General features: G+C 43.7%; 5 protein-coding genes and 1 non-coding gene across 6 annotated transcripts in view; 5 read left to right on the plus strand and 1 right to left on the minus strand.

Moving 5' to 3' along the window:
- The first annotated feature begins 31985 nt into the window (after window positions 1–31985).
- On the plus strand, window positions 31986–35714 carry LOC121599334 (trithorax group protein osa-like). Its single transcript, XM_041927069.1, has 3 exons — window positions 31986–32765; window positions 32844–32918; window positions 33075–35714. The coding sequence occupies exons 2-3, from the start codon at window positions 32861–32863 to the stop codon at window positions 35516–35518; spliced, it is 2502 nt and encodes an 833-aa protein (XP_041783003.1). The 5' UTR covers window positions 31986–32765; window positions 32844–32860; the 3' UTR covers window positions 35519–35714.
- Window positions 35715–78909: 43195 nt separating this feature from the next.
- Trnam-cau lies at window positions 78910–78981 on the plus strand. The gene has a single exon. It is a non-coding gene; the product is annotated as a tRNA-Met (tRNA).
- Window positions 78982–104376: 25395 nt separating this feature from the next.
- Window positions 104377–232735, plus strand: LOC121598775 (MOXD1 homolog 2-like). Its single transcript, XM_041926054.1, has 9 exons — window positions 104377–104751; window positions 106536–107023; window positions 160975–161640; window positions 205761–205916; window positions 214239–214517; window positions 221511–221696; window positions 224062–224729; window positions 224810–224978; window positions 228090–232735. The coding sequence occupies exons 3-9, from the start codon at window positions 161341–161343 to the stop codon at window positions 228468–228470; spliced, it is 2139 nt and encodes a 712-aa protein (XP_041781988.1). The 5' UTR covers window positions 104377–104751; window positions 106536–107023; window positions 160975–161340; the 3' UTR covers window positions 228471–232735.
- Window positions 111384–112565, plus strand: LOC121598777. The gene is made up of 2 exons (XM_041926056.1): window positions 111384–111573; window positions 111773–112565. The coding sequence occupies exons 1-2, from the start codon at window positions 111472–111474 to the stop codon at window positions 112517–112519; spliced, it is 849 nt and encodes a 282-aa protein (XP_041781990.1). The 5' UTR covers window positions 111384–111471; the 3' UTR covers window positions 112520–112565.
- On the minus strand, window positions 112569–113795 carry LOC121598776 (trypsin-like). The gene has a single exon (XM_041926055.1). It carries the CDS (start codon window positions 113680–113682, stop codon window positions 112645–112647), a length of 1038 nt encoding a protein of 345 aa, XP_041781989.1. The 5' UTR covers window positions 113683–113795; the 3' UTR covers window positions 112569–112644.
- Window positions 232736–274471: 41736 nt separating the features above from the next.
- The window catches only part of LOC121599064 (pickpocket protein 28-like), a 54488-nt gene continuing 41736 nt past the window's right edge, over window positions 274472–287223 (plus strand). Inside the window, exon 1 of the mRNA XM_041926559.1 lies at window positions 274472–274571. The gene's annotated coding sequence lies outside the window, so the exon portion shown is untranslated. The remainder of the gene's footprint in view (window positions 274572–287223) is intronic.

Consider the following 287223-nt stretch of genomic DNA (forward strand, 5'->3'; position numbering starts at 1 on the left):
CCAGAGCCCGGACGCTTTTACCGCTTTTGCAAACCGGCACCGGCCAGCCGCCCAAGTAACGCTTGCGTTTCTAAAAGCACTATCTGTGCCCAGCCATTCCATTCCGGGGATAGCGACCAAGGTGTGCCGAATGTGCGGTCACGGGGGGGAATTCCCCGCGCGAAGGGTCACACGACGTTCACCAGGCACACGGTGCTTCGGTACGCTCCGGAAGGCACACAGACACACACACACATCCACTCCGTCCATTTTGTCAAACCGTTTGATGTGCGCTAAATGTATGCTCCGGCACACAGCCTCATTAAAATAACAAAGAAGAAAAACATAAACAATGATGCGCGCACACACACACACCCACCTGGTGCAACTGGACCTTACAGACGTCGCGCGCCCACTCCCTATTACGACGGCCGTTCGCGGAATGATCCTTACATCTCATTATCTCCGGTACATGTGGCCACCGGTCGACGGACCGGCTTGCGAACGTCAGCGAAAATCGCTTCCTTGCGTGGACCGCGAACGGCAGGCCCGGGTCGGGTCATAATCAAATCATCATTCGCGCGCGCGTCCGGGGATGGATTGTGCTGCCTGTTGTGTGTGTGTGTGTGTGTGTGTGTGTGTGTGGGTGTGTCTGTTTTTTTCCTTCCGTCCTTTCTTTTGCCGCGGATGAACCGTGCGGAAATTGTGCTCGCTGTGTCGTTTCATCGGATTCAATCAACAGTGCGGTCACGCTGACCGGCTGGTGTGCGCTGCTGGCTGGGCCGGAACAGCGATACTCTACGGGCACACTCGTTAGCACCGGTGGACGATGGCAATGGACGGGAGGGAGCGTAGGGAGGATGCTGCAAACAAGAGAAGATGCTATGCAAAATGTTTACAGCAAATAGGAGGGACGGAACTGAGGCTGCTCAAAGCGCAGCGTACGCTTACCCTGGCTGGCTGCGGTTCTGATGATGATGCTGGTGGATTTTCGGTTTGCTGTGTAGTTTATTTTCGTTTCTTCTCTGCGCGGTGTGGCGTATCCGTATCCGCCCCTCGGGGAAGGTGCTGGCGGGTGTTGGTATGGAATGGAGATTTTACGGCTGGCTCAGCCAGTGTGGGGCAAGGATGGCCTGGTCAGCTAACCGGGATTGCCGTTGCTCCACGGGTGTGGTTTATATGGTTATCGTTTGCAAACGAGCTGGCCGCTATCTTTCTTGGTGCAGTTTGTGTGTTTGCGTGGTGGAAAAGTATGAGGCAAGCGAATGCGTGCCCTCTGTGGGAAAGTGGATAATTTGTAATGATTGCGTAGAAAAATATAACATGCATGTGTTGTTTTTTTATCATTTCAGTAAAAAATATTGTTTGTGAAAATGAATAAAAAATGAAATAAACATTTCAAGACCATACAGATATCAACGAAATTATCAAAAATCAAATACAGCTTCCTGGTTTAAGTTGAACGACAAAAGATAATTAAAAATATTAGATAATTGTAAAACACAAAATGTTATCTAAACGTTGCAACATCTTCAAAGCGTTGGAACCCTAAAACATATGTTTAAAGATATCTTCGCAGCAAAATGTAATACATGTTTACAAAGTAACAAAGAGTGAGAAATGAATATAAAGCATTATACAAAAACACAAAAGAAAAGACAAATTTAACATAAAATATAAACTTTCTTTAAAGATAAAGAAAGCGCACATAAAATGCTAAAAAATTAAAACAAACAGGAAATAACAAAACCGTGAAATATAAGAATAATATAACACACATTATTTCATACAAACATACATTGATCGAATAAGAAGAAGAAGAAGAAACGAAGAAGAAGAAGAAGAAGAAGCAGAATCATAAGAAGAAGAAGAAGAAAGGAAAAAGAAGAAGAAAAAGAAAATAGAAGAAAAAAAAGAAAATAGAAGAAGAAGAAGAAGGAGAATAAAAAGAGGAAGAAGAATAAAAAGAAGAAGAAGAAGAAGAAGAAGAAGAAGAAGAAGAAGAATAAGAAAAAGAAGAAGAAGAAGAAAAAGAAGAAGAAGAAGAAAAGAAGAAGAAGAAGAAAAGAAGAAGAAGAAGAAGAAGAAGAAGAAGAAGAAGAAGAAGAAGAAGAAGAAGAAGAAGAAGAAGAAGAAGAAGAAGAAGAAGAAGAAGAAGAAGAAGAAGAGGAAGAGGAATATATAGAAGATATAATATTTAAAAATAATATTTGTTTGTGATAGGTGGCAATAAAATGAAGAAAATATTTGCTTCAAACTAACAAAAAACAGTGAATTCCAGAATGTGAACTCAAAATGTATTCAACGATAGCCTCTAGGGGGATAGAAATGCTCTCATTTTTGCGTACAATACCAACAATGCACCGACCTTTTCGTTTCCTTTCTTCTCAGTAGCAGCTCCCCAGTTATCCTCCCCCTCTCCCCATCCCACCACCACCTTCTTTTGCATTGTTTTGCTTTGCATGTGCAATTTATGCATGCCCTTCTCGGCTTAACAATGGCAGGGCTTATGATTTTACTCTCAAATACTGCGCCCAATCCACGCCAACTTCGAGCCGCCCCACCCCCGGGGGGTGACCAGGTAGATGAACACAGAGGCTTATCCCGAAAAAAAATAGAAGTTCTACTACCCCTCGTCCCTCCCAACAATGCGAAAAAGCTCGTTGGCTACTAATGGGTTGACTGGAAGGGACGGTGTTGAGGCTACACAGCATGCCTTATTATTATTTTATTTATAAATATGCTTATCGGCTTGCGGACGACGCGAGTCGCGCCACCGTGTACCACAGTGAGGGGACGCTGGCGTGCGATGGCCTTGGTGGGTGGGCAACATAAAAGCAACCAGCGGGGATGACATTTGCTCCATTCATATCACATGCCCGTTGGTTGCTTATGCTTCCGTTTGCTCCCTTTTCGCACATTTTCGCTCGTGAGAAAAGAACCGCCCAAGACAGTGTTCTTTGCGCGGGGCAGCTGCGGACGAACAAAACGCAAGCGAGCAGCGAGTAACGAGCATGCATCCTTACGACCCATGCAATGGGGGTAGGAGACAGACGCGCGCGTGAAAACCAGTGGCCAGCCGAAGCAGCCAAGGCGAGCGGGAATAAAAATGATATTATTAACGAGTTATGCAAATATTATGATTATAATTTAGCTTCTGGTTTGATTGTTTCGCTCTCGGGTTTTGTGCATCTGTTTTTATTGTGCGGCCGCTGCTGGAGCTTGTTTTCCATCCCGCCTTTTGCTCTTGTTTCTGTTGCTTGTTGTTGTTGATGTTCCACACTTTCCGCCTGCAGTCGCGTTCGGTGCGGTAAGGTTTACCAGTGGAAGAGAAGGTCCGCCGCGAACGCCATGCAAACGACTGCAGACTCGGCAAAACTCAAGGTTCGGTAGTGTGTCGCAGCAGCTCCCGGGTTGGAAGCGATGCCACACTAGCATCAGAGGACGAATGCAAATGCAAGTCAAACAAACAGACGCACAGACACACACACACAGAGTCCCGGGTGGTACCAACTGGAGATGATAGCTTTTGAAGGGAAACCGATGCAAAACGCACCGGGAGGGAAATGTCGTTTGCACAGCTGGTGCTGATGCTACGCTGGGGCGGTTTTCTTTGCGTTTGAATTTTTACGCTTTCCACTACCCCTATTTCCCGGTGTGTGCATGTGTGTGTGTGTGTGTGTGTGTGTGCGTGTAAAAAGGGTTGCTTTTCCATAATTAAGGCACCCAAGGTTCTGTGGGCTCCAGATAATTGTTGCACCGGTGTGCAAACACGCTCGAGCGGGGCAAAATTTGTTCGGTTGTTGTTAAGATTGCTGTTCGCGATTGGCAGACTGCTGGATCTTACCTTGGTTGCGTTGGGTTTAGGCGACCAAAAAGAAACTGGTAGAGTGTTGTGCATTAGTAGGGCGATAAAATTGTAATAGACCTTCATTATCGTAGCGCATCTCATGTTGGTATAATGGCAAATGTAAAGATCACTTTAGCAAAACGGGTTGAATCGAAAGTCTAGCCGAAAAAGCGATTGAATCAATATAGTAATGAAAAACCACAAAAATATTGTATAAATAGGAAACAGCTTTTGCCTAATTTTTGTGGACAAAACATGTTTAATTTTTTATATTTTATTAAAACATCCCTTTGTGCCATCTTGTCAGCGATGAGTTTAAAGTTTTGAGCTACCGCTTGAAATAAAGTAGAAACAACAGCCAGCTGACGGACAGCTTCCGTTCCTGTGTTACAAAAGCTTGTTCGTGTCTATTTCACCCAACACCACCCACTCACCACCGCTGATCATTAAGCGCGTCATTATTATTTCAGCGGCTGCGATTCCGAATGGAAATCTAATAACAACAACGCGCTCTCTCGGTCTCCGTACCCATCCAGTGACAATTTGCATGCACAGCTGAGAGACGGCGGACACGCGGCGCACGACGGGCGGTAAAAAGTTTCCACTCACGGTAAGAATTTTTCGAGCGGCTTTTCGTTTTATCATAAAATAATTAAAATATATGACGGAAGTATCAGCCGCGTTGCCGCGTCGGAGGTTTTCTTAGCCATTTTTACCACCCGGTCGATGTTACACTGCTAGAACTTCTGAAACGGAAACGAGACCTTGGGCAAAATATTTCCCACCCCCCGAAGCCATCTGATTCAATTAACACTTGTCGCGGGGAGAGAGAGAGAGAGAGTTGTGTCTCCGGCCTCGACACGGAAGCGACAACTGCGACGACGACGACGATTTCGCATGGTGCTGAATGACTGACTGAGGCTGGCTGTGCGTTTGCAGTTTGGCCCACAACTGAATACATTTTTCATCTAAGATTTTTGCCATCTTTCTCCGGAAGTGCTGCCCTGCTGCCTTCTTCTTTGGCATTGCTTGCGCTACCGGAAGGGAAGTTCAGTAATTTAATTAAATTCTTTCCACTGTCGAAATGTGACATGGCTTACCTGCGTCGGGGAGGGATGGAAGAAACTTTCTTGCACGGTTCCGTAGTTTGCATTTGCGATGAATTAAGGAATATTTCGTTCATTCCAAAATCCATTCGTTAGTTTCAGAAACTACGCTTGATGTTTAATTATTTGTATTCTATTTATCATTGAATAATTATGAGTTTCTCATATTTAAGTAATAATATAATAAACATGTGAATTCTTCAATTATGTGTCAATATGTGTCCAGATGAAATATGTAAAACAACATAAAAACACCTAAAACACCTACAATACTTTTAAAGACCCCAAAGTGTATTTAATCAATTCAGGCTATTAAAGAACTTTTGCTATACTTTTTTAGATCAAAACATCTAAAACATTTAAAAACAAATTTACCCAAAGCCATCTCGAACATGCTCAAAATTGCCTCATTTAATTTGATTTAATTAAAATTATCTAATTAAAGTAGGCAATGCAAGGAGATATAAGTAACTGAAGGAAGTATTTTGACTTCTTGATGATTTTGATTTTGTTTTCAATTATGATTGGATTTATAATACATTTATTGAAACTTCATTTTTTGAGACCATCATGTTCGTCAAAAACATTACAAATTAATGAGCATGTGCAAGATTGAACAACATGAAATTGCCTAGATTATATTTGAAATTTTACGAGAGGTTCGAAAAAATCCTTTTATTACAGATTTTAAGTTTGATAAAATCATTTAATCGTGCAACTTATGCGAATAGTAACATTTAACAGAAAAAGTCAAATGGGGACCATAAATTTACTATATGAAATTATTATTTTCACATTTAACAACTTGCATTGCTCTGATTAAACCATGCGTTAGACAGCTCGTTTCTAAAAGAACCATTTTTGTAGCTATAATTGCATACTTTGAGGCTGATAATAATAAACATGCTTCACAGTACCATCCACGCCTAAAGTTATGCTGACTGTAATACAACAACGTACATTCGGTATGCATGCCATCGCCTTTCAAAGCACATAGAACGCTCGTCGAAGTTTTTTCAATGCTGCCTTTTCAAACTGAGTGTACCATTAAGTGCAGTGAAACTGTTCAGCAGACAATTTGCATCCGAAAAGCAAACCATCTTAACCAATTCTGTATCACGCACACACACACAGTTCCATCAATAACCGCACCAAAAACTATCCATCCAGAGGCGCCTGCCAGCTGCGTGCGTGATTTGCGTCAAATAACTGCCACAAATCGCGCGATAGAAAAATCACCCAAATGCAGAAATAAATTGAATTTGATACACTGAAGCAACTCCGCAGCGAAATTAGATCGAGCGAGCACGTGAAACCAATTTGGTGACAAATGTGGCACGGGGCGGCAACCAGCAGCACGCAACAGCACCCGGACGGGGCGTGCATTTTGGTGCAACATTATTCGCTTCTCCCCTGTCCTGTTCTTTCGTCGAATGAATCGTGCTGTGCTGTGGCTGTACGTGCGGAACTGAAAAGCTTTTCAGCAGAAAACAACCTGAGCTGATGAACCGCGCACTTGCCTGGTGGGACAGCACGGTAGTCCCACAGTCTTAAGACAGCTCCCAGTAATGGCGAGCGGTGGCAAGCGATGCGAAACCGGGCTGTGAATGATTGCGATCCTTTTACATCTGCACCACGAACGCAATCTTTCTGGTGCCCTGGGTATCCTACTCGCATCTCCCAACCAAGAGAGAGAAAGAGACAGAGAGCTGAAACTTTTCACCGAGCTTCACCGTCGTGAGATGCTTCATCTGGTAAATGGTGTTGCCAGAACACGACACGAAATAAATCTGAAATATGTTCCAGGTGCACGAACATGCGCCTCCGCCAGCAGTGCTTCTGCTCGCCGGCGCTTCCCATTCTACCAGACGAGAATGGGTATAAGCTTAGGTTCGCGCCTTGGAGTTGAATTATTTAACGTTTCAATCATTTTCCCACCCCGTGATGGGCGGTAGATGCAGCACCAGAAAGAAAGCGCTCCCATCGCTCATCGTCGCAACTGAGCAGGCAGCGCCGAGAAGAAGGCACCGATCGCGTGTTCATTGAAGCTTCCGGGCTGCACCGAATCATTTATGAGCGTCATCATGGAAATGGGCTGAGCGGACGAAAAACTAATGCACTTCGGCTATGGGAGATAGGGTGGCCGGGTTGGTGGTTTGCGACTCGCAACAGTTGGCTCCCCCCCCCGCAGGACGATGGATTCACTGTTTGCTGTCCTTTTTTCCGGACCAACCGGATTACACATTTTGCCGCGCTAGTTTATCAAAAACCGGGCGTCGAATCGCTTTTTTCCCCCGTTCGTTTCGGGGGGTTTCACACAATTTTATGGCAATGTTGCGCTGTGTTTTCCGATTTCCATGTTGCCCCATTTTGTTTTCCCACTTTGATTGTAAGCGATCGGCCACTGTAATTGTTTCCCTATCGAGGCAGCATAAAACGCTCGTTTATCAACCGATGCTTTTAGTACCAAATCGACAATAATCGTTTATTTGCACCGACCGAGGGAGGGCAGGGGGAAAACACCGGGCAAATAAAAACAACAATCTACTGCTGTGTTCCCATTCAGGATTCCTCACCATCAAACGAAATGAATGAGTGGCGATCGAAAAAAAAAAAGGAAACTTGATTCTCAAATATTGTACCCGCGGTCCGCCGTGCAAAGTTTCACAGTTTGCTCGGGGTTTTTATTACAAGCGCCATTTTTTTTTTTGGTTCCCCTCCAGTGGTGGTTTTGTTGATTTTTTGATACATCGATCAACACACACGCACACCGTTTTATTTACCTTGGTTCAATACGATTGTGTGAGGGTGTATATATTTTTTCTTTTGCCAAAGCCTTCCGTTTGCTTATATTCTGGCGCCCAAAACCAAACTCTGGAAAGGAATACAACTGAACTGAGCTGGTGGACGGGCGAGGGATGATGTTTATCCGTTGGTTTGGTAATTTATTTAATTTCAGTCAACAGGCTGGTATTGCACAAACAGACACACACACACCCATACACTTGGGTTGGAAAATATTGCACCGTGGATATTGGAGCCCGCTACGCCCTAGCGTCGAGGATACGAGCTTTATTTGATGGGTGAATGCCTAAAAAAAAAGCGAAATATCTATCGCCATGACAACGACTGGGGTCCCACACTTGTTGGAGTTCGGTCAGCCTGATCGATAGTTTGTAACGATGGTCGGGTTGGGGAGATAACAGCTATAAAAAGTACGATGCAAAATGGTACACTTTTTAAGTTTAGCTTTTTTCTAGGGTATCTGTTATTAAAATGGAAAATGATTGCACTTCTGGCAGTGTAGCTCAACTGTTTCTGAGGCCAAACAAATATTTTTGTTAAGTTTTTTTTTCATTTCCTTATCATGAAGACATTACAGCACTCTAGTGCAAATTAGGATGAGAAAACTATTATAAGAGAATAATTTTATTTGAGTTACAATGGACCTTCCCATAACAAAAAACTCTTTTGATTTTTTTTGCATAACGAGCTGAAAGGCTGAAAGCTCCTCAAATACCACTTGCAATGGAGAAAATCTCACACAACGAGCAACATTTTTTTTGGCTTGGCTCGGGATTGAACAACGGAAGAACTTTGGAAATTAATAATAGGATGATTTACATCCTGATTTCCGAATCAATTATTTAACGTACTACAAACATTATATGGAAACGAGCATAACTCTTGACTTGACTCTTGTATCTACGGTATTTTATAGCTCAAAGTTTTTTTTTATTATGTTTTTTACCCATTTACGTGTTGATTCTCCAATAGCAAGACTGTCCCAGGCCTTACTTCCTACTTCATTAGCCTGAAAGTATGCAATTTTCGTATCAAAATGATCTTCTTAGCAAATTTTCAACTGAATAAAGAATTTGAAATGATGAATTTAACGATTTTCTCTTTTTTTAGTAATTAATTTATTATTCAGTAAATAAGATACAAAAAAAACCCAAAAATTGATTTCCCTGCTTGTGTACCTCTGACCAGCTCCAAAATTGGGCTGACGATGTGATGATGCGGACAGTTTGCGCATCGATAAATTCAAACTACAGCTTGTGCGCATCTACACAGGCACACACACATCCAAAATTTGAATCAATTTTTGCAGTCCCTGCTCAATATACACACCGAATGCGTTACACTGCAAACACAATCGCTTTTTCCCGCGCAAAAACACACGCACGCAGCCTGCCCACCGAAGCTCCACCGCTACTGGCAGGGGGCAGTGTGCGAACGTCAATCCTTTCATGTTGTGCAATGTGTTTAACAAACTTGGCTTTTTTTTTGTTCGTTTCCCTCCAGACCCTGGCGGGCAAAAATGGAATTTTTTTACGCGCAAGCACCATACGAAGCGCGCGCGCGCCCGGTAGCCAAAGTAATTTTAATACATTTGCTACAACCACTTTGGGAAAACTGTACTACTAGAGAAGCAATAAGCGGAAAGCTTTGCATTCAAGTGGATGCTGCGTGCGTTGAGAAGCGGCTGGTGATAGAGCAGGGAGGAGCGCAGCGCAAAAAAAAAAAGCGCTGCACGAGCACCTCGTGATTAGCAAAGTTTTCTTCAAGCGTTTTCTGAAACCTCCGCGGGAGTTAGGGAAGAAGGTGGACGGGGAAGGATGGGAGTCAAAAGTGCAAGGTGCAAGGTGCAGAAACGTTTACCTCCATTACGGTGGAACTATTTCATGAACTATGTTCATTAATTATTCTTACGCTCATAACCATCCACGAAAAGCGTATCCCCGAGGAGGGCTGCACCAGCGTCGTCCCTGGCAATTGGGGCTTGGGTGTAGAATTTATTCCGTGTTATTTTGCAGTGAAGGGCTACATTTTTTAGATGGTGTCTGAGAGTGTTTTTTTTTCAACCCCTTGGCCAGAGTTTCCCCAGCCAAAGCGATGCGATTTTTAAGCGAACACAAGCGTTGTTTTATGCTACTTGAAGATGCATAAAATATTTTTTCCAAGCATATTTCCATCGCAAAGCTGGAATCGGGATCGGGATCAAGGGGAAGTGAAATTAAGGAAAAGCTAAGATTATGAATTTCAAAAATGCAATCTCTTAGAAGCTCTAGACGGGAATATAAGTTAGCGGGGAGGAGGTTGAGATTTTCTCAGCTGCTTGCTAATATCGAGCTGCTGCACTTGGTGGAAGTTTGTCCTCAAGCTGATGAACAGTGAAGGAGTGTGCAAGGGAAAGAGGTGGTGGGTGTTTTCCAACGGAAGGAATATCTTCCAGATGGAATAACTGTCTAAATAACAGTCAATCATGGAAGGTGCAAGTACGGTAGGAATGTTGCTCAAGTTTCATTAAATTACGGTATGAATCTTCCGGGATATAATATTTAATTCACAGAAGAAAAGGTTGCTTTTTTACAAAAAGTAACCCACTTCCAATGCCAATAGAGTATGCAAATAACTACTGCAAGTTGGTGAGAGAGCAATTATATTGGTGAGAAATTTAATTAAAATAAATATGTTTCAAAAATTTATTTGCAATTCCATGAAAACTACATTCACACAACAAGTAAAAGAACCTTTGTGCTATTTTTTTTTCTTCAGACTAATCTAGCACAAAAAAATCCTGTAAGACTACCGGTGTGGCTGCTATTCTACATGTTTCCTCAAAATCCAATAAAAATGAAATGCTCGTGTATAGCATTTCAAATTTTATTCAGCCAAAATTACTGAGAAAAATAAAGGGAAATAAAACCAAAATAATAAGCAAAATAACAAACAAAATCAATCAAACGAAATATTACACACGGATTGAATTAATACAGGATTGATTTAAATTACGGACTCTTGCTGCAGTTTTGTCATTTAATATTTTCTTACTAATACAATTTTCATCGGACAAACCTCTGTTTGACTCACTTTACTAAAGGAACCTTTTACATTTGCGAAAAAAATAAAGATTTCCAATAATTTTACTCGAAACATTTTCAAAAATCATTAAATTTCAATGATATTTGACCTTTGTTACTGACCGCTAGAAAGTATTGATTTACAGTAGCAGCAGGGTCCTGTAGAGGTCAGACCCATTTTAACTGATGCTAGTACCTCATACTATAAAAAAAATTGTATGACCAGGGACTCGATATGAGGAAATCTATTAAAAAACCTGGTGAATGTCCTAAATTTGAAGCTGTCTGTAATTTGCATCATGATGGTAAATCAAACCTACGCACCACGCGAACATGAAAAGACAGTGAATGTGTTTAGTAGGGTCGTAATTAAGACATGTGAATAATTAAACAAATATGTAGAATGTTGTGGAATCAGTTAATGGGTCAGGGTAAATATTTTAGCGGATCCTGAACCAAGATAGGTTTGCGATTAGATAACTGAGACATACCCAGGAACAGTTTATTGGACCATAACAAGAATAGAGTTGTTACAGCTCAAGTATAGAGTAACAATCAATTCCAGTACTAGTATAAGTATCAGGCTAAGTTTCTGCAATGATATGAGTTCTGTATCAGTTCCAACCCCGGTTTGAATTCGGATTTGGAATCAAAACTGGTATAAGTACCATCATGCGTTCAGTGTCAGTTTCAGAAGTGGTAAGAGATTAGGATCATTTCCACAACAGATAATGCCTAATTTCATCTTTATGTACTCCTATTATTTATGGAACAACTGAAATTCGTTGCGTTATCCTGCATCCAGGTCATAGCGGTTCAGTATAAAAGTTTTTTTGATGTTCAAAAGGAAGTAAAATATATTCAAAGTTAAGAATAATGTTAAAGTAACATAAGTTTAATCAGCAGTTTGTAATTATAACACATAAATAGGAAAAGGATGCACAAAACATTAGAAAATATGCAATACAGTGTGGATTAAAATGGAAAAAAAGAAATAAATCAACAAATCACTGAAATACAAATACAAACGAACAAAAACACAAACGAAAGTTGGGTTATGTCCTACTACAAACAATAATAAAAGCTTTAATTAATATTGCTTGTCTTAGTAATCTTAGTAACAACCGACCACGGTTCACCAGGTTCACTTCACTTGAACTCCCCATTAAATGTAGATTACACAAAACGATTCCCTAATCAACTGGCAGAGGAAAATATTGCTCCCTCAAAAGAATTACACCCTCCGGACGCATAACTCATTCATTAACAGCGTATAAAAGCGACACAAATTAACGTTCGATACCTCCAACACCGCCACCACACATCACCACCGACAAAAGCATGCAGAGCCGTGCTCGCGTTAAACTACACGATGAAAAATGAAGTGTCGTGTAAGTTTAATTTGTTTTGGAAACGGCGCACACACGCCACCACTTACTGATTGGCGCGCCAAGGCACAGGACCGGCGGCCGCTGCTCCACGTACCGGCCCAGCACCGGTACCATACACGTCCATTGTGCTCGAACTTTGATTGAATTAATCTGATACAATTTACCAAACTGTCGACCCGCATAAGGACGGGGGCCCGTACCAAACCGCCGGCATACTCTCCACGACTCTCGACTTGATTTTCTTCGCTTGCGCGAAAACAAACAACACCAGTCCGGGAAAGATCGGGAAAGAAAGCCTGCGTCCGGCCGGGACGCAGGGCCATAAATTAGAGGGAAAAATGAATTCCTCATTGTTGTTTCCGATCGACCGCAGCGAGCATTTTCCTCCGCGCCGTTTGCCGTTGATGTTTTGCGCGGATGAGGAGGAAGAGGAAAAACTTTCACACAAACTGTGGTTGATGCTGTGTGTGTACTTCGGGAGTTCCAGAGCGATGGAGAAGGAGAGACTGTGGGTGTGTGTAATGCGGGGTGAAGCTGACACGTCCGTAACACTACGGCACAATAATTTATAGTTCGTAATTACAACGTGACATCACACCAGCAGCCAGTAGCAGCAGCAGCAGCAGCAGCAGCAGCAGTAGAGTTAGTCAGCAAACACCCGGTAGCGTTTGGAAGGTTTTTTGCTGCGGTTTTGTTGCGGGGTAAGAATTTTGACTTGGAACTGCTGCTGTGGCGAAGGTTTCCCAGAGATGCTGCCACACACGCCAAGCTGACGTCGGGGCAAAAGTTGTGTCACCGACACCGGAGGCATTTCTGGAACAAGGCAAAAAGCATTCCTTTCTGCTTCCGGCCCTCTGCCCTGGGTCATAAACGAGGACCTGCCACAAAATTAACAGTGTGACAGGCCAGTCCCACACACCGATCTGATGGTCAGATGCTTTAACAGTGAAGAGGGAAAGGAAATTCTGGAGATGTATGGCGTGCTATTTAAAAACACGTAATCAACTACACTCCGCGCCGTTGATCGTTGCTCGTTGTGAATATTTAATTTAAATTTATCGACTTCCGGAGCTGACGTTCTTCCGGATGAACGGGCGAGCCAGGGCCGTTTTGCCAAGTGTCGTTTAATTATGTGACGATTCTCGCATTTGGCCAGTGTGTCTTGGCGCTATACCAGTAACACTAGCGCAGCATCGATTACGATCCAATAAACCAACAACCATCGGTATTGGACAAGTGGCGCTCTACAACCGTTTTTAGGTTAACTCTCTCCCGATGCTTCTCACCGAACCAAACACGAAAACAGATGTTTTCTGTACCCAGCAGCGTATCAGCGGGGAATCGCGCACACCGCAACGCAAATAATAAATCAATTAATTATTAATAAATAAGACCAGTCGCTGCTTAATTGGTTTTCAATTGAAACAAATTGATGTTTACCGGGTACCGCTTAGACGTCATAGGGCCGAGGCGGCCAGCAGCACCCGCCTTTTGGGATGGTGAATTGGAAGGAACGTCGATCGGTTGCCGTTGGGCCGCTCGAACGGAGCGAAGAATAAATCAAACCCAGTGTATTACACACTGGCTGGGAGGAATGTTCCCTTCGTTCTCTCCGTTTGCAAGTTATGAACCCGAAGACGATAAACTTTGGTACGTCACCGGCAGAGACAGTTTCATGTGCGTGTGTGTATGTGTGTTTTTATTTTTTATTGTTAGCCAATAAACCTTTAGCCGATCTTGTGCAATGCCGATCCAGCTGCAAGGGGAACGTGCTAGGACTAATAAAAAAGCGATTTGTTAGTTTTTGTAATGACGAGCTGTTAAATGGGAGCCAAATTTTGGGTATCTTAAAATGTTGGCAGCTTCTTAAATTAAGAAGTATTTTTGGAAGTTAGGAAAAATACGTTTTATGTGTACTCTATTGTAAAAGAGATTTTGAAGTGATATTTCTGAATTGTCCCTAAACAAGGGTGTCAGAATTTCTAATCCAACTTATCGTATTAGCTATTATTAAAGATTGTTTTCCAAGTCAGGTTTCATCGGTTTCAGCACGAGATGTTTGTCAACACCTGTCACATTTTTGTGGCAGCTGTCCTGTGGTAAAACATTTCGTGAGCGTTACTCATCGCTTCTGCTCACCATGGAAATTAAGTCAAAAAGCAGTGCGGATTTAAAGAACATTTCTTCTCGCTTGGTGTTACAACTTATGGACCTGCTTGGCTCTGTATGACTCATTGGTTAACCCATACATTTAATTTTATAAGTATATAATCAGTAATGTTTAAACATCATAACGTTATAGAAAATAAGATAATATTGTTTTGCATACTTTGAGGCGCCTGAGGACTCGTACTTAAAGGACGCAGAAGTCCTTGGGAAGCTTCATTATACAAATATTCTCCTAGGAACTTTAAAACCCTGGCTTGATAGGCCCTGTGTGGATTATTCAACAAACGATCAACCAAGTCAGGTCAATATTACTAGTTCAGCATTTTTCGGTCACTTGCAAAGTACCTTAAGACTTTTACATTAACAGAGGTCATATTTCAATCCATGGAAACGTAAAAAAGCCACCCTATCAATGCTTGGGATTTAATCGTCGAGCTTTTGTATATTTTCTTTGGAAGCTAGTACACAAAACAGTTTTGAGGTAAAACAACAAGGTCTTTAGTTAATATCATCAGTCCATAAACATGGAACATGGAATATTGTCCTAATGATCCCTTCAACTTATACATAGGTCAATATTAGTTCGTAGTACCTGAACCCATAAAGCAAAGGTCCTTGATTAAGATCAATCCATACGCTTCACACACACAAATTGAGGGCGGAATATGCACAAAAATACTAAATTTTAGTCCCGAAAGAAGAATCAAAATTGAACCTTAGGAAGTGCTGCAAGTCCATGTAAACATACCATCTAGATTTCAAAATTCATGCAACACTTTCATAGCAACCTAACGGTAGGCGAACGTCGGCATCTCTTCCCCCGATCGGGGCACGACCATTCAATAGCAGTTTTAATCGAATAGTTGGTTTGCCAACCGAGCCAAACGTTTTACGATTTATGTTTGCGACCCTATCCATATCCCCCTTTCATTCGCGCTTCCATGTTTTGTTGGGTCATAAAAAATGCTCAAAAACCGTCTAGCAGTGACTTCTTGTGACAAGTGCCGAACCGGGTAGCGAGTGCTGTTGGTAGTAATTTTCACTTCCAAACCAACAAACAAAAACAGCCCACCCATTCGACAAAATTCCCCCATTTAAGCCCAAGCACCAATTGGACTGGCCCAAAGCCGGGGAAAAAAACGGGCCAAAAAGGTTCAGGAAGCGCAAGTTATTGCACATTAAAATCTTCGCCAAATCATCACAGCTTCAGTAAAAGTAAAAAAAAAGACCGGAAAACTGAACAGAAAACAGCCCTACCACTATTACCACCACCGGGGCTGCAGGTTCATTACGCGAGTGCGAGGAGCGCTTTGTGCCCTTGTTACACTCTGGATCTTTTTTTTATTTGCGTTAACTTCAACAAAACTATACCAGCAGAAAATTCGCTCCGAAGAGGTCGCATTGCAGTGGGGTTTTATGCTTTTTCATCGACTTTTCTTTGCCAATTTTGTTATTTTGCTTTCTTTCTTCCTTTTATCACTCACCCGGGCGGTGTACTGCTGCGCACTGCACTGCTCGTGATGAGATGCTGCAGATTTGCAGGAAGAAATAATAAAATCTTTATTGCGGACACTCGTGCCACTAGATTGAGAGGTCGGCCTGACCGGGGGACTATGACTAAGGGTGTGAGGTATGAAAAGTAATAAATTTTTGTTTTATTCTCGCTGAATAAACTTATTATAATTCTCATTACGCGTTACTAGCGTTGGAGGGACGCTACTAGCGCGCAGAAATACAAGCTTTTCGTTTCGTTCTCCACGAGACAAACCTATGTCAAAGGATGATGTGGATGAGAGATTTGTCGGTAGCTGTTGTCGCGATTAACCTGAAATTTGCAAGGCTACGCTTTGTTTGTGGTTCAGTCATGAAAGGGGGAATGTAAGCCTTGAACATGTAATTTGGTAATGTTCATGAAGACACCAATATTACAAAAATAAATCTACTTCAATAAAACCGAAATCAAATCAATTATCAATAGCAATATTCTTTGTTCAAATTGTTTTAATTCATTCAAATATAATTATCTTTCCATTAAAAATAACATGCAAATAACAATAAGACAAATTACACAAACAATCAATGTGTCAGTTGCAATTTAAAGTACCACAAACAGAAGCAAACAAAAACAACAACAAGAAACTGGGCAAATTAAACCGAATCATTCACCGTTACCTGTGTGTGATTGCAGTTGAAATCAATCTTCGTTAAATTACATTCGTATTCGCTACCTGCCCGTGCACATTCGTCGAAAAATTAAACCAATAAAAACATCATCAATGACATCCGATACATACACACACCCGCAAAAAAAAAGCACAACATACCAACACATACACATGCATCCACAAACCAATACAAACCGATTGGCGCAAAAATCAAATAACAAATTGCAATTAATGATATTTTATTTCACGTTTCACTTGCGATCGTGGCCGCGCGTTAGGCTGAACGTGATTGAAACAAAACGGCGGAAAACAGCGGTAGCTTTACACACAGTAATCAATTCCGTTCGCGTTGCGCACTGTGTTCTCACTGTTTCACCAGCCTCAGCCCGGACCCTTTCCTTCGGGGTTAATTTCATTTATCCATGTTTTGTGCCGGGTTCCGGGTGCAGAACCGTTTTCGATTATGGTTCGACGACACGCCCCCCCCCCCCCCCGCCCGCTCGGGGTGGTCAGGAAAAATCAGAAAAATTACATCACGTTGATGGAAGAATCAGCATCCAGAAGAAGAGAGAGCACAAAAAAAGAAAAAAAAAGGAAAAACAAACCGAAAATGGTCTCGCCCGATTGACGGAAGCGCATCGAAAAAGAGTTCCAAATGCTTTCACTATTTCTTTTTTTCTTGTTTGACTCTGTTTGGTATCATTTGAATGAAGGCATCCGGTAGGTAGTGTAATGCGTATTAGTGGGTATTCGGGAAAATTACACCCAACCGTGTTTATTCCCGTGCGCCGGTTGTTACTGCTGGCGGATGAATGAAAACGCGGCAAAAAAACATAAACCCAACGCGCGGAAGGAAAAGCCTGTGTGTGTGACTGTGCAAGTGATATTATTTTTAACGAAACGGAAAAATCATTAAAATTCAATAACAACATTACCAAAACAGTGGTTCGATTCGAGCAAAAAGCATAAACGATGGACGGGCACACACATCCACGGGAACAAAAAGAAATAAATGGTGATTTTTCCGGTGACTTCCCGGTTTTTTTTTCTCTCCTTTCCAGTCTACCATCGGCATCATCATCATTTATTTATCGCAGAAATTGGTCGTTTTTCGCCGCCTCTTTCCAGCAATCCGCACGCGTGTGAGTGTGTGGATTGAGTTCATTCAGACCGTTTAATTGGGAAAATATTAAGGTCGTCGTGGATTGACGACTGCCGGTGCATTTGTGTGCAATTGTACGGTACGTAGTGGGAGAATTATTTCATTTTCTGTTCGACCGTTTTTGTTCTGATGGGTGACATCGCACGAGTGAATATAAAAATTTCATATTATGGAGGTTGGAATCGATTTTTTAAGTATAAATTTAAGTTAATTTCAATATGGAAAAGATTATTACAATGATAAAAAATATTCAACAAATATACGAAAGACATAAACAAACACAATCAATCGAAGGATATAACCATATTGCTGATATAACCTATAGAATTGATAAAATAGATAAACAAAGATGTCTTTAAATCAAGCCCATACTAAGCAAACAAAACACAATTACGTAAAAATTATTTTAAGACATTTCTTTGCTGTTAATATGACACACCCTTGGCCAAAACATCAATCTAAGCGTGTGTTAGATGAATGTTTGAAGCAGTCTATATCTTGTATATTTATGTTATGAATATTTTTAACAGTCATTTAGTTTAAAAGCTGAAAATGCTCAGTTGATCCTATTTTAACGAAAACTTTCACCCACCAAAGAACTTCATGCACTAGAAAACAGCGTTGCACCGGACTTCAATCAACGTGAACCATCGATGAAAAGCCGTGCATCAGGCCGTTGTTTGATGCGATTTCCCCCCAAATGTTCCACCCCATGGTGCGTTGCTTTTCGTGGGGCTTTAATGATGTTGCCGAATTGATGTTTCTCACCCATCCCGCGATGGACACATGAGTTGCATTCAGTGGAATAGCTTTTTATACTGCTTGATGGATATGTCCACTGTGTGACGGTGGAAGGTGGGGACAATGCGCTGGAAAAGAGATTATCCACGCTGCAGCTCATCATTGACGCGCCGGCGGGCTGGCAACAAAGTGAGAAGACAGACAATTTACGCAGAAATTCATTCATCGTTGTAAAATCACCGTGAACCTTTCACAAGGACACACAATGGTGGAGTGACTCGTTACTTTTTTTTTTTTGGCATACTAGTGACGAGCGGTTTAAAATGAAAATGCAATAATACACACATCGGGGCGAGTAATGATCAGGAATGGACGGTGCAAACAGGGGCACACAAAATCCGTTGGTCCGAGAATGGGGAATAAAAGACAGCCCGCCCTGTACGATATGTTAAATTGCTTACAATAATAGAGTTTAATTAAAAATATTCATAATGCATGAGCTTCGCGCACAATTTTCACAGCATTAAGCCGCGGGTGGCGTCGTGGTGGGAGCCACGCGGAAATGAATCTGGTTTTTCGGTGAAATAAAATGCAATCAGGGATAACCGAAACGAAAAATAAAATAGTAACGGACGCGCGGCCCATTGTTACCTGTGTTACCTGGAAGAGTGGAATTGAAAATGTAATTTTCACCAGACTGCTTCAAAAACGAATCCTTACTGAATTTTGTGCAACATGACACAGGTGAAGAGAGAGAAAGAGAGAGAGAGAGAGAGAGAGAGAGAGAGAGAGCAAGAGATGTAGCGGGGGGAGAGAACACAAAGGATGAGCACAAACATCCTGCAGGATGGTGCTGCGATTTTCGCTTGACTTTCTTTTGACTGCAACTGTGCTTTATTGTTATTATCATAATCATTCCCCGAAACGTTGAGGTACAGGGAAAACAAACGCACACCAACGGCTTCCACGTAGTGACGGTCGAACACGGGCGAATGTTTCCATCCGGCTTTTGCATAATGAATGCTCCAAACTCAAACCGCTTTGGCTGCTGGTTGTTGGGGTAAATTTTGGGTAGAAGGTGGGGAATAGGTTGGTGGAAATTTTGTTTTGTGCCAATGCTGAGTTGTCTGTAAAGAGGTGGCATTTATAAAACACATGTTACAGTGCAACTATCCAGAATACATCACAAAACTGAGGAATAACGTTTTCAATCGCAGGAAATTGTAAAAAAAAGTATAATTTTTACATTTTTTCGCATTTTTCATTTTCTTTTGCAAGACAAGATACAAAAAGTGTATGACCAAGAAAGTAGCAAATCCATTGAAGATTAGATTCCATTTTTTCGACTTTAAATGTTCTACATCAACGTAAATATTAAAACCGTTACAAGATGAACAACGATCTGTTAGATAGCACACCATGGAGGTCACTTTCAGTAAAATTAACCATCGTGCTTGTCAACAAACGAAAAACGCTACTAACTTAGTGAAGACAATCATTTTCAAACATATAACCCAGAACCAAACTTGCGAAATCCACAAATCCTTTTGAGTAAAAATAAAACCAACTCCGACAATGGCTAGTCACATTCGTTCGGACTGTCAGGATAGGACTATGCCCATCCTGCATCTATCGACTTCTCATTTGAAGAGTTTAGTTATGTCTCAATACCCAAGGTAAAGCTTCTAAACTCTAACGTTAAGGTTTTCCATGATCGCCTAGACGATCAAGAAGCGAAAAGTCCACTTCGGCTCATGTCAGTGAAACTTTGACCTACCGCGATATGTAGGTACAAGAATCACGCCACATGGCGAACGTATCCATAATCAAACCTACTACAAAACGTATAAATCATTGATTGTAAAGAAAGCTTTTCCAACAGACCTCAGTACTATTTACTTTTTTTTTTTTAGCAAAATGCATTCCTTTAAGAACATTGAACCAGTTATTTTGAAACCTTTAGATAAGGACTTCAAAAGATTACATTGAAATAATGATGATTATAGATTAATTATAAGGTATGGGCAAGGTCAGACAATGTAACGAAACAAACTAATTTTACAATTTTATATGTTATTTACAACAATATAAAGTTATACACAAAAGCGAATATAGAATTTGAATAAGGACTCCTTTCTTCACATGAAATGGAAAATAATTAAATGAATGCAATAATAAAAAACAACAGCCATAAAAATCTTAAAAGCAAGTCAAATTGATTGTGTCGTATGGCATAACTTCAGGCGTTAGGCACGAGAAAAGGCTTGAAATAAGTGAATGAATAAAAAACCTCCACCGATTACATCTAATGAATGAGCTATGTAAATAAACAACACACAAACGCTGTAGCAACGCTGGCAGAACGTACAAATTGAATTAAACTCAAACAATTCATTAAGAGTCCAGTCCAACTTAGCAGTACATCGTCCACTCCAGTTGTGCACAGCTCATTTCCATTCCATCATACCCGCAAATCATAATTCATTCTGCAAATATTGCTTATCGGCTGGTCGGGCATGGCTTTGAAATCGTCCGATGAGTCGCAAAATGCGCCCATCCATGTCGCGCGCTAATTGGCGTTAAGAAAAGTTGCTCCAGATTTGCCAAACGCAAACGCCATCGAACTTTTCACGCACAAACAAATCGCCGCGTTTGTTTTCAATTTATCTTTGATTTTCGTGACCAGGCTGGCTGCTGGTGCTGGTCGTTAAGTTTTGGCTGTCCAGAATCTCCCGCCAGAGTGAAGGAACTTTGTGTGGAGCGAGTGTTGATGTTCCAATCTTGCAAAAGCTGTCCGAAACTTGGCCACACGGGACACACGCACGTACGGTGGAGCAACTTTCATGTGGTTTGCTGTCGATAGCTGCAAGTCAGCTAGTTAGCCTAGTTCTGCACTTTGGTCACCGCAAACGTCAGTATGACGACCACGACGACGACGACGACGACCGGGTCGTCCGCTAATTGGTGAGCCAGTCTATTTGTTCACAATTAGAAGATTTTCTTGTGCTTAACGTTGGACGCGATTGCAGGCTCCGTTGGAAGCGGCAAATGCCCGTGAGGGAACGTTTCTTCATTAGCATCAATTAGAAATCCGTACGTCTGAAAAGTCCCTCACGAAAACAGACAGCCCAGCAACCCAGCAAACAGCAGCTCCACGCGGTAAGCAGTCCAACAATTGAACTCCACCAAGGCAACAATGTTGATTTAATGCCAAGAATTGGCCCACTGGACGAAAGCTTGCAACGAACACATCGCGGCTTTTGTCACGACCGAAGACGAAAAGGTTAGCTCATGAACCATTGAACCGGGCACATTCCTTCGCCCTCGGATCGCTGATCACGATGAAAGTGGTTCAGATAGCAAAGAACCACCAAACGACAGCGCCAAAATGCAAACCAGTATGCATACCATGGTCACGTTTCTTCTTCATTTTTTTTACATTCGTTTCAAATAAATTTTTCATATTAAAATGATTTACGGGACGGCGACGCGAGGGCCGACGCGCGTGCAAATCCGGCTCGAAGGACCAGCAGCAAACAATGCGCGAGGCCATATATTTATTTTATTTACTACTGCAAAGTGACAACATAATAAAGCGCCGGTGATTCCTCTGCAATGAGGCGCAAAGAGGCGCAAAGCGGAGCGAAAGAAGCTGTTGTTGTGCGGGCGATAAGCCTTTCGTACTGCGCTGTTCGCTTGTGCTGTTCTTAATCTTTTTACCTCGGGTTACCACCAGGCCAGGGATCGCACCCTGAGACACTGTCCTGTGCACGGGAAAGGTGAGCAGCGCATAATGAAGCAGTAGCACACTCTAAACGGTGTGTATCAATTGCGTGCCCATTCGCTATTTGTTGCCTCTGCCCAGTTGCAAAACGGTTTTGGAGGCGGGAAAGTGTGCGCGAGGTGTCGAGAAGCGGTAAGTTGACACGCACCCACCCGCTCGGTGTGGGTTTGCATTCTTTGCGGTGCTGTGCATGCTGCGAATGCATTTAATAAGCTATTTAAACTCCATCAAGTGCAGACCAGGTAGTGGAAAAGAAGCGCAGCAATGAGCGTGAAGGACGACTCCGGCACAAAACTCGCTATAAATAATCGCACGGCAAAGCAGTGTTGTCACCATTAATTATGGGGCCTGTTAGGGTCGTACACCACAAGAGAAGATGAACCACACCTGGAACGAGAGAGCGAGAGCGAGAGACAGAGAGTGGATACGTGTACTGTACTATGTGTGGGATGGCTGTGTTCCTGAAATGCGATACCTTTAAAGTACGTGGTTGGTGTGTGCAAACTTCTTGCAAGCGCATAAATCTCGGCCCATCACAGACTGCATCCTCCCGCGTTGGGAGGAGTCTTTGGGAGTTGAAAATATTTCCACCGTTGGGGATCGGCAGGAGAATGGACTTTCGGATACTAACTAATAGACGACGGATAGACTAATTTGCTTCGCTTCATTCGCACCCGCCAGCGATACGGTTTCCCATCATCACGCCACACCGTGGAGGTGGTGGTCTTCAAAATGGGGACCTTATGAGATGATGTCATAACCGTTAACACGTCGAAGAGGTTCTCCTCTCATTCTCTTACTGTCAGTGAGCTCCCGGACGAAACGGATGATTTGTTTGCATATGCGAAGAAAGCAAAACAGCAGCGCACATCTTCGCTGTTAGAAATTCAATCCATGTTCGGTGTGTGCGGGAGTGAGAAAGAAACGGAAAGAAAATGGAAAGAAAAAAAACACACACACATCTCAACTATGATGGAATAGTGAATGAATAGAGCAGTGTTAGGTGCGATCCGTTGCGAAGACCGTGGCTCCGATGACAGCATTTGCTCGGGAGAAGATTGAGACATTCTTAAGCAAACAATGGCATCGCAGCACTACTGCTACCGTTTCTCGATCGTTTGACGCTTCGCTACTGCTAAGGCCGCGTGTGTGTGTGTCTTGTCGTCCGTGTGTTTGAAAAGCACTCGTTTGGCAGTACCGTCACATCACACCATACCGTCCTTAGACTATCGGCAGGGCAAGGAATAATATCTAGAACGGTGGGAAACGGCATGGGGAATGTAGAGCGGCTCACTTACAGCAGCGCACTGATGATGGTTGGCGATGTTTGAAATGTGAGAAATTGTGAAAGCAAAACCGATGGGAGCCGATGGATTGTCTGTGTGTGTGTTTCCATGCCCGGTGTGCCACAAACGGGACAGTTCTAATGATTACCGTTTAGACGATCTGCAGCTGTATCAATAGTACTAAACCGTCATCCTGTACCGTGGCGGGTGCTACGTCGTTTCATAATCAGCAGTCGTTTGTTTTTACCAGTTTTTGGGAAAACGATAGTTGGAAGAAACGCTCGTTTCGTGGCTGTGTTTATTTTATTGGAACTTTTCTCACAGTAAACACAGTGGGAGGAATTATGCTCGAGTTTGAGCCGAGGAGGCTGAATGAGTGTGGTAAAGATAATAAAACCTGCTCAACAATCACACTGTAAGTGAACATCTCATCAATATACTACCAACATTGGTCTAAATATATGTTTATGCATTGGGAGTATTCATGATCTTACAAATGATACTTTTGCCATAAAACAATATTTTATAACAATTAATGAATAAAATAAAATAGATAATTATAGCTAGCATATTCGCCATACGGTCGAAGCCATCAACAGCTTCATGCTTGCTGAAACGACACAGCTCGCTCTTTTTCTTGTCCGACGTCCGTGCGACAAAAGTTAGTTTTTCGTCCCAATTTTTTTTGTTAGGTTTGAGTTAGGTGAAAATAAGTTAGGTTAGATGTAGATAAAGTTGAATTAATAAATTATGGTTGTATATTGATGTAAATATGATCCTTAAATTCATAGGCTTGTACATGCATGCATAGCCTAGAGAGATAAAGAGGAAATGCTAGGGGTTTTTCATTGGCTATTCATTCTTGTATGTTTTTGAAACTTGTACAATCTAAAATTTAATTTCAAATAACATTAAGAAAATGAGTTATGTGGATGGATATACATAATGATATAAGAACAATGTTTAAAAAATGACTTTAAGAACGATTATTGAAAATCAATAAAACGTGTGCATATTAGCAATGTATCAAAAAATCACCATACATGGTTGATCTTGCCAATCGGGCATTGTAAAAGCGTTACCCAAGTGACATTTGCTCGAAATTGTTTTTCCATATCTGCTCGATTAGTACTCGATACGCTTGAAATTGTGGATTTGTGTGTGATCAAGTGTGTTGAAAGCGTTAAGATTTGGTGTGTTCGTAAATTAGACTTTCCTCTATTGATGGATGATGCTGTCGAGCTCATTTTACATTCATAGTTTTGGTATTTGATAAAAAAACAAAAGCAAATTTTGTGAGAGGTTATTTTATAAAAAATCGATATTATTTAAGTATGAAATGGCTACATGACCATCTATAACGTTACGAAACATCATTTCCGATCGAATCTAGAAGAAAGCAACGAAAAAGCCGCATCACAGTTGATTTTACAGGACTTTTTCTAAATTCCCTTAAACTGGTGTAGTTTAAGGGAAGTTTAAGGCTCCAGTTTAAGGGAATTTGCTCGAATTCCCTGTTATTCGTGCTCGACAATGTCAAATGGGTATTAATCACCTTAAAACTCATTTGAGCGGTCGCAAAAGTCTTGTTTCAAAAAATTTTAGTGGCTAAAGTGTTATTCCCAAATATCTGATTCGCAAAAGTCTGTGGCAGAATTTTAAGCCACAACAATCTTGGTCGCAAAATTGTTATTCGAAATATTGAATCATTTTAACTTAAAAAGATTATATTTTCTTACAGTTCAGTTAAACTACCCGCAAAAAGCTTAGTTTTACAGCTATAAAATAATAAAATCCAGAGTAAGCCACTTTCATTATTTCCCTTGCCCGGCCAAGACTTCACAAGGCTCGAATAGGAATGACAGTGCCCAATTGAGGGTTTGCTCGAATTAGTATTTACGGTAGCTGATAACGCTTTTGCAAAGTCGGATTGGCCAGGTGAAACCTGAAAGTTGCTAAACAACAACTAGTTGAAAGCACGAAAAAAACGTCAAAAATTAAAAAAAAAACTAATTCATAATTAAACATTATAGAAAAAAATATCGATATCACAAAACGGAACAAAAGATGTATAAAAAGTTCTAGTGCAAAGATGTCCCGCAAGGCATTTCATTATAAATGTATAAATAAGAAATTCAAACATCAATCAATCGGTTCTTTCATTAAATGCAGGATACTTTGGTGACTGAAAACGTTACTTTTGCATGAAATGTAAAGTGCCCAATTGATTCTACCTTCTCCGATAAGCCAAAACTAATCATACAAAAAACCCGTACGTACAGCTCGTCATTCAAGCCGCGTTCGCCGTTTACATCGGTTCACTTGGCACATACCGTCAAGAGCAGTTAGAATGTTAAAATTAGCATAAATCTCATACAGCCGTTCAACAGCCACTAGCCCGAGAGGGGGCGCGTTCATTTGTTCGCGACAGTCTTTGCTCCACAGATGACCTATTGGGAATTCAATTCCCCGTGTCTCTCCCGTAAGGTACTCCAACGCGGGAACCAGTCACAGTCGCCCGATATGCAGATAACCTTACCTCTAGTGCGGCTCGAAAAGGAAACGGCAACCCAGAAGAAGCATAAAAACACACAGAAAATCTATTCCCATTCGGTAGCGCAACGGAATAGCAGAAAACGACACTTTTAATTATGCCATGAACTACCGCAAATCGGTTCGATTGACTGGTGAATTGGCCACGTACGCTTAGAAACACATACCCGAAGGCGGCCGGCACCAATCCCATCGAAAACCGAGCCCCTTTATTGCACCCAGCCTTCATTCCATTTCGGTGACAAAACCATCCAGGCGAGGTGGAACGAAAAGTCCTTCGAGTTGTGCAATTAGCTACCTCGGTGTAGGCTTTTTTCTTTCGCTCCATCACTCTCCATGCCCTTCACATCGTTCCCTATTCTTCGTTGCCATTTCATTAACCGTGCCACCGCGGCCCTACGATTTAAGCATAATTATTTGCATAAACTCAAAGCGCCAAGTCGACTGATAGCGACTGAATGGTGGAATCGCGCGCTTTTCTTTGCGGCCTGCAAATGCATGCTTGGGATGGAATGAAAATCAGAAAACCAACCTGGGAGTGACATTGTTTCGTCGAGCTGTTGACAAAACTGCTGCAGTGCACCGTGTTGCCGAGAGGTCGCACTCGCTATCGCGTTGGACTACATCTTGCTTTAAGGGTGAGGTTGTGATCAACCCAAAAAAGTATAGGGGAGCCTTGGAACTCCGAATAGCTGCTGGAGAGTTGTTTTGAAGGCTCGTCACAAACCGCAGTCACTATCCACAGCATTAATACCCTCTGGAGTATGTCGCTTGACTGCATCTCCCCTTGTATGCTTTGTAACCCCACGACAACAAACCCGGCGGAGAAGATTTACTGCGCCCGATACCGCGCGACAACGGCGAGTTTTCAGAAGTCACGAAGTAACTGCAACGAGAAGTACTAATTAGTCGAAGAATTCGAAAATAGGGAGCAACTGGAACTGGAACTGTGCCAAATCAACCGTAAACTTCAACCAGCTGTTCGGGGCTCGGTGCCGCATCCTCTCTTCTCTCCCAAGGGTGCTGCCGTTGGGCCGCCGTTCCACTCCTTGGCAGTGGAAGCGTTTGTTTGTTGCACCGGAGGCTACCGGAACCGGTGGAGGAGTTCCAGAAAAAAAAGCACAAAAGAATGCCGCCAACAGTAGATTCATCGAGCGTACCTAGGCCTCGGGTAGGCAAACACAACCGGGTGTCCGGGTGCAGCCCTCCCGAAAATAAAGGTGTCAAAATACACACCGAGTCTTCGTTTCGCACCTTCAAGACGCGGGTTCATCTCTCTTGGGACTTGCGCACAAAGCGGGGATCAGTTGCGTCGACACGACACTGTATTGATCGGTAGTTGCCAAAAAAACAGAAAACGGGAACCTTAAATTACATACAAACAACAACCGAACACGGTTTGCTGATGTTTGCTTTCTTTTCGAACGGATCAGTCCCCGCTGAGCCGATGTCCACGCTTGTCCTTTTTGTCGCTGTCAACCTTCTCGTCGTGCTTTGTGCTTTTCGCTCTATCTTCTTATCCTTGGTTTGTGATGGAATGTTTACCGTAATCGCTTTTACTGCACCTTCTCGCATGTCATAATCCACGGTCATAATCCTACAGACGAGTACGAGAAAAAATCTCATGAAGATGTTCACCCAGACACAAGAGCGAGAGTGTCGGACCGCATGCGGGACGCAACTCACTTTAGTGCGACGCTCATTTCCGGATGCTTTTTTCTTATTTCTTCACACACACAACACACCGTCGTCGTGAGGGTTTCATCTTTCTATGGAAACGCGTTTGCCACCCTCCACGATCATCCCCGAGGGCGCGTTTGTTGTGCGTGATGATCGGTTTTCGGGGCGGATATTACACCGGGCAAACCGTTTATGGTAATCGACAATTCGAGTATCATATTCGAGTGTCATATACGAATCGAAGATGGGCGCAGATTATTGCATTTTGATGCTGGCCGGGCTGGTCGGTTTCGGCATTTCCGTGCCCCATAAACGTGCGTATCCTGTGTTGGTGTTCTTTAATCTCCCACCGGCTCGGTGTCGGGTGAACACAGCTGGGAAACGGTATTGCGCCAACCGCCGTGTGTGGGGAAACATATCTATTTATTATTGCACCATTTAGTGCTAGCATGCCGGATAGGTTTCGAGCATTGCAGCAATGATTGCGTAGACGTGCTGCGGTACGGAATGAGCCGATTGGTAGACAAATGAGTTTCGAATTTCAAACAAACTATCAGGCAAGCAGTTTCCCCAAAAAATAGTGACAAAAACATGAAGTACAACACAAATCATGCAATAAATCAATGGGATGTTATTTGTCAAATAGAAAAACTAGATATCTAATAAGATTATACAATAAGATTACACAAATCATCATTACGAATTGACGATGTGAAATATTCGATGAAATGAGAATAAAAGACAAAATATACAAAATTGTACAACTAAAATGAGAAATAAAGAAGAATATGAGAAATGGTAATGAAAAGCAAATGAAGGAACAATGTAAAAAACATCGATTTTTTTGCATTTCATCCATATCCAATAAAGATAAGGAAAAAAAAAGAAAAAAAATAATGAAATGCAAACCAAGGCTTTTCAACATGTTTTATTCTAATGAAATAGACCACGAAACAAAATATACCACACAAGTGGATAAATAAAATGTAAACAGCCAATGAACCAAATCAGGCATAATCTCGCAAAAATAACAATTAAGCAAAATGGAATAAAGTTTAAAATAATTAAAAAAAGAAAAAAAATATAAAAACAGAAAACCCTCAACAGACATTGTAATATGACAAAATTATACGTAACGTATAAATGATGCTTTCGACTAACAATTAAGGAATTACAAAAAGCAACAACAAAAATACTATACAAAATACAATACATACAAAATAAAAAATAAAAAGGATGGCCTTAGGGGAGAAACAAAACATGCTTAACCTTTTACAAAGAAACTTTCTTCCAAAAACAAAGAAGTAACTGCCAAATCCTATGAAAATCTCGCAAAAACCTGAAAAGCCATCACCATTAGTTTCAATAACAATTAACAATGACAAAAGAAAAGCGACCCTTCCAAAGGAGAAATGAAATGAAAAGCATTACTGTACAATGAAAGGGTAATGAAGTCAACGCCTTCAATCGCGCGTAACCATGTGCCCTCCCAGCAAGCACGCGTAGGCCTCGCGTGTTTCTAAAATTATTTAACTTGTTGATAAATTATCTCACCCATCATCACTCACAGGCTAAATCCCACCATCCATTCCCGGAAAAAGCCATTCACAACGATTCCTTTTCCACCCGTCGGCGCGTACATAATTAGAAGGATTCAATCTTCAAACGAAATGATGCCAACCGCCACGATAAAGACCGGTCTGTACACCACTTGTCGGGAGCGGATTAGCTTCCGAAATGTGCGATGATGAGACCGCAGCAGCACTCATCACATCGAAGCACCCCTTTGGCAAACACTCCACAAACAATGAGACGCACAGAAGATGGTCGATGGCTTGTCATCTGTACGGAATAGCAGTGCGCGCGTCAACCGAGCTGTCGACAGTGGTTCAAGATGGACTTTTTTCTTCACTTTCGGGGGAAGGTTAAACCAAATCTTGTTTAAACTCTGTACTACAGCGGATTGCTCAGCTCGGAAGGCTCGTAATCGAAGCCGGGGAATAATGACTTCAATTGCCATGGTACGCGGGCGCTACGGGCACGGGCAGGACGTTTGTCAACGAAACGTCAACTGGCTAATCGTGACCCCAGAAATACTGGCAGCAGCACCATCCCGTACCAAGGGTGAAACAGTTGGAAACGATTTCCATCATCATGATTTGTCGAGGAAAGATGCTGCTTCGTGACACTCAACCCACCGCCTCTTGAAGAGGATGTGTGTCTTACTACCAAGGTTCTCCTCTCTCCCACGAGTTTGAAGTAGGATTAAACTGACAGCTGAGCGGAGCAACCACAAACGAGCTCCGAAATGAGGGAGAGGAAGCATTTCCAATACTAAAACAAAACAAAAAACTACCCTCTAGCCTCGCTGCTACTGGAAGTGGGATTAACTCCATGTGACCCCGGGTGCACTGTTGTTTGGCTGTATTAAATGGGAACCACACGGGTTTTTTGTTTATTCAGGCAGCGGAGTCTCCACAATACCCGATCGATCAGGCTTTCGGCACCACAAATCATCCAGAATGTAACAATGTGTTTTCTGGGTATAAAAACTCTCACCAACGAAGACGGAATCCGGATCGAACATTCCGATTGTCAAGCGTAAATAAAAATAAATATTACTGTACACACGCGGTGCGAAGAATTACCCCCACACACACACACACACACACAGTCATGCTCGCTAACGATAACCTTGTGAGGACGCTTTAATCGCATCCAAACGGGGGACCTGGACGTGCGTCGAACGTTGTTTTGGTTGGCTATTCCTGACCTCATTTCTTGTACTTGCACTATCACCCTTGCAGTAGACCTTGGGTGATAATCGCACTCCTCAAATTGACGGCTGGGCCCCAAAAATAAAGCACCATTCAACTTGCACTTAACAATCACGTCTTTATTACAGAGCTATAAACCTAGACACAGAGCAACATTGAGAGGAACTGCACGGTTATCCACCGAACGACTGCGAAAATGTTTGCGCCATCGAGGACGCTTTCGTGTTGCCGCTAACCTGAAAGCTTGATGACGATCCGAACGACTTGGTGATGACCGTCCCGTCCGCTAGTACGATCTTCTCCGATCCGGTATTCGCGTTGGACGTTGACCCCGTCCCATCCATCCCGATCTGTTGGCTCTGGGCCGATCCGGTCGTGCGGGTTCCCTCCTTGCCCGGCTCCTTGAACGATTCCGAGTTCGTCTGGGCCTGGCTGGCCTGGCTGCCCTGTGCCGTCTTGATCGATGAGCCCGCCCCACCGGACGTTTGCTCCCGCAACATCGCTCCTTCTTGCACTACGTTCGTGTTGGTGTTGGCATTGGCCAGCGCCTGCTTCTCCTTGTCGAACGCGGCCGACTGACCTTGGGCTGCATTTTGGCTCTGGTACTTGTCGCCGGACTGGAACGATTGCTGCTGCGTGTTGGTTGCGCTCAGCTGTCCACTGCTCAGGTCGGACGCAATGTTGGCCGACTGGCTGCTGCCGAACGTTTGCTGCTGCACACTGCCATCCTTGCCGACGACCGTCTGCGTGCCCGTGTTGGAGGCGGCCGACTGTTCAAACACCGGCATCGAGTGCTCCTCGTGGTCGTCCGGCGGGAAGTAGATGGCATCGCTGGAAGTGGGCCGTGCGGACACTAGCGTCACGGCGGCAAGGATTGTCGCGGCCACTACACATTTCACTAGCTTGTGGTCCATCTCTGGGATTACAGTTCTCAGCTTCAGGCTCGAGTTACGATCGTGTACTGAGCCACACGCAAAGCTGCAAGTACACACAGCGTTATTGTTGGCAATGGCTCTCCCCTCCACGCGAGAGAGAGAGAGAGAGAGCAAAACCTGACCCCATGGTGATAAGCGGCGAAGATCCCAATGAAAGAGTAATGGTTTTTACGAGAGCAGCGGTTCACGTTTCTACTAGCTCCAGCTAACATCCACAGCGTGCAATTGTGTGAGACCATTGGGTGAGTAAGTTTCGTGGAGTTGGAACGCGGTTGGAATTCCCCGTTCGAGTACCTTCAGTGCCATCCTGCTCTACTACGCTAACAGGCCTATGCGTAGAGGGGTCGGGTAAATACCAAGTGATCTAATTGGGATTTTACCATATCTGCTAGATCCTGTCAAACGGGTCGCTGACTTCTTCTACTTCTCTTTGCTTTTGCAGACATTCAGGTTCTTTAGCTGCTCCCAAAATCTGCTTTCTCCTTTGTGACGTTGTGGGGCTTTTCCAATCCAACATCCCGGCGATATCCAACCAAGAAATGTTGATTCCAAAATGGTTCCAATGGTGTCGCCAATCGCTTCCTTCCCACGGGTGACAAACGTTTGCGCTGCTTCGCTCGGAGACCGTTACTATAATGCGAGCTGTAGCGGCGCTGCCTTGGCATTGCAAAACCTTGCCGGACCGACGGATGCCTTGGGATTCCCCCCCATCGATACCTGGGGTTGGCCCCCATCACAATTCGTTATCGTCGTCGACGTCGTTGTTTTGGGGTCGGTAGCAACGCAAACCCACACAACTACAGTTCTGCTTGGAGAGCCACAACCTGTCACACGAAACAACCGTAACCGCGCTCGGCAGTGATCGCCGATCGCCAGGGCTGCGTCATCGAAACCTTGGCGCTACAGTTTGGTGCTCGTGTCTGTGAGGAGAGCGGGCGCACACGCGCGAAGACAACGCGAAAAGCGAAACCAGTTCTTTGCGCAGCTTTGGCGCGGCACTGCGAAGACACCGAAGACATACGCACACGTCTCGCGCCTCGCTTCCGCCTGGCGCGTGCTACACCGATGCGAAATCAATGTTCCGAGAGCTGTTTTGTTGATTTCAATGTCGAAGAACCGCCGCTGAGGACTGGCACTGGCATTATGGGGCAGGGAAAAAAACCAGTTCTCGCTCTCGTCCCATGGCTGCGGAGGGTGATGATGATTTGGACAAACCTGCGCGATGTTGATATCTAGCAGAGGTGATCAGTTCTGCGTGGTACCGTCTTCCGGACAGAGTGAATTCTCTTCAGCGGTGTCGTCGCCGTCGTCTGCGGTGTGGTGTGTAGCGCTTAGGCAAAACTGTTCCCCAAAACTAGGTGTTAATATCAGTGCTAAATGATACACTTTGCTTCACAGACATCACTTCACCTACGATGATGCTACGTACGGTTGTTTTGTGTGCGTTGTTACTACTCTCGACCGAATATCCAGGTACGTGTGCGAATTTTCGGTGATTGCGTGTGCACTACGTGCACCTGAAATGTTCTAGAAGCGCAACAAAGTTCATGGCTTAAAAAAGGCGACACTCTTCTGCTGCGCGTTTGTGTAATAATTTGCGTGCGTCTGTTTTCTCCACTCTGCTTGTAGGTGCTAACGGTCAACGTCGCTACGGACAGCAAGATAACGGCGGACTGGATGAAGATCAGGCGCGCGGCTACGGATACAGACAGGGGCAGCAGGGAGCGCTAGCGGGCGTTGGAGCCGGTTTTGGATACAACCCATACTACGGCACGCAGCAGCAGCAGTATGGGTTAGGCGCACAGCCTAACCTGTTTGAGGTGGTGACGAAGAATACGGCCGCCGTATTTGATAGCGTTAACAAACAGATCGGGCAAACGTTGAATGCCGTGTCGCGTCCGTTCGGTGCCGGATTTGGATTCTTGCCCGGAATGTTCATGCCTGGCAGTGGAGGAGCAGTGGGTACCGGTGCGTATGCCGGCAATTTTGGACAGTTTGGATTGCCAGGTGCATCCGGTTCGTTTGGGTTTGTGCCACCAGGTCAACAGGGTGGATTTCCTCCCGGTCAGCCTGGTGGATTTCCTCCAGGACATCATGATCATGGTCATGGTCATGGTCATGGTCATGGTCATGGTTATGGTCATGGTCATGATCATCATCATCACGGTCCTCCACCGAACGGTTTCCAGGATAATAAGAAGCCGCACGGTGGCGATTGGTCTCAAGGTGGTCGCCCGCAGCACGGAGATTGGCCACATCAAGGTGGATATCAACCGACGGCACCGGGTGCTCCCACCAAGCCAGCCCCAGTAAAGCCAGTCCCTCCGACCCAACCACCGGCAGGACTTCCAGTAATTCCACCGGCACCGCAGCCAACTCCACCACCACCAGCAGCAGTTGATCCTAATCCGCCACGTGTGAATCCTGTCCCACCATCTGACAACAAGGTTCCACCAGTAGCTCCTCCACCACCACCTCCAGTGGCACCTCCGCCACCTCCACCACCGTCCAGTGGCAACAATCTTCCTCCAGTGGCACCTCCACCACCTCCACCACCACTATCTCCACCATCGGACAATAACTGGTCATCGAACAATGTTCCTCCGGTAGCACCACCACCTCCTCCACCACCACCAGCAGGCAATCCTCCACCGGTGCCACCGCCACCACCGGTCCCGAAAGAGAGCGTCCCACCGGAGGGCGAGGAGGACGAAAAGAACCCCGTGTATGACATTGACATACGCGGCGAGTTCGAAGAGCCGAAGCCACGCGCCAAGCGACAGTTTTTCCCGAATCTGTTCAACCAAATCGGTGGCCTGGTAAATACGGCCGTCAACTCGGCCGGCACCATTGCGCAGGGTGCGCTGAATGCGGGCCAGCAACAGGGCGCCGGTTTCCCGAACTTCTTCGCCCCGGGACGACCTCCACGGCCGCAGCAACCGACACAGCAGTCACCACAGTTCCCTCAGCAAGCTCCAAACAATCCACCCCAGCCACCACCGCCGTCACCGCCCCAAAATCCGCCAACACCACAAGATACGAAAACACCTGAGCTGAATCTACAAAACCTTGGACAGGACGGCATGTACTGGACGTACGAAACGCTCGGTGTAACGCCACCGCCAGCCGGCCGTGTGCGCCGTAACTCCGATGCTATCTTCTTCCCGGAGGATGAGGATGAGGATCGTTTCGCCAACTACAAGCCGCGGCCAACAGCGCCCCCGCAAGTGCGTCCACCAGCAGCCAGCGGCTCGAATGCCGGCTCCCACAGTCAAGCGCAGAACGTGGCGAACGGGTTCGAGCAGAGCAGCGGATCCAACAGCCAGTCGCAAACCGTCCAAAACCAGCACGGAATCTTCAACCAGAATGCGGCCGGCAGCACGTCGGGCAATGTGGCGGTCGACGGGTCGTCCGGGCAGCTGAGCGCGGCCAACACGCAGCAGCAAAGCTTCCAGACGGCGCACGGTTCCGGCAGCCAGAATCAGGCCAACAGCCAGTCGGCAAACTTTGACAAGAATGGCAACCTGCAGCTGTCCAACTCGAACGCGAACACGATGTCGATCCGGGAGAAGGATAAGTACAAGGAGCAGGCCAATGCGGGCTCGTCCTCGGTCGTGCAGAACCAGTTCGGCCAATCGTCCAGCAATGCGCAGACCAACTCGGAAACGTTCTTCGAGAACGGGGTGCAGGGTAACAAGAACACTGCCTCCAGCCAGAGCTTGCAGACGAACAAGGACGGTTCGGTGTCGGGCTCGCACAGTAACACCATGTCCAACACGTTCACTGGACCGGGCGGGCTGACGGGTTCTTCGTCCTCCAGCCAGTCGTCTTCGTTTAACCAAGGGCTTAACGGTGGCTTCAGCGGAGCTACCAGTGGCGCTTCGTCAGGTGCTGGCGGTGGCGGTGCATCGTCTAGCAGCTCTTCGGCAAGCTCGTCCGCGACTGGGCCGCTTTCGTTTAGCATTAGCGGATCGTTCGCTGGGCTCCCTGTTGGGCAGGGTCCGTTGGCCAACTTTCTGCCCAATCTGTTCCCCAAGCTGACGGGGCAGCAGCAAGTATATCGGAGTGTGTAACGATAACCATCCAGACCGTGTGAGCGTACGAGTTTAGTGTGTAAGAAGCGGAGGGAGGAAGAATACAAGGGCACGCGAACTTCAAGTTTGCCGCTTTATTGCAGGCCCACGTAAAAGACGTAATTATATTTACTAAAAAAAGAGAACACACAAACACACACTCAAAATAAGAATATTTGACCGTGACGGTTTCTTAGTGCCGTGTCGTTCGTTTTTTAATCATCGTTCCGAAATGTTTCGTTCTAATTATTATTCCACATTTTTTCTGAGTTGTCCAAGAGGGTTAGTGTTTTGCTTTTGATAAGAGTCGGGGTTTCGCCAGTTCATTTTTCAATGCCACATCATTCAAGCGCGTGCGTGTCAGTTGCGGGTGGAACAACGTCAGGCACGCAATGCATTTGCTGAATGATTGATTTCCGTTTCACTTTTATTTCCTCCAAGTCAAGAATTGGGGGAGAAACAGATTCAAAACAGCAGCGTGTCCCCGCTGCCGCTTGACTGCTAATCACGGCTAATCAGATGTCTAAACATCATTCCATCATAAGTCATTGTTGGATAATATTCCAAATTTCACCGAACAAAGGCTTTCGTTTGCTTTGCCTGATTTAAAAACACACGCACACGGAGCTGTTGAGGTCCTTGTTTTAAAGGGGAAAGCAACTAAAAATCAATAAAAAGAAACAAATCCCCCTTTTTATTCGTTGCTCCTCTACAATGCTAGGAACAACTAGACACTCCGCTGTAACTGGAGTAGAGAAATGTAAATGTGTTGCTGTCAACAAGGCAACGCCGTAAAAGGAGTAAAGTTGTGCTGGTAAAATTCAATAAAAAAATCATTTTGCTTCAAATCATCGACCCAAAAAACACTTTACCACCTGCACAAAGTGTGCTCGTGATATTTCCCGTTTATCAGATTTCCAATGGAACGTGTGTGTGTGTGTGTGCTCAGAAAAAAACGACGGCGGGTGTACCAAGTACCCAGAGGTGTACATATCCCCGCAGAGGCGGTTATTTGTCTTAAAGGCTGTGCAGGAGTTGGAGGTAGGCATCGCTCCTCAATCTACCAACGTGTGTCATCGTATGTCAATGAGATTTTGGAACGTTATTAAAGATGTCGTCGCGTTCGCAATGTTTCCGTGGTAGCAGCAGCAGCAGCGCGTCAAACGGGCTTGCCATGTTGTGTTGTGTAGGTGTTTAGAGACGCAACGGCTCCAATATCTTCCTACCCAAGCCACCCGCAAGTGCACAAGTGAGAGTAAATATTTTCCCAATAAACCTTCACCTGACGATTGCTGATTTTGCCTACGAGACACCCCTTTTTTTGGAGAGGTGGAACGAGCCAAGAAAGTGTGTCCCAAACGCTCGAGGCGTATCCCAGGTGTTGGCGTAGCTTGGCGACTGAACCTACGGAACTCCAACGCACACCAACGTCTCTGCAGATCTCCCCTCCGGGTGAGCTTGAAGTGGTGATTTCCTAATATTGAATCAATCCACACGCACAGCGGCACACATACACGTCAATAATGGCGCGTTGGTTGTTGAGGATTGAGCTTTGACAGGGCACACGCACGACGGAATTACCCAATCTTATCAGGCTCTCGTGAAGGCTCTTTTTACGTGATGGAATATATTTGATTTCGGAAGAAAATGGAAGGCTCAGAGATACTTCCTTCGTGAACGGCATCCAGCAATATAGCCCCCTTAGTGGTGGAGGATTGTTTGACGCTTCTAGAATTGATCGAGTGTCTTGCCTGCGGACCTGCGACTGCAGTTATGGTCGATGCCCGTCCTCTCTATCAGCTATGTTATGGTTGGAGTCTTCATTTGCTGGAAAATAATAAACGAACGAACGCTCACCCACGTTAACTGCTCAACACCTAATCAAATATCGTTCAACAACATTACGCAATTATTTTGCATTCTCGGGACGTTGGACGTCGGTAACAAACCGAGAGATCTTGCTGCTCGGTTGCTATTGTTTCTTGCCGATCCAAATTGGATTCAGTGTAACGTGCGGTGCGCAGTGTTATCATAATCAAATTGAAAGTCGTTGTAAAATTGCACTCCGTCAACATCTCTTCCCGGTGCCGGACAGCATTCTTCCCACTTTCAGTACGTATGCAGTCATGATGCAACTCAAGACTTCAGCTCCTTCCCTGTCTTTCGCTGGCTTTCCCACCCAAAGCAGTCAATCGATCATCGTTCGGTGAGAATGTGATTTATTGATTTTGAATTCCTTCACCGAACCCCTTTTGGGTGTGCTCCGGACCTCTCGGGTGTTGATGAGAAAGCATTTGCATTTCTGCCTCTACCCTCCCGTCTGGTCTTTCACCTCCGCAAAGAATCCCCCCAGGAGTGGCGAGTGGATTCGAGGTGGACAGCAAGCGTTAGTGAAGCGAAGATAAATGCATTCAATAAGGAACCTGCACTGAGGGAATATGTGTGTGTTTTGTGTTGTAGGGCGAGGAGACGTCGAAAAGTCAGGAGCCTTTACTGTCCGTTTCGAGTGCACTCTCAATCACACTCGAGTGTGTGGGGAAGCTCAATGCACCCCAAAGCTCCGCTCGACTGCCGTACTGTGCAAAAGGTCTGAAGGCGAAGGCGAAGGATCTCGATTGGATGCAATGATCTGAAGGAATCGAGATCTCCTCGGCAAGTTGAGGTTATTGCTTCTTCGAAACGCCAATCAATAGCGTCAGGTAACGTTCAAAAACGTATTTGGAAACCCTGAGCACGGGGAGAGAGAGAGAGAGAGAGCGAGCCTGTGTGTGTGTGTGTGCAATGTTTGTTTTTACTGTCCTTTCTGCTTCTAAACGATTCTCGGAATGGACCGAACCGGGGGCCGATGATGTCGATGATGATATGCAGCATTAACGCTACCTTCCCCAGCGCTAGGTATTACATATTCATCTTTTCATCCCATAAAACCCTTCCAAACACACTTGAAACGCGTCCGCACACGAAGAACTGCTGTGCAAGCTCTTGGGTGCGCGTCAATATTCAAACGCCGGTCGCAATCGATAGCCCACTCTGAAGAGGATCATCATCATCATCACCATCAATGCCATTCTCGATCGAGGGTGATTGGTTTCGACAGTTAGAGAAGCCCAGAAGTTAGAGAGCGAATGAAGCGTACACCAAAAAAAAAAAAAACCCCCCGGAATGAGAAAGAGCTTACCGAAGTGTATTAAAAAGTGCACTAAATATTTATCAAACGAACCATAAACGTGATGGATGGAGTGGGTAAGTTCACCAAAAAAACGGACTACCACCAGCCTGGAATCGAAAATGCTTGTAAAGCAGCTAAGTGCAATTGAGAAATCAATCTACCGCAGAGAGAGAGAGAGAGGGTATCCCGGGATCCGTTTTTTGGGGTCCCCACCCCGGGGTCGTGGATTCGGAGGACGGCAATGCAATGCACACTCCCGGAAATGCAATGCCCGAGAGTTTCAGCGCGATTTCCTTAATGCATACACACGTGCGCCCCGGAGGACCGGCCGGAGCGGACATATTAATGGAGGTTTATTTTTCCGCGACGCTTCCTCGGAACCAATGGGAGTTTTTAGGATTTTAGGGGCACGGCTAGAGGAAGCGAAGGGAGCGAAGGGTTTGTGCGCGGTATTGCAATAAAACAATAAAATCCATATCCCAAAATGCACTTACTGAAACGCCGGCGCGCTGAAATTGGCCCTTCGGCCCCGTCCCGGAGTATCGTAAATTGGGAAATTGAGAGAAACTACTGCAGCCCGCGGGCACACAGAAAGTCAAACTGGTGTGTTCGCTCTCGGGGGGCCTTTTCTGGGTTGTTTTTGTTGCTGCTGGTGCTGGATTGAAGTGATGGGATTCATGGTTGCGGCTTTGGATCGGTTGATGCACCGTTGATTGAATTTTGAGCCATATCCCTGCTGATGCTGCTGTGCGATGCAACACACTCCATCCGGATGTCATACAGTCGATGGCTGATGCTTGGACGATTGATTGAAGTGAGGTATTTGATTGGGGACAGTTTTGAAAGTGCTTGGGATTCATGTTTCATATGTAGTGTTTTACGAAGTTATTTTAATTAATATTTGATATTTTTTTGTACTCGACAAAGTGCAAGACATTTAGGTACTTTTTGAACTGTGAAGTTTGATATTCTGATAAATTAGACAAACAGTCAAAAGGTCGATACACTGTTGCACATTAAGAGGATTTAAGAGATGTTTAATATATGAAAACATAAAATAAATTTTGTGATGTTGGTTGAATAATATTTTTTTAAGAATTTATGGAATCAAAACTTTAAATAATAACTTAAATTATTTGTCTAAGGTATTTCTCCAGTTTTTAACTTGAAGGAAATTCACATGTAAATGTAAGAAACGTGCTTTTAGATACATTGACTGGTATTCATCTCAATAGTTGAAAAGTAGTTTAAAAATGTCTCTCTTCTATCGTGTATAAATGAGTAATAAAGTACACAAACTGGTCCATAAAGCCTGTTTTATCGTGTATCCATGTATAACATAATAAATTTACAGAATCTGCTGAATTATAAAAAAAATACTGAATTGTGAAATTTTATACGTAAGATAAGATAAAAGAGAAAATTGAAGAGAACAATTGAATAGAGAAAATAACGAGAACACTTTGAACTAATTATCAAACATAAATTTCATAAATAAATTTAAAAAATCAAGTTACGTTTAGAATACGATTAAAAAATGTCTGAATGTCTGAGCAATTAAAACGTAAAGCACAACAAAGATTTTTTTTTAAGTTCGAACAATAACAAACTAACAAATACATATAAAAAAAACTTTAAAGCAATGTTAATAACATACTCTTTAAGTGAGAATAATGTTTATTAAATTGTAATGGAATCTTCAACAAACTGTTCTGCTGAAAAAAATTTAAAAAAATGTCTGCAGCAACATACGGTAGTCGTTTGTGTTTGTGTGTGTTTTTTTTTTTGCAATACATGACCCTTAACCTACATTTTCCGGCAACTATTAAAAAACTGCTCTCCACTACGCATGACTTGACGGGACGGAATACCTTAAGGTAACAACAGACACACAAAAAAATCTATTTTTTATTAATGTTTGCTAAGTAGACGCATTAACCAATCGATTCCTTTCCGGTTATTTTTTTCCGAGGGGTTTCTTTTGTTTGGTACGGTTGGTAAACCTCAAGTGCCTCGTTGCTTTATTGGCGTTGCCTCTTGTCCATATGTTTCGAAAGTAAATTCTAACTTTATTACCGGTCCAATCGAGTCGGGAAGCAAGGAAGGGACAACAGCAAAACGATGGATAGAGGAGCGAAATAGATAAAGTGGGAAACAGTTGAGTGCATTTTGAAGGCACACGGAGGGACTCCGAAGAGAATATATTTTTTTGTTTCGTTTCTATATCGTACGTTGTAAGTCTGTCCGAAATAATTTATAAGTGCCCAACGAAACTACGAATAGTTCATCCGTACGGAGCAGAAGGCAACAAAACTGGTGCAAAAAACGTAAACCATTACGGGCAAACGGTGGCGATGGTGGCTTGCGAGCAATTATTGAATTTCCACCCGGTTCCAACGCATCGTGCAAGCAATCTATCGGGTGGTGCATCATCATGGTGCATAAATGTTTATCAATTACACCGAACCGCAATAAAGAAAGCGGAACCACAACCATCACGAAATGAATGTCGCCCCCGGTGGGACCGAGAGCCGGCACCCTTACACACACGCTAATGCCATTTTCGTGTGAGTCGATTTTCCGGCCAAACCATTCCCGTGCCGGGACCTTCCTTCCGATTCGGCTCAGGTGACAGATGTGCCCGATGGTCTGTTTTATGCACTTCGCGAACGACCGGTACGCGTTCCGAGCTTGCCGTATCTCACCCCATGGGGTAGGGAAACCGAGACAAGACAATCCATCAATTATGTCATTCCGGAGAATAGAAATTTTGCGGTCAATTTCAATTGACATCCGGCAACGCGCACACACGCGGGGAGTAGTGAACGGTTCTACCGCAAACCTGGAGCGACGGCTCTTTCTGCGAACGTTCGGCCACTGCTTTGGGTGACATTTAGGAAAAAGGGAACACACCACAAGGACGCTCATGGTTTGCGTCGTAGAAAAAGGGGGAAAAAAACCACAACAATCCCACAACTCCATAGGCCCGAGAGTCCAACAGCGGTACCGACAGGGTCAATTCGACGCACCACGCAGAACCCGGGGCTAAATTAATTCTCCTCAGAGGTGGCAGTTTATTGGATGGAAAATATTTATTACACGAATAATTCACACTGTGCACGAGAGCCACCCCTGTGGGCAACGGGGGCAAAGCGAAAAGGGGGAGAGCAGCAGCCTGTCATTTATGCCACTAATCGATCGGTTGATCTCGGTGTGGTCGCGTCCGTTTTCGGACCTTCGGTTCCGGTCATAAACTGTCCACGGCATGTCTGTCCAGGGCGCTCTGGAACGAAGGGAATGCGTGCCAGAAATACTCGAATGCGGGTGCAAGTAGATCGCTTGCTGATACAGGGGACAGGGGACATACTGGTGTACCATGGGACATGTGGAAACAGATGCAGACATTGGAGATTGGAGATTGTCCAAGTAACCCAGAGCGTTCCCGCATATGCTGGTTAGTTAGAGAACCAATGATGCATGACCTTCTGGAGAGAGAGAGAGAGCAGAGATGCAACTTTCTCTGCAGTTCGTAGAATAACTTTCTCGAAGCGGAAATGGACAAATGCTTGGATGCTGGTGCCTAAATAAGAAAGCCACATCAGCATTTCGGACCTTACCTGGTTTAGAAAAAAGCTTTTCTTTTTTTTTGCAACACTTTTCATGTCAAACAGATACCACGCAGTGTCTTGTCTGTAGTTTGGGAGTTAAGACTCCATAAAACTCCCAAAGAATGACTGTCAACACACGTGGTCCTAATGGTAGAAAAATGAGCTCTAGCTTCAATGGAAACGAAAGTTCTCGCCCGAGATAAAAAGGCATGCAGGAACCGCTCAAGGGTGGTCTAGTTCTTGCTCGGTGTCTAAAATCCATCCATCCACTTTCCGTCCGTTATCGACGCACCTCACCAGCTCAGCTGGACATCTTCACAGAGCGAACAAAACACACAGAAAGAACTGCAGCAACGGAGATTATGTTGTCTCGTCGCTGTACAAACAAAAGCACAAGCCCAGCGGTCAACGAAAAGCACAGTCGGATGTCTGCCATCGCTGAAGAACTGGACACGGGTGTCCCTGCTGCGTCTTTTTCTTCCTTTTGCGTATCGTTGATCCGTGCGATCCATTCAGGCAGACAGGTCCCCGCATTGATCCGATCGCACCGGGACCGGGCCGTCCATTGCACATTGACAGTTAACACCTTCATAAATACCCATGGGCCACTTAACGCGGGACACCGGGAACAGCGTCGATTTTGGGTAAAATCTCACTTTTATGATTGCGTGTCTGGGTCGTCGTCATTCCTCAATCAATCTCAATAAACCCGTGGTGAGTCATGCGACCCTGGCGTCGATTAGGTTTGGCAGATTTTGATGATGGAATTTTGTGCAATAAAACGCATTACTACCTTGCCGGTGTGTGTGTGTGTGTTTTGTGGTGTCTCTCCGTTGGTAGAGAAGTGGTTCCAGTGCTGCAGTAAAGCAATAAAAATTGTTTTTAGCGTGTCGCCACCATAAAGCTATCTAAGCGACGGAATTGCTTCAAACTAAAGCACATCGTTCTTTTCATTTTCCAATCTTTTTAGGGGGAATTGGTTGTTTTTTGTTGTTGTTTGGGACATAGTGGGACAAAACAAAACGGATCTGAGGGCGTATTTTAACCACCATTAGAGCAGAAGAATTTGTCAGCTGAATGTCAACCACAAAGAGCGTGGTTTTGTTTCGTTTCCGGATCCCAGCCCCGAATTCTACGCCTACGCCGGCTTATCTGTCAGTTGTCGCCCGTGTCCCTAGAATGAGCGTTCTGGAGCACGGAACATCTAAAATTGAAAGTGACACGAGTCAGTGATGAAAAACCGATCCGACACCACGGACACCACGCGGGCAACCACATGTTCCACGCCGATAGTGCGTCGTAACGGCAAAAAGGGGAAGTCACCGCGATAATCATCGGGGAACCATGTGTGTAGGGATGGCGGGTGGACTCCGTTCACGCGTTGACAACAAACAAACACGCGGTACATAATCTTCCCTCCGGCCCGAGCTCACGTTCCGTTCGTCCGGTTGCCCACGGATGCATCTGCATAATAGATTGCGGGCGCACGTACTTCCCGTACGGTGTCCCACACCGTTCCTGAAGACACACCGGCATTAGATAAGAAATTTATGATGACACAGTCTTTGCAGGCTCGTCTTTGCGGTCACCTGCCACAAGGGTTTGCTGCCTTTGCTTGGATGTGCGCACACACACTCTAAGCTCTCCCTGTTTGTTTATCCAACTTCGCTCCAGCATGACATCGGCACTAATCTATTGCTTGTTGTGTGTGTCATTAAAATGGTCACCAGGAGAGTCAGCGACAAGGAGGAGAAGAAAAAACGATCCACCCCAAGTCAAACTAATCATTGTAACAAACTTAGACAAACCCGAACACGCTCGATACGAATCAGTTAACAAAATTAATTGATTTCCAACTGCGTCCAACGTTAAGAGCGCGCGCGCGCACACGCGGCTTAAGCGAAACGATTGTCGTCTCACAACATCAACAACAACAACAGTCGCTGTAGCAAAAAAAAAGGTCCTAAAGGTTCCAATAAAACGGCAGCTGATGATGATGAACAAATGAGAAAAGGTAAGCATGGCAGCATACCGGACAGAAAACAGAAAACCAGCAAGCACTTCCCCCCCCCCCCCCTGGCAGGCGCATTTAAATGTGCTCCCGGCTTTGATGTGCCCGAACGTGTGTGCGCTCGTCTGGGAACGCATTTCCTTCCCATTTTTTTTTCTGCACCATTGTTTAGTGTCACGCACGAAATTGAACGGCTTACATCCTGTTCCGTTTTGTTGTGTGATGTTTTACAGCGAAATTACCCATCCCGCCTTCCCGCCCCGTCCGACCCGGTGCTCTATTGTTTGGTGCGTCGGTGCGTAGGAAATGCAACGAACACCTGCCTGGTGCGGCGAACAGGAATGTGCCTGCGCCCGGTGAATGGGAGCCGCCGGTGTAAGGCTTTTGTTGCAGAATTAGCTACAAGGATGTGCGTGCGGTTTTCTGGGCTTTTCGGGTGTGAATTCGTTGGTCTATAATTGGAAAATTCTATGGAAAAGGTGGAGTGATGATTGGGTTATGTAGTGATTCGGCTTTACAGTGAAATGCTTAAAGCCTAGTAGGATGTAACAAAACGAGCAGCATTCAAAGTTTAATTAAAATGAATGTATATTCGAAGGGTTTCATTGGGGTTTACAATGTACCACATAAATAGAAATCAACCGTGAAGCATCATCCAATACATTATTTAAGATGCAAGTTCAAAAATAAACAGGTGCAATCGTCATTGTTTGAAGTCGTTTGAAATCTTCCAATGTTCAATGAATGGTAGCGATGATACAGCTAATCCTCAATAGTTCTCCATAATATGAATGGTGGATTCAGACAAAGTTTTTAGCTTATCACGAGTGTTTTTTTTTGTTTAGTTTTGTGGGCTGTACAAAACTAGAAACATGCTTTTATACATAATGTCCATACTAGGATCTGAACTAAGGATATCACAATCAAGACATTTTTGTTCCACATCATATATTAGTTACTAAATCATGGCAGAAACTGTATCGGATCCACGGCCAAGACCGCCAGGTTCGCGATCTGTTTCTAGATGAGACTTCCTTCCAGGTACTAATTTTGTACCAGAATGAAATAAAGTAACAGTGATAGGACCCATACGGTTTACACGACAGTTCTAGAAATGGTTTGAATACGATATTATTTGCAGAAGCGGTGATTCCAGGTTGACGATAAATTGCAGAACTGGTATGGAATCATTTTCAGAATCATTTTACAATAGATATATGATATCAGTTCATGAACTTATAAAGGCTGGGGAGCTCATTCCCAGTTCCAGGTACGGTATGGGTCCAGAGTTAGTTCCTGGACTAGCACGGATTAAATATTGGTTCCAGGATCGTGAGTTTCAGGAGCTGTTTCTAGGCGAATACGGCAATCAGGTGCAGATCTGGTATCGGTTTAGTATTAATTCCAGGGCAGGTTATAGATAAAAGTTAAGTATCAGCTACTAGAATAGTATTGATCAAGGATGAGTGTAAAGATCTTTATAAAGTCGAGATCAGTTTGACTTACAATGATGGATCAGATTCCTCTCCCTCTTGATGTTTCCTGTACATCACAGAGGCGCCCAAGTTATTACAAAAACAACTGACCGCTGATACTGATTTTGGAGTTTAGTGTGAGGATTTTGCTTTTTCGATAAATGATGATTACTTCCTGCTTTTTGTCTAAGGATCAATTGTTGCTAGATGCACATGACTTATTCGATTTTTACAACCTAAAAATATGTTGGTATGGATCCTCCCGTTGAATAGATTTCCATTATCTTTCTTTTTCAAAAACGATAGGAACACCATTTGTTACCCGTAACATAAAGTAAAGTACTGATTTTTTGATAGATTTTATTATAACTTTACCCACCGTTTCACAAAAGTGTTTTTAACAATTCATGAACCACTCTGCAGCCCATTTTCAAACCTTTTGACCATTAAAAATATTTCTACATACCTCGAAATTCACTACGAATTCATCTTCTACTCGGATTTGATTACGCAACACAACTAAACGCAGAAGTTTGTCAGTTCATAAGTGACAGCTGCTAATATTGCTCAACAATAACAGAAAGCAAACATGGTGCCTACTGCTCATCAATATTGGCATATTATTAGGTCATCTCTCGGGAGGGTTGTACTGAATCTCGACCCCTTTTACGACTTGTTTTTTGCTCACTTTCTATCTCCCAAACCAAGTGGCCAGCTGCAGCTCAATATTTAGTTCAGAAAGTCGCGCGTGAAAACATTGTCACTCAATCGTGCAAATAGTCAGAGTGTGCTTGTGTGTGACTAGTTCGTTGTCCTCTGAACTTCTCTCTCGCGATTACACGCCCCCCCCAGCCCAAACAGAACGCAAACTCAGGCCAGTTAGTCACTCGTAAACGCATCACTTCCGAAACTGCTTCCCGCCTAATCGAAACCTCTGCACACACATACACACCCTCCGCCTAAGCATCCCTGTGCCGGGGCGGCTAACCTTCCGTAATCGAACCGTAACGCGCGTTACGCATCGTCAATCCCCGTAGAAGTAGTCCGCACCGTCCGTACAAATCCGGACCACTGTTTGGAGGCAAAAGTGCTGATTCCACCGAATGCGATGGCGGCTCGTGTAAAAGGGTAAAAACTTCCACACTGCACAAGGGCACAAAAAAAAACTCATCCCATTATCGGCCGGAATCTGCCATCTGGGACTTTTCGGAGCAATTGTTCTGTGGGGGGCGGTTCTAGCACACACACACACACACACACTGGGGAAACCTTATGGAGCAACAACTACGCCCCCGAACAGCGTGGCCGATCGATCGCCGGGCCTAGCTTGCGAGCGAGCGAATGAACAACCGTAAACAGCTTAATAAGCGGCAGCTTAACCACTTAATTACGCAGCATTCCGATTGATCGTCCCGGTTCCGTGATTGGGAAAAGGTCAGCGACGCGCCGGCGGTGGTCCAGCAAAGGAAAAAAACCCCGTTCTTCCCGGCAAAGAATTTCGTTCAATCATCCAGCCTAATCGAATTCGGCCGAAACACTCATTTCCGGGTTGTCCGGGCTCGACAAGCGGACCACCTTCCGGAAGTGGCCGGTACGTTGCGCTGCTCGGCACGGATTAATTACGCCATCGGCTGTTGATAGGACAAAAGTTTCCTGTAAATCACCACTAACTGTCTTGGGGGAAATGAATGTAAACGACTTTCGGTGGGTCTGGTTCAGTCGGCAGCATCTCGGGGACGGACGGGCTTGCTCCATGCTCCATTCGTGGTACGTGCGGCTGGTAACACCACGTCCCCAACCCTCCCACCCTCTCGAGCAGATGTTAATGTGAATGGTTTTTGCCGACCAGAACTAGCGACACACAACGTTTCCCGGGGCTGGCACGTCTCTCGCGGGACCTGGAAGATGCTTAAAGTTTTTCGGTCGAAAGGACCGTCATTTTCTAAACGCACCGTGACTTGAGTGGCCCATCCTCGCACGACGAGCTCGAACAGATGTCGCACGGAAGCTCGGAACCCGACAGGTACCCGGCCAAAACCTAATGTGTGTGTGTGTGTGTGTGTGTGTGTGTGTTAAAGCAAACCCTCCCCATTTACCTACTTTTAGGTGAGGCTTCTTTTAGCCCATCATGACCGCAAAAGATGATGATGGCCCTTCAGTGGCGTGGCTCTATTTTCCGCCCTGCTTCTCTGTTTCGGTATGTGTCTGTGTGTAGGCAATACGAAACAGGACGAACGGGAAGGGAAAGGGATAGTATTAATAACACCGTGTAATTACACCTTAAACAGGGCTTGTAAATGCGCTTACCGCGCGGGAAGATGTCCTTTCCCGAAACTGGGGAATGACTCCGCTTTGATCCTCGGACGATGTGAGGATGTCAGCCGAACAGCGGGTCGGCATTATCCTTGAAATTATAACCGCAAAAAAAGGTAATAAAATCCTATGGCAAGAGCCACTTCTGGCGCGGCGAGCCATAGGAGATGCTACACAATATGGCGCGTTTCTTTAATCTTTGTAGTTTTTTATCTTCTACACACTTTCCCACAACCCTAAGGATGTTTAATTTTCCTTACCGGGTTTCTTCACATTCACGGAGACCCCGAAGGATTCAACGCTACGAGAGCAGCACGCTACACGCCGCCCGGTTGAAGTGTGAAGGTCGCACCGGATGCTCTTTGACCATTGGCGTACTTCTTGCGGCAACACACCGAGGGAAAGGGAGCAAACGTTTAATGGTAAGGTGTTTTATTGTATTAATATTTCAGTAGTCAAATGAAGATCCCCCGTTTCGACCTCGAAGGCAGCAGCAAAGCGGGCGGAAGAAGAAAGATTAAGTAAGGTTACCCCTTTTTAAAAGGAACAGGAATGCGTAGAACCCGTAGCGTAATGTATGTAATTATGGCAACCAGACACTTGGCACACACACACACACACATCCATTCAGGAAAGAGGGGAGCTAGATAGGCTGCCGGGAACGTCTTTAACAGCGGGAACGATTTAATTAGTTTGATAGTGATGAATGTCCCACGGGGAGCTGTCGTGCTCAAAAAACGTACCGAGCCGTTGGGTGTGGAGGTTGTATGTTTTGAGGTGTGATTGTGGAGGCTGTGCGGCAAGTTAATATGTGTAGTTTAGCTCGTATTTGAAGGCGAGTGCGTGGAAGAATGGGCCGCGTGTTCTTGTTGAAAGGGATGACTTTAATTAGATTGTAAGTGTTGGCGCTTTGGAGGTGGAGGTTGTAGTATGAATTTATTTTAAATTTACTTTTATGCTGATCATAAATCGTCCAACACATTCGTCACAGTTTTTGGATTTTGGAGTGAGTTCTGCTTAATTAAATTATTTTATTATTAGGTAAAGGATAACGTCGAACGTTAGGTTGTAGCATATTTACAAAGTTTTGTGACAATCTAATGCGCTACGATGGAATGTGTTAAAATACTCGAAAAATATGAAAAATCCACCAGTTAGAATTATATTTACTCGGAAATATGTGGCTCAACAATAATAAATAGAAAAACTACTTTCTACTGATTAAACCAGGGCTTCAAATTTAAGGCTCTAAAGCAATAGGATGCATATTTTCTCTTTTCGATACACTGAATACACTAGCATTTAAATTGCTTGAAATTGATAAAAATAACGCATCCAATATAATGCATTGGACCTATCAACCCAAGACGAGCATAACATGACTGGAACTTTATCAGAAACTTTTATTACATTATTTGAACCAATTGAATGTTGTAATTAACTAGTTTAGTTTAGCTAACTTTAGCTTCAGATTTTAAAAATCATGCGATTGATAATATGAATTCTTGAAAAAATAATAAATGTAGAGCCTAGTAAAGATCTTCAATTTAAAAATTGTATGGATGCTTGTGCCATGTTCTGTAGGAGTCAAGCTAATTGTCTGGGCTGAAAATATTTTCCCTTGGCTATGAATTGTCAAGTAAATTAAGAAGATTTCTAATGGTTGAGATATACAAGGTGGCAACCGATAAGTGATGCACTTTGCATATATCATAACCTTAAAATCATATTTTATTTATCTGTGCAATCGATGTCTGCAACATCATATCGTGAAATTACATTGTTTTTAGTTGTTTTCAAACTTTTTAACGTTGTATTTGATAACGGCTCGTTAACGATTTTCGTAGTCATTGCAATCCGCACGCACAACTGTATTCGGGATATCCTCCCAAATCTTCAACAAACGATTCTTGAACTTGTCCTAACCCAAATGCTAAACGTCGTCGAGCTATCCTAACATATACCCCAAAATACGCAAGTAAAATCGAAAAACCTGGAAAACTACAGCTAATTCTGATTAGCTGATGAAATAAGGCAAATTCTCCGTACGCTATTCGTGAACGACTGAAGCCTTATGTACTGGAGCTGAACTTTTTCGTTTTACGCTTCTGTCAATCAATCAATAATGACAATTGCCCTTTGTTTGATATAACTCCCCAAACTAGGCTAGGTGATGCAGTTTGATATATTTCAACTTTGTGTATAGCTTCACGCAAAACTTCATTTTCTGATTAAATAGTGCAAGAAGCATAGTGGCATCAGAAGTAACAATTCTTAGTCCACTAACCTAAAATGCCTCGATGCCAAAGCTCTAGAAATTATCGCCTGTCATCAATGAACCATTCCCGACGACCCCCGGACACAACAATGCATCTATATTAGCGCCTGATTAGTGCGCCGCTAATGATGCGATCACGATATCACTCTTATCCATTACGTTATAGCTGGAACCACGAGGGGTTGAAAGTCAAAACGCTACAAAATTGACCCAGATAGCGTTGCTGCGGCAAGGTAATCTTTATTATTTATTCTCGCCCGCACCCCCCGTTCCTGAATACTCTAACATCGCCATATCAATTACCATCTCCAATCGCGCATCACTTGTATTTGTGTGTGTGCTATTTATTTTTGCAGGATCTCTCACCCTTCACCGGGCAGCCGAGCAGATCGGCACGGTGCTCACTGCAGCCTGCACTTGCTCATCAACGATCATATCATTATGGTAATCATGATTAATTCATCCGGCGCTCTCGTGCACTCCCGGTCCGCGCCGAAAGCCGCCCTCGACCTGTAAAAGCTCATTCCTTTACATCAAAAGTGCATTTGAAAGTCATTGTGCAGTGCGGCGCGATGGTTGCATCTTTGTGGCTATGTGTGTGTGTGTGTGTTCTACCGGTAGTTTTTTTCCCGTAATTAAAATATCATTAACTTACGTCTCTTTTAGCGATGATGGCGAGAAGGTATCCCTCGATCGAACCTAGTCGTCCGGGCCAGCCCGCCCGCCCGCCGTTCGGTCATTATGGCAACACGGAAACGCAAACTGCATATCACGGACAAACGGACGGACGGACCTTCCATGTACCTTTCGTGTCCGCCCCCGCCCCACCGGTCCCAATCGGTGCATTTCGTCAGCATTTTGTCATTCGCAAGGGTAATCAGTCTGCACCTCCTACGCTCGGTTCCACTATACGCTGCCCCGTCGGTGGTGGTCTTCCCGGGTTGGGTTGATGTGTTTTCTGATGTGGTTGTGCCGGAACTTCCCAAACACCCGGGGTGTGGTGGTGAGCTGCCCGGTGGTCGTTTCAGTTGCAATGGAGTGCACTTTTGTAGTTTTTGTTCTTGCCATTCCTTCTATTTCCACTCGCACGCGTGACTCCAAAGGGAAATCATACCTGAGCCCTTCGGGTGGCCCGGTCTCGAACCGCCCGAATGGTCGAATGGAATGGTAATTAGTATTTTTTTTGTCCGTTTGCCCGCTGTTTGCGCTGGAAGCAAGTTTGAAGTTGTGTTGCAAAAAAAAACAAATGTAAGCCAGCACAGACACAAAACCACATGTATTGACTTTGACGCAATGGTCGCATGGTCGCAGCTCTTGCGCCAGGGGTCCCCGGGAGCAGAAAGGTTGTTTTTACGAGCTTATGTTGGAATGCTTGTTTTCCATTTTTTAATGTGTTTTTTTTTTTTTGCTTGCTTTTGCCAGGCCAAGACACGAACATGATGGAACTTTTTTATCAGACAGTTTCGCTGTTGCTGCCCAGTGTCTCTGTCGATCCCTTAGCAGATTTGGTTTTTGTGACTGTGTTTGTGTGTGTGTTTGCATCGGACAAGTGCATGATGAATGCACGACTGTTGGTAATACCTCTGGCTAGTCATCAGCAAAGCTTTAATGTTTTTTTCTTTCTCCCGGTTGTGAGTTTTTATGCTCTTCCGTAGCATTACTTTTGCTTTTTTTTTTGTTGTTGCTTCAAATCCATCACGCTCTGGACGAGGTTTCTCAAAACGAGAAGTAACCCCATTGGGTTTGACCCTCTTTCCATCCCTTCACCTGGAACTACGTCACATGGTAATGAATTGTGAGCTAATAAATTAGCTCATTTGTTTCATCGACTACGGCGCGAGGAGTGCACCGAGAAGAATGGAAACAACCATTTATAAAAAAAAAACGTACCAGAACACCAGAACGAACGTCTGAGCAGTCTGATTGACTGAGCTTTGAATAATTTCTGTAAATAATTGATTTCACGTGCCCTGTACGACGGTGTGTGTATGTGTGTCCTGATGAGTCCACCGTCACGGACAAACGGACGCGGTAAATCAATTCGCCCGTCTGGAATCGCGCGTTACAAATCAGGTCAGTAATAAATCAGCGAAAGTCAACTATGTACGATCGCACACGCAGCTCCCGGGCCGTTACTAACAGGCGTGGATTAGGGCAAGGACACAAATTTAGTTTGACCATCACATTTGTCGTTTAAATTAGAATTTGTTATCAGGCTCGAGACTGCAATTATCTGGCAAAGGAGTTGTCTCTGTTCAAGCTGAAGGTGATGTCCCTCTAATTGGTACAGCGCCTGCTGCCTCTAATTACAAACATTCCTAGTGGATCAGTTTTCGGGGGGGATTTGGAACCATTTCATCCAACCCCTTTCGAAAGTGTACTTTTAATAGAGTAATTTTCGGGCGCCTAAGCGTGTCTTGGAGAGAGATCTGTGGCGGGATGGCTCGGGTTACACCTCGGGTGTGCGGGTTAAAATTTAAAAACCCTCGACCTTTACCACATGGGACAGGAAATGGGCCAATTATACGGTCTCGCATTCTAACCATCACCAATCGTGGAATAGAGCAATTTTTAACCGCGCCAGCCAGAACCTCGATCGGCAGAATCGGCAAAAAGGGGATTTCGAAAGTCGAAATTGTTGTCTCATTATGATGGTTGGATGGTGGCGTTGTTTCGTGCCTATAACGTACAATAATTAACATGTCCGGCGCAATTTGATGTGCGTTTTGTGTGGATGGGCAACTGGGAGGACTCGTAGCATGAGGGTGTCAAAACTGTATGGCTAATTAATAGTAGCTTAAACGTCGTCGATGGAAGCCACAGATAAAGGTGTAGGTTGTTATTAAACAATATTGCTGGTGACGTGGATGCATCTTGACGTGAAGGACATTTTAATGAAGTGGGGAAATTAAGTGCACGCGTGCCATGGAAGCGATCACGCCGATAAGGTTATCGAGAACGAGGATCTATTTACCATCAGAGTTTGAGTTGAATATTCCAACTCACAAATATCCTCTCACTCCAACATCTCCAAAACTGTAAAATGAAAACTAGAAAGTAAATACCGCTTCAATCGTTTCTGATATCGCTTGCCAAGCCGTGAGGGCAATATTTATTACCACTTTTTATCACTCATCGAACATTGGAATAGAAATTTTGAATCCAAAATAGGCTTTTTTTACTTCGTCGCCCAGCTACGAACATCCCATTAAGCCGCCCCGAAACAATGGGAAAATCAATCGCTTACGGGCGGGGGACGCACGGGCACGGGTTTTCTATTTAGCCATGTGTCATCGAGACGAGCAAAAGTTACAACCAAATAAATATCTCATTTTTCATTAAGAACCCCACTGGGGGGGGTGCTCACAGTGCCGTATTTTGACATCGGCGCACAGTAAATCAAACCAAACCCATAAACCATAAACAACGCAGGCAACAAGTGTACCGTGTACCCTCGTTGATGAGAAACGCCACACGTTCTGGCGAACGCAGAGAAATATGGGGCTTTTGCTCTCGCTAGGCCACCAGGCATCATTAAAAATGCGTTTTCCCAAACCGAATCGATACGTTATGGGGACGGGCTTTTTGATTATTTTAAAATTCATTTTTGAAAGCGATATAAAATAAAAGAACGACAAACCGATAGCAAACGCGATCCCAAACAAAGGAGGAAACTGTTTAATTTTCTCAACCCGCACGCGAGGAATGGAGATGATGGTTCTGCTTCTATTTTTTTTTTAAATTCAAACATAAAATAATAAAGTCATAAATGTCCATCCGTTTTGTGCGCCAGTGAGGTTGCGAGCTAGCGTGCTGCAAGCATGCTGGAGGCACGGGATAGCTTTTTCGACTATCAGTTCGCGCCATTCAAGCTCCTCGGACCCCAGAGGATCGGCACTTGTCCTTCGAAGCGCTGTTTGTTTGTTTGCTGGAGCCAGAAGTTGAAGAACGCCCCATTTTTGCTGCGGTGTGGGGTTTAGCTTTTATTGCCCTGGGGCAACCCTGGCGAGAAAATGGCTGTTCGCACTCTTTGAAGCTCATTTTCGAAACATGCTCCTGCGCGTTAAGGGGGAAAAGGCAAAATGGCAGTTGGATTATGGAGCAGTTGGTGGGGTAGAAATAAAACAAATACTAAAATAAAAATAAAGTTCGCTTCGCTCCCAAAGCATTTACATATTATTCAAATTATTAACGTATGGTTTGGTGTGTCGGTTGCTGCTTAGAAGGAGCATCATTAACGCAAAGGGACACACAACCGCACACCGTGGGAGAAAAATGATGTTTTAAGTGGTCATCTTGTGATTGACCGTAAAGTCGTAAAAATGAAAGCATTGCGTTTGATGAGGTTTCCGTTTTCGTTTTCTCTCTTTTTTTTTGAGCATAGTTGCAGTTAAATGATCTTGATGATATGTGAAATGTACCGAAAATGAATTCATACATTGTCAAACTCCACACACATCCCTTGTAACCGACCGGCAGCTCGGGACACACGAAACAAACCATCCAAAACCGTGTAACCGCCATTGGTGTAGCTAAATTGAAAATTATGAACGGCAGGAAACAACGGCAGTGTAGAGCCACCCGTTGGAATGTGCTCAACATATGATAATTAGACTAATTTACGGCGATCTTATCGCCGCTTTTCATTCCGTCCCGGGACACACTATTTATGATTATTTCGCTCTCTGTTATTTGCTTGCCTGTTTTCTTGTTCTTCTTCTTTTTGTTGTTCAAACTCCAGTCGTGCTTGTTGTTCTTGTTTTTTGTGTGTTTGCTCCTTTTTGTTTCGTGTTAATTTCTCCCCCCTGTTTCGTGTTCTTGTATATTCTTGTAGGTCATTCGTTATGACGCTCGAGGTTTCATCTCGAGGCAGGCTGGCTGGCAAGCATACAATGTGTGTGTGTTGGCGCGCGCGGAAGGCGATAAATTAAATTCGAACAAGTGACCAGTGTCCGTGGCGACACCATAAAAATAGGATAAATGAACCACCTATAGGGCTGGCAGTAGACATGCACCAGGGTGGAGGAAAAGAATCAAATAAAAAAACTCGAGCTTGTCCAGGTTCGGAACATGGTTGGGTGGTTGTTTTCGTGCTGCTTATGAGATGTAAAAAGGGAGGTAAATGGAGCTGATATATTGGATGCAATTGTATCAGCTCGCTGCACTGTGGGGATAGCAAGGAACAGGTCAGTTTTAGGTTATATATTGCAAACAAATAGATCTGTAAATTTGTGATCTGTAAGAAAACTCTATTTATCAAATTATTAGTTGCATTGAAAGATCGCATCATTGCAGCATTTACAGTCTCAACAATGATGAAAGTACTGCCGAACAATAGGGACCTGTATAAATGTCATTCTTTTGTACTGAATCCATTTTTGTCAATTTTTCTCTAAGCTTAGGTACTAAAAGTATATAAAACAATAGTTCAAAATGTTGAAAGAAATTACTGAATTTTTGGAGCTTATTTTGAATACGGTTTCTGTGGTTTCTGGATCTAGGCTGTGGTACTAATCCCGAATTCAACAAGATCTTGCAACTGAACAAACTGATCTCGATTTCAGTCCAGAAGCTAGTTTTTAATTCTTCTTGATATTAGAATCGGTGACAGACCTAATCCAGATATCAACAGATGCGTCAGTGGATTTATGCTCTCTCCTTTAAAGATATTTGAGCTAAAATTGATCCTTTTTCGGTTCATAAATTCATCGGCAAACTTAGCAGGTCCTTCTGCTTGGTTGATTGTAATAAGAACTTGGAGCATTGGAATTGATAGCCAATCTACTCTGATATAAGCAATTGATAATGATTTGGTCCTGAAACTTACCCATAATATACTCAAACCTTAGGGAATGGTGGTATTCAATCATCTGCAAAATGACGCGCAGAATTACAGAATAAATTCTGATTAGTATTTTTTGTAAATAAAAATTTCCGAAAACTCTTAAAAGTATTTTGGTGTAAAATCCTCTCAAAAAATCATCATTTCAATATACAGCTCAAATAAAAATATCCTTTTGACCACCCGTACACCTATCGTGCAGCTCCCACAGTGTCATTGCATCAGCTTGTACCGACACGAATGACAAGAAATGATTACCCCGTGTACCGAACTAATTTCAAGGTGCGAACTCTAGATCGCAGAGTAACACGCAAAGAGCAACTACGACGACGACGAACAAAAAACCCTCCAATATGCAACTAAAAACGCTAACGCGCGTCACCGTCGCCACGCTAGCGTGTTTTATACCTGCAACCGCCTCACTCCCCAGCTAGGTTACTTTGTGTTGAAATTTATCCGCTCAAGTGCTTGTTTTGAATGTTTAATTTCATACGCTATATGGGCCACCTTGATGCCCGTTAAGCTCGCGCACAAAAGCACCGAAAAGAGCACCCACAAAAAATGCTCCCCAAATGAGCCATCCGTCGAAAATCGAAATCGCGCGGTTGAATTAAACGAACGCGTCACGAACGGCTCCTTCCACCACCTCCTGCAGCCAGCAGGAGCAACCAACCTAGCCAGTACAATAAAAGCTTACCACCACGCGCGACTCAAATGTCGCTCCCATTGGATCCGCGCGCGCGTGATGAAAAAGCCATCAGAATGCAATTTGAATGCATCGACGGAGCTATCATAAAAATGAGTACAAAGATGAAAAAAAAAAACACACACAAATGGATGTTTTATGCTATGGCCGAATGGGATTACGTTATTGCTCATTTCATTAGTGCATCGGCCAGAGCTACCGGACGAGCTGTACGCTGCTGCCCGCGTGGAACAGAATTGATATTTTATGTCCGATTCGGTTTGCTGTTGCGCTCCGCGTTTACGGTTTTGGTGGAGGAAGAAGGTGCAATCATGTTGCCCATTTTGCCTCCCCCCCACACCGGTACGAGGTCACCGTTCAGGTGCAATGGTAGCGCGTAATGGATGCAATAAAACTAATTCTGGAGTGTGGTATAAATTTGGCTTCATTTCTCACACTTGCCGCCGACGTGTGTAAAAGCCGAAATGAATAATGCATGCAGCCCGATGCAGCCTTTCTCTCTTTTCTCTCGATGGCCTTGTTTAACGCCTTCCGAAAATGCAGCTACTGCCACTCTATAACGATAAAAATCTAATCAGAGCCAGTAGCTTTTTTTTTGTTTCCCACCTCTCTGCTACTGCGAGCGAAAGGTGTAACAGATTTCCGATGAAATCGGGACGTAGGTGCCCACCGTTTTCACTAACCACTTACAGCAGGATGTGGATCATCCTCGAAGAAGTGGGAGGAGCGCAACCTTCCACAAGGAAGCATGAAGCATGGGCATGAAATCACCTCTCATCATGCAACGGTTTTTTGTGCAATGCTTTGGATTTGCATGAGCATTTACAATTCCTAGGTACCGAGCACGTCAAATCGTTCTTCACAGTTTGCGATTCAGTGAACCATTCAAGAAGTGGGGTGGTGTTGGATGTGGCGATTGGAGTGTCCTGACAGGTTACAACAAAGCTGCATAAGTTAGCTGCATCCCGAGAGACAGAACGAGATAGCGCTTTACTTCCAAGGAATCCAAGTAGAGAAGCTCGAAGGATTTCCTGTTTTTCTAGCGCCTCCCCGTTACCGATGTGGACCCGTAACTGGGGTAAAAAATTTATGCAATGCCGTTTGAATCCTTTTGTAACACCTTCTGAAACACACAGTGAGAAGGCCCAGACAAGGTACAAGGACTCTGGACGGATTCCACCATTGCACCCGTTGGAACGGAGAAAGTCAATAAGCGAAAACGAAGTTGTACACGTTTGTCTGGTCTGGTCCGAGGAAGACGACTCGGCCTCGGCTGCACCGAAGGAAGAAAGGTAGTCTTCCGCCGCACCTGGCAGCCGTGGAGTGCCTCTGCCAGGCATCGCTCCTAAAGGAGTGAATTGAAATTTACATTTATCTGGAAATTTTGTCCGTCTCCAATAAATTATTCAAATTTGATCTCGATGCACTTGGGAGCGAAAGCGTAACCGAGAGCATTTGCAGCAAGACATTCACGAGCACGAGACGAGCACCAGTTTGATTTGCACCGTTGTGCGAGCTTGATTACTTCAAACCCGAGCCCTTCTTTCGGCCCCAGAACTGTCCCGGGGGGGAAGGAGGAACAAAATGAGAGATAGAAAATTAAATTATTTAACTCACACTGACGCGGTACGGTGCGCGTCTGTACTGCGGCATTATTGATATGACAATTTAAACACACCGGCACGCCGGTACCGAACTGTTCGCTGCGCTGTGGGACACACTTTGGTCGTGTTTGTTGTCGGTCGCTCTGGAGGGAATTCCGGCACACGGCTGCATCTTGCTCTCCGGTTGCTCAAAACGGTTTGACGGTTTTCTCAAACAAGCCAATCTCCTTTAACGTCCACCGAGACACAGTTTTCTAGTTTGCATTGCAAGCGCTGGAGCAAGATTTATGCACTTTTCTGCCCTCCATTCCGGTTGCCGCTTCGGTTGTCTTTTCGGAGCTCACGTGGAAGGTGAATAGATTATGGATTTTTCTTCACGTGGGTGGCAAAAAAGCCATTCTAGGAGAATAAAAATAGCCTAACACGGCTCATAAACGAACCGGGCCGGTCTGGCCATGTCACGATGTGTCATTAGCGATAAATTAAAACCTCCCCCCCCGTGTTGGTTGTTGCTGCCAAAACCACTTGAGGAGATTGAAATGCACGGAGCATAAGGCGCAGATGAAACGAATGCCTTGGAGGTAACAACAACAAATATAAAACCCAACGGGGAGAGAGAGAGAGAGAGAGGACACAACACAGCTCGGGAGATTTAGTAGCTGTCTTATGAAGAAACCCCCGTCACCATGCCGGCTGACCGTTGCACAATACGGTGCAATATTTATTTTTATCGCCCGCTAATGGGACAAAGGGTTTTCTAGCCGATATGATGGAACAAGATCGAGTTGAGTGACCGATCGCAGGCTGCCGTTTGCGGGTGTTCTTTGACGTTTGTTTGGGCGAAGAGGGTTAAAGTATGTGTGGAACACAAGCAGTGTGCAGTGTGATTCATAACTCTGTCGATGCAGCGGATTTGATAGACAGACAGCGGGTGTAGAGTTGTGCAAGAGAACGTTTTTTGGGAGGAGTCTAGTCAAAACAGAAGATTAACTCTAATCGAGTGACATAATACTCCTGGTGTTTGATGTTATTTTGGCGAATCCATTAATGGTTTGGCTATAAAACACCAATGCCTAATAGCCTTTTTCCAATAATCCTGCTATTCATAGAATACATCGGTTTGTTATACAGGTTTTTCAATACGAAACTAGTCCAGTTGGAATACATTCAAACTCTGAAAGTCTTTTAGTGATATTACTTTCAAGCCTAGGTTTTGATTTGATACACTATGACATAAAACCGCGAGGAATTCAGATATTAAAACCAAGGAAAAATCCCGTTCTACTACTTACGGAGCAATTAAAAAACTCTTAATATTATTCTTGTCGGTGTTGGATTCCCTGTGAGGCTGAATATGGTTGAAAGCGTGGTAAATCTTAAAATCTTTCCAACTCATATTGTAACTAAACACCTCTTGTATCCTCTAAGATGCAGTATTTCCAAAATAATCAAAAGTCAAAGCCTAAATGTAACAGATATTAAGCTTTAAATTGGAATTTTACAGATTTTTTCTGCCATACGATATAATTATTGCAGTTATTCTGCTATCGGTAATCAATAAGTCAATGAAAGCCAAACCCCAAGTAGTACAGATAGGTCTTGACTGGCAACGGTTGTTATGTTAAAAAAAAACAATAAAATAAATAAAATAAAATATTTTTTTTTCTTTGGCTCAACAACCGATGCCGGTCAAGGCCTGCCTGTACCACTTGTGGGGTTGGCTTTCAGTGACTTATTGATTTCCCCCCATAGCAGGATAGTCAGTCCTACATCTGGCGGCACGGTCCATTTGGGGCTTGAACCCATGACGGGCATGTTGTTAAGTCGTACGAGTTGACGACTGTACCATGAGACCGGCTCAAATAAAAATAATATATATATCTCTAGCTAAATAGTTCATTAAATAATTAACCACAAGATCCTGGAAATCTATTTCAGTCATTATTTTAATTTTCATAATTTTCATTACGATAACAAATGGAAAGATTCATGAAGACAATGTAGAAATTCAATTTTGCATTCGATTTGCATTCGATTTGTTTTTTTCAACAAAATAATAATAGAAATTAAATATATTAATAGATCATCTAGACTGCTAGTAGCATATTTTTGCCATATGATGTTCATCAAAGGTTATATTAGTATGATTTTTAGCAAAAAAGTCAGGTTCCATTCTCCCAGAATTGCAAGCAAATAGTTTTGTTTTAATTTAATCAAAATAGATGTGTACAAACCATTTTGGATACTAAAAGGTATCTGATTACCTCTATGAAGATTAAAAAAAGATACACATTCAATGGTAAACACGCATTGAAATCGACCGACCCACTCACCATCAATATCGATTAATTAGAAATAACCTAATGCTTCCCCATTAAGTCCCTGCGCCATCCGTTCAATTATTGACCATCCTCATAACCTTGAATAAATGAACAACAATACCATTCCTTCTTACCACTGTCGGCAAATGTGACAAAGCGAACTCTGAAAAAAAGTGCAACAAAACCCATTCACAGTGAGCATCTAGTGTACAGGATGTATGATTTATGCTGTCCGCTTGTTATAATTCGCTTGATTTTTGTACCTTTTTTTAAGCTTTATTATCCCACCCCCAGCAACATGCTGCCCAGGAAGTGTCGAGCTTATGTGTGAGTAACAACTGAAAAATTGTGTCCTTTTTTTCTGTTGGGTTGGCTCAGTTGGGTTGGCTACAGCACACGCACAGAGTTTTGGCTTCCGCTTCCGACACACCGCCCTTACAGGCGCACGCTTTTATGCAGGATGTGTTGTGATGTGTGTGATGGTACATCGAGAGAGGGGGGGGAGGGGAGGAAACAGTAGAAAAAAGGATACAGTGTGCGAGTGTGCAGGAAGCAACAGACAACAAAACCCAAAACACCAGCAACCAAAAAAACAAAACAGCCCAAAGCCACGCCACAACCCAAGCGCATATCAACAGCTTCATTTTTGTGCCATAAATTATGCAGATTGTTTAAACAACTCTTGAAACCCTGCTGCTGCGCCCCGGATGGCAAAAACTCTCTCTATCTCCGAACGGTGGCGTGGTGGCGGTGATGTTTGGTGGAATTTATAATCAATGCTCATAATTCATGAAGCGCATGTGGCGCTCGGCTGCACTGGCGCGTCCCGGCTGCATATCAGTCATATCGCGTCAAAAGGAGGCGAACTGCACGGGCCCGATGTGACAATGGCACCGCTGGATAGTGATAGCTTCCGGCCGGTGGCGGATTGTGTAAGTCATAAAATCAACGGAGATGACCGCTTCTGCCCCATGCTAGCGATTCCGGAAGATCATTGAAACACGGTGCGTGTGATGTTGATACTGTCGATGAAGAGAACAGGAAGCAACAACACACGCACTCCGCAGTATAGTTACCGATGGCACCAACTTCAAAGTGTGTTACTATGTTGCAAGTAAGATGTCACCGGGTAAGGATGTCATCGTCATCCTACCCGACAACTGACACAGCTTCACCTATCTGACCCGAAGCTGGGCTGGGTTGGGCTTTCGGTATAATCTCCCCAAGATGCATCTTCATTAGCCCGTTTGGTTTCAGAGAAATCAAGAAAACGGGGGCCAAAGGAACACCATCCCCATATCAAAACGAACGACAGTTACTTGATGCCACAAAGCACCCTACTGCAACGTTCCGTTGATTTCTGGGGGATTGGTAGATATTGGAATAAATTGATACAAAGCCACCGTCAATGTGTGCGCACTCTGATGCTTCTAGCCTCTGCGTTTTATCCACTTGACGATGACGCCCAGCGGAGGAAGCGCCTAATTGATGAGGTACCGGTCCGGCCCGAGATATCGGTCGCTCCACGTTCTCGGACGCTGATTAATTGCATCTGGTCAGCTCCCCGTTTGGACGATGGCTTCTGTAAAGGATGCTTGCCAGCCTGTAAATCATTCAATTAATTGCAGAATCTCGGGTTTACATCCGCGGTGATTGAGGCAAACCTGAGATCGGGCGAGATTTGTACGATTTGTATGATTGTGGGCAACTTGTTGTTGTGGTTGCCGATTGCTAAATTGATTTCGAGTTCTATCGTAATTCCGTGTGCATACAAGAAGCATTTCTGGCTTTGGTGGTGGCAGGTTTGACTAAGCAAAGCATCCAATTGTTTCGGTTCAAGCCACTCAAACACACAAAATAGCACATAAATCATTCCAATTATTCACGCCTCATTTCTTCTTTTGGGTCCTTTGTTCTGTCTTTTAGAGCATCTTGCAACGGCAGAAGGGAAAAAGCGCATCTCCGAAAACTACAAAACAAAAATATATTAAATTCCTAAACAAGAACCAAATCTTGAAGCTCTGAACCCTTTTCTCCGGACGAGTAATGATTTAATGCCGGATCTAGTTACACGATCATTCTTCGATCGGAACGTCGCAACGCTGCTGCGTCTACCTGTGGCGTCTTCGGTTGCGCCGTTCTGGAATCGATTTAATGCGTCTTACGCAACCGTGACTGATGAAACTACGAACCAACAAGGGCCGGGGAGTTTTTGTTTTAATGCTCACCCCAGTAAGTGTGCGCATCGAATGCGTAGGGTTTCCGTTCCGTGCCGACCTTTCCCGGGGTCCGATTATGCGCTCGAACCATTAACGAAGCTGCGATGTATTTTATGTAGCGCTTAGCCTAGAGGCGCCCGTTCGGGGTGGCTTAACAAGGTTGTCTGGCAGCAGGGCTGGAAGCTTTGGTTTTCGGGGGCTTTGCTTAATTGATTACGGCACTAATGAATCGTAAAGGAATTATGAAGTTATTATTGATTTCGTGAAGGTTTTATGTACGTGGAGGGCATTCGTTGGAGCCTTGGTTTGGGGGTTTGACGGACGTCTTCTTGTGGGGAGTAACTTAAATCACATCACATTCCTAATTTTAAATCAACGTGATGTAAATATGGTCTAATTTAAATTAGATCATAGTGGTTGAAATACAACGATACTTGCTCAGGCCTGTGACATATGCTAAATACTTCTTCTCGACAGGTTTTTTCTTCGACCAAACTATTTCGATCGATTAACCTAAACAGATTATAGGAGGTATTCTTGGATGCTTTCTTAAGATATTTTAATGTTGCCCTAGTTTTTACAAACATTTTTCAACTTAAGTACTAATATATTAAATATCTGACTTGTTTTAGAGTTCGGCCAAGTACTCCCTGGATAAAATGCCCTTCCATCCCTGCTAGAAAGACATGTCACAATGATCTCAGAAGTATTAAGCTTCTTTACCTTCGATAATCTCTTAGATTGCTACAAAGGCGCCCGAGATTTGTTATTTATATTTTTAGACGATTTTTAAAAGCTTTATGTAAAAATAGTATTTTGCACAATTCATACATTTACTTTTTACCTATCCTTACACTCATCTATCCACAAAATATACATCCACATAGAATCAGTGCACATTTTATTCAATGTAAAGCTCTTTCCTTACTTCATCGTCAAATAACACATCCTCATGCCGCCTACTATTTACACTACATTATACTGCAGTAATTTCCTTCCGCGACAATTTTCCGCCACGCATACGAAGGAAATGAAATCATCTCCCTGCTTCCCGCCTGTTCATGACAGGACAACAATTTTCACCCGCTCTTATAATACCAAATTGCCCGCACCTCACCTATTATGCATTGCCGGCGGAGAATCATTATCACTGCAATCGCCTCAATGCCGCGCCGGTCTCAATGCACATGACTCATTCACTTTTACGCAGTAGGCTCAATCAAAAGTCACCCTGCCGACCTTCCCATGCTAAGCGTCAACCACTAAACGCCATGCAGGCTGCAGTACGCATGATTGCTCCTTGGAGACCACGGCACAAGCGGCGATTTTCCATCCGCGATGTGCAATCATCAATCGTCGTTTCCCATTTCCGGAACGGGCGCAGGGTGCAGGCCAAATCGCGCGCGCTGCTGATTGCACAACACAGACAAACACACACATGCACGCGTGCACAACCGTCACCGCCGAACAATTACCGTCGTGGTGGCCGTGGCCACTGTGTATGCCGCATTGCTAATTAGGTCAGTGATCGCACACAGAACCGCGCGCCGAATGTCCTGCGCGGCTTTATACGGCGTACGGAAGTGGCCATTACGGAGGGTGGCCTACACTCAGTCACACAGACGCACACACACACTGTTGACTTTTCAAAGGCGCCACCTAGGCATGGAGACATTGTTTGCCGGGACGTTCCATACGTACGTGTGTGCGTGTGTGTCCTTTTCGCCGGGCAAATATTTATAATGAGCGATCAATTTCCATCTTAATCATAATAATGATTGATAAACACTGAAAGTCAATTTATTCCACGCTGTGCCACGGTGCCCGATTCGTTGACCGCTGCACTTGCTGCTGCTGCTACTGCTGCTGTGATTTGCAACCTGATATGTTGTACCACATCCCATGAGTACGAAACCCAGAGTGGCAGCATATACGGGGAAAGCGGTTGAGAACGGAGCGGCCGATTTTGTTGCGACGGAGAGGAAGGAGCAGCAAGGGCCGCCGTCCGTCTTGTGCAAACCATTCTATCCCAACTCTGGCAGATTGTGTCCGCCTGCCTGTGTGTGGCTATGACGCGCATATAAAGTAAATGCAAATTGATATGTTAATTACTATGCAAATAAAACGCCACTGTCATCGTCATCGTGGCTGGCGTCTTCCATCGGGTGATGGGGGAATTCGTCTTGCAAGCGCTTAATTTGTACAAACAACGATAAACAAATGGGTGCCGGGATTGTGCATCGTGCCAAAGGGTTGCATTGACATTCAAGGAAGGGTCTTGTGATGCGGTCATTTCTGTGTTTCCATCCGAGAAGAGTCTAAAGCACATATTGGGTTATATTTTAATGTGCAAAAAGGGTAAAAGTTGAAGAATATTACCCTTTATGCAGTAAATTTCATTCAATTGCTGTAATTTTTTTTTTTGCACTTTTTCATTACTTATATTCCTTTCTATTGTTTATAAAATCCTCCCTATACAACACACAATAAGTGCACGAATTAGTCGCTATTTATTTCGCTATCTCTACTCCCTGCGTGTTGTGATTGAATGGCGTCATCCAGCTGCCCACGGATGGCAGCCGCAGTAAAATCGAAATGGTAAATGTCCTTCCAGCCACGACCCTACGGAGGCAGCAAGAAACCCACTGGACTGGCAATGCTTACCGAGTGCGTGCGAACAACATTCAATCAAGTCCACCTGATTGCACCTTCTGCTTGCAAGATGGTTGCCATTTCCAAGTGCACAGTGGTCCAAGAGGAAAGGTAGCTCAATGGCAAGATTAACTGCTTTGCAATTTTTATTTTGTAACTAATTTTCATAAACAAATTCATACCAATTATTATGTTCAGATAATAATTTTATTTTAATTTATATTAACAATACGCAAAATCCCTTGGAAAAGAGATGGGAAAACATTTCCCAACACGAATTAGAAAAGGCAGTGACGAGTAAGCAATAATTAAATTAAATTAATCTTAAACTAGTATTACATATTTTATCTCAACAACAACAAAACAAACCGTTGAGCAACATGGTCAAAGCTGTTTTTTCTAAACTTAAAAAAGAGAAACAAAAATCTCAACAAATTGTATCAATCTTACCAGGTAGAAAAAAATGTGTTAATGTATTCAAAACAAATTCAAATGTAATTTAAAAACTTAACATAAATAACTTTTAGTTCAATGAAAACTAAAACATATATAAGACTATCAACAAACCCGACAATAATGAACAAAATTTAAAAAAAAAAGATCATAATTAAGAATATTTAAGATGAAAACTAAAGAAAGAAATGAAAAATATTGATAAAAGAGTATTTCATACAATTATAAGTCTTCGTGCGTAAACAGAAAAGGAAAACTCGAACTTAGCTAACATCGTGAGATCAAAAATAATATTTACAGTAAACGGGAAACTCGGTACAAAAGATATAAATGTAAATAAACAAAAACTTCTGCATAAAATCTGCAAAATTTTAAAACTACTCTCCTAGCCACATTGCTTTTGTTCAGGATTGAGTAATAAAATAAAATACTGAATAATGAACAGGTGAAAAAGTCACGTTATTCTTATCTAAAGAATCCACTCAAGGCAGTAAAAGACATTATTTGAGTTATTAAAATGTGTTATTGATTTAATTTAAGTTCATTGAGCCCATTACAAATCCCGCTATCCCAACCTGTTCAAGCGATGGCCTCAATCCCAACGCCACCATCACTCCCATTCCCCAATGCAACTAAATTACGTTCAAATTTGCTAAACACTCATCAGCATCTTGTCGCATTATCATCCAAATGCAAGCATATGTGATGAAGCGAAAGCCCGACGACAAAATCTCCCGCTATCCCTTCCCCTGTTGCTGTCAGTCTCAGTGAAGTTGGTACGAAAATAAAAACTCCATAATTCTTGCGCAATGCACTCAGGTACGGACTGGGCGCGTGCAAGTGCAGCGAGAAAACCTCCGCGCGCAAAAGGTGGTGGGCATTGGGCAGTAATCGAACCTCGTTAGTCGTTTGCCCATTAGCTTTCATTTCGTTCGATTTTATTGGCTAATTAGAAAACGAACCTCATGTCGAACGTTGTTGGCGTCCTGCTCCCACATCATCCCCGTTTTGCCCCGTTTCTTTGCTAGCAGGCTCCAGCAAGGAAGCATACCGACGGCGACGACTGCCCAGGTTGGCGATTGCTGTTTCCCTCGTTCCACAGAGCCCTTAAATAGGTTCGATATGTAGGGGGCCGTAAAATAGGCGATCAATAAAACTCTTACCCCGGGTTTTCCATTGATTCTCTCCGTCCTCCATCGCCGTAGGCCGATTACTGCCAACCTGATGCACTTGCAACATTGCGCCTAAAAAATGGATGCGTATGAATGTCAGGTACGAACTGTTAGGGCAGGGGACGGGGCCACCATCCGGACCATTACAGCGCAGGCCGATCGTAGCGAACATTCCTGCGTTGAGGTAGGTCCCGGGCCGTTGATCGATTTTATTCGACTTTCTTCGGTCGGGCGGCCTGTCGTTCCACGTTCGCACACAGAATCGGGGACGCAAGGCTTGATGGTCTCGTAATTTATTCATGGTGAGTAATACCGCTGACAGGTTTGGTGCTTGGGACCCAGTATGGTTGGGGCGGGAAAAGAGAACTGAGAAGAGAGTAGGAAGGGCTTTGCACTTGATTGTTAACCTGACAGGTTTAGCTGCACTTTTAGCGAACCGGTCAACCTCTCCCGATCGCCAATCGGGAACGCGTTGCAGAGCACCGTGTGTGTTGACTTGCGCTGTATAACTGCAGTTTTCGTGTAAGTAACGGTCCTGCCGGTAGGAGACACACTCTTTTACCTGCGAACCAGATTCGAAGGACCAAAATGTTGTGGTTTTTCCGAGCGTTCTACGGCCTACCGGTGAACATAGAGAGTGAGTGCTTGTACCATTAGCTAATTTCCCTTCCGATATCGTGACTAATGAGCGTTTGATGCGCGAGACCAGTGCCGTAGCGAATGATTTAACGTTTCAATCCATTAGGCGCACTAATTGGGTAATTGTGGTGAGTTCATCAGTCGAAGTGCATGATTTTAGTCTTGTCGTCGGGATATTATGTTCCATATTTTGAGGAGCTATGGTTTTAGATCGGGAGTTGAACATGTACGGTTTTATGGGCCAGTCTCGTGGTACAGTCGTCAACTCGTACGACTTTATCGTACATCCACGGCATGCCAAGCCCGCTAATGGTGTACAGGCCAGCCTTGACCAAACCAGTTATTGAATCAAACAATAAAAGCAAGAAGATCTTTCAATGTTTCAATGTCCGTAGGATGTATCCAAATCCACTGCAAACTGACTGAAGCAAAACTTAGGTATAGTGTCATTACAGACATTAGGTTGACATTTTAATGGTTATCTTGTTTAACTCACATTTAAAGATGTTTCAATTATTGGCTATTGTCCCTATGCCCTCTATATATTACGGCTCTCATTGTAATTCAATTTGTTGATCGTATTCTGATCAGATCCCCCCAGATGAAAGATCTTCAAATATTGTGAATGGCGCATTTCCAATGCAATCCACACCTGCATCTGCCTAGCTATTAATGTTGATCGTTAGATCACTGCACTTTAGATGCCTTGCCGCATACGCTGATGTATTAATACTCTCGTCTAGTGATGGGTAAATTTGGCAAAAATCCGGAGACGACTCCGATCCGACTACTATAAATTCGGAATCGACTCCGGAAGGTAGGTCCGCGCTGCAATATCCGGAATCGTTCGGAATCATCCGAAAAGGCCCGGAGTCGTCCGGATACGTCCGGAATCACCCGGAGTCGGAGTCGTCCGGAGTCGTCCGGAGTCGTCCGGAGTCGTAGTCGTTCGGAGTCGCCTGGAGTCGTCCGGAGTCGTTCGGAGTCGTTCGGAGTCGTTCGGAGTCGTTCGGAGTCGTTCGACTCCAGACAACTCCGGACGACTCCGGCGACTCCGAACGACTCCAAACGACTCCGGACGACTCCAGGCGACTCCGAACGACTACGACTCCGGATGACTCCGAACGACTCCGACTCCGGGCGGATTTAGTGGTTCCATTTTGCCGGAGTTGGAATCGAACAAACAATAGTCGGAGTCGGATCGGAGTCCGACATACAGCACATCACTACTCTCGTCAACTCAGATGCCTTAACTACGTGTTCGTTATCAGTTCAAACTTTGTATTAATGACCTATACAAGGGATTGACTACATTACCATCCAACAAATCATAGATATTCAATCATGATCCGTTAGTAGCGTAGGTCCAGAAAAAGAATAATTTTTACTTAGAATAATCAACTACGCAATCCTTTGTTATTGACCAAATTTACCGAACAAAATCCTATTCAGTTACAACCAATTTCTCTCACTCTACCAATTTATGTAACCTTTACTATTCATACTAAAAAGTTTAACAAACTACACAATAACTTTCGTTTCTGATAATTTTCTGAAAACAATAGCTTTTCCTGGAGGATTTAACAACAGTTTATATTATACATTTGCGAATCAACTATTCTTTATGATTGTAGCAACTCTAAGCCTATCTCATGGCCTACCTCTAAGTCTTCCCCATAACAAGAGTCCTTGTCACTTACTGACGTATCGTGGCTCTGTTTCATATTGATTTTGACAAAATCTCCTTCAAGTTAACATCTCTAATACAGCCCTTCAAGCCGTACCATTTAGCGAAGCGAAACGCTTTCACTCTGGCTCTCCCGTCAGGTGGAAAATCACTGTACGTGTGTTAACTCATCCATTTCCATGGAAATGCACCGGATTAATACTCCAATGTGTATTAATTTCATTATCCTTGGCTACTTTCCCTTGGAGCTCCAGCCATCGTTACAACATTAATTCCAAAGACGAGGCACTCCCCACAAATCCCTTCCCTTGTCTGCCCTTGAAGTGCCCCTGTAACAATCGTATCGTAAATCAATCACACAGAACGGCGTGCGTGGATTTTTCACGGTTAATTACGCGCTCTTTTCCCGCTCAGTGGGTTTTTGCGTGTGCGCTCGTCTTGTGCGTGATTGATTCTCTTCGGTTGCGTCTTCCGATGAAGCCACCGGGAAGGCAGTGGTGTATGGTGGTGTATTGTAAATTTTCAATAAACCCATACAGGCGGAAACCACTCTCGAAATGAGTTAATCTACCCTAGCTAGGGAGGATGGAGTTGGTTTGCTTGACAAATGTCTGCCAAACGACGCAAATGTCGCAATGTGTAGGAGTTCCGATTGGAATTCCGAGGCTCCAAATGCTGCCAGCTGCCTCTTGCGTTGTCTTAAGACCTGTACCTTTTGCCTGTGCAAGTGAAAGGACTTCTACATCTCTCTCTCCTTGGCGGATGTGCAGTGTGAGCCGTACTCAATTTCCACAAATCATCGATTGCCGGCGCGCACACACACAGCAAAACCGCACCGCCGCCGTTTGACGTTTGACGCCAATTTTTCGGGACGGTGGGAGTGGAAATCAATCGCTCCGGAAACTGTCATACGGCGCTGTAACCCCCTCCGGGATCACAGCCGGAGGCGACCACACGCTTCATTTCGTGATTTTGCTGCTTTTCCTGGTGGGGGTTGGTTTTTTTTTTCGTTTTGCTCATTTTATGATCGCGCCAAGATAAAAAGAAATGCCCCCTCGGTGCGCCTCGGCAGCGGTGTTGGCCTGCCCCTGCAGTGCTGAGGAGTTGATTGACTTTGGTGCGTGTGCCTCTGAGCGGGCGCCTTTTTGTGACGTGACGCTTCCAGTGTGCTATTTTTTGTATTGCGCACATTCGGCACTGTGAGTTTTCTTGGAAAAGTGGTTTTGGGCAAATAAACCACCCCACCAGACCTCACAAAAATGCCATTTATATGTGATGCGATGCGGAGAGCGCCCTAAACGCTCGGCGCTATTTGGACGCATGAAAAACGCTCGCACACACATACACACACCAGACATAAAACATTCATCGTGAGCGAATTACGGCACAATTTTCTTGGCCCAAAAGGAAACCTCGAGTGAAGCAAAGCCCAAACAAAAAACCAGTCCAAACTACCAGAACGACTATGGAATTGCTGGGGCAGGGTTTGGGCGGGAGAAATTCATTCAGCGAAAACGCAGAAGAAATTTGGAACTCTTCTGGAACTCCTGGACGACGACGACGACTAGCCCTGATCGAACATCGAGCGGTTGAAACGAAAAGTCGAATAACCTTACAAGAAAAGCACTACACCGCTGCATGCTTAAATCAAGATAATCGAATCAAGATTAGGACGTACGTGGTACGTGACGGAAAGCACGACGACGTCTTGGGGCGTCAGCGTGTGTGCGTTTGTGTGTGTGCGCTTGATTTTGCTAATGCCGGCACTGTCCCATCCATTTGGGGGTTGGCGCGTTCCTGGATGACGGAGGCGACCCGTATAACAAAAGCAAATTGTACGCACATAAATTGGCACCGATATGTTATTGTTATTGCGTTTGAAGTTACAATGTCGTGATTGTTCGGATGGGAAGGCCCGCGGACGGTTTGTCGGCGGGGGAGTCTTCGGGAATGTGAAACTCGCCCACGGCGGCGCTGTTCCTGGCGGTGTATCTTCACTCGAGCCCGTTTGGATATCAATATTATGTCCAGGATCAAACGATGCCTTGATACTCTTGCCCTGGCAGAGGGTGTATGGATTAGGTGAGCATTACCTGTGAAGGATTAGACTTATTGAAAGGCAGTCAGTCACCATATTATAAACAATTTCCCTTAGAGGTAAGATCAGCTAGTTTGAATCTGGTAATGGGTATTCCAGTTGAAATGGAATCGATTATGTAGTTTGAGAATTACGCAAATTGAAACATAAGCAAAAGTTATACAAGACTTGATAGAAAAGCAAGATAATCCCAAAGCACGTGAAACTACCAGAAAGAGTATTCATTTGTTGAGTTTGAAAGCAATACTCACCCAAAAAACATTTGATTGTATTATAATAAAGCTAATTATCCATGGTGGTAGAATTGTTTTGGATGCCTAAAACGTTAAAATTTTGATCGATTTTTTTTCAAAATGCAAGCTAAATAGTTGCAAATCAATCGATAATCATTCCACTACAGTCATCTACAGAGCCAAATGTGAGGATTTCCAAGTAAAGCTGTAAGCATCTGTTAGTAGGGATTTGTTGTTACTTCAGGTTATTTCAGGCTCAATAAAGATCTTTGAGTAAAAATCAAAAAATATTATAGTAAAAAATTGAAAGGTTAAACAGTCGATGATCGCTGTGCGACTAAAAGATGAAATCAATCCACGTCATTGAATGATAATCGAATTAAAAATGGTATATTTTTAAGTAGTACTTAAACGATCAAATTTTAAAATGGAACTCCCTTGCAACCTTCTTGGTAGACAGCACCTTCTTACATTTTTAACCTTATCCTATGCAGAAATAGAATAAAAAATCACGCAATATTAATCCAGATTTACAACATCACAGCTCCTTTCTGTGGCTTGACTGATTCCCGCTTTGCCCCGTGCAACCAAAATACTATATATACTCTCTGGCGGAAGCTAAACCGCTTCCTTGATGTCCTTGAGTTCTTAGACGTAATTATTGGCAGGGAAATTAAACACACTGCTCGAGCCTTTCTAGCAAACCATTTCGCGCCTATACCTATTTACGGAGCCTTAAACTCCAACAAGAAACGAGACGGAATCTCTTGCCCGCTTTCCACAATGTCCTTCTTCGGTTCGAGTGTCGTTCTAGCACGGGCTCGCAGAAACATTCAATTAATTATAGTTATTGCTTTTAATTCCTTTCGCTTCGAACGCCTCACAACCAAACCTGCCTGCCCTTGGTGGCTATCACTTTGAGATGTGCAATCGGTCTAATAGGGGGAGGAAAATGGGGACAAAACTTTCTGCTTGCGGCTTGCGTCTGTGGCTCCATTCCCCTCGTTCGTTGTGCCCAATTGTCCCGACCTTTCTTTCCAGAGCAAGGAGCAAATTGGTCAACGCACACCAAGAACGGGACACGTTTTCAGACCACGCCACCGATGTCTTACACTCTTAGCTTTCGAGAGCTTAGCTTGCTTCCTTGGGCCACGTCGTGGCCGCGTGCTCACTTAAGCCCTTTCTTCCCCCCGGGGTGGTGGCTGCTAAAAGGATATCTTGTTTCATCTTGACATTGTGCCTGTTTGAACGACGACCGGGGGCTATCCGAAGACAGGGAGAAGAAGGATTGTACGGGTAAAGGATTTAGTTCGACTCCGTAGCGAAAAGGGAACAAAGGCAAGCTCGCAGCAGTATCAGGACAAACATGGCCGGATTTGCTGTTTGAAACAATACTCAGATTATTGTGTTACATAAGAAGAATTAAATCTTGGAAATGGTTCCCCGGCTGGCTGCTCCAATCTTCCAGGCAGCCTGAGCGACATTTTCTTTCCATTCCCTCCGACTGTTCGAAAGACAAAGTCCCTAGAGTCATACTGCATCTTAGCGAGCTCTGTTTGCCCCGTCCATGTGTGCCGTTCCACAATCACGTGGAAATGACTTGAAAGTCCTGTGGGAGCTTTGAGCGCGTATCGCGCTGTGCTCTGTACAGACGGAAGTGGACATTACGTTTGATGCTAATGGAGCTGTGTGTATGTGTGTGTGTGTGTACGTTGGTTCTTGGAGCAGTTCCTGGAATTGAGATACACACACCGAGAAGTCATTTACAGCCAAGGAAGCATTATTTGTTCGCTAAAATGCGAATGTTTCGAACAGAAGCAAAAAGTGCTGCAAATCGACCATCTCTGTGTTTGGATTATGAATTGTTACAACAATTGGTCCGCAAAATGGAATGGGTTTTCAATTTTCTCTTTCAATCCTGGAGGATGGTATGGTTTAAGTTCGGCGAAATGTGACCCATACGAACGGCTAATGGAGAACGTCGTTTTTGTGGAGCTTTTCGTTTGACAAGAACCTTGGTTCGTTTAGTTGGACCCTTGGTTGAGCAATTTGTTATGAATCTAAAAAAAATGTAGAGCCTAAGCAATATGTGATACTCTGATTAATTCTTACACTCAGGAGCGTTTGCCCTGCGACTCACTCTTTGCTGTAAGTTCAGTGCCATTTTTTAATTAGAATAACTTCTTCTGATGTTGTTTTATGAGCTGACTTTGCCAGTCATTGACGATCGGCAAACCGGTCTCGTGAGGTACATTCCTCAGTGGATATGGATACGGCAAACGATTCCAGTCGAGATGCCCACACATCAAGAACCGACACACCATACATCCAAGCATCAGGTGGTGCCCTCCGGTCGGGTGGAGATGAAGTCGCAACAGTAGGCTGACCGAAGGGGAAGCAGAAGAAGCATAACAGGCGATATTTAAACAATTTGAAAATGATTTTAATATGAAAGCATAATATTTGTTTTCTATTATATCTGGCAGAATGCGCACCGTACCTCCGCCTGCCCGTGTCTGCCTCGCTTGCGGGGATCGGGAATCAAAATGTGACATGCCACCTAAAAGCATGAACTCTCCGTTGCCGGGCGCCCGAAGAAGGGAACTTATCCCTGCGTTTCCTGCGCCATCACCGTGCTCCATCATCGTTCGGTAGATTGAAATGATATTCCTTCCCTACCTGGATGGAACCACGTGGTGGTGATGGCATTACGAATTCTGTTACCATTACTTCTTTTTGTTTTTCTTCGCTCGGTTCTGTTTCGAGCGCGTGTCTCGTCCTCGCGGGTCGCGTTCTCGATTTGCTGGCTTCGAGCGATGATGAAGATGATCAGGGAACGGTGGGCTGAACTCTGTTTAACGCTCTTGGTAGTTTAAGCTGGACGAGCTGTATCCATGGCATCCATCCCGACCCGCGTGTGTGTTTGTCAGCTTTTGACAGGCGGATTGGTCCTGCGCCATTTAGACTGGTGGTCTCGTTTGTTGTTGTTGTTGTTGCTGTTGTGTGGGGCTTGCTTCTTTTTGTTCATCGTAGAGCGATCTAAGCTGATCACGACGAGACGATCGCGTCCGACAAATAGCCATTTCATCCTTCATCACCGTCATCGTTGAAGGCATGATACGCTTCTTACCGCGGGACAGCGCGGGAGCTGCCCCTTCTCGCAAGCAGGAGAGCGCCTGACGGATGTTTACCTTCCCGTGTGTCTCACAGCCACTCAGTCAGCTTCCTTTTTTCTTTCTATATTTGTCTTTTTTTTTGTGTGTGAGCATGTTTATCATTTACCTCTTCCTTGGCTTGTTGCTGCATAACCGGACAGAATTGATTTTAGTTGGTTGATGTGTGGAACTTTTTTTTGCTGTTGGAATATATGAAATATGTTTACTAATGTTGCCCAATGGTTTTTTCACTTTCTGTTTTGGAGCTAAGGTGTATTGAACAACAAAAAAATATTAAAAATTAATGCTACACACTATCATTGAATTTGGTAATATCCCCTTTAATACTTTAATTAAAACTTTAATTTTTCTCAAGTCTTGTTGTGGGGAAAAAATTATGAATAATTAGATGAAGTTTAATTAAGGCTCCTTGCAATAACTTCAAAGAAAATTAAACTTCAATATACTGAAAAAATATTCAAAAGTAGAAAAAGAAGATAAGTAATAAAAGACAAAAATAACAAAAAACAACCTTTCTGTGAAAAACATAAAACATAAAACAGCTTAAAAGGCAATCGCGCACGAATAAAACACACTGCCGAACATAACAACTGTACGGGCACGTGATACACATGTTCGATAAACGGCAACAACTTTAACTGTTTCACTAATTGCGCTATTTTTCCACCTTTGCTTCGCATCTTGTCATGCAGCTCAAATTCAAGCGAGAAATGATCCACCGTTTCGATGTTTCGATAAGAAAGCTAGTAAGTGAACGTTTACCACCGAATCAAACCGTTCAAATCTTGTGCAAATCATGCTTCTACCGCACCGATCCGCTTTCGCTACGGCGTGTACGCGTAATGATGACGATGACGTTGATGATTCTGTTCCACTTATCAGCATCTGGGTCGCATCCATCGCGCGCCTATCACTTGTTTGCTGCCAGCGCCCTATCAGTCGGTTCGGGTGAAATGATCTTGAAATTTCATTCTATGTTTTGACAAGTATCATTAATTTCAATACACGTCATCGAAGTGGCTGAAGGAAAAAGTGGCCACTTTCCTCGAGGGGAGGAGAGGCGCAAGTGTTTCCATTATTGGTTTACTGTTTGTGTTCTGACGATCATGACGAAGGATGAGGACGGAACCGAGTGACCAGCTGCAAACGAAGATGTTGCCATTTGTTTGTTTAGAATTTTTTCTTCTGCTGTCTTCTTCGCTTTGTTGTTGCATTGTCTTATCGCTTTCTAAACATAACCTATTTCTGATTAAGCGTTCTCAGCGCGTTCCGTCTAGCAGACGCGAGTCGCACAATGGTGGAATCAATATTCACTTTAGACTCGAACACGAACGTTCGGGGCAAAATGATAGCAGCACCACTTGCGTTGAGTTATTTATTCACACGCTAAAGAATTCAATCTACTGATTTTGGACAATCTGTGGCGTTGATCGCACATAATTCAATCGCAATTCAATTTCATTACCCCCCTCTTGCCCGAGGGTCTTTACCCAGCTCCTGCAATGGACCGGACAATAAAAAGGTGTAGAAAAATGTCCCTAGGGACGGTTCCACTTTTCACACGGTGCTTTCCAACAATACACTTTGGCAAGCTGCTACGGTTGATGTTCTCGGGTGGAATCGATTATTGTAGCCGGTAGATAAATGGTGATGTCAAACCTGAGCCCAAATATGCTGAAATGGTGCTGTGAAAAGTCGATACAGTCGATGGAGATGATTTTTTTATAACTTAAAAGCAGAAAAATCACCTTAAATGTTTCGAAAAAGAACCTTGAAGGGTATTTTCGATGACATGAAGCAATGATTGCATTTTAGAAATAGAAATAATTGCTTTAAAAAAAAATGTACTACATTCGGAACGATACGGTGCTTCTTACCTGTTGTGAATTTCCCAAATCTATTATTTTTCAAAATATGACAAATTAATTTGTATGAAATGGAGGCATAAAACCAAATGGAGTCATAAAACCGACATAAAATAATCTAATTTCAAAATTTTGCTCTATGTAGTGCAGAACGAGAATATTTTCTAGGTTAAAGACACATACGAGTAGTCATTTAGCAGAAATACAATATCAGAAAACATGATTTTATGATTTATCTATTTTTATCTATGCTATGAGCAATTACAGAAAATAATGTCACTAAGTCTATCAGTTGTTCGACAGTAAGGCCTCAAGCAATAATGAAACTCATGATTTCAAACATTATTTTCTAAATAAAGTCGAGACTCAAGAACGTTCTTAGTAAATATTACAGTTTATTGCATTAAAATTAAATCTTATGTTTCAACTTATGCGAAATCTATTTGTTCCTTTTTATGACTGTTTCATTAAGCCTTAACATTCAAATAAATATTCTCTCAAATAATAACAGATAAAAGACTTGAAAAATAATTTAAACTAAAGCCCAAGTGCGAAAACTCGTGACCAGTTATTATCATCCTTTTCTTTATTCCAAATTCTTCAACTTGCAAAAGAATAAAAATATATTTTACAAAAGTATCCAATGTAAGTATTTCATGGTTCACGTGTTTCTACACCCCCTCTTTGGAACCAATGGTAGAAAACCCTTCATCACATCGTATGCAAAAGAGATGATGGCAACAATCTTTGACTTTGATAATCATAAATCACAATTAAAACTTTATTTAAACCCAAAAGCAAACGGCACACCGAGGATCGTACCCAATTTCCTTCTCTTTCATTTTCGTTCCGTTTTCGTTATGGACTGCTCTCAGCTCTCCTTCTAAACACGATCCAAAACACACATTTTAAACGCTGCGAGTCGTATACACACGATCGACAACATTTCACAGACACGCCAGAACACATGGAGCAGAAACCCTGAGAGGGGTAAAGTAGAAGCATAACCCCGATCGGGGAAGGTTCTTATGGGCTGGGCGCACCATAACCCGAAAACAAACAACGACAGAGGTGTTCAGTCACACACACACACACACGCACACTTACACGACAGCTCATCGAATGTGTTCCGCTTCAGTTTTCGGGATGAAATATTGTTTATCTAATTGTTTACATTCTGATAGTGCTTTATAAACCTTCGAAATAGACGTGCGTTTAGGTGGGAACAACAAACTGTTGCCGCCTCGCTTCGGTTGAATGGCCTCTGGCGGCAATGTTTTTGGGACCATTTTTCCGTATTCGACTGGCTGTCGATCGTATGTTAGTACCGGAGCGTCGCTGCCAGTAAACATCTCTTCCGGGCGGATTATCAAACGTTTCCATCGTCAGTCGGCTAAACATTGCAAGGAGATACGTACCGCCGTCGCGATCGATCGAGTAAGGGCGTCGTCTCTGCTGGCTGCTTGCCCCCGCTCGAAGTGTTTATTTGTCCCCGGAAGCAACACGGATCACGGACGGGGTCACGAGGTTAATGCGATAAGCGAAGCGGCATGTTTTGAGTAGTGTATGTAGTTCCCCGATAAGAATGGATCGAAAAGGCAACACACGCTGAAGGCTTCAGTGCAAAGCAGTTTTACTCGATTATTAGAAGCTAATTGAAAACGATGGACCTTGAGGATGGTAAAATAAAAAAAAATGTTTGAGATTTTTTATTCGACGAAAATAATCATACACGTGTCACCAAGTTATGTCTACCATGGGAGTTATGTACTCCATGTTTTGCTGTTACTCCTTTTGCGCTCTATTATGCTATTACGCATTACCCTTAACCAGCGCATCAAATTGGATGTATGCTTGATGATAGATATCAAGCAGAGTGGCGCAGTGGAAGCGTGCTGGGCCCATAACCCAGAGGTCCGTAGATCGAAACTACGCTCTGCTATGTTTGTGAGAGAGGCAAATACAATGGAATATTTTTATACAGGTGAAGCTGGATATGTAATTTACATCTGGTATATGTAATTTACATACATATACATACAGATAAAATTCACGTAATCAGTTACTGAGTAAATAAAGCAAGAATCTAGCATTTATTATTTGTTTACCAATATGTATGGAATAATGAATTATGGATATTGTTTGTATAGTGAAATTATTTAAAAATATTCAACGTATAATGCATGGTTTGTTAATTTTGTCTTAGTTTCCTTTAAGTTTACTGCAAACGTGTTACTTACTTTATTATTTTTCTTTTTTAATTTTTTTTGCAGCATTTACGGGTTTTTTATTATTTTTAATAGATTTATCACCATTTATGTACATTTATTGATTTCGAATATTCTGTTATTATGTTCTATTGTATTAATGTATTATAATATGTTATATCATGGTCACTTATTCTATATAAACCTTTCCAAACCAAGCATGAATTCGCGTTTCTACATACACTACTTTAAGCAAACAATTCATTTTGTGAAGAGAGCTTGTTACACCCTCTACGTAAGCTTTAAAATAATAATGAAAATAAAAATCAATTCTGAGCAGCATCCCTTGATTGAATAATTTTCTCAGAACGTTCCAGGTGTATTTTGTCATTTTAATTTATTTTCCCTTTGCTAACCAAACAAACGTCACAATCGCCGTCTCTACCAGCATTTCCTAACGGAAGGAATAACCGAAAAACTAAAAACACCTGGAATCCTATCGCTTCTATCATCGCTGAAGCCAGTGGGAGTGTCTCGTGTTATCCCTTTGACTGTCAATGCTCAGAGAAACGCGGGCTGAGATATAGTGGGATAATGGAATGATCGGTCAATTGCTGATTTGCCTTATGTCCTTTCAATTTCAATCCCTGTGCGTCCTTTAACTCAAGCTTTTGTCACACAAAAAAAAACGGAACAAAACGATGGGCGACTTGTTGTGTCCTTTTGGTTTGGTTCTTTTCAAAATTATCACATTATGGTTATTCACGGTTACGAGCAGACGATGCAGACGGCGACGTGATTCACCTGGACCTTGACTACCTGCTCCCGGTTGGGTTTGGAGTCAAAATATTTTGATGAATTCCATAACGGGCAAGGACACACGCTGTACGAGGACGTACCCACCACTACCCATCAATCATTTTACCTTTTTTTCCGCTGGGTCTGTCTAGGGGTGCGCACGACAAGCTACAACCACAACAGAACAACAGCGTAAAATAGGGCTCGTCTCTCTGCACGCCGTGCTCTTTCGGCCCCGGTGTGTATAAAAATGGTAATACACGAACGTTCAATTTTTAACTTTCCACCTTTTGCTTGAGTTTACTGGGTAAAGCATGGAAGTGTGGCAAAAACACACGCATACAAACACCTTTTTTTGTCTTTTTTCCTTTTCGTCCTCCCCCATTGACCCGTTTTACTCACAGACTGCCTCACGAGCCGCTCGAGCAACTCATTTTCGATCGATCGAGAAGGCGGTCCAATCTCGACGTACGCTGTGATGCCCTGCACTGATGTGCTCATCCTTTCCACTCGAAGCGGTCTAATGGGTGGTGTTGCCAATGGAAACAAGCGAGGTCAAGCAAGCGCGCGAACGCATCAATCGCCCGGTGCGGTGCGGTTTGTGCGTTGTTGCGAACAAAAGAATCATTAAGTGCTTTATTGAGATGAAAAGCCACGGCGCTCACGCTGTTGGAGGCACGGACTGTTGTTCCGCGCAACGTTTTAAACGCATTCAATTAGGGAGGCCGCAGCTTGCCGAGTGTGAAAGGACCTGTCGATGACGAAGGCACGGCCTGTGTGCGCGAGAGGACAAAGGGCAGCTTTACAAATTAGATACCGGGAAGGAGGTGTGGACCTCCTTCAGCCTTTCGCTGTCCTTCTCTCTCTCTCTCGGTCGGTGAGAAAATATCAGTAAAAGTAAAGGAAAGAAAAAAAATAAGCACCACGCAGGCGAACTGTTTTGATGAAGCCGCCCAGCCTTTGTTGATGGGGTCAGATGTCAAAAAAGTGCACATTTGTGATGCGACGGCGTCGGGAAAGGGGTCGGCACAGATTTGGTGAAGCTTCAGCGCTAGCTAGGCTGGCTTTAAGGAAGGAAGCGGAGAGCGTAGAAATGACTTACACGAGCAAATATAATAAATGATGCCGAAAGGTGACAGGTGATGCTGCTCGCATGTGAGTGGATAAGGAAGAACCGGTAACGTTACTAATTGTTTAGAATGTTGCTGCGCGGTGGAGAGTAGAGTGAACTGTTTGCACGGTCTAGTCTGCCATTGGATATGTTACGTAGTGTGATATTATTTGTTATCTTTGGTGCAAGCTTTAAATAACTAAAAACATAGGCTTGATTGAAAGTCCAGTGCTTGTGGATTGGTAATTAGGATCAACACGTTTGAACGATTTTTTTTTGTGTAATCTAACATTGGAATTTTAGATTTTTCATTGTTGATTGCCGAGAAAACTCTTGAAATTAGGAATAAAGAGTGTTAAGGATGCCATTTTGTCACAGATAATTATTGTTATAAGCATTATGAAACATCTACAGATGTTGAGAAAACTCAAACTATTTCTTTTTGGATTTCAACTAGACACGTTTGGAGCAATTGAGCTACAAAGTTAAATTTCTGTACAAAATTCAGCATACGAGCAAGAAGATCCGATTTCAAGAAAAAAAAAACATTCAATTACCGTCCTACAGTGAAATTTAGCGGTATCTCCTTCAGTTTCAAGGTACTTTACTTGAAAATTGTTCTTGGAGAGTGCTTTCGATGACTTTTGATAGATATAGCCTAACAAATCTATGAAAGATTATAATCCAAACCTCATGAAAGATCCCACAAATCATGAGGTCCATATTCTTGGGATTACTTCAGATAAATACTCCTGCCTCTACGTATTGGAACATGTAGATGTCGTTGAAGATTCTAACATTATAACGAAAAATTTATGATTACAACAGGAGTGGAAGAACTCCTAACGATTGCTTATTTGTGATTTCTTTGGCTACTGATCATAAACATAATGAAGAGTAAAGTATTTGTTAATTTCAGATTCTCTTCCTTTCAGTATTCTTCTGGGAGAACGCTTGTAGGACATCAACACAAATTATTCGCTTTTGACTGGGTTTAATGGGCGAGAATTCAATCACCATCAAGATCTGCTTTATTGGAGTTGGTGTGAGTGTCGTTTTGTTAATTTACAATCTTTCAAATTACTTACAGTACATTCAACACTTTCCATTGAGATTTCTCTAGCATCTTCAACCTTCTCTAGATATGTCTGTCTATCTGAAACTACCGATGCTGTAACTTGAAGCTTACCAAGATCTGCGAAATACCGGCGAAAGTATAAATTACCACATTTTCCACCAGCGTCACGCAAAGGATGAGGCAGATGATGGAGTATCGGAAATCGGAAAACATATGCCACTGTACACCGTATAAAGCTCCGTGTGTACGTGTGTTGGCTGCCTTCGCAAAGCTAAAGCCGTAATGGACTCCCCGCGGAGGGAACCCCAAGAGTCACCGAGAGTCCGTGGTCGATGAAGTCAAACCAATGCGCAACATATTTCATTTTCCGCTCGAACAGCCGTCTGTTTATCGCCTTTCGACTTTTCCCTATCCACCGGTGCAGGGAATCCTTTTGCAAGCATATTAGATACTATAGGTTTGTGTGTGTGTGTGTCTGTGTGCGAGAGCGTCTGTACATTAAGTTGCGGTGATCGCTCATGAACTCCCGCAAGTCCATCCCGCACTTCCTACTGCTCCCCGTCTTTGCGTCTTATGATTTGTGTGATAAATGTGTGCATATTAAAGTGTATCAAATTCAAATATGTCTCCCTTTCGTCCGCGTGTGTTGTCTAGAGAGCACGACTGGAAATGCTTAAAACGACTCTCCCCAGGCATCAGGCGCCCGGTGTGACCCACCAACAAGGAAGGTAGTGTTGAAAGATGTATGTGTGTTTGTGTGTCTTCTTCGCATCTTTGCTCTGGAATTCCGACGACATCTTGGGTTCGCACGTGTAACGTCCCCGTATCGTAATCCTTTACATCGAGCGGAACTGAGAGCGGAAGCCTATGCTATCATCACCGTGGAACGCAATGCTTCTTCTGTCACTCTTTCTTGCGACCCTTTGTTTCGAATCGCGTAGCCCGAGTGTAAGCGGTGCGTCCGCAAAAACCGGAACCACCAACACAGACAGAGTTCGTTTCCAAACGTTTCCCCCCGAAACACACACACACTCACTTCTGGCAACCCGTTGACAAAGACGTTTCTCAGCTGGCACAAAAAAAGACCCCTACCCACCCGAGCAAGTGCATGTCCGGGAGTACATTACTTCGGAGGAGTATATCCTTTCTGCTTCCCGGGACTGCGCAGTGGGCAGGCAAATTCCGACTGAAGGGCACCGCAGGGAAGTGAACCGTAAGCGGGCAGGGTTAAAATATGGGAAATTTATGATCTTGCAAAAATGATTATACGCTAGAAAACAGCAGGTAAGCTCAGTACAGGATCGTTCCGAGGGTGCTGGCTGCCACACCATGGGTGGTTTCCTTGCCAGGATCCAACGCCAGACCCGGCTCGCTTAAGACGCACGTCCGCAAGCGGGACGCACACAACTGTTGGGGAACTGTCGTCGCTTCTTCTTCCAGGGATTTGCTCGATGACGTCGCATGCATAATACCTCAGGTCCCGGGTCCGATGACATCCGGAGGAGCCTGGGAGCGAGCTAGCGAGAGCCATAAATAAGCAACTGCGAGGTTTAGCGTTGCCTAACGCAAGACCCAAACCTCTTGTAATGGCGACAACAAAAAAAAAAAAGAATAGCAAGAACAGTGTCAGCGTCTCGGTGAAAGTTGCGTCTAGCTGACAGATGCAATGCAAACCGAACGCTGCCGAACAGCTTTGTTTTCTTGCAGTTTTAGGATTTGATAAACGACAGCGCCTTACAGCAGCAAGACGTTGCAACGCAATGGTTCAATGCCATACAGGTACCGAGGAAGCCACCGCTAGAACGGTTTAATCGAGCGAGGTTTGGTTCGTTTTCGCCCCGAAAGGTGAAAAACGATGACATCTCAATGGGTTTGAGTGTGTGTGTGTGTGTCTGTGTGTGCGAGTGAATGGTCTTCTTCCCTCTTCACTTGCAAATCCTTTCAAGGCTGGCGTATGCAGTAAATAGTAAACATTTTCGGTGTGCTTAATTGAGTGCATTGTCTCATTGTGATAGGGGGAATGAAACTGTCGAGCTGCTGTCAGAAGCTTTCGTTCATTGGTGAGGCGACTGAAATGGTGTGTCTAGTTTTCATTAGCTTTAAAGCTTGGAGATACGAGGTGACAAGTTGTGACGTAAATTAACCGAATTGGTCCCAATTGTTTCGTCCATAAATAATAAGTCAAACGAGACTTTCAGAAGTTGTTTAGTTAGTAATAAAGCATTCTTTAGCTGACATTGATTGGAGATTTGTAGAATTTTTTTGTATAATTTATCCTTTAAAGTAGACATTTATGGCAACTTACTTGCAGTGTCTTCTTAAAACATGATTCGTATAGTGTTTATCACTTTGCTCCTTGGAAACGTATTTGATCAAAACGTTAAAATGTAGCACTATATTATAATCATATCTATTAGCTTATAAGTATTACAAACGAAAGCTTTTGTACATCAAAACATTTGAAATTGAAACGAATTGAAATTTAAAAGGTTTATGACGAATCATACATGAAAGATTTTATCTGATTATCTGATTATCTCTGCTCTATAACCGTTGTAATAATTGATTAAAGCTTACTTGAATTCTTTCGGTAAAACTACAATAACCATATGTATTGCCATGGATAATTCAGTATAAGGCTTAAAAAAATTATTCATTATGTAGCCTGAGGCAGTTTAACCTGTGACCTAGAGATAAACCCGGTATTCAGGTTGAGGTATTTCCCAAGTTCATTTGTACATGTTTAAATGATGTGTTTTCGTTGCGCAACTTCGAGGACCCCTAATCTAATTAAGGGCAAAACGACACAAAAGGTTAAACTCGTGGACAAACAATTCCATTTCGGTTCATCGGACAAATTGAAGTGGAAAGGACAAGATTAGGTTTACTTTACGTTATTTTTTTTTAACTCCTACAAAGTGGCATGTTTTGCAGCCCTCCTTAAACGTGCTAAACCAAACGCAAAAAAATCCTTCCTACCTTTCCCTTTTTTTTTTGCTCAATTAATCACTACAACCTTTCTCGTCGTGTAAAAAGTCAAGAAACAGTATGTTCCAAAAAGTAGATTTGACTGCTCATTACAATCATCTTCACTTGCAGCAGACAATCTGTTATCGCACACCCTTGCTTAGCGTCGTCATAATGATGATTGGATTTTTCATCCCTTCAGTGGTTTGAGCTGCTCGCTGGCGAATGTATTGCACACTGGATGATAAAAAATGGCTAACGACATGGCTGAGGCAAAGCAAAATACAAACGTGGCAGCTCTTTGACATTCACAACATTTTTTTAAAGGCAACACTGAAACCTTTATTTAAGAGCATATCTACAACAGGCTCGCTTTGCTATACATTTCAAAGCTGTCTATTAGTTTTTTGTTGCTCTCAAATTGGTAAAAAAAAACTAACAAGAACATACAGCGCTAAAGGCACGGAGCTGCGGTAAATCCTTGGCCTCGAATCTTTTAGATCATTAATTTCCCCGTTGACTGACTGTCGGAGTTGATTTTCCGGATTCGGAAATTTCGGTGACCGTACCGTGCTCCCGTTCCGGTCGGCCGGAAAGGAAGTGAAAATGTGTCGCATTCCCAGCACAAAACGTGCCAGCCAGGTGTAGGCGTCGATTCCGGCTTGGTGGAGCAGGACGCTTCGTCCTTCACTTTATACCGCCTGAAACGGAGACACGTCAAGGAGAGGACTAATTTTTTACGATTATCCTCAAGCTTGCCGGTATCTAAAGCTTACCGTGTCGTCAATTTCTTCTTGAAGATAATGCCAGCAAATAGATGACGCAAGACAAGGTGTGCCCGCTGGAAGGACTGGAACACGTTGGAAAGCTTGAATGATGATTTAAACAACAGAGCGCGACGTGCTGAATGAATGAAAGAAGAAGAAGAAGGAAAGCACAGCAAAAACCAACGAAATGAAAATAAACGTGGAAAATCTTGATGGCAGAAGATGATGAAAGGATTTTCAAGGTTTCTTTTGTTTTTTAAGTCTTTCGCTTCTTTTTGTGCCTTCAATTAGGGATTCGTTTCATGGCAAGCACGTGCCTTATTTAGCAGTGGTTTCCTTGTTTTTGTGACTTTCTTTGCGTATCATTTTGCTGATCCGTGATTAGTCCGTAAGCAAATGAGCAGTTCTAGGAGAGAAGATGAAATCGACCGAACCATTCATAGATTTTGTATTTTGTGTTTTGCATCTTGCTTTTAAATGATCTCTTTTTTCTACTATTTGATGCTGATTCTTTAATTTACTATTTGCTTTTTATCAATCTTTTAGTTTTAATTTTATGTGTTTTTGTATATATTTTTATATTCTGTTTCAATCGATAACCTTAGCTTCTTTTTTATGTTTGTTGTATTGTTGTGCTTTAACAAAATAATGACGTTTATTTTAACAGTTTGTTGTCGACATCTTTTTAATTTTGTTTTCTTCTGTCCAGCTTAGTTTTACTCACCCTTTTGGATATTTTATCCCTCTTCATTGTTTGTTTCCACCAGATCCTTTTACTGTATTTTCTTTTCATTGTATTTCTATTTACTCAATCCCACAATTTTAAACAAATATTTAATTTTCCATATCCGAAAAATATCACTTACACATCTGGCACTTCATTTATCATCTTAAAAAAAACAAACAAGCAAAGCGTTTTTATACCATTCTTTTTAATGTAAACCCACAGTGAACAAAAACAACATTTTAGCTTCTGCAATAATCCAATCGTTCACGCGGCAATTTACGGTGATCATTTCTTTGACACAACACTCAACCCCCTCGACACCCCACCCCTCCCTTGCTTGCCGTGGTGGATGATTGGGCTTAATTTTGATTGATCACCCGTTCGTATGTCACCTTTCCTAGCACGTTCCAGTAACGCTCCGTGGCAGTGCAGTAGCAAAGGGGGAAATAGAAACGGAACGGAACGGACCCATAATTACCGTTCTAAGACGAATTTTTCCCGTGTCGCCTTTTTTGTACCCACTGCCAGACGTTGCTTATCGGCGGTGGCGCGTAATTTTCGGCAAAAGGTGAAAGTGAAAATTGACGATAAGTGCGAGGAGCGAAGGAAAGGCCGCGTCGCTTTGGGTACAATTTTGTGCTGTGATTTTTCCCTGCCCTGGAAAACGAAACATCCCACAGTCTCTGATGCAAAGGGGCAGCTAGTGGAAGCTATTTTCTACTACATCGGGTGCCATTATTTATTCTTAATGGACCATTAATGGGAGGGGATTGGATGCGAACGTCAAAATATTGTTAGTTGACAGTGAAACTATAATTCCCAATTGGGAAGGTTGGGTGACAGCAGCAGCGTATGGATAATTGCCTGCGTAGTGAAGAATTCCCCTTTGGCGTTTCGGCGTTTGCTTGGGGACACAGTTGGGAACAGCTGGTCGAATGAATGAGTGGACTAGGACCGTTTTTTTTTTTGGGGAAACTGCAAACTCATGCTACTGCGGAGGGAAGTTATTATTGCTTTTTTGGGGCTTACGAGCAACAAAATCGCCTCAAAGGTGATAAGCACGGAAGGTGCCAGAAATTGAAATAATTGGTTCCAGAAAAATGGGTGACACTTGAATGAGTCCCTGAGTCAAATTAAAGCCTCCCTAACATATTGATTCGGCGAACCATGTCTGAATACAACAGCGGCAAGATAAATGGCCGTTGCCACCATCACCACCATGCAGCCATCTTACCAGTTCGACGTCACAAGAATAAAACAAAACATACACTGCTTTGATGAACGATGGCGGGCCCGTTGCCGTTGTCAGTGCGTTGCAGTCTGTCCACAGAAATGCGATGCAGAAAATTGCATTGCCTAATGATTGGCTTCCCGCTCCGGCGAGGGAGCGAAAGGGGAAAAATAAACACGATTCGACGCTTGAGCCTGCAAGTTGAGCCTTTTTTTTTATGTCCCAGTGAATGGGAACCGGAATGGAATGCCTCAATGTGCGGCTCAAATTGTAGGGCCCCGCTTTGCCAGGGCCATGTGTGGGCACAGTAAATAAAACCGGCACAGAGCTGGAAGATAAATTTAAACATAGCAAATTACATTAAATGACGCCACATACAAAGGGCGACGACGAAAGCGCACAAGATGACAAAGGGAGATGAGGTCGCGCTTTCATTCGCTGTCCTTTTCCCGACAGGGTGACAGGGTTCGGTTGGGTTGGAGCGTTTGGATGGATATAATTTTCCCGCTCCCCACATTATAATGCCGACTCCCCGTTCCGTTCCGGCATCCTAGGAGAGATTGAGGATACGATGAACCGTGCGAAGGTTGCTGGTGCTCTTCTTTATGTTGCCAGGACCCGTTGTCACACGCGTGGAAACACCACGGGAAGGGTGACGAAGTCATTTTGTTCCGTTAAAGCTTGTCTCCCAAAACAGCGATCAGCGATCGCGAGCAAACAAAATAAGCGGAGCATCAGATAATGGTGGGCTAGTGAAGGGAGGACACACTGAAGTTGCTCAGTCATGCCGTCTAACTAACGCGTTTTGAATGGTGGCGCAATGGGACCGAGCAGAGTTGTCATAAAATTATGATCATACGCGTACAATGGAAAGCGAAAATAGAAGAGAAAGTAGTAGAAAATCATCCAAACTCGGGACGGAAAGGGACACTTGAGTTAATTGTTTCGTGGTTTTAGTTTGGTGACGATCGTTAACGATCGTAGCATAATTTCTGTTACTCTTGTAATTTCAGGAAAATTTAAAATAATTGCAATTTTGTCATGTTTTTCTCGCTCGCTTCACACATCGATCACACGGTTTGATTTTTTTTTTTTGCCCAAGCCATCAGACATATGTCGAATGATTTCTTCTCCACGGGAATGCTCGACCCGAGGACGTCTCCGGGACGTCTGCAACAGCTGAGATGATTTGTTAAATTTAATTTTATGCCTGACGCGGCCTTCTTCATCAACTGAGACGCACAGGCAAGCAAGCGATGTTGGATTGGTCCATCAAGCACAGACACTCTCACGCACTCCTCCCACCCAACGATGACTAAACACAATCCTCCCATGCAATCGAGCAGCAGGTAAATCTTGCATCGAAAATCGATTATCGACAGGTATTGAATAATTGCTTTTAATTATGCGCACACGGCTGGTAGATTTTTCCTCCCAGCTCGCCGCAACATCACAGCATCCCGGTCGGCACACATTCCATCCCTCGGCGTGTGAGCGTGTGACAGGTCGGCCTGGGAAGGCGCACTGAATGCAGCGATTGCTGCGGTTGTTTTATACAGGCACGGCCATTGAATTGTCACATCCGCGGCGACTCTCTTCGCCCGTGGCTTTCAGGTGGACAAATGAGCGATTATCTGCCAGTCAAGCGGGTGTGGATTGGATATGTGTGTCGTCGGACCAATAGGCCGCAGCGGAATTTTGTCCAAACCAAAGGAGATGGGTTGAGATTGAGTAATTTCCTGTCGCCGCGTTTAATCGATCACCGATCACGGTCTATTTTACCGGCTGCAACATCCGTGTCCGTGTGTGATGGAATGTAAATGCTTAGCAAAGCTGCCCGAATGAAGCGTAAATAACGATAGCCATAAAAAAGCGGGTACGGCGGTGGTTGCTGTCGATTGGTGCAGTCGCGCTAATGAAGCCAAAAGCCGAGGCTGAGGGCAAGGCAGCCAGGTTAGTGCGTGTTAATACAACCGTAACAGAAAAAGATGCGTCACAGAGGATCTAATTGTCGGTGGAAGAAATAAAACGATAAAATGGTTATTTCACTGGGAAAGCATTTTCCCCCCCTAGCCGCTGATTGCAAGATTACAAGATCGATTTATTAGCACCAGACGATTGACGAACGATTGTCAGACGAATCACAACTTTATGAATGTGTGATACCCGTCTGCCTTTTGATTCTTATTTTAATTCCAACGCCGAAACACATGTTCTTTCAGTTTCATCGGTTTCTCTGCTTTAATTGTACCGATTTGATTTTGTATTCCAACGAGAAAAAGCAAAAAGGACAGCGCCAGATGCACCAGATTTAAGGCTTCTATTCGCCGCGGGCAACTAGCAGCCTTACCAAGAATTTTATTGTACTCCACAAATGAGCTTTATTGCGTTGGTTGTGTTGTAGGCTGCTTTTCATCAGGTTAGGGAGAAAGGTTCAAATGTTTCCTCATGCACGGAGCGTAACTAAATTATTCCTTTGACGGTTTTCCTTTTATTCGCTTTTCCTAAATTATGTGTGTGCCAGGGTATGGCAAGCTTTGGTAGACAAAATTAGAGAAAGTTATGGATGAATTTTAACAATGACTGGCTGTTAGAGATGAATAATATGATCCTGAAGTAAAACATAACGATTTCTTGTATATTTTTATTCAAAAGCGCTTTTCGTTCGACTCGAGAGACTTAGAACTATATTTATTCCAAAACCTTTCTTTCGATCGGTAGCTTAGGGTTTCTTCAGAAAGACACATTAGTAGCGCTTCTTCATATTATTTATTTTAATTATTGTATTTTTTCCAATAGGTCATTATTATTTCAGAGCTCAGAAAGCCCTTTCCATGTGCGCCAGTTTTGCTCCGAATCATACACTCGCGGGACGTTCTCTTACCGAAACCCTGCCCTTTTGCAATAAGATTCTTGAAGGTTGCGCTACCCGCGCAATATGACGGGCTAGTGCAGGGTCTATTTTGTAGTTATATTTGCTCATTCCCCCCTCAAACGGCAATTCCAATAAGCAGCAGAACATGATGGTGCTACTAGTTAAAAGAACCCTCATCATCATCATCATCTACAGCACCATGATCCTCATTCCACGAGCGTCCACGACGGTCGACGGTGTTTGGTAACGAAAAGGCAACACACCTTGTCCAATTTTCAGGTGCATTAAGTTCGGATAAAAATTCCAATCATTAGCAAAACAAATCGATTGCTTGCCTGCTGCCCGGCTTGGTGTGTATTTTCATTGCAAAGGTGCTCCCTGGCATAAGCAGCAAGTGTGAAGAAATGGATTCTCTACCTCTGCCTCTTTCTTACTCTCTTGGAAAAACGAAAACTTTCCGCCGTCCATTATGAGCTAGAACGGATCGGGGCACGTACATTTGGGATTCCTTAAGGCACACCGTACCCCAAAATCTGTTCTCCAATGAACTGTTTGCCTCTTTTTCCTTCTCTTTTTCGTTGCAGTAATATAAGTTCTTTCTACCACCTACGGTGGGCAGAGCAGGACTGCGACTGAGCGCAAAACACCCCTAAACACCGCAGGACGCCTGCCCAAGCGTCGTCCGAGCGAGCGAGCAGAGTCAAAACATGTTGAAACAAACAGCACGTTTAAAGCGGAAACACCATCGATGCGTTTATTAAGACAGCCTCACACGGACTGGGTTTGGGTATGACCACACGTCGCGTTTGGGACATCTTTCCGAGCTGATCTCGGGCCACTGCATTGCCCGGGACCGAAAAAAAGGTCCCCTTCGGAAAAGTGGCAGTTGAAGCGTCTCTCGGGGGCATATTTCGCAGCTCAGTACGCTCTTTGCTGTGTCGAGCTGCCAACATATAGCTAACCGTGGCTCGATGTATGCCTTACGCGTGTGCACACACACACACACATATATGAAAACCGTCCACCAAACCCACCCACGGTGCTGTACAGGCAGCAAGATAAATGGCTTGAGGAAAAGCTGCCACAGTTGGCAGATTCTTTTTATGACTTAATAGTGGGAGCCCCCATTTAGCTGCGTGTGCCGTCGTGTTGGTTTCCAAAATTTAGATTCCGGAGTAGATGCCTCTCCGGAGACTGCTGTGCAACAGGAGAGATTCTGGGTCAAAAGGGAGCAAACGAAAAGCAAGATATGTGTATGCGAATGTGTGTATGGTGTGTCTGTGTGTGTCGAACCATAAAAGAAACTCCGAAAGAGGCATTTCTGTACTAAACTGTTTCAAAAGGCACTTGGAAGTTTGGAAGGATCAGAAGATTTATATGACGATAATTTTGAACGGCGGCTCTTGCTGGGGCTACTACGAAGCAGCTACTAACACTTGTCCGAAGGCTGTTGGACAGGCTTCCTTTACTTGAAGCGTACGCGTCCTCGATTCCACTAAAGCGGACACTTGGGATTTGTTTTATGGATCCCCTGGCCCCGGTTGACTTGTTGCTGGGTGGCAGTATGCGTGCAAAAAAAATGATGGAAAATATTCAATGAAGAGCTTACTTGATGTTAGACATTATCTCTCGCGCCTTGATGGAATGTGTGCCTCAATTCAAAATATTTCGTAGACTTGCCAAAAAACCCTGGAATGCAATGTTAGGTTGTTGGAGCACCAAAAAAAAAAAGGACAAAGCACGAAAGCCTGCAATACGTGCTCTAGAACCAATCAAGCGTAGAAGATTAATAAAGCACTCTGCCCGCCGGGCAACCGACAACCGGTCGAAGGGACGTTCCTATATCCATTCCTAGGAGACTGGTGAAGAAGAGAAAAAAAATGTACGCAAACGATCCTTCCACACGGCCGGTCACGCATCATGAGTCCTTTGCAAACGGTGCGGATGAGAATCCGTTGTAATTTTAATTAAATTTTATTGAACCGACCACCGACCCGGGGAGATTGGTTCCCTTTTTTTGGTGTTCTCACACGAGCTCACGGGGATGATGGCTGCCAGGGGTTATAGTGGCAAAATTCATAATTTTTTAATCACCACTCAACCGAACAGAGCCTGTGATGTGATGGAACAAAAACATCTCTCGCTCCGCCGTGTTGCGGTGGAAGTTCTGACCTTTGATTTTTTTTTGTAGCAGCAAGGATTAGACTCTACCGACAACCTTCCTATGCACCCGTCGGATCAGATCATCTGAAAGGGGTTTTTCATCTATCTTTTCCCTCTCTTCATCTCTTTTCATCTATCTTCATCTCTTTTACAAAAAAACTACAGCCTCTTTTACATCCTCAGAAAGCATACGGATGTGCAATTTACCGTAGCGAGTAGGTATTCATTATCAGATTGAAGTTATTATAAATGAGCCTGGTGTAGCTTTGAGCCAAACTCGATCCCGAATGGGGCTCCTTACTCAAAAGCAATAAAAATGGTCCTTTGTAGATGAATTACTTTAGATTTCAGGGTTGCTTCTGCGTTTAACGTGTGTCACGTTCTATGGGAACGCTTATCGTGCTGCCAAAAATAAAAAAATCGGTCCCGGTGATTAGTGACGTACGTTTTACAGCCAAAACTTTTGCTTAAATGATAAGCACAAGGTGAGTTCTAATTCCGTGCAGGGTGATTTGTTGTTTCGTGTAATCGTTTGCTGTTCCAAAAAAAAGAAAGGCTATCAATGATTGATAGGCCGGTAAAAGTGGTAAAGTGTCTTTTCGCGATGGTTTCAGGCGGTTTTGGCGATGAGTTTTGCTTTTAAGTGTACTTTGTTATCACTTTTGCTGGAAGGAGGCGTTCAAGAAGCGGATGCAGGGTTTTACATTGAAAGTTAGTAGAACCATCGGGAATCAGTGTTACGAATTCGGATACTTTGGATGTTTATTTTGGTTTCTGATTCAAAGGAAGATGAATTGTGTTGTTGAATTAAGTGCATCTTTAGTCAAAAATTCTTCTAGAATTGTCCTTGATTGAAGCTTGACACACGTTGCGATACAACAAAGACATTATCTTAAATGAAATAATGTTAAACGTTTGTGTTACCAAAGAAATACAGCAAAAGCGCTCTTAAACCCATCCAACCCTTTCTATTTATTGGTCTACCAATCAAATGCTCCACTTGATCACCGAAATTCCACCGCAACACGCAACCCTCCCACAACGACCCAATGCCTGATTAATCTCGCACAACCGCTGCCTTGCGGGTGCAGATCTTCCAAAAAACAATCCTCCCACAGCTGACTTCTACAGAAGGCACACAACTCCCCCCCCGCAGGCCACTGTCGCACGAATCTCATCACAGGTTGGCTGCAGGGGCTGGCGCGTTCTATCTTGCCCGGTTATTAAAAAGTTACCTATTAACCGAAGATGGTGTTCGTGACGTGACGGAATTACGTTGAAATCTAAACCCCATCATTTACCGCGGGCCAAGAAGGCTGGCACAAGCGTGGTTTGTGTGCCGAGTGCCGAATTGAAACATTCGGGCCTGTAATGAATATCCCAAAAACCTCCTCGTACCCGTTCCAATGTGCGCTGGATTTGGATCGTGCCGACCAGATAAACTCACAGCTCCGAGTCACATGTGTGTGTGACTGATGTACGTTCTCTTCATCTACCAGTGAAAGGGACTTGAATATCTTGCGATCCCAAAAACCTGCAAATCGCCGCCAGGAATTGGTGTGCAGCGGGTGAAAATAATAATTAATTTGGATTCATTTAGATTATAATTAGTAAGGAAAACAAGGTCCCGGCGAACCTGGACCAGGACTTTTTGTGTTGTGTTGGGTCCAACAACGGGAATGTTTGACTTGTCGATCACGTTTGATCGTAGGTGAGTGTAGCTTTTGTTCCATTTCGCCTGCTTGCTGTGGTGACTTCTGCCTGGGCCGAGATGAGGAAGAGGTCAACTGGCCAAGGCTTTTTTGTTTTCTTTCTCCTTCCTTGAATGAGAGAAGCGCTCCATAATCCGTCTTGATCCGAACGGCCCGTACGGCGTCTGCAAAGGTTTGAGCCTCAAGCAACCGCAGCCCCACGCTGAAAACCGTAGGCAATTAAACGAAGATATTATGCTTAATCATACTTTTAACAATTTGTTATCTCTTTACCTTCCAGCAGGCCGGGAGGGAAGGTGAACCGAAACCACTTCATATCCCACCTGATACCGCGCAGCTCCTGCTTTCTCGTGTCCCGGTGATTCCATCGCCGTGGAACCGGGATGGCTTCTCCCGAGCAAGTGCTGGAAAATTGCTGATAGATCTGCGTCATCTTCATCGTCATCGAGGTTGGGATGAGGAGAAGAGACACGAACCTACAGGTAAGCTCCGCGCCGACTCTGTCTTTCATCTCTTGCACACACCACAACAACAACAACAAAAATTAACCGAAACCCACCGCGACCACCTGAAGGCCTCCGGCTTCGAACCAAAGGTTCGCCCGGGCCCAGAGCCCTATCCCCCTTGTTCGGCCTTTTATCTTCTGATTAATTAAAGTATGCCGATCAATTTGTTATACAAGCAATTTCGTAGCCTAATCGCTTCGGTGGTGGTGGTGATGGTGGAGATGATAGAACAAGCAAGGAAGAGAAAAAAGCCAACGGCCCCCAATCGATCGATTCGGTTTCAAACGGTTGTGTCCAAGCGAGTAGACATAGCATTCAGCTCTGGAATATTGTCTTTTGCTTGCTTTAATTCACGTTCAATGAGGTTGTGTATTTTGCCCGCTCGCTTGCCTTCGATCCATTTTTCTTTAGCAGTGTATACAAGAAAAAAAAGCTAGACATCTTTCACATGTTTCCCGCGATCGTAGAACGTCATCGGGTAGGAAACAATGATGCGACCATAAAATGTGATCGGCCGTGACGACTTCACTAGACACTCATGCGTGATGTGACAGAGCTGGCGGTGAGGAATAAAAGCTTAATGCATTTTTGATAAATTTATAGTTTCGGCTAGCATAACGGAAAACGCATAAAACGTTGGCTCTGGATGTTAGGCATTGGCTGGTATTAATTATTGATTTTTATGTCGCCCAAGATGGGTACTGTTCGAACCATTTTAATTGGGGCATGATTTATAAGCCTCATTATGTAGTTTTTTATGTATTCGGTAATCTTAAAAAAAAATATGATGTGTGTGGTAAATTTTTTTATAAGTTTCTTCTTATTCAAATTGTCTAAAAGCAAAGTGTTAAAGCGAACTTATTACTTTCTAGTTTAATCAGAAGGATCTTACATTTCAAAGTATTTTTCTTCGGTTAACGCAAATAAAAGTAATAAAGGGCATAGGAAATTGAACTAAGAAAATAAACAGAAAAAGTAAACAAATAATTTTACATAAAGAAATAATACAAAATATTACTTCTTTCTCAATAAATCCGTACAGATGTATTTTTATCTTTCAGTAATCTCTCGTGAAAGATTCATTCAATAGTTGAATCAGGCTTGGAAAGTATTTATTTCTTTAATTTATTTGTGGAATGCTTTCTTCGTTTTGTGTTTCAAATTTTTATTTTGTATATTGTATTTACTTTTATTTTTTGTATCTCTTATTTTTTGAACAATTTTAGAATAATATTAAAAATCTAATTAAGCAACTTTTTTTCAATTTTATTCTCGTTTTTTTCGTGATTGCTTGCCTTGTTTTACACTTTTTCATTAGCTCTCATATGTTGAATTAATTTTATCAGTCTGTTATGGTTACAATTCACCCATCCTATACCCCTGGATTGATCTAACATCATTTGCCCCCACCAGCATCGGATCACTTTCATGGTGAGTTAATTTTAATTCAACATCCATTCAACTCGCGAGTCATCGATCATAAGAGTTTCTCTCGCGCATGCCTTTAAGATATGATTCCATGTCAACAAAATGATCCCATACCCCTCCACAACCCATTTCCCATTCCCCAGTAAGGACCACCTTAGGGAGAAAAGTATTGTTCCCATCGTGCACCCAGGAACACCCAAGAACTGAAGTGAAGTTGAAGGTATTTTAACTTTGATTCCATAGAAAAAAAAAATGCAAAAGGGTAAGAGCGTTTCGTTCGATTACTGCCGCAGGTGCAGCACGTGAGACTGACCGTGCCGGTAGGGATTACTGCTAGCGTTTGCATTCCTTTTTCCCTGACTTGGTTGTGTTGTTTTGTTTTTTCATTTTCACTCCGTCCGCTTCCAAGAGGTTACCTTTCTACCTGACTTTACACCAAAAATTCCTCCTCCAAAAGTGAGGCAGGACACCAGTTACCGGTTCCACCATAAAAATTCGTCCGCACACGTTTTGGCCACAAATCTGCGCTGCGTGCCAATGCCATGGCTTTTGATGTCTTTTGCCGTTTCTTTTAAACCGCAGACTGCGGGAAAACATCGTCCTATGGAGCAACCGCGAAGAAAAGGTAATAAACAGCTTTTCAATTTTGCGCCACACTGGCCACACTCACTCACAGTGCTATCCTGCTGACCAGGAAATTCAGAAGCACCTTCACCAAACGTCCTTGTCGTTCTTCAACTGCTGGGGAAAGCCTTGAGCCCAGGGCATCACGTCGGACGTCTAATCCATTTCTCATGGTAAATGTCACGATTGTAAAAATCAACGTGAAGCGCGGCTTTTTCGAGAGTTTCTTTGGAGTTTTTTTACAACCGAAACACACCGCTGCTGCTTAACGGCTGCATTAAGATGACAGTGAGACAGTGACTTTGCTTGCTTTTAGGCGCTCGGCACTACCTTCTAGCCAAAGGGACAGCAGGACATATTATAATTGATTTGACGGATACGCATCATGCCGCCGCACATTTTGCTCTTTGCAAGAGTGATAGCATTTTTAGGATTAATAAAAACTGTTCTTTTTAAATAACCTTAAATGGAGCAAAAACATCAAAAGTTAGGAAGCAAAATTTAAACAGTCAAACACTCCCGCATAGTCCCTGGTGCTGGTGGGTTAATCCCAAATACACCTCAGCTCGGGGCGGCTTATACCGCGCTTAAGTGCAAAAAGGGATTAAGGATGAAAAATTATATTAAGAAATTCCATCCATCTCGGGCTTTATGCGTGTGTTTTTGCGTGAGCACTAAACAAACAAATTAGATGCGACATTCAACTCCGTCCCTTTTGGAGAAGCAGCCACTAGAAAAGTCACCTTCTTTTTTGTGTGATACTTCCTGCTCAGCAGAGCACTTCACGTGCTTCCCTGCTTTGGCCGCTAATCGACAGCTTTGGCGATGAATTCAATTAAATTCCTGGGACAGATGAGGCTAGCATCAAATCTCCTCTCGAAGATTCTGAGTGTTTTTTTTTGTTTACAGTGTGTGCATTTTTTGCAAGGACATTTGATCCTAATTTAATGCGGGAAGGATTAGAGGATTTTTGCGTCGACCGGAAATGTGCCCTTTTGTTTTCTTATCATGCACCCAGCACGGAAGCTTCAACTGAGCGAACGAATTTTATGCCCGATTCTGTGATTGACGATCAAAAGTCAGGAAAAAAGGAGAATCATTAATTATTCAATTCCGGGTTTTCGGGTTTCATTTCTCAAGATTAAGATTAGCAACGAAAGTCCAGCCCGGTGTGCACCAGGAACTCTAGAACAAACTCATTAATGGAATGTATTTGTCACTGTCATTGAATGATTGCTTTCTATTTACAGTTGCTATCCGAAACGGTTGCTGTGAGTGTGAAATTTCAAACACAACTCAACTTACAGCCGAAACAATACAGAGTGGTACCATAAATAGTGGAACAATAAAACATGAATGAAGCATCTGTACTTCTGTACGGTTCTTTGTACGCTTCATTTGCACATCCTCAAAACATCATAAAACACCGGGACGTACTCTTGCTTCGATTCTGTTTTACGGTTAGGTTTTATGCAGCAACTGAACAGCATGAACTGTGTTTGGACATCTTTATCTGGTAGAATAGAGAAATCTGGAGCCAAAATGGTTCTCTCCAAGGTCATTTACGGTAGCTTTGAGCATCTTGGACGAGTTTGAATTTCTACCCGAAGGTACGATTGCAGCTTGCAATTAAGTTGTAAAATTGAGAAGAAGCAAAAACCAGTTCAAACTTCCAATAAGAAGATAAAGTAACATTTTCAAAAAAATGTTGAAATTATCTTTTATTTAAAGTATAGTTGTCATAGACAGATACAAACTAAGCGGATGAATGATATGATATATTGATGATATATTGAATGATATATTTTACTGCATAACTCAAACAGTTTGCCTTACAGACACAAACCATCAAAAGTAAAGTTATAAAAAACGAGCAAATGCATAAAAAAATAATTTAAAAAAAAACATAAAAAAGCTCTTTTTTGAAAAACATTGCAAAATAATGAAAAAAAACATAAAAACACAAGTACAGATAAAAGTGTCTTGAATTAAGCCATGAATATGCGAAAATACCTAATAAAAATGGTTCAAAGAGAGAAAATTAAACTAGCGAACCTATAAATTGTTCAATGCAAAAAATAAAATCGAAGAAATGATGTGAAAAATCATCAATCAAACTATTCACAGTAAACTTTTTGAATAACTGTTCTACTTTACCATTAAATGTTAATTATAGTGTTAAAAATACCTCTCTCTCTCTCTCTCTCTCTCTCTCTCTCTCTCTCTCTCTCTCTCTCTCTCTCTCTCTCTCTCTCTCTCTCTCTCTCTCTTTCTTAATAAAGTCTCATAATGAAAAGTGATTTTAGGACATTATTTATATTTTTTTAAAGTACAAGCACTTGTTTGCAGTTTTACCGCTAAGACAAAGCACCTTTGTGCTATTAGTTAGAGACCCTAATTAACGGTTAAAAACGTTGAGGACAAACAATAAATGATAAAATTCAAAAGATAATAATTAATGCGTCAATGATATGACTGAGTAACTTCATAAATACTTAAGAATAGTTTCATTTGCTTCGAGTACCCCTCAAACATGTTAAAAAATTAAGCCTTTTCAGGTAAATGTCCACCTTCTCTTACAGTTAATAATAGTGTTCATCATCATCATCATTTTGTTTGTCTGAATTAGTGCGAAAATTCAGCTCTCCAAACAGCCAATTGTCGAGCGAAACCCAAAAAGAAAACGCCTCAACAAACACAGATGCCGAAATATGATAACTTATGCTACGGATCACATTCAAGCTGTTGAGCATTTGTTGCAGAAACTCGAAGGAAGGTAGCCAAGCACCTTCTCAAGTGACCTTCGAATGTCACCCGAAAAAAAAACCCTCAAAGAAGAAGGTAAAGGGGTACAGTGCAGCCGACTTAACCCATTAAAACGAACCAAGAAGCTCGAGATACACACACACACACACACACGCCCGGTTACCGATAAATTATCATTAAAGCAGCTGCCCGAGCCAATGGATCATACAATCGAGGGCGTCCTCCCTGCCAAACGAAGATGCAGCACAAAACTGTCACAACCGTTTTACGTTTCGCTCCATCCGTGGTCGGCCGTGGCGGCAAAGTAAAAAAGGAAACGTGCATTTATTTACGGCAGAAAGCGAGAAAGAGGTGAGCCGTGCACCTTGCCGTGCTGTTCGTTTCAATGTTTCAATGTGGCCAAACGCGCGGGATCAGTGTCGTTCATATTTATATAAAATATTGAAAGATTCTCTTCGATTTTACCATCCTTTACCCTTCGATTCTATTCCGACTTTCCATCTAACCGTCGTCGGCCGACGATTGGAGAGAAAATAACGAGCAAATGATCTTATGATGTATTTTATTGCTTACTTTTCTCGATTCTCGATTCTTGAGCCGGGACCACAAAAAAGCCTTTCCTTCCAGCTCGCTCTCCGGGCAAGCAAAACCCCGAGAGGCGTGTGATGAACCGTCGTCAACCCACGCTGGCTCGCGGTCCGGCCCTATGGCAGCCTCCGGAAAGTTCCTGCACACATCGGGATTATAAGTGACAACCAGCGGGCAGCACAATGCCCTCGCACGGCCCGGCGGGACACTGGCTGGCCCCGGGCTGTACATAATATTGTTGTTTATGGGTGTTGTCGGCTCACTTCACCTTCCGTCAGCTTAGCCCGTGCAGCGGGAAGTCCATCAATGCGCGGATGCTGGAAAAGCAGCAAAGAAAGTAAGACAGAAAACTATCGTCCCCGTTCGTTCGTATCCTTTACAGAGAGTTCAGGAGGTGGAGAAAAAGGATTTCTATTTTATACGAAACAGAAGAACTGTCCCAGCCTACGAGAATTAAAAAAAAAAAGTTCCCATCCATCCCTTCACAGACCCGACTCCTGACTGCCATTCGATATCGAAATTAATAACCGTCGAGAGAAAAGTGCTTACTTTTATATCCGCCTAATAGCACTCGCAAGAAAGAGAGAGAGAGAGAAAAAAGCTTCAAATGCACACAACATTGTGTACAAATTTATGACAATATTTGTTTTACTTTGCTCGTGTGAGAGAGAAAAAAAAACAAGACACAAAACACTAAAGAAGTGGTTCCGCTGATTGTCAAGCGGCAAACTTTCGGCTTTCGGTGGATCGGTGGTGATGGAAGCAAACACTTCCGTCGTTGCAGAATGCTGCAAAGCTGCTGACGGTAAGTGCTGCCGGCGGATGGTGTTAATAAAATGCACTACTTGATGATAAGATTTTAATCGGTGCCGTTGTGGGGTGAGGGGTGATAAAAATTGGACTTTTCTTTCTGGGCCAGAGAGATTGCTGCTTTGTTGGGGGACGGAAGGCGTACAATAATGTGACGTCTTAATAAATGGAATTTAGTTGCTCAGAAGTGTTGATTTTTTGTTGTTGTTCTGGATTCTTTCCCATTTCACTTGGGAGTTTAATCACTTGATTTATAAGAACGTATTTTTGGATTCTTTTCTTACTTACTTTATCAGCATTTACTTTTTTGTGTGTGTTTCTATCTTTCTTTTGTGCAGCATTGTTTGTTTGACATGGTTCTTTACATTGATGGAGATATAAAGCTTAGGTTTTACTTAGCTTTGTTCATCGTTTTGTTTTTATTCAAGAGTATACAAGTACTATTGCTTTTTAAAGTCATTTGAAACTTTTGTTTTTAGTTCAGTTTCCTGTTTTATAGTTGTTGAGAATCATCATCATTAATTGATAAGAAAAAATAGAACAAAAAAAAGATAAATATAGATTTTTTTTAAATAAGAAAATTGATTATGATGATGATGATGGTATAGAATAATTTAATTGATTTAAAAAAAGAAAAAAATAAACATTTGAACATCAATCAAAACAATCAGCATGTATCAATAAAGTATTATAAACCACATACGAATAGTTTAGCCATTTCGAATTTTTTTTTTCACAAAAATAATAAAAATAATGATAAATAATACTAATTATACTCAAAATAATATAATATAAATAAATTTTCAAAATAAGAATCTAAATAGTAATAATAGATAAAATTAATGTAGTTCTTCTTCTATTTGGTGAAACTTTTTACGCGGACATCCTCGGCCAGTAACTGCTTTCAAGATTTATTCAGTACCACGCAGCCGGACGGTCAAGTCCTTGGTACCGGGAGTAGTTCCATTCTAGGCTTGAACTCATGATTTGCTTAATTAAAGTTGTTCGAGTAGACGACTGTACCACAGGACCGCTCCTACTAATAAAAATGTAACTTTCATTAATACAATGCTTACGATTACAATATGGTCTAGCATGTTTATATTTGTTTCGTATCAAATTATTTTGTATTCGAAATGATGTTAAACTTTAATGAACTCAGCGCAAAACTGTTAAGATAAAACAAATTGGTTTTTGGTAAGCATACTTTGAAAAGGCTGGCTTTCTTGTACGTTGCTGTCCGTGGAACAATCGGTCTTTACATACATATAATTGTAGCTTTTTCCATCCCAAACACAATTTTACCATTCTTCCTATTGTGCAATAGACTCTCGGCACATTTCCGTCTTCGTTACAATTGCTGCATTAAATTATATCCCAAAAAGAACTGTTTAAACTTCACAGCCTTTCCTTTGTTTTTTGTCATTCTATTTTAAATAACCAAACAGTTGTTAAAACCAGGTAGCACCGGCAACAATACCAAGCGTAAATCCCAAACATTACAATTCCAAAGACATTCCGCCCGAAATGGATTTGCGGCCAGTTCAATTTCACAGCAATTCTCGGTTTGCTTCCGTGCAATAATTCCTTCACCGGCGGTACCACCGAAGAAGCATAAAAAAAAAGCAAGACTCCCTCGCTCCTGGTCGACAATTGCTCAAACAAAAGACATTCCATCAGCCAGCGTGCCAGCGAAGCAAAGAGCGAGAGAGAGAGAGAGTGTGTGCACCAAAGAGGAAGAAGAAGAAGGGAAAAAACTACAACGGTCCCGGCTCAACTGCAACCGCACTGCAGGTAGCGCGTCATAATTGCACATTTTATGCTCGCTTTCGGCGGACGCTGACGACGGGCAGGGCTCTGGGACGGACGGTTCGTTCATCCGTCGTTTTCCCCTGCTTTTGTGTTGCGCAGGGGAAGTTATGTTGCAGGGTAGCGTCGTTTCCCCTGCGCTCTGTCGGAAGGGTAGCCGACGAAGCCATAAAAGCACACGCCGGTAGGGGAAGATGAACGGATGAACACACACACAGTGGCGGGTTGGGTTCATTCCACTGAAGGGGAAGGCTTGGCACACACACGCTACGAGGTGCATAGGCAGCTGATTGTAGAAAATTATTTTTCGGTAATTTTTAATTATTTTTTGTGCGTGTTTTGTTTTGAGTGATTTTAAGGACAGAATTCTCATAGAGGGAATAGGTTAAGACATTCAACCAATAAGAATTATTTTGCTATTTGAAAAATGTAATCAGTAGAAATAAATATTCTCAAAAATCTAACTGGAACGTCTGTCTTAGTCATGTATTTTTTTTTATTCTAATTTGCATTTTAATTCAATTAAAAACATTTAAAATGTTTTATTACTAAAACATAATAATAGAATTACCATTGTGGCAGCTCAAAAGTAAATCATTAGACAGCACCATTACTCAGGCGAGCCGCGTTTTGCTGTCGCCCGAACAGCCTGGGCACCCTTCATTCCATCTCCAGCAAAGAGAGCGAGAGAAGCCCAAAGGGAGAGAGAGAGAGCCCAAGAGCATAAGAGCGTACAGTTAACTTCGATTACATTGCCTTCACATTGTGCCCGTCTGCGACCCATGCTTCATCATCGAACCCCCTCTCGGGTTGTATCAGCCCACCGAACTTCAGAACACAAACATTGGAAAACCACACTCTCTCGCTCTCTATCACCAGCCCAAACTAATTTCTCTCTCTCTCTCTCGCGCGCGCGCTTATTTCTCTCTAACCGTATGCGCGTCTCACCGTGCGGGAGCTGAAAACGCGTCGTCGTCGTCCTGCCAAACCGACCAAAAAAGGGACCCTTTTTGCAGCCACAAGGGCTGCCGGGCAGACCCGAAGAGGGAAAATTCTACTTGCTTCTCACCGAGACCGTACAAGAGGGGGGGGGGGGGTTGTACGAAGGGAGAGTTTTTCCCGAATCTCCTGCACGCGCCCTGCAACGACGACGACGACGACGACGACTGCCATCCACGACGACGCCGAGAACGAAACACACGCAGAAGGGTGGCGATTTTACACCGAGCGAAAATGTGGAAAATTTAGTAACGTCGTGGCATCGGTGGAAAACAGGTCGTAACAGGAGTGGGTTTTACGTTTTTCCGCCTCGCGCGCGCGTGTGCTGTGTTTTGTCGGCAAAGCAGTTTTCGGCTCCTAGTGGCGTGTTGCGTGCGTGCGTGCGCCCGTGCGTGTGTGCCGCTGCGTGTGCGTGGTGTGTGTTTTCCGTGTGCGGTAGAGTGTGGTAGCGGGAGGCAAACCCCACGCAGGATGATTTCTATCGCGTAAAACGTACAGTGCGTGTGTGTGTGGTTTCTTTTTTATGTGTTTTTCGGGTTTGAAATGGTAATTATTACAAATTTACTCGCTTGGTTTACACTGTGTGGTGTGGAACTTTTACATTGTCCATAGTGAGCAGGAAAACTAGTGAGCGCAAACGTGAGAAAGAACGCAACGACTCGCTCGGTGCAACGCCTTCTTGGATGCATCCATTACAGCATCACCCATCGAACCATCCTGCCATCCTGCCTTCCAGCGGCGACTTTAATTTCGACTTTAATCAAGCGAGCGTGTCTGTGCGTGTGTCTGTTGATGAGCGGGAATAGGGAAAAGGGAGGTTTTGTTTTCCTTCTCTCTCTCTCGCTCGCTCGCTCTTCCACGTTTGGTGCTGCCGTTGCCACCTGCCTGCTGCTTTTCTGTGGCTGCACAAGAAAGCGCTTTTTTCCCTGCTTGAGCTGCTGCTTTTGTACGGCAGCAAGAAAAGACTCCCCAAGAGACGGGCTCTTTCTTCAAGCGCGTAAACAAACGGTTACAGGAAGAAGAAAGAGAAGAAGGAAGAAGAAGAAGAAGAAGAAGAAGAAGAAGAAGAAGAAGAAGAAGAAGAAGTAGAAAAAAGCACAGCAAAAAGCTCCATCAAGGGATTTGTATTTTCTTACTTCTATCCGGGAATTTGTGCGATTTTTCCCTTGCTGCTCGGTTATGGTTTTTGTGCTGCTTTTCCTCAGAAAGCGGCATTTTAAATTACATCTTTTTCCACGGAAAGAAATGGACAGGCCATACATACAGACAGGCAAAAGGGTGAAGAAACGGGCTTGTGGTAAGGGACAAGAAAAAAAAATAACAATAATACACCAAAATGGACGCAAACAATAACGCTAACGCGAGAAGCGCTTTAAAGTAACATTTTCCGCGGAACTCCGTGCTCACCGTGAGGTAGGAAAAATTGGACAGCAAAGCAGCTAGACAACACACACACTGGGAGGGAGAAGGGAAGGAAAATTCTCATAAATTTTCACCATCCCTAGAACAAAATCTCCCTGTTCTTTCCCTGTGTCGTAGAGGGTATGCGGAGTCCTTTTTCTGGTATTGTTTTATTTTTTGCTTGTGATGGCTAACGAAAAAAAAAACAGACACAGGACGAAAAAGGAAATAAACCGATGAATCAGGAAGAGACAACCCTCCCACTACGCGATTTTGCCCACCCTACCCCCAACAGACACAGTTCGACCTATATTCGCAGCACCATTGCAGTTCAGCTAGGGAAAGGAATCGTTCTGGTGTTTTGTAGGCTTACGAACGGTGTCCCTTTATTTTTGCGCCTTTTTGGGCGGAGTTGGGGGGGATGGGGCTAGGTGGGGCTTGAAGAAAAACCGTTTTTCCGGCATAGATCGAACTTTTCCGACAATAACAAAACGGAAAGCTGGGAAATAGAACACACAAAAAAACCTATTTTTTGGGCATTTTTTGTTGTTGTTTCCCTTTAGCTACATTCCATTTTATTCACTTCTGTTTGTTTGTTTTTTTTTTTCATTTAGCAATGTTACTGTTTTACTTCCACTTTGCTCTTTTGTACCTCACTTTGATTTATCGATGATTACGACTGTGTATATTAATTTGGGACCATTTGCGGAAGCCTTTTCAGCTGTATTTGGCTGGTTTGTTTATTTTAATTTCATTTAAAAGTGAAGCTATAAGGAATAACAAGGAAATGTGATGGGAAAAACTCAATTATATGCTATCATTTTGTACTTTTTCAAGCATATTGGTTGTAAGTGCTGTGTTAAAAGTGTTGTTTAATTTACAATTTAATCCTTTTTTATGTCGTGTTTTTCACTTTTTCATTTTTCCAGGTAACCAAAAGTGAATTATTCCTCACAGTGAGTGGAAAATAAAACGTAAATAGTGCATCGAGCAGTGGTACGTGTATACCCACGTGTGAAAACAAGCGTGTGTTTGTGTGTGCTGGTGGCAAGAATGTGTAGTGATTCTTACTAGAAAGCATTAATTGAGCGCAAAGAAAGAGTGTCAAAGAAATAGAGCGCAGAAAGTGTGAATGTTGTGGTCACAAAAAGGAAGTGAGCTGCCATCCCGCAACTATCCTTTCCGACCGAATAAGAAACGACTCGGCAGGGCGGCACAGCTTGTAATACGAGACGACTGTCGTTAAAAGAAAGAGCTGTTTTGACAGTTTCTTTGACAAACGTGTGCGTTTGTGAGTGTGTGTGCGTGTGCGTGTGTGTGTTGGACCACCTCCGCGGTGTATAGCAGCAGGGCGCAGCGCAGCGAAGGAGCCCGCAGGAGCCTCAATCTGAAGGCCGCTTTGATCCGCCGTGTGAAAGTGTGAGTTTTGTGTTTCTTTCTTCCTTATCCACCGACCACATCGTAGACAAAAATCGAACTGAATCGATTCATTACCATCGGTTTTTTTTTGGGGGGGGAGTAAGGCATTATGTTTGACCACCACAAACCGATCAAACACCAGCACGGGGACCGCACAACAACAACAACCAAACTTTCTAATTACTCGAATAAATAAAACGTGGAGTAGTTTTGTTTATTTTTGCCCTCACCCGGTCCGTTCCTGTGTGGTGGTGGCCGGTAGCAAATGCAAACTTTTTTGGACCGGTAGTACGGGTGCGTGTGTGTGTGTTTGTGCCCGGGGAGAGGAGAAATCCACACCAAAGGTAGTCAATTAGTGAAGTAGTTGTTAGGCGCGTTTGCACGCCCCGGCCGCCACGGGCAATGGATGGATTTACCGGGACGGATGAGGATGGGTTTTGTTGTTGCTGGTTGCACAAATTGGACAACCACGGTGAAATGAGGAGGATTGTTTGCTTTTTCGGGCGGTTTACGGGTAAAGGAAAAATATATAAATAAAAAAAACACGCCATAACATAGACGGTGTGCCAGGTAGTTCGCGTGTTTTGTGGTTATGAGGGACATGGGAAGACTTTTTCTAACGCTTGCATTATAGTTTCGGAAGTTGTATTGTTGGGTGTTTTGGTGAGAGTTTGAGAAGTTTTTCGGTTGCTGTTTCGTAGTGCAAGGAAATTCCAGTAGATAGATCCTGCACATTCTGCAACATCGGGATAGAGAAGTTGGTTTGTTTTGGATCATGGTGATGCTTCCTGGTTGAAGAACGCTGTAGACAATCTAGTAGTGTGTGATATAGCTTCTTACCAAATGCAGCTTTTCTCTATTCCAGAAGATGCATTGTTAAGCTTAATGTATTAAGCTCTTGCAATGTAATGTAGCGACTTTTAAGCAATGAAGCTCTTGGAGACGCTTTACAGATAAAATGCTGTAGAGCTGAAAGATTCATAAATACTCCTCTCCAAATTCCAATGATTGACCTTGGAACTGGATGAATGCGTCGTCTAGAAACTGAAAAGCGCTATAGTAGAAAAAACATGTTGAATGATTTGAGAAGATTTGGTTGAAAAATTACCTTTTAAAGATGATATAAAAAACAAGCAGTGTATGCCAAATGTAAATTGATCATAAATGCTCTTCACAACATGTAAATCGTCAATGTACGCAGATACGTCCTTTGTAAGTAGGTAACAATTAACACATTTTGATGCAGGTTATTTGCAATATTTCGTGATTGATTCAAGAGACGTTAAGGGACGTTAAGGCTGATGGTTAGAACAGCTTTAATCCTCTTTCATGGATTACGAATCCCACCGCAGCCGGTAGAGTCTTAACATCTGCTGTAATAAGGGAAGGTCTGCTGTATCTTAAAACCATTGATTTGTTAAGGATATGCTTTACATCCATTTTGAAGCAAAGGTGACATCAAAGGCTTTACATTAGGCTATGATTTTTATCTCTCAGCCATTAATATCCTTAAAGTCCACTTCAGAAAAGCGATGTGATGATACGGAAGTACCGTTGGTTCGCCTAGTTACTAAATGTCATGCGTTCTTCTAGATTGATATCTTTGGAAATTCTGTTACATCATATGACTTTGGATAGCTTATATACCATGGCCATTTTTTGGCCAATATACTGTCTAGGTCAACCTCAACTCAAAATTTCAAATAAAATTTGTTCACCAACAAAATAATGAACACGTTATGCCGTATCTTTAGTGTACAATGTACATCATCAGTATCATACATCAGTACATATCATACATCAGTGACAATTTGACGTATCTCTCAACTTCGGGCAAGAGACAAGTGGATTCATCGTTTAAAATTTGTTGTTAAATTAATCAAACAGTATTACGCACGTTATCTTAATGACTCTTAAGCAAAAGGCTTGCATAACACTCCTCAAACACACAATCTCCATCAGCAACAGACAGAAGAAGAAACAATCTTGGGTCACCTGGGTTCCTACAAACGCAATGTCCTCCGAAACGGTGATAGTTTAACTGGTTAAGCAAATTTTAATTACGAGCATTGACCATAAAAGTAACACTTTTCGTGGTACTGCTCCTCAGCAACTGGAGGAGCTGCTGCAGGGAAGGGCAGGAAGGGCAGTTATTAAATTCCTCCGTGTGGACACACACACACAAGAACCAGGGAGGAAGAACCTGACAGAACAAACCGGTTGTTGCCTCGGATCGACACGGGAGATGCTGCCCGTTTCGTGGTTCGTTTCGTTTTTTGTTTTGTTTTTGAACATGCCGCCATATGAGTGGCCGGTGTCTCACGCAGGCAGGCAGGCAGGCAGGTCTTGAAAGTTGGTCGTCTTTTTCTGCTTCGTTTTGTGTGTGTGTGTGTGTGTGTCTTTGAGAGAAGTTATGCTGTTTTGGAATTTTATTTACGAGAAGGCCTTTTTTATTTCTGTTTATATAGAATCACTGCCACCACCAACACCGCCACCGACACTCTACCTTCTCTCACCCTCTCTATTTATCTTTTGCATTGGAACGCGCCCAGCGAGAACACTTTAACCGGCTGGAACCGAGTGTTATGATGGCATTTATGTTTCGTTTTCTTAGACAGGGGGCAATGTTTCTGTGTTTTACTTCCCTTTGTTTCTTTGTTGGCGTGCTCTTGTTGGTTCACCTTTTGCCACTCTGCTGTCGCTCTACGGTTCGCGCGGCAAGGGCCCGGGGTAAAAGTTTCACTTTCATAAAGCCATAAGCAATCGGGAAAGAAAATGCAGCGCACGGAGGTGTAGAACTGTGCTGTGCATATAGTGGTGGAAAAGTGGAAACTTCCTCCCGCCGTTCATCCTTTCTCTTATTTATCATTTTTAATTACTTCAAGTTTTCCCGGGCCTCTTACCCATCCTTCGGGGGAAAGTTTCCCCGAATGCAAAAACGCTTTTGCTGTTTCAAGAAAGAGAAAGCACGAAAGAGTGAGCTGCAAAGCACTTGGGTAAACGAGGAATGTTTTTACATCTTCTTGACTTGGCTTGACGGGGCAAGTTGCGTCATTTTCAGCTATTTAGCACACTCGGGCCATATCCTACTGCGACGTGGAAAGTGGCAGAGCGGAGGCTGCAGAAAAGTTGGAACTTTGCTGCTTCTTGGGCACAATAAAAATTCCATTCACGGCGTTGGTCCTTTATACCGGCAAAAAAAAAAAAAAGTTCTGTTTGAGACAGCGAGATGCAGGGGTGCGCATAAGGCACACCACTAGTGGTCCGGGTAAGTTTGTAGCGAATGGCCGCAAAAAAACGGAACTAAAAATAAACGAGAATGTAATATTAGTTAGAGTGATCGGGTAAGGAATCTTGTGTCCTTTTGCGTATTGCCCGCAATACTGTCCCGCAGCTGGTGAAGGTTAAAAGCAGGTTGAAAGAATAAAAAGAGCTTAACCTGCCTAGAAACCAAGCCAAGCGACACAGGGCGAGACACGAGAACAGTCTCATCATTCATCTTTCTTCCATCTTTTGCGTTCTTGCTCTTGCGCAAATGGGGCGCAAACTTTTCCTTTCTACCGGGGAACAGTGCAGCTGAATCCCATTTAGTACATCGTATCATCAGCTTCCTGGTATTGCATTTCTTTCTGGACGGTATCACGATGTCCGAAGGTCCGATCGATTGGTTGGATGGAAAGAGTTGTTTCAGGACGAGGTTTCAAGCTCTATTTATCCCTGAGTTCATGCGTTTTTGCATAAAGGTGTACTGGGCTGCGGATAAAAAGCTCTTCCGGAGATCCAGCAGGACATACAGACGGCGTCGAAAAGCGAATAGGATCTTTCAGATGCTTCAGAGGTTCCAGGATAGGAGCTGTGAAGGGAAAAAAAATTATAGAAAAATGTGGTTAAAAATCCATAACCTTTCACCCATGTCGTACCGCTGCGGGACGCAAAAAAGCAAAAGAATGTTGATGCAAACTCCTCTGAAAAGAAGAACAAAAAAATGGTGTTGAAATATGTATGCAACGCTCTTGCATTGATCGCATTTTTCTTTCCATTGTTCACCATCGCAAACGGAGAGATTCTACTACTTTCTGGTTGAGTCATCTCAGACGCTTTGGCCCGTTTTGTTGCTGTTGTTAGTACACCTCCAATAGGTAGTATGCGAAGTCAACGCGATAAGAAATCACCGACGCTCTGGTAAAAAACATTAAAAAAAAACCAAATGTTTATTTCTCGATGTCCAGCCGATTATTAGGCGACATACTGGCAGCCAAATCGCAACACACGATAACACGGAATTTGTGCGATAATTTGAGCTGGACGCACCCGGAAAAAGAGGCAGAAGTGGGAGCGCGGGTGCAAATCTGCTGATAGCGCCCGGCCCACACACAGCCACGAGAAGAGAACAGGAGAGCCAGATGGTCAGTAGTGACCGTTTGCTTGTGAGTGGTAAGTGTCATCATGAGCAATCGGAACCGCACGGGAACGTTAATCACCCTCGGCGCGCTGCTTACTATCGTGAGCGGCCCGGCACTCTGTGAGTCGTTTCAGTTTCCCGAATTTGTAAGTGATATCAGCGAGGGATGTTATCGGAGCGCACTAAGATGGTGATGTACATTTAATTGCCATTAAATTCATACGCTCGTTCTCGATCGGCGTACCTTTGCGACATCGATCTACGTTGATGCAGTTCATGCCTCTCTTATCAGTTTTCTATGTTTCTATCTTCCTGATTTCTTCCTGATTCTTAACTTCGCCCAAGGTTGCGGTCGAAGGTGACGCGCGAGCAGCATGCGGTGGTTGGATTATTAATAAGGTGCTTAGACCACATGTTTTGACGACCGCAGCCTGCGTGCAACGAGGCAGTCGAAGTGTGCGACAACTGCTGGTGCGATATGGCAGTGCGGAAGTAACAGGCCGTACCTCGAGTTTGGCCATCGACAGGATGCTGACCTTTGGGGAAGATGAACGGCTTGTGGTGCTCAGTACGTTCGGTCGGTTGCGAAGAAATCCACCAGTGTCCGCCCCAACCGACCAGCGGCTCAATGGTACTTCGCTGCTTTGCTGGCAGCGCACGACAGATGGTGCGCTGCGGAAAACCTTACTCAAGGTGGCACCGGATCAGAGGCACACATTAAAACATCTTCTCGATACCTTACTCTGTCGAGATTCGGAGACAGGCGAGTTCCACCTGGAGGGTGCGCTTATCATGGAACATCTCATACCAGTCGCTATGTTGACAGTGCGAACTCGCGATGAATCTTCCATCTGTGGCACTTCGGTGGACATATTGGAGCTGTCCGATCTAAGCTCGGCAAGCGGTGACGCACGGTCGATGATTGATGCGCCGTTGGTGGAGCCCGTTCCCGATAATGGTTTCCCACTGGACCAACCGAACTCACCGTTCGGATACATCGTGTACGTTATCTTCGTGGGCTACTGCATACTCTACACACTGATGTTCTTTATCTACGGTTTAATGCGCACGAACCCGAGTACGGATTTGTAGAAAAGGCGGCAGAATAAAAGCGACCGTGGGGTCTTTACACTTGTAAGCCTTTTTTTTCGTATGATTGATTTATTTAACTTCTTCGTTCGGGCGCTTCGTACACCACTGTTATACGTTTATAAAGGCTAGTTGAGGAGGAGGGCTGCTACGATCGCCACCAGCACGGTCGCCAGGGATAGTGTTATGGAGCTGGCAGTGCCACCGCCACCACCACCGCCACCGACAACGCCCGGCATTGGCGTTGGCCCAGCTACCGGCGTATCCGTACGGCCGAACTGCTGCTGAATCCAGTGGTGGTAGTACCGCACCTGCGTGTACACCGTGTACGTGTTGTTCGTGCCGCAGCCGAACCCGAACGAGATGATGCCGGTCAGCCGATCGTTACAGTACAGCCCACCGCCTCGGTTCGGGGCACAGACACCGTGCGTGGCCTGATTCAGCACCGTGCAGGCCATCGAGTCGTGCAGCATGCCCTGGTGCTGGGCGTTGCAGGTAGTGCGCGGTGAGTACTGCACATTCAACACCTGCAGCGGTACGTTCTGGGCAGCCTGCTGCCAGTTCCACCCAAGCACCTGACACACGGTGGAGTCGGGCACGATCCGAAGGTTCAGCTCGGCCGGTGCCATGTTCGGCAGAGCGACCTGCGGAAACACGATGTTGTTCGTGAGCCGCAGCACCGCGATATCATTCTCGAACGTCCACGGGTTGTACTGCGGATGGGGGAAGATCCGATTGACCGCCATAACTGGTGCGTTCTGATCCACGACCAGTACACCGGCGCGCACCGTAACCTGGTTAGCGGCGATGAGATGATTGTTCGCGTCCAGCACGCAACCGGCCGCCGTTAGGATGTGATTTTGGTTCAGGATCGAACCACCGCAGAACGCAGCCGTACCGATCTGTACCGCAACCTGGGCCGGGAAAGCGCCAGCCATCGCCGGCCCACCACCCACCAGGAACGGACTCACGGAATCAGCCTGCGCGAGGAACTTGTCTGCAGCCACGGCCTCCTCTTCCACTGCGAAGGCATTCTCGTGCACTTCGTTCGCAATACGATCCACTGTGCTGACTAGCTCACGTTCAACCAGGACAGGTTCTCCTTGGGCAAGAACCACCAGGAACGCCACCAGAAACACACACACCGCAGGCACTTTTTTACCCATTTTCTTCTTTCTGTTCTGTCTTCAGACGTCCGGTCTGTCGTTCGGTGCGATCGAAACTGTCCACCAGCTTCGGTGAAGCGTTAGATCATAACTAACTGCGCGCAAACCGTAGACACTTATTTGTTCCACTAAGTGTAGCCGGTACACTATCTAAACCTGGACGATTTGGGTGGATTAATGGAAGGATTTGCGGTACGGAAGTACGATAAACTGTGCCCGATAAACAAGTAGAGCTGCACCGAACACGCCGTATCGGTTGACGTCGATTTCGGGAGAATTTTGATAAATCTTGATAACAAGATATTCTCGCTACGGTTTGAGTATGCGTGCTTTTTTCCATATAGTTTCCCCCGAAGTACACCATAAATCATGCTCCGAAAAGCCAAACTTTGCTGCTACACCCGAGGTGCGGTAATTGTGTTGACATAATTCCAAGCAGAAAACTGGGCCATACTGTTTTTTTTCCTGTTGCCGGGACGAAAGTGTGCCGTTGACAGGATGCCAAAAAGCGCTCTGATCGCTTCCAAGTTCCGGGCAAATGGCACGAAACGGCAGCTCAATCGAGAAGGCTCGGAAGAGAGACAGTACCGATATCTTGATAATTAATTTCCTTATTGGTTTGGTAAGGTTTCTCGTAAACAGTGAAATTTGGAGACATCATTTATCCTTGGGTTCTTCCTTCTGCCAATGTGATTGGGTCAGGCCTTAGAAGGTCAACATTTTAGGCTTTGAAACGTTATGGACGTGGCACTGATAGTGCGATGGCGATGCATTGAGGGCATTGCTAATGGTGGATCAAGATATAGATTAAGATTAAAGAGAACCATTAAGATGAATCGAACAGCTTGATACTGAAATTTGCTTTACTAGTTAAATTTGCTATCTTAGAATCATCAGTTACGTTAGTTTTTAGTAAGTGAATATTTGTTGCCTAGTACGCTAGCTAAGAAATCAATTCATTACTGTAAACCTGTGTTTGGTCCTTCGAACCGGATTTTTCTGTTAATATATCTACTTTAAGCGTATTTTACACCTACTTTTTTGAATAGTCATATTTTTCTACTACCAATATTTTAACTTTAATTTATAATACCTCAAATTAAACCATATAATAGTATTAGATGAAAACAAAAACAATATATAAAACATCGAAATAAGACTTTTGGCCTTTGAACCAGATATGCCATGATGCTTTGAAGGCTCTGTTTGATTTATTATTGTAATTGATGAGCAAATATTCCTCAAATACCTAAAATGGTGTTAAAATATCAAAATAAATTTATTAGTAGACCTACAAATGTTCAACTATGTTCGTTCAACACAACGTTTTGATGTTTTGAAACGATTTTTCCGTCGACATATAGCAACAAAGACCCGTTTTCACTTGCTGAATATTTGAAAACTATGTTTAGTACGCATTTTAGTAAAAAGTTCAAATTATTTCATCTATCCCACCTAGAAAAGTAATGCGTAGAACAGAAAGTTATTCCAACTGTAACAAGTATACCCTCAACCACTCAATATGTGCCCCAGTGGACTTAAGTTAATCACTTTGTCTAAATTATTTGCAACTTTTCCGAACCCACGTAAACCCCAACACGCTCACTAGCTCAAATGTACCATTATGGTCCATATATACGTGTGGGTCGTTTTCCACAGAATCTTCTCTCCCCGGTTCTTAACCAGCGGCCGGACCGACCATCCCGAAGCCGCTAACCTTTATTTATGACACGGTGCGGTTAACCGAGACCTCATTTCGTTTCGAAAAACGGTTCCCTCTCCGAGCCCCATTTTCGCAATGGTTTTTGTGTCTAAGTTTAAGAACTTTGCCTGGGTAAAGGGGTCACTGCTCCGTCGTAGCACGCATACCCACCATCGGGGCAGAGAGGTAAAGGCCCGTGTCCCCATGCGGTGTGCAATTGAGCGCACGTACGTGCGCAAAACGTCACAGATGGAAATTGGAAACTATGGCCAGCAGAAGAGGGTTTGGCCGGTGTCTGAAGACGTAATTTTGTAATTTGAAATGACACTTTAATGGAGGTTGCCGGTGGCCGTCGGTACCGTCGGGAATAACAAGTTCAAGTGCGCCTAATAGCACACACCACACAGCCCGATGTCGGTATTATCCCATACCGGGGGCAGGAGAAATATCGAAGAAAAAAGGGTCAACTTAAAGTGCAAAAAACACAAAACATGCTCTACTCGCTTTCTCCTCACTAGCCGACAAAAACGGGAGAAATATTGGGTAAGGATAGTCGGAGGGAAAGTAAACCCGAACGCTACCTGCTAACATAGGCCAGGCCAGCTTGCGTGTCATCTCCCCAGGTGGTGGCGCTTGTATTCTATCCTCCGAATGAAGCAGGCTAGATGCCATTCCACGTACCTTCACACGAATTGGCGGGGATGGATTCCTTCCACAAGCCAGACCGTGCTCAGATGACGGTACGCCTCTAGGAATTCTGACCATCCACCCTCTTTGGCGGACTGCATGCCAGCGAGACACCGATGTTTTGGGGAATTAATACACGGAGCTCAGTATTAGTGTCCCCCGGATCCAGCCTCAGCGTGCCTTATGCCTTAGATAGGTTCGGAACCAACATCCAAGGTTGATTGGATAATAAATTTCAGGCATTTTCCAAAAAACCCTCGCCACACACCAACACACTGCCAGTCCACCTCCGGCGGCAGGTCATTAATGACTCAACACAGTCATAAATTTGAGCATTTCGGGGGAATTTTCTAGCCACCACAGAGGCCCCCCAACTTTGTAGGCTCTCGTTTGGGACTTTCGTTTTAAGCTGTTTTGTACCCTTTTTTCCTTCTGTTCAGCTACATAAGCCAACAGACAACCCCCTTTTCCTGGGGAGCAACTAACAACGACTTTACTATGATTGACAATGATGATGGTTGTGCAAACATGTAACACAGCAAGGGATGCAAAACTGATGCGAAAAAAGCGCAACGGATTCGTCGGAAGAGGGCTGGGATGGTTCCCTCTAGGGAGCATGCCTATAGAAGCGCAGATAGCAAATCCAATCCACGACCGTTGTTCCGGCTTAATTAACGAGAATGCAAAATATTGCTCATCTGATCCCATCTGATATCCACAACGTGTTTTGTTTCTTTCTTACCGTCCATGTCCATGCTGCGCTCAAGCTGTGACAGATTTAGGATGGAACGAAATGCTCCTTCTCCATTCCACCAAAAAAATAGGCGCACCCCGATCGCTTATCGGTTATGATTATGAACGGGAAGTTGGCGTCCAGCCCTGGCGTGTGATGACCCTTTTTGCCACACAAATTACTATGATATGTTTTAATTAAAAGCAAAGCCTGGAACCATCCCATCGATGGGCCGTAGCATGCTGATGATTGGTGTAAATATTGGAATTTATTTCTCTATATTCTCGGTCACAGACAGACAGGCCAGGCAATTCGTTTAGCGCTGGAGAGGAATCATTGAAACCTATAAACCTTACTAAACACGGATAACTGTCCCCTTGGGCGAGGAGGCCGTCTGCTAACCTGCTAAGAGGGATCATCCTTGCCCCTTTCCTTCTCGCTGGGACAAACAAAGGGTGGCACAAATAAATAAACTATTTTAATGCTACGCACGCAGTAGTGGTCTGTCCCCGGCGGATTTTGGTTTGGTGCATGCAACTTACGAAACCAAACAAATGATGAGATTATATATTCAAGCCCTCACGCGTCGGTAGTTATAATACAGACGGGATGTTATAAATTTGGATCATATCTCTCTGCAAACCCGTCTTGCCACGGTTGCATAAATCTCGCACAGTAGCAGCCAATGCTTGGCAGAGTACGAAAGTTTGAAACGCATCATGCCGAAAGCAAAAAGAGCGTTTAATTTGCTTTCTTCATCGCATTCCATCACTTTCGCAGGCATTTCAGCTGCGGCTCCAACCGAGAGATCGATCGATCAAACATTGATCTGGGAATTTGTGAGGACCGCCGAAACTGTGCTGGAACTGCTAACTGCACCGAATAGCAGTAGAAAAGCTGAGCTCAACTGTCATCTCTAGTTGGCCGTCACGACATGACAGGCTGTGCGATTAGATCCTGTTGAAAAACCGTCCATCCCGAAGCGAGATGATACGGACATTTATGAATAATAATGTTCGGGTCACCACCCCGGACCGACCCCGGAGAGCACCTGTGTGTTTGTGTGCTGCGCTGCGTTTTTGTTTATGTTTATGCGTACTCCTGCGCTCCCGCAATCGTTTGGGACGCACTGCGGGAGGACACGTTTTGGGACAAGAGATCGTAATCCATTTTTTGGGACTTTTTTTGGGATGATTTTGGTTAGCCATTGACCGTCCTAAACACAATGTTCGTGGATCTCAAAATATAGAAACGAAAATAAATAAAATTGTCCCAATCGAAGCACACCCGTTGTCTGGGCGCGAGGTACAGTGAAACAGAAACCCAATCGCTGGAAAACCCCCGGTGGAATACTGCACGTTTTGGTGCTAGTCGAATGGTGTCGATCTGCCAAAACTGCAGATGAAGCGTTGCATTTTTCATGCGCATATGCAGGGACCGGCCGCGGTTTCGCTTGGATGTTTTTCCACACCTGTGTTTCCCGGAGCATACCGATCGTACCGTTGCATCCGCAGCTCTATCGGTAATAACTTTAGATAGAAGAGTAAAAGAAGCGAACGTATGTGTGTGTGTGTGTCGGCGTTAGAAAAAAAAGTCGTGCTCCAAACTAATCATCCCGTTGGGAGATGGAAACTGTGGGACTCGATGCTTTTTTACCGCTCACAGCAGCACGGACAAGGTGGCAATATTTCGCTCACTCGACACCGCATCAGCAAAAACCCCCACTGCACAGCAAGTGAACTTTTCAGTTTTAATTGAAATTCATATCTCATATGTTCATTACGCGCGGAGGTTTTCCCCGTTGGCAATTTCATTTCACCTAACTGCGATGCGAACCTGCGCTTGTGAACAGGAGCATTGTGAGCTGCTGGTCGGGAGTTTGTGGTCATCGGTCAGTGGTTTCGTTTTGCTGTGAAACGACAAGAAGGGGACACGAGTGGACTGGTTGGGTAAGGTCACTTCTTCCAATATGTACAACATAATTACGATTCGTCACCTTTTTTAATGCCCTTTTTTGCGGTGATTCGTATGTCGTAGCTGGGAAAGATTCTGAGGACATGGCACGGTAGTTGACAGGTTTTTTTTTTTAATTTTTGCAACTCGTTCTAGTTTTAACGATACTGCGCTCCTTTTTCCAACAGCTAGTAATACAGTGAGGGTAATTGGTATAAGCGCAGTGAATATAAATTGCTGAAAAGGAAACAAATGACTTATACTGCGGCCCTTTCCGTTTGAAGTTTGTAGGCTGAAATTTCAGTCTATCAGCTGTTTGCATTGTATAGCAGTTTTCGAGCAGCTATCTAAGTAGGTATAATATACAGGTGGGCTTATCCCAAGGTGTATGCATTTAGAAAGCTGATTTTTATCACTTCTGCTTCTGAATTAAGATTTTAAGAGTGTTTTGAGTATTCGTCAAGCCTCGAGAAAGCTTGTTTGAATAAAAGTTTTCACCCATCCTGTCAAAAAGTGATATTCAAATTTGGTTATTAAAAATGAGCTATGAGACCACCTGGACTACATACACTTTGATTCTAGAATCCACCACGTGATCTCTTTAATGCACCTTGGGATAAATGTAAACAACACCGTGTTTTCGAGCAGGTACTCGAATCCAATTCTAGCTTTGAGGCTAGAATAATCTAGACTGAAAATTGCAAGCTAGTTTTTTGTGTGGTTTTGTATGGAGTGTTTACATGATTTCAGCCTCCAACTGTCAAACTCCATACAAAAAGTTGACTAGAATCGTGAAGGGCCCCGTTAATAGATTAATTTCCTGAAAATGAGTTTGACTTTATCCATACAAAAAACTAGCCGAAATTAGTTTTAGCTTTGGGATCCTTTATCGAATTGATGTCACGCTTTGTTTACCAGGCTTTCGATCAGTTGAAGAATCAACACAAGAGTTTCCGAGTTTTGCCAGTAAATTTAAAAGCATTACTTGCCAAGGGCTTTTTAGATTTTCGATTAGTTGGAATCAAAATAGTTGCCTTCGAAAGCTAAATATTGCAATCAGAACCACACGATAGTTGATTGAAATCATTCGATAAATGAACTACTGAATTAGTTTTCAAATACGACAGTTGATCAACACTCGTTATCTGAAGTGATTAAAGTCAGATTTCGTTTAATAATTCTCATGAAATTGACACTAATTTTGCAAAGTATTGTAAATTGTTTAACGAACCAAAGAATCTGATACTTTAAAGCTTATTAGCTTTTAAGTAAAAATTAGCTGCATTACACGATTGAGCTGTCATTGCTGGCATCTCTTGCAGTAGATAATTATGAAAAGCTTCAATTAAATAATTAAAAAATAATTAAAATATTTATTCTTCATAAAAACTAACAACTATCGACGGATTGGCATACAAAAATGTGAAAGCAATGAAACAAGTTCAATATTCAAATCGTCTATGCGCTGCTAGAAATATAACCCTCACTGTACAGGAGGCAGTATCTCCACGGGATGTGTACCACATTGTATCATTTTTTTCCAAGCCCTGCATTCTATGCGCCCGACCTAAGCACAAACACACACACAAACATATAACATGCGCGGTGGCGGTTTGCTTTTATGATTACTTTTTTGTAGCTCGCCATGTGACTCGCCATCCACACATACGGTAGCATAAATCAACTGAAATACGATTGCGTTAATGTTTCCTTGCTTTCTCGGGCCGGGCTTTCCCGATACGTCGTCGTGCATTGTCGTGCTTCCCTATTTTTCGGTGGAGCCCCACACACATAGACACACACACATGCACACACGTATGATGGCAATTATTATTTATGGGGTGCCATTTTTTACTTGCCCCGTTATGCCCGGAACGATGCTGCCAAAGGGAAGAAAGAACAAAAAATGAAATACCAAATCGAACGTCACAGGGACACCCGGGCCCCGTGTGTTGGACACCCGAATCGGTCGCGCTTAATGGTGATGAGCTTTCAGCCATTCCCATTCGTCTTCATATAAAACGCGTACTCTCTCTATACGTTTTGTATGAATGGGTGCGCGTTTTTTTTTTTTTTTATAACTCCCTTCCTTTTCCCGGTGTACAATTGCGAGGCATGAAATGAAATTGTCATGAACGCTTCCCGGCACTTTCCAGCCGCGTAAAACGGGGGAATCCAATTTTTGGCCGCGCGAAAATCAAGCGCAACAAACCGGCGGGGACGGAAGGACACGGCTGGTGGGTGATGCGTTTCCGTTGATTAAACTTGTCCATTTCACATTCCCGTAGTTTGTAGAGAGCGGTCGTTTTATGTGCCTGTGGCCTACCCATATCAATACGGTTAAAGATTAATTCCTCTGCCGTGTCACATAGGTTCGCGCGCACGGTTGCAGGTGGCTGCAGCACGTGCCTTTTTGTGTGTGTTACTCTAAAATGAAAACAAATTATTTTAGACTTTTTTTTCCTGAGGAATGGAGTTGCTCTGCTCTGCCGTTCGTCATCGTTCGTCTCGTCAGTGTCATCAATTTCGGAGCTGAGTTCGGCGCGTTGGGGGATAGAGTTATAATTCATCTACCAGCACGTGACACAACCGCTTGCTAACGCTGTCTCTCACGCGGTCCCATTGTTTGACTTAATGTGGCGGGGGTAGATGAGGGTAAAGTGGGGACCTTTCGTACCAGCAACTCTACACAAGGTTTAGAACTGAAAGTATTATTCGTATCAAAAGCGATGATTTGATCAATGACTCGCTGGAGTTTTAAATTCCCTCTCTTTTCGTTGATTAGATAGTAGATTTATCACGAAGTATTTGAGAAGGATTACAAGATGTGCTCTAAACTCATATTAAATTTTTTAAGTTGTGTTAGTGCAAACGTGGTTTCCTCTTTTTGCTAAATCAATATTAAATAAGCTTCCATGCGCATTTATGCTGCATTCTTCATACATTTTTTTAAGATTTAATAAAAACAGCTTCTACATCCAGACCACATTGCTCCTTGCTCCCCTATATATCTGTATCCCGGAGAAAGTCCGTCACCTTCCGATGCTTCGATACGATTCAATGTTTGGCACCATAAATTTTCACCATTCACCCATGCTTTCCCTTGCTTCTTCAACCAGCAGAAAAGGCCATCCCGCTGCAAACGGGGGTGAAACAAAAAACAATAGGAAAATAAATCACAAATAATCAAACAAAAGCAACGAACGAAACAAAAAACATACACACCTGAAAACAAATAAATAGTCAACGACGGTCGGGCAGGTCCTCCACATTACATCGTTTTCCAAACCCCCCTAACCCATAAAGCGTACCATTTCCATATCTTTCCTTACCGATTCCGGCGTGCGTTTTGTCGTTTGGTGCTGTATTTGGTGCCCTTTTCCCTCCACTATTCTGGGCCGTATATCAAAAGCAAAAACATGATTTAATCACCCATTTCCTTCGGGCAGGCCGAAATGGAAAATAATTCTACCATTTCTTCCTCACCAGCAAAGTGTGCTGTGTGCTCCCCTTCGGTTTGCTTTTTGACAAAATTAATCAAAGAACCAACACTACTACCCGCGGAGGGGGGGGGGGGGGCTCCGCTGCCTCTCCCCGCCGGTAGTTGTTGCTGGCTCATTAATATTAACTTCAAAGTCATTGAAATTCAATCTACATTTCTCGTGCATCGCCGGGCTCGAGTGAGCGAAGCAAACGAATCGTGCGGGAGTGCGGGTGTATCTTTTCCGTACACAAAACACGGGCTCATGTTTCATTTGTTTATGCTTGTACAGCTATAGTCTCGCTCCCGCGGCATCATCATCATCGCACCTCGGCTCAAAGGCGCAGCACACACGCACTGCAACGCCCGTCTTTGGTCTAGCCATAATTATTATTTATGTGCATGTATATACAAAACATTTAATGGCGTCTTTCAATTCCGGCAGCGCGCGATTGCACTCGAACGCGAGGCGAGACCACGCCTTTTGATTAGTGGCGGGCCTGAAGCGTTGTGGGAAATTCCAGACCATCGCAAACAGAGAGGACAATCGGCACAGAGGCCGATGAGGTGGGTGCCGAATGACGAATGACGGCGTCAAAGGTTGCGTCTGCAAATCTGAAGTGAAGCATCGAAGCGCAAAAAACACAACCCCAAAACACATTAAAATGTTAATTACTCTCAGTGTGGCCGGTCGCGCACAAATAGATAAAGCATAGACATGCCTAAACAGTGGAAAACGGCAGCAACAACAACAAAAAAGCCCCAAAAGAAGAGAGCCTGCTTCAACCTTTTGACCGCAGTTTTGCTGTTGACTTCATTTACAGCAAACGGGTAAATTAATTGTAACAAAAAACACAAGAAAAAAACCACCACCACCACAATGGGCTCACGAAAGCCAAGAGGACCCCACGGCAAACGGCGCTACAAGATGGATAGATAGCAGACGCGTAAACGTGTGTCTGACCTGCTTGATTTTGTTGTGTAGTGTTGCTTCCCTCGCACCGGATTGGGTCATCCATTTCCGGCTTCGGTGGCTTCAGTGCTTTTGTGTGTGGCCTTTGTTTTAGCACACTCGAGTGCGATGTACCTACGCCCAAAAACCCCCGTTTTTTGGACCCACCGTCAACGTTTACTGCACCGCGCACAACGCGCTGAAATGCGTTTTCGGTGTAAATGATCCGGTGGCACGAAAGAACTGGGTTCGGTTGTTGCTGCTTGTTTGCTTGGGTCTCTCCCTTCTTTCCTTTTTTTTTGGCTTTAGTCACTCGGTGAGCCTAAAAAGGTAGGAAAAAAGTGGAATAAAAAAGCCAAAAACGCGGTCTCACTGGAGGAATAAATTTGCTGTTCCACCGTTGTCGATGGAAACGAAAGTAATGCTTTACTACACCCTCTCCGGAACCAAAAAAAAAAGTAAAGCAAGGCAACCAACATGGAGGAAATTCAACATAAAATGGTTGCTGTTCTAAGTTGTCGTTGCGGGAAGTGGTTCACTCGTTTCCACTCTCTCTCTCTCTCGCTTTATCTCTCTGCCGGTCTGAAATTCAACGTTTGCGTGCTTTGTTTTGGTGCCACATAACAACAGCTGGAAAACACTTGCTCGCAGTGAGGAGGCCGGAATTAAAATGACAACAAACAACCAAAAAAAAAGATACACTCTTGTCTAATTTCAACCACATGATGCTTTACCGCCCCCATTTTGGAAGCGAAACGCTTTCGTGGGTTCGTGTTTTAATAACACAAAAAAAAAATCATCAAAAACATTCCTCACCCAACGGTTCTGGCTAATGTAAATCATAAATTGAATCGCACATCGTTGGCAACTGTGGCGCTGGATGGAGGATGGAAATGGCGTTGGCAACAATACTAATTTCTACGTTTAACATTTTTTGTTGTCTCCCCCGTCATGTTTTACGGTTTGAATAGAACAATGTGGGCATTACATCGTCCCCGTTGACGGGCTAGTGTATGGAACATCTGGTGATATTGCTTTCCGGGTAAAGTGAAGAATAAGCAATAAGTCAGTCAATCTGACCATTTAATGGCCTTTTAATGGAATAAAATATTGAAATGTTTTGTAAATAATAAATCACAAAAGTATTTTGGAAATAAGAAGGAACACATTTCAAGAATATAGTAAATGATTGCTTGGAGGCTTTTTAAGAATTAATTATTTAATTAAACATAACATAATACAAATAAATAAGTAGCTGAAGTGAGATGAGCAAATAAGTAATTCTAATAAATGAAATTTAAGTTATAGGTAAATGAAAAAAAAAGGTTTTCATAGCTGCATTATACACTTCTATGTTTTCTACATTTAAGATCTACTCTCTGAAGTACTCTTTTATAAGTGAATTTTACTACAAATACTAAAATACACTGTACTTTCAACTACAGACTACATCAGCACAAGTACCTTTGTAAAGGAATGCAAATGCCACCTAACAGCTGAACATAGAACGTGCAACTCTCCACCGTACCCAAATGTACGGAACGGCTCAACGGAAAATATTCAAATTAGCAACGCAAAAACCTAAAAAGTGCAGAAAATGAAACATTTTCCCTTGTCTAGTACACGAAGCTCCACTCTAAATCCACCGCGCCAGCACAGCAAACTCACTACACTTAAGCGCACAAGGGTGCTTTTGAAGCAGACGCCCTTACGTGTTTCAATACCGAAAAGCCCTGCCCCTGTACGGGTACAGAATCCTTCCGCAGGCTTCCCATAACCTTGAACTTCATAAATTTCACTCATCGTATAATCCGGTTCCGGCTTATTATTCTTTTATTTTTAAACCCACCGAGCAAGGCGGAAACAAACGGCTTTCGGCAGTCGCAGGTTAAAGTGTGCGGTGTTTACGTAGTTTACGTTAAAGTTCGTCCCTGCGCTGTGAAAACAAAACAGCAAAATAGGCAAGAAGAGCTTTAGTAGTTTCAAACAAAAAAAGCTCACTTTTCCATACATCCCAAAGGGAAGCAAAAGTGTAGCCACTTGTGGCACACACACAGACGACGACGATCGTTTCGCACCCACATTCACGCACGGTTTACCACTTCCGGCTGCCACTTCCCTTCCCTTAGGACGATATGCGTTCCCATGTGCTGCAGAAGAAAGGACTGGGTTGGGCTACCACCTTGCCAAAGTTATGTGCCTTTTTCCTTCGAGAACGGCGTGTACGCTTCTATGTACTTACCGGTCTAGCAAAAAAAAACCCCTCATTTTTACGACCCAGTTCCCAAGCCCAGTTGCCCAGAAAACCCGTCTCGAGCAGTGCAAAGGGGTGGATGGTTTCGCAGGTCAGCAACAGTTCACTGCACGTGGGGCAAAACTGTTCGTCCGTAAGTAAGTCAGCTCATTGCGGAAAAGCGAAGCGAACTTCTTGGGCCCTTGCACAGAACAGAAGAAGAAGAAAAAAATACATTCACGCAACTCACAACGCGTGCCTGTAGGAGTCAGGATCTCAGGATCCGAGTCCCCAGCCAGCACACTTGACGTAGGAGTAGTTGGGTAAAGTTGTCAGTGACTCGCGCTCGCTCCTTTCTAGTGCAACCGACAGTGACAGGAGACCTTACCACGGCCACAACCATCCAGGCAGCCAGGCAACTAATATTCGCCCCAAAAGGGTCTCCCAGAAGCTCCTTCCTTCCCCTTTCCACCTCCTTACCCACGTTTGACCTTATTCAATGGCCGTGGGTGGAGCGGGAGACGACAGCGCAGGAAGAATATTTTCCACCCGGCGCAATACGTGGCGCGGTGCCAGGCAAAGTATACACCATAAATATAAATTTCATGCCACTCGTTCGTCCTTTTGCATGCTCGGGAAGTGGGTGAGTGTGTGCGTGTATGTGGTAAAACATTTTCTGCTGACTCAATGCGTGTTTTTGTGTGCGTGTGTGCTGTTTCCCATCTGCGCGAGGATGTTCGTTGTGCCTTGGAGGATGTAAAAAGAAGAGTTCTTATCCGACCAGATTCACGTCACTGCAAAAGAGGCAGAAAAAAGGATGGTTGGCACACACGTTCATACACACACAGAAGGTATCCGAGGCAGAGTTGCCAACGTCACTTCACGGTGGCTCGGGAATGCTGTGCGTCCCTGGGCGTTCGAGACACGTAATTTGTAGCGTGTGTGCGTACCGCGGCGCACCACAGGAGGAACAGGAGCTTTGGCCGTCCTACGTTCACGCATGCACGGAAACCGGTGAAAGGTAGAGGAAGGCCATGAAAACCCCAGCTGCTAGAGTAACGCTGGCGAAGCTACGAGAATAACAGGCACACGCTGGAGGCACTGGAGGCGAGCTTGAAGGGCGGGTTTTTTTCATCCCATTTGCGCAAATGTTATCGCGATCCTTGAAAGCGGTAGTCGGTTGAAACGAAAATTATTAATACCATATCTCAAAAGATTAAGATTTTTATCGAGTGGATGTTCACTGGCGTTGGTTGGAGCAAGGCGTTCCGACCTTTTGCGAAACTTTCAATTGTTGATCTCGCTAAAGCTTTGAGGAAACGAGTGGGTCTCGTGAGCGGGAAAAAGGCCCCGGGGCCTGTCACGGCGTCGCACGGCAAGACAGATTTAGCAGAACCCTCCAAAAGCTTTCGCATCGCAAATAAACGAGCGGCACCAACCGCCGATTGGCGCCACGGGAGTAGAGTTTTCCGCGAGCTAGTTGCTAAAAAAGATGAGTCTGTTATTTTACGCGCACCATGGCACCAGGTTCTAGTGCCGCGAGATCGTTTCCCATCGTTCAAGTGGAAATGTTTATATCCGACGATTAGTGGCGAGCTGAGGGAAAACGCTGAACTCAGCCAACCACTTGGCAGCCGGAGAAAATGTTGCCAATTTGTTTGTTCTCCTTTCCTCGAAGCGATCAACGGTAGATGTTTGCCTCCCGGTCTGGCTAAACGGAAGAGATTGGGAGACATTATTTAATAAACTGCGTTAAAATATTACCCTTCTTTTCAAGTGTTTTTCATGCGTTGTGATAATTTTGCTTTACGATAATAGGTCCCTTTTTTGGGGGAGAATTGGCATTGTTTGTTTTGAACGCAATCGAAAAAGAGGTAGTAGAGCTGTCACCTGACGGTGCAAAAAAAGCTTCCTGCTTACCATCAAGCAACGAAGGACGAAAACGAAACAATTCTACATCATTAATTTAAAGCTTTTGAGCGATTTCAGATAAAATCAAAACTGCTGCGCACTCTCTCAAGAATTTAAATCCTTCACACTTGTGTTCGCCTACCCACTTGCGTGGATGTTAAGGCAAACATCGTGTCCCTCCACTGACACCAACGTAGCCAAAGGGTTGGGAATTTCAGCGGAGGAAGCACTGGAGGCAGCAAGGCTGCACCGGTGGAAACAAAACGAACGCCTTTGTGTCAGGAAGTGAAGGCTTTAGGTGTTGTTTTTTGTTACGTGTGCGGCAGGGACTAAACGGTTGCGGCTGCAGCTTTCCCAGCGGGCGTTTTCAAGCTTTGAAATGAACAACGTGCAAGCTCCCGCTCGTCCCAGTCAGTCCCAGTAGTCTAGGGACGGACCGCAACAAGCCGATTCTAGGCCGAGGCCTAGCCACCGTTAGCACGTGCCCGGGCGGGTGTCCGGCCGGGTAGGCTCTAAATGCCCATTAGAGTGCCAAAAAGGACCCGAAAAGTCGCAACTTCGCAACACGCACCACGTCTGCTTTGGCTGTTGAGGAGGAGAAAGGGAAGGTGTGAAGGATGAATTTTTGGAGAGCCTCGAAGCACTCGGGCTAGAAAACTTCTGTTCCGTTTCGGTTGGGGATGGAAAGGGCCCAACATAGAAGTTCGCTCTCTCCCCCCACACACACACACACACACACACACACGCCCCGTTAGGTTTTGCCGAGGCGCTGTTGATTGTTTTATTTTTGGTCAGTGCTGTGCGGGTTGCGGCGGTAGCCAGAATGGCCCGAAGGATATCTCTGCATGGTGATGGCTTGACGCGTCTGAATCATTCTACACCTCCACGCCGGGCCCGAAAAAGAGGACACGCAAACATTCCATCACTCCACCCGGTGGTGGCGGACTGGTGCGGTGGGCAGAGTTGAAATAGGATACAGAAAATATGTCATAGAAGCATTTTGGATCCTTTTTTTTTTTCGTTCCTAGAAACGTGTGAGAGCATATTAGGCAGCAGCGAGAGGAAGCAAAATATAAATGGTAAACATATCTCTTACCGTGTGGGCTGATGGAAGGCGAATGGACAGGGAACGTGGCATGTTGGGTGATAAGAGTGTTTGTGCTTTTTGGGAAAGGAATGTTTAGATTTGATATTAGCATCTCGTACCCATTATGATGAATGGGCCGTGCTTTGGGGGAAAATCGCTTGACAAGCTTTAACTTTTGCGCTTCTGGGCGGTACGGCTTGGAACTCATTCTTGCTCAACTATTGCCCAGCAGTAGTACAAACAAGGCCCGTAAAAACAGGAGGGAAAACATAATGGAGCCTGAAACCACTGTTTGGAGTTTTGGGGTGTCCATTGTGTTCGGTCATAAATCTGGACGCGTTGGCGCGCGTCGTAGTCGTATGGTTGGTTGGTTAAAAATCCCCAAGACAGCTGTCACACATTCCCAGCCAATAGATGTGTCCTCTTTTCTTCGGCTCCATTTCGCAACACGGAGAGTTCAGTAATCCAATTCGGATAGAGACAGAATTGGTAGGCTTAACGCCGGCTTCTGTGTCAAGTGGGCAATTGGTAATTGTGGAGCGCCACTTGGAGAAACCTTGCTCGATCTATTCACACAGTCGCCGCATTCTTACGTGTTCATTTCATTTATTCCGCACGGCCGATTCGGCCGAAAGTCCTTCTAATGATGCTGCCGGCTGCAAGATGGCTATATTAGAGGAAGAGAGAGAGAGAGAGAGAGGGAGTCTGCCGTCTGAGTGGGTGCTCGCGCTAAACCGCAACCACTAAAAAGCGGACCTTTGCTGCGGGAGTAATTTGATTAGGTCGTCGAAGCCGGAAGGCAGGGCCTGCAATGGTCCGCACAACAGAGAGTGTATTAATTTAGCGTCTCATTATCATATGTCCTGATGTGTATGTTTCGTTTGCTGTGTTGTAGGGCGTCTGGATAACGATTTTTTTTCTTCTCTCTCCCCACGATGGTTTGGTTTCATTTGCCTCGAATGCTGTGGAATTGTTGGGTTTGCGGTTTTTTGCCCTTCAGAACCACGCCGACACGCATTAAGGAATAGCTCCGGAATTACTGAGAAGTGGTAGATGAAGGTGTCTATGTTCCTGTTCTCTTACAGCATTTTTTTGTGTTTTGTGATGATCTGCCATTAGCCAGCAATTACCATTAATTTCCTTGACCATACCTTGACCAGAGTGGGGCCCAGGCCACCAGGGGTTTGAGCGGGTTCAAACGAATTGACCCGACGACCCTGGAGGTGCAGGCTGATAAGACGGCTTTGTTATGAGTGCCGTCGGGTTTTTCGATTGCAGCTCTAACTCTTACCCGCTGGCGTCCAATATTTCACCATCAGCTTCCTGTAGCTCCTACGCACACGGTGAGTTTGACGGATTTAGCCAAAAGCCCATTGCAAGAGAGATATAAGGCGAGCGAAAAATGACTTCCATCTCCATCTCCCGGTAATGCTTCACCGTTTGCAGCCGCTTCAAATTAATCTCCGGCTTATCGACGTACACCCGTACGCTGGCGGAGCGATTTAGTCAATTTCGTAATTACTTTCCTCGTACAGTTTCACGCACGACCGAACCCTGAGGCTTGTGACGAGCCGACTCTGCCGACTGCCCGATCTGACTACGCGACACCGACGATGTCTACCGATTGCCTTGGGGAGAGGGTATTAATTTTTCCTTCCAGCGCGCACCAACGAACTTTGATCCTCCGGCCTGCACAGCTTGCGAGCTGTTGGGAATGTGTGATGCTGCACAGAATGCTAAAACCACCGGCAAGGCCCCGGGAGCGATTAGGATGAGGTTTTGCGCGGCATTAAGCTCACCATTTAATCATCACCCGAAAAACCACACACAGTCCGACGACGCGGCCCTGAAGTCATCCCAAGGCGTCCCCTTATCGCATGTGAAGAATAATTTTTGCACAACTAATTATTATTCATCCCTTCCCGGGCGTTCGTGCCACGTCGGACACTGCAGAACTTTTCGCTTTTCGTAGCTACACTCGCTAGCTAACATCTAGTTAGCTGGAGGAGGAACTGCCGGCGGCCCTTTCGATATAAAGTGTATGGTAATTAATTTATCAGCTTACCGAAAGGCTCACCAACACTTTTTGCTGCGAGCGAGCAGGATTGAGTGGCCGGACATGACCGCACTGCCAAATTTGGACGCGCGTTGCGGCGGTGTCTGGTGCCTTCAGGGCGAATCGATTGCTTCCGCCACCTTGCTTCGGACACTGTGGCCTCGACACTTTTGCAAAGACAGATAGTTTTGGATCGATTTCAAGTGCTCTTTCGCTCTAAAACTACTGTTGTCTCCAGTTGTTTTGTTTTACTCCATTACTTCGTGACTTCATAGAGTACTCTGCCAGGAACATATCAAGAGTGATGATGGCGTGTACGGCTGTCAGCACGTTCTTATATTACTTCCGCTCCCATGTGCTTGTGTGTATGTGTATTTCTATCCTTTCGGGCGGTTATCACGCCCATGGTATGTCGCACTAGGAGCAGGTGAAGACAACAATTCCGTCCTACTCCGTTCGTCCGACGCGCTTTACGACCGTAAATGATTCAAATGTCACCCGACACATCCCCGGCCAGAGGGGGCCGCTGTGAAACGTAGCTCGAAATAGGAGCCGGCTTCTAAAGAGGACTTTCACGCACAGTGCACAGTGCTCTACTTATCGGTACAAGTGTGTGTGTGTGTGTGTGTGTGTGTGTGTGTGAGTTTGTTGTAGACGCTCCCGCGTAGGAGTTATAATTCACACGCCATCTGTCCACCCATAAATCGGTGTGGCTGGAAGAAGCGGTGGTCCTTCCCTGTGTTGTCTACTGCTGCTGCTGCTGCTGCTGTGTGAAGGTTTACCACTCCTGGGAGTTTTGGAGCAGGCAACAGCAACAGCAGCAGCAGCGGGCACGACACAGCACAACACCACGAACCACGAGCCTTGTCGAAAGTGTCACGTTTAATTGCTGTCATAAACAGTGAGCACAGTGGCAGCGGCACTACTAGCAGCACTACTAGCAAATCGCTTGAATTGCGCCGCTCCTTTGCTCTTGTTGCTCTTCCCCGTCTGGGTGGAGCATCTCTAAATGAAGACAAAAATAAATAAACATCCTTGCTGCGGGGAGAGCGCCCACTCAGGCCGTGTGTCGTAGTGTGTCGTCATTTTCACAAGTAATAAAAATAACATACCAGTAATAAGGGTGAGCTGTTTGTTGTTACTATATGGAGCATGTTTTTTTTTGTTGTTGATGCCGTTGTTTTGTTCGCTCCCACCATCTGGTAGTTCCTGCCCCAAAGCCCACGTGATGATGTTTTGACTCCTCACGAAGGATCTCACATGTGATGGTTGCGAGTGAGTGTGTGTGTGTTTTTTTTATCGCTCCTATTTCTGCTCTCCCACAGCCAAAAGCACCTTTTTTCGTATTCCACTCGCCTAGACTGTCCTGCATGTATGGTTTTAGGTAACGCCAGTTTAGGTACCAACCATTGTCCTCCCTGTCCGGTGCACACTGTTTTTGAGAGGGCGTGTGTGTGTGTGTGTGGGGGGGGGGGGGGGTACATCATGGCAAACCATGCGAACATCACCCGCCCATACACGTACATATACACAGTAAACGACGACGACCATCCACCAAGGATGATGGTCACTGTCAACTGCATTCATTGTCCGACAAAACCGGGAACCCACACGGACACACATGGAGCCCCCTTCATTGTTTGGGGGTTTTCTGCCGATGGTGCTGCGGGGGAAGTGTATAACGCACTTTGGACATTCGCACAAGGGAAGGTGTACAAGAGTGTGTGTGTGTGCGGTTGTTACTATTGGATACATCATTCATCCGGTGGATTTTGCCTTCCCGGGGAAAAGCTGAGGTTTTTGGGCTACGCGGAGATCCCGACGACCCAGGGCACGGGTTTGGATGGGTTTTGGTGGCTGTTCGTGTACATAACCCATACATCTCGCTGTTTGCCGGACGGGGGGGGGGGGGGGGGGTACAGAGGCGTCTCGGTTTTGTCCGGTCGTTAGGTTGGACAAATCGACGTCAACCGCTATCGCTGCACGTGATCGTGGTTGCACAAGGGCACATTGTGCAGGAGTTATTGTGGTGCTCGGTGCTGGTCACACGGCACCAAAACCGTTTGTACGCCGCTTGTACGACCCATATACACCCGCAGTTTGATTGCGTAGTTTATTTCATTGCAGTACTGACATCTTGGCCGGAGCCGGGAAAGCTTATGTTAAAAATTAGCTCATCTTATCGAAATGCGCTCCATTAACGTATCATGTGTGCAATCTACTCATCGTGCTGATGATGATTATGATGATGATGACGCCATTTGTCAGTGGACAGAGGACAAAAAGAAGGAGAATTGTAGCATCAATGGAGAAGGTTGAAAAATCGTGTGCCTTTATTGGGGGCGGCGTATGGAAATTCCAATTTCAAATTTCCCGCTCTCACTTGGAGCCTTAACGCGAATGGAAGATTCGCGATTTTAAGCGTAAAATTACACCACCGATTTATATGTTCGTTGCTTTGGTCTGTTCGTCCCTTAAATCCTCAAACTGTAGATAGTAAGATGGGGACCGCTTCGGAAAGGGAAAGCGCACGCCAATTTTTCCCCAAATCGGCTAGGCGAGGCGGTTGACAAACTGCGAGTGCGATTTGGGCGAAGCTCCGGGAACTGGGAACACCAAAAGAACGAAAGAGAGAAAGCCCCGGCACATCAAAATGATGTCAATCAAACGGTTTTGCCAGCGTTCTGCTGGCGAGATTTTCTGCAAGCTTTTTTTTTGCTCCCGAGTGGGCGGGCGAGCGCTTTTACAAACGATGACACGATATCGATCATTTTTCAACCGTAACTTGAGCGCTGCGCCATTTGCACCGGAGCTCCGCGCTTGTCTTAATCTTGGCTTCATTACGCTACATTTATTTCGCTGGTGCGTTCCAGGGGGAGGGAAAATAATCGAAATCGATTTATACGCCGCGGCGGGGTTTGAGTTTGGGCGCTATGTTTCGGTGAGCAATAAGCTCCACGGGGGGTTTTTTTGTCCACCGAGCGCACAACGAGCAAATTGACGATCCAGCAAATCAGCCCAAAAGCACTGTAATTAACAATGAAAAATGTCGAAACGCGAAATTTCGAGACACATTTTAATGGAGTTAGCAAGACGGGAGCTGAAGGAGCGCGATTGATTGTGTAAATTTAAAACAGCACCCGTCTCCCGCAGCACGAAGACTTCGTTTCGTTCGGCTTCGGCATCTTCTAATTGAACGTCACGGTAGAGGACATCATCTCAGCTCTGGTGGTGTGCTCTCGGGGGAGTGTTTTCCCCCCTGGTAATGCCCTTTCGGTGCTTCTTGCTCTCATAAAGTCCCTCAGCTGCCATCGAGTGTGGGGTGTGCAATAAACGTCACTCGGAATTTTCAAACTCATGCAAGCTCCCCTTGAGCTAGTAACTTTTAATGGGTACTACCGTGGCACCGTGGTTCCTGGCCCTTTTTACTCACTCACTCTGGGGGATTGGTTAAATCAATGTCACACATGAGCGTAAAAATAATGGCAGCCGTGATCCTTGCTTGCGTGCTTGTCCGGCGGAATGGGCTGGACCGGAACATGAAAGGCAAACTGATTAATTCAATCACAGGACGCAAGCAAGTTTTAATGCAATTTCAAGTTGCCTATCGCACTTTCTATGTCTTGTATATTGACATATCGTTCAGGTTAAAGTAGATTGTACATGGAGAAGGATAGAGAAACCATTTTTAGCTCCTCATAGGGAAAAGGTTTGTCAATTGCATACACCAAAGATTGACCTGGTTGCCTCAGTTGCGGAAAGGTTTGCCTTCCAGCGAGCCAAGAGTCAAATGATGAATTGACGACAACGAGCATAAAGTGTCCGCAAAAAAAGTCCTCATTAGCTTTTCGGTGGCATCTGCTCCCAGTTTAAGCCAGCAATGTCAACGGCCTGTTTTTTATGTTGTTGTTTCCATTTTGCGTCATTCCTCCACGGTGAGGACAGCGTGAAAAAAAGTATTAAATTAAATAAACGCTTGACGCGGGAAAGCGTTCTTCCCTAGCAAAACGTTGATGAGCCTCCGTCCGAGGCTGAAATGCTGCTCCGACGTTAATGCAATCAATTGTGGTGCGCATTAGAGTCCGGCCGTCCGTCTGGAGTGGCACATTGGAACGCTTCATCAGGTTCGTCGGCGATGCAAACCGATGGTGGACGACCCGTTGGTGGCCATAATTCACCTGCTAAAACCCCGAATTTAGCGAGGGAAGGGCGGGCTCATAATGTTAGTCAGCAAAAGGACTACAAATCACTAACCTCCCTCTCTCTCACACGCTTTTGCTCTATATCGCCTTTCTTGAGCTGATGATTGGTGAAGAAAAATGTTACGCAAATATAAGGGAGGTCGAAAAACCGACGAGGGAAGGAAAACGATTATTGTTTGACATTAATTTTGCCAATTTTCTCACGCCCTCGGACGGTTGTAATGATTTGTGGTTAGGTGGGTTTTTTTTTGTGTACTCGCTTTCGGACCTTATGCCCTTTCCAACCGCTCACTTTCTTCGAATTTGTTGCTGTTTTCTTCATTTTGTATGCGAGGAACGCTGAAACCAGCAACAAAATTGGAACCATGATGAAAGTAAACACACTCCCTCTTCCCGAAAAGCCCAATTCCTGGTCCACTGCTCGCGGAAAACTCTGCCCGTCGATCCACAACTCTCATCGCGGCGCGTCAAACGGGCGCAAAAATGACATTTGGCTGGTGTGGAATGGGAAACCGCACACGGTGGGGATGCTAAAAACGCATAAAATTCCTCATGAATAATAAAACGCCCGGAACGTGCACGTTGCCAATTCCATTACTACACCTCGGGGCTCGCTGTGTGACCGCAAACTTTGTGTTCTACTCTACGTGTAGGTGCTGGCAGAGTGTGTTTTGGGGGCCCGATAATGTCCTCCTGGTCGCGACCGCACCGGCAAGAAGTCGTCGGCGGTACACCCCCGACAAGTGCGCCGGGTATTTATCGCCTCCGGGGTCTTAATTTGATTTAATTCACACCGCTTATCACCGCGACGGGCGAGGCCAAAACACAACCACCTCCACACGGCACCACTTTGTGCCTCACTTATATGCGTCGTTGCGAAATTTTAAAGATGGAAAGCTCTAATGCGCCGCCGAGATGGGACCGGCGATTGGATGCGGGAAGATCCTCCGAGACGAGGCGAGCAGAGCGCGTGCACGTGTTATATTTTATTAACGCCCGGCATCGGGTGGTGATGAAGCTTCACTTAAACTGTTGAATAAAACATAAATTGTTGTATCATCCAGCACACGGACGGGCACGGGTAGGCTGGAGTAAAATTTAACTACACACCACTCACACGTCGTCCCGTGGTGGAAGATCCTTAAGGCATTTCAGTGCGTGTACCGACGGATCATTTGAATATTGATCGTCACTTGATTTGATGCTGCTGAGGAGTTTCAGCAGTTAGTAGGCACTTTAAAAGCATTGCTCGGCGTAGGGGAAAATGGCTTCAATATGTTGTTGTTTTTGTATTCGAAACCTTGCAGACAATTTTGCAACGTAAATTCAATTGACTCTGACTCACGCGCTCGCTGCTTTGACGCGCGTCTTGCCGTCTATCGCCGTGATAAGCCGTGCGGTGGAATTCATTGCCGCTTTGTCATGCCGTCGTGACATCAGCCATTGGCGGTATGAATTGTTCCAGGCTGCTCCATTGGTCATCACACAGATATCGGACGCTGAAGAGATATACCTTATCCAATAATCCGTCCACGGTGACCCACGCAGCCATTCGATAACGCTGTTACTCACATAGAGAACGTGCACTGTACTTGGGTACACTAGGCAGGCCGTATTCTTTGCAGTCGTGTATCGTCGTGTACCGCGTTGTCTCACGATAACATTGTTCCGCTTTTGCGATAATGATTGCTTTTCCAAACTCGACCAAACGCAACACCGGAATCTGGGTGTGTGCTGTTTGATATCCATCCCCAGGCCTGGAATTCAGCAAATATCCAAGTCCACCAGCATTTGGACGCTAACTAGAGAGCTGTCAGAAATTTGAAGCACTGCCACTGACTCTTTCCTTCACGCAGAAGTGCTTCTCAACGCCACCAACCACACCATAACATCATCGTAGTTAGGATCTCTCAAAATCGAATCCCCAAAACTTTACATCCCCGCCGTGTCCCGGCTGTCCCTCCCGCAAGGATCTTTACGGGTACGTTCGCCACACGTCCGGGCAGCAGGGGCCCTTCGGGCTCTAATTATTCCGGTGCAATCATGTGTACGACATTGATTGCGATTTGTGTCGAGCGTTGCGCGTCCCATAGGGCTCGGGGTGCACCGGCTAGCTGGTCTATTGATTTTCGGGTGAGTCCAATCGAGGGAAGGACTCAAGGGGATCTGCTGTAACAAAGGCCTGGCTGTAACACATCGTGCAGCGTTGAAAGGAAGATGCTTGTGTGTTTGATCACAATGTTGGGGAGTGTGTGTCCGTGTGTGTTTGTAAAACGGTGTTTGGAGGTGAATGCTGTAGAAGTTGGCGCTTCTTGCTTTGTTTGGAGCGAGCCGCCCAAGAGACGAAACCGTTACCGTTCGTGCAAAGTGGCAAATAACTGTGTCGAGGGTGTGGCAGAGAGTGGTTTGGAGCAAACCAATCCAATCAACTGCAAACTGCATTCCGGATAGTTTTGTGCGAGAGTGGTTAGTGTACCTGCACTGCTGCTCTAGGTGCTTTTCCTGACGACACCGATACACACAGACACACACCGGGTAACAATAGGGTGACCTCCACGGGTTGATACGTTAATATTTCTCCACCTTCACGCACACGGACGGTCCGAGGGAACCAGGGAGTGGTGCGTAAGTAAATTTTATCATGTAATTAATTGTTGCGTACCGGACGGGTCAAACGTCAAATCCGGTGCGTTGACAAGGGCTTACCCGTAGTGCCAGATGGCAGGCAATCAGTACCTTCATTAGAAACACCGGTGCGTACGGCACGGCTCGTCCACAGCAATGCGCTGTCTCGCACGAGGCATTTCGGCCCCCGCAAACAGGGAAACAGGGGCGCTAACAACAATTACGTGCAAATGAGACCGCCAGCAATGCGTGACTGCGTTTGCAGCGCAGATCGTAATTTTCCAATTTCCATCAGTTTATCGTAATCATTGATTTATCAAGCGTGCGCAAAGGGGTGCGCGGGCGGCGCTCGGGGATGCATGACGGCGGTTAAATTAGATGCAATTCCTTTACGGTGCAATTGTTTAAACATGGTGCATCATCGGAGCGTTGGATTGATTGAATTGTGCGATTACAGTTGCCGATTGGCGCAGAGCATTATAATGCGATAAGTAGCACCGTGCGGTGGGGCATTGCAGGAACTTTGCCTGCTCTGTGTGTGTGTACGTGTTGGCTTAAGAAGCAAACGCTTAAAATTAAACTAATGTGCAATTTCGTTTCTCTCTCTCGTTTTAGGAGTAAGCATCGGTAAACATCCCGTAGAAAGCGACTACACTATTCCAGAAGCATCTGTAAACAAAATGCCTCTTCCTACGTAAGAGAAATTGCATTCTTTAGCGCTGTAGCTCGTACCGATCGATATGCGAGTTGCAAATTGCAAAGCAGACGGACGGGTAAACTTTCAATTTACGCAATCGAAAGCTTCGGAATCCGTTTGCTAATCCTCGGACAGGCTGAGCTGTAAACGAACGTACACCATTGATTCTGATTCTGATCATTTGAATCGTAGACGTAGAGTCCAGTAGCTGAGTAGATCCAGATTGCACGGTGAGGAAGAGTTGGAAACATTCATATAAAATCAGAACCTGAAGCAGAAGTAGTCACAAAAATCAATATCAAGCTCGAGCAGCGGCGTGACCGGACGGCCCAGGAACCGGGCAAGACTCGCATCGCCCATTCCCATCGCTTTCCATTTCATTCTTCGGAGGCGGCGAATGGGTTTTTGATTGAAGTTGTTAACATTTACTACACCGGCAGATAGAGAGATAGAGAGGGAAATAGAGAACCTGGAGCGGGACATGCAAAGTCATCTGTTCTGCTAACGGTAGAGTGCAATGAAAGCAAAGGTTGAACGTTCGGTAAATTGTATTACAAAATGTGGGTTTTGTGTGAAGATGAAAGTGGAGCTTTAAGAGCTGCCTGCCACAGCAGCGGGGGGGGGGGGGGGGGGGGGGGTGAGCGAGATAGGAAGTCAAAGAGTAAGGGTGTGTTCTTTTAAAAAATGGAACAGGGCAAATGTTTAGTTTTAATCAAGTTTGGCAAAGAGCTGAAAACTCATCAACATTGGAAGGTAACCGCACTGGACCGAGTTCGTTCGAAGCTCTGCTACGTGAATGATGATGATGACGTTGGTTGCACACGGTAGGTGTTGTAGATGTATATCCTTTCCAACCTGGCACACATACACACCTTCATGACGGACGAATCTGGTACAGTGCAATTTAGTAAAAATTGTTTCTCGCAAGCACACGCGAAAACCCCGACAAGTTCGAGCAAAAAATCAAGGTGTGTATGTGTGCCAAGTGGATTCCTTCTTCTTTTTTTGTTGGTGCTACTACTGCTGATGTTCATCTACCTTTCGTATGGGTGCCGGCGCATCTCATCGTGCAACAAAGCAAAACACCATTTATATACCGTCAGCACGGCGTCTACGTGTTCAAGGTGTGTCCTAGGACGCTTCGGCATTCACTTTTTACTATACATATTTCATATTTTCGCTAAAAACGCATCACGCAAAGTGTGATGGCATATCAGGTATGTGCACTGTCAAAAGGTGGGTATAGGGAGGGCGTTGATGGGCGTCTGAAGACGAACAGTGGATACTTCTTTTTCTGCCCGACAACACTCCGACAACCAACAACGGGAGAGCCATGCATCTGCCATCTTCTCCCGTTTGCTATTGTTGCCCTGCTTGCGATAGTGTGTATCGTGTGCATGTGTGTGAGACGGCTAAAAGGGAGCCAAAAAGGGTGTGGAGTCTGTATCGCCCAGACGCTTGTTTCTTGTTGGAAGCATCCAGATGTGTTCAGTTTTTAGTAAAATTGCAATGCTTTCGCTTTGGGGATTTTGCAGCAATTTTTTCAGTTGCCGAGGGTGTATGTATTAAACGCCTTTTATTACTTTTAGCAATGAAATTTCCCCGCATTGCTTAAAGGCTCTTCTTGAAGATTTTTGTTAGGCCCCAACTTGCTCCAAAAAGGATGCATCACCTTTAAAGTACGCAGCCGTGTTCCGCAACCGTGCGAAACACGTGGACGAAACCATCCATCCATCACTGGGTACAGCTGCTGCCCAGCTAGCGTTTCGTGCACTTGGTTGGGTGTGTGTGAGTAGGCAACAGGGTGGCAAAATGGCCCCTTTTCTCGCACCAAAAAAAGCCAGTCCAGATTCCACCTAGGTTCTAGTGGTTGGTGGTTGTGTGGTATTGGTGGGCTCTTTTTCGTTTGCAAGTGTGTGTGTGTGTGTGTGTGTGCTTCTCCGTGGAAAAGTGATTCATTGGCCGTGACCGTGTATTTTCGCCACACACACAGGCGCCCAACCTGTGTGTACATGGTAACAAGTGTGAAAAGGCACACTTTTCCCGCCCAGTGCTGTGTGTGGCTTGGGTGAAATTGTCCAGTACTATTTTTTTATTTACACTCCACAGAGGGAAAAAACAAACCCTTGGTCCCTGGCCCACAGCGCTCCCACAGGGAGCCTGCAGAGGGAAATGAGCAAGTGCGGTAGGACCCGCTGAAATACGATGATGATGTGTCTTTTAATGGTTTTCACTTTTCTTCATTACCCGCCAGGCCACTCACCGCCACGAAACGCCCGGGATGTTGGGGCTGGCAAAATAGAGCGCGCGCGATTAAATTTACGCGCCCAGGAATATATATTGTTTCTGTCCCTTCGGCTGGAACCATTTCATTTGCAGCCCGGGACAAAGCACAAAGGACGCACAGATTTATAGGGCCGGCTTCCGGTTCGGGGTGTCCTGGTTTGATGGTGAAGTAAAATGCCAATTTAAAATGAATTTTTTGTGTGTTGCGTCGTAAAAAAAACGCAGTACGAAATGAGCAAATGAAGATGATGAGCTCGTTGGTGAACGATTTGCGCCGGCCAGCGGGGAAGTTAAAAGCTAGATAAGAGGTAGTTAATGGAGCGAAGAAGTGAGGGAATGGTAGGACATCATTTCCTTTGCAAATGTAGCACCATTTGTTGACTACAGATGGGAATGGATTTTTTGTTGTTGCTGCGAAAACCCAAATTAAGGAACAGTGTTTTACGCGACACAGCCGAAATAGCTTCAACGAAAATGTCTGGTACGGTGGTTCTGGTAGCTGGCGACAAAGAAATGGTGTCAAATCGTACGTGCCTAAGGAAAGGCTTTCCACTCGGTGCTTTTGCTCCATTAATTGTGGGCCTGGGCCAGGTTTTGCCTTTCCCATACGGAGGGACCTGTTCCTTCTCATTAGACATATTCCTGCTTTTTTTCTCCAAGCTCTCCCGTACAAGCAAACAAGCGCATCCCACGTGCACACAATTATAAAGCAAGACCCTTCAGACGCCCTTCGGTCGGTTCCCTTGGGCCGGCCCTGGCACGAAAAAGTCACGTCTACAAACACTTGTTACCGGCTCTATGGACGAGGATTTGCCTGCTTCCTCCCAAAAAAAGCATTCTGGCATGCAGTTTAGGCTTTTGTCGGAAAGGTTTGCTTTAATGTCTCAAAGTGTGTCTTGGGTAGGCCTTCGTGTTGGGCATGTCCGTGCATAAATACTGTTGGACTTAAGGCCTGGGAGTTTGAGGGATGCAACAGGAGAAGAAGCTTACAGTGTTAGCCAGCCTTCCTCTTCGGCTTTGTAAGAGAGTTGTAATGAGAGTTACAGCTCGACCCGGCTGCCAGCAGTGACTTGGACATCTTAATTCCGAAAATCTACCAAACTCTCCACTTGAGCACAGATTCTCCACCCGAAGCCGTTTGACCAGGGGTGAGCTCGTGAGAGCTGATCCTTTAGCCGTCCGTATTAATTAGGAAAGTGCTCTTAAACCGGGCCCGGAGCGCTCAAAAAGCACCCGAAACTTCTACACTGCTGCTGTGTGGAGTGAGGGGAAAGCGTTTTCCCTTCTGCTTGTGTCCTGTAAGTTGTAAGTGGATGGACATTAATAACGATTGCTTCCATCGGTGTCCGATTTGGCCTGGCATTTGGCAGTGTGTGTGTGTCTGTGTTGTCTTCTTCCCTGGTAACGTAATACAAACGCATTTTACCTCCCGTAGCGCCCCAACTTCCAATGGAACAATTCCATTTCCCCATGGTTGGGGCGACTCCACTTCAAAAGCGGCATCACATGCTTAATGGCATTTTCAAATACTACTCCATTCCGTGTTCGTTTCACGGTCCCCTCCGAACCGGTGTGTGAATTTTGCTTGGGTAAAATTGTTGCTGTTTGTTGGAAAATCCACTCCCCGTATGGTGGTGGTAGGAAAAGTTTCCACGTCCTCGGCCGGACGTTGGACACCCCCCCGCAGTGGTCCCCATCCGATTAGCGTAGGCTAATCGAGGTAAAATGTCACAGTATTATGGTAATTAACTTTTCGGTGGCTTCCCTCTCCTGCAACCGCCACACTCTGGCGCTCTGCACCGTTTCCGTTTTTACTGTTCCCCTCCATCAGTGAAGCACTCATTTGGGACTGGGAGTGTGAGAGAAACCGAGATAAGCGAGAAACGGAATTTCCCGCCGGTACGAGATAACGGCTGGTTCGAGTTTTGGTCCCCGTCCTGCCGGGAAATGGAGGAGTTTTTGCACCCCCCAAAATGATAGCCAAAGACCTCTCCATTAGTTAATGCACCCAGTCCAGTCCCGCTTTGTACTTTGCTTTTTGTGCTTGTTTTTCGGAGAGTAAGAGTCGCTCAGCCTGGCGTGGAGGGGAGCCCGATTGAAAAGCCCGCAGGCGAGTGAAGCGTTGTGTCATACATCTTTAATAAGATTTATCGATCTGACACATCCCTTCGTTCGCGTGTGCGTAAGTGTCTTGAGGTGTGTCACGTAGAAAAACACCGCTCCCTTTGCGAGACACCTACGGATCATTGGAAGACATCTTCCCCCGATGGGCTGAGTGTGTACCGACTTGGAGAGGACGCTCGCACACACACCAGACGCGCGACGTGTCAATATTGATTTTCGAACCGAATTGAGATGAGCCAGTTTCAGGTCGTGCCTGTCTCATTCCTCCAAAGTGTACTACTGGAACGGATACACCGTGCGTGCGTGTCCCTCTGTACACTCTGTACACTGTTGTGGGCGAAGCGGCGGAAAGAAAAGGGAACTTGACGTTCCAGTGGCTTCGGCTTCGATCCGTACGTGTCAGTCATTGATCGTGGTACAATCGCGCCTACGTACGTGAAGTGGCCATGCGTGGTGTTGCCTTTGAAACGTATCGGAAAATATTGACGCTTTACTAAACTTCTTGTTTGCCCTCCGAAGCCTTAGACACGTTTTTATTCTTCACCAAACAATCGAAATGACAACATCAGCGGAAAAAAAAATCTTAGATCACGGGGTAAATAGAGAAAGCCTTATGCAGGACCTAGTGATAGAAGGATGTTCTTCTCACACCCCACCGGAAGAGGAAGAGCAAGAGCCCGATGTACGAAAAAAGGGCCACGAGCCCTCACAATGTATGTGAAAGTACAAAATGTTGTTGAAATTTGCACCAAAAAGGCTCCCACGCGACCAACCCGCTCCGAGTGATGTGTTGGCGGCTCAGAGGCAGTGAACTTTAATCCTCGCAACGTGTCCTCACACACGACGTATGCATGCATGTGTGTGTGTTTGTTGGGGATTGTGCAAAACATTTTTGAAATGCTTTCTCTTTTTCTCGCAAACGAGAAGAAAGGAAAGCGGAACGGTACCGGAATCGTTCGCCTGTGAAGTAATCCACTTTAAGGCAGTAATCTGTGCATTTCGATCCCTTCATTGCTTTGCCGTTGGTGCTGGAAGTTGGGAGCTGTGAGGAACTGTCCAGGATGCACATTCGGGAAGAACGGGGGTTTTTTCATACATTCTTTATGAAAACATAACACACACCGTTTTCAGCATTACTGGACGGCCGTCGTAGATGTGTGTGTTGTTTCCTGTGCCGGATCATTCCGAGGCTTGCCCAAATGAACGATTCATGTTTACACCAATCACCTTTTTTGTGTTTGTTTCAAGCTGTAGCTCTCTGGCGTGTATACTTCTGGTTTCGTGGGGCATTGGTTGTAAATGGATTATTAAAAATTAAGCTGCGTTGGGTGTATTGCATTTTGTTTTCTCCATGCTTTCTCGGATGAACTTTTTTTTGTGCGCAATTTGTTACACCGAAAGTGTTGGAGATGGTATTAAAGCACTCAGGTTGCAATGAATGCCAACAAATGGTAGAATCGAATTGCAGTTAACAACGAGCGATGGGAAATTAAACTTATTCATGTTTTGCTTTCAAAACAAATTTTCAATTATAAGCCACAATCAAAAGCCTTAGATTTTACTGCTCATTGCACACGGAATTACAAACTCCCAGCCTTGGGCTTTATCTCCAATCCGCCCCCAGGAAATGATACGCTCGCTTCCGAGAAAGCAAACATACTTGCAATCCTTCAATCATTTCACTGAGCAAATACGGAAATGCTGCTCCAATGGCCAGTAAAGCCAGCAGCGCAAACATAAAACTGTTCACATGTGTTTTTTTCCATTGGCTTTCCATTCAGATAGTCAGATAGAAATCAATGGAAGAGCCAGGCAGAAGTGCTGCTGGGCGGGCGGAATCGATTCACTAACATCGCGTGTTTCCGTATCCCTGCAAACACGTAAGATTGGCTAACAAATCGTAAAATCCAGTTTTCATTTTATTACCAATCTAATCCCGCGATTCTTGGCGAACAGCTTACCAGTGCTGGCGAGGCGAGGAAAGTGTGCTCTGGTGTGTATGTGAGTGTACACAAGAAGCGAACGGTAGGAGTAGGAGTGGCTCCCCACAGATTCACACTTCATCACACATAGCCTTAATTAATCAATGCGGAAAGCTTCGGTTTTGATTGAGAAGCAAGGGTTAGACGGGGGTTGGGTGTTTGATGTGGTGCCAGCGAGACTTCCGGAAAATATGAAAAGACTGTGGCCAGATTGTCTGCACCACGGGAGTGCGGGTGAGGTCAGTTGAGAGTAGGCGAACGGGAACGGTAGCGCGGTTAATAGCGACATCTAGACAAACATGAGAGCTCTTCTCGAGCTCCGGAGCTCCGGGATGGAAGAAGCAACGTTTACCGACAATTGCCTTCCATCCTTTCCACACTCTGCTTTCTGTTCGGCCCTCTCGCCGGCCCGCCTGGTTTGCCTTCTGATTCGCCTGCACGGAAGTCCCGCTCCCGGTGCTGGTGTTCGCGTCCGATCACGGATCGGTGCATGTGATTTCATTTCCGTTTTGCTCAATTCACTTACGCCCGTTTAATCAAACATATATTTTCCGAACCGAAGCGACATCAAGCGGGGGACCGGGGAAACACGATGTACGGTTTGCCGCACGGGCGGAAGTGGTTCGGGTAGTGTGCGTTCGGACGCCTCAGGAGCCCTGAAGTCGATGGTCGTGTATGGATGGTTGGTTTTTTTTTTTTCGCTCACCCCAATACTGCCCTGGAGTGTGTGCGGTGTTTTGTGTGGAGGAAAACTCTTGCGCCGGTTTAGCACCGAGCGGAAGTGAGAAAATGTCTTCGACTATCGAGAGCCAATATGCTGAACTTGTTAGTACCTCCCTCATCCAATCGGTCAGTGGCGGTGGTGGGTGGTTGGGAGTTCTATTAACCTACTCGTTTCACCCATCGCCTTCCCGGTGCCATGTAGAGGGGAGAATCGTGTTGGTGTGTAATAAAAATAGATTAGAGGAATATTTGTTTTTACTGATTTTCCTCGCACTACTCGTTGGTGCCGAATGCGCCCACGCGAACGGCTCGGCGCAACGGAATGGATGGTTCGATTTGGTGATGCTTGTAAAATCTGCTTGTACAGTTGTTTGCACTAAAAGTGACTTGTATGTGTTGTATAAATTGAGAGAAAAATCAAGTTTTGTTCAATTATTTTGATTTAATACTAATAACTTATTTTACTTATTTAACATATTCTATTTCAAGTATACTATTAGTATAAACTGAACTTCTAAAAAGACTTGGTTTGATGTTTATCAAGGTCAGGTGTCGTTTTATAGGTAGCGTACACTCTGGCTCTTAATGAGATTGATTATTACATCAACTTGATTGTATTATACATTCGACTGGGTTTGACATTTGACTACAGCAATCAAATATACATACATACATTATTGTATTACACTAGTGTATTAAAACGGTACTTTCTGTATAGTTTTCGCATAAAAAACGATACTAAGTGGTTTAATAGTTATTGCAAATTCTAACAGAGGGAGCTGTTATATGTATATTCAATATGATAAGGTCTTTAGTACTGCAATACTAAAATGGTTGTAAGCATTTAGGAATTTTTTGGAGTAAACCTTTGGCATGATCGATTATGATTATGCTGATAATCCCAACAAAACATTGATAATAACAATTATCCTTCCTACAGGTGTTATCAAAACCATCATACGCCAAACAATAATTATGTTGGATACAATTTTGTTACTTTGATACTTTGTAGGTCAGGATGATATGTATGAAATTCTATCGAAATCTACGAAAACGGTTTGCAATACTATAAAATGTAACTTTCTATTTTTGCTCCATCTAAACGGTAGTGGTAGTGGTACAGAATGCATTCCAACGAGCCGATACTGCCACCTTCCGGGAAAACCAATAGCTTTATAGTGGGACCAGCGTTTCCACCCCCAACTCAACGTAATTCTGCCCTAGGAATGTGTGCTGCCCCTGCCGGGGGTGTCGAAAACAAATCGTCGGAAGAAGCCTCCCTAATGTAAGGCACCGCGCGATAAGCCCTGCACTACCAGAAAAAGCAATCACAATCATCATTCGAGCTAAGCACGCACACAAACACACACGCGCATATCCTGCACGTCCTTGGCCTCGGAGATTGTTTCTCGGAAGGGAGAATTCTTCTGCGCCAAAGTTTTTTCCCCAATGTAGTGCCTTTTTTGGATCCCACAAACTTACACACTCACACACTCACACATATACACGCACTGCTCAAAGGACGATTGTGTTGGCGCGGTACTTGAAGCCGGCAAACACGCGTGCCAGACATTTGATAAATTACCTCAGCCATGATAATCCGCTTTCGCCTCTTCCTGCCTGTCGGGTTTTTCTTTATTCGTTGTTGTTGTGTTTTTTTTTTTGGAAACTGATCAGTTCTAGATGGAGTAGGAAGAGAGAAAACCTGCCCCACTCTCTCCCCCATATATTTTATGTTTGGGAAAAAAGTCAAGAGTGGAATTGTTTAGCAAACAAACGCCGAATGAAAAAGGCCGACGGTGATGGTTGAAATTTGAGCATGAGGTCAGTTTTTTTCTACGCTTATCTTTGAATTTGTTTTTTATTGTTATTGTTATTATTTTTCCTTACGTAACAACAGATTTGTTTTTTTGTTTTGCTTGAGGTATTTTTATGGATAAAGTTTAATGTATTTTTCTATGTGCTTTTCGTTGTCTTTTCGCTTCCCTTATAATCTGCGGTGATAACGATACTGACCACCGGTCCTGGGCAGTCCAGTCCAGAAGCTAATATACGTCTGTTTTCGTGCGATCATCATCGCCGAGACCGTTAACACATCCATGAGCTAAATCGTGACAGGGAAAGCGTAACAAAAGGAGAAATGAGTCGAAGGAAAAGGATCAACGTGTTCACCAGACATTAGATTGAGGCCAGCGTGTCATCTGTGGTTGAAAATGGCATTCTGCCACCAACATTGCGTAGCTACTTGTTTGCTTGGCGTACTTCTTTAAATTTCGACCACTTAGCATGTTGACTTGCGCTCACTATGCACAGACAGTGAGACAACGTTCACCAGCAACCCGCAGGTTGACTTATTCTGCTGCTGCTGTGTAGAGTTTTTTTGTGTGTAGCTCTTAGCACGTTTCGCCACGCTGACGAATAGCAAACGAGATAACTTACCTTCATTATGCTTTCCACCATTGTTTGGATGATCCATCAAAATTCTTGCCCCGTTGCGCTCGCCCGTCGGACCCGACCAAGTGCACGCTTCGCGCCACGGCTCCAAGATGTGAGCGACCGGCAAAGCTTACAGTCCGGATATGAAGCATAAATTCAGGCTCCCCCGTTACCGGTCCCTCACATCAGCAGCGTCCCAGCAGCACGGGCGTATGTAGATCAGTGCTTGCTAAGTTATGCAAGGGCAGTGGGGGGCGGAATGATGCATCAAAACCTAAACAATAGTTGCATCCACAATGAGAGAAAGGAACGGGTGGGAGTTGCCAAAAGTGGTACGAAATCCGACCCAGGGAAGCAGTGGCACAAAACACAGCAGCCGGACCTTAATCCATTCGTGATGGCTGTGAAGGTGCTGCGAATGCCAGCAGGACAGGCGTACTCTGTGCATGCACACAGCACGGAAAAATCGGAACGCAACTTAAAGGATTTTGGGCTGAGCTTTGGTTTCTATGTGTGTGTATGTGAATGAAGAGTGGAAAATGGTATGCGTTTTCGTTTATTTCACTAGCATTATGGGGAGTTAAGCGTGTTAAGGTTTGTTTGGTACGATATTTCATTTATTTATAACAGGTTTTTCCATCTTCAAAGTTGTTTGTAAATTATAGTGTGTTGTTTCTTGCGTTTTATTTTATTTTATTTATTTTGTTTAATTTATCTCAAGAATGATTGCTTCTGAAAATTGATTCAATGCGCTGATTCTAATTAAATTTTTAGTCTAATTTTCTTGTTGTTGAATATCTCTTTTCATGTTCATTTATTTCTCCTAATATAATATCCTCAAAATCTGTGATGTAGCCATCTTTGTTATTTTATCATTCAATATTTAGCATTGCTCCAAAAATGACACTCGCAAACTTTTAAATAACTTTATGCAACAACTTGATTTATTTCGATTATTGCAAATAAACGTTAAAACTCTCTTGTGGTTTTCTGTTGTCCATCGATCGGCTAAGGTTTGCACCAAAAACTCAACACGTATGCCCCTAAGCTCGTACCAATCTGATAAAGATCTCACCGTCGAGTCGGTAGCAAAACGTTGCGGAATGTCAAACAAATGTCCCCGTCTGGGACATTTTTGATGCGAATATGAATTTAATATTTGAAACATTTGTTGTTGCTTTTTTCTCTCTCTCTCCTTCTGCCTCGATGGCGGCATTTTAAAACAACCGGCCGAACGAACGGCACAAACACGTCAACAACAAAAAATCGATCAAAAATTCATTCTACTGGCCGAAAAAAGGAAACAACAGCATATGTATCGATCATGTCGTATTTATTTCCGTGCGTAGATGCAACCACCTCGGTACAATGTTTCGAAAGCACGCCCGTTTTGATACGGGCAGAGGCCGCGAGACGAACGAGTTAGTTATTTTCTTACAGCCACTTCCTGCGCCCTTGTGGTGTCCCCGCCGGTACGCTTTTTGGCACGGGTGGAAAGAAATGGAAAGTATGACACTCGAGACGCGGGAAACGAAATAAATGCCGTCCCAGCGTGGCGGGAAACATAATATTTTCAATGTAAATCAAATGGGCCTCCAATAGGTTGCCTCGGTTGCTTGGCTGTCCTGGCCGGCCAGGGGCTTCCATCTCCATCGTTCCATCATTGCACGGGCTCGGGTCCACGGTCTGTTTTGACCGGTGACATGACGGCAGAAGAATGTTCTTTCATGTTGTCGTCCCGTTGTCCCCGTTTTCCACCATGTAAACCTCTTTCGCTTTGTTTCGAACCCTTACAAGATGGGAAAGAATTCTTTTTGTTTTGTGTTTTTTGTTTTGTTTTCTATTGGGAAGGTGTTTTAACGTACTTTCATCACCGTCGTATGCGTTTAAGAAGCGCTCGCCTCTCGCTTGTTTCTCGCACTTTCCGACAAAAAAAAAGGGGAGGCGAAGTATGGCGACGGTAACCGAACCCGCATATTTCAAACTAACGAGCTCACAAATCAAAATATTGATGATTTTTCCATGTTTCCTGTCCCTCGGCTCGGTTCGCCCGCGCCTTCCCTCGGCCACTGTGCTTCACCCCTTTCTGGGTGAGGGATTATGTTGTCGCGCTGTGCCAATGTGCACGGGTCAACAGCGCATGCCAGGAAATGCAAGCTAAGGAGGGGGATAGAAGGTGATTTGTGGGTAGGAAGGAATTGTCGGAGTGGACAGGAAAGGATACATTTAAGAACGAATACTTGGAAAGGTCAGTCTGAAAGAAAGGTTTGAAGAGAACATGGGAAGGAATGGAAATGTGAAGTTATTAAATGTTCATTTGTTACCGCTGTAAGAAAAAGCGTTTTTTTTGTATTCTTCAATGGACGTGGATACGTCAAACAAATCGTGAATATGATACAATGTTTCATATTTCTTTGTTGTTCATTTTTTTTTTTTTTGTACATTTTGTTCTCTCTTCACATGACTGAACCTTTTCGATTAGTTTTGTTTGACGGTATTATTTACATTTTTGTTCTAATTTGGTAGGTTTGTTAGCATTATTTTTCTTTCATTTATAATATTATGTCGATTCTAGGTTAGTGTTGACTTTTTTTATCTTATTTTGATTTTTTTTTCTATTTTTTCATATAGCTTCTTTACTTTTTATTTATTTTCATATTTGTATGGAATCTTGTTTCCTTTTCTTTACTTTTTACTTCTAGATCATATAAAATAGTTTTGAAATTTAGTTAGAGTTACAGTCTTTTTAAGTAGTGAATCAAGTCTATATCAATGTATAAAATCGTTAAACGGAGCTTTTTTTTAGTTGTGAAATTTAACCCTCATTTCTTCCACTATGCACCTACACCGGGAACGACGGTTGAACGGCTCCGTCACAGGGTCGCGCACCTTTTGGTGACAGTTTCCGCCGTCAATCAGCGCGTGGTACAAAACTCGTACAAAACGTTATCGAATTTTCGACTTCATCTCACGATCAGCTGCTTCCCGTGAACCCAACCCTGTCTATTGCCCTAAACGTTTGTCATCGTTCCGTGCTTCCCCGGCGTGTGTGTCACGTTCGCCAGCGGCAAATCGGTCGTCGGCTTAGCCGCATTTTGGGCCATGCACAATTCGGCAGGGCAGAGAACGACTCACCGAAGTCCGTTGTTTGTGTGTGTGTGTGGACATAATCGAATTCATAATTTTCTGACCCTTTTCCTGGTGATGCTTCTTATCCGCGTGGATCACGGTCACGTAGGCAGTGCTTTGGTGACGCTCTTTTTTTTTGGAGGCGGAGGAAGCAAATAGCAAATGTTGCCAATGCACATCACAAGCCACTTGACTTGACGGGAAGTGTGCAACGAAAAACAGAGAAAAAAAAAGAAAACAAAAAGAAAACGATCCCGAAAGCGACGGAAATGCACCATTGGGAATAATAATGATTATCAGGCGGGACAGGTTCCTCCGGTGCCTTTATAGGGGCGACCGTTTGAGTCGTTTGTGTTTCTTATTTGCAGAATTTGATCCAAGGCGGTGCTCAAAATTTCTATAGCATCTGTGTCTGTGTGTGTGTGTGTGTGTTCCTTTGCTGGAGGGAATTTAATGGGCAAAATACCTCATCTTCGAGACCATTAGCGGAGACTAGTTCCTTTTTTTCCTTTCTTCAAAATAGCGTCGATAAAGATGCGTTTCGAAGCATTCCGGCGGTATCCGACGGGAGGTGCAAGGTCATGTTGTTGTGTTGAAATTTAATATTAGAATATTATTAGTCAACCGAGTCTGCCGATTGCCGGATAATTGGCGATTGTTGTCTGCAGTTTCGGGTGTGTGTGTCGTGCTGCGCGTCTCCCGCTGCACGGCCGCAAGCGAAAGGAATGCGTGTGTAATCGTTTCGTAGAACAAAACGCCGGCCCGGCAAGCCGTTAGCGATTTTCGCTAAACGTTAATAACATTCCTTAAGCGCAGTATTGGCGATTGTTTAGCATAATAAATCGATAGCAATTTGCGAGAGTGCGGCGGGCCCGCTGGTACTGCGTGTGGGTTTTGTCGTTTAATGTGATGATGGTTTTTTTGGAAAATTATACTTCCCCTGGTTGTGGATTGTGTTTCATGAGTGTTGTAAAAGGAGAGGGATGTTTGGTTGATTGCAGGTTGTTTGAGTATTTTCACTAAATATCAGTTGCCGAAAGAAACACTACAAAATTTCATTAAAATTAATGACTCAGCGATATCCTCTACTATTCAATTGGAAATGTTTGCCTCAGGACATGTAATCCGGGAGTACGGTTTAATAACGAATGTTATAATAACAATATCAGCAGTGATTATTTTCCATGATTCAAGTCTCATCTCATTTCTAGTGTCTCATTCATTTATTTTTATTGAATTTCTTGCACCAACGTATTTTCTTAAACTGGTTCTAAGCCATTCTAAGGTAAACAACTTACAGAGATATTCTGGAATAGTTTTACGCTTCTTATGCAAGAAACATTAGAAATTCTACATCTCCAATAAATGATATTATGAACATCCTTAGTCCGTACCGGTATCCTGCTCGCTTTCATCAATATTTCATACAACTCACAAGCACCTAACGCTCTACCCGTTCCGAAATCGTGGCCTAAATCACAAATATCCTAGTGCAGTCGTTTCTATTATTCACACCAATTTCCATCATCATCATCATCATCATCATCACCACCGTCGTTCGACAAGAAGTCCACTGCCGACTTTACTTCCCAGTAAAACATTCTATCTACTTTAATGAACTACAATCCCAAGCCCATGGCCAGGAATCGTGCGCCCTGCCACGCTTCTTAAAGCGAAATGAGACACACTCGAACCTCTTGCTCGGCGGCACAACTCGACGGGATGATCCTTCCGTTGTCAGTTCCAATCAGCAGTGGCATTGTCCCGTTGGGAGTGATTTTCGGGCCTAGGCCCTAGCTGTCGGGCTACACAAGTTTGCTCCGGAAAATGACTGCATGGGACGGTGCAGCAGTGAGGAAATTGGGGGTAAAAAGCCACACATGTATCCTTTTTCGCACCTTTCCGTGCGAGATTCGAGAGTCCGAAGGTTCTCGCAGTCCCGTTCCAAGCGGGGCGGAGGGATGGTAAAATATCATTTTCAGACAAACGATGAAAAGCGCACACCATTATCATTACCGGGGCATCTCTCGTTTGCTGCTGCTGCTGCTGTGGTGTGCTGTGAGTGTGATTCATCTTCGGACCGAACGTCGGTAATGGACGATAGTCCAACGCGCCTACACAAACGACCCCGCCGAAGTCAATCCTTTCTCAACAGGCCGGCGCTTGGCGTGTGGGTTATGATGGGTTTCTTTGTGTCCGTTTTTAACGCCTGAACGCTTCAACACGTGTGAGTGGGTGTGTATGTGTTTGTGTGCTGTTCGTTAGTTATTTGGCCTTGGGGAGAATGGATCCAAAATGGACACGCACACACAAACGCGCACAGAAAAAAAAAAACGAAAAATGATCCCATCTTGTCCCTTATTATTCACAACGTGAGATTTCACATAATTACATGCTTTGTATAACGAGCCGGCTGTCCAAGGATTACAATATTCCGTCCTATCAGACATTCATTCATCCATCCATCGCTGGGCTAAGCAATTTCAAACCAGGAATAGTCTGGTGTCCTAATCTAGGCAGGGCGCCTTAAACACGCCAGCTCCTACAGCGCTTAATCCTTGCTCGTTCGGTCCGTCCGGTCTGGTCTGGTGGTGCGATTTTGATAATACCATTTCCCTCTGATTTCATTGTGATTATTGTAATGTTGTTTAATTTTACCTCGTAATGGTTACACGCGCCGGCTCACCCCAGTCATCCCTCCCACCAGCCTAGCTGGTTCGACTGGTTCTTTTGCGCGGACCAACCCCTAAATTTTCGTTCTTGCAAAAGGCACGACGAAGCGAGCGAGTCAAATTTTACGACCATTATGAAAATAGTCTCCTCCCTCGCGAAGAGTTGGCCGTCGGTATGAAATTGATCTCATCTCTCTGGGCTCTGGTCTTCAAAAACTGGTGGCCGGTGGGTATGGTTGACGTTGCTGCAAGAAAGTTCGCTTTCCATCCGGAACAAGGAGCAAGGGGAAGGGAGTTGGGTGGATGGAAGTGGTTGTTGAAGTTCAAAAGGATTTCGCTAGCCCCATAAAATGGGGTGATAAAGCAACTGGATCAGCGGAATGGTTGACTCTGGCCAGGACACGGTGGACTATGGAAGTGTTGGGTAAAGATTTAACCTGATTTGTTTATATGTGTTTTGTTTTTGTGTATGTTTTAATTATGTTAAGATTATTCCTAAACGTGCTTCATTTTTAATTGATTTCATCAGTTTTTTCATATTTTTTTTTATCAAAAATACAGTGCACGCATAATTTAATTTTTAAATTTTTGTATTATTTTTCTTTATTGATAGTTTGCTGCCTTATCTATGTTTTGTTACCGACTTTTATTTTTTTGTTCTTGTTACATTTAAGTTTTTCTCAGTTTTATCTTATATGAAGTTTATTTTGCATAGTATATATCATATTTATTTTTTCATTTTCCATTTTTTTAACTTCTTTAATGCACCATTTACCTATTGTTTTAGTTATTTTGTCAAATCTGTTGAAAACGTACCGTTGATTTATATGCAAAGAAGAACTTCTTATGTCAAGCTTACAAAACACTCATTTAACATTCTAATATCCCTTTTTCGTTTTAACGCATCGATCCCATAGTGAACCTCCACACAAGGGTTAGAGCGTTTTGCATTGTACTGCTTCTTGTCGTCGTGAAAAGAACCAACAGTACTTCCACTCTCACTCTGTTCTGCACATCCTTTTTTTATTTAAATCGGAGCATTTTGTCTATTCTGTTGCTGGGTACACTCGAGTATGAGGAATTTTCACAAACAAACCCACGCATTTGCAGGATGTTGGCTGTTTGTGTGGTGCAGTTTGAATTGTGGAAAGATTATGCACAGCAGATCGCGTGCTTACTGTGCTGTTGCGCAAGGCAAACCCTTCAAAGCCCTTTTTGAAAACGCACACAAACCTACACATGGCCGTAAAAGGATGCACTTTATCATCAGAAGAATTGTGTTTGCTCGTGTGTCGTGTGGTCCATTAATAATGGCTGCTCAGCAAAAAAAACAGAGCTATATCTCCCCACCCAAAGAGTTTTTGCAAACAGCATTAAAACAACGGTACGGAGTTATTTTCTAACACAATTTGCGTCTGTATCATTTATAGCACGGCAAGTGGGCGGGCAGACAGAACGCCCTAGTCAAGTTCCGGTGCGATAAGCGGGCGCCGCTTCAAAATTCGGGTGAGCTTCGGAGCGGAAGCGGAAAGTTGTAAAAATCTTTCCCTTCGACTTCGACCCACAGATAAAGGCAACGCCCAGCGCAACCCTTAAGCGCACTCGAACGCTCGAATGCTGAAAAGTTCAACTCTAGCAGGGTGGAAAAGTTTGAAAGCTGGCGCTGAAGCGGCCCTGCCTTGCGTTTTGAACCCAACATGCAATCTCGCAATCTCGAGTGGTCTGTAAAGTTTAAATTATTCTTTATTATCAGAATATCGGAAAACTCATCGCAGGGGGGGGGGGGTGGAGGCGTGGGAAAACCCGAAGGCACTAAGAACGTTCGATCACTTTTGCTGAAAGGCTGGAGCAGGAGCTGGAACGATCGATTTTCCCTTCTTGCACGCTCGCCTGCGAGCCGTTTCCTTCCCCGAAGGAAAACTTTGTCCGGGTGAGGTTTTTGAGATATTCTTCCGTTTTTCTGAACATTGGGCTGGGATGCACTTTACCTCGCATGTACCGGAATTGCTGCTGGAATCCTTTTACAGCGAGACACAAATCTTAACACATCACTCTGTGGTACTATGTGGGCCGCACGGCCATGTGTGTGTATGTGTGCAAGAAGGGATTCGCAGTACATGTGTGCTTTTGAACTTTCTGGCCACTCTCGAGCGAGGAAAAAAGCGCTTTCCCCACAGGGTAAAATTTTCCCCTCGGAGCATCGAGCGGGAGGTTTTGAGAAGTTCTCCGTTCGCTTCCTCACTTTCTAGCGCGGGCCGGGAAGTGTACGAATTTTCTTCGCACTCGCTGTTCCGATGTTAGAATATGTTTCTTGCTAGAAGCTCGCTGAGCACCTCGCTGGTCCGGGCGAAGTTTTGTGGTTTGTGGGCGAAAGGATATTGATTTTCTTTCACTACGTTTGAATTCATCGAGCTCTAGCTTCTGTAGCTGGAGCCCCCGCCAAGACAAGATACACACATAAAGAAAGGTGGAAAAGTGGACATTCGGGAACATATTTTAAGTCGTTTTGCCTTTTTTTTTCTTGGAGTGGCAAAATTTAAAGCTAAAGCAACCCGCAAGAACCTAACAAAACGCAGACTAAAACCTTTTCTTGCCTCAGTTTTTCATTCTTCCAAACTGTTGGTAAGGATTGAAGCAAAACAAGTACACTGCCCGATCCGATAACTAACCTTCGGAAAGAAATACGAAATGCTCCTGCAGGAAGACGCTCAAGCAATGATGGAACACACAAAAAGGCAAGAAAATACTCCACCCAGCACCCAACACCAAACATCTGCTTTTGCTCTCGACGCCACAGGAGAACAACCTCTGTACTTTGCAACCGAAAAATACGATTTTCTCGGGTTTTCTGCTTCTGCTGCATGCCTCTCCCAAACTTCTTCCCCTATGGGGTTTCTGGCTGCTTTCGCTTGGCTTGGCATTTTCTGCCTCTGCCCGCTCGCAAAGGACTTTCAGCGATTTTCAGGTCGACAAACAACCGTACCCTGCATCACCGAAATCGTTTTCGATGCAATTTTCAGCTTATTCTGTATTCGTTTGTCTCTCCGTCTGACTGTGTCTGCTTTTTACGACCACCACCAGCGCGCAAGAATCGAACACACCAACTGGCAAATTGCAGCAAATGTGCGGAGCAGCCCGCAGCCCGAGACTGTCGCTGTAAAATTGTCAAAAAATGGGGCGGTAATTGTTCGGAAAGATGTTTAATGCAATTATTTCATGATTACGATTCTCTCCGCTCTCGGGTGCTTTCCCGAGGTTTGCCGGGTTTTGCTGCGACAGACCTGCTGGCACCGTTCGCTTCGGGAGTGCTTCCTTTCACCGCGGGTTTGCTTGGGACAGGGCAGGGCAGGCAGGAGGGAGCTGAAAAGCAGCACCCATTGACGTAATGTCTAGGGAACCATTGCAAGGGAATCGGTATGTAAAAAAGCTCTCGGTGCCGTTGGTGGGGACGAGAACACGAGACCTGAACCTGCTGACACAAACAGTTCGCGAAATCTTGCATCAGCTCGGGTCTTTCCTGCCAGACATCCCCGTCACAGAGCGCTCCGCAGCCGATAAATGATGGAGCAAGGCCAAGAAGGAAAATCTGCATGATGTAATAAATTTCCTTCCCTCCTTCTCAGCACAGGCTTCAGCATTCAAGCTTTGCGTTCGGCGTCCTTCAACTGCGCCTCCCAACAGGCAGATGCGGTTTGTTTAAGCGCAATAGAAAGGCGGGACATGGGGAGCGGGCTGATAAAGACTGCTAGAGCCGGAAAATCATTGCCCAGCACTTTTTTGTCCCTTCATTTTTTGTGCTTCTTGAAGGGAAAATAAGGAAAAGGAGGGCAAAAACTGGTCCTTCAATCGTTGGAGCGAGTTTTATGCGCTTTCTGATTCCAAGACCTTCGTGCATTTGGCAATGGCAATGGTTGTCAGGAACCCAAAATTCGCCTTTGACAAATGAAACGTGCAGCTGTCAGCGTGTTTTGTACCGCAGCGCAGTGTTCGGTTGGAAAGGAAATGAATGAATGCACTATTTTGTCGCGTCCTGATGATGATGACGTTGATGGGAGTATCGGGGCGAACTACACGGCTGATAACGATGTTTATGGGTGGGATGCTACGCTCCTGCATTTCGTCACTTTTTGGACGGATGGGAAAATTCGATTTCGAATCGAGTACCGAAGGGCGAGAGGGCACGAACTGATGATTGCAAATTTGGCCCGATTCACTGATGGAGAAGGATCATGAAGTACGTGATGGTGCTTGCAGTAGCGCTCAAAGCTTGCACAGCCAGAGACAGAAAGGGAGAGAGAGGGACACGGGTACCGAGATGTATATCGGGTAAGTGCGCCATTACATCTCTGCGTCACATCAAACGAACGAACCGGGGCTGCGGGCCTTGCCGACACTGAAAAGGACCGGGAGAGTGGTGCTGCACCTTCACCCGCTACTGTCGATCGCAGTTCGTCAGTCAGGATGGTGCAATGAGGCGTGTGCAATACTGCCGTTCCGCAGCGAAAGCTCATTGCGTTAAGGACTTTGCAGTGGGTGGGTGCTTTTTTCTCGCTCCTCCCTGATATAATGGGATGCGACGTGCTGTGGTGATGGCAGTGCAGCTGGAATGAAGGGAAATATTTCAATATTACTTTCATTTGTTATTCATTCGGTAAAAGCGCTGGAGAAAGGAGGAACGTGCGCCTCGGCTGCTGGAATGCAATTATGATTTGCATTAAGGTCGAGGGATAATAAATGTAATGCATTGCTTCCTTTGTGAGTGTGTGTGTATGAGGGTGATTGCCCTGGCTTGGCTGACACGGGAAGATAATCCCACCATAAAAGCGGTTCGGGGAGAGGACCTTTTTGTGGGGTTGTTGGGCTTTTTTTCCCCGTAAATGGATCATTTTGGATGCGTAATGGCATTGAATTAAATGTAGTTTTTTCTAGTCTGGAATCGCCATTAAAGTAGAGACAGTCAGATGCAAAACTTTGTCTGAACACAGGTTTTGAACTTCGAAAGGAACATTCAAGACGAAGTCATCGGTTGAGGACGAAAACAGCTCAATGCATACTAATGCAAATGATGTTTCATCTATCTGTTTTCTTTAGGCCTTAAGAACAACTTTAATGGAATTTCAATACGAAATGCAAAGTTCAAGTACAATCACTAGATCTTATTCTGGTTTCTATTGTTTTAAGTGTTTCGTTGAATTTATTATATTTTTTCATTCCATTTGTGTTATATGTTTGCATAGCTCAGAAACAACATAACTCGTAATAAGTTCAACTGTCAGGAAATGTTTTAGTATTTTGTAAACTACATGTTGACATAATACCTGAAATGAAAAAGTCTCCTTACATTGTTATGATTATGTACTATTGTTCAGAATATTTGCTCCTAAGCTTGGAATAATGTTTCAAATTTTTACAAACATGCAAATAAAATACAATATGAGGTTCGCTTTGGAAATGGATAGTCCGTAATGGTCTTAAAACAGTCACCAACTGTCTAATTGCACATCGAAATCACGCACGGTGTTGGTGCTGGGAACTGAATTCGTATGCAATTTCATAGTTGTATAGTATTGGAAATCTTTTCCTCGAAAATGTAACTCCGGAACATTTGTTGACGTTGACGCAGAAGCGATTTCGTTTGCACCACGTGAAGACGTGAAGCTGTATATACAATTCTGAAGTCTCAAGCAGTCGTCAGTATCAGAAATAGGGATGAAGATCTTGAGATCGTCGTGTAATTTCTGACAGGTTGGAAACACGTTGACGACGATTTTTTGCAATTATCAGAACATTAAGTTAAGCAAAGATGTCTACAATTATCAGATTTGTCACATTCTATCTTTCTTTTGAAAAAATTTATTTAGTTCCAATAGCAGTATCAATGCTGACGCTGAGACTCTATATCTTATTGTCATTTTTGTGCATAGCAATAGCTAATGAATGTTCGTTTTATGATGAATCCCACACACAGATCAATGCTCAAATATTGGTTTGTAGTTGGAAAACTAGTACAGAATTTTCTGAAAAAAAACCTATTCGAAAAAAGATTTTTTTTACGAGGATTACTAACTTTACTACTTAAGACAACTCAAGGCTATCTCTCCTCTTTTCCGTATTATGATGCCCTTTAGAGTCTTTATTTTTATGCAATCTTAACTCAACCTTTCCTTCCATTAAACCCATCTGGCATCGATTGAACTCAGCTGCTGCTCAGTTCTTTCATCTCTTTTCCAACCAATTTCCATAAAAAAACACCACACCGGCAATATGCAAAACATCTTTCTCCTTACTTACATCACAAAATGACACACTTGTTTCGTCCCGGCTTGAAGGGGTCCCATAAAAACGGTTCAACCTTTCAATCACTTTCATCTCGCTTCCAAGAGTGCCATCCCGAAATTGGCCACCTTTTTTCCGATCCCGAGCCCCTGAATCTTGACTGTGTATGTGTGTGTATGTAAATTTGTTTCGCCTGCTGCGCGTTGACAGCAGAAGGTGCAGCAAGATAAGCAGGCAAGCTTTAGCAGCTTTCCCCGATGTCAGTGCTGTCAGCCCTGGTGCTTAGTCACTAAATGGTGGTTATTAGCCAGACGAGTTCTTTTGCCCTCCACTCGCTTTGGTGTCCTGCTTTTGTCTTCTCGGCCCTGTCCCTGACACAAAGGCAACTCAGTTCCGAGGTAATAGAGCCATAGGCCCCGGTGCGGAATCCTTGACGGGGCCGTATCGAGACGCTGAAAGCGCTTAAGATATTCAACCGCGCTTCAAAGTACATTACCATAATTATGATTTGATATTCTAATGATGATAATCGCGAGCAGCTTGTGTGTGGCGCGCGGTGGGAGCGCCATTTCTAAACGCTCAGTTTTTGGCAAATTTGACGTCGAAAGCTGTTTATCGAATAATCTTTGCTGTTGTTGCTCGAGGTGAAGCGGCGGGGAGTGATACGGCGGGACGACATTGTGCACACATTTCCACGAAAAGCTTCATGTTTCTTAACGGGGGGCTCTGTGTACGATTTATCACTATAATGCGATGATCCTGCCCTTGCAGCATGACTTGGCAGCGAAGAGCTGTTCTACAGGCTTTTTTTTGTGGAGACTTACACGGTCATCATACTTTTCTGGAATCGATATCCCGGACGCCGGTCGTTGGTTCAAGTGGGGTATTGATTTTACCCCGAGCGTGCATGCCAAACGTCAATCGTTCCGAGCAAAAGTGCTTAAAATTATCGGTCAATTTACCCTTTGAAGGAGATGGAAAAACCGAGAGAGAGATGGCAAGAGGTGAACAAAGGGATGACATTTAAAACCGTCGCCGGAAAGGGAGGGATGGCTTTCGTCTTGTTGGAAAATGAATTGAAGTGGAGGTTTTGTTCAACGTATTCGTTATGCGGAAACACAGAGTATCATTTCCTGTCGCAGACAAGCCTTCCTTCCCGTCACAATGAGTATCATTTTCTTCGTAACATTCCCTCCCTATCTACCCCCCTCTCTCTCTCTTCACTAAAGCGTCCTCCAGGCTTCAGTTACGTTAAGAGGATTCCCTCTCCTGTCTGGCATGCAAATAAAGTGAATTATTTACTAATAATCATTATATGTCCTTCTCTTTCTCATCCTTTCCCTAGGTGAAGCTAGCGTGTCCCTATAGTGTGTGTTAGTGTGTGTGTATATGTGTGTGTGTGTGTCGGGGTCCTTCCGGTTTCCCCATCACCGAAATGTGCGTCCGTGTTGATCGATGAGCGGTGAGCGTGAGTGAGTGAGAGAGGTTCGCCTTCCGCCGCCAGCACGGGTCGCTCCTTGCGCGAAAGATGAGCAAAGTGTGCGAGTGTGCTCCAAACGGTTGGCACACAAAGTGAGCGCCAATATAATCCCCGGTTTTGCGTCTGTCAGTTGCTAGGCAACGCAAAGAAGAGAAAAAAAGAGAAGAAAATCAAAATTCAAGTTTGTGTATTGTGGGTCGCTTGGGTTTTGTTGTTTTTGTCCGTTCGAATATGTTACGTGAGGTAATGGGGCGACTGTGCCGGAGAAGAATGCCGCTCCCGACGGTGCTGACGGTGGCGCTGGCTGCCCTGGTGAGCGTTAGCCCGTGCGTTACCGGCGCCCACTGGGATCATGCCATCTTTCTGGACGACGACTACCGGCTGCTGTGGAGCATCACCGGCCAGGACATCACGTTCGAGGTGCAGGCCCGCACCCACGGCTACATCGGGCTGGGGTTTTCCAAGGACGGCACCATCTACGGCGCGGACATGGTCATCGGCTGGGTCGACCAGGGCCAGGTGCACTTTCAGGTAAGGAATTTGGAGCGATAAATTGATTCGTTTTTTTTTTGTGTTCCCTCGTAAGAATTGGATCGTTTCTATACGTTACGTGATTAGCCAAACGATGCATTGAACAAAGTACAAAAACTACCAAACCCCATTTCTAGTTTCTAGCAGCATTGGGTGGGTGGGAAATTTATTGAAACATGAAACAAAAAACCAAACGCCCACTATTGTTGTGGGAGTCCCCTTTGTATAATTTTCCCATTTCCAGGCGGTGGGGAACCTTGGGAGTTCTGGTGCTTGCAAAATTAGACTCACAAACAACCATAACGGGTCGGGCACACACACACATAGTCGCCTGCCGAGCTTACCTTACCACCCCCAATACCTGTGGAACTGGGCTGAAAAACAAACGGAATTGGATCGTCGTTTTGTGTTTGTTATTTTTATATTTATTTCATGCTTGCTACACAAAAGGACACAACTCCACCCGCTCTCCCAAAGCCCAGACAGTCAAAAGGACGCGATGAAAGCGTGTTGTATTTTTATTTTTCCCGTTGTCCCCTTCACCCATGCCGTTGAACAGTGGGCTCTAATGTGTGTGTTTGTTTGGGCGTACCCGGGAACAAGCCGAGGACAGCGCGAATTCGAGACACAGTTGCCACACTCGGTGAAGCTTTGATTGCCTTTCGCAATACTTTATTTTCTGCTGCGATGCTGGGTGCCTTTTTTGGGTTGTTGCTAAAGGGGAACGTTCAGGCGGGAGGTTTTATTTTTAGGACAATTTTGTCTGTATTATTGCGCTGTGGATAAGGAAAACATGAGTTCGGAGCTGTTCCATGTTTTTACTCGTTCAAGGACGCGCCCACATTCAGTTGCTCTGTTGAGGACCCTCGATATTAAACTCCGATATTAGCAGCTACAGTGCAGAAATAGAACAGCATTGTAGAAATTGTCCACCGAAGGGATGTTCAATTTTCGCATTGATTTAATATAATTTGAAACACAAAAAGGTTTGATACTTGTTGGGAGCTGTGGGTGGTATACAAATATCCTGTAGAGAGCAAGCATGAAATGCCAATTAAACGTTGTTCTTAAACCACAAAAGTGCTTACCGTTTGAGCACCCTTAAATTAGCTTTCTGCCGTACTAGAACCTTCAAGTCATCCACCTTTGCAGCGTTGCATTTTTCCCTTCGCAACCATTCTAGCGCTCCAAAGCACTCCGTAGAGAACTATAAATTATTTACGGATCGTTGCATCGCACCGACTCGCCGACAGCCCGGAACTACGGCTCATCAATCGGCCATGGCGCTCACGGCTCCATCGCAGGCAGGGCAAAACCCCCCGGGTGATTTATCGATGAGCGCAGAGAATGCAAACGCTGAGCAAAATTTTTGGTCAAACCAGGTTGTGCATCCATTGGTGGTTGGTGTTTGAGTAGGTTCTCGCGAACCAGAACTTCGTACCAGAACGGCACAGACGGCACAATAAGGAAGTTGTTCCGAAATTAATTTTACCTTGATTTATTGTTATTGTTTATTGTGTTCTTTTCGGGTGATGGCGTTTTAATGCGTTCCTACCCAAAACAAAGAAGAAGAAAGCAAGAAAGACACTTACACAAGATTCGTTTGTGTGGAGAGTATAAAGGAAGACATCCTCAACTGGATGACTACTTTACAGCGGAGTACTATCAAACAAAGCTTTGGACTGTCGGCAAGAGATCTTAACACATTTTCACAAGTCTTGAAATATTCGGCGGTCCTTATCCGGAGGCGAATGCCCCGACTCCAACGCCGACGACTCGCAGTGAAATTGCAATTTGAAACTGTCTGGCAAGGTGATTGCGTCGGCTGGGGCGTCATAAACATGTCCGAACGTCTTGCACGCTTCGCGCCGGGAACGCTTCTTGTGAGGTACGCACATTTGTACCTCATTTCGGGGAAGCAAATCGTGTCCTTATCATCGGGCGCGCGGTACAGCAAGTACACCGCGGCCCTATCTAATCTAAACTTGTACGACAGCAATTGCTTCCGACGCGGAAAGAGGGGAAGCACTGTCGAGCAAATTCCGACGAATCGTACTTCTGTGAATCCTGCATACCTCACCGTCACGCCATTGCATGCTTGAGCCAATGAGATTTTACTATTAATAATTTACTTTTACGATTCTCTCACTCTCTCTCTCTTGCCAACTACCTTCGAAAAATGTACGTTTTTTTTGCCTCATTCTGCTGTGCCCGGTGCCTTTCTTTGTTCGAAACGGGGGATTTTCGATAGCCTGCGGGAGCCTTGCGTGGATATCGCTTCAACCGGTCCCACCCCGCCAAGCAATGGACGGGAAAGATTGAAGTAGTTCTTCGACTTCAAGAAGCAGATAAAATCATCAGCCGAGAAATGGTGCATGAACGTTACCGACGACCGAATGGGGTTGATAAGGGGGAGGGAGGGGGACAAGGAAACAAGAACTGTGTGTGTGTGAGAATCAAACCACGCAATGCCGGGAAAAGCAAAAACGCATAAAACCAAGAGCAAAGCAAAAGGATACCCAGGCCCAGCTGAAGCAAGATATCCCGAGACGAGTGCCAGTAACGATCGGCGCAGCGTCGTCTCGTTCGTCCGAGGCGAGCTGCAGCATTGTTGGTAGCGCTTTATCGCTAGCCCAGGCAAAAAAAAGGAAATCGTAGTAGCGGAATCATCGCTGGGGAACGGCACCACGGATTGAAGCAAATAATGCGAGGGGAAGAAAATTAAATGCTCGCTCTTTATCATCGGCCTCCGGCTTGCCTGGCAGGAGGACGCTCGCCCACGGAGTGACGGCTTCGGATTTGGGAAGGATGAAGCTCGTTACCAAGTTATCAGCTTCTTATCGGAGACGAGACGTCCAAAAACCGGGCAACCCGGGCCCCACTAGCCGATATGTCCGGTAAGGATTCATCGATCTCTTTTCCTTCGTTTTTGCTATGTTTGCTTGCTACCAACACCCTCCCAGGAAGGCACATTTCCAATCGATTCACGCAATCGGGGCACAGTTTCGGAAAACGTAAGAAAGGTGAGAAAGTAGCCAACTGAAAGGGAAGCGAAACGGAACAATCTAATTTCGAGCTGCGGCATTCCGTTTGGGTGGTGCGGCGGAAGGAAGCAACGGGGGCTGCAATCGGACATTCACGAAAACAAGGCGTGGAATGGTGGTCGTTCCGTTTGGGAGCACCATCGTACCACCATCGTGGATGCGGAATGGATTATTAGCAGTCGCGGACGCAAATGTACACATTTAGTAGCATAAAAAATTATAGCTGACCAATCTGCTTATTAATGCATGGGAGCGAAGGTACTCTTACCTGCTGTGTGTGTGTGTGTTTCTCTCACCCGGCTATGTTGTGATTGTGCTGACGCGAACGAATTAATTAGATTGCAGAGGAGGCGCACGAACGCCACGGTAGTTCACAAGGACTGCTTAATTTTACTCACATTGACGCTATTGGTTCGTAGAATCGATGTGTACTTGGGCAATGCTTGTTACTGCCGAGCTCTAGTGAGCTTAGTGTGATTGTTAAGATAAAATTTTACAGATGTATTAAAGGTTATGTTGAATACCATACCTTATCGTGCCAAAGGTGAAATTAGTTTCTTTCGTTGAAATGTGCAATAATATCAAGTACTCCATCGTGATAAGTTTATCATACCTCAGATAAGTTGTATCACAGAAGTCTTTCAGTTAGTACAGCTTAAAAATAGCATTCAAGATGATTGAATCAGATTAATTTGAGATAGTAGACAATAAAGACATCTTAATAGACAACTTAGAGGCGGAAACCAGTGGTGAATCGAAAAAGTTTGTCGAGCTATCAGTACTATGGAGATGTATTTAACGTTATCTTGAAAACCATACCAATATTTCTCGATTATTCTATTCATTACCGTTTTGGCATAAGTCCAGAGTTCTTCTACGAATTTTGAAATATGTTTATGATATCGTTTTACCCGGTTTTTGCGCTGTAGGAAAACGCCACAAACCTTCGATGTAAAGGTTCTGCAATATAAACATTTCATCAGCTGCCAGTGTTTATATCTGACCGTAGTTTAGGTCGTTTTTAGGTTACTAGATATCAAATGCTATCATAAGATATAGGTTTACTGGAGTGTGGTGAAAGAAAAGGGGTTTCGAGTGACGGAATTCCCATCATTACTCACGTATTAAATGAAGATTTGGAAATATGATGTTGTTGTTGATCGCTTGATGCATTATGCAGTCTAAATTACCCTGGGAATACAATCTTCTTATAAAAGATTCTTGGAATTTATTGAGAAGATCCTGAAATCAATATTTTTCATTCACCCGTATCGACTCTAAATGGTCCTTAAGTTGTTATCAATTGAAATGCAAATGTAAGACGTGCCTTCAATCGAACAGTTTGTTGATGATCTTAGTACATTAGATGCTAGAATTGAGTGACTCTTCCATGCAAAGTTTCTGTTACATATTTAATTGATGACGTCATGTTTGATTTTATCTCGTTAACTAAGTAGCTGTAGCGCATGATAGTTCCCATGTCGGGAGCATACACCCACGTGCACGTGGATCTTTTCCGGGATTTTTCCCATCTTCCCGATTGTGTTCTGATGAATTCAATCACATCCGAATCAGATAAAGGGTACGATCCGGAATTGAATTTTCTTTGGAAACAAACCATCGGTATCTATCATTCGAAAAGGATTACCTCTCCCGAACCATCCTCTTTCCATCTTCTACCTTACTCTTATCAAGGGGTTTTTTCCATTTTTCCTCAGCCAAAAAAAGGACTCCTTTCCGGAACCTGCGTTTGCTTCTAACCCACAAACTTACCCAAAGACACACACACACACATACACATTCTGTTCTTAATGATCTAGAAATAATTTAATTTACGCTAAATTTATTCCACCAACAGCGAATGCGGGCTGCAAAACTTCTGGCCCCCCAAATCGCACCAGATGGGACGGTCGTCGTCGTCGTCAGCTGGGTGGGTTTAGCCGCAAAAATGCTTCCTGTGCAGTTAGTACATGAACAATTTCGTTGCTTTAAGTTGCACTTTTACTACGCCTTCCTCACCTCACTCACGCTGTTTGTTGGTGTGTTTGAGTGCTTAGTTCGGGGAGCTGTAATTAAGAAGAATCCTTGGTGGAGGTGGAAAACGGGCAGCATTACCCGGGTAAAATCGGACCTTTTCTTCCCCTTCCCCCTGCCAACAAACAAACCGATTTCTGGCGGTTTAATGCGCTGGAAATGAGTTCTTCTCTTGTGTTCATGGGGCTTTTTTCGTTGTTTTTCGTTACACTAATGGTGAGTCCTCGCAACCATCCGATATCGATCGACCGCCTTGTTTTTGGGGTCCTCTCTGCTCGGTTCGGGAAGGTGTTTCCAACACACACACGCACACAAACACGGCCGGATACACCGGGCACCACCGATTCTGTGAGGTGAATCGAAATTAATGAGGTTTTACTTATGGCGGTTGAGATTTATTGCTATCACGTGTGTGTGTGAGTGTCTGTGTTTGGCACACACATTAGGTGGTGTAGTAAACGATTGAGCACGGGTCCACCAAACGGGAAGGTAGAGCGCGCACCGATAGGTGGTTACTAAGATTTCGAGTTACCTTTTTACGATTTCGAATTCGATTACCGTGCTGCGCCACCTGCAGGAGCGAAACCACGGGACCTTTCGTTAGCTCTGGAGTGATCCGGGGGAGTGTGCAAGAAGCGAATGTGTTTTTTTTTCTTTCGTTCTCTATCCCTCGTCCATTGCCTTCGTTTGTGTAACTCTTCTTCCCGGTTGGAATGTGCGCTTTTGCGGAAATTAAGCTGTTTTATTTCGCCTGCCGCGGAACGGTTATTTATCGATGGTGCGATAACTGCCCGGCGATCCTTCGTTCGTTGTGTTTTTTGTTTTGTGGAAATCGTTTCCGCAGAGTAGATTAAAAAACTCTATCGTCCTTTTTATTCCTCTGTGTGTGTGTGTGTGAGCGTGTTTTTCTTTGTCTCTTCTTTCTCGTGTATCCATTTATCCATTTGGATGATCTCTTAGTTTGATTGCATCTAAATGGCTTATAAATTAAAATAGGCGAGAAGGTGTGCTTGGACCTATAAATTGTGCTTAAATTATGCTACCGCCAAAAAAAAAGGGCAACGCGCGAAAAACCCTCGGGCCGATGTGTGAGGATTCACTCGTTGTCGCCTTTCTGTGGATGATATCGGATGGAAAAATAATTGGATAAGGGCAGGGTAGTGTGTGAGTGAACGAATTCCCAGCCATGGGAGGATTACAATTTCACACTAGATTTTTATTTTTTCAGTATTTTTGTTCCTTCATTTTTATCGCCAGCACGTGTTGAAGTTGGCAACAATTTTCCACATTGCTGTGAACGTTTTCCAATCAATCAAAATGATGGGATTTTTGGGCCATTTAATGTGCCGAATGGCAGGGACACTATAAGAAGAAGGAAAGCAAGACGTATCGTTACAAGAGTTTTCGATTCAAAGTTTGGCCCTTTTTGATTTGGAAACAAAAAAAGAAGTATTTTTCTCCATCCTTTTTCCTTACAATTTCATATTTCTTCATCCAAAAAGGGGGAAATAAATGTATGCGATCCACCTTTAACGATTGCATTGGGAAGTCGATTTTCTCGCTGATGTTCATCTTAGCTTAGCTACGACTCTTAGCGTCTGACAGCCCCTACGGAGAAGCATTACCTCTGTTCTCTTGCTGTGTTTTCCTTTGTTTGGGAACTAATTTATGATCGGCACATGATGGAAATAAGCCGAAGAGGGGGAAAAAACTCACTCCCATCACACACACACACACACACACACACACACATTGCACTCCCTCGCACTTTCCTATGAAATACATAAATATTTTCAATTTTCACGCCATAATTCGTCGTCGTCTTCGATGCGCGGATCAATGGTGGGGTGTGCGTGCGTGTCAGAAAAATGTGCCAGCCCTTCAGAACAGCCAAATCGAAGGGAAGTGAGAGAAAGAAAGTTGCGTCTTTTTATGTCACTGGCTGTGAAGTAAGCAAAAAAAAAAAAAAAAGAAGGAGCAGGAGAATAAAATGGAAGAAATTTCGCCTAGTGAAAAGTCATTTACATAAACAATTTCGGCACCGAATCAGCGTCCGATAAATCCGATAAGCTGTTGCGTGCCCATTTTGGTGCGGTGCGTTGCTGCATTTTGTGTTCCTCTTCCTTTCTTCTTTAGCTTTGCTGAGGAGGGGAAGCTGAAACAACTTAAGACACAGCTAGGACGTGGGTGGCTTAACAGTGCTTGGGGGAAAGTTGTTCTGAAGTCTCAAGGTTGGGAGAAGTGTACTCTGAAACTCACGTATGGTGTTCGTTGCGCCAGGAAGATATTGGCCGAATGTTTCTTAAGTGTTCTAAAGTATTAATCTATTGTTTTCCCTTCAGTACTATTAATATTTGAATGTGTCTTATGCTTTATGAATGCTTAAATTGTTATCACCTATTTTTAAATCTTTTTGTTTGTGTAATTGAATGATTCATATGTTTATTTTGAATAAATTGATTGTATAAAGTCAATATTGTTACTCAATGTGGAAATTCGTATGAATTAGGATTTGTTTGATTCATTTTTCTGAATATTTTCTAGACGAAGCGGATTGAACCAAGCCTTATTTACTTTTATCTTTTGTTGAAGTTTTATTTGTGCTTTTGTGAAGTGAAAGTATCACCAAAAATCCTTTCGAATGTTAGAATCGGCATCATTTTAATTTTGCTCTTTAAAACTTATTTTTAATTTTAATTTTTATTATTTGCCTTATTCTCTTGTTGTTATCATGTCTTTATCTTTCGATGTTTTTTTGTTTTGTTTCAGTATCGATCTTGTCTATGTTTTATCCGTTTTTTACCAAACAAAAATAGATAAATCATTTTCCTTCCATTCACTAAACGGTTTCTATTCTTTTTCCGAAATCCAAACGGGTTTCACAGCAAATATTCAGAAAACTAAAATACAAATCAAAAACAAAAAGGCCAACCTTCGGAAAGGGCAGTATGACTTCGCGGAAGAGCAAATAAAAAATGGTGTGCTTTAAGAACACCTACACCGTGAAAGTTTCCCGCAAAACTTCCAACCCCTGCGACACGGGTTGCAGGTCACTTGGAAAGCGCCATTTTGTCGAAAAAGGAAAAAGAAAACAGGCAGTAACCGTTTCCCCGGAAAACCATTCAAAACTCGGTGTTATGCTCACTAATTTCACCGGAAACGAAAACGAAAGAGGCAGCAGCAGCAGCAAAAAGTTCTAACAAACCTAATACGCCACCACGCTGGCAAGTGATCAAATCGGATCGTTATGGGCCAGAGCATGGTTGGGCCGCCGCGGGGCAACGGGTGCTGGGTGTACTGTGGGCGACCCTTTGCTGTTTTGCTGCAGAATTGTCTTATAAATTGTAACGAACCTCATCAATCAAATGACTGCCCCCGGAGGTGTGTGTGTGTGCGTCTGTTTGGCGCTAGAGCTCTTGCCCGTGGTGAAGCATTGCTTTTCCTTGAAGGAGTGAGAAAAGATTTTCCATTTCATGGATCGTTTGCGTTTGGCGTGGCGATACGATTTTGGAGCGTCGTTCATTTTACGTCCACGTTAAAAAAAAGGGAAGGTGCTGTGTTTGTGCTGCTGGGTGGTTGTGTGTCTCTATTTTCCGGCAGCAGCTTTTGTGCTACCGTCGTTGTGGGCGTCCTTGCAGCAACAGTATTTCGATGAAAAGCTACATTAAACTTTAACCGAATCGCTTAAAGGATGTTATGATGTGTCTGTTGTGTAGAGCAAAGCACGCCCAAATGCACCATTGGGTGATGCTCTAGAAGTGGCGCTTTGATTTCTACCTCGCAGCGAGGGCGGCACACGCCATTTGATTACAGGTGTAATGGCCATGGTAGTAAGGTTTGGGCCCGTGTTTCGAGGGAAATGTTTTTTCCCCTTAGCTTTATTAATTGAGTGCTTGTTCTTCTGATGAAACGGCTGCTCAATCGATGGTGTGCGCACATGCGTTCTCGAAAGGAATGTTTTCATCTCGAAGCAGCTACAGTTGTCAACGGCGCCACCAGCGCCACTAGCCGGAATTGTCTTCAAAATGATGGATGATGGAATTGTGCTTTTGATTAAGATATTTTCGCCTCCACAGAACGAGACACACTGTAACGAGCATAATGAGTGAGAGAGAGGAATCGCAATGGCGGCAAATCAGAGTGTTGTTGAAGAAGCTTGGGGCAAAAAAAAACGAATAGGACACATTGTCATGCGTTGCTTGTTGCGTAAGGATGTCTCTGCATGTGAGATAAGCACGCCACCAGGCTGATGCTGTGAAAGTCTGCTGGTGACAACACATGGCGTGGTGTAAGTCGTTTCGTAAGAACTCTGCTGTGAGGCAAAGCTTCAATGTTTGTTGTCTTACTGTTGCTAATGCAGAGCACAAGGATGTTGCTAAATAAGAGAAAAATGTTTAACTTAGTTTATAGATTCTTCGTGAAATCTTCGTTTACATCATTTTTCCACACACTTGTAATGTATTGCAGTAACGTGGTGTATGTTATCAATCATGCGCTCCCCAAATTTTGACCATTTAAGTTGTAATGTTCTATCAACATTAAATATTTAGTCAAAAAGCGATGTTTGTGTGTATGCACATCGTTTCAACGATGGCAAGGGCAATAAACTCTGCTATATAAATTCTAGTAAAGAGTAAGACGAATTAGCTTAATCATGTCCTGGCTTCATAAATCAGGCATAATTTCGTTTGTAACCCCCAGTAGCACAGTCAATTGATGGATCGAAAGAGGTAATGTACCGGTTGCTGGACCGGAACTGGCACTCGATTCATTTCTTCATTCATACAAATCCCATATCTATCTAATGTAGCATTAGTTTCTCTTAGTGTACAGCTTTGATTGAAGGGAACACCAGGGAAATCCAAGTTACGAAACGACGTACCTGAAATCAAATAAAATAGTGTTTTAAAAATCATGACTGATCATGTAATTAAAGGAAAAATCGATACAAAAATTGCCATAAATTCCATAGATTGTAAGTGTTTTATTTAAAAGATATTCATGGAAAAGCTCTCAGAATAATCTCAGAGTCTGGGTTTAGGTCTAGGTGTCTCGTTGTCATTTACTGATATTCGCTAAATTTAGAAATTCACATGAAATGTTCTTGTACTTGCCAAAAGTACAACTGTTAGTGATATCATGAGAAGAATCGTTTGTTACCTGGGTCAAGGACTGTTAGGTTGACTATAAATGAGATAAATTTAAAGTAATATTTACCAAGAAACTACCTGGCTAGCATGAATGAATATTTCGATAGAATAGGTAAAAAGCTTTAGAGTTATTAAGAATTAATTAGTTAATATTTCTAAGTAAAGTAATATTCAATGATCCCTACCATAGAAGTGCTTTGAACTGTCGTTTCTGAGTTACCTTTTCATTTGAAGCGAATAAATTAAAGCTGTGTCGAAAAGAAGCATTAATTGTACAGGAAAAAAATATACCACTTACGTCCCAAATCATTGAACGCGCCCGTTCAAACATTCGCCCACACAGCATTCGCTCTCTCTCTCTCTCTCTCTCTCTCTCTCTCTCTCTCTCTCTCTCTCTCTCTCTCTCTCTCTCTCTCTTCCCAATAGTAGATCGATCGTGTCAGCTACTTCTGGGTCAGCAGGTGTGCTACGGTGCAGCAAAAGTCTGCTCACCCGAAAACACATCAAAAGCATTAACACGGTCCGCTGAGTGGGAAGCAGCAGCAGCAGCAGTAGCACAGGAAGCGAGATTTCTTTGAACTTTCTCCCTCCATCCGTTGCCTCACCATTTCCTCACTCTCTCACGTCAAAAGCACACACTGCTGGGGTGGAGAATTCGGGGGAAGAAAATAAATTTCTCTAACATCCTTAATTAAGGAGTGTCCTTGGATGTAGCCAGCAGAGACGGAAATCAAACCAAAAAGAACGAACCCCAAAAACACTCCCCGCGGAAACCACTCCGTCTGGATGCTTCGTGTCTGCCCCTGCTATTACCTGGTGTTAAGAGCCCGCACTTTCAATATTGGTGAAATATTTTACATTTTGTTCAGCCCTCACTCTCTCGCATCGCTCGTTTCTAGCAGCTTTTCACACCCAACACCGGTACAGGCGGGTGGGAAACCAGTTGTGTTGGTTTTCACGCAGGCGAAACACACTCCTGCTACTCAGATTGATAATATTTTCGGTAGCAATTCGTTAAATTGCCTTCCACCCACACGGCAGGGGTGGTGACCAGCCGGAGTATGTACAGCAAAAAAGGACCCGCTGGTTTGGGGAAAAAAACCCCCGGGCGCAGCAAAGCATTTTGTAATTCACTTCGCATTCACATTTTTTCTTTCCTTCCCAGTCCCACCGCTACTACCGCTTTCGGCCTTAGTCGTTGGGTTGGTGCTGTGACGCGTCCGGGTGTCCGGGAGAAAATGGAAAATAATTTTAATAATTTAAAGCAAGTATTTCTAGATCCCAGCGGTGTGGTTTCAAAGGTTCGGAATGGGGCGAGCTTTGGGTTTTCTTTAGGGAAAGTTTTACCTTTACACGAGGACAGGGGGGGAAAAGATGCGGAACGGAAAAGTGATGTGGTCGACCGAAAATTTACACAAAAGATGATTCTCGTCTTTGCGCTCTGCTGTGTGGAGAGGACGATGAAGATGGACGCTTTTGTGGAGAGCTTTTTTTCTTTCGTTCCATTCTGGGTTTTAGTCCTTCGAACCGGATTTTCGCCCGAGCTTGCTTAGTATTCATATAAGGTGTACCCGAAGGAAGCACCCAGTGCAGCAGCTTTGTACCATTCAACAAGCGTCCGACGGCCGGATGGAAATCGCAGGTATTTCCGTCCCGAATTTCCCTTCCCCGGAGGTTGATCGAGCCGGAACCAATTGGATGACTTTGCGCACCGGTCTTTTCCATAACGGGGGTCTTTGGGGCTAGACGGAAGAAGGTTAGATATGACCTACTAATTTATCATTCAAAGGCACGAAGGTACACAGCAGCAGCCTCCACATGACCCCGGGTGCAAGCATTTGGAAATGGAGAAGGTTTTGTAGGTGGTTTTTTGTGTGCTTTCTTCTTGTTGCTCCTTGGCTTGGCCTGTGCCATACAGGAAGGATCCAGATTATTGGGCAATGACTAAGGCCTTTCGTGGGAAGGCCAATGGCTCTGACATCGATGGGAAAACATCGTTTGCTTTTATTCTCCATTCGAGCGTACCACGATGGGCCATTGACGATGGTGCTGGCGGTGATGATGGTGATGATGATGATGTAGATCGATTTGTTTGAAAAGTTTTCCAATTCCGGTAGCGTATGCTTAAGCGCAAAAGAATAGGACAATGAAGAGGGCAAAAAAGCACGAACTAAGACCACCAGCTGGGCTACGAAGCTGATAAATTTCCAATGTAACAAATCCTAGCTAACAATCAACCAGATTGGAGGTGAAGACATTCTCGCACGGCGCGCCCGGTGACATCATGCATTTGATCGAAAATGTGTTACAATAAAAGCGTTCCTATGCTCAAACCCTCCCTATTCCTAGATCCCTGTAGTGTCGCGCCCGCCTTTGGGCCAATAAATCTTCCCAAAATCAAACCGTTTCGGCTCGCAAATTCGCATGAATCAATCGGTTCGTGTGTCGCGCACGATAGACGTGGAACGCCAACGATTTCCTGTACAAGTTCCGTTGCGAGTTTCCAATTGATTCATAGTCGCAACCGACCGAAGGCGAAGATTTATTTCACAAGCCTCGATTGGTCCGGTGGAACTGGTTTGCGTTGCGAAGGTGATTAATCCACCGAATCGAGCGCGATTGATGAATGATGACGAGTTTAACCTTCAAAGACACATTCACGAATCTCGATCGGCGGCAGCTGCCTGTGTGTGTGTGTTTTCGGGCAGGCTGATTTCGGAACGGTGTTTATTATGTGTTTATTCGATCGCTCAATGTTCTCAGCCGGGAAGGCTCCTACCCTGCTGCTGCTGCCGCCCGTTCGCTCGTGCACCGAAGTGTATGTATGCCGTGCGTTCAGGACCGGAAATGGCACATTGGACTGAAAATGGACATCCGGTACTGGGTTGGAATGAGGTTTTTCTTTTGCTTTTCCGCTGCCTTCCTGTGTGAGCGCCAACTTTTATGCTAATGGAAATATGTTTCTTCCAGGAATTGGGCCACCAGGTTGGATTTCGTAACGTGTTGGGGCGTGCTGGTAATTAATTTGACTCGACAAACATTTGCCGCCCAGACGACCTGTGAAGTGGAGAAATGGTGGTTGGATGAATGTAAGGGACACGTGCAAATACAGGAGAAAGTTACACGTTTTATGTATTTTTGGGGTTCTGAGGACCCACCTCAAGGTGGATGAAAGTTTTATTTGAACAGCTAGTTGGACGTTGTTTACAATAGTTTACCGCTGGTTGAATTATTGATTGATTAACTAGAATTCAGGAAATTAATGGGAACAGTTTACGCTTTATTGGTTTCACGTAATGGTTCAGCAACTGTTCTTGAACCCATACTGGTTCTGGAACTGATATTGAGTCCTCATCGGTTCTGGAGTTGAACTCAAACAAATACCGTTTCTTGCACTGATCCCGAATCCTTGCCATTCTTGAAATCAGTTCCTAATCAATACCAGTACTGGAACTGATTATGAACCTATTCCGATTCTGGCACTGATATCAAAATTCTTCCAATTCTTGGAACTCATACGAAACTTATTCGAACTGATATCAATTTCATATCTATCCTAGAACTGATTCCATATTTGTATCGTTGCTGGAGTTGATTGTAAATCCATAACGATTCTGGGCTCATACCTGCTCTCATAGCTGATTCTTAACTGTTCCTAGGCCGGTCTAGGAAGTGATCTTGAATGGAGACTGGTCTAAGAACTGATCATGGAACTATAACGGTATTGAAAACGGAATCCATACCTTCTCCATCCAAAAACTGAACCTGTCTGTGCGCTAAAAATAATCCTTAACCTGTCTGGTTCCAAGTATGTAATCCAATATCATACCAATCCAAGAACTATTGCAGGCAATAGTAGCGGATTCAAAATTAAGCTTTTTTCTTTTGTGTTAGTTTTCATAACGATAGACCTTAAAGTTGTCTTCGCCCGATTTAAATGCAGCTATGTTTTGCTATGTAAAATGAGTAAATGAATTTAAATGAAGAACCACGACTTTCACTTACATCAATGCGATCTCACGATTGAATTCCAGTGACACATTTTCATTTTTGCATTGGATATTGCTACCAAAGGAGCAAACAAAAAATATTAAAGACCCATTCCACGTGGAGCTACTAATGAAGATACATGGAACAAACCAAAAAAAAAGGGTCCCATTTCGTCCTGAAGCCAATCCCACATATTGGCCGCTGCAAATAAAAATTTACTGTTCTACTTTGTGTGCGAATGTGCTATCGGAGTGGATAATAGAGCGACAAAATCCGCGTGGGTTATGAGCCGTCGGCCCATTCCGTTCCAATGGCTGAGATATATGGTGGCGCATTTTACCATGCTGTTCTGCCGGGTCCCAAATGACCGGATAGCGATAAACGCTGTCAATCGATCGAAGTTGTTTTTGTCCCCGCCTTTTGAGGATCGTTTATTTTTGGACCACATGAAAAGAGTCGACCAGAATAAAACCTTTCTACATTCGTAAGTCCTTCCTTTGAAAAAAGAAAAAAAAAGAACGGAGTAACATAAAAGTAAGCTTCATTCAGAAAAAGCTTTTCCCGAAAAACACGGAAACCACGACCGTATGCCAAAAAGGGTGGTAGAGCAAAACTTAAAAAAGGATCGTTGCCCCCTGCGTTTTTGCCTTTACGCCATTCCTAGCCGCCCCTGTGCCGTCTTTTTTACAGGCACAGTTTCATAATTCCTGTGATAAATGTGTCACTCGGGAACAGCACCAATGGTGGGCAATGGCACTATCGGGAGATCGGGTTAAACCCGAGGTGGATAAAGTAATTTCCCGACCAAAACACAAAACAAAAGGCAACCCGTGCACAATGAGGTGGGCAGGAGTAGGGCCGTAAAAGGATGCATACGGGCAATGTAATTAATTTATTGCTAGCGTAATCCGCCGAAGGGAAATTCGCTTTATCGGCGGGCAAAGGTTCGCTGGGGCAGAGCTTCATTTTCCGATACGGCATCTCGAAACGACCCGATACCGGTACCATCAAAATGGGCAATTGTTTTTCACTCTTTCTGATCTGATAGCGCGTTTGTACGTGTGAGTGAGTATCGATCGGTTGTGGCTAACTTTATTGAAAAGAATCGATTTAAAGCATGTGTTTTAAACATCACTTTTCGATTTGTAGCGCGCTAGAGCGGCAAGAAAGTCAATTCTCTCCATTAGCTCTTGGGGTTTTTTGTGTAAGCTTTCGAACAGCACAAAATTTTCCACAGCAAGAAAAAATGCTTTTCACCCATTGGAAAAAATTATGTTCGAGCACATAATATAAAATCAATAAACAGCACATTCTATACCGTGTATCTGTGTTAGGTATATTTTTCAAGGATCTTGTGTACGCTTCCATCCAACACCGTGCGTCGTCTTCATCCCGCTGCTTCCGTCCGAACCGACGACACGCATCATTGGATGTATCGCTTTTCCTTCTGACGCTGGGAGTCGATTTTGAGCGTTCTGCTTCAAGCTTTACGGATGGAAAGTTAGCTAGATCCGACACACATGGTACGCAGACATGGGGAAAAGTGATGTTTTTTTTTTTTTTTTTTTTTTTGTTGCTATTGGCCTTTTCACCTGTCCTTGTGGCACCAGGGGCACGAAAAAAAGGAGGCTAACGAGTTTTCTCACTTCCCAAAAAGATATCACCAACAAAGCGCCCAGCTTCCGCACGTGTGAGAGGAAACATCCGAGGCACCTTGGAAAAAACGACAACATTTCCAACAAAACGCAGACAGGCGAACTCATTTCCTAGCCTGCGTTTTTCAAACCCCTTCCCGTGTTCTACACCGTTCGCCCCTGTTGTGGGAAAATCTAACGATCAGCCTTTTTCGCTAGCCGTGAGCTTTTTTTTTTTGTTGCACCCCGTTTGTTCGGTATTTAAGGCTGGGAGGTGGGCAAAACTGAGCCACCAGGGAGGTGTGCGGCAGGAGCGAAGAATGTAATAAAACTAACGTGGAAATTTATGCTTTTCTTTGTTTTCGTATGTTTTCGTCGCCGTTCAGCGAGCTATTTTGCCCACCGGAGCGGGTGAACGCGCTACCTCCCAAGTCGTCGGGAGTGGTTGTGTAACGAATGTGTGTTCTATAACGTTTTTTTTTTTTTGGTTGGTGCTCGCTTTCGAGGACCGCTTTATGCTTGGAAGTGTGCCATTTGTTGCAGGTGGGACAAAATCTGAGGCTCCGGACTGTAAATCATTAGTGTAGGTGTAGAACACAATGTTTTTGGTGCCGGGTTGGGAGCAGGGTGGTGGCTTTGAGGTGGATAAAGTTTGTGCACACACAAGTAAAGAAGCAAAATCGAATATTTACGATGAGCGCTTGTGTCGTGCGGATTGTGCCGCAAGAAGGAAGCTCAAGGAGCTATTGTAATTTGGGAAAGCAAATGGTTTTGTGTAGAAATTTGAGAATGAAGAGCAATTTTGCTATAAAATATAATGCTCAAAATCAGGCTTTCAGTATTTATAAGTATTTCAGTTTCATTCTTTGAAACTTGATGATAATCGAAAGCTAGAAGCTCAATAGATACTAAACATAAGCTGTATTATCTATCTTGTACAGATACAATAACCAAATAATGTAAACATTAGTTGCAGGAATTTATTTAAAGGAATTTTTATGGTTTTATTTGAAAATGTCGTAATGCTTGGTTTGCAAAATTCTTGAAAAAATTCAAAAAGGTTTTGGATTAGTTAAATCAACTAGATATCCTATGTTCAGGAAGTCCAAAATCTCAAACAGAGTAAATTATTACAGTTAGGAATATGTGAAATAAAACATTACACTTTAAGCACGTTTCATATATTTCAGCATAATATCAGCATATATCGAATAATCCAGATGAGTTTTTTGCCAGCAGTAATTTGAGCTTAATGATTTTTCCCAAAACTAAAACACTCAAAAGCAAACTTAAAACGCGTTTCATCTTCCAAAACTTGTACTAACTCATATCTTCTGCCGAAGGTCAACTTTAAAGGCAACATTCAACAGCGTTAGGCGAAAGAAACATCGTTATCCACCACGACGGCTACGTGACAATCCCTTAGACTAACGAGATATGAAAGCTGTAAAGCAAAACCCCAACCGAGACTGCCGGCATGATAAGGTGTAATCAAACCCTGCAACGAACGACAGACAGCTAGGGAGAGAGAGAGAATGATTTTACATAATACGTATTAAAAGTTAAAGCAGTAACTTTTGCGTCGAATGGAAGCAGATCCGGGAGAAAGAGGATTTCTTTCACACAAAAAGGGACGAAAGGGAAGATTTCTTGACCCTTATCAGGAAGACAGCTCCGTCCAGACGGACGATGGAATAAGGATTTTTCGAGAAATGTAGGTCACGCTGGGAACCGCGGCACCCGTGCAGAGCTTAATTAGCTCCTGCCGTGCCGTACTTTCGCTCTCCAGGTCGAAAGGCGATTTAAATTGAGAACGAACGAGTGAACGAACCAGGCATTAATTATTTCCAGCTGCAGCCCGTGTCTTACGTAAGCTGTCAAAAAATGCCGTACCAATTTTTGCTGTACGATCAGGTGCGATGGTCTTGCAAAAGCTCAGGTGTATGTTTCACCGTCGGTAAGTCAGCACAGGAGCATGGTCAGTGTGTTTTTGCCCTCATATCCGATAATTGGTTTTCCGAAACGCTCCGAAGCTTCGTTTATGGTCAACGGAGGGCGCGGTCTCGTTACAAGCTAAACCCACCTTTTCCATTGTCTGCAAACGCACATTCTCTGGCATTGAAGTGTGTGTGCACTTCCTCGAAGATCAGCTTTGCGCCGTACGTCGTCGTCGTCGTCGTGGTTGCCTTCGGTTGCATAATTAGACTGATCGGATCCCGGTTCCTCTTCTGTGCCTATAGATGCACCGGTTGATGCGTTGGGGGAAGTTGATGCGAAAGAGTATTGTATTGTGTTATTACGCCATCATATCGGGCCATATCTCGGGGCAGTGGGGCACTTTTATGTGTGGGGGGCGGGTTAGGCATTCTGGCTTCTGGAACGCACAATTACGAGCTGCCGCAATTTGTAAGACGAGAGCGAGCAGGAAAGGCAGGTAGGCAGACATTCATTACAGATGGGTAATTGCAAGTGTGCAAAAAACAACAGCGAGGAAGTGGATAATCATCTGAGGGCACTCGGGCATGGGACCGTTCCGATACACCTGTCATAAGATGCTGATAGTGCCGTGCACGATAAAAGATGTGGACCTCCCTCAGCTGAACGACGACGAGGGTAAATATTTGTGCACGGTCAAAGTTTGTTGGGCAAATGCATCGCGCAAGAAGGAATGGTACGAGAACCACACCGCGTTTACGATCTAGATGGTTGATAACTCTAATGAGAATTCTTCACGCGCTTACAGTTTGTTTTCAATCTTAAGTTCATCGCAGAATTGCAACTTTATTTGGAAGGTTCAATTTAGGGAAAATTTATGATCTGGTTGCCAAAAAAGCGCTTACGATAAGGATGTGTTTATTAGATCGATTTTGTTTTTTTTTTTGCTGCACCCAAACCCAAGCCAAGTGAGTGTTTTTGCTAATTTTTCATACTCAATTTTGACTCCAAGCACTGGTCTGGTCGAACAACGAAACTATCGTTGAAAGCAGATCGTAATTGCGAAACTAAACACGCATCGCTAACCACGCCAGTTGTGGTTTGTTATGAGTGGATTACAATCAACATAAAACTCTGTGTGTTTGCTCGCGCGTGCTCATTACTGGCCAAGCTTTTGGGAAACGCTTTAGTCCGCCATAGTAATGATGGGAAAACATCAATAAATTGTGCACCCTTTCCCCAGCGTAATGATCCACCAGTCTCGGTGTTGGTTTATTTGTTTCATCATCAGACACACCCAACCTGCCCTTTATTCGAGCCGCGCTTGGGCGCCGTTTTGTTTATCTAGCGTAATTAGAATGAATGCAGCAGTGGATTGTTGTTTCTATATTGACCGATTGTGCCGATGGTGATGGTGTGGCCGGCACAGAGTTGGCAGTGTAATTATGAGGGGTATGTTGTTTTTAAATTACAACCCCGGCGATGACGGTACACTTGCGGACTTGTGGACTATGGTGCTGAAATTACGAGAGGCCACATTTGATGGTAATGTTAATATGTTGTCCTTGAAAGAATTGAATTTTTAATGGATTCCATGCGCGAGCTTTTATGAAAAAAGGTTGAAATTTGTTTTACTTGTTGAAATATTTCATTCCTGAAAGGTTTTAAATCACTGTTGAGTGTTATTTCCAACTTTATCAGAGATTGTATATGATCAGGATTTGTACTTGATGATATTAAGCATTGATGAGCATCCGAAATCCAATTAGCGAATCCTATTATTGTATGGTAGAAAACTCCTATGAGTCTTTCCTGCAGAAATAACCTTGACTGGGAGGATAAAGATTGCGTAGTTCAAAGCTGCAGCTGTGAAACATCTTTCTGTCCGAATTGAACATGATTCTGTTCTTGAGGGCTAAGATGAACATTAAAAAGACCTCGCTGTAATAAGTTTGCAATATCATCTTTTGGGCTAAGAATGCCTTAGCAATATTGAAATAGAGAATTACGAGGTATCCCTACGACATCTCCCGGAGGACTAAAACTGACTTCAAAATAACGCAGACATCTCCAGAGAAATCTTTAGAACGAAAAGGAGTAATTTGGCAAGTAACGAGCAAAATGTGGTTGTATATTTTACTCCTTGAAACGTCATTAACAAATGTGTAACTGGACTATATTTGCGTTGTTTATCTAAACGCCTTTGCCCTTTGCATTATTCACCAAGAGCGTTACATCAAATTTCCATTTTATTAGAGCTACTACAAAGCTATAGTTAAGTTTAGCTGCTCGCACATTCTCCACTTCCCAATTACGATAGCGCACCTTGGATAATAATTTCAACCCTGAAATCGATTCGAAAGCACGGAAAAAATATTAGGTCAAATGTAAGCCCGACTTGGAAAAGGTGGAAGCAAAGCCAGACCGTACCTTGGGGCTCCACCATTGTTGACTTTGTAAACCGGGCTAGCAAAAGGTTCGCCCTCCCGCTCAACCACACCGGCAAGGCTCGTTCCGTTGTTCCTTTAGGTGACGTAATAATCATAATAATTTCCATTGTACACGCGATACATTCATAAATGGGTGGTTTTGGCGGGCACCGGCGGGCTGGTTTTCTGTCGCTTCACAGTGCGGCAGATGACACAATGGCCGCGCTTACTTGTTGGAGCTTTTGTTGGCTGGCGTACAGGGAAGCGAGCTTAGTATACGGCATCCAACAGCTTTTCCCCTATAAATGGCGTTAATGTTAGCAAACAAAACGTGGCCACGTACCCACAAAAGGCTTACAGCGAGGGACGCTTGGAGCAGCAGAGTGAGTTATTAAAAATTCTATTACTCACACTCCACGCCAATGTGAGTGTGTGTGTGTGCGTTGTTTTATACCACTCTGTTGTAATCCTACCACCACCTTGCCTACCACTCTTTATCATCATTAACTTACAGCGTGTGGGTAAAAATGCTAACCTTTTCCGTTGTGTATTACGCTGTGTATTTACGCGTGCATATGGGTGTGTGTGTTGGATGTAAAAGTTCATCCAACTGGGAAGGAAATGGCACCCAGTGGATGCCTTCCTTCGCCCAGTCGCACTTCCTTACAGTGGCTTTAAGGCGAAACAGACGCGCCATCTGTCGTCAAAGACGCGTACCGGGTTGCGCGCACACACACACACTCGGGAGCCCATTCATAATTAGGTTTAATTTCATTAAAATTAATTGTTACATAATAGCTCCCGCGCTTTACGCCGGAACGAGAAATGCCGACGACGGAAAAGCTTCGTGCGCTGGACGCACGGGGCGAGGAATTTAGAGCGATGGAGTACCACGACCTTCTATACCTTGCTAAGTCGGTCCTGTCAGCGGGCTAAGATGGCGCAGTTCCTTCCGGTTCCGGCGCCTGGCTACCTGTTGTACCTACAAAAGGGAGCAAGCTCATTGTGCTACCAGCCCACTTTTAATGTGTGCGTGCGGGCATAGAAATGGTACGTAGAGAGCGTCTTATTAACATTAGCCTGGCTTTTCTTACAACGTTTCATTATCCTACGTAAATTATGACGCCACTCGGAGCAGAGAAGCCGCTGTTTAAAAAGCTCACGTCGTGAAAAATGGATTCGTTTCGTGTAATGTTGGGGCGGCAGTGCGCGAGTTGACAAATGATCTCGTTGAAGGGGACTTGTAAATTAAATTCCTTGAATCGAGAGTTTTGTCCCTCTGGCGTGGGCAACAAAGGGGGAAAAACCGGAGCAAAAAGTTCTAATCTTGTCTCGCATGCCTCCCAACAATGTACAACTTTGGATGGTGCTGGCAGGGCAATTCTTTTGTGTGCGCTATTCCAACAAAATATCCTTACATTCTAGATTTTAACATCGTTTTTTTATTATTTCTCTTTACAGGTAAAGCATACGTGAATAAAAATATAAAGTCATCCACGGATTACGTCAACTCCACGCGCTGCTGAATAGCTCGCCACGACCACAGCCTCTGTGTGTGGTCCTCGACGCGCTGACTGGCGTGAATGTTTAAGGTGCACTTGAGAGGAGGCCCCCGTAGTAGAACGCTTTTCAGCGACGCTTATGTAAGCTACGGCACCAAATCTGTCTGCAAAGGATTACACAAATACCTCGACGACTCGACGGCAAATCGCGCCCAAACGGTTTCGCTCCATATAGAGCACACATCCTTCACCTTGTAAAAATGTGCGCGCTGCCGCCTCCTGTGCTGGCACAGGCTTCTGCGATGAACCCAACCCACCGCAAGACAAACACTTTGCAGAGAGGAAGTGTGTTTGGGTGGTGTACGTACGGCGATGAAGGCGTACGGTGAACTTAGAACAAACCTTTTCACCGTTGCCGTACTCCTGGCAGTGGGCCCAGCGTGCCAACGTCATTTCCTCGCCGCTTACAGCAGCAGAAGTAGGTCACGACGGAAGCATGATGAAAATGGAAGTATTACAAACACACAGCTTGTGCGGGGATAACGTTATCCCCTACATAACCTGGTGACGGTGGCCTGGTTTTTAATCGCTTTTTCCAGATTTCCCTGGAAACACCGCTTGCAGAGAGCGGTGTGCGATGCGTCCACTTGTGTGCTGCTGCTTCGTGCACCGTTTGCTGAATGAAGTAGTTTTCTCGGTTTACACCGGGAACCAACCGTCCCTCGGGGGAGTGATAACTTCATTGCCGAAAAAACGGGGTAACTTGCCGTAAAGAACAGCCCGTTCTGCCGTTCTCGCAGTGTAGAGGTTATCGGGAGCTGTGGACCGGTGCTAGGATTTAGACAATTTATTTCCACCGTGCGCACAGTCGCTGCTACCTTTCGTAAAGGTACTAACGGCTGTCCGCAGTACACCTGTGGCTTACACGCTTTGCTGAACCGACAACAACTCTCGCCAACACACACACACACGCTTCCATATGGAAACGCTCGGTAGTTTATCGATTTAAATTAAAGAGCCATTTTTTCAGCCACACAAGCACTTCCAGCACTGTACTATGCGTTCCGGAATCGTGCTGGCGAGTTGCAGCGTCGGATGCAGCGCGTTTGCGAATTGATGATGGTGATTTTTGGTGAACTGAGTGTGTCTGTGTGTGTGAGAGATGCATTTTAAACAGCTGCCATTTGTGCATTCGATGCTAGCTAGTGAGTTGCGAAACGAGGCTCCATTTGTTGGGACCGTTGAGGCGCGAGTACTGAATGGGACTCATTTGGCCGTTGATGAGTTCACTTCAATAAGAGGCGTACCTGTTTGTCTATTTGCTGATGTAATTTTGCTGTATAAAACGTTGCATTAACTGCAAAAAACACATTTAAATGATCTTGAAACTTGGATTCATGTAATATTAAATTTATGACAAAATGTTGTGCGAAAGTGTTTGGAGTTACAATTGAAAAGAAGATTACAGAGGAAAGCTGTACACTCTATATCACACGTATAGTACGTAAACTGTAAGATATAGTACGTCTAGATCAGATTCAAAAAGCAAAACACTTAAGGTTAAATCTATCTAATATGTCTCAAATAGCTTTAATTCCATAGCTTATTATTTATTCTTTATAATTGCCCAGCACAGTTTGCTTTAGGAAAAACTGAAGAATTAACCAAGTATTTAAGTATCACCGTTATAGACAGTCCCAAAATATAACCCTTTAGCAATGAATTACGTTAAAGCCTCAGAAGTTGTATGACAAAAGTAATTTCCATTTAATTCCGTTCGTCAGTAATTCGATGTCAGTAATTTAATGACTCATTGTAGTACAAATAAATAGATTTTCTGGCTTTCTATTCTTAAGTACACATTTACAATCTGCCATTCTAAATCAATTAGCTTATCACGTAGTTTGCTCAAAGAGACTTGTATGTTGTGTACGTGTACGCTCCAAATGTTGGCTGAACGTTTCGCGCGCAAATTCTTTTAATCTCAAAATTAAAATCACTTCACCATGTTGTACGTCCCGGCTCAAATACTTTAAGGAAACCCCCCGTTCCAAACCATCCGACTAACATTCCCGTATCAGAGAAATACCGACGAGTATTGCCTCGGCGTAGTCCACCGGGTTCGCAATTACTTTGTACCGTGAAATAGAACAATCAAACAAATGGCATTTCTATTCGTCTACCCTTTTTGTAAGCGCACACTCCATGCTACGGTACCGGGTCAAGCAAAGCGTCAACCAAAAAAAAAACGACCACGACCACCATCGCCCTGCACTAACCGGAGTCCAGCAAACCGGGCAGTTTAATTCATGTGCAAAAAAAACGTACGCGGCAAGCAAAGTGCGATTTTAAACTCCACCTAGCGAACGAACACTGAGCTCTTGCGGGGAGTCGAAAAAGTGGAGTTCCCGAAATATGTGATTGGATCCTACGGGCGGAAAACTTCACAGCCAGCCCAAACCGGGATATTCGCATACGTTTCTTTATTTTGTTCGCAAAACGATTTCATAATGATGTGTGCTCCCTGTCGCCCTCTCTCGCTGTCTGTTTTTTGATAACTTTGTGCAAACACGATGCTCACGTACCATGCACATGATATGGCGTGGAATACGCGGGAAATACGGGGGTAATACATTTTTGGGGATTTTCTTTTATTTTTCGTGTGTGTGAATATGCAAAGGGCCAACTGAGCACGATGTGAGGTTTGTTTTTTTTTCAGTAGTTCGCTGTGACTGGTGGAACTTTAAAAGCGTACATTAGACAAATTTTAACCACTCGTTTGGAATGTCCGATAAGGGCGTGTGCGTCCTAGACGAGTAGGACCTTTATAGTACAACAAAAAAAGTGCATCCATCACCATCATCATCGTCATCATCAAAGCCATTATATTACCCAAAAAGTTGACGGGAGAGTACGTTTGAAGCTGTTTGTTACGCTTTGCGTCCTGGTTAAAGCAATCAAAATGCAGCAAATGTATTAACGTGACCGTGTAGCGCGTAATACTACCAATGGGGCCCTTCACGATTCTAGTCAGTTTTTTGTATGCAGTTTGACAGTTGGAGGCTGAAATCATGTAAACACTTCATACAACACCACACAAAAAACTAGCCTGCAATTTCCAGTCAAGATTATTCTAGCCACAAAGCTAGAATTGCACTCGAGTACCTGCTCGAAAACACGGTGTTGTTTACATTTATCCCAAGGTGTATTTAAGAGATCACGTGGTGGAAACTAGAATCAAAGTGTATGTAGTGCGGGTGGTCTCATAGCATGTTTTTATAACCAAATTTGAATATCACTTTTTAACAGAATGGGTGAAAACTTTTGCTCAAACAAGCTTTCTTGAGAGTTGACGAATACTCAAATTACTCTTAAAATCTTTATTCAGAAGCAGAAGCGATAAAAATCAGCATTCAAAATTCATATACCTTGGGATAAGCCCACCTTTATATTATACCCTCTTTGATAGCTGCTCGAAAACTGCTATACAACGCATACAGCTGACAGGCTGAAATTTCAGCCTATGAACTTACAACGGAAAAGGGCCCCAATATTGGACTTTTATTTCGACAATAACGTATTTTTTATGGCATCTTATGCTTTTCGCTATGTTTGAGGAATAGTACGTCCAACTGTTTTTAGGTTGAATTATAGATGTTATCACAGACAATTGCTGAACATTTTCTTTTAAAAATGAACCATAGCTTACAATTTTTGTTGAAAGATGTACACAAATATTCTCCATTCAAAACTCTAGGGGATCCCTACCAGAACTTGCATCACTAACTGAAGTGAAAGCTCAGTGCCGGGTGCTTTTTTTACCCATTCTATTTCCCCTTTTCCATTTGCTACGCAATGTACATATATTGTGATGGTAAAAAAGCAAAAACTAGATCCAGCATACAGTATGATAGAAAATGGTAACAGCGCAATATAAAAAAAAAAACGCATCGGTACTACTGTTCGCAGTCGTTTCGCAGGACCCAAGCGAGCATCCCAAGCCCAAGTGAAGGTGGCTTTCATCAAAGGATTTTTCCATTCCCTTCGCTGCAGAGTTTTGCAACGCTGGGTACTGGCAGTTTTGAACAGTGTGTAGAGAGTGGCCCACAGCTCTTGGTAATAATGGTCGGTGTATGTATGTGCCCGCTCGCGCGCGCCTCTTGGTAAGGTGGTGAATGCTTGCCACTGGACGGATTCTGCGGATCCCAGCCGACCGGGCACAGAGAAGCTACACGCTTTGCGGGTGACTTTGATGACCATATAATTATGATTGTACACATAAATAAATTTAATTCCATACAATTATGCGCCGTCAGTAACCTGTGAGCGCGGATCAAGCGGAGCAGAGCAGCATGGTCGCTGTAACTCCTCGCCGCAATTTTGTAGCGGGTGTACCGCTCTCCGTCTGCGGATGGATTTATGGATCCCCTGCTAGCGCCCGAAGGTGGACCTGTTTGCTCACCGATACTCACCCGGGTGCTCGGTTCCTCGCAGCATCTCTGCTTGCGCTTTGATGTCTGCTGGGGCTGTTGCGTAACCACGCTCGCCCAATGGTTATGCCCCGGTTTGCCTTTTTGACTCCCGGGACTGTGCATATGCAAACGATATGGCCAGTTTTTTTTTTGTGTGTGCACTTCCACCATCCTCGCAAGCGTTTTGATGCGTGATATGTGTACCTCGACAAATGGCAGGATCTCTGTGCAAGCCTGAAGTCTGATTGATTGTCAGACGACGTGGATTTCAGTGAAGGCTGCTGCTGCACCGTAGTTCGTAGCGTAGGTGAATGCGTTTGCACCAAAGTCACATACAGAGAGTGCACCTGCATTCGCTGCATTCGGATGCAGCCAGCCAGATCATGTTTTTTCGGGGCCACAAGGCGCACACAAAAAATGCCATTCCCAATTTTCCGACGTGCGGATTTGTTTGCCGAACACACACACACTTTCATATCCAAAATGAATCCTAGCGCGGGGCGCCATTCTCCCTCTTTGCTTACTTTTATTGATTAAACAACGTGTTCCTGTCGTTTCAAAAAGTGTAGAATTGGTTGATCACACATACACACTGGTAGGTTAAAGGCAGAGAGAGAGAGAGAGAGAGAGAGAGAGAGAGAGAGAGAGAGAGCTTTTAGAGGATGCTTTCGCGAATTGTGGAGCTTTGTTTGCCGTGGAATTAGTGCGATTGCATATGATTGATGGGAAAATGGGAGCTACTAGTCATCGGTACACGTTTGTCCGTAGTTTGTATACCCGCGTGTTTTACCTGCTCTAATCCGCGTGTCTATGCGTTAGTTCACTGCCTGAAATGCCCTTTTTTTTGCTATTTTAAAACACAGATCGATCAACGAGGTTAAATGGAACATCAGCACGATGAGTCTGCGAGGTTATCAGTAGCCCGTATTAAATTAAATGTGTGCGTCTGATCAGTCTCCCAATGTCCTGTGCGCTGTCTGTCAAACTCCCCGAGAGCTTTGCAATCAATAAATTCTTCACAGTTCGTACACCTCGCTGGTGGAAAATGGCATCCTCTCCCGCAGCGCTCCCAGATATGACGCAGACGAACTTCAAATTCAATCATTACAAACGAACCTCGTACAGTCGCTGCCTCCTGGGTGTTATCAATGCGTCATCGTTTCACCTGTGGCCCCGTGTTCACTGTAAGCGGTTGCAGGAACCTCCAACCCCCCCCCCCCCCCCCCCGAGTGTCCCAGACAACACCGCCCACGTGCACATGTGTCACCATGTGTGAGGGCGTACTCCCGTCCCGAGGGAAATCAGGCCGGCGAATCGCGGCTGCCCTTGCCTTCCAGCACCTATTCCACCTCAATGTGTCAACGATCATCGAATCCCAAGGTTTCGCTGGGATTCTTTCACTGCTTGCTTGCGATTGTGTGCTCCACGAATCACAATATTTCACTCACATGACCGACCGACGTTGGGCCGCCTGTGTCGTCCGCTGACATGTCACACACTCGTGCCCGTGTTGGTTCTGCCATCATCCCCGAGCGGAATGTCTTCATGTGTCCACAAAACTTGCCAACGCCAGCGCTAAATATAGGTTTCCGCCTGTTTGGAGCACTTTTGTTTGCTTCTAAGCTATCATTGTGCCGAAAGGTTGTTGGTTTGTTGTTGTTATTGACGGTGGCAAATGTGTTCGATCGGTATTTTCGCAGATTCACACTCTCTTCCCTCCTCCACTCGCACGCCCCGGGTGTGGGAAGTGGTGGAACTCATTTTCCTCAAATTAGTCTGTAAATGAAGCGTACTAATTGGGAAAATATGGTGATGTGCGAGCAAACACGGTGTACCGTGCTACAGCGTCTTCCCCCACGACCATATTTCCATTTGACAGCTTCGGCACGCCCAAACAAACACCGTCCACGAACCAGCCTCCTGAAGCGCGGCAAGGAGGGATGAAACATTTTGTGAAAAATTAAAACTGACAGGTTGTTTTCTGGTGGCTGTTCGGTGACTCGTGGTGGTGGAGGGAAAGTGCACAAACAAAATTTCGATGGAAAACACGACTTACCGTTTAGCACTTAGGCCCGTAGGGGGGAAGGAATGTGTGCCTCGAGCTTAGGAGCCAGAGTTTGAGCACGACGAGGGAAAAATCGAACGTCTTCACCTGCTGAGCATTTTGTGTTTCGGAAAAGTTTTTGGAAAGAAATTAACTTTTGAGCCCCGATCGATCGATGTGGAGGAAAACGAAGCAGATGTTTTTCGCGTCTTGAGGGCTTGGGCTCTGGGAGGGCCGGGGGCGAAAAAAAAAACAAGACCACAACGAGCGAGCCTAAGCTTGCTGACTTTTCGCACCTCCTCGCAAGTGTTCCGTGCGCGCGCTCTCGGTGTGAGAAATCTGTCCTAATTTTGGCCGGTCGTTCTGAAAAATCGATTCCACTGAACGGAATGAATAATTAATATCGAAATGGAAGCCCTTACTATACCGTCCCGGGGCAGCGACATCGTCGCACTCGGTGTGCTTCACCTCGATAAAAGTGTTTTTTTTTTGCCTCCCCTGATGATGCCCCGTGATTCCCGTAGTTTGTGGGGAGGTTTCTCCACTTTGAGATGGCTCCCGCTCCCCCGGATGGCTTACCGATGTCGTTAGTCTTGCCAATATCCGGCGTCATCCCGGTGAAGCTCGCTCTGCTGGTCTAACCCTCGCGCAAAGGAGCGTGTCACTGGAAGGAAATTGAAGATGTCGCCCCGAGACGTCGCGGCCGCTTGCAGCAATCGGATTATTAATGCGCTCACACACACACACACACACACACACACACACCCGCTTCCTCTCCCGGGTTTCGCTTGCTTCAATTTGCATAGATCAAATTTCAAGAGCTCTGTGGCACTGTGTGAGTGCGCCGAACCGAGTTCGAACTCCTCGAGCGTGCTCCTTCCGCGTGTGAGCACACGCTATGCGCGCCACGGGCCCGCCGAACGGCACGATAATTAATCATAAATATAAAACAAATGAATAAGTAAATGATACGATTCATTTCACTCTTAGTTCGGTGGCTTGTGGTTGGGAAAGGGGGGAGGTAGCCGGCGTTGCGTTGCATTCGGCGTTGCTGCACGGGGCTCGGCTGGTTAAGTGCGACAGCCATCGGACACCAACAAACCAAGCGAGAACTTCAGTGTCGTCGTCGTCGTCGTCGAAGCGATCGTTAAATCTATTATTTATCGCCATCTTGTCAACCTCGTCGAATCGCCCATTTATAATGCAAAAATGGCAAACGACGGAGTGTGCTTTTGGCTCTTGGCTGCTCCCCGTGACAGTAACAGCACACGGCAGTCGGCAAGTCTGGCATGTTCTTGGTTGGTGTTTGTGTTGGTCTCAGAGAATACACTCTGTGTGGACAAAAATAAAAATTACGTGCAATTCACAGAAATTGACTTGCTTTTCCTCCCCCCATCAAGGTGGTCGCTTTTACAAGTTTTCTCGTGAATAACTGATCGCAATTGCAAACCTATTTTTAAAGCAAGCAGCATTGTTGCACACTGACAGCTGTCACTCGGCTGATGACACGACTGTCATTGTTTTTGGACCTGAGAAGATACTATTTTTAAAACCTACCCGGGAGGGCTATTTAGAATTTAGCGCAATTCTCCACACACACACACACTGAACAACACTGACTGACATCGGCTCACTGTGCCGCGAATCGTTTGTCCCTTTGTGTTTTTATGTGTTATTTTTTTGTTCTTCAATGCACTCACTTCCACTGTTCCCTGCGGATGTTTGAAATCGAAACCGACCATCGACCATGATGCATGTGTGCATCGTGCCCGGTGACCGGTGTCCTTCGCGAATATCCAATTCGGACACACATCCAGCTGTGCCATCGGGAGGTAGACATCGATATCCCGATGGCAATGATGACGAATATAAAGATAATGATGATGATGATGATGATGATGGTAAGGTTCTTAGTTTTTCCATCTCGCAAAATGGGGAAGCCGCTGGACGAAAACTCTTCCGTTGATATCCCCGAGCGTGGTATATCTCCCGCTGGGACCAGGCGTCGGGTATCGGGGTTCACCAAAGGACACACACACAAGCGAGAAGAGTTCGCGTACCGGGGTGGAAAGAAGATATCGCTGTGGCGTTCAGTTTTCTTCATTCGAATCGATACCCGAAGGTGGGACAGAGCAATTTATAGCAGCAGCATCACACGTATTCATTTTTCTGGGACTTTGTTTTTGTGCTCCTCCAGGCCACTGCCTCGACCGTGAGATCCATGGTTAGTAGGAGTAACGAACGAACGATGATGGAGTTGGTTGTTAGTTTTTTTAGGGGTTTTTTTTTGTTTGGTATCATCGTTACAAGTCAATTAATGTCCAGCAAATCGTACCTTCAAACTGAAAGGGCAGGAGTTGGACCTCCCGATGATTTTGTCGGTGTCGGTGTATTAGCCAGACATTGACGTCCACTGCATCCTACCAAACCTTCTCCCGGGGAGCCGATCGATCGGGGATCGTCCGACAAACGGAAGCTAATGAGCAAACGCCACATCCGATCGGAGATGCATCCAGAGGCCTCCTCTGCGTTCGGTTTTTTGTTTTGCTTTCCCTTCTGAACCATCCTGTCCCTACCCATGGAGAAGACTAATTAATGTAAATTGAACCATAATGTGCTGCCCTGTCACTCATTCGGGACGGTTTGGATGCAATGGCGGTGCCTGTTTGGTCTGGGCGGGTGGGTTGGCTCTGACAGCTTCTTCTTGCGCCGTGCCTCTGAATGGTTGTGTCGATTTGGACAGACTATTTTTAGAGTAGACCTCCCCCGACGTTGTTCTGGGTCGTACCGACTGCCCCGGGCCCAGTGCCCGAGGAGCCATACGGTCTCGTCTAGTGTGCAGACCGTGTGCGTCTGCATGTATTTAAATTTAGTCCATTACACTGCACTGGTACCGTCGGGCAGAGAGTGCCATCCGGACACGACACAGCGAGTTTCCCTTTCGATAGGCGCGTTGCGTACGACGTTGCCAGAGACATTCGTAGTCTGTTTCTGGAATGTTTGACAACCGCAATGTCGGTACAATGCCACCGTACACAACGGTACCCCGTACATCGTGTTTGGGTTCAGTTTTTTTTTCTTCACCTCCCCCAACTGTGCTCTCGTTCGACAATGTCAAACACTTGAGAAAACAAACCATTCCTCCCGGTTACGGTTTGTTTGACTTGCGACGGGTTTTCCTGGGTGTCCAAAGGCCCCGAACTCAGCTCACATCCGGGTAGTGGTGCTCAGATGTACCGTACTTTGTTTTGATGGTCGACGTGGACGTACGATGGTGTGTCATTAGGGGGTTTGAGTTGGAGGTCACGCTAAAAGCATTCCATCAAACGTACTCAAACGAAAGCGGTCTGGTGGCGCCATCTGTCTGGCATTCTCTTTGGAATCATTTAGTTCGAGGAAACTCTTCTCTTCTGAGGAAAATGTCAACTTCGAGACCACACTCAGTTGTATTTAGTGTATTAATCGATTCCCTTAACCCTATAATTACTTCAGCGCTTTTATTGAATGACCACTCATAATAACTACATCAAATTAATATATCCCTAATAAGCATCGAAAACCCTCCTTCCGGAGTTGTAACTAATCCGGTTCGTGACATGCCACTATTCATCAACAACTCTCTGGAGGTTGGCTTTGTTTACATTTCCAGTTCCAGTGAGGCACAGTCAAACATATGTTCTGCGTCTAGCAACTGCTAGTGTGACCCGGTCAAAAAACTTTTCCCCTTTTGTGCCATGTGATCTAGTTCCTGTCAGTCCTGTCCCACCCACCACCACTCTAAACTACCAGCGGGGGAAAAAATGGGGAAGTTGGTCAACGCTATCGTTGTGCAGAATTAATTTCTAGACACATAAATCAAAACGATACCTTCCCACCGTATATCGCATTCTGGAATCTTTCGTCCGGAATTTTGGGGTTCGTCCCGGTAGGGTTGGTCAGCTTAAAACACAGAAGTCAATAAATCAACGAATCTAGGTGAGGTTTTTTTGTTGTGCGGTTCTGGGGGTGCTTTGGAAGTACCTCGGTGAGTATCCCAGGCCATCACTTTTTGTTTTGTTTCCACTATGACTCAGGTAATTTAAAAAAAGGGCATATCTTTTAATCGTTCTTAGAAAGATAATGTTGAATTTTGCATCCCTTTTTTTGTTGCTGTTTTCAAAATTTGTTTTTTCTTGTGAAGCGAAGCATCCATTTGCAAATACAAAATAAAAATTTTGAGAACGGAAAAAGCAGATGTGTCTTTACGGACAGAAAAGAAAGGGGAGCTAAGTTATTTATGCTCCACAAGATCGCTTATCGATGCTTCCTTCACTGCTTCTAAGCTTAGGGAAGTTGAACTTAGTTATCAAACGCTAGTCGTTTTTGCAATATGCTGGAATTGAAACTCTAAAACGGAATTTCTTTACCTTCTTGCCAGTTATACTATATGCACCCCGAGAGAAATGAGAACCTAAAGTGGGGCAATCTCTATTAGCCTTGGGAGCTGTTCAACCAGCATCGAATTGGTTCGATTTTAATCTGCCCTCTGGTGCTACGTACCTTTGGGTGCTTCATTCCTCTGGGGCTTTACGTGTGTGTGTGTGGTAAACAAAAACACATATACCTAACCTTTCCTAAAAGTGGGGAAAAAAATACACCCAAACACACTTGGAGTGGTCTCAATATCCAATCGAACGTATGGAATCCGATGGCGGCTCTGGAGCGTAACAACGCGAAGGACCGGGCTCTTTGGGCGTCGCATAAACATTTGATGAATATTTATGTAGCATTGCCTGCACACGGCTGTAGGCTTCTGCCCAGGGAAGGTGAAAAGAGGGATAAAGAGAAGAAGAGTTCTTTTTCTTTCTACATCCCTCTCTCTCTCTCTCTCGTTCTCAAACACTGTTTAAACAATGAATCATTGGTCCGTTATTGGCTGTTTGGTTGGTTAATTATACGCTTGTTATCTTTGGATTTTACGAGCCCCAGCCCTCCCAGCCGCAGACGGACTACGGTGATTGAAGTAAAAATACATCCTCCAGCAGGGAGCGCGAGTAAGTAGAGCCCGGCTGGAACGGAAGAAGTTTCTACGAGCACACGCGCGATCGCGGACGGATGGATGGAAGAGCGCGTGCTCTAAATGTTTTCTGAAAGGTTTTGTTGATGAGCGCAAGAACACGGCCTAACTGCGCTACGGCCTGCTGCTGAGTGATGATTGTCAGAAAGTGTGTGTGTGTGTGTGTGTGTGTGTTCCAGTGGGAGAAGCCGTTGAACCCGGGCGGACCCGGAGGTTTATGACACTGCGAGTGCTGTTGATCTGTAATGTACCGTTTCCTCCGGATCGAATGATCGATCTGGGAGAACAGCAATCGGAAGAAGTGGTATACGTCACGATCGTAAAGTGATCTACTTACAGCTTATTCGAAAAAAAACGGGAGCACTATTGGATTGCTTAGCCTTTGTAAAGAGCCGAACAGGAAATTGTTAGTCCAAAATCTCCGCCCCAAAAAACAAGGAAAACAAAGACTCGCTTCAAGAAGTTGTTTCTCTAGCAGAGTAGTTTGTAGTGTACGATGGGCAAATTTAATGACGACACAATGTCCGCATCTTGATGACAACTTCCGGCCCGTTTCTGCTACAAGTACAAACAAATCCTCTCCATTAATCAAAGCCATTAGTTTATGTTGAAGTCGTCGTCGTCCTCGCTCTGGTCCCGCTCTACTCTCCCTACCACTCTGCTGTATACGCCTTTGAAGGATCTAGCTGTTGAGAAAGTTTTTTCCGAGAAAATCCCAAGAAGCCATGATCACGTACACTGCCGCCTCTGGGGAATTTCATCCCTTTTCAGGCGTGTTGTTTCTGCAAATTTCCGTCCTCCCGGTTTGCAGGAGTTTTTATCTCCCCATCGCTTACACCATTTATCCTGGGGTGGGGGCAGTGGGTTGTGGGTATTATCTACGTCCACGAAAGGGGTTGAAAACTATTTCGCTTGCAGAGACTGAGTTTTGCAAAGAGGATTCGTTTTTGTGTATCTTTTTGTTTTTTTGGGGACTGCGCTCTCATATTCCCAGACGCAGTGCAAGCGAGACATCGTCCAGAGATCTTTCCGAAACTCGTTCATCTTCTGCTGGGAAGATGAGCGAGTGCAGTTGCACGGTTGGAGCTGAAGACACCCACAACGACTCCCTTCCATTCTGGTTTGTGAGGTTCTGGATGAGTTGTAATTAAAATTCTTGCCACACTTTTTGTGCACCAACACCGCCACACCTCAAAGATAAAACCTCAAAGTTGTACTACAGCACCCAGTGTAAGACCTTTCCAGTTCGGATACTGAATAGCTGACAGCGCTGAAAGCGAGCCGAGTGTCCTGAAGGCACCTAAAAGCATAATTAGGAAGGTTAAAGGAAAGTTATTGCTTCTCCGTGGGGATCGGGTGGAATGAAACCGAAAACATTTGGCTAAACTTGTGCCCGTGGAGTAGGGTTGAGTGGGCCCGCTTTGGAAAGTGGTGCTTGTGCAAGAGGACAGCTGAAGTAGGTGACGAAAGTCGCATTGATAGCTCAATAGTGGCAATAGATTTAAATAGCAAATTCAGGTAGCTAACGATATACACGGTGAAGCGGTAGCAAAGAGACCAAGATGATGAGACGAACACAAAAACTGTTTCACAAAATCTCTTTGGAAACAAAGCGTGTGGCCTTCCTACAAGGTAATTATCGCGCTCAACTGGCCACTTCGTAATGGACCTGGCGTACGACGTTTGAGTGTGCAAATACTGCTTTCGATGATCTCCCGCGTCTTTCTTTGCTCTCTTTGCCGTCCAGGGAAGATGGGCCTTTCAAACATGCTATGAAAATCACCTCACTTATGTGTTCCATTTGTGAGGCACAGCACAGAAAAATTGGAGATGAAGAACTGCGCGTAACTCCTACTCGAAGGGAAAATGGGCGGAAAAACGGTTCACCTGCCGATTTGGCCGTTACGGTAAGTGGCCATTGCGCATTTGTTTTAAGTGTATGTGCGTCGCGCGGCCTTTGAACGGAGGCGCTCCTATGCGAAAGCGTTCAAAGCAAAGCGGCGATTGTCAAGGATAGGTAAACAATCCATTTTGGAGAGCCAATTTGCATGACAGTGCAGCGGGGCGGCTAAAGTGGGATGGATAATTGATGCGGAAATAGATTTTAAGCCCAAAGCGCGTACGGTTGCAGGAATTCCAAAAGCAATTTTCTCGTTCCACCGTAAATTGAAGCGCTTTCGGTGCTTGTTTCGGTGGTTTTGCTGTGGCTTCCTAATAATTACCTTTGTTCGACTGGTTCAATGGGTCACTACTGGCTTAGAGTTGGAATGTATGGAAATCTGTGGTATTGAGTGTTTCTGACGAAGCCTTTATGTCTTATTTGTTTAGAAACTAATAATGAGGATAATTTTATACAACTCATGTTACTGCTTTGTCAAACTGTTTAATCAAATCAATAAAATAAGATCGTCTAACCTATTTCAATATATTAATAATTACCTTCAAATTTCTTCAAAATTTCATACCTTTATACCAAATGTTGAAAAATACGCTGACAAAAAGTATTACTTTTGAGTTATTAAGCTTCAATGAAAATCCTTTTCCGGACATAATTTGAGAGACCCATATGCCCATATGTACAGAAAAATAATCTTTTGGTGGTCGTAACTGTACAAATCTATCAGTTTCCATTTCATAAAGACCCACCAAACCTGCCACAAAACAGATAAGTGATATTTTAAATCAATTCAACCCACCATTAAACGATCCCCAAAACTCACCAAATTTGCCACGCATGGCGCACGGGACTGTGCGCGCGCGCGCCCGCTCGCAAATGTGAAACCACGGGGAAAAACGGGCCCCCACTTAGGGGGCACCCATCAATCAAAGAAACCCTCAGCGCAGTGTGTACCACCTTTTGCCGCCACCATGGAACATTGTCCCATTCAAGCGCTCGAGTGATGATTTACTCGCGCAGCCGAAGTATAAAACCGTATCAAAACAAGCATGCCTTCCCTTTGACTTTCCCCAAAACCAACGGTTATGAAACGAGATTCGGTGGAAGGCCGTCGTAAAGAGGACTCTGCTGTAAACAACGGTTCCTGGTTGCAGTTCGTGCACGAATCGATCCGCTTTGGGTCTTCCAAACGAAGGAAAGAAAACAAACCTTTTATACTAACAGCACTTTTCATCACGTTTTTTGATCTTCAGTTTAATCTTCAAAAACTAGATCGGCTCCCCCAAGATACCGACTCCCGGGCTGGGATGGAGTTGAGTCTGCCCACGGGGTTTTATTTTGCTTTTTTCCCCCCATTCCCCCCAACGCGTCCCCCGTCGTGTGAGGCCACCGAACAGGCAGCAACACGCGGTAGTATCACGCCAGCCTGGAGTTTGGATACAAAAGCCTTTTGGTACCTAAGCGTGAAGAAAGAAACATCCCCGGCGGCCAGTGACAGCCGAACAATTCCCGGTTCCTTTCATCCCGCTTGCTCGCTCGGTCGCCTGTCGGTGTGCCCGAAAAACACGATAATAATCCACGGCACGACACACAACACAGGCAAACTGATGGGGAGGTTAGGAAAACAACAAATCCTCCCCCCCTTCCCATCGTTCATCCCAGCCCTTTCGCAGATCTGAAGTGTTTATTTTTCCCATTCGTTTGTTGCTATTCAGTGCCGTTGCCGTGGTGCGACATCCCTATCGCAGGGTGATCGGGAATCGGGCCCCCACAGTCTCGCGGAAATGGGGCGCCCGGGCGATTTGGCGTGAGCGATGAAAATTGTTTCCAAATATTTCTGTCCCCAGCCACCCTTTCCCCGGGGGGAGTTGTTTGGATGGCAGGGGAGAGGGTCGAGTTCCACAATTATCTGATCATTTTCGGCCCCGGTCTGTGGCTGCTTTTCAGTGTGTCCATCAACACGCCGCCCGTCATAATTCGAGCACACGCGAACACGCCAATGTGACAATGTGCTACGGAGAATGGTCCGAAACGCTGGAGTTGAATGGGTTGTTTTTTTGGTACGAGGCCCACCGAAAGGTTAGCTCATGCACGTCTCGAAATACCTGAAGGTGGTCATTACGTGTCCAGCGGACACGGCAGGCATCTAATTGGTTTGATTACGGATGTGCGTTTTTTTTTTGTCTGGTTCTTCGTTTTAAAGGCTACAATAGAACAGTGCGTACGAGGTTTGAGGTTCTATTGGGGTGACAGTGTGCGTGGGGTGCGTGTTCTAGTTTTAATGAACCGAATGATACTGGGGGGGTGTTGGACGATAATTGTACTTTTAAATGTCACCGGACGTTGTTTTCGAAACCGGTAACGGGTCCTCTCCGGGGGCCCGGAGGGCCGTTGACGGCAATTTGACACTTTTGGGTGAGTGTTTTAGGTGTCTTTTCAATTAGGGACTTCTGTAGTAGGGTTCTGTGTATTGACTGGGCAGCGGTATTTTCCCTCTAATTAGAGTAAGTCTTCCTCAACGGTTTAAGTTATTCCTTTAAAGTTTAAAGTTCAAAACAAAAACATTGTTCCTCTGTGTTGCAATTTTTTTGTTTGGAGTTAGTCAATTCTTGACATAATGTCCTAATTGTTTCCTCCAAAGCACCAATTTTGGGCGTGTTGTCACCATTTTTGGGGTCAAAATTTGGTAAAAATCATACTCTTTGTTCAGAACGTTTTATTGAGCTTCTGAGTTAAAAACTATGTTCAAAAATGTCAAGACTCATCCCTCAATCAAAAGTTCGAACCTACTTAGTTATCCTTAGATCCAATGTTCCAATTTTACGACTTAATGGCTTAGAATACAGTCATATAAAATAGTAAATAATTTGTTTTGGAGGAGTAAATTGAGGGATTGGTAGACAGATCTATAAACCTATATTACACATGTTTCTTTATGTCATGTCATGTATGTTATGTCAAAATTAGCTTTCGATTTTAATTTCTGTCTCATTCTCTTTGCACTCCCGGTGTTTCCTCTTTTCTGTCCCAAACCCTGCTGCTGCTTATCTTTACAATCAATGTAATTTTCGCCCCTTACTTCCACGCCATTCAGCGACTAGCCAGCAGCCCGCTCGTAGTCCGTGTTGGCGGCGGCGCAATCTCGTTGGCAGCGTAATTTAATAACGAAACAATCGGCACCGCTATTGTTGTTTCTGGGTGTTGTGTGCTGTTGATTTCCTCGTTGAATTTAATCTGCATGCATAAACTTTGCGCCTTTCAGCTGAGGACGAGACAGAGAGAGAGAGAAAGCGAGCCTGGCATGGCATACGATTTGCATATTTATCTTCAAATGTTGTATTTGTATTTTTTTTTATAGAATAACTTAAGAAAAAGTACAACACGAAAGAATGGCGCAAAACATTATTCTTTGTGTGCAATGTATGGGTGTTTGCCTCATTAATTATTCGCTTCGGTTTGCACGAGCGACTGTAGGAACGGACGCGACAGAAAAAGCAGCTAAATTCTACAAAAATTTTTGGGGAAGATTTCAGCGCAAAGAACAAAAACAAAAAAAAACTGTTTAATTCCTTCCCTCACAACGAGGACATATTGGCGTTGTTTTGAGTGCGCCGGCATGTTTAAATCAATTCAATTATCACCATCACCGTCGTCGGGTAGCGTATCGAATCGAATTTCCGGCCTGCTCCTCCGGTGGGGATTGTGCTGAAGGATGCATGCAGCACTCGCTGAATATCCACGTTGCTCCTTTATCACGCGGGCCTACGCGGGCTCGTATCGCGATTTGCAACACAGACTTTCTTATTTATCACACTTTCGCAATCATTCGCTACAAAGTGTCTGTGTGTGTGTGAGTGCGCCTTTTTTTGCGCGCGTTTGGCGGCCTGCGTCGTTGGTCTCGCCGTGGGCAAAGCAACACGGTACGAAATCGAAATCATATTATTGTGCGATAAAATTCAATTTCCTGCACAATTTTCCCGGTCCATTCCCGGAGTGCGAGCGTGAAGTGGCGTGCGTTCGCGTTCGGTGGTGCGGAATGTTGTCGCGCATCCCCTTCTCCCTAACCCCGCAATGGAAATCAGCAAATCGCGAGGAAGAATGCGACGACTCGGCAGGATTTTCCAGGAACCACCCGAAACGACATCAACACCATCCATCCGGCGAGACTAAAGATGATGATGATGATGATGGTGCCGGTTCCCGCCTGGTGCTTGTGCGTGTCATGCCTGGTGGTGATGGGGCGCCTCGCACACCGGGCAAATGGACTGAGAGTCCTGGTTTTCCATACGGCGCGCGACCTTTTCCATTGACTCGGGCTCGGGCGTATCAGATGATGGATCCAAGTACATGACATTCCCCGGTAATTGAGACCCACGGCGTACCACCACCGCGGAAAGCGGGCCAACGTTCGAGCGGCATTTCCTGGATCGGTTTCTCGCCCTGCTTCATCCCACTGCCTCGCGCACAATGAGGTGCGAGTAATGTGCAACGCGTACAGCGACGCCACCTTATAACCATGGAACCCCGGAAGTGCCATGACACACTCAATCGACACACAAAAGAAGTCGCCGGAAGAGCCCAGACATGCGGAGCAGTGGCAAAAGACGGGTGAAAATGAAAATGAAAAAAAAAGGTGTGGAAAAATGTCGTCTAGCAGCGGCGACGTCCTTCAGGATCCGATGGTTTCCGTTTTCAGTGTTCAATCGATTTTGCGTTCGAAAGAAAAGGGCGTTGAATGGCATCCTGGCAAAAGGTACGGGAATATTGCTCCCCAGAACAAGCCAGAGAGGTGCGATGTGCGTGTGTGTGTGTGTGTATTAGCATCACTTCCGTGCGCCGGGTACTACTGCGTTTGGTTGCCATCTGTTTGCCATTTGTGGAGCTGTTCCGGTATTCATGGGTTTGATGATGGTGTAGTACACACTCACACACATCCACATGGACTTTTTTTTATGCAGCTCCCTTCTTTTTCCCCCAAATTTACGCTCAACGGGAAACACACTGTGTCATGATAAAAAATTAAACGTTACATTTTATTGTGCGAAAGATAAGAGCCGAAGCGACGTGTCACATTCGTACGGAAAAGTGGGGCGAGAGAAACACATATTTATGTTTTCATTCGGAAAATGACATCCTATTTTTTGGCTCTTTTGATGAGTGAGATGTGTCTTTTTTTATAATGTGTGAACAACGTGATGAACGTTTCCCTGCGGGACGATGTGAGCATCTTTCATAAACATATTTTTCCCATTATTGCTATTGGACGGACAATTTTTTATAATAAAGTGTACTCTAGAACTTCTGGTGACTACACATAATTCCTTAAATTTTGTTGTATGAAATTCTATTTCTTTGCACTTTATAAACTCTCATTTGAAGTTCAAATCTACATTCCGAGTCGTATTGTATTGTTCAAAGAGGCTTAAATAATCATAATTCCCTTTTAAAAGGATTGAAACGCAGTTAATGACTCAAAATGTGACCTGGAATAATTACATTTAAAGCTCTTTTAGTATTTTTCTATTCTGTTCTAGTCTGTTGGTATAGTGAGCTATCGTCACTGTCTTTTATAATGGCGTCATTTTCGCTCAATTCTTTGTCGTTCGTGCTCTAATATCGTCGTTGCGTCAAACCAACTCATCAGTACATGTCGCTGGAGAATAATCCTTAAAGGAGAATAAAATTTGGAAAAAAATGCTCACAGCTCGTCTTCAGATACATCCGACTCATTACAAGAACTTTGAAAATCTGAAAAAATGACTCTATAGTCTAAATGGGCCCTCAGAATAGCTTATAATTTCTGCATTTGTTTAAAAAGTATTTTACACAACAAAATTGGGTTGAAGTGTGTAAACTCTTGATTCGTCAAAATAAATTAATTCGTCCAAAAGTGTACATTTAATTTATATTTAATTATACACAAGCCTCGTGCATTCTTGCACCTTCCATTGCATTATTATGGCTAATATTCTTATTTGTCATAGTGCTTATTTAGATAATCACATCTTTAAAGTGATACTTAGGTGATATGAACATTATGTGACAGCCAACGAAAAAAAAGTGCTATGATAATTACAAATTGACTAGTGAACTTAAAATATTGTTAGAATTACTTAACGATTTTTATGTTCTTATCATAAAACATCTGGATGCTAAACAGTTTCATCTTTTTTGAAATGTATTTTTAGTTTTATTTCACTAAGCTTTCATAAAGATATTGCTTGCATTTTCCAACTGGTTGAGTCTGGTTGAATTTACATTTATAAATGTTTAAACATTCTGCCACCGCATGAAATTGAATAATATATGAAATTGCCTAATTCTCATAAAGAAAATCATTGTACGTATCATACAGCATCTCTTTGCTGCTCCAATCTCAGCCCGACCGATATGATGCATCTTAATATCAATGTTAAAGCACTGCTTTCCACTGATCGAAACGGTTCTTTGGAAACATGGACTGTTCTGTGGAAATCTCTCTGGAGTGAAACGGTTTTATAATTCCAAACAGACACACACTCTTAGCTGCAAATCAGGATTACTTGTGCATCGTTTCCCAATGAAGCATCAGTTCCGCTTTTTTCTGCCTTTTCGTTCGAACCTGATAACACCACACCGGTATCAGATTCCTAATGAACGCCTTTCCCCCGTGAGAACGTCGAACTAATTGGTTGGTTTTAATTATGGCTTCATCGGCAATTCGTGTTCCTCCCGATGCTGAGCGGGTTAGGGTATCGGAATAAAAGGGGGGAAAATCGGAGGTTTTTTAGTTCGTCGGACGAGCCAGCATGTATCTGAAGCTAGTCATTGCAAGAGGCCAATGGATAGGAATTACTAGTTTGTTACACACTGCCACTACTACGCTTCCCTACTGCTTCCACACCGTAATTGAATGCTCAATGGATGAAACCCGACTCGCGAGAACTTTCACTGGGGAATTTCGACAATGCTCCGCTAGCAAGCAGTCCAGGAATAAGGATAGCAGCTTATGTGGAAGGGATTCTGAACCCTTGGCAAAAGTTTTACACCCGCATCTCAACGCGATCGAACTGCAGTTGGGAATTTAGTGTGTCTATATTGGAGACGTCCCTGTTTTTTTTTGTGTGTGTTCTGTAAATTCCTCCTCTTGATTTTTGGATCAGGATTTTAATTAAAGCTACAACCGTGCACCGCTTTGCAACACATCAGGTTCCCCGCGAACCCTATCATCAGACTACATACCCCGTCGTTTCATTGTAGCTGGGAGGACTCACGGTCACAAAAAAAAAACACGCACCCACGAGACGTGACTAATGAATATCGAACATATCGATCTGCGTTTTGCGCTCTCGGTCTTAATCTTCGATGTCGCTTCGATAGTACTGTGGCACTGTCCGGAGCTCGGCACAGACAACAACGGCTTCCGGCTTCATCATGCTGATTCATGACCTTTTTGGACACCCTGTATGTTCCATGGACCGAGCAGCAGCACCGACATTCCACTGTGCCGTTGTACCGTGAACGAGTAATTGAATAATTGCGGTCAATCAGGGAACCGTCTGGCGCTGCTGGTTGTACCCGGGCGATGAGGTCAGTCGAAAGTCGCACAGGACGCACAGATTTTAATTCATTTAAGCGCTGCTACAGCTCTGTGCATCCAGCAAGCGGGCAGAAAAAAACACGCGTAACTACACCGTCCGGAATTACGCGACGTCGACTGCCTGGATCTGCCTCATCGGTCGTCGTTTTGGAATAATTGTAAGCACTCTGCTTCGTTTTTGTTAGTCCCTCTCGTTTTTACACTCCAGAATCACCGTCGCGTTCACTTGGAGAGGTCTGAGGTTTTTTTGTTGCTTTGGTTCTCCAAATCGGATATGTTCTTTTCTTCTCACCCTCACCATCGGCCGTTTGACTTTGTGCCAGCGTTCCGAGGACTAGTGCTACAATAGCGCGTGAAGAGGTTTTTCGCAAGAGTGCGAGCTGGTGCGAGTGGTGGCAAAAGTTCGCACTTCAATTCGCTACCATAAACCGTTCTCCGTACCGTAGACTTTGGCGTTGTTATTTTAATGAGTTGCAAGCGACGAACGCGTCCTCAAAGTCAACCACACACACACACTGGAGAAGGTCGTTCGACGACCCAATGCAAACAGAGTGTTGTGGTACGCGGAGACGAGGGCATAAACTTTCAGCTCCCCCTATTTGGTGGTTTAACGCTGGCTACAGATAATTACGTGCGCTGGGGAGGGTGTGGGGAGTGCCGTCTGGCTGTGCAGTAGTAAACCCTGGGAGAGGGCGCCTCTGGAGACTGACAAATCAGCCGGGGAAACTACAACAACACGCGCGCCCGGGTGCGTGCAGATTTGAAATGCAGATGAGGCCGATGAGAACCACCAAGCGAGTACGTACAACGGGCGGAAGAAATACGACCCCGGCCAGAAAGGGAAAAACAACCCTAGTTTACTGTGGCCACTCCGGTTTTTTTTTATTCTACTGCCAAGTGCTTTTCTTTATTGATTACAGGGGGAGGACTCAGAGAGAGAAAAAAACACACGACCCAAGCGGAAATAAACACGAAACATTGGTTTTGGGTGACTCATTCGTATCGCTTTGGCAGTCGGAGTTTCGTGCTCAAGATAACCACAACACACACACATTAATCATTAATTTGTGTACTGCCGGAACCCGGTACGGTACTGTTGTTTACTCGCCATTATTTCAAGTGGTGAGGAAATAATGATGCCTTTTTCGACGCCGCCTCGACCGAAAAATAAAAGAAACAGGTGCGTTGTCATACCATCGCATCAAACCTCTAATGACATATATTCTACGTTTTGCAGTGGGAACAACCCCTCCATTATAGCTTCCGCGCGTTCCTCAATTTCTCTAGGGAGCAAGTTGTTGAGCAACAAAATGTACTAACCACAAAACATCACCCCCTCTTTCTTTCATTGCAGGACCGGCACGTGAAGAAGCACGGTGACGGCGAGCCGCTGGTCGACTCCTCGCAGGACTACGTGCTGCTGCTCGGCTACGAAAACCAAACGCACACGGTGCTGCGCTTCAAGCGCAAACTGGACACGTGTGACGTGGCCTACGACGTCCCAATCACGGTAAGGATGGGATTGGTGGGTGGGTGGCAAAATGAAGCAATCGGGCCTGAATAATGTCGTCTTCATTACAAGATAAACGATCGGGCCAAGTGCGCTTCGCTTCGAGGGGTGAACTCCAGGGGTGACCTTTTCCGAGGGATGACTCGCCCCAAGACGTTGGACTCATTACGACCTTCGGTCGTTGCGCCGGGCGTGTATCAAGCGACCGAGAGACGCTACGTCCTTACGCAAACTGCCGCCACTTGGTGTCTCATTACATTTTTTTTAGTAAAATAACAATGCAAACAATTGCAGCGGTGGAAGGAACACGTCGTTGCTGTTGCTGGTAATGATAACCAACTGTGCGGGTATGCACGGGCGTATCGTTTACGCTTTCCGAGTTTTTATGCATAATTTTTGTCTCTACCCGCTCTGAGAGCCCTATCCAAAGTGGACGCGTCACTAACCCCTCTGTCATGGGTAAGATCACTCGAAGAAGTGTACTCGAGGCCTGCTGCCCACTTTCAACAACGCTCGATCGATCTCTCGAACGTCTCCATTTTGGTGAATGCGTTTTTGTTTTTGCTTGTGTGTGAAACAACTGCATCCAAGCGATTATGTAGGGCACAGTCATACACACAATGTTTGTGTGAGAAAGGCTTTTGCAACCGATCGGCCCGGGCGTTGTCAGCGGCCCGTGTTTGGGGTTGGACGTAATCAACCGGCCTCGGAGGACAACACGGGACGCCCTCAAGGGAGAGGGAAAAATACCTCCCCATTTGAAGTGCAGGTTGGCACGCAGACATGCTCCATCGACGGCGAGATTGTAATTAATTTCTCATGCCCAGATGACAGAGTGAGGTGCTGCAGTTGCTGGGAGGACGATAGATGAACCACAGAAAAAAGGACAGCTCATTTAAATTGAGTAACGTCCACTGCGGTACCCAAAAAACAACATCGATGTTGCTGGTGCTGGCTGCAACCTGTCTGGTTGCCGGGCGGTTTCGGAAACTGCTGTTTACGAAACAATTCAGCGCGAAACGCAAAGATGTAAAACGCACGCTAAAGTCAATCGGCCACCGGCATAGGTCGTTTGCGGGACGTGGGTCCGCAGCAAAAAAGCGCGTACAAATTGATCGCCGGGGGGTTTGGGTTTGAGAAGATGTTTGCACACGAAATCGTTCAAATATTGGATATGGATCCGGTTGGTAGGTAAGCGTTTGGAGGGCTTTAACCTGCCGGTTGAAGTTTGTTTTGATAATGGGTAGAAGGTCTGAAGAAAACAAAATAAAAGATTGATGATGTAACGATTGCATAGAATTTCGTTGCGCTTTTAATGGTAGTATGAGCGGCAACTGTTTCGAGAATTTGATCAAAGTTTGAAGTTTGAAGAATTAAAATACCTTTTTTTATTTGTGCCATCATTTTTTAATGAAATAATGAGCCTGTTCTTTGACAAACCATAAAAAATCAGATGAGGCTCAGGAAGGAGATGCAGAATACAGTTTTTGGACTGTTTTTTGTCTGTCTATAAAAATCTTGTTAAACGCCTGACTGATTATGAAGAATGTTACAATAGCATTTAGTTTTTACTTCATTTATTATTAGATAAACGTCGCACATTGAAGGCAACTGTGATATTTACTCACCTTTGATGGCATAGTTGGTGAACTTTTGGACAGGATCCAAATAGCCATTCATTTCTTGCTGAATACTAGAGAATATAAACTCTTTTCTTTGTCTTAGAGAGTGGATTAGAGGAGACCACTTGGATGTAGAGATTTGAATCTTTAAGCCACATACAGCGCATGCCGCAACTTTATGTACAAGAAATTACAAAAATCCTATTTGTGGACTTCTGTGTCTTTAAAGTTATGTTACGTCCGTTTTTCATAACATTCAGTTTTTCGTAATTAGTCATTTAAAAATGGATTAAAAACTTAAAGATATAGAAAAGATGTTAAACAACATTTTGTCCAAAACATACACTACTATCACTTCCAGAATTTTCGCAAATCTACGAAATACGTTGTGGTAGGCGCTGTTTGCTTTGAGATGCTGCTGATTAATCAATAATCAATAATCAATAATCTAATCTCATAAATGTACTTAAAGCTGATTGACATACGCCATTACACCATTTGAAAATTGAAATTTGAACCCCTTAAAATGAAAAAAAAAATCATAAAAAATAATTCAAGGTCTTATCTATCTGACGCCCTCAAAAGAAATGTTTTGGTGCATTGACAGTTTTATCACATAACCTACTCGAATGCTGTCTTTTTTTGTAGGTTAAACCCACCTGTCCACGTTGCTCATTATGATTTATTACCTCTACGCACCCAACCCCCACCGAATCTAATCATTAAAACTAATACGCTCGATAATAGCGATAAATCGTTCGGCTAATGCTCAGTTCTATGCACATCATGTACAACGCGTACGAAAATAATCCCGCCCCACCTACCATTACGTAAAACTGTACACCTTTATCAAATCAATCTCGTGTCGTACGCTCTTTCCCCCCCCCCCCCACCCCCCTAAAAAAAAACAAAACTCCCCACAACAGCGATTACCGAGCTCCGGCCATCCTCTTTATCCACCATTTACGATCTACGGCAGCATGCATATCGGCAGTAATTAATCGCCGGACGAGGGACGACTGGTGGTGGGCCTGCTCATTTTCATAATTCGCTCACATTGTGTAGTGCCGTCTGTGACACCGCTTGTGACACGCGATTGGAGCAAACAAAGCGAAGAAGAAAAAGAGGACCACAGAGGAAGCAGAGCACAAAAGAATAATGTCTAAACAAATCGATACCATTAGGATAAATGGTCGAGGTCGCGGTGGAACCCATCGCGGCAACGCGCAATCAATCATTGATGGAGCTCCATCAAGAACTCATTTATTTCTGTGGTTCCGGTGAGGGCGAGGGTGTGTTGCGTTGGGTGGGTGATTTGTTTAGTTGTTTGATTTGCCCTTTGTTTTACATTTTTGTTCACCGCGCACTCCTCCCAATCTAAAACCACCCCAAGGCTGCACCATGTTGTTTATTTAGGTTGTGCTATCGTTGCTAAATGAAAACTGCACCGCAACAATTTACAGCAGCCATCAGCGCAAATGCACGAAAATGCACCACCTGCTGGTTAGAGCCTCCAACGAGGTGACATAACCAGTGTCAGTGTTACCATGGCAAAATAGATGCTGTCGGCTCGTGGTAACGAAATCGTTACAGCGTGCGGTTTTTCCACCATTCGGTTTTGTGGTTTTATCTTTCACGTGCCGCAGCATTAGCTGCGGGATGAAATGGATGTTGCTGATTTGGAAAACCCACGCCCAAGACTCACGTTATCATCGCGATGGCTGTGCACACAACGGGCACACGCCGGTGGCTGCGGACGACGGGTCCCGCAAGCTCCCAAATGCGCCCACAGTCCGTACGCGTAATCGCGGTGCGTAATTAAAATCCATAAAGCGGCAATTTTCCGTCCATCGGCACGTCGTCGCTGTGTGTGTGTGATTATCTTTCAATCAGCGAGTTTTCCACGGAGCTGCTAAACCCGCTCGCACCTCCAGTACGGTGGATGGGACGGGAGCTTTTGATCGGGGATTTGAGGTTCCCGAGCCGCGTGCTGCTTGCAAACGGGATGAGGCCTACATATGCTGGACAATTATGCATCGCGCTTTGCCGAGATTAAATAACACGTCGCGTGTGTGTGTGTTTGTGGGCTACTCAGTCTTGTGCAAGCTCATGCTCACATCTAGGTCGCAGCGGGGCCTCTGTGTGTTACATTTGCACATCTTGTGCACATCCGCAAGCCATTCGGGCACAAAAGGAACGAGAGTAGAGAAGAAAAAACCCACGACAGTACACACTGTAATTGTGCCATGTTAGAGAGGTGCGTGCGTGTGTGTGTGTGCGTGTGTGTGTATGTGCTGGGAAATTGCAGAGAAAAAGTGCACTGTCGCGAGTGATTGCCTCGCCGTCGTCGTCGTTGCCACCATAATCAACATCATAATTTTGTGCTGCGCAAGAACAAACTTCACTTCAACCTTAGGCAGGCTGGATGGAGACGGGAACCCATTGCTGCTGCTACTGCTGCATCTTTCGGTGCGTGTGAATGAAAAATTGTGCTTCAACTCTCACTACCACTTCTCAGGGGGGAGGCACTTCTCAAGCTCATCGTCGTCGTCGTTCGATGGGTTTGTGGTTTCATCGTTCAGTTCATGCGTTAATTGCTTGAACGGCACGGTGAGCCGTGGAATGGACATTTACGAGAAGGCTTGAGGTTCTTAATTGCTTCACATTTTTTATTATATTTTTTTTTGTGATATTTTACGAAGAAAAGAATGAAAGTTTAAAAAAAAACTAATAAAAACGTTAAGGTAACAATCCTGACAAATTGTTTCACATTTGTTGGCATTGAGCAGTTCCGGTAATTTGATGTCTCTTTATTTGTTATAAAACTACTCAAGTGGTTTGTTTAGCCTCTCGATTTGTCTTGATACAGTCGTTACAGCTAAATGTGGGCCTTAAATTGCCCGGTTTGGTCACTAAGGCACCCATTTTTGACTAAATGTCAATTGTTTTGTTAAAAATTTCATCCCCATGCCTGAAACAGTGTGTTCCAAAAATATGCAATTTTAGTCAATTCATCTATGGTATATTTATAAGAATATAAAATAAGAAAATAAAAAGAGTAGAATATAAAATAGAATATAACACATATAATTATTGCTATAACAATTTTGTAAGTTTTAATGGAGTGAAAAATGTAAATAAATTTGTATTGTTACTGTAGTGTAAATCAAATACCTCAAATACAGATCCCAATAGGTCTGTTAGAGTAAAAAAAATGTCTTAAATGGACAGTTTTGAGACAACGACTATCGGCATATTTGTTGCACATATTGAGTAAAAAAAAAGTAAGAATTAAATAATAATACTCCTTAACACATTATATGACACTTCAACTTCCCAAACGTCCCCTGTTATCTCGGCATTTTCCCACTGTGCAACAGACTGGCCACAATGGCAGAACGGTAGCGAATCAATTCAGTTATATTGCCGGGCTACTTTTCGAGTTTACAGCACCAGTAAAAAAAGCGTTCCCTCCATCTATTTTCGCTAATTATCGGCTGTGATCGACCAGAGACAAAACGTGCTCGGGATGGCAAAAGTGTTCCCCTTGTTCTGTGAACATGAAGTGGAAAGTCTTGGAAACAGACTAGAATAAAGACATTATTTTAAAGAACTCTACAGTTACTCAATATTCTTGAACTCTAAATATTTCCAATTTGAGGCAAACGCACAAAAAAAAACTCAACTGACGTTCATTTTAAAGCAGCCAGGACGAACTTACCCAAACGGAACCGGTCGGTGATGAAAAAGTGATGACAATTTTTCATTTAACACTATCGCGTGCTAAACGCAACGCACAGGGCAGACAAGAAAGTACGCCGGACTTGCGAAGATCCTACAGCAAGCAACCTCTTCCGTTTCGTCCACAAGCCCGGCGCTCAAGACGATATAGAAGCCAAAACAAAGCGGCAAAGAAATCGATTGTCGATTACTCGCTACTCGAGCGGGTGCGGGAGCAGTCTGTCTGAGGAAAAGTTGGCAGAAAAGTTCGCTTCATAAAACGGCAGAACGGTGCAACGGCGGTGTCTCTGCGGGGCGATCCCGCGCAGCCCTGCAGCAAACTACCGCCACGGTGGCACGCACCCCTCCCCCACGCGATACACTTGCTCAGTTCCGTTTCGATTAATTTCCTTTTCGCGTTCGTCGATAGTTGAAGAAGCAACCGACGTCACCACCGCACCAACAGCGCGCTCTTGGGGGTTTTGTAATCAATTTCCGTGTCACGACCAGCAGCAGCGCCAGAAGCGCGGCTTGAGAAGGCGTCGGCGAACCTGCTACTGCCACCCAGCCACCCAGTGGCTGACAAGCTGGGTGACGTTCTGTTTCGCAATCGAGTGAAAAAGACATCCCGCGGCCTGTTCGATGGCGCATCGAATGGTGCAAGTTGACTTTCGTTTCGATTTTACTTTGTCTTCCTCGTGGCAGCTTTTGGAGCCGTGTAATTCGCTCTAGCACCCCAAGGTTCCCGCCGTAGTGCAGCTTTCTATCCTTGCAACAAGAAAAAGCAAGGCTCCTTCAGTGCTTTTTCGAAAAGTGTGCACTCCTTTCGGGGGGGGGGGGGGGGGGGGGGGGGGGGGGGGGGGGGGACGGGCATGTACTTTAAGCCAATTAGTAGAATAAATACCGCTTTATCTCATCCGGCAGCCAATGCCTTCGCCCGCTGCTTTGGGCGCAGCATATTATGAGTCTTCGGGCTTTCGGATGTCAAAGCGGTAAGCTTTGTGCTTTGCGGGTGTACCCTGTCTCCCTGTCTTGCCGTTTTCTTTCCACCGCTCTCTCTCTCTCTGGGCTGGGCCTGACTTTTCATGCTCGACAGCAAAAGAGCTCCAGGGGTATTCCAATGGGGCGGAGGGACGAGGGACACACCAAAGAGCAAAGCAAACAGCAGCCTGAAGTGCTTGCAGGAAAGGATGCCTCGCTGATACAAGCTTCTGACAAGCACCACCGAGAGCGGTCTCGCTGTAATCAGCATGCTCCACGTGCGCTCAATTAAATTGCAATTGGTTTGTGCGCTGCTGCAGGGAACGGGTTTTTGGGAACGAGGGCAGCGAAAGGAAAGGAGGCACAAGATTGCAATCATCACCGAGCCGACTGCTGCAGCGACGACGAACCGCAGCAACCGATGACGATGACGACAACGACGACGATGGTGACGGTGTCAATTGCCTATCACTTCTGGACACACCGATAATAGTTGTCTAGGTTGTCTTCCGCTGGATCGGACAGCACGCAGCATCCAGCAGCCAAGCGTGTGGTGCCACCCCCCCCAGGCATTGGTCAGCAAATGAATTGCATTCCATCTTGCTCTGGACGCGTGATTTCATCACACTGGCCACAGCAACAACAACAGCGGCAGCGGCCTCAGCCGTGTACGTCATATGCACACCGGTTTTGTCGCCGGCGGCTCTTAACGTGGTCATCATCGGTTTGCGCTCCACCCCCGGAGGGGATAAAGCTCATTGAGCTCAACGAACGAACCGCAAACCTTAACCGATTGCGAAAGGAAGCAATCAACCTGTGCAACCCTTGAAGAAGGAGGATAGCTCCCCAGGGAGACGAAGCATCGGTTGGTGGTGTGGTTGGTGCAGAGTGGCCAGCGGATTGTGTCAAGATTAAAGCCCGGCAGCACATTAATACCGGATGTCGCTTTGATGCTGCCCGGTGTCTGAAGCCAACCTTAACAAAGGCCATCCTCTCGTTCGGGGAGAAGAATTGTAGGTCAAATATTTGTGAACCTCTTAAATAAAGCTTGTTTTTTTTTTGCAGTACAGCACGATGATATTTTAAGGCTACAAGTACACCTCTTTTACTAGTGCTCTAAAAGTTGGAACAGAGCTGAAACATAATCACACAAGAACTGCTTCATCATAAGAGCAAGTTGCAGACACTGAACGCCACACGGAGGACGACTCTCTTGGGACTCTTCGGTGCAGTTTCGACGGGATTGCAAACGATAAAACTACACTCCAGCAGCAATGGCCGCGTAGATGGCTTTTTGGCACTATTGGCCAGTTTCGGTGCAAAAGTTTCGGTCCATATTCGGGTGTTCAGGTCCCGGGAATACGGCCAGATTTTATATCGTCTCCGGACGATCAATTATCTTAATGGGTCACTTATCTCGGCAATTAATTGGGCAGGGAGGGAGATGCATTTGTTGAGATTGAGGGTCGAAGGAACGATGTACTAAAGAACCAGTGCACTTAAAATCAGTTGTTTGCGTTCAACTTGTTTGGAAACTAAGTATTGTTTGTAATTTTGTAATAAAAAGCTTTTGTTAAGTGTTTAGTTTTTTTTTGTTCAGATTGTTCGTTATGAGAATTGGCAAACAAACACATTGGAAACCTTCAAGAAAGCGTTTTGTTGTAATAAGAAGCTCTTAGAGTTAAAAAATGTTTACAGTGTTTAATAAACATCGTATTTAAGAAATTGAACAAATAAAATAATTTCTACAGAATGCGCTAGAGGGCGCTAGTAGTTAGCAATAATTGACACTTAACTAAAATGCTTGATTTCTTGAGTTCTTTCAATCACCTTATAGCATTGCTTGTTTGGTAATAGTTTTGATTTTTGGTAATAATATTGATAATATTTCGCAATGAAATTAGTCTACAAAAGCCTCCTAAAATGATGCACAATGTCTGTTTCCTTGCTTTTTTGAACAGTTGTTTTAAGATTCTTCCATTCGCCTGTCTCTTTCCAGAACGACACCATGCGTGTGATCTACATGTACCACAACAAGGAACCGCACGGTGCGTTCTACACGCCCGGCAGCCTGCCGGACCCGGCCGAAGCGTTCAAGCAGGCCCGGTCCCTCTTCCTGACCCAGCGCATCAACCAGGCCCCGCTGAAGCCGGACCCCCGGCTGCGGACGATGGAGCTGCTCAATCAGGACGTAAACTTGCCGCAGGGCGACGGCACCCTGCACTGGTGCAAGATGTTCAAGCTGAACGATATCAATCGCAAACATCATCTGATTAGGGTAAGTTTCTTTCCTTTGGATGTGTGTGTGTGTGTGTTTCAGGAGGGAGGAGAGAAGTTTTGTCCCAAAATCGAGTGCGGCCTAACGAACCGCCAACATTCGGAACTTTCCGATTTTATTTATCTTTCTAGTTTTCTGACTCCTTTCCCGGGCTGCTTGGGTTCCAACCCGCGGGAAAGCTCATCTCATCCCGCGGGACCGAATGCTTGGAGAAGTTCTTATTTGTTCTTATCGGGGTTGGTTTTTGGGAGGGGCCAAAGTTTAATCCCTACGACGGGGATCTTACACGGCTCAGGCTTTTAAGTATTCCAGTGCCGTTCGTTATACATTCAACGTTTGTACCGTGATTGTTTTGTAAACCTGCGCAATCAAGTAACGGGTGTGGTCCGCAAAAATTAGATTACCCCTTTCTTTGAACCTGTTGATCACATCAGTGATGTTGTGCCCGCGCGATGCTATATTCCCTCTGCTGCTGGATGCCTTTTATTGCACGAATCAAGCAGGTCATCACGTCTGCTATCTGTTTCACTTTATTAAATAATCAAATCCCATACCGTGGTCCTGAGAAACGGGCAGCAGTGCCCGTTACGGACAAGATTCACCATTCACCGCCGTCATTTAGTCGGTATCGTAAAGCGCCATGACAGCAGACAGCTGTTATTCCACCAGATTTGTAGGACAACTTCTCCGAGCAACAGCAACCGAAGGTGACCTCATGAAGCACACGCACACACACACTCATACAATCAAGAATGAGCTCACAAATTGGAAGCAATTTAAAGAACGCTTTCTGCAAACACTGTTGGGACTGTGCGGACTGTGCAGCTTTGCAAAACGCCAAAACCCGCCGACTCGTGCGCTTGGGCAGCGTGTGCAGGAAAGGAAAACTTTCTTGTCCACTTGGCCGTACGTTCGACTCATCAGCGAAATCGAAATCACTAAAACTCGCTCCATTATTGTCATCTGTGCCGGGTAGATGACTATGGGCGAGATTTGGAGATTCGGTTTGCTGCAGGAGCGACTCGGTTCGTTACCAGCAATTCAGGGATGTACGCTCCGAATGCATTCATGCAAAATTCCTAACCCCATTCTCAAGTCAGCACACGAGAACGTACGGGCGAGCCCCACGAGCCAGCCGGCACTTTTCCAATGCACTCGCCAGGCCGGCCAAAAAAGCAATCGCCGCCACAGGTTCAGGTTCTTTATCGGTCCGGTGGCGTCTCGGGGACCTTTCCGAGATGGCAGAGCATTCTCTCGCTTTTGCAGACGAGGTCACATATAGCTTGAGTCACCATCAGAAAAAAACGACCAACCGTTGCACAACCGATCCGAACAGAACGGTCTAAAGGCAACCCCATTATCTTAAAACAACACCCATCATCTGGCATAACAGTGGGGTCCGCTCGGGTCGTTCCGAGACCGAGCGTGGCAGACCAAATGTCATCCTAGGTAAAACGGGCTGAAAGTTTCGGTGACAATAAAGTTCGGTGGCAGTATCTGCATGTGTGTGTGTTGCTTTCGTATGTTTTCTCACCAGTCACCTGTGCTGGCCTTTTTCCGCCGGCGGACTCTTTTTCGGTGCTGGAAGCAGCCGAGTGAGCTTTTGATAGTTGATCGTTGTCGTACATAATTGTATGCTTCATCATCTCAATCGCTTGTTTGTTTGTGTCTTTTAGGAACGGCACGGGGTGCAGATTGCTCAGAGTGGTCGAGATTGTCGTACACTACAATGGGATGAATCATGTATGGGGCTGTTGTTTTTATGGAAAACGATTGTCTTGCATACTTGCATCTTTGCGATTTCGCTTGTCTCTCGGGCATACGTAGAACAATGAGCGGGGGCAATGTATTGTTTCGCAGTTGAAAGCAGAGGAACAACTTTTCAGAGAGAAGTTTATAAAGTGTAGTACGGATTACTTTTACTTGAAAAATACTATTTATTACATACTATCACTCTGCTGCTACGTCAGTACATCGTTTTTACAATAGAGGGCGCTGCGATCCTTAAATTATAAAACAATGGTTAATTGCGGTGAAGAAATTTACAATAAGTATGTAGATAGAACAATCACATTAAGGTGAATGAAGCTTAGTTTATGCTCTGTTTAGCCTACTTCATATTTTTTTATGTTAATATTACATGCATATTATAAACTAATATTAAAGAAAAAGCTTTAAAATAAATTATTTTCATGTCAGGCACAATTTTCCACAGTATAGTTTTGCAATTGATTTTAAATTGTCAAACTCGTATTTTTAGAAGATCAAAATAACTGTTGAACATGCTTTAATATATCATCACTTAACCGATAAGTGTTAGCCAGAGAAAAGAAATCGCTGTATTTACGAATTTCTTGCATTTTTAAGTTGCCTTTTATTGAATATTGTGTTGAAATATTACCATAAAACATTAAAATATCTGTTTGAAATGTGTAGCACTACATCCCTCGCTATTAGACACAATTTGCAACCATAACACCCACTAGCAACACACTCAAATGCAACAGTATGTAATTTAAACCACTCTATTCGGAGTAAACTTGCATCGCTAGAAGAAAAAAAAAACATGTGTTTTCCTTCCCGTTTCAAATTGCATAATGGAGCTCGCTGAAGCTGATGCAGATAAAAGAGAGTTTGGGCAAAAAGGAACAACAACAAACGACAGAAAGTGCTCCGAATACTATTACATGCAATTGATGGCGACAGTGCGCTGCTCCATCACGGTGTCGACACGACGTTGTTTGTTCTATTGATTTGCTGATATTAGAAATCGTTCCCATCTGGGGGTGAACCTCGAACTAGCAGTCGGAAGAATGCAAGCGGCGTAAGTTAGTTTTTTTTAGCCCCCCCCCCCTCCTTCCCCTCCATGCGAGCTTTTTTGCCACCGCTTGTAAAGGGGAAAGTGCCGATTCCACTTCCCACCGACACGGAGGGACACATTTTACACTCGTCAAAACACGCTCTAAATTCACCGTAAAGTTGCTTCGGTGTGGCGTAACGTACCGGAAAGTGAATGAAGGTTTACGGGAAAAAGAGAAAGAGAAAGAGAGAGAGAGAGAGAGAGAAAAAAAAAGAAAAGAAAACATTGTTATCGCACTTTTTCATGCCATGCCATGGTTACAAGTGCGGCCCAGCTTTTGCTGCTGGTGCGGCGGTACGAAAAGAAACCGGGAAAGTGCATTTTGTGCACTGCATAAAATGTGCTCCATCCATCCAAGGCGCGCAAGCACAGCACCAGTTTGCCGTGAGTAAATATTGAAAAACATGCCGAACGTGGTGAATATGCAACGCGCAATGCCAGCCGTCACCTAAATCGTGTGCTTTAATAAAACGTCAGCCCTTCCATGGGGGAAAGAAATGTCGCCACGCACATGGCTGTGTGTGTGTGCGCGTCGTATGACACAACCACTGCATTGCTATCACTCTGCTATCCGGTGCAACGGTGCACGCTTGCATTTGCAGGCTGCAGATGGTTGCAATTTTTGTCATTGACGGGAAGCAGACGGAGTTCGCGCTTTCGTGATGGGTGTTTTTGTTTTATGATTCGTTGTTTGTTTGTGTGTGCGTGTATGTGTGCGGGTTTTGTTTGCGCAAGTGAAACTTATTATACGCTGAATGAAATGTGAAATTGAATGTTAATTTTATTTTAACTCACCTTGACGGCCGCAAACCTTTGATGGAACCGGTGCGTTCGCACGTTGTGTGGCATGACTCTTTTGGAGGGGTTTTGGCTTCGAAGAGGTGAAGGAGTGAATACATAATAATGTTTTCGATTCTACAACCAAAATTTCAACGAAATGAATAGCAAAGTATGAGTTGAAACATAGATGGCATTAAATTAAAATTGTATATACAGAAGCATACAATCAGCATCAAACCGTTAAAAAAATACAATTTTCTTTGATAATTGGCTTTGGTACAAACTGCATAACAATCGAAAGTTTTTTGAAGTTTTTGCAAACTGTTTTCTTGTCGTATTAATCTTTAACTACAAAATAAAATTGACACTTTGTGCAACATTTATCTCCTGATTCTTTCGACATCGAGGGTTCTTAATTTATTGAAAAATAAATAAATAATAAAACTAGAAATATTCGGCAATATTCCATATAAAAACAAAGAATCAGCGGTGGTATGATGTATGTTCAACCAGAATCGGAATAGACACTGTATTGACTTTAGGATCGATTTCGATTAATTACCAGAACAGGTCAAGGTGCAGTTCCAGGATCAAAATAAAATTGGGAGCAGATACATGGCCGCTAAGGGTTTAGTACCAGGAGACCGATAAGGGTCCAGTATCTGTTCCACGATCGATGCTGTTCTAGCATCAGTTTCATCATGAACATGGGAAGATCCATTCTAGAATCCAGAAGTCAATTCACTACCAGAAATAACGTAGTCCACCATCAGTTCCATGACCGGTATACGTTGTGGAACATATCCAGGGCCTTTATGTATTGGTTTAGTTTGAGGAGCCCTGTAATCGATTAACCAATTTTACTAGTGTTAGAAAGTAAAAAGCTAAACTCATACAGCATACCAAGCAATTTTAATATTTTGAATAATGCATTGTAGCTGAATAATTGTTAAAAATATATTGAAATAATACATTGTAACAAGTTAATTATTCAGCAATTAAATCGTTTGAAGAATTAATCATCATATTCACGCGTGTTATAAAGTAAATGCAGTCATTGTTTTTTTTTACTTTTTGAAGCAAATGCAGCATTGAGGAGAACTTAACGTTTGCTGCAACAAGTAACAAACTCACATATTATGTTAGTATTAACACTTTCATAAACATTTTACATTGAAGTGTGCAGCAAGTTTTATTTAATTATTTACATTTAATTGACACTGCAAGCATTTTATCTTCTATTTCTTTCCATCTAAAATGGTGCTGTAGATTTTAATTATTGCACTTTCCAGCAGTGAAATATTGATCTCTAGTATTTTTTTTTTATCGTCACCATCCACACTCAATCATCTCACATGAGCCACTAAACTATCGCTCCGTGCGTCTCTAACGAACGATTCGTGATGACAGCTCAAATATCGGCGCTAACTGTCGTCCTCTGCCGTTAGCCGTGCGGACTAACTAACATGCGATTCCCACGAGGGCGGTGGCACACACTAAACACCGAACGACGACTCGGCCCCGGCGCTTGGCTGTTTGGAACGATTGTCCGTTAAATTTAATTTCCTCGCCGTTTTCCTGCCCTTCCGCACAGTTTTTCGTCCTGTTCGGACAAAAGTAAAGTCAAGCTTTAAGCTCGAATTGAAGCTGTGGATGTGTTTTTTATCGTTTAAAAAACAGAGACACGCAGCACAAAGCACAAAACACTTACTCAGTGGCCTGGTTTAAAATGTCCGCCGGCTAAGCAAAAACCCATTTCCATCGTCCTGATCGCAACAAACAAATAGAATGTAGAGCGAACACATACACACACACACACACACACACACACACACACACACACACACACACACACACACACACACACACACCATTGTGCAAGCCGAGAGTGGGAAGTTTTGCATTTTGCACTAGAATTCATTTGACGTTTTGTCTTTGCCTTAGTCGTACGGTGCCTTTTTCCCGCTAGAGGGAGTATTTTTGTGCTCGTTTCTATCCCGTTCCACGTTCTCTACTTCATTTAAACCGATCGGTGGGGTTGTTTTTCCCCCATTCTTTTCAACCCTTCTACAACATCCTATCGGGAAGGAGGAAAACTATTTCAAAATCACAACGTGCACCACACGGAGTCATGGAGGTTCGATAACAATCGTTTAAATAGGTTTCATTTTAATTATTGATTGCTCTTTGCTTAAACACTTGACATGGGGCTTTGTTTACTTGTTTCGTTCGATTTCACTCCCTTTTTATCGTTTGTATACATTTTTTCTCCCTTCTGTTCTTCCGAATCCTCATGTTTGTGCTGTCATACGACACTACTTTGCTACTTCTTGCTTTCTTTTGTACAATTTTTTGTTGTTTCTACCGCGATTTGTTCTCTTTTTAATAGCACCGTTGCAATTTATACATTCACTAAATGCGATTTGTCGCTGAAAAGCACACACACAAACCGACTCGACAAATGATGGCACCAGCATCATGCAACAAATCGTCCCCGTGCCGAGCACCAACAGTCCGGGACCGGGGAAAAACTCTGTTTCCTTTGCGCTGGTCTATATGTTTGTCATTAAATTACTTTTTTTACGAGTTTTTGCTCCATCCGTCGAACATCGGCCCTGTCCCCAAAACGCAAATGCAAATCGATACGCTTCCCTGCGAAATAAATCCCTCGCATCAATTGTGTCGCTTATTTGCAGCCGTGTTTTAAATTTTCCCTCCGTGCCGGATTTTTGTTTGCAGTCTGCTGCAGGGCCGTTGCTCGCTGTTATTCCTCTCTTTGCTGTTTTATTTGCACGAATTGCTTTAAACAAGCACCATGGCTCTCGGTGTCTATGGATTGTGTGTATGTGTGTGTGTGTGTTTGAGGTTTAAATTCTCGTTCACTCGCCCTCATAGAGCCTAAGCGAAAATGGTACCGGGTTTGTAAATAAATTGTAATTAATCGGAAAACTGTACCTTGTGCTTGAGCGGTTTTTTTCCCCCGCAAGCACGTTTGATGTTTTTCCCGCCAGTTGGTTGTTTTCCTCCCAGGGCCAACGGCGTGACCTTTCGGTGAGTGCACGATCACAACCAACCCCCCAGGCCGGCTGGTTTACAGATGTCAATAAAAATGTCTCACCGTGTGGCAGGCAGCGCGCTGCAGCATTTGTGCTTCGCCCCGCGATGTCGTTGGGGTTTTGCAAATTAAACATACACAAAATTAAACATCAATCACAACCGCGGAAGGTCGTCTCGACTGTCCTTGACTGTGTTTATACCACCAGGGTCGGCTCCGCGGGCGCATTTTATTTATCTTTGCCTTCATGCTAACCTTCCTCTTTCGCTCACTGTTTGCTTTTCCTTTTCCTTTGCAGTACGAGCCAGTGTTTGACTCGGGGACGAGTGCATCCTACGTCTATCACATGATCCTGCACGAGTGTCAAGGATCGTCGCCGGAGCTGGAAATTATGTCACGGGAAAACGGTTGCCCGTGCTATCGGGCGGATAAATCGATACTGACCTGCAACTCGATAGTGGCGGCGTGGACCCGCGGTTCCGAGGTAAGTGGTTGCAATAAGCAGTCAAATTGAACGAGCCAGGGTGCTTTTCATTGGGTATCGCATGCAGTTTTTTGCGGAATTTCTGTTGTGAAGCTTTTAATATTTTTAAAATTACTTATTCCTTTTTTATTGTAAATACTCCAGTGAATTCTCAGATATTGAGGGAATGATTTATGTATATTAATGCTCCTAACACAGTCATTCAACTGGTTCGTAAAAATATAATGAATTGAAACGAACAGCGCTTTTAGGTCAATATTTATCAATATTTGCCAGCCAAGCTATTGCTTACGAGTTGTTGAAGTTAAACGCGTTAAATATTATTTTAATATTATTTTGTTAAATGTTCTATTTAGATCTTCAGTTCAATTGTGGAAGTAAATATATAAATACTTGTAAATATTTATAGCTTGCTTGATTGAAACAAGCCTCTAGTTTCTACCAATTAACAAATAATATTTCCCAAATTAACAAATAATATGATGGTACAACAAATTAGTCGTCACATTAGTTATAAAGACTTCATTAGTCTTTTCGTTCTTCTATATTGCTGACATAAGTAATAATTTTTCATACTGATCATAATATAAGTGCAATTTTCAACAATCTTTATACAACAATTGTGTGCAAAAAAACTGAATTTGATGTTAATGTTTTCTGTCTCCAGACATGGAACTAATGCCAAGAGCGATGCTAGGATTTTGCTTGGATGGTTTTATTTGATTTCAGAAAACACGAAACGTTTCATGTTTTGTTTTGGCACAACTTCTCAAAGCAAGCACTATAAATAAAACAAACCAATTAATGGAATGTTTTATGGCTTTTGTCAAACATTTGAACCTTTCCCATTGGTGGTTTTATTTTTGCCAATGCAATAAAAGAAAAGTCAATTCAAACATTCGTGATTTACTTTGACCCCACGGAAAATAGGCTATCTTCTCATTTCCCATTTTCCTGTATTGAAAATCCTAATGTTTGGTATATATTTTTCCTTCCCGCCAAGTTGATTAACAGTAATCAAAACTAGACAAAATGGCAATAAAAATAAACGCATCAAAATCATATTTTGCTCAGGCTCGGGCAGCGGTCGGATATTTTATGAAGCAATGAAAAGAAGCTCCCTCAGCATTCGTTTATTGTGTTCCCTTTCTTAAGAATTTCCTTAAAGCTTCTCCCACCTAGCCCTCAATTAGCAAGACACACACACACACACAGTTCGATGAAATCGAAACACATAAAAGCACAAGAACGGTTTTTCGTGCGTGCGTTCCTACCAATCGAAAATGGAACCATTTAAAGCACCGACACGCTGGGACCACACCTGTGACCTGCCAGATAGAGCGCGTTTTCCTTGTTGTTGTTGTTTTTGTTGTTTTGTGTAGAAATAAACAACGGCCAAATTCATTGAAGGCAAAAAACATGAATAAAAAGAGGAAACAAAACCTTTCTCTTCGCCAACTCCACCGCGAAACACGTCCTGCTGCGTAGTAAATCGGTTACCCGTACCGTATTTATGTCCTGCCGCTTTCCTCACCATTGCCATCCCAACCGCCCGGTGAGGCTCCTTCCCCACACAGCACACGATCGAACCACGAGAACCAGTGCCAGTTTTTCCAGCATAAAACTTTATGGATTTCAATCAAAAACCTATAAAAAAAAAACAAGCGACCGCGAGCGTGCGCGGGCTTGGAAAATCGGCTCCAAATACCGAGGGCTTTTGTTGGCCGTTGGCTGGTTGTTGTTTTTCTCCTTTCCTTCTGGGCTGAAGGAGAGGAGGGGGAGGGAGAGCAAGCTTTGGAGCAGGGTGTTGTACCATTGTTCGCCACCGGAAATGTGTATGTTTTTCGGGCGCTTGTTTATAAACATTTGCACAGGACCAGTCACTAGGCACAGGCAGAAGCATACAAATTCACCCCAAGGTTTTCCCAGGGCCCGGCCACCGATTGGTATTTCTCGTGTGTGTCGTGATATTTCCGCTGTTTGTTGGCTCCTGCTGCTGCTGCTGCCTTTGGTATCAATATTTTTACGACTTTTGTTATTTGCTTTGTTTTCGTTGTGGTGGCTGTTTCCTTTCCTTCCTTAGGTCGAAAAACGAACCACGGCACAAACGGCACGAACGGCCTTACTACCATGTTGGACATGTTTAAAGGTTCATTTCGGTTACGGCTGGCGATTGGCCAAACACAACCAAGCGAAGGAGGAGGGAAGTGAGGGCACTGGGGGTTCCCTCTGGGCAATAAATAAATTTCTTGGTTATTGTTTTTTAATAGAGCTTCCGCGAGCGCTGCCCAATAACTTGACCCACTCTGCGGTACGTTTTCATGAGCCGCTTTTCTCTCTGCTTGCTTTTCCTTTCCGTTCCCAGGGATTTTCCTTTCCCAGCCAGGTTGGGTATCCGCTCGAGTCGAACCAGGCCCGCTTCTACCTGATGGAGACGCACTACAGCCTGACCGCGAACGAGTACACCTGGCCGCCGAAACCGAAGGCCATGGTGGACAATTCCGGCCTGCGGCTGTTCTACACCAGCACGCTGCGCAGCCAGGACGCCGGCGTGCTGTCGGTCGGGATGGACCCGAACTGGCGGCACATCATACCGCCCGGCCAGGAGCACGTCGTGTCCGAGGGCCACTGCGTCGGGGAGTGCACGCAGCGCGCCTTCCCGCGGGACGGTGTGCACATCTTTGCGGTGATGATGCGGACGCACCAGATCGGGCGGCAGATCAAGCTGCGCCAGATACGGCACCGGGAGGAGCTGCTGCCGATAGCGCACGATCGGAACACGGACTGGAACTATCAGGAGTATCGGCGGCTGTCGGCGCCGGTGCGCGTGCTGCCAGGGGATCGGCTGATTGCGGAATGCATTTACGACAGTTCGGCCCGGGCTGCCATCACGCTCGGCGGGCTGACGACGCGGGAGGAGACGTGTCTGGTGCTGGCGCTCTACTACCCGCGGCAGAAGGAGCTGACCACGTGCCATTCGCTGCCGAGCTTACCCACCGTTATTAACTCGCTCGGCATCAATGAGCTGGTGCCGTAAGTGTCTATTCGCGCGCGTTGAGTAATGAAGGTTTGAGGTGAACTAACGGGAAGAAATCGTGTTCTCTTACTTGCAGCGGATCGAACCCGGTACGGATTGCATCGCCACCGGAGCTGTCCGGCATGACGCTCGAGACGCGCCTGATCTCGTACGACTGGCGGAACAACTTCCGCAGCTTTCAGTACGTCACCAGGCGCGGCTCGTTCAAGCCGCTGTGCTGGAGCGCCAAGAATCAGCCCATGCCGGTAAGTGCTTTGGTATCATAGAATGGTTTGACCGTTTCTTTCTGATAGGATCAGTGAAAATGAATTTTTGAGCTTAAAGAGGAGCTAATAGATCTAGCACTAATAAACAATTTATTGACAGTACCTACTACATGGCCTCCAACGTGGAGTAAACAACTTAAAAATTATATTATTAAAAAAATATTAAATCAAGCAATACATAACTGGCGTTAAGACGATGAAAGAGAGAGTTGGAAGATCATTTTCAAATGATTTGATCGAGTGACCTTATACAATATACACTTGGCATAGTTTTAGCTTTCAGGCATCGCTCAAGCAATACTGTGGCCTCCTGAAGTTTAGACTTTTGAATTTTCAATATCATAGTGTCCTCGTTCGTAAATTACAATTTAATATAGCAAACAGAATTGGGAAGAAAAAAGTATTTATAAAAATGGATGGTTACAGTCGTTGCCTCCTAATTTTGGCTCTAAGGCATCAATTTTTGGCAGTGCGCATCAATTTTTGCCTCTAAGGCATCGATTTTCGACAGTGCGCTTAAATTTTTGACTCTAACGCACCTATTTTTGTCTGTAAGTCATCAATTTCTGGAATCAAAGTTGGAATGATGACAATTTTACAAGGTATTTTAGCAGATTTTCAACATTTGTTATCTTACATCTCATAAAAAATACAAAAACCGAGTAAAGTTATTGTTTCTTGAGAAAAAAAGATGAAATTTGAGAAATTCTAAAGCATTTGTTTACAGCTGAAAATACATGCCAATTTTTTCACTCCATTAAAACTTCCAAAATTGGCAAAACAATTGTTTTATTTTAAATTCTATCAGCAAAATTATTCACTACTTAACTTAAATTAAATCGTTTAAAAACACACAGTTTCAGAAATTACTTAAAATTTTGTAAATAAAGCGATTGACTCACAGTCAAAAATTGATGCCTTCGAGACAAAAATCGTGACACGCTGTCAAAAATTGGTGCCTTCGAGACAAAAAAAGATGAAATAGAGTCAAAATTTAGCGGCAACGACAGTATCATGCACGATCATGATAACCTATTCTTAACTAGTTGACCACGATTGTATATATTCCTCTTTGATATGTCATTGAATCATAGGTTTTGCTTGCAGTTTTTGTCTGACAGTCAGCAATTTTTGACATTTTTGATCAAACTGCCAACTAAAGTATCTGTTTAATAGATTGCTTAACTATCTTCACAGTTTTGATTAATTTGAGCCTTCTGAAATCTTCTTTTTGCTTGCCAGATGCTATTATCGCTTCAATCCTGGTAGCTTAACGAAATCAATAACATCGATTTCCGATTTAGTTTTGAGTATCAGTTCTTTTATGATGACTCAGAACTGTACTACTCAAAACTGAATTATAATGTAAGAGAAATCCCGAAAACAAAATTAACAAAAAGCTGTTTCTACGGGGTAGTGCTTTTCTGAGTTTGGGTTTTTAAGGAAGGAATCCAGCATTCCAGCAAAATCGAAAAATATTCCATCAATATATTGAAGCAATGTGCTTGAAAGGTTTAAACATTCTGATCTAAAAAAAAAGTGTAATTCGAAAAACATTGAAAAAGAAACAAACATGGAAGTGCTCTTATCATCTTGTGCAGTGTAGCATTGATATCCAAGAGAAAATTCTTCATTGTATTACTTCGGGTCATTTTGGATTCGAATTAAATCTTACTGCAGAGTAAATCGCAACTATTCCTGGTGCTTCAGTAGTTACTCCATTTTGGTTTGATTATAGTCAATGATGTCAAGCATTCCTTCTCAAATTTTCATTAATAAATAGCATGCGTGCATGAGAAATATTTCATCTTCTCATGCTAATAATAAACACTCTACTAGAAAATCAAATAAATTGAACACCAGAAAAAGGAAACTACTAAACAAGGCTTTGCAATTCATCCACTGTATGCAAAGTAAAAGCCTAACTCAATGTTCGCTTGATTGCTATTTATTCTGCACGATAACGTTAGCTTTTAATCGCATTATGCTTTCCCTCCTAACAAATAGATCGTTTCAATCAAAGCAAGAATTCCACAGCGTTCAAAAACCACCAGGAATTAGTGTACGAGAGTAAGCGATTTCGGAAACCTTCCCTGGCTCCTTGCTTATCCGGCATTTTCTGGCCGAGGCCTGAAACGCATTCCTGGCTCGCTTGAGCCGGGCACTTCACCCCCATTTGAAAGCCCAAACAGGGCAGCACAAATTTGATTTAAATAAATGAAATATATACGGTGCACGGTAGAATCCTTCCGGTATTGGGTGCTGCATGGGACTCCCCCGGTAAACCGGACACTGCACGCAGAGCTTCATGCAAAATTTATACCAATTCTACCGCGCCACCACGGGTGTATACCACCACCTTCTTGTGCGCTTTGTGCCGCCTAACGGGTGCACATTCCGGGTACAAACCGAAGCCGACGCCCGGTTGGAAGTGCAACATAGTCTTGCCGAAGAGCGAGAGCCCCTTTGTATGCAAAGAAGAGGATTTCGAGAGCGAAACACTGGCGCTGGTGGATGGATGTACTTCCGGCTTTCTTGGAAGCGTTCGAGCAGCGTGATTCGGCCGGCTGGGACTGGGTGGCATTGGCTGGCGGCAAATAAATTTTATTGATAAGCACCCAGCTGGCAGTCGATGAATGTTGCACCGGCCTTTCGCTCTGTGAATCCCCGATGCAGAATTTATCGGCCGACGTTGAGTTATTGCACGTACACCGGGTTCCGGGATGCTGGTCGCCGTACGGCCCCATGGAAGGCCACACTGCCCGTCCTATATCACTGGCAAGGAATGTGCAAGGAACCCCTTCGGGCTGGCAATTATTAGCTATAAAATAGCACACATATTCAAGATGAAGAGAGTGAGAGAGAGAGAGAGAGAGAGAGAGAGAGAGAGAGAGAGAGAGAGAGCAGGAAAGCGAATTGGCTCAATTCCCCTGGTTGAAGCTTGACTGTGGGCATATGCTCTACACCCGAATTGAACCCGTAATAGTATTAAGTGTTATGCATAAATCCGTTCATTACAGTTTGCATTTCCTTTTCTTTTCCCTTCTTCTTCTTCTTTTTCTTCTTCTTCTTCTTCGCACCACCCTACAGGGCACGGAAAATCTCGAAGGATTTGCGCCGAACATCACGAAATCGTACAAGCTGATCCGGTCGTGCAGCTTCGTCGGCAGCACGAACGTCGCGAACGTGCTATTCCAGAACCGGAACCGGTACGTGACGGAGTCGGAAACGAGCGCCGATCGGGCGGCGGCGGCGGCCGGCAGCGACGACGACGACGACGACGACATCGACAGCAACAACGTGATAGAGGGTGCCGCCCGCAGCAAGGTGTCCCGCAGCTCCGTCACCGAGTCGATGGGGCTGAGCGGCGGTCCGGCCACGTTCCGCCCGCTCGGTGCCGCGCCGAACATGTTTGCGTTTCTGCTGTTCATCATCTTCCTGTACTCGTTCCGGATAGCGCACCGGGTGTGAACCGGCGGCTCACACTACTAAAGCGGCAAGAGGAGAAGCGTACAATAATAAGTAGACAACCAATTTGCAGCTGAGATGCATCCAACTCACCAAAGAGTCCTAGATTCGACCGTTCGGCCGTTCGTTCGATGAACGATTGTAATGAAACTGTACTGTATATACGGGATGTAAATGTTTGTAAGTGTGTGCGTCTAAGTGTGTCTTTTAGTTGTGGGCGAGGAAAGGAAATGAACGTTTTTCTCAACACCTAAAGGGTTGGAGAGAAACTGTACCGCTAAGCAATGAATATTCGGGGTTACCTTGCATTCCACCAGGTGGAAGGACTAATTGTTTCTTTCTTATTTTTTATCGTTTAGCTGCAAGTAGCAAATAAATGTTGTAAAAAAGAGATACGTAGAGTTTCGCCTAGTCGAACGTGAAAGTGATGAAAAGGGTAGGAAAAGAGGTGAAAGTGTTGGTGAAACATAAGGAAAAACTTCTAAAAAGCAAAATCCATGAAAGTAACATAGAAGAAATCTAATCCGTGTCAAAACATATAAAACTGATACACGTAGAGAGAAGGAAACGGAAGAGAAAATATCTGTCTTCTCTTGCTAAAGTCACCTATTTTTCGACTTGTACATAAGCGCTTTGCCATATAGCGTGTCCGTTTTTTTTGTGTTTTTGTAAATAGTGCATTTTGTAAAAAAGAGACACAAGAAACTAAAATCGGTAGTAGATCTGAACGTCTGAAGAGAAATCATAAAAAAGGAAGAAAAAAAATAATAGCAAGAAAAAGAGAAAAAAAGATCTAAAAAAAATCTCGTACACTCGGTAGCAACAATGGTGCAACATTACAATAGATGTCAACGTGGTAGCGTAATTTTGGTAGTGAACAACCGAATGCCGGTCATCGAAAGAAAATATAAATTGAAGAAGCAAAATAAAATTAAAAACAAAAAACAAACATTACTTCACCTCGAAAACATGTGAAAGAAATGCGTGTCTGTACACACAATTCCTAAAGGCGGCTCATTGCTCCGATACTAAGCGTGCCGGTGCGAGCTAGCGGTAGTGTAAGTGCCGCGCCTCCCTATTCTCTGGCACTAGATAATCCTTCCCCAGTAGTAGCTCGATTATTTGCTGTCCATCACGCTGCTACCTTGTGTTTGGCAACGTTTCATCTGTTACCTACTATCACTGTTGTGAATAAAAATTCAAAAAAAAAAAATTTACGAACGAGACATTGTTGGTAGCGAGTGTTTGAAATAATGTGAAACTTTTGTAACTTTGCGAAGCGGTTGTGGCAGAAGCTGAATTGGCATCTCAATCCTATCCCATGAACTACCTGACTCCAATACCTTGCGATACCTTTCACTCTTAGTATGTCCTGCTCCGGTGCGATGTGCGATCAGCACCTACTAGTGGGCGTCTGTGTGTATGTAAGGAAAACTGTTTAGAAGGAAAACGAGAAACGAAAGCCGTCCTTTCTCCTGCCCTTGACAGGTGGGAACGAAGTGGCTTTCGTTAGGTTTCGACATTTATCTGTTTGATTTTTGCAACACTGCAAACACTACTAGCTGCTACTGCGCTGCTGTTACTGATGTGGAACTTTACAGAAAAGGGCGCAGAGTTTATAAAGATAGAATTGGATGGGTATTATGTATTATTTTGACTTTTTTACAACCCTTCGACCTTTCGTTTTGTCATTTTTGTGTAATATCTATTAATCGTGCATTCTTTTTTAACATTTTTTTCTCTTTACACAAGAGCGATTTGGTTTACTTTTTCGCCTCGAAATCATTTAACCATTAAGTCAGCGCTAGTAAGCTCGCGAGAGACAATCATAAATAAAAAAAAATCGCTCAACTTTATAGTGAACGCAGTACATTAACCTGAGCGGTGCGTGTATGTGTGGAGGTTTTATAGTGGAAAGGAAATATCATAAGGATGAAGCAAAGCTGCAACGTGAAACGAATGGAACAGTGCTGGCTGAAAGGTGAAGTTTTTCTCTTCTTTTTTTACTAATTCAAAGGGATTTCTTTTTTTAATTTAATTTAGTTTTACTTCCTTCTTTTTGCATTGTTTTTATTCAATTTTAATATAGTTTTTTGCAACGTATTTTTTTTTCAATTCTTTTCCATGTTATTTTCAAACCTTTTGCTATCTTAAATATTATATTGTAATGTTTTGTGTTTTTGTTTGCTGCTATGATGCTTGATCAGTTTTTTGTGTGTTTCATTTCATTCATTTCATTGTGTTTTATTTCTCTATTTTCATTATTTTGTGTTTCGTTGAAACGAGCTTTGATTTGATGTTTCAACTTGTTTGTCTTCGTCTAGGATGGCATCTGTTGTCGATTCATAGAATTCCTTATTTTTTAAATCCCTTTCTGATAGTTTTGACAATACTAAATTGCTTTTCTTCGCTTGTGTTAAAATTTTATCCATTTGTGCGTTTCTTTTACTTATTTATCTTAAAATATAATTTTTTTCTACTATTCCAAATTTTTGCTCGATAAAAAAGCAAAAAAAAGAAGTAAAAATATAATGAGTGAAACATACTACACAATTGTAGTGGGGAACCCTTTTTACATGTGATAAGGTGCAGAGAAATAATCGTAAAAAGTGGAGTAAAACAGTAGCATGATCGTTTTGCGTTTCGTAATAACAGTAGCAAACAGTAGTATACATAGTAGTGAACGAAAAGGAAAACAGCCAACCATTGACGTACTGTAAAACACTTTTCTTTGCACTGCGAAAGCAATCCTTCAACTCGATGCCGCAGGTAATGTTTGTAAATAGGAAACAACTGTAGGAAAACTGATGCTCGCTTTGTAATTGCACTTAGTATAGAAGCTGGACTGTGCTCCTTTTTTCCTGTCATGTACCTCCAACACTGTGAAACCACGTTTCAAGCACCTACCTGTGCAGCTGCTTGGCACCTGCCGGTCTCCTCTCTTTTGGCTCTCCGTTTAAGCATTTTTCCCTTTCCTTTCATCTGTCGTCAACGCTTCTTGGCGGACTTTTCACTCTTGATTTCCAGTGAACTTTTGTCTCCCACCGATGACGTTGAGACGAGATGAGTGCGTGTATGTGTGTGTGTATGAAGCATTAGGCGGTTTAGTATTTATTCCATACCACTCATCTAATTAATAAAAACAATGGAACGAAATAAGTCTGTCCCTGGAATGAAACGACGAAGGAAGATACTGATGAGAGAATACAAGAATGAATTTTGCTGCAAGTGAAAGAGAAGCAGTGAGAAAAATTGTCTAACAGAGAAGCAAAGTAAGGCACACTAAAACACACCAAGAAGCTAGTACATTGTGGAAGAGAATTAACAATAATGAAAATTGAAAAAAATAATGATAACTTTGAATCAGAATTTCATATTGATCATGAAAACACAACAGAGACAAGAACTAGGTTAAATGAAGCGAATAATACATGAACATTGGAATAAATGGTAGAAAAGTCATCGAAATGACAAATAACATCCAATCAAACTGTTTCCTGTAAGAAAACAAAAGAACAAGATTTGCAAAACAGATAACCCAAACCGAACGAGATGTTTGATCAGTTTGATTGTTTTTAAACGCTGCTTCGTAGCAGACGAAATATTAGGAGCAAGTGTAATGATTAAACGATTTTTGATCGGTTAACCGAACCGCTCGAAAGGTGCTCTCGAAAACGGGGCGGTGTAGTGTGCGTTAAGGTGACGAAAATATTATAGCAAACTTACTTTACCACATTCCCCCTTATCCTCGTAGTGTCGTAATGTTGTGACAGCAAAAAAAAGCTTCAGCTACCCCCAAAAAAACGCGTTTCTTGGTGTAAGAAAAAAAATCGATTTAGAACATAAACAAGAAAAGTAGACAACAAATCAGTTTTAATTCAACGGCTAGAAATGCTCACTCAGTTTTCGATCCTGGAAAAGCAAGGAATAATTATTTTTGTAGCTGGACGCAAGATTGACGGGATGGCAGGAACATACCGGCTGGGGAAAGGAAAATGAATTGTGTAAATTGAAACCTTTGCAAAAAACAAAAAATTAACCCAAAATGACGAGTGAAAACCGCGGGCACACTGCCCAGCCAGCACTAAAATTGTGAGCTCGAAATATTCCCACTGGAAGCATAATTGTTTGTTTTAAGCTTTAGTTTTACTCTTCTCACACCCTCTCGAACGGTGGTGATGAGCGGAGCAGTGATCGGTGAAGTTAAATAATACAAACAGAAACGTGGATAAAGCAATATGAAATGAAATAAATTTAGATATCGAAAGTGAAACCAGATGCGTGCCGTGTTTTATTGATCTATATAATTGGAGATCCGAAATTATGAAAAAAAACCCTGAAACTAGGAGTTAAACATTTAATGGAATTAAATAAAAACTGCCTTTAGAAGCCTCTTAACTATTTGTAAGCTTCTAAATTATTTTAAAAGCCCTCTAAAGGTAAGTATAAGTAACTCAACTACTTAAAGTTCAATTGTGCCTCAATCCTCACGAATAAAGAGAATAAAATATTTTCTGTGACAGGCCTTAATTTTGAAGCATTATCGATATTCTATAGTTTTAATTTGCTCGTCATAGGTTCAAGACCTAAAGTACTGACTATCCTGCAAAAGGTAAGCAATCAACCACTGAAAGCCATGCCCACTAGAGGTACAGACAGGCCTTGACCGACAGCGGTTGTTGTGCTAAAATACAAAAGAAGAAGAAGATTCTATAAAAAAATACAAATGACATTTAATGAAGCTAATTACATTGGCCAGTTGTATTGTTTAAAATGGTTCATGATGATAATGGAATGTAATCTACACATCTTCTTATAGAAGAATGCTTTTTCCTCTCCATTTATTTAGCATGACAAGCAGCAGTTATCCGAGGATCTTGTCCTTAAAATTTGACTTTCTGCTTCCAATTGGTTGCTCATTGCTCATAAGTCATGAACCTCTGCGAACGTTATGTGATACGCTTAGGCCATGACAGCGACGAAATGTTGATAGATTTGTCAACTTATTAAAAAAGGTTTTTAGCATAGTTTTTGTGACAATGATTATTTGACAAGATTCTTATGTCTGTGGTACAGTAGTCAACGCGCACAACTTAACGACATGCCCGTAATAGGTTCAAGCTTGGAACGGTCCGTGCTCCCATATATAGGACTGAATATCCTGCTATGGATAATGAAAAAGTCACTGAAATACGGGCCCATTAGTGGTATAGGCTGGTCTTGACCGACAATGGATTTTATACGAAAGAAGAAGAAGAAAAAGAAGAAGAAGAAGAAGAAGAAGAAGAAGAAGAAGAAGAAGAAGAAGAAGAAGAAGAAGAAGAAGAAGAAGAAGAAGAAGAAGAAGAAGAAGAAGAAGAAGAAGAATAAGAATAAGAATAAGAAGAATAAGAAGGATAAGCAGAAGAAGAAGAAGGATAAGAAGGATAAACAAGAAGAAGAAGAAGAAGAAGAAGAAGAAGAAGAAAGAGAAGAAAAAGAATACTTAAAAAAAGGATTCCCTTAGAGATTTTCTTTTCTTGTTGTTATTTAGAGTTGTTGTAGTTGACCTTTGGCCGGTCTCATGGTACAGTCGTCAACTCGTACGACTTAACAACATGCCCGTCATGGGTTCAAGCCCCAAATAGACCGTGCCGCCATACGTAGGACTGACTATCCTACTATGGGGGGAAATCAATAAGTCACTGAAAGCCAACCCCACAAGTGGGTTGGCAGGCCTTGACCGGCATCGGTTGTTGAGCCAAAGAAGAAGAAGAAGTAGTTGACCTTTGTATCGCTTTACAACCCCTTTCAATGACATTTTTAGAATTAAAAATATTGTTCCTTTCTTGTTAAGGAGACTTTAGGGCAATTAACTCCGCTAACAATCAGCAACAAAATACGTTTTAAACCTCCAATCCTTGCCGACACGATCCAAAAGTTTGTTGTTTAATTCGCAATGAAACTTGTAGTCTAGTAAATCAGCAAACAACTAGACTTTGACACCAGTGACGAATAAAAGCATCATTTATTTCTTCATTCTTCACTTGCTTCAAACATTGCTAGCTCTAGATATTGTGTACGGAGCAGTTCTACCATCCCATCAACTTTGCACTATTGTAACTTTAAATTACTAAAACAAACCATCCCCCCCCATTTCCTCCTTTCCACAAGTAACTCTTTCACCCAGCAAAACCGCCGAAAAACTCATCTCCACCACATTCCGACCCGTTTTTCAGACGCAATTAGAAAGTTGATGTTTTCTGTCAAAGATTGCAAAGTTTTACAAAGCTCATTGTCGGTCTAGGTAGTGTGTCAAAACCGACCCTGCCTTGCTCCACCTCCACCCTGTGTTCCTATATCGCGCTATTTCGTATGCCAAAAAGCAACAAAAACACTTGCCCCCGGAAATGAGTAGTCTGCTCTGAAGGAGCATGACACTTTCCCTCTGGTGGCGAAAAACGCTGAACCAAACATTAAGCCTCGATTGGGTGGGCAGAAGCATGGAGGAAGGTTTTTACAAGCAGCAGTCCCTCAAGCAGCGTATGCCCCCTTGCCAAGCCCTAATCTAATTGTCTCCTCGAGTGGCAGCAGCAGCATTAGCAGAAAGCATAAAGCACTTGGGTGCCCTTTGGAGGGCCGCGAAAAACTGCAACCCACTCCAGGATCATTACTCTTCATTTTACATTCTTGAAGGAACTTTTCGGGCAGCAGTCGTGGTGCTTTCCATTCGGTGAAAGACGTTTGCTGACTGCTGGTTACCGTCTCAGCCTCTGCCTTAACGCCCTGCCCCCGCGTACGTCCGCATTGTGCGCGCCAAAAACTCATTAATTCACCTTGGCCACGAAGAAAAACGCATCGTTTCCTGGGGTCGTGGTGGCTCTTTGCTCGTGCGGTATAAGCGGCGATTTTCACTTCATCTTCAGTCTTGGCAGTCTTGGGTAGTGGGAAGCGTACCATCGTCTCTCGTGACGCATTCTGCGACAAAACAGCGTCAAAATGGGAAAATGTGATTTGTTAATTCATCAAAATGTCACACGCCACGAGCCTGCCAGGCCGACGGTGCTACTCCCGGCAAGTGATTTGATGGGACGGACTAATCATCGTGCTTCGGTGGTTGCTCTTCAGCAAAGTTCTCGAGGCGCTTTCACTTGTTCAGCATTAAATTTTCCAACCTTCCGTCGGTGTGTGTGGGCTGAGTATTTCTTGAAAATGCAATTTTCGTCACATTTCGTACCGTTTTTCTTACCTCCACTAAACGAATACATTCAAATCCCAGTCGCTTTCTGTGATTAATCTTTGAACTCGCGCTCGGCAGTCAATTGAGAACGTTGCGAATTTAAAGCGGCTTATCATGTAGCTAAATTAATTTTCCTTTTTTTATGGATTGAAGCTCCGCATTTCAAATCCATTCCATTCGCTTTCCTTTTCAAAGATTTGTGTGGTTTTGTGTTGCAAAAAAAAAAAAATGTGAAAAGCCAGCCTTTCTTCAGCATCTTGCGAGCATGATCCCTCGAACTCGTTACCGGATATTGTAACGTTTCGGCGACTGAATATGATTTTCGATAACGGATGCGAATCGGGGTTTCCTTCCATCTGCCGATGCAGATGGAGCGGAGCCGAGCTTTTCACAAAAATCGACTGTCGGTGCAATCAACTGCACTTGCACTTCCGCACCCGGGTTTGGGTGCATACTCTCGCGAGCGAATGCCATGTGTGTGTGTGTGTGCGTTGGCTCAAAAGGAACTCCCGCTTTCACTTCATGCTAACGAGGGCAGCATGAAGGAGGGAAACGCTTTATCATGATTCAAAGCAGTTCGCTAGCAGAGGAAAATGGGAAAATCATTCAGAGGGAAATATTAAGTCACCCGAACTTCCCTTTTAGTGCAGGGGGGTATAGTGGTCCTTTGTGATGTAGCAAGGCAAAGGGTGAGCGAAGATTGGAGTCTAGGTCGTGGTTTTTGAAAGCACGGATTGGTAAGTATGTTTCCTTGTAGAAGCTCGTCAATACTTCCGCGTCTGCGATGTTTGATCGAGCTAGGCATGAAGCGCTTTCTGATGGATGAATGCAAATGCAAATTATTACTGCTTCATGTAGCAAGTGTCAGAGGTCGTTAGGTACGCGGTTAAGAGCTGGTGAATGGCTTAGCTCTGCTTGAACCTTACGAAGCGGAATGTCTTTTAGGGCGAATGATCATCATCTAGTTTTCATATCGAGTTTATTGGTTTCTGGATGATAGTGAACGTAACAAGATTTAATACAATTTGAATGAGTCGCAAAAGGCTTTATCGGTCATGGAAATGTAATATTGCTTTTTCGATTAAGGTAAATGCTGGAACGTGATCTAAATAAAATAATAAATCATTAAGAATGAATGATGAAGTCAAAAATAATAATTTAATTAATATATAGCTGATTCGAGCAGCTGATTATTGAAGCATTTACTTCAATTTGGATTACTTTTCTCCCCAAATGAAAGCACAATAATTACAGAACCTTGAAATGGCACACAGAATCAACCACAATAAGCCCACCTGGCAACAGGTAATTGCAAAACATTTAAAAAAAACCCCACCAGCAACCACACAAAAGCGCATACATCAATGCTTGCTTTCGGGGTGCGCATCGATGAATACAATAATCTTTTGCCACGATCGAACACAAAGCCAAGGGACAGAAAGCGCTCAATGCACCGTGGTAGTCACAACTGGCAAAAAGCATCGAAATGTGGCATTGAAGCATTCCATGGCATACAATTTGTTCATTTTTTTCTGTTTTTCTTTTTCGAAGGTAATCATTTCGATTATGATAACTCCCGGAGCGTACTGAGTAGGTATTGATCGAACGAGAAGGATCGAATAAAAGAATTCGCTTCTCTTCCTTATCTCTTTCCTTCCTACCATTCTTTGCATATCTTGGTACGCTCTTTTCAAAGTTACATTTAATAGCAACATTTCATTTGTTCGCTTTTCAAGGCGCTGCATTATGAGTGTGTTGTACCTTTTTGGTGCTTCAATCTATAGATTTCATTTGCTTGCGCTTTATTCATTCTGAAGCTTCCTGAAGGAAGCAGCAACTGAAGGGTTTTGCATTGTTTGGCGCTGCAGTTCCAATGAGCTCTTACCTTCAATATTGACTTTGGAGGAATGAAATGATTGAATATTTCGCCTGTCATTTGCTTTTTTACCGAGTTTTTCGTTTAAAAGTTTCAATCTTTTGATTCATGTTACACATTATTAACATTTGCTTTTTCGTGCTTTTTTATTACACTATTTTTTCTGTTACATGTATTGGTTTTAAAATTATTTTTGATGTCTTCTTTGTTACGCATTATTTTATTTAGTTTTATCCTTTTTGTGCTTTTATGTTTTACAGTTTTTGGTTGTTTTGTGTTTTTTTATATTCTTACTTTGTTGTTATGATTATTTATATCTCTTATATATATATCCAGAACTCTCACCGAACTTTGTTTATTGTTATTCTTCGAATTTGTGCTATGAATATTTGTTATTAGTTTTTTGTCTATTTATTGTTTTAGATTCATGTACTGCATAATTTTGAGTTCATTCTTATTGCTTTGATGGTCTTTTAATATTTTTAATATAAGTGTTGCTCAAATAATTCTTATTACCACACTACTATCCTTCATCATTATACAACTTTTTTTCTCCTTTTTCATACCAATATTCCATCAAATTACCATTTGCTCCCGTGCGTCACCGCCACCTTCCACCGTCGGCATGCAAATAATGAATCCTTCATCACACATCAAACGACCGGTGGATCATTTTAATATTTCATCCCAGCCCTTCGCTCGCCACGGTTTCGTAGAATACAGAGAACCTCAAACGAACGAGGTTTATTATTGAGCCCCGAAACCGCAGGAGGATGCAGCTCACGCAGCACCGAGGAGCAAAACCCTTTTTTTTGCATCCGATCTCTCACTTACTTGCAGCCGGTAGCCTATCGAACGCCCACCGGGAACCGGGTTCGTCGCCACCGTCCCATTCCCGGCACCCGCGTCCACACGCAGAAAGACACGAAAGAAACGCGCGAATTGATTACAGCATAATCTCCGATGCTGACGGCACTGCTTGCTGCTGCTGTTGCGCTGCGGTAGCAAAGACGAAATCAAAGAAAGTTAACTCATAACGCAGGACGGTGGAAAGCTCCAGCGGGGGTGCGTGGCCACGAACGGGGCACGAATGTAAATATTAATAACAAAAATGATAAAAGCGAATACAAGCCATTATTTCTTCGCCACGGATCCCCGCCACGGCGACCTGCTCCCGCAAAGCCGAAGACAAACGCGTTCCAGCCACGGAATCGCGGTCATTCGCTGGCCCGTGGTCGGGCCAGCATTTTGTCTGGCGGTTGCTGGGGACGGGTGCGCGATTCTGACCCTGCCCGGCACCACACGGAGATGACACGGAAGCAACGGAGCGAATCATCGACAATAATCCCCCAAACCTGAATCGTAACGCGCCCGATCGTTCTCGTATTGATGGTATTAATAAATTTAGAATATATTAATGTCATATCGATTAGATCAGGGGGGTTTTTGCGTGGCTTCTGTGTGTGTGTGTGTGTGTGTGTGTGTGTGTGTGTGTGGTGTGTGTGTGTGTGTGTGTGTGGTGTGTGTGTGTGTGTGTGTGTGTGTGTGTGTGTGTGTGTCTGTGTGTGTGTGTGTCTGTGTGTGTGTGTGCCTGGGAGTAAAGCCAATGGCAGTAATGCGATGATAAAGCAAAATTCCTCCACCAGGAACTGGTCTAGGTCATAGCACAGGAACACGCGGGGATTTGTCAGTCCAGTTTTCCCGAACAACTTTCTTAAGCCTGCTCAGTTTGCTTGGCAAAAAGTTGAATGACTCTAATAAAAACTTAATTTTAATCGGTCTGTTTACGCAATTTTTGCTGTTGTCTCTTCCTTTATTAAATTATTAGTAATTCTTATAAAAATGATGGAAGAGCAAAAAAAAGAAAATTATCATTAATTATTACAAACTACATCAATATCATTGAAATTAAAGCAATGTAAACCCCACAAGAAACTTACATAAATTCATGGAATACAAAATCTTACGAAATAACAATCGGCTTGTTATTTGATTCTTAACACGTTTTATTGTTAACAGTTCGTGTGTGTTATTTGTTTTGAATGTTTTTGCTTCTTATAAATTTTTTGTGTATTATTTTCTATATTTCTTGATTTTTTTATTCAAATTTTTGTTTTTTTTTCTTATCATTTCAAAAGGAGTTTCCATTAATTTTTCATGGCTCTGGCTTATGCATTTTGTAATTTTGTTATATTCTTTTTTCTTAAATATTCTTTTTTTACAATTTTATTTCTTTATACTGTTTGTTTCCTTTTAAAAATGAAAGGCATTTAAGGCATTTCTTGATCTAATTTATTTACTTAACTTTCTGTCAGCTATTTTCATCGAATAATTCTGATCTTTTTCTGCAATACTTATCTCCATGGAATGATTTTTACAAAAAAAAAAAAAACCGTACAGCAAATTGAAGAAGAAACGCACACCTTCTGATCAACTGCACGTGATCGTTCCGTGCAGAGCACTGTTCGATCTGTAATATTTCTTTTCAATAAATATTGAATTAATCCTACCTAACTACCGGTTTTTTGCAGGTCTTCTCTCTCTCTCTCTCTCTCTCTCTCTCTCTCTCTCTCTCTCTCTCTCTCTCTCTCTCTCTCTCTCTCTCTCTCTCTCTCTCTTTGTCTCGCTGGTGTTCACGTTTCAATGCAGGATCGACCAGCCTTTACTGTTTTAATGCGCCTCACCACGACCATGGCCATCGAATGTTGTCGTGTTTGGGGCCGTGAAGCAACCGGGGAAAGATTCCCAGCCCGGGTCCCGGACTCGCACCCAAGCCTTATTATGTTCGTGTTGTCGTGGGTTCGGTTCTGTCTATTTGTGAATGTTTTATTACCGCAGCAAAATGGTCTGTCCACCGGCGCGAAACAGTTTGCGTGCCCGGCGGAGCAAGGCACGGAGCCACGGAGCAACCTTTCGCATACACGGATTCGATCGATGAAAGGCGCCACAGAGATTTGAGCATTGGAGTGACGGGTGATGGCGGGTGTTCGGGCGGGAGTTTGCGGCGGAGGTTAAGCTGGGCAGATAGCTTTAATGTTGTTCGATCATTTAGTTTTACGGGCGATATAAACGAATCGGTGAGTGAAGAAACTCGGCGAGGGAGCAGCAGCGCGAGGTACGGATTATGGACGAATTTCCATCCGTAGCTAATTTGATTTCCGTCCTCTCCTCGCCTCTCGCTTCTTCAGCCCTTCACGCTCAAGCAACAAAGAAGATCGGTCAAATCGTAGCGGTCTACGATGCTGACTAAGACGGCAAACAACAACTTTGATTTTCAAATCCCTGCCCCAGCCAGATACATTGTTACACATTCCGGCATATCCCGCAGAAGCACATTTCCATGTCGTACCTTGCGCGAAGTTCAAGGGTACGGCTGATTGGGCCCCGCTTTTGGCCGCTCGGACGATCTTTGCATACCATGATTCGCGCGTTTATGACGGGCACACGGGTATCGTTTGTTCGCCCCTGGTGAAACCTATCCGAAAAGTTTTCTAGACCGAAAATCGTTATAGACCATGAGCTAGTGCTGCGGTGGATGCGGAGCCGAGAGAGTATCGTCAGCTAATTATGATGTTTATTTTTAATCGGCCTTTGTTGGGGCTGGATTCGCGAATGAGCCCGGGAAGGGTGGGCTGTGCTTTGTTCGAATGCGGGTCACAGTCAGGTGGTGAGCGAAATGAAAGGATTGTTGAAGTAGAAGGTTACATCAATATTTTGAGACGACTGTTTCTTTTTTTTATCGATGAATGTATTTCAGGATAATAAATCAGCATATACCTTTTATGCTTGCATTGCTCGTGTCTTAATATGTGATAAAGTGTTCCATTCCTTTCAGTGTTATTGTAACATCCGCAACTACTGTGTTGGTCTCGAAATTTGTCAATTCTCTCCTTTAATTGACGCCTTGTTTGCTTCTTGTAACGCCATGCTTGACTGGATTCAGTGTGTTTTTAATTTAATTCAGTTACAATTTGTTTTTTTTTCTTTTCGTGCTTCTAGTACAAGTGAATGGAAAGCCATCAGTTTACTTTTTATCATTATTTTGGTTTGATCTGAGCTTTGGGGTTTGAATTCAAGATTCCTTAACATGGTTTAGTTATAAAATATAGATATAAAGAACCAGTTTGATCAACTATTTCCTCAATTTACAAACCTCTTTCATTTCCTGTTTTCATTTGCTCGGCAACACTCTTTGCTTTTTCCACTACTATCTTCATTGATACCCTTGCACCAGACTACCCAAATAGCCAGCTCGAACTCTATAGCTGATTTGAGGCTGTTTAACGAAAAATCGTTCCGATGTCGTACTTTGTGGCTGATTAAGAAATAAGAAGCACTTTGCGGAACTATGGCGCTTTTTAACAAGCACACGGTACTCTTTGGAACTTTGCGGCTGATTAGCTGAACTATGTGTAGGGTTCATGATAGATCTTTAAGGCTTGTTAAGAACGTGTACCGAACTTTGTGGAACTTTATAGCTTTCATGCATTAAGACATCGGTATGAGTTGGCTCTTGTCAAAGTGTCAAAGGCTGGTGCCTTTAAATATCTCATTGCTGCTGCACAAGTTAGATAAGTTAAATGAAGAAGTATTATTGAGTGAAGTGATTGTGATTTTTTAGAAGACTATCAAAAATTTGATAAAATTCAAGAGTTTTTAAAGTTTGAAAATAAACATACAGATAAAAAAAACACGCATCATGTTGTTTATTTCATTGAGGACGCCTTGCTTGAAAATAAAACGCAAAGAAAAATATTCCCCGTTACCCAGGCATAAGAAAGCTGCTTAAGCGCTGTGTGAAAGACCCACCTGGAACTTTGATGCTGTTTAACTATTGCAAAAGATGAATTCAAGCAGCGATCTTTAGCATGCCAAAATTAGCTGCTTAAGCTATTTTGGCTATTTGGGTATCTTACAGACCCCCTTAATCTGTATTTAGTACTTTTCAACCTATGAGGGGGTCATTATAGACCGCTAAAATACGGTTATTAATTTTTGGCAGTATTTATCTATTCGCAACACATCGATTTCCAAAGTTAATTAAATAATCAACACAAACCCAATCTAAAACGGATTCTGCAATCTCCTTCCGTTGATCAATTTCATAACCATATTTGAAAATAGGGTATAGGATCTTCATCCTTAAGATTGAGAGCTTATAAATGTCAAAAGGAAGTATTGCTGAGCTTTACATGGATCGCCATTATCAATTTCTCTGATCGTCAAAGCTTTTGAAGACGTATAAAAGTAAATAACAAAGCTATAGAACAATCTTAAGCTACTAATAAAACTCATCTAGTTCAGTGTTGTCGTCTTCTTTAATAGATTGATGCTGCGTTCAATGAGAGCCATAAAAACACTTATTGTAGGGTCACGCATTTGGATAGTGTAATGTGCAACATATTCGTTCAAATTCGATTTTTTCAAAAACCATTGTCAATCTATTTGAAACTAGGCTAAACATAAATCATGAAAAAAGTATCTACTTATAATCAAATGCTTATAGTTAGCTCATCTCATCGCACTTGATAACAATTGAAACAAACCTCATTATAATTAATCTAGTAAACGTTATTAATGGGATTATTTTTAGAAAATGTTGCAAAAATGCTACGTACGAAGGGTAATAAACCGTAACCGTATGAGTATATGTTCTATCATTTATCATGAACTTCACCATGGTTTTTAATTTGCGAGAGATGAGATTGCCAACATACCTTCAAATTCTGTTGAAACGGTAGCTGATCCTAATAACAATGTAATATTTACATTGGTTTATTTCAAAGATTAAATATAATTAAATTTCAAATTAAATCAATTATCCTAATATACCCACTACTTCCAGGGTAGCGCTTTACTCGATAACCATGTTGATAAGTACGTGTAAATTACTGCCAACACCCACCCTCGACACGATTGGTAATCTTTCAACAAAAGTAAAACTCCTTCCGAAACCTCGCACCCTATTTCCTTCAAAACTACTAACCAAACCAACCAATAAAACCGGTGTTGGTGTCATGCAATTAACGAAATTATAATATAATCCCACACTCCAGCTGCTGCGTCAATAAATACTGCAACCCACCAAGCCACTCGCCACACTGAGCGTCTTCCCGCTCTAGCAAGACGAAAGCAGATTTATCTTATTTCCAAACAAAAGGCACCACCACCGCTCGTAGAATCGCGTACAAAACTCCAATCTCAATATTATTAACACAATGTTATTCCAGCCCCGTGCTTGCACTATGCCACTACAGCGGCTACCCGGCTGGCAGAAAAAAAACCCTATAAAAGCTCTGCCAAACCAGCATCTCACAAGAGCGGAACTATTCTTAAGCCAAAACTTGAACAACGAGACGGAAAAGAACAGCTACTACTAGGAATGGCACAAGAAAGAACAGAAAAAAAACATACAAACTCGCAGCCAGCGAACGAGCAGCGCAAATCTTGAATGAACAACACGAATTACGATTTCGGTAGCAAAAAGAATTACCGGCTTCCGTTTGGCCGCCTAGGATGGGAAGAAATTCGTTGCCGAAAAGCCTCTTCTAGCGACACACAAAGAGACAGAGTGGCTGTGAGAGCAATGGGTCACGCTGGGGGAGCTTGGGGGGGGTGGTAGGGTTCTTTCCGATTTTCTCGCTTTTCGCAAGAGGATTTCAATGATCAATACCGTTTTGCTTCCATTTAAGCTTGCCCGCGAAGGAAAACGGACGGACGTATCGCCAGAAGAAAGTCTAAATCTTTTCCATTCTGCACTTTGTCCTTTCTTTGGCCGCAGAGCACTCCAGTCAAGAAGCTCATGTTCACGATCCACAGCGTGCGCGCGCGCGCGCGCCCGCCGTCAACCAACAGTCGCTTCGGCTGGATGGGAAAGTTTTCACATAAAGTAGATTAATATCAAGAAATCGAAATCGATGTAATTCCGGTAGGCTTTTCCGAAACTGCTGTTGCTAGCGTGGGATGCAAGGGGGGTTTGGTTTTGTATGTTTTTCTTTTCACTTTTGCATCCGCCAAATCCGTGAAACTTTGTGTCGCAAACTTTGTGTTGTGTACGCTAGATTTGGGTAGCGATCAGATGGGAAGCATTTTCGATATCAAGCATGTGCGTGTGTGCTTTTCCATTATTCGTCTCGCTTAATCTCGTCTACTATTTTCGTTCGTTTTGCATTTTTTCCACTGATTTCGATGCGACGTTGTTTGGAATTGCTTCGGTACGTCCTCTTCCGCTCGCAGATGGAGGCGCTGCGGGAAGGTTGTTTTTTTATTAATTTTACTTCGATTAGTAACTGTTTGGGTGTTTTCAAACATCTACGACGAGACTGGGCTTTCCTGTTGTTCCATTTCCTTGCTTTCCAGGTTGGGAAATGGGAGCTTAGGCGAATTTCGAAGAGAAAGTGCTTTGTGTTCTACGTTTCAGGCTCAAGCTTGATTGATTGAAATTTCGTCTGCTGTAAACATAATGTGGGGCAAAATGTGACTTGTTTTGAAAGATACTGAATCTGCATCGCTAAAGATATGAATATGGGTTTCAATTTTAATGATTGATTTCAGAGTTTAAATTGTCTAGGATATTTGCGGATTTCAGAGATTTTGGTGTAAAAAACTACAATTTCCAATATTTTGATTCTGATAGAGCTTCACGAGAGCCTACATTATGTCACTGTAGTTGTGTATCATGATAAAATATTTACTTCTCCTTCTACTTTATGTAAGCAACAACTGTTGCTTGTAACACAAGCCTTTAATTTCTTAGATTTAATAAAAATATGAAGAATTACAGGAACTAATTTTGTCACAAACCTTTCATAATGTTGCAAAAACTAAACTACCAAACACATCCCATCCCTTAGAAACTTAAAGCACAACATTGTTTGATGTACTCTACAAACAATCAAACAACATTGTCATTGTCAAGCATAACATCCTCCAACCAAGTCCCTTAATGGACAGCGGGCCCGTTTTCCATCCCAGCTAAATCCCTTCCGAGCGTTGCGCAGCTGTCAATTTCCCTCCTTTCCGATCGAAAGCGCTCTGCTCGCCGCTCGCAAGGTCCACGCAGCTTACAGGACATCAAACGACAAGTACAGCAAATCTGTACGTCTGCAGCCATTACGCCGGACACAAATCACATCGGGCGAAAGGTGAACAATGTTATAATTAAAATGGCATTACTTCCTGCTGCCTTCGCCAATCACCCGAAAAAAACCTGCTTGCCGTCCGGACCTGATCCATTAAAATAAATTCATCTCTGTCAAGGTGTGCGGAGATGAGGCACAGCCAGCCGTGCGTCCACTGTCCACTCCCGGGGCAGGCAGGTTCCTGCTGCACAGATACAAAAGAGAGTGCTGTGGTGTTACGGTCCGTTTTGTCCACGATGCTTGAGAAACCGCGCGACTGTCGGTCGGTTGTGGCGTGCTAATTAAAAAATAAATATGAAAACATTTTTATCATCTTTCTCCCCAGCATGCTCTCCAGCATGCGATCGACGCGTTGGAAACTTGAACTGTCTGTCCTGCCTGCCTGCGCCACCACACACCGCGGCCGGGCGGATAGCCGGCACTGGACAGCGATAAAGCCAGCGTTGTCAGCGGAAATGATGGAAGCAATCAATCATCGGCCGGGTGCCCCCGGATCTTCAGCTCCCGATCTGCATCAGCTTCCCCGCGGTGGATGGCAATGTTGTGATTCTGGCTGACGCTGGAGCAGTGTAGCCGTGTAACACCACCACCGAACAGGACCGAAGAAGATGCCAGCGAGCAGATATCCAATCGTTCCAGCTCGGTTTCGGTTCCAGCCCTTGTGCCCGACCCAAGCGCGAGGTGTCAGTTACTAGCCCGAAAACAACACAAAACAGAGTGAATAAAAAATGTTTAAAAACTCCGCATCCAAATATCACACACTATCGTGTTTCGTTTCGCTTCTCCGAAAAACACATTCCCCGGTTCTCGTGTTGCCGTAACGTGAGTATGGCGCGCGGGGACGATAAAAGCGGTTCATTTTGTCACTTCTGGTACTGGTTCCGATCAATCGTCCGATCGCGCGGTGCCGGGAATGGGCCAAAACAACCGAAAAACCATGGCAAGGTCGACCGAGGGCCGCGGCTGGAGAACCGTTTAGTTTATTAATTATTCAAACCGCTCGATCAGGCTGCGAAGACGAATGAGTAAGAAATTTGCCAGCCCATGCCAGACCGCGGCCAGTGGGTTGTTACATGAGCCTCCCAAGGGGTAGTGTACCACGATGGTTGACGATCAATGTTAAACAGTACCTTCTCCTGTTTATAAGCAGGTTGTTTAAAACGTACCGCCACATAAAATACAAATATCACTCTTAATCGGTTGACGGTCTGTTGGAGCAACAAATTCCTCGCCCGATGGGTTTCGCACGCCTGTCAGGGGCTGGAGGACGCTCGCACACAGGCTTCACTTACATCCAACGAGACAGGCATATAATAAATGAACTTTCGCTGTGAAAAAAAAGAACTTGCACTAAAAAAATGGACTTTTGCGCTCCAAAAAGGCATTGCAACCTTCACGGGTGTCGGAGCCGATTTGTGCCATTAACCGGTGCAGTAGTGGTTCTCGCTGCTGCTGCTGCAGAAGAAGGAGGATGACATTTTGACCACCTTTTGTCGGTCACTGGGCAGAGTGTGGGACCAGGGGCCCAGCGTATGCGAGGCAACCTCATCTGAGCAGAGAGTGAAGCAAACCGAGCGTAAGCTCACGTCACTTCCATTTGCTCTTTGTTTTTCTTCCGCAAGGGCTGTGCGGCCGGCGAAAAATAAAAATACGGTGAGAAACGAACACAGCAGGACAGGGAGTGGAAGCGACAAAAGGGCTTTCGTACTTCAAAGGTGGGTCGGTAGTTTTGGGCAAACATTTCAGTGGGGAAGATAAAGGAACACTACTGCACGGACGGTGGGGCACGAATGAACCCGGCAAACGGTTAAACTCGCTCGACTTCAGATGGCGGAAATGGTGCACTTGTTTCATAATCTTGCATTTTTGGAAATCTGCCCGCCCTCGCCCGTAAAAGTTTTTGGGACAGCAGTATAGCATCTTCATATGCACGACTTAAGTGTTTGCAGGGTTGCTTTAGGGTTAATATTGGCACTGAATTTCCGGTAAAAATAAATGTTTGATTGTGATTACAGTTCCACAACAGTTTCCCCGTAAATGGTAAGTAATTATTTTTTAAGGACGACATTTTATAAGTTCGAAGACATCCGAGACATCTAGACCTAGTGTCGTGGCTCTTTCTTTTTTGGAGGGATTTTTGATGTCACTAGCAATGGGGGCCTTCACGATTCTAGTTAGTTTTTTGTATGGAGTTTGACAGTTGGAGGATGAAATCATTTAAACACTCCATACAAAGCCACACAACAGACTAGCCTGCAATTTTCAGTCTAGATTATTCTAGCCACAAAGGTAGAAATAGATTCGAGTACCTGCTCAAAAACACGGTTTACATTTATCCCAAGGTGCATTAAAGAGATCACGTGGTGGAATCTAGAATCAAAGTGTGTGTAGTCCAGGTCTCATAGCATTTTTTATAACCAATTTTGAACATCACTTTTTGACAGAACGAGTGGAAACTTTTGATCCAACGAGCTTCGTTGAGGCTTGATTGGACTCAAAACACTCTTAAAATCTTCATGCAGAAGCAGAAACGATAAAAATCAGCCTTCTAAATTCATACACCTTGGGATAAGCCCACCTGTATATTATACACACTTAGATAGCTGCTCGAAAACTGCTATACAATGCAAACAGCTGACAGGCTGAAATTTCAGCCTACGAACTTACAATGGAAAGGGCCCCATTAGTGGATTAAAGTACAAAAAATGGTAAATGAACATGTTTTTTAAAATATATCTTCTTCAAAAACTTTGTGTAAATGTCCAAAAGCTGTAATGTTTGATTGAATCAGCCTTGCGCATGGTCAACTATTGAGGACATTTTTAAAATATTTAATGTATCAATCGATTATTAAACATCACTAGCCCATATAAAACGGTAATTTATAGGAAGATAGTCAACAAACTTCATTCTGTTCACTGTTGGACATCCTACTTATGAAGCCTATTATGATTCTAGTCAGCTTTTAATATGGAGTTTAACAGTTGGTGGCTAAAATCATGTAAACACTCCAAACAAAACCACATACAAAAATAGGGTGTGATTTTCATCCTAGATTATTTTAGACTCAAATATGGAAAACAATCGAATATCTGCACGAAAAAATGTCAGAAAAAGGTCGTATTTTTTCATTCATTCCAAGCTGCAATAAAGAGAACAGGTGGTTGAATCGAGAATCAAAGTGTATGTAGACCAGGGTGACTAACAGCATATAATTTTAAACAAAATTGAACCTCACTTTTTGACAGGACGGGTGAAAATTTTCTCACCAATAGTCTGAAATTTCAACCTACGATCTTAAAATAGAAAGGCCAATAACCTAACAACAAATTGATGATCAAAGTGTCGTCTTATTTACTTTAAAATTTCTAAAATTTGTAGTTTAATATGCAATTTAAGCGACTTTTGAAGGAATTTGTCTAACTTGATAACATGGAGTAGTATAGTATAGAAATGAAATCCCAATAATGTATCTCAGCTCCCCTGCATTTTTGGAAAGGAACTCTTTCAGTACATTTCTGCATGCCTCGGCCTGCCTGCCAGCTGCCGCCCCCACCCCTCCTCCACCAGTTGGCTGTGACACATAAATCCTTCCAGCAAATTCTGATGTCACACATACTGAGAGCGGTGGCAAACGCCGGGAACGTCGTCTCTCTCAGCAAACCATCCCAAATTTTCTGCCCAGCGGAGTGCACATGGAAGCGGAAAGATGGTGAAAGAAAATTCTTTTTGGCAGTCCCAACAAATAAAAACCGGATCCTTTTTGCACCGTGCCGCGTTGTCAGGCGTGTGTCATTGAAAGCAATGGTGAACGAGCGCTCGATGGTGCCGCGGTCGGTTTCGTTCTCGGTACGGCTGCAACGTTTGCACCCTGCAACTGTGCTGCATTCGATGTCACTGTCAAACCCCTTCGCCTCGGTGTTGGTGGAGCGGGATTTGTTTTGCTTCCTACCTGCACCGGCGTGCCCGGTGCTGGCCAGCACACAGGGGGGAGAAAGGTTGGCAATAAAATGTAAATTGATTATGATGTCGGTGTCAGCCGGTGGTGACGATTGAACCGTGAAATATCGGAGCAGAAAAACGCGAGCGCTGTCACTCAAGCACACCCGAACTCGTTTCGGAAGCATTCCGGAAAGCAAAGTGTGTGTAAACATATGTTAATGGAGTTTCTTCTCCCGTTTTTCTTCGGCACTACCTCCCCCTTCTTCAGTCTTACACTGGCAGAATGTGAGTGCAAACTGCACAGTCGACTGCACAGCTGCAGTGGCGCTCGCTGCTGCTTCGGTTACACTTTGTTTCCTATCTAAATAAACGCTACTACTTCGGATCGGAGCTCTTGATAGACGCTCCTCTCGTTCGCAGTTCGCCGACTGCTTTCCTTCAATAAAATATACTTCACGCAAACTATCGAGCAGTGCACCGACAAGTGGACGATTTTATTCGCTCCGTTTCGTTTCGTTCTAGCTTCTCTAGGCAGGATCTTTTCCGTCGCAACAGAGAGAGAGAGAGAGAGACCCCAATTTAAATTCTCAATTAAAACTTTATCAATCATCTCCACTGTAGGCACAGTTTTGTGGCTGTGGCGTAAAGTTGTTGGCTCAAGTGCGCCACACAGACGCCAGAAACCTCAGAAATTTCGGATTCAACGAATCGAAAGCTTTCCCTTATTACGGGCACTTTATGTCGCGTGGTTTCGTGGTCCGGTGGCGACAGGGGAAAGCTAGGGCTTGAATTTATTCTGCAAACTTTTCCGACCCGAGCACTCATCGAGGTCTGCTAACAAGACTCCTTCAGCTGGAGACGTTTGTTCGAATCGGATTACCAAGTTTTATGTTGTTTTTTTTTCGGTGTGTCTGCACGCACCGTAGGTCATTAAAATGCTTCGGGTCAGGGGTGGCTGATGGAACTGGATTAGGCAGTTTAGCTGCTTTGTTCGCTCATTGTCGTTTGAAGTACTGTTAGCGTTTGAAGAACAGCGTTGGGTGATTGTTACGGTGCTTTACTCTTGCACTTGTGAAATAACCCTTCTTAAAGGAGCAACTGTAAGCTTTTAAGTTATTGATACAGCGATTCCAAATGGTATCGTATCTGTGCAATCTAATTGGTTTCTGATAGGTATTTACTGCACAACTTGTTTTAAGTGGATTAAATGGTTGGACTAGATGTCTACATTGATGTCTATTAACTAGTTAAAGTTATTATTATCTAAAAAAGAAACATAAAAAGGTCTTAGAAAAATATGATGCATACTAATGTTCTAAGTAGCTTTTCTTTACTGCATTTAGCTTTACTGCATGGAACGTATGTTCATTAAGTAATATTTTATCAATCGTTCAAAAGCGAGATGCAATATTTAATACAATGTTGTACTAGCTTTACTCTTTTAACAATCATACCGCCATCAGTTCCCGATACTCTTTATCAATTACTGCGTTGCTCTAGAAATACCTCAATAGTCACACCAAACAGCCTCCAGCCATCCTGTAGGTGATTGGAGTCAATCATTGCGATGGTGGCCGTTGCGAGTGTCTCGTTTGCGAAAACAATTATCCACAACCATTCTCGCTTTAACGGGCCTGGAGGGAACAGAAAGGAAAAAAATCAATCTTGTGCTTCCGTTTCAGTTTCTGCGACGATAACCCCTTTTCCTCCCCAGTGATTAAGAAATTACGGCAGCAACTTATCGACGAACAAAGATTGTGTGTCAGTGCGTCAGTGTGTAACTTTTTCATCATTCGGAAACCTCATCCACCGCGTCGAGAAGCCCCGACAACCGCTGCCATTCGCTCGCCCAGCACTTTGCCCTCCGGCGCCCACTAAGACAAACAAGCCAAACCAGCCATCGCACAAATAGCCCGGCGCCCCGTTTTGGGTGGCAGACCAGTCCGCTGCAGTTTGTCACCTTCGATTAAGACCAACGCAATGGTGCAATCGTACGACCGCCTTTGTGTAGATGTGGTAAAGCACAGATCCAGCTCGGGGCATGGGATTTAAGGGAAACGCTGGATGCTACCGCGGAGAAAAGCCAATTTCCAACCGGCGTCCATTGGTTTTGTGATGTGCACGGCAGCAGCAGCAGCAGCAACTGGGAAAGTTTAACTTATTTGCTAATTTATTTAACCGCAATCAAGAAATTACTTCGCGCGGTCCGAGAACTTTCCGTGGGACGCGGGAGTCCCACGGCTGGGCGGACGGTGTTGTGTTCGGTTGTTTCGGGTTTTCGTTTCGACAGCAAACACGCAAAACCACCAGAACTGCCCGCACAATCAACCTCACCTTGCCTTACCTGAATCGTTCTTGCCAGATTGTACGAAACACACGGTCCTTCTGCTTGCTGTAGAGGGTGTTCCTACACTCTCTCTTCCTCTCTCTATCTCTCTCTGTTTCTCTCTCTTTGCATCTCCCTCTTTTCAATACACAAACCTAAAGAATCGAAAATGCAGCTCTGCAGAAGTTAGGACAACTCTGTAACTACCTGCTCCAGCGAAAAGTACCCCGCGCGTCAGGTGAATTGTAAAGTTTTCCCCCCCTGCGCGGTGGCTACTGCCAGCAACCGACCACCGACTTCTGCTTTCCCATGCTCCCAGCTCGCTGTCGTGGAAAGCGCGGGAAGTAAGTGAATGCGGCCAACCACAATCTCATTAACGGAGGGTTTGTATTGATTTTGCCACATTCATTACAGTTGGTGCACTTGGCACAACTGCAACGCTAATAATTTCCGGCATTAGTCGTTGTGGGTACGAGTGGAAGAAAAAGTTATTTGTAACCGCTTTTGATGTTGTTTCAATTTCGGTAAAGCGTGTGATATTTTTGAACTCTTTAGTTCTGGGAACGTAAAAAAAATAACTTTACGTTTCTCGTTCGTATACCTTTTTGTTCTGATTTTATTTTTCTGAATTTCTTATTGTGATTAAATTTGGTGATTAATGTGGTTAAATGGTGATTAATGTGGTTAAATGGTGATTAATGTGGTTAAATGGTGATAAATTTAGTGGAACAAACAATTATTTACAGCTTTTTTATAATTTTGGATTATTCTTATTATTATTACTAATAGTAATGATTGTAAAAATAATAATAATAATAATAATAATAATAATAATAATAATAATAATAATAATAATAATAATTCACTTGCACCATGATATTATTATTATTATTATTATTATTATTATTATTATTATTATTATTATTATTATTATTATTATTATTATTATTATTATTATTATTATTATTATTATTATTATTATTATTATTATTATTATTATTATTATTATTATTATTATTATTATTATTATTATTATTATTATTATTATTATTATTATTATTATTATTATTATTATTATTATTATTATTATTATTATTATTATTATTATTATTATTATTATTATTATTATTATTATTATTATTATTATTATTATTATTATTATTATTATTATTATTATTATTATTATCATTATGATTATTATTATTATCATTATATATGAACTAGTAATAAAAGTTATGTTTATAATACTTATATACATAAAATAATAATAGCTATATATAAAAATATTTATAACAATTCTCAAATTATGTTCAAAATTATAAAAATAATAATTATATAATAATAATTATTATTTTGAAATTATTAATAATTAGAAACAAATCAAAAGAGTTGTAATAGGAATTGTATAAATAATGATAATTAAACAATAATAATTTGTTAGGAAAAAAACAATTTCGATTTATTAGAAAAGTTACAACACCAAATCAATAACAATCATTATAAAAAGTTTAGATTTTGCTGACGGTAAGATTATTGTTTGTTGTACAGTTTATTCAGATTTATTGAACCTCAGTTTATCATATTACTTACTAGCAGAATCCTGTGGTGATTTTCTAGTGATTTTTTCGGTCTTAAGAACAATGCTCAGTTATATAAAAGTATTATAATAGAGAACAGTTCAAAATTAAGTAGTTTTGTGTAATTATATTCGAAATTTATTTTGAATCTGCAAAATCAACATCAATTTTAACAAATACATATACCTTAACTTTTATCGTTTTAAAGATGATAAAAAAGGCACCTGCGCTTTGAAACCTCATTTCACCTTCCTTCAAACCACCCCATCACGGGTGAGATCGATCTCGACCGATGTTACATCGTGCCTTTACCGTTTCGCAATCACAAAATCATCACCTTCCGCGGTGAGCGTACGCCGCTTTTCGCAAATTGGCTTCGCAGGCGCAAATGAACTTCGTAACCTTTCGCGTAACATCACGCAATGCCGACAGACAATCAGGCAACAAAAAACAAATCACCCAACCAGCAGCTCTAATTTTGTGCACTCTACTTGTGCTCTTGTGCGCCGCCAAACTCCCGAACACTGTAAATTACCTTTGCGCAGCTCGTGCCGATATCGATTTCAGGCCCCGATTCCGAGACTGATCGAACGTGCACGACCTTCACCCGATGTGACGCCTACGTTCAAGTGATCCGATGATCTCACAGAACGGTAGAGGAGGTGGATTTCTGGCCCTACAGTGGACAATTAACCCGACAATCGAGAGAAGAAGAAGCAAAGGGAGGGAAAAACCACACCGCGTCACACCTATTAACATAATAATTTCGAACGTATTCGCACCTCTCTTTTGGTTAAGTTTTGTTAGCTGATCTAAGGTGTGGCCTCCGCGCTGGAACCACAACTTAATTTCTTGACGCTGGCTGGGAGGTACGTGCAACTGCGCCCACACGCTTTTTTTGGGAGAAGGAATGCAAATTGGAGCTAAATTTTGATCGACTGACATCGATCCGAGCGGCTTCGGAACGGTCGCAACGAATCTGGTAACCGATCTCCCTGGCACTCACACCAGCCTTGCCATAATGTACCGTACCGTTAATCTTTTAATTTATGCAAGAATTAAAGTTTGTTTGAACAGGCCAAAAAGAAAAAAAGAGACAGGATCGGCTTAATAACGTCCACTTACTTCCCTATCAAGCTACCAGAGTAGCGCTGAGAATCATTTAACTAAATCCATACGAAACTCGTTTTTGCTCGAATAGTTCAGTGTTTGCATGGGGTGAGCGATAAGATTTGCAACCGTTTCGTTCCAACCCTCCGGCCGAACAGCGTGTTTCGTTGAGCTTCATAAATCGATATTTTTACCCTCCACCCAGGGCCCGGGAGTCAGGGACTCGTAATTAACGCTCCGGTTTAATCCTCGATCCTCGTCGATCGTTGCAAAAGGAAAAATCGTCTTACCTGCTTCACCGCTATCGATTGACTTATCCCTGAAGGGGATGCCGTCTCGGATCCGGGGCAAAAATGGGGGCTTAATTTATTGAATCGTTTTATATCGCTACCGCTAATCAGCCCGCACGAATGTAACACCCACTTTGCGCAACCTTAAAGCGGTCGCGGCCAGCGATGCAGCGGGGCAAGTGTGGAGTGGCCGTAAGTCGTAGTGTTTTGTGTCCGTTAAGGCTTGTTCTTCGCTTGTCATCCAATTGCCAAACATTGGGCACTTCAAACGAGGAGTTGCTGAATGCCGTTTGTCCGCTTTTTGCCGTGCACTCTTCCCGCGTGGATGTTTTGTTTCGCGTTTCACCCTTCCCAAATCGCTCTTCTTCCGAGCTTGACCGCTTTTTGGTGGTTTTGATTCCCGAGTTTTCAACGGGTCTTTCCCTCCCCCTGTGTTCGAGCAAGAGTTGAGTTCCTGTTGTCTTGTCTTGTTTTCTGTTTGCTAATCTTGTGTCGTATTTTTTTTTTCTGTTTTGCTCGTTTTCAATATTCTCGAGCTCGTTTTTCGGTAACAAGAAAAGAAATCAACCACACCGGCTGAACAAAAAAAATATACATCTCGACGCTTACATCGCGTAGAACATTTGGCAACGGCACGGCAAAGGCAGCACCGATGCTGCAAGAAAAATTGATGAAGATAAAATCGGCTTGCAACCAGGCAGGCGGGTGCTGGTGGCGATAGCGAACCGACGCGATCGCGTTTTTGCCTCACGTCGCAGACGGCGAACCTGCTCCTTTGGCAGTAACGATAAACGATCGCATCCCGAACCCGTATTGAAGCGCTCGAGGACATATTAAAACATAATTTATGCCACCGTGTACAGCAACGCTCTTTGCTACGCGGGTACGGGTTTGCCAAACCCTGCGCCCACCACGCGGGCTTATTAATGATGTACCGCATTTGTCAAACTCGGCGCGACTGCGAGACTGCTCATTTGAATGTCAGAAAAACGGAGAAATCGAGTGCCGGAATTGGAATTGGAAGGGAGGCAGAGTGACATCCTGCACGCAACAAACACCGATCCTGCGGTCCTGTTGGCAGCCCATTTCTTTGCGTGCCGTTGTTGTGTCTTGATTGTGGCTGCACGCTAGTGCGGTTGGATGCCAGCAAGCCAATCCTAGCGCATACGTACGGGCCGATGATTTGCACCTTGACTTTGGACCGGCCAGTGTTTAACCCGGCTCCGAACAGTTAGGGAGTTAATTACTTCTGCTAATAGGGTGTCCCGGTCGCGCGGTGTTGGTGTTGGCTATTGGCCAGGGAACGGTTTGGTAGGCGCGTTCCCAGCCTTATCGTTGGGAGTTGTTCGTGGGAAACACAACTAACTAGATCGACTGTGACGCCGAGATGTGATAATGAGTGGAACAGTGTCGGAGAACAAACCTCGCTAATGTTTCAATCAATTGTTGAAGAAAATGGAGGCAACCGTTTTGTGTTGAGGCCGGTACAATGATTTAAAGACCTATTGGTGGCAACGTAGTGAAATTTTTGAAAAATATAACTTATTACGAAAATTCTTGGAAGAGTAGCAAAACATAAAACTGCTCATCCTTTCTATTGATTCTTAATCTTAATTCGATGTTTACCTTTCCGACAATTTCCTTAATATGTTGTTGTCTATTAATGATAAACGACTCCTTCACAAAGTTCTCAATACTTGCAGCTACTCAATACTCGCAGGAATGATGGAAAATTTAACTACTAAATCGATTGCCAAAATGGAGCATTTTGACAAGAATTCGACTTGTTCACTAATGATATTTCAACACTTTTTTACTGACGATAAAAGAAATTTGCTCTAAGCTGCTTATACGAGGTGTGACTGTCTAGGCAATCCAAAATGAATCATTTAATAGCTGTATACAAAGTTATCAATTCACTTTAACGAATTAGTAACAAGTGTAATTAGGTTTCCCATGATGAATATCTCAGTATGATGTAGGTCCAACTGAGATTTGCCTCTACTCCACTGTATTGATTTACTCCCTATTGATATAACTCAATGGTATTTTGACTTCAGGAATTATTTTTCAATATCATGACAGAGAAGGATGATTCATTAAAGTACACTCAACTCTGTTATTTTCGGGTCGATGAAAAGATCAAATCAAAGATATTTCAAATTAGAGCGATTGAAAGAGAAGGAAAGGTGCATAGGAGTTAAAAAAATATTAAAATTTTTTGTATGCAACCTTGGCAGTTATAATAGGAAATTGCGTCTGCTGATTGGAGCATACATCGTTGCGTATATCATTTACTCACTACACAAATAAAAGGAATACACATTACATACGATTTTTCAAGGCAAATCAAGGCTCGTCTCTGTGACACGTTTTGTCTTTCCGCATTGATGCATCCCTCGTTTATTTTTATTTTAGATCCATTCATGTTAGCGAACATCCAATTGAGCAGCATTTCAGCCAAAAAGCATCTAACTAGAGAACATTTACTGTATTCTTTAAAGTACTGATCAATAGTCATTGTGTATTTAATTTCAATTCCTAGCTTTCAAGCTGCAATACCAACATCTTAAATCGTCATCAATTGAGCTTAAACTGCATACTTCCATTCCTTGCCAGAGAAGTGCACAGAAGAAGCCAACCGATAGACTTGCGTGCTTCAATCCAATTCCCTCTCGCCCATGCACAAGATAAGAAGTCATTCTGATAGCTACCAATGACACGAGACATGCTCAATAATAATTCCCCTAGTAATTGGCACCGTAATGGATAGGGAGAAACCAAACCCGCGTAAAAATGTCATCCCTCATCCTTTAATATGACACCTCGCTAGAGTCGTTGTTCGGAGAATGTCTTTCCCACCCCCCCATTATCTATTTGAGCTGCCGTATAATAATTGCACTCTCTGGGCTGCGGTGCGTAATGGTGGAAGGTGGGGTGGAGTGAAAAATTATGTATGCACTTCTTGCACTTGGAGTTCGCGACATCAGATAAATGTGTCATATGCTGGCGCGATGGGCGAATGTCTTACCTATTGCCTGTGCAATTCCCGACCCGACTTTTTTGCAATAAGTCCTCTCCCATAAGGCCTTGGGGTGCAAGGAAAAGTGGAAATATTAAATGGCGGCTTTGCAAGTGCAAATGCGAGGAAAACGATTTCTTGAAGGTAAAATACGCTTCTACATCTTGGTGGGATTGATTTTTGCAGGCGTCTTCTTTCGTTTTCTTTCTCCCTCTCCAGTTTGAGCTGTTCGTGAGAAGAGGAACGGTGGCACAAGTAATGATATTTCCAGTCTGATAAAATCATCATTTTTCTTGCAGGTGGCAGGCAAGCAAGAAGATCCCGGAACTCGGAGCTACCTCCCCGCAAACCCTTCTTTTTGTAACGTTTCACAAGCGCCCGCGTAACGCAGGGTTCGCTAAGGGTGGAGCAGAGAGCAAACGGCAAAAACCTTGACACTTCTTGTGTTGTTTCAAGACCCCGCCGCCGTTTGCCCGATCGGAATCGGACACGGAAACGCTCCCCAGTACCGGTAGCTTAATGTGCGGACATTAAGCGAGTCACCCCTGAACGAAAGCTGCAACAGCCACGCTCGGGGAAACGGGAAGCTGGGGGATAAAAGTAAAGGAACGAACTTAATAAATAACCGTTTAGTACAGGTCGGGTAAGATTAATTTTAACCGATACTAAACCCGATTGGCGAAGTCGCGCGAGAAAGAAATGCAAAAAGCGTAAGAAGCTATACCAAACCCAGCGTGAAGGTTGGTGTATCCGGGGGAGCCGTGGTAGTAAGGGCACCCCCCCCCTAATCTGCGTGCTGCAATCGATTCCTGAGACCGCTCGGTGGGCCGGGCCTGATGGTGGCCCTGACAATCCGACAATCTCCAGCAGCGGCCAAATGTGACAACAAATCTCGATAGCCCGGGCGGCTCTGTCCGGCTCGACAGAAGCTGATGCGAGTGTCAAGATATCATCGCACGACCCGGGCTCCCGATATCCCGTTCCGAAAATCGACGTTCTCGTAACGGGCAGAATCGATTTCGAGCACGCCGGGCAAAGCGAGATCTGCATGCGAATCTCCCGCGATCGGTACTAATACGTGACGTTCACCTGCACATCCGAGCGAGCTGACAATTCGACAAATGTCCACTGTCTCCCGAAGCCGTCCTGAACATTGTTTGTGCGGGATATTGATCTCCCGATCGACCTGACCCCCTCGTGTGCGATAAAGATCGACGGTTTTGTGGATCTTTTTGCCAATGTTCTTAGAACGTGGTCGGAACAAAGGCGCAAGCGTAAGCTTAAGAATTCTGGACAAAAAGAAGACCCATTCTTCGCTTGGGTACAACTACAGCAGCTAATTAACGACTGCCGGAAATGAGCACAAACAGGCACACGAGCAGCTCTTCGAGGAAAGATTTACGGCACAGGTACGCCGAGTTGATGATGTCAGTTTTATTGCACACGGACAATTTAAAGGCACCGATCGACCGATACGTGACAGGTTGGATTACGAATTGCGGCTGTCAATAGTTGTCTCCATTTTGTGTGTGTTTGTTGGTTTTGGGCTTTTTTGTGCTGCGTGTCTGGCTCCCTTGTTACCCATCTGCTTCAAAGCTTCAATTCCGGAGAATCAGAGTTTGAAAGGGGAGCAACCAGAAAAGAGGCTCAATACTCCGCCAGGAGCCGTTTGCACTGTGCCAACAAGCCATCTGACACCTTTTGTCAAAACAATCCTTTCAAACAAGGCCTGCTATGTCTGTGTGTGTATGTGTCAGAAGCGGAGGTCAACAGCTGTGCCATTTCGCTCTCAAAACGATACGTGCTAATGACTATGTTTTTTGTTACGTTTAATAACCATCATTATCAGGTCGTTTCGACTTCTGTAGTTACGGGTTGAGCCACTATCGCCATCCCCCCTTTTGTTCCTCTTCGGGCGTGCAACCACCGACGGCAGATAGCCCAAATGACAGCCCGGTCCGATAATAAGCCGCCTCGTTTAATGAAGATGGCCGCCACGCAAGTGATCGATCATACCGGGTGCTGCTAAATGTTTTGTTGCCGAAATTATTCCTTTACAAATGTACGATCGTTAAATTTATCTCTAATCGAATGATAAATGTGCTGTGCTGCGCCCGCGTTTTGCGTGGCGATGAAACCGTCCAAACATAAATCTTTGGAGAATCGGTGTTTTTTTTTGGTTGGTGTGAAGAGAAGGCAAAGGAACGAAATGTGTTCCGAAGCAACAGTCGAACTAATTTCTTGCACAACAGATTTTTGCCGGCTTTGGTTCTTGTTGCCCTGCATTGCTCGATTCCAACTGGCGCACAACGTTAAAGTGCGAACAGAAGGTGTAAAGAGAGCGAGGGAGAAGCGAATGCATGAGGGCAAACAAACGGGGTTTTTGAAAAATATTGCGTGCAATTTGTTATCAGCAATACTATGCTCCACACTCTCAAAACCGGGCCCAACATGTTCGCATGTTTCTGTTCTCTGCCTTTTGCTGAGATGGGTTTCGTTGAAGACGATGTTGGCGCGACGATGGCTTCTACTCGTTGCAGTCCACCCGAATGTGCAATGAATGTCTCCCCATTTGGCCCCGCGTGCTGGATGGAAAAGGAAGGAAGCGCTCTCGAGACCCGAGCAACCGGCAATCAACAATTATTTTCCAATAAAAAGAGAACCACAAAACAACGTACGGGAGCTTTGCGGTGGGAAGGAGGGCACTATCGGGACGCTACTGCGCCGTAGATTTGTTGCTGCAAACTTCAACTCCAACTCCAGAAAACCGGTCCGCAATCCCGGGCTTTCGTACCTTGAACAATCTTTAATTAGACCATTTGAGGCAGATTGGGAGCACTCCCTTTCCGATTTCGCCCTAGCGGCGAGGTGATTTGCAATGCGATCATCAAGCAGGCACTCGGCACGCAATGTCCCGGTCCGGCAATGTCTTCCGGTGCCCGCTGCCTTGTCATCCTTCCTCTCTGCCTTTCTTCTGCTTGAATATGCAAATGGTTTCATGTTTTTGTGCGTGTCTCAGCACAGCGAGTGTGATCGAGCGCAAATTAAAAACATGAAGACGACTTAAGTACATTCGTCCGCCGAAGCACGACGCTTCCAAGTCCGCTTGCCGTCTGGCGTGCGCTTGCGATTAGACTGTGTCTGTGCGAGCTAGAGGCCTTTTGCGGTTTAGAAACAGTTTTCGGAGCCACCGGGAAGGTAGTAATTATTGGCAGCATTCCATGTGTCACGGACGAATTGCGGGCCTAATCTTCGACCAAAACCACTGATATTTCCGAGCCGCGCGCACCGTGCAATCATTTTTATTGCAACTGGAAATCGTTTCAGTTTTCGCTTTATGTTAGCGTGGCAATGGGGAGCATATTTGCATCCATCAACCTGTGTGTTTGTCCTCCAAAATATTTGCGGTGCAGGTGTCGGCACTTACCACACCGGTGGCTGCAATGGCGGCCTTACACCCGTTCTCCTTGCACTTGGCATGGTGCAATGGTGCAGCAAGATTAAGCTCGATAATCGTTTAGCTCGGAACAAGCGGCTTCAGCACCTCGGTCGGTGTTATTTCAGCAAATTATCCGCCTGCCTTACTCGGGGTTCCCTTTACCCCTAGTTCTACCGGACCATTATCGCAGGGAGGGTGGGGTAATAAATAATATTCGAAGAAGAAGTGGAGGGAGACTTCTTGCTCGATGCCACGCGAAACAGTAGCCACCATTAAGAGGCGAGTTTTGCCTGATGAGGGTAATGTGGTGGGGAAAGGGGAGTAAGAGTAAAGGAAATGCATTTTAAACACACACACACACATACATACGTTGCATCATGGTGCAATGCATGTAAGCAACTTGGCGTCATTTAGAACGCTGCTAAATAGAAGTTCTTAGGCCGTTTAAAAGGGCAATGGTGGTTTGATTCGATTTAAAGATTGCTGTCAGCGTTAAAACTCTTTGTAAGTTAGAACGGGGTTTTGTAAGTAATGCGTTTACAGCTTCTAAATAGCTTGCGCATGTTAAAAATGCTACATGCATAAGAAAGTAAGCTTTTTCGTGTGGATCATTGCTCTTTCTATATAATTTAATTGTTGACTGTTTTGTTCCCTTATTACATTTATCCTATTTTAATTCTTGGTCGAATTATCTGCTTTACTTTCATAATTCTTATTTGATCATTTATTTTATCAAGTACATATAGGCTTTATACCTCATCAAGATCAAATTTAAAGTGACTTTTCTTAAGTAACGTATTCCAACAATGTTCTACTCATATTGGATAATGCATTCAAATGGAATCCTAATCTTAATGAAAGATTTTAAGCTATTCATTTAAGACATAAAAAAAATGTAAATCAGGGTGTTGTTCCATTTTTGGCGGTTCACCTTAATGTTTAACCTTCTTCAGCTTTTTTTTAAATTTTATATATTTTAAAAAAGTTTCTGTGTGCTCCTTGCACCAGCTATTGAGTCAAATATTTCTGTCTGTATAAACTTGTTTGACGGCTTAGTTCTACTCATCTAACATAACCATGCGTATTTAATTTATTTTAAAATTGATGGTTTCAGTGTTTATCATTACCAGAGAGTTACTTATTCTTAGATGAATCTTTGACCCAATCAACCAAACCATAAACTTACTAAGGTAAACTTACTTCGGTGTTGATCGACGTAAGATAATGTTCATTAAATTTTGATTTGCAGAGTTACTTTCTAGAGTAATCAAACTTGTCTTACATGGGAAAGAGACCACTCTGGTAACCCAAATAGTTTGTACATTGTGGTAGGCCATTTGAACTATATTTTATTATTTCATAAGTATGAAAACTGAGCAGAACATGGGTAGCAATTGTTATGGTGTCATTCATCCAACACAACGAAAAATAGTTTTCCGATGATTCATTCTTCAGCACGCCTAACTACAGCTCCACAATTTGTTCAAGCTTGAATTATATCCCAAGTTATCAACAAATGAGTGCGGAACACTCCATGGGGCCACACCAGCTTGTTGTATCTGCAGCGATAAACGTCCGCTTGCGAAACTTTATCTCCCGCCGGGTACCCTTGATTGTCCACCTGGATACAGCGATACAGGGAGCCAACGCAGCACACTTCATTGTGAGGCGTTAAAAACATGAAATTCATTTTGGAATTGCGTTTGCCCCCATCGTCCAACCACCACCGCTGGGTGCAACTTACTGACCGCACTGCACAACCCCAAGTGTCAAGAATTCAGCCTGCTATCGCCCAACAGGCCCCGCAGGCAAATTGTGTTTCACTTGACGTTCCAAGGTGTGCAAGCAAGTTTGGCCGCCACCCTGCCCAGTTCCACTCGGTGGGGAATGGAGCGGCGAAGCGGTAGAATGCAACCAGGGAAAAAGGTGTTGATGTCTGCCGGTCGTGCCGTTTCCTCAAGCGGCACGCGTGTTTGCATCGCACTTTTGCGTTTTGTGTCCCTTCCCCCATTCCCCGGGGAACGGCAAGAAACCACTTACGGTGAACTCTGACCCTGCTCGAAGGCAATCGAACTGGAAGAAACGTACAAGAAAGGTACACCACACCACTAGCTTGGCTAGAAAAACGGGCGACGCCAGCATCGCAACAGCAGCAGCAGCTACATTCAAGGTGCATAGGTATCGAAATAATAAATATAGCCTGTGGCATTCATTTGCATTAGAAACAATGCAAGTGCGGCAACGCTGGTGGCTTTGGCAGCCACCAGCTCCATCCCTAACCTTCCCAAAAGACAGTCATGCATGCGCCGTACCGTGTGGCTCAACAATGGGGCTGCAGCCGAATCGTTTGACTTCGAACCGAACAGGCAGCCCGGGAGACCCCGCAGGGCCATAAATATCCGTACGTGCACGTTAAATCAAAGCGATATTTATTGCCTTTCTGGTTGCTAATTCACACCAAATCGTGTGCGCCACACAGCAAAGAGACGGGGGCCCTATCAGCAGCCCGGCGACCGGTATCTGTGCGGTGTATCACGGGTTTTGGGGAGGGAGAGTAGTTTCATGTATGTTTTATAAGCTACTGGAGCTCGGTGCAAGCGGCAGCGGTGTTGTGGTTGCGGTGGGCACTCACACTCTACATACAATATCAATTTCATACAAATGAACCTCTCTCGGATCGATTGGCCGGAGGGCCGAGTACTAGCTGTTACAAGGTTCCCTTCCCTACGGCAAGGAAGGCACCACCATCCACCCACGGCTAGGAATGTTTGACTTTCACTTTTAATTCTAATCGCAACCGATGGAGCCCGAGTTGTCCCCGTGAACGATTTGAAGTGATAAAATATTCAAATCAGTCCCATGTTGCCGAATGCATTAAAGTAATGAGATTTTCATGTGAAGGAAAATTTGGGATGGAACTAGATGGAACCTAGGGCTGTTGGGATGTGCAGCTTACAGAGGATCACAAACTGGATGTGCAATGGTTGACTTCTACAGGAGGTTACCACTTTATCTCACCACCTAACTAAATGCACAATAATACAGTTTTTGAATTCTGAGAGCTCGATTTCATTCTAAATTCTACATTTCTCTCTATGTATGTTCAGAATAACATCATTAGGTTGTTGATGACATTTTGTTCCATTTTGTTGTTGCGGCAGTTTTGCAATACTTACAGCAAAACATGAGTTGTTGAACTACAATGACTGAATAAAAGCACTTAATTTGTAATGAAAAGAGCCGCGTTCTCACATGGCATATTGTACTAGAAAATATCTGTCAAGGACACTTTTTCACTTACGTTGGGAAAGTCTTACGGTCTGTGGCGAATCTTTTTCGAGAAATCTAAGCTAACCATTGCTGACGGATAACAAAAATATTTGATTACAATATTTTTACAAGCCGAAAAAAAAATCGTGTTTTTTCGTGTTATACAATATTTTTCGTTTGCTAAGTCCTAAGTGTATCCGACTGGCTGTATATAGAGCATTTCTTAAAACAAGAACCCGTATTCAACGAATAATTTTGTTAAATTACTATAAATGTATTCAGCGAAGATTTGTATGAACGGATAAATATTGACGAATCTTTTGTTTACACTTGTTTCTGATGGAAGGGAAAAGATTTGCGAAGATATGACTTGCGAGAACGAACCTAATAACAATTTAAAATAGTGCAGCATGAACACTTGTATAAGCCAAATAATTATTATCGATACAAAAAAGAACCTAACAATATATAAATCTGTTAAATGAAGACCACACATAAAAAACATAAATCACTCCAATTAGCGAACTTCCAGTTAAATAAACTCCAGTCAAACAAATCCAGCTAGCGGTCACCTACTAAAATACACCATGTATTTTACAGACCTTGGTGCACCTATTTATAAAAATGACATAAGCATTTTATTTTTTTTTTCTGATTTTGGTTTTGTTCTTTGTCATCAATCAAAGCACCAAATTAAACAAGAAAATAGTTTTTGTTTTTGTTTCTCTTTTCTTATATTTTCACTAAGCTACAGTCAAAGTTGATGGCTAAAGCATGCAAACTATTCCCAACGATCGTTGAAACTAAATGTTATATCCAAGTTCACTAACTTCTATCGAAAAAATACGCTTTGCTGCCAAAAATTGTTACACAGTGTTGAAAATTGGAAGCCTTTGAAGATAAATTATGTGGCAACCACTGTGAGCCACTGTATTACATCCTCGTACGTTCAAGCCAGGAAGTAAATATATCACATATTACTGCATGACATTACTGCCGCATACTCATTGAGCCGAGGGTCTGATTTTTAGTAAATCAATCAAACGTCGCCCGTGTTTGTTTTGACAGCGCGCGCTCCCCATGCAGTGATTGTGTGTGTGTGTGTTGGTGTGTATGTGTTTTTCGTGTGCGGTTGCTCGTGTTGCATTGACATACACCTCCATAATCGAGGGTGACAAGATTTGCGAAGGTTTAAGGTTCACTTTGTCACTCGAAAAACCCGAGCGAGACATTCGAGACTGTGCGCTGGGAGCGTATTTAACATACACACCAAAACGAGCCTTCGCTCCGTTTATGTAGTGATTCATTACTTAATCGATTGACAGCTGGTAGATTGGTGGGGTGGGGCGGTGGTGCTGGTGTGACCGTGCGGCCTAGTAGTTGTCATGTGCCTAAAAAGGCGCGCGAGCGCCCAGCTTGACATAATCACGACAAATAAGCGGCGTTCAGCGAGCGGTTTGCCCTTGAGTGGCGGCTGCCGGCTCGTTCGCTTCGGTGGGCTCTATTTGCCTTACGGAGGTTTCAATCACCGGCAACCGCTGGCAGTATCTGGTGGCTCAATCTGCTGCCATCCATCGGCTCGCGACCACTCGACGACAATCGCAGCCGAGGCGCGGCCCCCGAGGTAGCCAGCTGGTAGCAACACCAGCTTCCAAATAGCTTCCAAAAATTCCAGAAATCAAAGAAACCAGCAACCCCAAACCCAGGCTCGTCGCTCCATTGTGATGTAGGTCTCTATGTTTTAGCATCCCAGCGTGTGTGTGTGTGTACGTGTTTTGGAATGGAATGTTCTCACCCTGAATCGAGCGAACCGGCCCAGCACGGCACAACAATCGAAACCCATTCATCCGTGACGAGTACTTTTGGGAAGTGTTCCACACATTCGCAGGCGCGCACAGCTCGAATCAATTAAATTAATAAATTTTATAGCACCAGTAATCTTGCGCGCTACTGAAGCTACTCGAAAGCCGACAGCTTCCAGGGTCGGGTTTTAGAACCCGCTTAACGCTCCATACGCACCGCGAACCATCATCACGCCTTTCGTGGCGTAAAGATTGAGTGGATAATTGCGCTCAGACTCCTGCTTCCGTCCATCCGGGAGGAAAGCCGGGAGCCGGAGCTCGAGCTAATGGGCTGGAAAGAGTGTGACGGGCTAAACGAGCTGTATATCCCTCTCGGATCTTTGGACAGTTGACACTTAAAATTGCTCGCAAAGTACCGAGCTTCGTTTGAGTGTGATCGTAATGACGATAAGGAATCGTCATGAGTGGGGTCATAAGCGCACTTGAGTACTTAAAACCAACGCACTCGTACGTGTGTATGCGCCTATTTTGCCGTTTGAAAGCCAATAAAACACTAATCGTATAACAGCACTTCAATAATTCTGTTCATTGGCGATTGTTATGACTCGAGATAGAAAGTTTTCATCTGTATCAACTTCCTGCAGTGAAATTTATTGCAAGTTTGAGCAAAAAATCACGAAATTGGTGGAATTTTAAGGACCTAAAGAGAGTTATCTATTTACAAAAGGATTATTTCTTCCATGCCTTTCTTTGTAGTTACATCAGCTTTGTTGTTACAAAACATTATTTCTTGATTTTTGATACTTTTTCTTGGTTGCATCTTTACATGCTGTTTTTATGTGTGTGGGTATCCCTTCTTTATTTCTATTTATTTATAGTTTTTCTTATTCAGTTGCTTTTATCACTAAATTGCTAATTATTGTCAGGCACATCGTATATTGTGTGTACTTCAATTTTATAATTTGAAGCTAAACCCACTCTTATAGGATGTTATGCGTTTATCTACAGTTTTGTTATTTGTGTGTGATTTATTTTGTTTTTATTTCAAAAATGTTAGCATTTGAAAACTTGTGCAAAATCTTTGTATGTTTTATTAAGTTTTTAAATTTTGTTCTCCATTATTTTAGTTCTCTTATTTCCAATGTCAAGATATGTTTTGTATTTATTGTTGTTAAGACTGTATTGCCAATTTATTATACTAATTCCATTTATTTTTTCTATTTTACTGTACATATAAGTAAATATTAAATATTAATTTGAGCTGTGATTGCAACTATTAAATATGTGCTTTCTAGTTGCCATGGTTTCCTGCTGAAAAGTTTCTGAAGTTTCTGAGTTTTATTTAACCTATCATTCGATTTTTGTGATTTTTTTTTGTGAGCCGCCTATCAAACGTTCAACTATAAAGCGTTCAACTAATAAATATATACTATATAATTATTTTACATCCAGTGTACCAGCAATCCGTTTACTGTTTATCTTATCGTGGTGATAAAGAAAGGATTCAAATACAAATACAAATACAAGGATACAATTACAAATCATTGTAAATTTTAACAAACAACCAACCATACATTCTTTCAGTTATATTTTAATACCTCCAGGTGGATGTAATATGTAGTGTTCGATAAGGTGAAACTTTCACCACCTTCCAACACCTTCCTGGTAATCAAGTACAGTAACACCTGCTAGAATGTGTGTGCCAGAAACTCGACGCTCGTTCGCAAAATGAAGACGGTTGTGGTTTTGAGCAAAATATTAATTAAAACTTTCCACTACCTTCCTCCGATTCGCCCCCAGAAACGAAGGCAAACTTTACTTTATCCAGTGCTATAGCTGCCTGCGCTGTGGCTTGGCTGACGGGTGCGCAAGAAATCGACAGGACTTTGCGACGAATGTAAAATTGAAAACGTTACTTTATACCTGTTTTGAACACCGCGCGCACTAACTTTGGTACTCCATGCCAGCCACTCGCTAACACATGGTTCCGTTTCTCCCTTCTCGGCGTGGTGGAAAGATTAGAAAACTCCCATTAATTTCTGCAATTTATGGTTACCAGCACCACCGGCAGTCAACGGCGTGGCGCAGTGGTTTTGACAACTGGAGCGACCAAAACTAGCGGACAGCGCTCAATTCACACCTTCGGCAAGGTGCCGAAACCTGTCCACTGGATCGCACACCTGAACGCCAAATAAAAAAAAATAAAAACAGCCTGCAACAGCGACACACACAACGGCAGAAAAGCAGTTCAATCTTAACGCATGTAAAACGGAGCCCCGATTACATGGGAACTGACACCCATTCCATTCCAATCGGGCGAGCTGACTAATGGGGTCAACGGGTTCGGGTGATGCATTATCCGTGGCGGGTCAGGTCGTGAAAAAATGCTGCCTTCTGCATGCTTTTACAAAGATACACACAAAAACACCTCCCGACACCGATTAATCTGACGTAATCCTCATTAAGCCGCCGAGGCTTCGGCCGATGTCAAGATAGAGCAATATAGTTTAGTCACACAAAAGAAAAGCGATTAAAATTCTTCACGGCTTCACGGGGCTCTGCCGAATGGGTGTTACACCTATCGTGAGGCATTGCGTGGCCTCCGTGAACTTTCGATTCGGAGTGCGAAGCCTTTGTAGCCCCATTGCACTGCATCTCACGGGTGATCCTGGGGTCTTCGGTCGGTGGCAGCAACGATCGAACGCCTATCGTAACCAGAATCGTCGAACAAACTGGGTGGGTTACGCTGGGAAGTTTTAAAACTTCCAAAAGACTTCATCGACTCTGGATCGGTGACCTCTGTCCCTTGCTGTTCCTCTCGCCGCGTGCACCAAGATGATTAATGGCTATTGTGTGCGTGTCCGTGTGTGGTGTGGTGCTACTCGACAACGCAGACGCCGCGATCGCGGTGAAGAGCGAAAGTGAATGTTGCTGGCGCGTCAACGCGAACCACAAGCCGTACTCGCGGTGTGTTAGATCATAGACGTGCGGTCTCAGCGGGGTCACCAACTGACAAACAATGAATGCGTGCGTGTTATGATCTCGAAATGATACCACTACACTGTGGGCTCTTTTGTGTGCATGTGATTTTTTGTATGTGTCTACTAAAAGCAACATACAAGGCGTTTTTTCACCTCTTTTGTGACCCCAAAAAGCGATCAAAGTGTGCCAAAAACACGCACACGCTGTTTGGTGCCGTTGTTTTGGTGCCGTTTTAAATTTATCGTCACCCGATGTACACGGGTATTAATTAGGGCATGTTTTAATTGACAGCTTCTTCTGCTCCGATAGTGGCCCGATTGCGTGTGAAGTGAGGGAAACGAAGTTGTGCAGGCATAAGAAGAACAAACAAAAAACACACCACATGCGAATTTGTTAGCGGACAAGCGAAATTGATAAGAATCCGGCGACAGACGAACATGGTTCAACCCGATTTTTTATGCGTTTGTTTTTCGGCGACAGTCTCAGCTCGAATGATTGCATTTCGAATGTGCATTAAGTGCGTGCAGAGAAAGAGTTGTTTTTTTACGAAAGGGTGCGAGATGCCATTTCCGCTTTGCTTTTTATTTTACAGAATTTGCATAGCGCAAGTCAAGATTTTGTTGTTTGTTTTATGTTATGTCATTGCAGTAAATTTCAACAACACCTTGAACTGTAGTAAATGTTCGAAAATACGACTGAGGTTTTTTGGTTTTAAATATTCATTGATAAAATAAAATTTGTTGTAACAAGTCAAATGTTTCCAATATAGAATAAGGAAGTTATTTCATACAATGTAGACATAAGTCAGGGCAGTTGTTTTTATATAAAGAAAGTCTTTCTACATTTCAGAAAAGTTGATCAAAAATCGTTAGGATTTTCGAATGGAAGATAAACAATTGGTTTTAAGTGATTTCACTACATTAGATCCAATTAATCTGATGTCACTAACAGATAATATTGGTGATCGAATTTCGCTTTAATTTTAGCAAACTGACATGCTATCATCATTTTGTTTTGACTTTCATTGCATAATTATAGTTTTCTGGTCGTCTTTAAGGATGTACTACACATGATACATGACATTTTTAATTCCTAACTAAACATGCATTTTATTCTTGTTTTTCAGAAAATTGTACAGCCTTACAACATATTTTGGACAGATGTTTTGAATGATTGTTGGCAAATCCTGGCAAGAAACTAAATTTTCAAGTTGCACCACTTCCTATCAATTTTAATATGTCCATGAAATGAATGGAAGCAAATGACAGTATATAAGACAGATAGTGAAGGCAAGTCCCTGGTCAAGAGTAGGACATCTGCGCTTTTTTAGGTGGAATTATGATTCAAGTGAGTAAGACATAGAACGAGAACAAGACCTAAATTGGAGACATTATATAAACTTTGTTTCAATTAGTTGCAATACATAAGATCCAATAAAGACATTTCATGTTGATTTATGAGTTTAAGAAAGACTAGAAACATATTGTTTCGATTTCTAGCCGAGTGACAGCGGAGAGTAAATAAAATATCACAGGTGAAGCTAGGTTCCTCCACACTTTGTACTTAACATAAAGCCATATTGTCGATCATAAAGCGTTTCGATGTCAACCGATAACAAAACTATAAAAAAGATGCTTTGTGGTCGCAATAAATAGTGCTTCAATATGTCTCTTCTGACACGCTCTCGTGTCGATAGTGTTGAGGCGTCATCTTCCTCCAGAATCAAGAATAAAAAAGAACAAGCGCCCGAACTTGAATGACTTGATTTCAAACTGCGTGGAGATAGATTGTGGATCTTCATTCAAATGAGGTTAGTGATCGTTTGTCACCACCACCACCAGCAACCCGACGATCTAGCACCGGAACGGTCATCTAGCCGTGATCACGTCATCCCCAATGAAAAAAATGTAGAAGACGAACAAAAACCCACCCCAGACCCATCATATCACCGATGTCTGATGGTGCGTTCTTCTCTCTAGGCCTGCAATTAGTCCCCCACAGCACACACAAACACACGCAGTGTTCGATGGGCTGTGTTCCCGTCCCCGCTTAGAAAAAAAAACACATTAGCGAAGGCGAGAGGCGAATGTGCGATAAGAGTGCCGTGGTGGAATCGTTGGCCGTTGTAAAACAGCAAACATGATGATGCCCGATCGGCGGTTTTATTTATGGAATCGTCCGTGTCTGGGTGACATTAGAATTTAATTTAACGCCCTGGACCGGCCTCGGTTCCGGTTTTCTTTTCTGCTCCTCTCTCTCTCTCTCTCTCTCTCTCTCTCTCTCTCTCTCTCTCTCTGCTTTTCGGTATCTTTGACCCCCTTTTTTCCTTCGTTTGATGTGATGCCGTTGAGTGATATTAATGTGTGTATCTGTATTGCCGCTGCGGCACTGGAAAGCCGCCACTAGGCACCCCTTCAAACACCCAGCCGGACCCGGGGAATGGTGACAAGTCTTTTCCATTCTCAAACGAAGTGTCATCGTGTGGGCCTCCCGCTTCCGGAAAGGGGCAAGAGAGGCTTTCCTCCCCACACGGTGACATAGTGTGTGGAGTTTTATGATTTCGGTAAATTATGGCTCCACAAGCGAACAAAACAAACACATCGGCCGAATCAGAAAAAGGGCGAATTTACTCTGCCCGGCCTCAGCTTGTGCAGTGTCACCTGGCCGGTTGGCAGATAGGATGGGCGCAGCAAGCGAAAGGGTGTAAAAAGTGCATCGAAACTTTAAACCACACACACAAACCAGCCGCAAAACGGTTCGAACGGTGGGCTGGGAGTCGGGCGGGATCCCGGCTTCCTACCGGCAGCCAACGAGATCGTCGCGATACTCAGATGAAACTCCATATCAACCGGGCTGGAAGAAGGCGGGTTTAATATATTTAAAGTAGTTCTTAAATATGGCTATTAAGATAATAAATTTCTGTCGTTTTAATTTATTACATCTTGTTTGTAAAATGTGGTGTTTCCGTTCACATGCACGACGGTCAACGGCAAACGACGGTCTGGGGTCTGGGATATTTTTGCATGCCTGGCAGAAGGGTGCCCGTGAGGCCCGACGGTGGTTGGAGTGTTGGAGTGTTGGTTCGCCCGTCTGTTTCCCGGACACTGTCCAGAAGAGATGCACGAGATGCATTGCCGGTGCACTGTACGTGTGGCTAATTCTGGATATGTAAGCGAACCTGGGCGATAATCACCCTAGAGCGATGAACCAGGCGTACGGAATTTGTTTCGTTATTCGTCTGCAATAACTTAATTGAAGGGGAAAATAAGATTTCTGTATTAGAGAACCTGAATTGCTTTGCTATACTGAATGTTTCGTTTAAAAATTTAGCAGATATTTGTTCAATCATGGTGATTTTTCGTAGTTGCTTGATAATTTATCCTCAAAACCTAATTATTCGTCGTATCCTCTTATATTGTTTTGATTAAAATAATCTTAGTTTCTTAGATAATATTCTAGATGCTTTGTTATGTTTTTATTGAATTGCTTGAGGTCGAAACGTGTTTGGTGTATTGCATTTTACTTATTCTTATGTTTTGGTTTTGATAACTGCTTCGTCAAATTTTGTTTTCTCATTGAACTTTTTATACATCTTGAATTGTTTCATTCGTTTAATGTCTTATGCTTTCCTTTAAATTTTTTAAGACTCCTTAAATATTCTTTTTAATCATATACTTATTGACAAATTTCTACTCTTTCCATTCCATTTCTGTTTGCTTCGTACTTTATTTGAATATTATGAACTTTCATCAAATTAATTCCCCCGAACGCACCATTTCAAGCCAATTCTATAAAGGAAATGAAAAAATAAATCATTCATAAGTTAAGGAAATACTGCTTCCATAAAGTTACCGGAGACAGTACAGTACCACCATTCCATCCCACACACACACACCAACCCCATTCATTCCTCCTTCCGCTCATTCCCCCCTTGCCACCGACAAAAACCCACACGCCAAGGCGACACCTTACCTTGGTGCAAAATCTGGCACCAAAATCTCGTATCAGCAAGCGATGCATTTTCCCAGCGTTGCGAAACTGTTGCGATGTCGTTGCCTGGTTCGCTCCCCCGTTCCCTTGACAAGCAGCAGACAATTCCCTTAAATGGGACCTGCCTGGCTCTCTCCACACCGTCCCCGCTCCTGCGTCGGCAAGTGTTTGCGGAAAGGGCGCAAAGCGGATCAACAGTTGCATCGACACAGCCCGCGTGTGAGTGTGCTTCAACCCAGCTGTAGCAGCAACAATACAATTTGCATATTAACAATACTCGTCATTTTTAATGCATCTCAGACGTTTACACACACACACGCGCGTGGCGTGGCAGCACAATGAAAGGCAACATGTAACATGTTTTCGGTTTCATAATTCCCAAAAGCTTTCGAAGGGGGCGCGCAAACGATGGTACTTGTGGCAGTCGCGTGAGTGATGTACGCTTTCGCTGGGAAGACGTGCGGCGTCAACAGCACAGTGTTGTGCCATGCCCGTTTCATCCCCGCCTTTCTGGCCCAGGAGGGACAACACAATATTACATCAATTTATATGAATATTAATTTTAATGCTTCTATGAACATTTTAAAACAAACCATACGACAACAACACAGTCAACAAGGGATGATGAAGTTTGGGAAGAGGAATCGAATCGAATCAAACACCAAAACAACACAATGGGGAAAAGGCAAGTGAGCAAGTTTCAGCAACAACAACAACACCACTAAAAGCATGGCACCGATCGATGTTGGTTATCGGAATTTATTTCTTTCCCCCAATCATACCTTGTCCGGGTTGTGTGTGTGTGTATTAGAGCGCTCCCCCCATCTCCCCACATTTTGTTGTCCATGCCTTTCGTTCTTCATTCTTGCCTTGCCTGGGCGAGATCGGATTATGCTGCGTGTCTTCGATGCTACGTGCCGATCGTGTTAGTCTGCTAGCTCCACCGGCCCCAGGCACGACCTTGTCCGCAGACCGGGGAAGGAGAAAGCAAGTCGCTGCCAGAACAGGATGGGAAGAGAACGCTGTTGTGATCGATAAATTATGATTACGTGTTGTGATAAGACGGCACTGAACGTGAAAACATAACGAAACCCCAAAACAAGATATTTCCGATCAAGGTAAGGCGTTTGGCGTCTGTGTGTGTGTGTGTGTGTGTGTGTGTGTGTGTGAGAAAGTTATTTGTTAATGTGTTCCATTCCGTTTCATTAAGCTTGATTTTTCGAGTGCGACCCGAAATGCAACGAATTTGTGTGTGTGTGTGCGTTTTTTATTGGATAATGTACTGTGTCGGAAAACAAGCGTTTTAATTTTGCATTAAGTACTCATAAATATTCGCAAAATTGGATGCTTTTTGGTTTTGCTCGGGAATGATGCTGTGGACTGGTTGCAGATGTTGTGCTCTCTTCTTGCAACATACGATTTTTGTAAAAATAATCGGAGACGTTAAAAACGATACGGATACCTTTCTATTCTGTTCAGTTTTTAGGCTTTATGTTTCGTTACAACTTTAATTGGTGTTTTTATACCAATATCAAACTCATGAGGTGATAGTTAATTGATACCTCAACGAAATAGTTTTTGCTTGATATTGTTTAACAATGCAGTAATTCCAGTACACGATGTGTATGAGACGAATAAATAATAATTATATTGATGTTCTATATCAATTGTTTGTTTGATTTCACTCTGCTGGATCGCTTAAGATTCGCTTGTAAGTTGTAAGGCCTCAAAGTTTCAACAATATCTTGGAGAAGCAAGTATGTTTTGTAGACTCAACGTATTGTAATAAATTTACAGGATATCACTTTCCACGAATTGAAATCCATTTGTAGAACATGGCATTAAGTCATAGGTATATTCAAAGAATGGTGAATTTGATTATTAACTCTACAGTGAAGATCTCGAGCAGTACCAACTAAATCTCAGAATAATTTATGCCTGTACCTGAAAAGATTTAGTTTTTTGAGTAAAAAATCTTGTAGAACATGTTTAATACCTAATCTAATGACAGATTATATAGACGAAATATTCGTTGTGTGAAAAAAATTTTTCCCCTAAAAATTAGAAAGAGAAGTAAAATAATTGAATTCCGTGCCAGAGCAATAATAGGAATATAAAACACTACCAGACAACATGATGTTTGCTGTTAGCTGATAGCTAGTGTATGCTATCATAAAATTCAACCAATGTTTTGCTGAAGATGTCATCCTTTTCTTACTGATTTCTCATTGTAGTGTAAACTCATTGTACAATATTTTGGAATTGTTTTCAAATATTGTAGAACATAGACCGTCTTTGTTTTACGAATGCAACATCACAATTAATCTATTTAGAATGTATATTCGCTGGGATAAACCATGTAGTTAATTAAAATAAATTAAAATCTTAATAGAAATTGAAAGAAAAAAGTCAATTAATTAACTATTTATTATTTAAATTCTTTATGTCGCTAGCTAAAAGTGTTAATGATGAGTCCATTTCGTGTGTTTCTTTCCATAATGGAAAATAATACTTATCCCCGTAATCATAAAACCTCTTAAATTCTTGAAACACAAATCTGCATCGATCTTCATGCTTGCCGTATTAAACTAACTTTTATGTCCTATCGATGGGTTTAAATGGATGCACCGCAATATGGCACAATAAAAATAACACACCGATAGTACGAACTCAGCGATGATATGGCTACAAAAACAACAAAGCTTTAAAAATCATCCAATCCAGCGGAAATTGCATCAAAAGTAAAACTATTCACTCCAGCCATTATCCAGCCACCAAACCACAAAAAGCCGTCGAAGCCGATTATGAGAATTCCCATGAGTAGCATACACACGTTCGCAAGAGAGCTTTGAGAAAGCAAACCCATCCACCCATCGAACGCGATAAGCTCGCCCAATCAATGTGAGTGGTCCATTTAAAAACAATTCCCAAAATCACCCTCCTTAGCGTGATAGCGAGAATGAGGATCACGCTGGAGAATGAAATAACGATCGCATCGGAAAAATTCGCGATGCGATCAAGCGAGCTTGCCCGCTGGCCGATGTGGGTTAGTTGGCAGGGGTTGTCTCCTTGCTTTGCGATGCTTCCCAACACCCAGCACAAGGGGCACAGGTAAGCAGCTTGAATAACTGGGAGCAAAAGCTCACTATCGGCAGGGACCCGATCCGGGCAACTAATCGGACAGTTAACTGACTTGTTCCCTGCTCGCTTCGCTCGCGGTTTCGTTCGTCCATCGCAAATCCCGCGCGGGGACGATCAAAGCGAACCCCGTTTGGCCAGGTAAGGCCAGCGAAGGAACTATTTTAATTCCTCGTTTTCTTTGCCCCTTCACCACTCGCTTGGTGTGCCAAGGCTCGGACCGGATGGGAAGGTCAGCGGCTCCATTAGTTCGCATTCGGGGACGCGCGAAGAAAGGCCCGGAGCCGGTGCCGGTGTTTTGACTCGATCAAATATTTGTTCATAATTAGTTGAAAATATTTAAATTGTCGAGTGGAGTAGTGAAAACATTCCATTCGCGAGCGCGCGCGCACCCCGCCGGGAAGCATGGCGCGCGGGTCGGTTTCGGTTGCCTGCTCCCTTGTTGACTCTCGGCAGGCATTCCCGGACCGAGTTGTCTGTTTTGCCCTTTTCCATTTCATTCGGTTTGTTCCGGCCGGCGACGGCTTCACTGTGTTGCGCAAGTGTACGGGCGCGCTCGCGGAATGACCAATCTAGAACGAGAGCTAATTCGGCTAAATTGTTGCTCGTACTGGAACGGACACACACACACACACACACGCACTTGGTAGAGATAATTTGATGTGGTGTAAGCACACGGTTAAATGTGCAGCCCGCGTCAAGTGGCAGTGTTGCGATTGCTGGAAGTTGGTTTCGGACGGAAGCAGTCAGGATAAAACGTCAGCACAAAAATCATGAAACTGTTGAAGGGGCGGTGGGGCATGATGTGGTTTTTTCGAAGGGGCATTGTAATTAATATGGCGTTTAATTTAATGAGTGTACTCTGCAAATGGAACCGGTAGCAGGCAAAGTGTTTGGTTTTGCGAAATATTACAAGAAACGTGAAATTTTACGAGGTGGTTTCAAGTGAATTTCATGTCATTTGGCTAAGCCAGTGTAGCAACAGCCAAGCCAGAGGAGCAATGTTACGTACTAGCATATAATTTCGTACCATCACGGAAGGATTTTTGGGGTAATATTGCTCTTTTGGATGACGTTCTTAGAAGACGTAATTCAAAGTGTACCATTACAATAATATAAATATTTGCAAATAATTTTGTTTTCTAAACAATGTATAAGATTTCAATTACAATTAGCAAGTCAGTTACAATTTCATCTGTTATTTATAATGTACAATTGTGTGCTCAATTGGTTAAGCTCTTCTTGGAGTTTGTTTAAAGTCAAGCTTTATGAATTATTATATTTATTTCCTAACAATTCCAATTTGCAACATCTACCGAACAGATGTTTGAAACTTTCTCCAGCCATTATAAAAAAATATATCATAATATCATTCATAGATAGGTCATACCAGCATTATAGGGATGTATTAGGAGCCTTATGAAACCGTCCGAAGTCATCAGGAGTTTGAATCGTCGGGTTTCTGAATCGTCCAGAGTGACAGACCAAGTCATTCGGAATCAAAAGTCGATCGGAGTCGTCCAAAGTCGGAGTCGTACGGAGTCAGATTCAAAGTCTCGCGGAGTTGGAGTCGTCCGGAGCCAGTGTCGGAGTCATCCGGAGTCAAAGTCGTCTGTAGTTAGTAGGATTGGGAGTTGACCAGAGTTAACCGGTTCCGATTGGAGTCGGAATCGACCGAAGACGACGGCGGAAGGATTCGTCCGGGGTCAGTCAGTGTCAGGGCCAGAGATGCACGGTGGAAGGATGTTTTCACATAGCCTTGATATCGTTATTAAGTGCTATTCCTGATTCCTGAAGCGGAATTTAATGCCACCCCGACACTAACAGACTTCTGGTTCCATGGACTCTAGATTGATTCTGATTTCAGCTGGCCCCGGTGAATTCCGAATCCGGACGACTATTACTTGGGACGGAACTAGTGGCTCCGATTTTACTGGTGTTGGAATCGAACTAACAAAAAAACAACGTTGGATCGGAGTCAGAGAGCACATCACTAAATTAACATTTAAAGAAGAGCCTAAAACCATTAAACAAATGAATAACACTAAATAAGTTGTTGCGTATTTTACAACCAAACGTTTCCTGCACACAGCTAACAAGAGCAAACTATTAATGATGCCTCGGTTGCTGGAATTGATAATTGAGTTTCTAGTGGTAATTTATGTCAAAACAGTGCCTAACCATCACACTTTGCCCGCTTCAACCGTTCCGATCTCAACTCATTGAGCTTTCTACGTCTCGATCAAGTTGGGTCGATCCCGCCATCCTAACGAGCGATCAAGAGCTGCGGTGAGAGCGCAAATTATGCAAACTGCTACCAATTTTCGGTTTTCGGTGACAGTTTGTTTGTTTGTCACCTGCAGGTAAGCCTTGAAAAAGCTACTTTCCACCGCGCGCGCACACACACAGGTGGGCTCGGGCCCACTGGCCTCCTCTGAAAGGTGACACGATTTTTCAAAAGCACCTGGATTATGGATGTTAATTGATTCGAATTGTATGCATTTCGGGGGGGGGTTTTTTGCTGTGTGAGGTGTGGTGAGAAGGTGTGCTTTGAAGCTATATATTCGCGTCTTGCTCAAAGCCTGCCTGGAATGATGTACAGTGGGACGACGGTCGTAAAATTGAAGCATCATCATCATCATCATCCTCCTCCTCCGGCCTGCACGTATCAAGCGTGCCCTAATAGCTGTGGTAGATTGTGATAGAACACACACACACGCTCGATTGGATTAAATTATGGAGGAAGAAATAAAAGAGGAAAAAAACACAATACACTCGCCGTAAGGAATACAAGATTAGATGGCAAAGGTGCGATAAGATCGTTCCCGAAACAGGGGAAGCTATTAGTGATGTTGTCTATTTTGAGGCGATATGAATATAAATTGACCACATTTGTTAGCCGATTCACGGGGGCGCAGTTTTACGATCACCAAAAGGCGATGCGGTTTGTAGGGGCATTTTGGAAATGGGCAGAGTGTTTTTGCGCCAAAAGGGACGAGAGTTTGGCGCCTAGCCTTACAGTTGGCAACAGTTGGGTTAATTTTCTCAGCAGGCCAAACAGGATCGAGGGTAACATTGATCGCTTATCATTTCGGTCAAAGCGTTGCCCAACACGGGCGAACACGAGAAAGCCAAAAATTAAACCAAATTCTTTCTTAATTATTCAATTATTTGGTGAAAACGGTATAGTTTGAGCTCAGCCGGTGGGTAGGCCGTGGAATCGATACCATGGTGATCATCGCACTGTCGAGTGCTGCTGCTACCACTACCAAACTACCACTACCACGTGCTACTTCACAGTGGGCACTCGACCCGCCTTGGTGGATCGAATTCACTAAGCCAATACATTCCACTGTTTCGTATATTAATAGCGATTGATTCATAGCGATCGTCCAAAGTTTCACCTTTCGTAAGTTTCCTAGCCGGCTTGCTTTATTGCCTCGATGTCGATCCAGCGGTTGGCCCTGTTTTTGTGTGGCATTTATGTGCAATAAATAAAAGTGAAACGTTTGGTTCATCATCGTCATCGTCCCCGCTCGGAATGGGTTCTTCCTGCGACCGCCATTTAACACTCCGAAACACTGCCCAACCCACTCATCAGCTGCCTTTTTTCCGGGAGTTTCGAGTGCGTGTGTGTGTGTGGTTTTATTGTAGAAATATTTGAATATTCGCAGCTCGTTACACTTGGTCCGCTTGCCCCATAGTTTGGCTTTGGTTTGTTGTGCAATAAATGTCACACAAACAGTCGCATCACTCACCAAAACTACGCCAGGCCCGTGTCGAGAGTCGAGAAATAGCCCCCCTCTCCAAGCAAGGTGTTTTTAATGGTGCTCATCTCTTAAGATAGAGCGGAGAAAAAAAACCCGTACCATAATTTCGAAACACCATTTCCTGTTTGTTTCCCCAAACGTTTGCCGGGTGATTAAGATTCACTCGAGCCGGTTTTCCGCCGCTCCAAAGCGCGACAGCAAACTGCAGCCCGCCGCACGGTGCATCGTCGCTGCATCTCGTTAATTTGTACCCTGCCCCAGCCCACTTCTGTCCTCTGTGCCTCTAGCTGCGGGAGAAACTCGGTTGCATTTAGTTTTCCCGTCTTCCTTTGAAACCTTTGGGCGTCATGTGGCGGTGGGTTGTAAATGTTGGCACTACATTTTGGAGGCAATTTTCGCAGTAGAAAACTGGAAGCGAATCATCTCGAGCGGCGGCATCGTTTAGCAGAGCGGCCGCCCAGTTGACGGTTCCGGTTCATTTAGTTTCGCTGGTGGAAAATTAGAGTTTATTTTTAACGATTTCGCAGCGAAGGCACGTTCTTTTCAGTCGCATCTTTTTTTTTATGAATGAAGTGTTGTTAAGGGAGCTACTACTGCATAAGAAAATTGTGAAATTCAGGAACATTGTGTCGATTTGCTTGGCGTATTCGAGAGACGCATGTTTGTTGTACTTTTACTTGAACAAAGCTTGCTCAAAGAGCAAAATCAAAATTAATATTCTTGCGATTTTAGTTCAACCAGTGGGTAAAATTTCCAAAATTTATCGCAATAAACCCTTTTTCCAATAATTTAGGATGAACCATGGTACGAATGTAGGAAGTTTAACCATTATTTTTCGGCAGCAAAAGTTCTGCCATCCTGATCCGCACACAGAAAAGGCAAGCAATCAACCATTGATGGCTCACGTACACTGCCATGCGATGATTAATAATAATCGTCACAGCTGAATACTGCAGCTGCATGCCGTGCAAATGCACCGAAGCATTACCTTTCCCAACGCTCCGTACGCCTCAATGGGAGCTAGCGAAAGCAAACCATTGACTGTTTCGGGAGAGGAAAAACGTACCCATGGACGGGCGGGCATCATTAATTATAGCTTCATTCAAAGTGCTGAATCCAATCGCGCGGGATTTTCTTCCCCAGCAGAGTGAGAATGGGCTAAAACGGCACACATGTCGCACATGTGCAGCGACTTGCACGATGGTTTACACATTTCGGAAAAGAAATTGCAATTTTAGATTCGTTGGAAAATTTGTAAGAAATGTAACGGTGGTGGCGGTAAAAACTTTGCCCTACAATTTATCCCAACTGGCAATTGGGAGGAAAATGGAACCCAAAAAAAACCTGCAAACTTGTCGAGGAAAAATCTTCGAGTTTTGCGTTTTACAACAGCGAGTTCTCTGCTCCAGAGATGTCCCTCGATCTCCACAGTGGAAAAAAAAGATGCACATTTTCAGCTCGAATGCAAATCGTCGCCCAAATGCACATGCACATCCTCTTTTAGGCGGAATGGTTAGTGATGGGGATGTGGATTTTGGCGCAAAACTTTTGCCCCCCCATATTTGCAAAAACTCATTCAGATTCGGCTGCAACTGTCTTCTCTCTCAGCTGGTATTCAAACGATCGTGCCGTAAATATTTTATTCGATTTTCAAATATTTATTCCCCTGTAAGAAGTAACTTTTTCTTTCGAAAGTCCGACACACACTCGACGCGAGGCTGGGTTGCACGTGTGTGTGTGCGTGCGCGTGTTTTAATGTAAAATGCCATCAACCACTGTCAAAAACTTGGACATCTTTTCTTGTGAGTTTAAAGTGCAAATGAAAAATGAAGTAAATGATGTTTCTTCAACATTTGTTCCGGGAAAAAGTCTAACGAGGTTAAGATTATAGTGGTTTTATGATATAAATTTACTTTTCGCTAGAGAAACAAATATTATTTATTTTAAATATTATTAGTTTTTATTATGTTTAGCTTTGAATAGAAAGAAAAATAGATTTTTTATTTTTCCTTAAAGTTTATAAAAGAAAAATTATTGAAGCAACGAAATTTATTACTTGAATCTTATCAAAAGATTTTTTTTAATATGTTTGTATCAAAGACAACCAACTATTAAATACCAGCTTATCTTTGTGTCAAAGTTACTTCATTGGTTACAATACAACTTTACTAATAAGAATCCAATTAACAAGTCCCCATAATAAAACAGTTCAAATCAGATTAAATTAAAGTCTTTTTTTTTAGTTTCGAATTGAAGATTAAAAAAAATGTTAAAATGTTAAAATATTAATATTCAATGTGAAATGTTATTCTACTAATTGGCATACAAATGATGTAGTATAAAATAACAAGATGTCTGAAGAAGTTTCTGCAAACCAAATAATTTCAGTTAATAATTGAGTAGCATTTCATGGTCATATTTGTTTTCAAAAATGCCTCACATTTTAATAAGAACATCACACGCTCATCTCAAGTCATACGGCCAACAAGGCCGTTCCTACGAGAAATAAAGAAAAATCTTCTTCTTCTTCTTCTTTGGCTCAACAACCGATGCCGGTCAAGGCCTGCCAACACACTTGTGGGGTTGGCTTTCAGTGACTTATTGATTTCCCCCCATAGCAGGATAGTCAGTCCTACGTATGGCGGCACGGTCTATTTGGGGCTTGAACCCATGACGGGCATGTTGTTAAGTCGTACGAGTTGACGACTGTACCATGAGACCGGCTAAAAGAAAAATCACACGCTGTATTAAACACTTCTTAGTTCCAGTACATTTCCTATGCCCTTTAATTTGCTTTAAACTTACCTACTAAAGTCTACCACACTAAAGAGTTCATCGGTCCATCCAATCAAAATACAACCATTGCTTATATTGCAATATACCTTAGTTTATTACCAACTCACACACACTGACACTCGCACACATCCGACACTTAAGTCAACATTTCAGATCCCTCACTCAATCATGCTTTTGTTAGAGCTTTTCTCAAGAGAGCCAAAAGGAAAGCATGGGAAGCTTTGCTAGATGTGCACTTGGGCCAGATGTAGCTTGGCAGTAGACCGTTGTATTTAAGCGCTGTGGTAAAAATTGAAGGTAAACTAAGGATTGCTGTAGCTCAAGACACTCCTACGCCTCATTTTCCCGACCCCCAAGCCCCCTGCCGCCAAGCGCTATTCATCCATTTTTATCCTTTCATTCCTCCAGGGAGAGAGAGAGAGAGTCCAGAGAAAAAGGATTTTTACAAATATTTTACTTCCTGCTTCCCGCTTCTGCTCCCGCCGGTTTGATAAGGGAATGGGGATGGGCTCCTAGCTTACCGTTCGAGACATCAGGTGGCAACACAAAAAGCTGCCGCTGAATCGATTGTTAGATTGTGTGCCTTTTTTTTTTCTTCTTTCGCACAACTCCCCCCAGCCACCCACTGGGTCTGGGGGAATAGAACGACACCTTAAGGATGACGACCGGTAAAAGGAGTGCTTCGAGTGAGTGGGTGCGCGCTCGAGCGTAAGAGCGGGAAAAAGAGGGAAAGACCAGAGGCGAGCAAGAAATCGGCGAGATTTATGGTTTGTTACTCGAAGGAGCGAATGCAATTTATTGTGAAAGTTCGCAACGTCGTGTCTCGCGCCGTGGCAGCGTGAGCGTGCAAAGCAAACCGCACACTCCTAGCTTCGGGCTTTCGGCCCAATCCCGGAACACCGGAAGCTTGGGGCGGGTTTTTCCTCGACGCTTCTAGCCGGTCCCATGTGGCTTTCCACGTGTGTGTGTGTGTGTGAGGAGGCTGGGGCAGTGAAGTGATTTTTGCCTCCGTCAATCCTGCAATTCTGCGGGCGAGCTAGACTTTACAGACAGACGAGAGTGAGGGTAACGTTCGTTACTCGCTGGCAACAATGAGATAAATGGGATTTGGATGGTTCCAAACGGCAAAACCAGAGGATCAGGTGTGAATATAATACATCTCACCGTGTCTTCCCGTGTGCAGTGGAATGGTACAGCCGTGGAAAACAGGGACACCGAATAATAACAGTTGCAGTTGCAATTGAGAGGGAGATTGTAACGGGTGCGGTGTTTGGTGGGGGAGCGTGTTGCCATCGGTTCTAACATTTGCATGCACAACTGTCAGGGGAGGAAAAAGGGACACGGCTGGGACACTCTGCAAGCGCCGTGCAATTGACGGCTGTTAGCGATAAATAATGGGCAAACAATCGAAATATAATTCATTCCACGCGGGACGTGCGTTTACTGGCAAAGACGTTTGCGGGAGCTGTTTTGTTTGCACTTAATCAAACAAAACAAGACAAGAAAAGTTTAACGACAGCCAAAAAGTGTTTAATTACGTATTATTGAGTCAGTACATTCAGTAAAAACGTAACATGATTCGATGATACATAGTAATTATTGACAAATTTGATAATAAAATCTAATTGGAGCAAAACGGCGTGAAAATCCTTTGACATTTGTTGTTTGCTTGTTTGTTGCATACTTCCATTTATTCAAATTGTATTTTTTCTGTTGGATTGCAAAACACGTGTTAGTATCAGGAAATATTCTAGTATTTTATTTGTTTATTTGATGACCGTCATTAATTTATCAGCGTTAGCCATTCTATTCATGACTTTTTTTCTGGCGTTGATGACTGCTATCATTTATTTCTTTTCTATTTATTAATATATTAATTCTTTCCTGTTTGAATAAGAGAAACTGAAATCTGTTTGTCATCTTTTTTATCTTAGAATATTCCTTTTTTTTATTTTATAGCCTTAGCAAGCTGCTTTTAGTCTTTCAGTTAAATTGTTCGTTCTTAGTTTCCAGTGTAATATGTTATTTATTATGTCTTTCATTTACAGTTTTTCCTGCTCTTTGGAAAGTTTGACCTATAACACGTCATGTTACTTTTTTTTATTTGTGTCATTTGTGTATTATCACGATTTATAGCTACTTATTAAAGAAATAAGATATTATTATTCGATTCTTACATCTTCTTGTTTTTGGTGTAATTACCCTACGTTAACATGCCGGCCTATACAGGCCTTTCGAGACTTTCCTTAGTACCACGAGCAGCCCAGCTACACAGCCCTTGCCACTGGGAGACGGTCCTGTCGGGGCTTGATCCCATGATGCGCATGTTATTGAGTCGTTCGAGTGCCATGGAACCGCCATCGATTCTTACATTTTTTATCTTATTTATTGGGAAAAAAATGAATCAAAGTTAATTGTTCACTACAATGTTAACCTAACATTTTAATGACTTTAAAATTTAAAAGACTTTTATGAAAATCGCTACCATAAACCATAAAATGTATGAAGTTACACTCTACGACTGACACCGCAAAGTTCGCGATGCTGAGTATAATCTTTGAATAATAGAGATAAATTGATCACTCGCGGGAATTCAAAAGTCCGTCCCGCGGATAAAGTATCCACGCTGGAGGAAGTTTCGCGCGACACCTTTGCACAGCGGTTGGGCCAACACTGATTGCGGAAATTTTCTACAACTCCCTGGATGATGCTACCGATACCTTCCTCGGTTTAGTTGCAGCTTATTTTTCCATTTTTCCGTGCACGGTAAAACGAAAGAAAATAAAGTAAAGTTTCCCCTAGAAAAAAATAAAATAAAACTCGCGTTTTGCAACCAGCGTTCAATATGCATGCAGAAGCATATTGCCCTTCTCATTTGGTACCTCAAAAATGCGTTGATTTTGTAAAATGTCTCGCTTATCTTTCGATTTTTTAAAAGTTATTTGTTTGCCTTGTCTCTCTCCGCTAAACAGCTCAAACGAATCGGAAATAAATTCAATATTTACCAAAGGCGTCCATTATTTTCCCTTTTCACATACTCTTACTCACGCGCGCATTGGAGGCGAACCGTGCCAGCAGCTTACCTCGTTCGAGCTAATACGCGAGCGAAAGGATAAAGCCAAAGCTGTAATGGGTCGCTATGGGCCGCTGGCGAAGTAGGCGCTGGAGCATATCGGCAAACCGTTTCTAATTTTGTGTTGTTTTTCCCTCCCACCCGTAGCGCGGTAGAGACGATGCGTGTGCGATGTGTGAATGGAATTTTGCAGAGCTCGTCTTTGCCGATCTTGCAAATTCATCTGGCCACCGACAAATGAAACGCACGAAAGCAACAAAAAAAGCCCCAATAAAAACATGCCACACCATAGCGCCTTCCACCGAAATTATTAGCATACGACACACACACACACACACACACACACACACACACACACACACACTGGGCAAGAAGCAGGGAAAAAGGGGAAAACGTTTTGAGGCCAGGGGAAAATTATACACACGCTACACACACCACGGTATGCGGAAATTGTTGCAACGAAATCTCGGCCGGTAGGTGCTTTGATCAGTGAAACAGAAGTTATTAATTAAACTCATGTTTGATTAAGCAAATGGAAAATTTTCACCGTTTTCCCACATTCGCCGGGTTCCGGGGCGATGGGCTTCACTGGTGCTGACGATGGCACCGGCGACGATGACGACGACGATGGTGTTTAATGAGGCCCAAAAAATCCTTCGATGCTGTCTCCGTTCGGAGTGCGAAGGGTTGTGGCAGATTTCAGTTGGTTTCGGGACGAGTTCGATGAGGTAGCGCTCTTGGTAGTGGTTTTTTATACCTTCCATTTATTCTATAAAGTTTTACCTGTGCAATAAACTCCTTTGATATTGAACCGTAGGTTTGAAATGATCGTTATTAATTTTTCATTTGATATAATGAGCCAGTATTTTTTAAGTTTTAAAATAACGTACACCAAATTTAATTATTTTTTAACTTGTTTTACTCGTTTTACATTTGTTTTAAATGTTTGTTATTGTTTTTTTTTGTTTGAACAAGCTTAACTTTGAGTTACGT

This window comes from Anopheles merus, chromosome 3L, assembly GCF_017562075.2.
Source record: "Anopheles merus strain MAF chromosome 3L, AmerM5.1, whole genome shotgun sequence".
NCBI classification, from domain to species: Eukaryota; Metazoa; Arthropoda; class Insecta; order Diptera; family Culicidae; genus Anopheles; species Anopheles merus.

Excerpts from the sequence above, each read along its gene's own strand:
- LOC121599334 (XM_041927069.1), top strand. The coding sequence starts at position 32,861 with ATGATGCTACGTACGGTTGTTTTGTGTGCGTTGTTACTACTCTCGACC. Across the intron at positions 32,919-33,074 it reads ACTCTCGACCGAATATCCAG|GTGCTAACGGTCAACGTCGC; the intron begins GTACGTGTGCGA and ends CTCTGCTTGTAG.
- LOC121598777 (XM_041926056.1), top strand. The coding sequence starts at position 111,472 with ATGAGCAATCGGAACCGCACGGGAACGTTAATCACCCTCGGCGCGCTG. Across the intron at positions 111,574-111,772 it reads CGTTTCAGTTTCCCGAATTT|GTTGCGGTCGAAGGTGACGC; the intron begins GTAAGTGATATC and ends ACTTCGCCCAAG.
- LOC121598776 (XM_041926055.1), bottom strand. The coding sequence starts at position 113,682 with ATGGGTAAAAAAGTGCCTGCGGTGTGTGTGTTTCTGGTGGCGTTCCTG.
- LOC121598775 (XM_041926054.1), top strand. The coding sequence starts at position 161,341 with ATGTTACGTGAGGTAATGGGGCGACTGTGCCGGAGAAGAATGCCGCTC. Across the intron at positions 214,518-221,510 it reads GCAAACATCATCTGATTAGG|TACGAGCCAGTGTTTGACTC; the intron begins GTAAGTTTCTTT and ends TTTCCTTTGCAG. Across the intron at positions 224,730-224,809 it reads GGCATCAATGAGCTGGTGCC|CGGATCGAACCCGGTACGGA; the intron begins GTAAGTGTCTAT and ends TCTTACTTGCAG.